Raw genomic sequence first — 274,294 nt, 5'->3', positions numbered from 1 at the left:
CACCAGGAGATGCCCACCCTCCCAGGGAGGGAGGTTCCAGCAGGCTCCATTGCCCAGCTGCAGTCAGACATGTGCCCTCCTCCTCATCCTCCTCCTCCCCTCTCCTGCAGCAGAGCCAGGCCTGGCTGTAGCGACCACTTCCCACACGTCCACAGCCCCTCTACCACTGCCCCTCCCTGTGCGGGGCTGGGATCCATCCTCGGGTCTCAGCCAGCCCGGGGTTCACTTCCCACTTGGCTGGGGTTTGTGGTTTGATGGCATCCAGCTCACACCCCTGCTCCACACAGCCTGCCCTCCTGCCACTGCAGGGCTACGTGGCTGTGCTCAGGGCTCTGAGGGGAGCTGCCAGGTTTGGGGGCTTCCCTGAGCCGTGTTTTCCTCTGTGGCTATTCTTCACCTATCTGTGGTTTGTTTTTGCAGAGCTGGTCGAGGGGAATGTCTTACTGTCTCCACTCAGAAAGCCATTTGGATACTGGGCCAATATACGTGCGTGAAAATGGGAAGCTGCACATGGTAAATCAGGGTGCAGGAGGCATACAGGATGTCACTCCCAAAACAAGACCTTTTAGGCTGTTTTCCAGAAGTTTTTCAGTGGAGCTTTGCATGAACAGGGAGGACGATAGGGCAAGGAGGCAGAGGACTGATCATTTCATCTTCACGTACACGAAGGAGGGGAACCTCCGCTACTCGGCCAAGTCTCTCTTCAGCCTAGTGCTGGGTTACATTTCTGACAATGTTGATCACATTGACTCGTTGATTGGTTTCCCAGAGCAGATTGCTGAAAAGCTCTTTTCAGCAGCAGAGGCAAGACAAAAGTTCACAGAGCCGGTGACGGGACTGAGAGCTCTACAGAAGTTTACTGAAGCCTATGGCAGTTTGGTGCTATGTTCCTTGTGCTTGCGGAATAGGTAAGTCTGTTCGCTGACAAATACTGTCATCTGCCAGGGCTTTTTGCTACCACACTTCAAGTTTCCCCTAATTTAAATTAAAAATATCTCTTGGGCTTGTGACACCACCTAATTTTAATGAAATGCGCTGAGCCTTATCTGATTTTTCTGCTTGCTTATTTTGTGCCATCCCTCTCCTACAAGTGCAGCTGCTGGTTTCATTCTAAGGTACAAATCTTAGAATGTACGGAGAATTACAAAGGTTAACAGGCTACATCTGTGTTAATCAGGAGGGGATCTTAGTGGAGGATTAAACCTGCAACCGTTTTTTATCAATAATAATCAGCAATTCCATAGCAATCCATGTGTTTAATGCCTTCTCAGGCATTTCATGGGATGCTTTTTTAATTGCTGTTTAAAAGCATTTCAACATCCTTAGCTGACTGTACAGATAAAATACACCCTTGCAAACTGTCTGGGTTTATTCACTATAGTAAATAAAGCTTTCGTCCCCTCTCATTCTGGGGGCTCAGAAAAAGATAATCTGTAGGTAGATTACAGGCTTTGAAGTCAGGCAGGTTTTACCTTTGTTGTGGTTCCCATCCCCATATTGAATGTGCTTTAACAAGGTCCTGTTTAGAGTCCAGCAGCAGCTTTTCTGTCTTCTCAGTGTCCACGTCTTTCACTGAATGTCTTGCCAAGCTTTAAACTGGATTATGTTTTAAAAGCCTTGCTTTTACTGAAGTCTTTCCCAGTAATATAACCAGTCTCTTCCATCTCTACACTTGAAAAAGGGATGGTTTATCCAGTTGAAAATCAAAGTACAGGCATATTCATCTGAAGTGCCAAGGGTGTTCTGAGCACAGTAGGAATGTTTGAGTAGAAGTCAATTATCCTTTGTTTCATCCTTTAAACCTACTTCCTTTTTATCTCTAGCACAGATAATTTTATGGGCTTAATTCAGAATTTAAGCTACTTCTGGCATCTTTTGCCATTACAGAAAGCTGAGTTAAGTATCGAGTCTTTGAAATCCAGGGAGGCATTAAGGCATTTTCTGATGAATTTTATTTCTAAAAGAGGCCACTCTTCTCTCTCAAGAACTAGCTTGTTCTCTGACTGCATGTACTGCTTTCTGCATAGCCGAATTGCGCAGCAGAGGGATTTAGGGGGTATTTTGGTAGGTAAACTTACACTGGGAGGATGTTAAGCTCCCCTTATTTGCATGGACAGAGAGGTGTTCTTTGAGGGATCAAATTAGTCAGCACCCCTCGGTTAAGCAGGGAAGATGCTGACCTCAGGGTCTGTCTTTCCATGGGGAATATAAGGTAAATTCAGGAGAGATTAGTGAATTTGGAGCTTGTCTTGCCACAGGGGCAGTGAGAGGTAACTGCAGGGGAGGTGTTGCCAGCTACGTGCTTATTACTGCATACTCATGCCTGCCATTCTTTAGTGGTTTGTTCCCATCTCTAAACCTCCTACTGAATAGCTCCAGCACAGATGTTTGCGTGGCTGCAGAGTGAATCAGATCAGGGAACCAGCACAGCTAAACAAATAGCCCGCTGAGTAACTGCTGCCTGGACTGTAGGCACAGCTCTGGGTAGTCCTGGACTTTATCTAGTCAAGTATTTTATTGACACGTATAAAAAGTACAATTTTGCCATGTGCCAAGCTATCCTAAGACATTTGCAGTGGATTTTAAAGCTGGGTGAATGTGGGTTTGTCTATACCCCTCCAAGATACAGAGGAACAGCAGTTTGTGAAGTTATTTATGATAAACTGGGATATCATTTTGCATTATTCTGAAATAATACAACAATAAGCTGTAGAGAAGTTCCTAACTGCAATGTTTGCAAGTTGAAGTCTTGTTAGTCCAATATTTTGGATCAAAGCAAAACCATGACACTGATTTAAGGAGAAGACTGGGAATTCAGACATGTTGTGTACCAGTTGCACATAGAAAAGTACTTAATGCAGCTGGCTGATTTCTGTCAATTCTCACATAGATACTTACCAGAAACAACTGCATTATGCTTGTGACATATGAGGACATGCCTGACATGCCTGAGCACTGACAGCTATTTTTTCCCTCTTTGCAGATACCTGGTTATCTCTGAAAAGCTAGAAGAAATTAAATCTTTCCGGGAGCTGACATGTTTGGATCTCTCCTGCTGTAAACTGGGAGATGAACATGAGCTGCTGGAGCACCTCACCAAAGAGGCCCTGTCCAGGTACCAATTTCTTGACATAGAACTAAAAATGACGCATTCTTTCCTGTCACTAAGCACTTTCATTTCCTTTTTTAAGGGGGAACTTTATCAGCCAAATTTTTAACAAAAATAGCATTCCAGAGAAAAGATTTCTGCAAGTCGGAGGTTGAATATTTGTTAATTAATGTCTAAATACAATAACAAAATTTTAAGTTTTGTTTGATACTGAAGATTGGAGAGCAGGAAAATTTGGAAATCAATAGGTAGGATGACTGCTAATTAGGGAGTATTATTCTAAGGTTGTCGTGTCTTTTCTATCAAGATTTTGTCCTGAAATGCTCTGGAGAATGTTTTTAGTGTGATGACTTTCCCTGGGTTTTGTTAATCCGTGTTATAATACCTCATTATTCTCTTTAAATCGTTGCTGTATCTCTTATCAAATCTGCCCTCTCTCATTTTGCCAAGCATTTTTCTTAGTTTTGAGTGCATCTGAGTTTGGCAGCCTTGGTTTAAAGAACTTCAGGGTATAAAGAACCTTATTGTCTCTGTTAGCAAATGTTTGGCTCCAGGATCAGTTTGTCACTGGAGCTCTGGGAATAGCTGCTCCTGTTGAGCTAACAGGGGCAATACAGGGATATTTGTTAGTCCCACTAACCCAGGCTCCTTTCTTACTGCTCTTTACTAATGTTAACAAAGCAGACCAAGGGGTTGGCACAGGATGAGACAGTTTTAAGACATTTTGCCAATTTATCTAAAATATTGACCATAAACTACATGTTTGTGTCTCCCCTGCCAGTGTAAAACAGCTTCTGCTGAAAGACAACTCCCTGTCAGACGCCGGCCTTCGCAGGATGACATCGCCCGTCCGCGTGCTGAAAAAGGGGCTGGAGAATCTGCTGGTGTTAGACTTGTCTTGTAAGTGCCTCGTGGTTCCACATTAGAATCAACCTGTATCCTTTCTGATACAGAATTTACCTTGCTTAGTATTGAAGGAACACAATTAATCTGTTGGCTCCCACAAGCCAAGTACTCAACCCCAGATTCCACTAACAACTTTCCCGAAGGCACGGGCCATACCTGGAGTCTCAGCCACTTGCTACTTCCATAAATATTTTTGATAGGTTGAGACTTGGTATTGTAAGTATTTGTATTGTGATCATTAGAGGGGAAAAGTCAGTCTTTGACTTGAAACATACTGAAAAAAAACCCAAAAAAACCACAAAAACGCCAACCCCCTTTGTTTCAGTATTAGCTTTTGGAACAAATACTTTCTTGGTATCCTGATCATCTTTTTCCACGTCAGGTAACCTAGTTAAACTTTACTTGACCTTACAGGTAACCCTAAAATCACAGATGTGGGAATTGGATACCTTCTTTCTTTCAAGAAATTGAATTGTCTGGACATTTCTGGCACAGGTCTCAAGGTAAAAAAGCATCTACCTGAGTTTACTGGACAAGTGTAATAAATGTTCTTGCCCCCTGACTGCTTTATTTCCCTTTTCCCCAGGATGTTGATGCTGTTATTAAGCGGATCCAAATGCAGATAGGCCTGGTCCACTCAAAAGTGCCTCTGAAAGAATTTGATCATAGTAACTGCAAAACAGAGGGATGGGCAGAACAGGTAAGGGGGAGGGGGTGTCTAAGTCTGTTTTACTCTCTAGAAATTGGCCTTATAGAGTATGAAATTGCTGAATAGGAAAGAATAAAGAATACAGCTTTTTCTAAAGGTATTTCTGTAAAATTTAAAAGAATCACTTTAACTCCTTCCCATGTTATTTCAGACAGTTCTGCAATGGGAGCAGGCAGTTATGGAAGCCATCAAGCCCCAGGACAACTTGAGATCCAGAACAGCAGCTCTGCGCTTCTGTAAGTCACTGCATGGGAATCATAGAATCATAGAATTTCAGCAGTCAGGATTCCAGGCTGGCTTGGCCAAAACTATTTGCATCAAAATGTGCATTTTACAGCATAATTCTGTTTTTCCCCAAAATCTAAACTTGTTTTTTTTTTCCTTGTAGATGGCAAGACACACAGAATAGAGGAAGTAGTCAAATGCACAGCAGTGGAGGCAGAAACAAAAGCATCAGGAAACTTGCAGTTTTACAAGGAAAAAGTTCCAAATTGCCATTTACCTCTGAAAAAGGAGATTGCGGGAAGCCAGGAATTAAAGAACAATAGAAAAAGAGCTTTGGCTGAACAAGAGAGAGAAAGGACTTCCAAACAGAAGCATCTGTGCCTCACTGTGGAGGACTGGGATTTGTTAAATACCTACTGAGTCAGAGAGAAGGGGGTCTTTTGTTTGTTGTTTTCTTGCTGATGACAGGATTTAGACATATTGAGAGGGAGTAACAAAGAAGACCAGTACTGTTAGATCTGGTTGCTGTGCCATGCTTGTGGGTTAACCTGTGCTTGGGGAGGGGTAGAGACAAGGTGGTTGGTGATACTACTGTATATTTTCAATACATAATTTTTTCAAATAAAAGTTTTGTTGTCATCTTTAACCAATTCTTCTGGCATAGGTATTATTCCCAGAAACAGCTGGTCCTATCCCTGCTCGTCTCCTGCCTCCCAGGGGACAGGAGACAGATCACTGCAGCTCATCTATGCTTGTCAAGAGCCCTGGGGAATTAATACTGCTTCTAGAACAGAAACCTCAGCCTGAAAGCACCAGGCTGTGCTGGTGGGGCTGTGACAGAGGGAGGGAGCAGAGAGGGTAAGCACAGGCCTCTGCAGGGGGGTCAGAGGCAGTAACCCCTTGGTAACAGTTACTGCAGAAGCCCAGAGCAGAACAGAAGTCCTCTTTCTTTCTCATTTTAGCCCAGGAAGTAAAAGCTGGAACTGTAGAGATTAGGCCTTGAAGTTGTAATATATTCTCTCTTACAACCAAATTCACTACATTTGAGAGCATTCTGTGGTTTAAAACACATGCAGTGTGCCTGCAATACACTAACCATACTTCTCCATCTGAACACATTGAGGACATCTATAATTCCAGTATGAATTATACATCGTAGCTGTAAAACCCCTAACTACTTAGATCCATTCTGTGTTGGTCTGTACAGCTGTAATGCCACAGGTAACTGTTTATCATTAAATTCTTGCGCTGTTTCTGTCAGAACTGGATGAGGTGCACAGTGCCTGTGAGTTGGGCACTGCAACCATCCTTGTGCTCTTAGGTCTTACAAGGCCAAGTATTTACTCCAGCTAGTGACTAGAGGATATCTTACTTTTACACTGTTGTTTATCGTGATTCAACAACAAAAAAGCACATCCTTGGAAATCATGAAGAGGCCAAGAAAAGGAACTTTGCCTCAAAAATACATAAAGATCAAACCCCCTTTCTCTCTTTGTTCTTATTGCTGCATTTTCCTCAAAAAGTGATTATATACGAAAAAAAGGACTAAACACAAAAACAAAACAGGCATACTTGCATTCAAACCCTACTTTTTTCTTCCCAGAAACTCAAGGCTATTTATAGCTCCCACTGACAGCTACATCAGCGCTCTGCCGAGGCAAGTAATGGCACAGATTGTGACTCAAAGCAGGAGGGAGGAAGATGGCTGTGATGCTCAAGTGCAATTCTCCTCCTGAAGCTGCCTCTGGTGCAATGGCCACCATGGAATTTTTGGCCAGCCCTCTCACCGCTGGAGATCTGCTAATCTGACCACGGAGAGAGGCACAATTTTTTTTACCAGCTGAGCATAAGGGTTCCTGTATTTTTTTAACAGCTGGTTAGTTCAGTCCTTAATAACCACAGTTGTTCTGTTATCCACATACAGCTCCCATCATGAGGGATGAGATTTTTCTCTTCCTCCTGGGAAAGAAGCTTCTCTTCCCTGGGAAAAAGAGGCTGTCCCTGTAGTGCTGCCTCTGAATCACCCCTCCTTGAGCTCTCCTTAAGAGATGCTGCAAGGCTTCCCCAGTGGTTGCTTCAGAACATACTTTGGGGTAACAAAAGGAACAACAGCAACTACAATAAGTCCAACTTTGTTTATCAATCCCAACCCAGCCTTCCTGAGGCATTAGGTGTTTGTGACTCTCCAGTAAACATGGGCACCTCCATTGCAGGCTCTGATTGAGGCTGGAAGCTCCAAACCTCTCTTTGGAGCCACAGTAACATTTTACAGGCCCAGAGAAAACAAGCCATCCACCCTGGCCAGGCCCGGAGAGGGACAGGTTAGTAAATGCAGCTTTAAAATCTCCCCATGCAGAGTTTTGCCATCTTATTCCAGGTTAAGTATGAGTCACAATACTGTAAAGCTATTTATAAAAGATCTCTCAGATCTCCGGCTGTATCCCAGCGACAAACGAGAAGCAACTTTCCCCATTGATCCCAGTTATGGTGACATGCAGAGTTGCAGATCACAGGACAGAGAGGAAATGAGTGAACAGGGTTTTATTTTTAAATATCTGTGACCTGGGGTGGTGATGGGAAAAAGATCGCCTGATGTTTATTTTGGGCCTAGGAAAGTAAGTGCACTCACTGTAAATGCGGGTTTTTCTCAGAGACTATATTTTAGACACAGATGAGATTTTCAAAGGAGCAGAGAAGACCACATCTTTCTTAAATTTCAGTGTCATGCCCATACCTATATCCTGAGGACTGCTTGAAGGCTTGGCTGCCTGATCCTGCTGTGCTGGCAGAGGAACAAAACAAGCAGCAGTCAGATCCCGTGTCGTCCCACACCGCCCTGGGAGCAGCACTTGGTTTTCTGCCACTCTCTGCTCTGAGGCTGTGACTTCTTTTTCCTCCTTTTTTTGTCAGTTTTGGTGAAACATATCCCAGCTCCATGGCTGTTCTCACAGTCCAAGGCTGCTGCTCCAAAACTGCACAGCCTTGAGAGAAGTAAAGTTTATCTACATGCTGGTTCCCTGCCCTGGCTTGCAAGGACAGCTACATGGTCACAGGGACAGTGACCCCACAAACCCTGAAACCCCTTCACCTCAATTTTCCCTGCCATTATGCTCTCCACATTGGCTTTCATAGTTTGAGAACAGAGCAGGAGATGGCCTGAGCAGCAGCTCCCCAGGGTGTCATCCTCAGCACAGCATTCCCAAGGAAGTGTCCCAGGAGCATCAACACATGGACCTCAAAGCCACTGCTGAAACCATCTGCCGACATGTTTTGAATGCAAATAGAAGCTTCTCCTCCTGCCTGTGCCTGTAGAGGCACCAGCATGTCCATACAGGAGGAACCCCTGGCCCAGGGCTGCCCAGACACTGTGTCTGTGCCGGCAGCAGCTGATGAAGAGTACCAACAGCTGCACAGCATCGAGTCAGAGCTGCAAGGCCATAGAAGCCCATGTAGGAAGTGCTCACCTTCACACGACAGGAGAATCCTTGGAGGTGTCCCACAGTCAGTACCCAGCCTGCAGCATGGGCTGCCACGTGCCCCTGGTCCCTGTTCACTGCGCTGCTCCTGAGGATTTGCTTGGATTGGAGCTTCCCAAGTGGGTGGCAGAGCAGGAAGACAGCAAGGCTCAGAGGTGACAGTGCAGGAAGCACCCTGCTGTCTCCAGCACTGAGGGGTGCCAGGACTTCACGGTCTGCACACGTACTCGTCCGACCAGCCAAGGCAGTGCTGGATGCCATCCCGGCACAGCCTCCTGGGGATGCAGGAGCAGTACTCGTAGTGCACAGGGATGCAGCTCCACCACTCCCACCCACATGGAGGACAGGAGGCCACTGGGAAGGATGGAAAACAGGGAACTGAAATGCTTCTGCTGCACCGACCCCTTCCCTCCTTTCTTACACAGGTAAAACCCTTTCACTCCCCAGCAGAAAAGCCACTGGCAATGACCCTGTGACTGTGAACCCACCAAAGAAGACACTACCTTTGTGCTACCTGTGGGAGACAACCATGGAGTGTGACATTGTGGTGACCTTCACGGCAGACAGGCCATCCTGGGAAAACAATGAGCTGCAATTCTTTTTTGTTGTTGTTCGAAACTAAGGAGGTGACTTAGGAACAAACCTGCTGCTCATTCCAGCAAGAGGGGGATCTAATTGGCTTTGAAGTTGCTGAGGCTCAAGCCCTTCCCAGCTCAGAGACGTGCCCATCTCCTGACCAACTACCAAAAGCCAGCTTGAATGGTCACTGCCTATGCATCACAGTGAAACTCCTCCACATCAGCAAGCCATGGAGGAGGAGCAACTTTTGAGTCTGGGGGCAAATCATGGAGCCTTTCCCATCTCAGCTGCCACCAGGCTTTGACACAGAACTCCTGGCAGCTGGTAGGATGCAGCCTGCCTGGTTCAACACTCACATCTTATCCCAGCTATTTTGTGTTTTAGTGGAGGATGCCAGCCTTCAGGCATTTCCAGCAGCATCCATGAGCACCACGCCTATACAACCTACTGCAATCCATCAGCAGAACAGACCTGTTGCCCAAGAAGAGAGACTTACAGCTCCCCAGCTCGTCAGAGCAGTCTCCGCAGTCGTTCATCCCGTTACACCTCTGATCTGCATAGATCCAGGATCTGGGGTTACTGCAGAGGAAAACCAGGTATCCTGGGAGGCTGTGGGGCAAGTCACCTGCAGGGTTGGACACACAGGACATGCATAACTCCACTGGGCACAGACACTGGCTAATAGGGAGATGGCAGCCACCAAAGGCTGCTGTCATGGGGGGTCAGTCAGTCCTTCCCTGTGCAGTGTCAGCGCATGAACAATGCCAGAGATAGGGAAGCTGTGGTTGGAGAGGGGAAGGGATGCTTGTGGCTGAGCCAGAAGCAGAGTCTGAGTGCCCCAGGCTTCTGCTTTAATCAATTTTTTCCCAGGGTGACGGGACAATAAATTACCCATGTAGGTATAAAGCTTTACCAGTGGAAGAAAACTGCATCATGGCTTAAAAAAAAAATCCTAGGAAGATCAGAGGAGCTTGGAGTCTTTGATTCCTGGCACGCCCACTGGGTTTTGGGCAGTGCCATCTCTCAGCATCTGCCCTACAAAGGATCTACCAGGCTTATCTGCTCAGAAGCACAGAACAGGATTAGAGGAACACCGGCTGCTCTGTCTCACAACAGGAAGACTAGTGCAGGGGGGATGGTCACAACAAAACCACTCACCACAGAGCTTCTCCTGCTCATCCTCTCCATTCCTGCAGTTGCTGACTCTGTCACAGACCCAGCTGGCCGGGATGCAGGTCACTCTGTCATCACACAAGAAGCCCGTCCGGTTACTCGGGACTGTGCAGGAGCGGTTCACTGAGGGGAAAGCAAGAAATCCTTTACTTTACTGCATTTTAAAGATATGAGGAACAGATCAAGAGGAATAAAGGGGGGATTTCTGAAACTCATTTGTTGTTCTGGAAATAGCCAGGGGCCAGGATTAATCTCTGGTAGGTTCATGGAAGAGTGTGAAAACCATACCCAGTAATAGTCTGAAGGATGATGGTGCCACCCAGTTATCCCAGCCCTATGGAGCGGGACAGTGGAGCTGAGGAACGGCTGTGCAAGGTTGACACAGCCCCGAACTACCCTGCTCATCCCTCTCCTTCCTCCTGGTCTGTGCTGGGAATCAACACTTCCACACATGCTGATGGACATGAGGGCTGTTCTCATGCAGCATCATTTCTGCCTCCCTTACCAAGAAAATAACAACTCTTGGGATACAACCTGGTGTCCGTGGCAGGAGTCCCAGTGCCACCCCCAAACCCACAGCAGCCACGACGACGAGCAGTGCCATGACAGAGATGCAGACACGTCTCTGTGTGCAGCCAGTGCAGGCACCACATGGGTGGCAGGGGTCTGTTGGGAGGCAAGAGCAAGAGGTGAGGGGCTGGGAAAGGATCCAGCAGGGCTGAGAGTGGGTTTGGGAGGGGAACAGCACAGAGACACGAGGCTGATGTTTAGGGGGCTCTGCATGTGGGATTAGTGGGGGCTGCTGGGGTTTAGAGGTTGATAGTTGAGTTTAAGTAGCCAAACACTAAACACCTCCTCACAGGGAATTTTGCTGCTTGCAGTGGGGAAGAACCCATGCTGCTGTTACAGAGCACTGAGATCAAATGGTGCAAACACCACATCTCTACTGGAGCTCATCCAGGGGATTTGGATGCACAAGGGTGGAGAAAGACAAGCCCCTGCCCAACCCTGTGGGACAGCAGTGCCCCTGAAACACAGGGCAGGTCACTGTAAGGCTGGGGAAGGTGACATCCCAGAGCTTGCTCAGGAGGTAAAATTTGATTTTACAGCACTTTGGGCTTTCTGCCCCAACAAGTGCCCTGGGCTTTCTCCCACAGAATGAGGCTGGATTAACAGCTCAAAATGGTGGGAAGGGGCCAAAGATCTGCCCTTTCCCCCCCCAAAGACATCCCCAGGGCACAGCAACCTTCGGAGGACTCCAGCTTTCAGAAAGTCACATACATAAATCAAACCAAATGCAGAAGCTGAAGGCCAAACCCACAGGTGTTGCAACACAAGAGCAGTGCAAGTAAGAGCGACGTGAGTCACTCACCCTCACCTCAGCAACCTGCTCTGCCTCCAAACCAACCTGGTATTTTCCTGCATTCCTTTGTATTTCCAGACCAACAGCAAAGAATATTACTGTGGTCATCTCAGAAACATAAAACCAGTCACTGAAGACAATCCCACCTGTATAATTGATTTGGGTATAATGGAACTTAAAGAGCTTTAACTAGAATTTAAAAAAACCCCCCAACTTTTAAAAACTTAAAGAACTTTTAAGTTAGAATTTGTCTTGGCTGTGCTTTGTATTTACTTGGTTGTTTGTGTCATTCAAACTCAAGTGAAGGCACAGCCTTTCCTAGTACAGCACAGGACAGCTAAAGTTTATTAATTTTATAGTACGGAAGTTTTACTACACAGAAAGGGTGGAAAATCAGTCCCAAGAAACCATAAATACTGGTTGTATTTTACATTTCAGTTGGTTTATACTTTAATAATAAAGTTAAGCTCTGCATTTTATTAATTACCTCTTTTTCCAGAGAAGGATTTTGTTGAACCACGAGTAGTTACATCACCATTTTTCTAGAAGGAAGGGGATAAAAGACTGTTTACACAAGCAGCACACAGCAGCCACACAAGCTTTGCCTTTCTAATTCTCACACCATCTTATCCAGGAACACGTAATGCACTCCTTTATTGTCACGTACAAGCAAAAATTGCCTTGGTGGAAACACAGCCCAGATTTAATTCCCAAAGCAATCAATCAGATCACCTTTTAAACCTTAATTACCCATTTGTAAAACAAACACTAACTAGGTCCAGCGTTTTATATCTGCACTTTTGTATCAAATTAAGTAGAAACTACTTGAAACTTCACAAAAGCAGCGATAAAGAGGTCAAGGCAAACAACACTATCAAGAACACAGGTACTCTAGGGAACAGCTGCATATAAGGTTTTTCTGAAGGAGGACTGTACCTGGGGGTGAGTTTTGTTCATAATTTCCAGAGCTACAGCCCTCCAAGGACTGCAGGGAGTTCTCTGCACCTCGCCACGAGCGATGTTACCAGGATACAATCCCAACAGAGGCAGGAGAGCAAGGAGCACACTGCTGCCCGGGCACACAAACAGGAGGGGATGGGAAGGGCAGTGCTGAACCTGTGCTCCAGCTCCAGTTGAAAGGACAGATTGTGGTTGGCTTCTCGTTCCTCCTGGCTCCACCTTGGTTTCACAACAGGGCATTAGACAATTCACAAAGGGACATTTGAGATGCCAAGAACCCCACTGCCACTCCTGACGCCAGCTTGGAAGGTGAACACTCACCTCTAGCTGATGCCAACTGCATTTACGCTGGTGACAGTCAGGGAGAACCCCCTTCATGATGAATGCTTGAGGCAGGAGAGTCTGATCATCTTCATGCAAGTCTCCTTGCCCCTCACCTCCTTCCCAAGACAGAGCTGACACAATGACCTCATGGCAGCATCAGCCACATGATCAGATCTCAGGAGAGCTGTGCAAGATACAACCATCTGGAACAGCTTCCCTGCTTGGGCAACAAGCACAGGCATAGAAAATCCTCCAGGGTACTCTTTTACTTGTGTACTTGAACTTCCAGGTCTGCAGTAAGTCTTAGCAGCTCAACCTGCAGCAAACATAAACTTACAAAAAGGTGGCAGCCTTCTAAACTGGCTGCAGGTTTTGGCCCAGCACACGCAGAGGGGAATTTTGCAGGATAAAACGGCACCAGCAGGCAGCTTTGCCATGGGCACAGTGGGGAGAAAAAGCACCAGCATGAAGTGTTTAAGGAGCCCACGTTCCTCTTGCTTGCAGGAGGGTCTATAGGGCTCAAGTGCTTCCAAACTGTGCCATCCCACAGACCGCAATTCCTCCCCAAGCACTAGCAGAACCAGCTCACCAGACCTTCAGAGGAAGGCTGGCAGGTAGATTGTCTATAAGGTGGTCCCAGGACAGTTGCTTTGAATTGATTCAAAGCACCAAACAGTGCCAAACAGAGGAACAACTACAGCTATCTGTAGTATCTCCATGCCCACACATTCAACCCATCCTCAACTACACTGAGTTAATATGGGGCACCATGATCAGCCCTGCACTCACAGAACAGCCAGAATTAAATACAGCCTTTCAGGAGCTCCTCCTTCAACACAGCACCACCAATTTGTCCGAAGCAGCTTCTCACAGGAAAGCTGGTGCTACAAAGTTCTCCTTTTCCACAGGGAATTTGGGGTGAAAACGCCAAACGCCACGTAGCAAACACCCTGCGAGTCTGGGCATCTGCTACAAGGTGGAAGAGTGCCAGACTAAGGGTTAAAACCCCCACATCTTATATTCTTGGATCTGTTTCTCTTTAAAGGTTTAGTTTTCGAGCCTTTATTAGGTGACTGTGAGTTTGCTAAAACTCCTGTGTAAGACAATATACACTGGATATGTTTAAAATGCAAGAGGCATTTGCAAGAGGCAAATGTACATAAGACATGTCCAAAAGGGCATGGTTTAGTGGTGGATTTGGCAGTGATGGGAGAACAGTGGAACTCAGTCTTGGAGATCTTTTCCAACCTAAACAGTTCTATGATTCTACAGCCTGACACCCACCCTCACCTATTTCCTACACCAAGATCATCAAGCTCAGCTGTAGCCAACCAGACAGTTGGATTTTAGATTAATTACCCCACATCAAACACTACTTATAGTTTAGAAAAATGAGCTCATGACAGTAAGAAACACAAGCAAGCCCTTCTGAAGTTAAAAAAAAAAATTAAAAAATTTTTCAAATATCAGAGCAGCTAAAGAGGCAACACAGATCAAGATATCCAGTATGACAGAAGATTATTAATTCTAGCACCTAAAAAAAAAAACAATTCCCCCCAAATGTGCCATGGCTATTTCTGCCAGCAGGGAAATACACACTTGAAAGGATCGCCTCATTTGTGTCAAGATGATTCCATTTTAAATCTGATACAGGTTCAGTTGAACACATGCCTAGAGAGAATATAAAATGCTTCTCCTCTCACAATTTCAATAATTTAAGGCCCTTGATTTAAACAGTGGTTTTGAGCAGAGATCAAACCCAAATTGCAGCTTCTGAAAATGGAGATTTCAGGAAGTCAAACAAAAAATGAGTAGGACATGACATTCTGCAAAGTCAAATGCCAAGACAGCTTAAAGAGTCTATTTAGATTAGAAATCTTGAGAAACAGTTCAATTACTTGCTAGTATCTGATTTTACTGAGGGAAGATCCTTTGACAGGAGCTTACAAGTACAACTCTTAAATTCCTCAGGCTCTGGCTGGTTCTGGGTACAGCAGTGCCAAGTGCCAGAGTGCCACAGGCACAGAGCTCTCTGTGACCCAACAGCACATTGCTGAATCGCTGGCTGCACTGCACAGATCCCCCGGCTGAAATGTCATTAAACAGCAAACAAAAGACAAAACACCCAATGAAAGCACAAGTTGTTTGCTTAACTCGAGCCCAGGGCTGTAAGCAATAAAGTTTTGAAGAGAAAGTTTTGTGAAATCATCGGCATAACAGAGGTTGCACTGTCCACGTTGGAACAGGCAAACAGCCACGTCTGCTTGGAGCTGTAACACTCCCTCTGCAACTACGTGTAATAATAAAGGAAACATTTTAACAGACCTTACAAACATTTCCGCCAGCTATTCAGTTAGAAAAACCTTCGAGGGAGTTCCGTAGAATCACCAGAAAAAGACAGTGAATCGGGGACCATGCATTCTATCCAGCATTCAAACACTCAGAGACCCTAAAATAAATCCAACCCCCCCAACTTGCCAACGCTGGGAACCAGCATTCAACAATCTCCTCAAAGAAAAGAACTGCAAAAAAACAGATTAGAACCACGAGGGACATTGTTAGTTGTTGTTGCTGTGCTAGTGAATCACACAGCAAAATCAGGTCACGTTGCCCATGAGAGGAAGGCTACGGACAGGCTTTTCATACCGAGCCTGTTGTGGTCAATAATTAACCATAGCAAAAAGCTATATAGTCAACATTTTCTATACAGTCAATTTTATTTGTCTGCTCTAATTTCTCAGGAATCAACTTGTTTCTGTAAATGAAGTTACAAGACCAGAATAGTTAATCAAGAACAGAAAGCAGAATTTTTCAGAAAACACAGGCGCTAACTTTACAAGCAATTTAAGACTTAAAGGCTAAAGTTTGACAAAATAATTGACCATGTTATGCTCTGCATGTGAAGGGATATGTCCATAAATTTTAATGAAGTTTCCATCTTTCACAAGCTGAATTCTAGCCTACAGTACCTCACAAATGCTTTCCACCTCAAATATTGCCACACTGTAGAAAAAATATATTCTATTTTTGGAGACAGGGTTGTTTGTGCATGGACATTAACAAGTACAAAAAATTCAGCAGATAATTTTATAATATTTTCTCTTAACTACAACAGAAAGTGCAACACTAAAAAGGCATCTCCTGCCTACTTAAAATTTCTTATACCTTTACAAAGCTAACTCTGAATGTACACATTACATCCTAGAACACACAAAAACGTTTGAAAGTGTCCTGGCAGAAGTATGGAAAGCATGCTTACAGCTTTTGTAAGCAAAAAGACACATAGCAAACACCAGTGAAAAGTGATTATGCCTGGAAACAAACATGAATTCATGTCTGAATCTTCACTACTAGTTGAAAACAAAATCCCGTGACATTTGTTGATTCTGCAACTTTATTTGCATTTAAAGACTGGCTTCTAAGTTTCTCATCTGAAGAACCACCACAATCAATCAGGAGTTGCTATCTCTGTTAAAATTAGTCTATTGGATCCAATGGAGACATTTAAATTGCAGATTGATCCAGATTGACTTTTGTAGGAAGAGGTCCTGCTTCTTCATGTTCCTCAGTCTTGCATCTAACCACAACAAGTGCAGAGGGTGGGTATCTGCTCAGTTTTTGCTCATTCATGTATTCCAAATCTCCATAGATGCTCAGCTTCTGAAATATTTAAACAAGGAACTTTAGGACAAAGACTCTCCATACTGAGAATAAAAGGAATTTCATTATGCAACTGCATTCCAGGTTCTGATGGCTGCAGCCCTGCCACACAAGCTAACCCAGGCTTCTGTCACATCTGAAATTCATGGCTAGAACTAGACTTGCATCCAAAAGTATATTAAATCTGCCAGAAAAATAGCAGATACAGTGCTCATGTAACAGTTCCTTTGATTTGCAAATACTGTGAGCCAGGACTCTCTGGGCACTAGGAAAGTGCCCCCCCGATCAGACTCTGCACTCACCAACACCACTCTGTCATGTTCTCACTGTTGATCCTCCTGGATTCAACCCACACTGGGTTCAACATATACCACCCAACCCTCGGAATAGCTTTACTCCCAGAGAAATCAGAATCAGCCTCCACTGGTGTCACTAGGACAACTGGTTAAGAGTAATCCGAAAGTTGTCAAGAGGAAAGTGCTACAAACCAGAAGACATTCTGTCTGGGTTGCCTGAGCAAGGCTCAGAGCTCCTCCGGGCCTCAGGAATGAGCAAGAACTGCTCAGCTATAAAATCATACTTTACATAAACAAAATTGTTTTGCTAACCACATCCTCAAAAATAAACCCTCCTCTTTCCAGATGAACTTCCCACAAATGTTTCTTAGTCTCTAGACAGCTGTAGCATAAAAGCAATATGAAGAATTAATGCAGAATATTGTAAGTTATAAAATGCAGTACCTCAGATGGAACATACTGCTCCACAGCTGTAGCTACAGTTGCACAACAAATCCAGAGCAGCACCAACACTGACAGGACAAGTGTAGTGGTTAAAATCCAACTGGAATTTCTGAAATGAGAAGGATGTTGCTACATTTCATATACTGAATACAAGACAATGGACATCCAAAAAGCTTGGCTCAATTCTGACTGCCTTTCCTGCCCATTCATTAGTCTCTTGCTCTTCCAGCTACACAGCCCACTGCAGACTCCTGAGTACTCTAATGTCTGTTTAGGATCACAAAAGAGTTGCTGGATTCTGTTATTTGGCCCTAAACATCCTCTGTTTACAGAATTAAAACCATTCTTTTGTGCTGCATTTGGGGTGCAACTCACTGATCCTTCACGTGTAAACTTCTAAAGTAACCAGAATAAAGGAAAGAAGGATCAGCATGCTGACCTTCAGCAAAGCTCTAATAAGTACATACTGTGTACTTTTAGCCCGGAAATGAGACATATCAGTGGGCTTTGTATCAAAAATCCCAAAACAAAATACAAAAGAAGTGCTTTGCCCTGAAACACATCCAGAGCTAATGAGCAGGCAAAACATAGTATTGATTAAACAGTTCACAGAACATACTCAAAAAACAGTGCAGGAAATTATCAATATGTTGTTCACTTGAAATGGAAAGGAAAAATCAAAGTTGGCAGAACACTGTGCAAAAAACAGGGGGCTAACACAGCAAAGTAACACTAACAGCGAGAGACAGAATTGTAACTGCTGTGCATCCTGAACCTACAGACTTGTAGCACCTTGCGACCTTGCAACAGTGCTCCACACACACAGGGCAAAGGCCATTATCCTCCTAGGGGGTACAGACACCCAGAACATACGTACATGGAAAGACACTTGAAAAAGCTGTCATTTGCTCGCTCTTCAAAGAGCCCTCGGAATGCCTGTGAGCCCCCTGGACGTCCGTCTGCTGAGGGACAACAGCACAAACACTGGTCAGGAGAGCAAGGAAAGGGAAGACCCAAAGCCCACACAATTTGTCTATACAATGCCTAAAAAGAAGCTTTTAAAACAGCCCCAGCCTGCAGGTTTCCATTTCCAGCAGAGCTTGGTTTCTAGCACAGACTACGCCAAGTGTACATAGTGCACTCTACACAGTAAATAATTACATTGCAGCTTTCTAAAAATTTGCTTTCATATGCCACCTGTAATTTTATTTTTTTCTTTGCATAACAGGGATCATTTGCATTTACTCTTGCAAAGCACAAAGAACAACTTACAGGCTGTTTTACTCAGTGACAAGGATCCTCTTGTATCTCCAGTTTCCTGATCAAGCTGTGGAACATACTGTACTTCTGGCTTTGACTAAAACAAAATAAGGAGTTAGGAGAGAATGCTAGAAAACTTCCACTGATCTTGATAATTTATATTTTCAGAACTAATACAGAAATTAACCCAAAGACACGCTCTATTCTCCTAACTTTGAATTTTTTCCCCATTACACTGGCCCTAAAGGCAGTGAAATACCAGCAAAAACTGAGCACTTCTGATAGTTCTCTACAGCCTTTGCAGACCTAAAGTTAGCAGCCATGACACCTTAATCTCAGTGAAAAAGGCAAGCACCTGGAATATGACAATTTTGCCATCATCTGCTTGAAGGTAGAAAGTCCATGAGGATGTTATGAAGCTCTGAGCTGAATCCATCATGTCACTCCAGAATGATCTCACCAGTGTCAGAGGAAAGAGGAGATGAATTCTTGGCATCAGGGACATTAACTGCAAGCACAACATTAACATGTTTTCCATTTGTTTTTTTTTGTAAAAAGGACAGAAGTCATATTCTTGCTCACCCCTCACCCCAAGTGTACATTTCACTCCTTAGGTTTGTTTTCCATTTGAAGAAATTTTTAAAAAGAGAAGACACATACTGAACAGAAACAAGTAGGTGGTATTTGAAAAACATGTCACCTACTTACTTGCTCTTGCCTTAACTCAGCAAATGGCAACTGGTTCTGGCATCCAAGATGGCAAGCATATTGTTCATCAGATTGGGAGTATGCTTCAGTACAGGCTGCAAGGGAGAAGTTCCCCAAATTAGATGATAAATTCTGCATTTTAGTTAAGAAAACATTCTCAGTATAAGTTGGATCAGAAACAAAGCAGCAGTTAAAAGACTGACAATCCCATTTGCAGGGAAAGATATGGCAATCACTCCCAGGGTAGCATTTGCTCTGAGGTCTAATGACAGAATCAGAGCTTCGACAGATAAGGGAGTTGAAATCTGACTGTAATCAGAGCAACTGATCAGCAACATTACCCTGGCCGAGCTCAGGGATGGAAGTTTTCATTGATCCTCCCACTACCCCTACAGCTTTTCCTCTACATATCACATAAACCATCAAATTTTACCTCAGAGAACAGAGATGGAATCCTAATAAACCCAGAGGGACCATTAGTCCATTAAACTCCTTTGAGGTAACAGCAGAAGTCATGGTATCACAGGAAAATCAAAGGAGCATCCCCTATTAGCACAAAAACTGCACTGAAAGTACTACAGAATAATTTCTTGTGAAAAATGAAGCCAACTCTTTGTTATACAGATAGCTTCTATTCATTGTTGACTAGAGATCATAAATACCAATAAATCTAATTTGGAGAGAATAATTTAGATTGCTCTGCCCATGGAGAAATCAGGGCGAGCTCTCTCACAAAACTCTAAAGCTTAGGTGGACAATGTTGCAGTAGTACCTGAACTAAAGAATCAAACCCAGTAGCAACAGAGAGGACAGTAGCTCTCCCAATCTTCCAGAGGAACAAATGGACCATCAGCAAGACTAAGAAGCTGGCAGGAAGAATAGCATCAGCAGTTAAACGCTTGCGAGTTCAGCTCATGGCACCTGAGCAGCAATTCCATGCTGCAACTGCCACCAAGGCAGCGTTTGTAGGAGGCATCAGGAGACAGAACTGAGCAGATCAGCCAAGATGTATCTGCCAAGCACAGCATACTCAGTCAGGGCACCCACCAGCAGGTTACAGAACATAAGCCAGAAAAACAACAGCCCCATTAAGGAGAGTTAAACCAGAAATAAGCAACTGTTCCATTACTCTGCATGTGCTCTATTGGTACACTACCCTGTTTCATGGCACTCTTTCGTGTGTGGTTTGACAACTAGACTGACATGCTGGATCACAGCTACACACAGTGTGTGACAGACTAGAGCATTAGCCCATTTCTGGAGTAGTTAATGATGTTTTGTGGCACATCAGCATCTTTGCAAGTCAGGCTTTCTGCTTCCCTACCTGCCATCAGCTCCCCGAGCTGGCCATGAGCTCTCTTGTTTCTATGAGCTACTGAGAGGATAAAAGCCTCCCCTGAGTGCTGGCCTGGTGCTTAATTGTATTGGCAGTAAAGATGGAGAGCTCCACCTTTCCTGCTCTGAAAAAACTGTGACTCAGCTGCCTCAATGTTATTGGAAGAAAGTTCTACACAATTCCAAACCCACTATTAATTGACCCATAATACACACCATACCCACAGGTGTTTAAAGTACATGCTTTAGTGGGTGCCTTGGCAGTCCTGGGAGAACAGCTGGACTCAATCTTAAAGGTATTTTCCAACTTAAATGATTCAACATTTCACTGTGAAACATTTGCTCTAAAACAGATAACCCTGAGAGAATTAGTTCACCAGTATTTAAAGGCCTATTCCAAACAAAACATGTACCTCATCCCCAAAGGTTTACCCGTAAGGAAAGCTCAGGATGTAAGCCTAAACCATGATTTACAAGGCACAAGATCTGTGTTCTTACTCCATCTGAACAATTCCCTTCTATACACAAGTTTGTCAGGAATGGTAAATGGGACCGATTGTCACATTAAAGGAAAACGATTTGACTGGATGTTTTTCCCCTCTCATTTTGTGTCTTGTGTGCCAAACTGCTTATAGTAAAACGAAGTATTTCTAATTTATTTACACAGACTGATGACACTTAAGAAATTCAACAACACTAAGGATCAGTCAAGGAGAAATGAACGGAGAACAGAGATTCCTGCTCACCCCTCCTTTATTGGATGTCGAAGGAGTTCTAAGGCCTTACCAGAGTCACATTCCTGTTTGGTCCGATTCAAATCAGCGCCATCGTCCACAAACTGGCAAATGGAGAACAGTCTGCAGCCCCTCTGGCAGGCGTACAGCTCCTCTTCCTGGGGAGGCACAACACAAGGCTTGCATCCCTCCAGTCCAGAACAAATCGTCAGAAATCAAACATTTTTGTTGTTGGTTGGTTGGTTTTTTTTTTTTTTTCCTCCTCCCCTCCACCAGGCCTACGACCCAGCTAAGCATGACCTGAAGTAAACCCAAGCCACAGCTCTGTAACGTTAACATCCCTATGGATTTATTCCAAACAGAGCTCTCCTTTCTGTGGTGGGCAAACCTGGAACAGCGAACTGTGTTTTGTAACTCCAAACCTACAACTCACAAAGCGAACTTTTTACAAAATGCTGTTTTTAAATCTAAGAGAAAGGAAAGTGCTCTTAGAAAGGAAAAGATTTACTCATGTTTAACCCCACACAGAGCAGAAAATCTCTGGTATCACTTAAATAGTAGAACCCAGAAAGGAAGGACAAAAAAATCCCTGATTTTAACAGTGAATACAATGTATCTACCAGACTCTAATCAGAATCACCACAGAACTGTCAAAATAAGAGATTATCTTCTGATGTACTACACCAGTACCCTGGTTAACTTTTTGCTGACAAACCAGCTCCAGAAACATACCTTTTTTTATAATGAACTGAAGGGAAAAAGTGCTTTCTCACTGCAACTATTAAAATTAAGCAAATATAGAAACCCTACACCTGGTATTTCTTCTGTCCACAATGCCAAGGGCATGGATGTGCATAGACAGGGTTCTCTCTCCACGTTGCAGAACTAAAGGCTCTGTCACTGTCCTACCTCTGACCACACCCTGTCAGTGACCCGTGAATCAGATCAACAAAACCATCACCCACTCAAATGACTGCACAGGTGCCAAGCAAGGCTCTAAATTAATTTAACAACCACCAAACACACCACACCTCATGTACAACCTGCTGTAAATGACCTGGCCACTGCTGAGAGCACAAGTTCACACACTTCAAAAGGCACAAGAGCAGAAGACTGTGAATATAAATTAAAACTCAACTTTAACACGGACAAGGGGGGTGATGGTGTTGCAAAAAGCGTGTTTTGTAATTTAATATCCAGAGAAATCAGCTTTACCAGACAGGTTTCCATGGCAGTCTTGAAGTTTTTCTTACTTTCCAACGACAACTAAAACAATTTCCTTCAATTCCACCAATTAGTTTTGTGACAAACAGAACAAACACTAAATGTAAAGGAGGAGGTGAATGTATTAGTCAACACCTCCAACAACACACAACAAAATTCAAATTCAAAAAGTAACAAAATTCAGAAGTATAACAAAAACCAAAGAAAAATCAGCCTTCCTTGAACTTGAAAGAGTCCTGTAAGGGAAGTAAAGCAATGCACCAAAACAATGGAAATATATAGGGTAATATTTAGCCCTAATTTCTCAGGTTTAGTTCTTTCTCCTCAAGTAGCAAACCAAAACATGCCATAAGTACACATGTAAATTTACTCATACTCCAAACAATTCCCTGTCAACTCTTTCCGTGGGGATACCAATATCAGCTGCAAAATCCAACTGAATTCCACAGGAAAGCACGCAAAGCCCTATTACTGGCACTGCTCTACTTCCCTGCTGCCCTTCGGTGAAATCCCAAACACAGGGTAAGAGTTCCATCTGCTACACAGCCACAGCTGATAATGAAGTTTATTGCCAACAGAGAACCAGGAAGGATGAGATTTTCGGTTCTGGATTTTCCAAATTCCAGCCCGCAGTTCAAAGCTGTGCAAAGCCTGAACCAATCGCAAACCCTGCAGTATGAAATTGAATTCCCATCGGACACTACTCCAGTATTTTCTCATGAGATGAAAAAAATTCCATGAAGGCTCTGATGAGCCACTTTTCTGTGTCACCATTTATGCTTCCTCCTTCACCACCCACTGCCCCACTGGCATCCTGACTCAGGATCTCAGCCCTGCCACCAACACAGTTCTGGTTTAGTGCCCAAAATATGCAGCAGCCCAAGCCAAATTACAGCTGCCTATTTAGGAACAAGAGGGAAAAAAAGCAGCAACCACTCCCCCTCCCTAAACCCACAAAAGCACCCGGGACTGACAAAACCGTGCTTTGAACACAGCGTTTCACTGGCAAGATGCAGCCTAACCATCTATAGGGAGGGATCTGTTTTTAGGGAAGAGACGGAGCTGCAGGAGGAGAGGGAAAAGGAAGGGTCGGGGGGAGGCGGCGGGGCCGGGAAGGGCCCGCCCGTACCTTGGGGTAGGTGTGCAGCGGGTAGGTCAGCTGGCAGGCACGGTGACACGACGCCGTGTTGCCCAGCACAGAGTCGAAGGCCTCGGAGGAGGAGGCAGCGGGGAGCGGCCCCGCGTCGGTGGCTCCCGCCGGGAGCGCCAGGAACAGCGGCAGGAACATCGGGAGCAGGACGGGGAGGCCGCCCCGCCGCGCCGCCATCTTCGCCCCTCCGCTCCAGAACCAGCCGCCCACCGCCCCTCGCGAGATATGACCCTCCTCTCGCGCGGGGCGTTCTGGGAGATGTAGTCCGCGCCCCGGGGCACCCCCAGCCATCCCATAAGGCGTCACCGCAGGAGAGAACTACTGGATGAAAATGGCGGGGGAGCCGTAAGAGACCCCGCGCGGGGCTTGCTGGGAGGTGTAGTCCACGTTGAGGGGCACCCCCGGCCATCCCATACGGCCTCGCACCCGGCGGGAACTACCGTGCGGAAATGGCGGGGCGGAGGCGGGTCCCGCGGGGAGGGGGGGCGGTCAGGGCAGCATGGAGAGGTTCCTGGTGCGCAGCGCCCGCGGCCCGCGCAGCCCCCGCCCGGCCGCGGCCGCGCCCCGCAGCTGCCGACAGGTCACCCTCGAGTCCCTCAAGGCAGGTCACGGCGGGGGGAGCCGGGGGGGCGGTGGGAGGGGCAGTGTGTGGGCGCCGGCGGTGCCAGCTCTGCCCCGAAGTCTTGGCAGCGGTGAGGTGGGATCCTCATAGGGAACAGGGAAATGGAGCTGTGCAGGTGCAGAGGGCTCTGCTGCTGCCTAAGATCCCCAACATCCAAAATATGAGACTCGCGCTGTTCGCAGTCCGTTCTGTCAAGGTCTGTGGTAAAAGCAGTGAAAACCACTGTGGATGTCCAGCGTCCTTGGGTCTGCACTCGTGTTCCCTAACGCTTTGTTTCTCGCCTTGCTCTCTTTGTTTTAAATTTAAAGCAAATCTGAGCAGGATTCAGATTCTGCTAGCCCACTAAAGATAATTACCTGCCTCCCTCTTAATCCATTTTTCCTATTTAGAGACATTGACACAATGGATTCCTTAAATTCAAAACATTTCTTTTCTAGCAGACGTTTTCGTTACACAGCCAAAGTTTGGCAGATCAAGGTGAAGGCTCTCACTTCACTTTCTGGTTACTTCAGTCTTGATTTGCAGAAGGTTTCTAATACCAATCACGTACCCATGCTCCCAGGCCATCATGTATTCTGTGCTCTGGTCCATGCCACAATCAATAATTCGTGTGTTGATAACAGCCCCATTAGCTGAGATCACTGTCCTTATTTATCATAAGAATATTTTGCTTTCCTAATGGCTGTTCTCTTTCCCAGAGAGTTGTGGTTGTGGAAGACATAAAACGATGGAAGTCTATACTTGAGCTTCCTGGGCAACCAAAAGAGAACCTGATGGAGGCTTTGGAGGAGCTGAAGAAGAAAATACCTTCCAAGGAAGTGTTACTTTCCACTAAAATAGGTATATCTTGTCTATCTAGACTGTGAATATTAGGTTGTCTTGTGTCTGCTTGGCTTGTCAGTACAAAAGAGCCTAGTTTGGAGGCTTTTTAAGAAATTAGCATCACTGCCAGTGAAATATTGATATCTAGCTTGCAGTTTTCAGAGCTGGTACTGAAAAAGTCAGCCGTCCTCTGATTCCTCCCAGGCAATACTTCATCACCCCTTTTTGTGGTCAGATTTTTGAGGAGCTCTTCTTGGTCCCTGTGTGGTTTATTCCTTCTCCTGCTGTCTGTCAGAGTGCTCTCTTGTCATCCAAGACGAGGTTCATTTGTTTAATTTGGCTGAATCTGCTGGACGTGTGAAAAATTATCCTCAGATCACCCGGAACTGCTTCCTGCATCCTCGCCCTGAGGAATCCCGAGCAGATGGGCAGCTCCCGTTAGAGCCATTAGGGCAGCCGGATCTCTAATCACAGAGCCCTACAAAAGGAGTAGCGATTTGCCCCTTTCCCCGTCTTCTGAACTGTGGTTTAATTTGCCATGTTCGGCTTATTCAGGCTTTTCCCGACGTTTTTGCCAGTGCCTGCCTGCAGTCGGCTGGGCTGGAAGAGCCATCGAAGCCTAACAGTGACATCTCCTGGCCAAGAGCGCTTCTGGTCAGGGAAAAACACCCCTCGGAAAGCAGGAAGCTCCCTTTTGTCTCCTCGCAGAGAAAAGCCTCTTCTGCACTGGCCTAGGCGATGGGAAAGATTCTGCTTGGAGACTCCGTGGTGTTAAAATGCTCCAGCCATATCAGCAACATCAGCTTCCTTAAGGGGGTGTCCAGGAGAAAACCAGAATTTTTTGTAGGCCAAGCTTACAAGCTTTCACCAGATCCAGGATCTGTGTTAAAAAAATCAGCATAGCCTTGTGTTACATAAGTGTCGCTCCACACCTTGGTGACTTGGGAAGGGAATTTTCACAATTCCTTGCTAATTGCTCAGGCAAAAATGACAGCAGAAGCCAAAGAGCAAGAACTCCATGCTTAATGCCTAATAAATTTATATCTGTGTTTGTGTTGTTTTGCTGGTTGTTTTGCTGACACTGCCTGGGTTAAAAAGGTGTGGCTGCTTTAGCACTGGTACGACTTGGCCAGCGTCCATTGTATTTTGCCCACCTGCCAATCCCAAGGGAGCTGTTCCTGTTTTCCAGGTCACACAGTGAACAAGATGCGCAAACACTCCGATCCCAACGTGTCCAGCCTTGCCAAGGATATTTACACAGAGTGGAGAACCTTCATCAGGGACCACTCCAACAGACCCTCAATCGAGGTCAGGAGCGATCCCAAATCCGAGGCTTTCAGGAAGAACGCGCGGAAGCTGCTCTGTGAAGCCCTGGATTTGGAGGTAACATCCAGAGCCATTTGCCTTCAGCTCAAGGAACTACTTCTTGTAGGAACAAGTTAAACCTTTCCCAGCCACAGCTACTGCCAAGCTGGTCCTGCCTGCAGAGTGGGGACAAGACCAGGTGACCTGTTCCTATTTTCAGTGATTCATAGCACATCCCTATTTATGAGCAGCTTTGTTTTCAAGGCAGGTAATTTTATTTTGGTTGTTAACCAAGTCAACACGCCAATTGTAGGCAAGGTGTATTTGCTCTCATTTACATAACCAGTCAACAGATCAGTTGTGCATCTACTGCAGTTGAGCGGTACGAGAGAAGGAAGTTAATAGAACATGAAGTTTTTCCTACTACTCAACAGCTGTGAAAGCAACAGTGGGCCCTTTTGGGTGTTTCCTAATTAAACATTTGTAAATTTAAATCTACTGCAAAAACAGAGAGACAAGGTTGACAGTATATAAAGTGGTGATAAATACCAGATCCCTCAGGTATCTTTAAGTAAATGAACAGAGCTTTGCTGTAAGGCTTAATGACTAGTTTGCTTGGTCTATGAAATGCCATAATAATTATCCTTTTTAACTTATTCATTAGTTATCCTTTAAATGGCAAGTCAAGTGATAAGCACTCAAGAGTTTCAAAGCCATGTGTTTTCTAGCTGCGAGAACAACCTCTCCAACTTCCAGTCTGTCTGGATTGGGGCAGCACAGAAGGATGGTTTGCTGTAGGAATGCCTCAGAAAGGTGGGAGCTCCCTTTTGCTGGATCAAACCTAGTACTTAAAAATCACGCCTATGCGTGGTGATAAGACTGGAAGTAAAGTCTAAATCTGTGGAACATAAAGACTATGGTACCAGTCTAAAATGAGTAGAAAGCAGAGCTGCCTCTGGATAGGACTCACCTGAAAGCACAGCAAGGAAGAATAACCTGCAGCTACCACCTCATGTGCAAGCAGAGCTCACAGCAGGAGCTGAACAGCTGATAAAGGCAGAGGAGCCACAGAGGTCCAGCAAATGGGGAGCAGGGATACCTGAGAGGCTGACAAAAAGGTGGGGGCTGAGTGAATCCAAGGGACTTCTTAGTGATGGGTAGCAAAACCAGCATGGGCAAAAGGACTGGGAGGAATACCACCTGGCTCTCTGGAATCTCCTACATGCAAAGCATGGGAGATTCCCCCTCACAAAAGGGAAGTGAAATTAAAACCATTTCTTTATGGGTGGGGGATTTTTTTTCCTAAACTGTGCTAAATTACAGGTTTTGGCACATGTTGAAGCAATAACTACATAATTAACATTTAGCAAATCCCTTTCTATGTTCTTAATTACACCTCCTTCTACACACAGAGAGCCCACATTTCCCTTTATAGCACAAGGCAGAGCTGCCAAGCGTTTGGCATGTCTTAGAGTTGCTGTTGGAATTAAGTTTAAAATAGTATCCAAGGTGCTTTCTATCAGCAAGACCAAAAGAGAGCTTCATGGAGACACTACAGCATAGCCTATAATTGCAGTTGAGCTTGATACCCAAAGCTTGTCTCAGATTAGTTTCCTGTTGTGATGGCAAAGTACTGTCACCCAGCTGGAGATGGGGACATGTTCCTTGCTACTGACCACGTTACCTCGTTCCTTAATTGCTGGGGTGGAATTAAATTGCTCTTCCTGTTACACTTGTGATGGGAAGTAGATTTCCTTGAATCTAAGCTGATTAATGAAGAAACACCGAAAAGCACCAAAGTCCAATTTCAATCAGTTGGTCTCCTTATTAAATGTAAAGATCTAATTTTATACTTTGCTGTTTTCAGATTGATCACCCACTGGCTGAAAATATCGAGCGAGAAGCTTTTCATCTCTCTTCCCGCCTCATTAACGCGCCGTATCGCAGGACAGTGCGAGCTCTTGTCTTCTCATTAAAGCACAAACCTGAGATCCGAGCTGAAGTCAAGGCTGGCACACTCACTGTCCCTGCCTTTGTACAGAACCATAAAAAGTGATCCCGAGTCAGAACCTCCTGTGCCTACATCTCCATGGAACGGGGAGCCCTTGCTGTGGTGGGGGGAGCAGAGGAGTGCTGACAGTGGGACTGGACTCTCCAGCACCACTCCATGAACAGGGCTGCTGGAGGGAAAAACTAATGACAGAAGTGGTGCTGTAAATCTGACTTGGTAGAAATCCATGTGGGCTTGTTGCAGGAAAAGTTTCTTCTGTTCTGCTGTGTATTTTCCATCCTTGCTGATTCACCTGTTTCTCCTTTCTGCCTGTTTGTCACAGCTCAGTTTAGCTACATCCCTGATGTGGATCTTCAGGTGGAATCAGCTGAATAACATAAAGGAGCAGCTCTGTGCTGTGCTAGTAGGAAATACTGGGAATTCAGGGTAATTGGGCCACGGGAGGAGATTCCTAGTGGATAACTGCAAGTTCTAGTTAGTCCTAAATCATCCACGTCCTTCCACAGCTGGGCCCTGCCTGTGGCAAGAGCTGTTTTGCCAAGCCAGGTGATTTCCCTTTGCAACATTCCAGAGTTGGATGCAAAATGGGTTTCAGTAACTTGCTCTCTTATTCCATCAGCTCAGTCATCCTGCAATTTGGGGCATTTTCTAAAGCCCTGGAATGAAAATCAAAATACCCCAGAGTATAGGTGCTATCTAATGCCTCTGCTGTTCAGTGAGCAGCTCACTCAGCCTTCCATACCTCACTCATGGTTTAAATGTGGTGCTTCTTCTTACTGTAACATGAAAAAACTTGTAATGAATTTTCTAAATAAAACTGGGATATAAGAAAATTATTCCTTTTAAAGGCTTTTTTTTTTTCCCTCCAAAAGGAACATGGTTCAGAAGGATAACGTGAACAGATCTAAGCAACTAACTATTGTTTAAATTCCTTCTAGTTATTAAAAACTTGCCTCATACTCTGTCTGATAACTTTAGTGCCACAAGTCATCTGGTTTTTCAAAATCTATTACTAAGGCTGTGACAGGCATCGTGCTTGTATCTTCACCCTAAAACGTGACTCATTACCTGGATCTGCTAATTACTTTTTTCCTCTGCAGACACTGGAAGAAACACCCAAAACTTACCTGAGGTGTTGAACTCCATACATTTAATTAGGTAATTGCAGGTTCTCTTAAAAATATCTAAACCCTGTTTTGTTTGCCTGGGCCAGTTCAAGACCATTTTTTCCTGTACACATTGCAAAGGTATCCTCAAATAGCTGGCTTTTCTGAAAACTAGCATTTCATTTATAGAAAACTGATGTTAGGTGTGTTGGACACAGAAGCTGGCAGATGCAGTGTGGATAATATGTCAGCGAAGACCTAACAACTTGTTGATCAGGCTGTAGCAAGAGATGTGAAACCCCTCAATTTACTTCTTACAAATAATCAGCTCCATTTCCCACCTAAATAGCTTCAAACTGCACAGCTGTAATTGAATTCATGTATCCTGGACTGTCACGGAAGAGGTTCAGGATCAATGAAGGACCTGGCTTTTGCATCAGACCTGCAACTCCAAGGCCTGCAGTATTTATTTATGTTCAGCTTTCTGTTCCTGATGCTGCGCTGTGTTTTCTCTAGTTAGGTAACATGCGAGAAGCAAAAGCCCTGAAAATTAGGAACTTCTGGTCTAATGAAAGTCAGCCCAGAGAATCTTCCCACACAGGTCAGATACGGTCTGACCGTGCCAAGTATTTTTCATTTAGGAATTAACTTCAGGGATGCAGAGTTACTGTACACGAGTAGGAAACTCTCCTATAAATTTCCTCTATTTAATGGCTAATGTTTTTGCCTAACTTGTTTTCAAAGGGACCCAGTTGTGTATGGCTCTGGATCCAGCTCTTCTATCTTGATGCAAAAGCTGGCAGTAGCATTAGGGCTGAGGATTCGTGGACTCAGCTTTGCATAAAACTGACTGTCTGGAAGAACTGGAAAAGGGTCCAGAGGGTTGGACTCAAGACTCACAGGACAGGAGGAATGCAGAGAACTAGGGACCACTTTATGGACAAAACCAAAGGAAGGTGGAGAAAGAAGACAAAAACAGAGATGGAAAAGTAATAGGCCAAAACAGGCTTCATTTTCCCAAAGGGTGATGCTGAACGTGACAACAGGATACTTGATACCTGGCAGTAATTAAGTTTTTAATTAGGCTATAAAAAACAGATCCCCCCCTTGGAGCAACCTCACCTGCAGAACTGCGTTTATTTATGCCTTGGGTTACCTGCTAAATAGGTTTGCTGGGGAAACCCTTCTAGATTAAAAGGGAGGATGAAAGGGCTGAGTGGGGGCTCCCTTGTGCTTAGTTTCTTTGGCACAGCCAGTTCCCTTTTTACAGGGAAAACATTAAATGAGGGAGACACTCAATCTCGAGAAAAGTTGTACTTTTTCTCTTTTTTTCCCCCTGATTAAGCCTAGCCTAAGATTTCTTTCAGCAAAAGGGTACTTAAAGCTCTAGACCTCTAGAGACCTGCTGTACCTGGCAAAGAGAGGGAGGAAGCACTTTCAGTAGGTATCTTGTCCTTATCCCCCTCCCCATGCTGCTGGTGCTTGGGGAATACAGAGTGGGCTCAGGGCAGCACCAGGAGGGATGGAGGAGGGAATTCATCCCTGGCAGAGCTGACTTCTGACCCTGGCTTCTGAAGAGCAAATTTGGGATGCAAAAGGCATCAGGTGACAGCTTGCTCCATTTCCCACCAGCAGGCACAGCTCAGGAGAGCTTTGTCCTGCTGCAAATTGCTTGGGCGAAACAGTATGGGAGTAGACAAGACCCTCCCTGTCCTTTGGAAAGAGAGTGCGCAGCAGCTCACCTTTTTTCATCTTTCAAGAGGCTCTTCAAAGGTTTCTGCACAAAGAACCCAAACTTTTAGATCTCGTTTGCTTCCCTGGCAGCCCTGCGATATGAAGGGTTGGCAAGGCAGGAACTTTCCTCCCAAGGAAGTTAGCACACCAGGAGAGCAGGATCATAGGATGGAGCAGAAATTAGAAACTGGAGCAGAGGAGGGATGGAGGGAAGCAGAGAAGAAGAGGTAGAGGGAGGGAAACACATCAAGGAATTCCCCAGCCCAGCTGGCCACAGCTAGCAAAGCCTTGTTCCTCCATGCAGGGCCCAGCACCATTCAGGTGGATGAACTGGTTTCTCACAGGACAAGACACTGAGGCACGAAGGTCTGTGATATGCCATAGGATCCAAAAAAAGGGAAGCCTGTGCCAGGGTTACACTGCAATTAATGATGCCCTAATTGTGCTGGCAGCCCCTGAACCACATCCACGGTCTCTGTCAATTAAACTAGATTATGGAATGATCCTTGCTAATTATATATTATTATCTAGCAAGCAGTTATCTCCCTATAAAGGGTGCTCCTATAATGGACAAACACTGTTCCTCTAGCACAGCCAGCCCCAATGGCAAATAAAAAAAGAAAAAGCCAAAACCATTTCTGCTGTGGCCAATATTTTGCCTAAGCTGAAATTTTCCCATTGCAAACACACATGGCACTCCTGTCCCAGATGGAGGGAGGAAGAGGAGGGCTGCAACATGCAGAACCAGCTGGAGACAGGAGGCAGGGTCAAATCTGCAGCCCCACCCCCACCCCCAAACCTGCTGCAGAGGCATGACTGTAAGCTCAAAATCCAGCTGTGAACTCTCCCATCCATCATGGAACAAATCCCCCACTCAACCTCCACACACCAAAATCCCCATGAGCAGGGGAGGAGGACCTTGCTGTCCTCGGGGCTGTGATGACCGGGAAACAGAGTTTAAAATAAGCTGGGAAAACAGCTCCCGGTAAATGCCGTCATTGCATTTTTAATTGTCCATATGCTTGATCCATTATGTTTTCCCAGATGGCTGGGCTGCTTGACTAGTGCCTCTTCAACTGTGCCACCACGGCCAGGGTCTCCAGTGACTACCTCAGTCCCCAAGGTAGAGACACCCCCATGGTAGGATCTGTGTCACTATGACCAGGGTCTCCAGTGGTTACCTGGATCCCCAAGGGAGACACACCCCTGGAGCAGGCTGGCATTGCCCACCTGAGCAGGCAGGATTAGCTGCAGCTTCCCCCAAGCTGTGATGGACTGAGGACTGTTGTGTTGGGACATTGGTAAGTCCATCACTGTGCTGGGAGGGAAGAGGGGGAGCTGGTGGTACCTAATGGTGGGCATTGGGGGCTCCTCCCCAACACCAACCTGTCCTCAGTCCATCACCAGCGGCTCAGGGGAAGCTGCCAAGCAGCCTCTTGCTGCCCCTGTGGTTTTATTCTCCCAAACAGAGCCAGTGGCCAGGGCACTTACCTGTTGATGGGCTGGCAGTGCCCACCAGCCATCACCCCCTCCAACTTCCCACTGCTGTTCCAGCTGCAGTATCGGGCGCACAGGCAGTGAGTGCTGTCCTTCCCAGCACAGACCCCCTCTCACCCACCAAACCACCCATGCCAGGTCCTGGGGAGCCATGACTGGCTTGATGGAAAAGTGGCTGGTAGCCTCCTGACCTTAAACACCAGTCCTCAAGAAAACCACCCCAAGGAGCAGCAAACCTGCTCATGCTCCAGCCAACCAACTGCCCTTGTGCTCGCCCCAGGGCCAGTCCCCGCTAGAATTAATCATAAAGGTTTGAGGAGAGGATGCAAGATTAGGGAAGCCTGGCCAGCTTCATTCCTGACATTCTTGGGGAAAGGGAAAAATCTCCAGAGTAACCCCTTCTGTGGTGCTGCTCAGCCTCACACCAGGTGACTCCAGGGGGACATCAGAGCAGTGATACCAGCTCAGAAAAGGTTGGCACCTATCCTGCACCTCACTCCTTCCAAGCCCCACAGCTCTGGGGCCATCAGGGACACTGATCCGGGCTGGTTTCAGCTGCAGGGTTAGATTTAGCTGTGCTGAGTTTGCAGCCTCAGCAAAGCCCTCCCCCTCTCCCACCAGCTCCTCTGGGCTGCTCACAACCACAACAGTTACACCTGAATGGAGTTGCTCCAGGTGCAGTGGGATTTTCCAAGGCTGCCAGATCCTCCTTTTGTGGATCATGACACCATGTGCTTGTCCACCCCCCCCCCCCCGCCCGCCCTCAGTGGGATGGCCAGTCCTGCCCAGTGCCCCAGGGCCGGGGGAGCAGCGTCTTGTGCCAGCAGCAGTGCCCATTTTAGGGCACTTCCACCCTTGTGGCATTTGTCCAACTCAGCAGCACAAAAGCACAGCCCCCTTCAGCACACCCCACCAGGGTGACACATCAGGAAAACCTTCTGGTAAACAGAGAAAACATGGAAAGCATGGCGGGGATTTTTCAGATATTTTAGCTCAGCTTCTCTCCGGTAGGAGCAATTCCCCCAGGGAAGGAGAGGAATAAACGAACTGATCTCCTGGGGGCTCTTCCAGTCCTGTTTTCTATGATCTACAATTTTCCAGCAGTTCTGCACTGGATTTGCACTCAGACGTTCGCGGGGGGATAACAGAGGCTCTCCCTCCCGCACAACAGCAAAGCCTTTGTCTGCTCCGGAGAGACGCGACTCTGTGTCCATAAGCAAAGCCAGGAAATGGGGCGGCTGCATCCAGCCCGGCACAATCGAGTCATCGTGCTCTAAATAAATAATCAGATGAGTAACAGGAGCACTGCCTGTGTCCGCTGCTCTCCCGCTTGCTCGGGAAGCACCAGGCAAACGCTAAGGAGGGAAACTGAGGCCTGCTGTGTGAGGACCACAGTCACAGTGGAGGGAAGGACTGCTGGTGATGGATTCCTGACGTCTCTGCCCCTCATCTGAGAGGCTCTTACATGAGAAGAAGGGTTTGTTTCACAAAGTGATCTGGGCAGTCCCTCTCTCCTGGCTGTGTGCTTGTGTTGTCCCCCTCCCCAGCCAGGGCACTATGTCAGGGAAGAGGTGGTTTAACAGGGAATGTCAGTGAGCAAATTCCTGCAGAGCAGGGAGAGACTGGATGCCTAAACCTAATGGAAAAAATCAGAGCCTGAATCACAGCAGAGGATGACTGGAGGCTGAGAAGGGCTGGTGTTCAGCAAGCATCAGAGGCTTTTCTTGCTCAGAGTGGGATGACTGGCTTGAGTGGTTTGCTGCTGGTGGCAGCTGCAACTGCAGCTGCAAATGCTGTCAGAAACAAGCTGGGAAAAGTCTCTTGTAAACATTCAAGTTGCACTAATAACCCCATCCATGAGCCCCTGGATAACGCCCTGCAGGGCCGGGGGTGCTGAGGATCCCCTTGGCTCAGGGAGCAGAGCTGCTCCCACAGCACCAGTCCTGCATCCACGGGGGTGTGTGCAGGTGAGTGCTGTGCCCAGGGGTACTCAGGCAGCTTCGAACTGGAACCAGAGCTCACCCTGGGGTGAGCGCAGCCATGGTCCCTTCTGCTGTTGGACCCTGGGACCTGGTCCAACTGCTTATTTGAGTGCAATACCAACAGCTACCCCAAACAGCCTTTTTTCCTGCAAATTGCAGGGTACTGAAGGCTCCAGATGGACAAGGAGGTGCCTGTCCTGTGGGCAAGGGCTGGGTGCTGCTGGGTGCTGAGGGCTCCCCTCTAGGCACAAGCGGCTGCAACATTTACCTGTTTCAGCAAAATCTGGGCCACGAAGAAGGTTAATTATATCTTTAAGTTTTCTTCAGTTGTCAAATCTTGTAACTGTGGTCTCAAGCTGACAGTTCTATACCAAGCAATTAACCAGCAGCGAACCTCTGCAGGCAGCAGGGGGGGAGGCAGATCTGGCCTTGTTTTCCATCTACATACACAACAGGCTCTCAAAACATTGTCTTATGGAGCTTAATGGGGCTGGCAAATATTTCCTTCGGAAATCTTGCATTTGGTTACATGTTGCACCAACAAACACCAAATCAATTCTAAGGAAGGCTCCTTCTTAGGAGGCATGCACAGGTTTGTGCCTTCTTCCCTCCTCAGACACTCTCTAAGGCATCCGCGGGCTTCTGCAATCCAGGAGGAGAAGCTGCTCAAGCCTCTTCCTTTTCCTTTGCTGCTGCTTCCCCTGATGCCCTGATGTATAGAACTGTCCCAGAGGGAAGCAGGACATTGGTCAGGGTAGCCTTTCACTGATGGGAGTATCCTATCAGTCCCTGCTAAGTGCTGGATTCAGCAGCAAGAGGGGTTTGCTGTGCTGTGCAATGTTTTTCAGGGATACCCAGTCCCCTCCTTAGGATGCATTCACGTTTAGAGACAGCAACAAAAAAGTGGCTCCTGGATTACCCATTGCCCTCAAGCTCCGTTTTTTGTCCCTAATTAACCATGCTGGGACATTTTAAGATCTCTCCCTGCACTGCAGTGTGTTTTACACAGGCTGGAGTGGGGGTGGCCCCTACACAGGCTCCCAGGGCTGTGTGCACCCTGCTTCCACAGCAAGATTTTATATGGCTCTGCCATATGCTGGCTCTGACCCACACCAGGATGAACACAGGCTGTTCTGTGACAGCCACTCCTCTGTGATGCTGAAGGGGAATGCCCTTTGTGTTGGGATGGCACAAGAGGCAGGCAGGGGCTATTCAGCCATCCATCAGGGCTCATGGCAAGGATCCCCAGTTTTCTGGAGGGACAGGTGACCACAGGACTCTTCTTGCTCTTGGGTTGCTGAGCTCACCGTCTGCAGGGACTAAGAGTGTCACTGAGGTCCCAGGGCAGCTAGCCCCTCCTACCAAGGCCGTCTTTAGAGGATTACAAAAGCCTCCACACTCCAGCATCTCAGGCTCCATGGCACCACAGCCTGCCAAACCACAGCAGGATTCGCTCATGTTTTCAGACCTCAGGAGCGAGGCTGGTACAGAGTTCACAGCAGTGGGCACCTCAATATGCTGGAAAGGAGGAAAACACAGAGGAGAGGAGAGGAAGATTGTTCTCTTCCCCTCCAGCTGTTGGCAGCTGAGGTGCTCATAGTGAGTCCTGAGAGAAGATGAGACAGCATGCGAAGATCAAATGAGCTCCAGGGCATGGCAAATTCATCTCATCACATCACCCACAGACGTCCAGAAACACCACCTGGGAGCATCTACACGAGCTGCATCTGTATGTGCCAGGTGGAGATACCTACAACACAGCTCCATGGTCCCCCCCCAAGCATGGGTGGGAGCGTGGAGAACATTTGTTCGGAACACAGCTATATTTGGGGATGGTTTGTACCTTCAAGAATTCAGCAAGAAATAATTGACAGGATGATTTGCAGCCATCGGCAAACAATGCTACTTTCCTGAAAGCAGCAGCACTAGAGGGAAAACAAATTGAAGCAGGTGCGGGAAGAGTTAGGGAGCGCAAGAATTGCATTCCCGAGCCAAATGGACAGATTGAGACAGAGGAAAACAAATTGGGAAGGGAAACGGCTGCCTATTGCCCGGATTTTTCAGGCACTAGAAGGAGGTGGAGGTTGGGTTCAGGCTCAGTTTCAGGGCCTGTGCCACTGTTCAGGCAGCTGTGTTAGTTCTCAGCCTGGGCTGAGGGCTAATTTTGGGGTGTGTTTTTGCCCTGGGCAGGACTGGGAATGCAAGCCCTGCAAATCTGGAAAGCAGCATCCTACAGAAGTACCAGCCCCACCACTGCGATGACCATGAGGAGCCCGGCCAGGATGCAGATGCTGATGAAGACGATGTCACTGGTGTCCTGGCTCTTGATTTCGTGGGCATCCACTGCTTCCCCCTCCCACTGCTGGGCATCCACCAGGTTTTCTGCCTGGCTGAGCCTGGATGGGCCAGGGCCAGCAATGAGGGTCACCGAGGCTTCCTTCCTCTTTGGCTCACACTGCACCTCGTACTGGTGGATGTCCTCCTGGTCACCCACCGAAAAATCGATGTAGAGGGTGCTGACAATGACGGACGTGTTGTTGCGTCTCTGCAAGACAAGGGTCACAGCTCATCAGGGCTTTGTGCAGTTCCTCTTCATGGGGGTTTGGAGGGGTTGGCCATTAATCAGACGGGTATCTACTGGGAAGATGTGAGAGGGACTGGGAATGCCTCTCTGCAACCAGTACAGCAGCACAGGGTTAAACCATCTACCCAGCTTGCTTTAAAGAAGGGTTTGCTGACTGCTTACCTGGGATTCGGTGCCACAGGTGTCAAACCTGGTGTGAATTTTAAAGTTCCTGCCAACCACCCGGGCTGCACAGGAGGGGGTCCCCAAATAAATCCTATTCCTCTCCAGCTGGGCCAGAGACTGCACGGGGATCTGGATGTGGAAGTCTGTCCTGGTGCAGCTGACGTTCATGGGCACAACTATTGGAACAGAAAACACATGTGGAACTCATGATAAGTTTTCAGGAAAAAAGGAGCTACATCAGAAATTCAGAAAGCAATATCAGTGTTTTAGTCCTGTCCCATGCCAAAGGGGATGGCTCCCAGGCACTGCCCTGCTTTCTGCCCCAGGGAGAGACCTCACCACCAACCCTCTTGAACCTCACCCTCCTTCCCCGGTTTCCAAGTGACACACAAGTGCCACTACAGGCTACATCATCATGCTGTCACTGCCACTCTCCACCACTGCAAATCCAGTGAGACGTTTGAGTTGGTGCCCAGGACCAGACCACGGGAGCTTTGCGGATGGCTTGCTGTGGGCACAGGGTTCCCCTGCATCCTACAACACCCCTGCAAGAGATGCTCTACAGGAACGAAATGGAGGGGATGTCTCTCAGAGGGACCCAAGCCCGCCCTGGAGCAATGCAGCTGCTTGGCTGCCCCTGGGAAAGAGTGAGCTGGGTCCATGGCCCCAGTGGATGGCCCAGCCCAGATCCTCGTGTCACAAGCATCACCAGCCCTCCACTGCCCTCAGAATGCTGTTTTTGACGGGGAGCTGGTGAAGAGAGTGCACAGAAGGAGCTGCTCTTGAGCTGTCCAGGATGCTGAGACAGAGCAAGGCAATGGTGATCCCAGCCTCTCTCCATTACTCTGGCACCGTATTTGGCCCCTCTGGATGCAGAAAGCATCCACATAGGGAAAGAAGTAGGGAGGAAGAATGCCCCCCTCTTTAAAGTGAATCCATGCTCAGCTTGAACCAACCACTTGGGCACTATGAATTATTGAATTATTCCAGCTCCTTCTGAATCTGGGAAGATGCAATAAAATCAATACGAAAAAATAGTGTGACTTTGCTTCACTGAGTGCATTATAAAACCATTAGAATATTTACCAAATAACTAAAGTGCATTAGATCAAGAAGAGGAGAAAGTGGATCCTCTATCCTGCCGTGAAGGCTTTCATTCAAATGGCCATAAATCACACATGCCCAGCCCAAGCCATGCCCTTTTGTGGGCCGAAAGGAAAATATCTGCATGGTTGAAGGGTGTGGATGTGGAGGCTGAGGTGCCTCTGGGGGCTCCCGAGGAAGCCAGTGGTGGGGAGAGGCCAGTGTGTCTGGTGGGAGCAGCCACTATCCTGGCAGTGCTGGCAGCTGGATGTGCCACACAGGAACCTAATCACAAGCAGATGCTGGAATCCCCAGGCAAACACAGCCAGCACCCTCAGCTTTATGAAGAGAGGCTCAGTTTCACGTCCAAGCTTTTGTCCTCCCCTAACACACATCTGAACGATGTGTGTACCAGTGGATGCAGAAACCTTGGGCAACTGGAAGAAGTCACATCCCTCTTTGTGATGGGACACACCCCACTCTTCACTAGCACCCCATCTATGTGTCTGCAGCCTCCTCCATTGGGAGCAGGGTTTCTCCATGACCAGATACAGTAAGGCCAAGATTCTCTCCCTGCACACTGCTGTAAAACAGTGAGAAATAGGGACAAGGATGACCTGCTGTGCACACTACTGCCCTACTCCATGTTCAGCATGTCTCTCTCTCCAGACGCTGCAGAGGCTCAGGACAAAACTCCACCCCATTTCTTACTCCTACAGCCACACACCCCAAAATCCTTTCTGTTGCACTGGAAATGAAGAATGATTTTGCAGCTGAGGGATAAAAGCTAATAAACCCAGGGCCAGCCCCCACAGCCCCCGTGCTGCCAGTCCAGAAGTGCTGCTCTGGCTCCAGCCCTCCGGCGAGGCTGCCCCTGGCTGAATCATCCCTGACCTGCAGGTCAGCTCCGATGTAATTATCTTGAAATACAACAAACGCCATAAATTTGCTGGTGTTTGAGGTGCAAAGGTTGGCAGATGGAGGAGGAAGGTTACACACTGCTCCACCCACCAGCTGTGGATGTGCGGCTGGGACACGGGGCATGTGGGCAGCAGGGACATGCCAGGCAGGGCTGGCTGGGTGGATTTGGGAATGATGTGCCCCGGGGGTCCTGTCCTTCTTTGCTGCTGCCAGTGGAGGAGGGAGCATGGTCTATGTCTGCCTGCTCAGCCGGATGCTGATGGGGCTGGAGCATCCTGAGGAGCAGGAACAAGGTTGTGATACTTGAGCTGGTCACCTGCCCTGGGGCTTTGGTTCCCTAAAAAAACAGTGTTTTTTTTCCCCTGAGGGAAGACCAGGAACATGGTGGTGGCAGAGACACAGGAATCTGAAGCTGCAAAGCATCTCCTGAATACCAAACACAACGTGGAGCATGTGCATCTTGCACTCTGCGGGAGCTGGAGCTCACTCATCATGTCTTCCTCCACCCCAACCCTAAGGAGCCATGGTCCCTGCTCCTGCAGACAGGAACCTTTGCTGGAAATTGCATGATCTGGGGCATGTTCTGATGTAACTAAAGCACTGAGGAGCACCTGAGCGAGGCCTTACCTCCCACGTAGGCAATGGAGAAGCCCCTCTTGGCTGTGTTGCGGTCGGTGTGGAGGACCAGGAGCAGCTGGTTGCTGTGGGAGGTGACGGGTGCCAGGCTCTCCCGCCCGCACCACCGGCCCAGCAGGGATCCATTCTCCGTGCCACCGTCGAAGGCAGACAGGTGATCATAGTCACAGCCACCCGTCAGGCTGCTCCGGCCCTCCAGCTCCATGTCCAGGAAGAACACCTTGACCCGGTAGCCTGTGGGCAGATGGATGCTCCACTGGCACTTGAGGTTGTTGGGGTAGAAGCTGGGGTACCGTGGGCTAGAGAAATTCCCTTTGATAGCAGTGAACACCTCCTGGCACTCTCCTGCTCAAGGAAAAAGAGGAAGGGAAAATCAAAAGCGGACCCAAAACCCCCTGTGTGTTGATAAGCTGATGGAGGAACAATCACTCAGTTCACTGCCCTTCACCTCACTGCTCCCCAGCCTTGTGTTTGGCCAATGGACAGCCAGCAGTTTTGGGATACGGAAACTCCCAAAGTGGCCAAAGTCCTGCAGGAGCACGTGGGAAAACCCATATTCCCGGGGAATGGCATGAGCAAGGGAGAAAGGACTCTTGCTTAAGAGAAGGACAGCCCAGGGCCCCGGAAAACTGCAGTGATGCCATTTGCACTGCATGGTGGTTTGCACTTCACACCATCATCTTACAGGTTCTCACCATAGTGATCCCCTCCACTATCCTCTCCCTGGTGCAGGAGGGAGAGAATCACCATCCCTAAGTCCTTCTCACTGCCCCACCACCCAGACACCCTCGTACCTACCTGAGTAGAAATGGGCCTTGAAGCCTCTGCCACCGATGTTGAAGTCAGACTTGAAGACGATGAGGAGGTGTGGGGTGGAGGAGACAGTGCGGGGTGGGCGGGTGCTGCCGCAGTAGCGTCCCAGGCGGGGGGCAGTGACAGTGGGGCCATCGAAAAGGGCCACGTAGTCAAAGCTGCAGCCCTGGCCCCCCTCCATCTGGAAGTCGGCAAACACCAGCGTGAGGGGGCCACTGCCACTGGTCCCCCCGATGCTCCAGCGGCACTCGGCATCATTGGGGTAGCTCTCGGGGTAGCGGGGGCTGGTGATCTCCCCAGACAGCCCCGTCAGCTGCCCACCACAGGCATCTGCAAGGAGGCACATGCGATGAAGACAGTGGGAGAGCATGGATGGACAGATGCTCTGCCAGCACCATCCCTCCCTGATACCTTTCCGGTAGGCAGCGGCGAAGCCGTGCTTGGCCACGTGTCGGTCGGAGCGGAAGACGACAGCCATGACGTGCCAGGCAGAGGAGAAGGGCGGCGGGGGGCTGTGGCCACAGAAGGTGCCCAGGAGGTTACCTCGGTCACGGGCAGCCCCGTTGTAGACCTGGAGGTAGTCGTAGGCACAGGCATCGTGGTACTCCAGCTCAAAGTGGCTGAAGGAAAGCAGGACGGAGGAGCCCTCGGCCACCACGATGAGCCACGTGCACTCCATCTCATAGGGATATAGCCCCGGGAAGTTGGGACTGGAGAAATTGCCAGAGGGTGCTGAAAGCACTCCCCCACATTTGATGCCTGTGGGACACAGAGCTGGATGTGATGTTCCCTTTCCAGGGGAAGACGAAAAGAATGGAGATGGGACGCACAACACTGGCTCCGCCCTACCATCAGCACTACCAAAACACCAGCACCCTTTCGACCTTTACTGGGCTTAGCCACCCCCTCTCCTTGGAGGACACATGCCCTCCATCACTTTTCATCCCTCCATGTGATCCCTTTTCCCCACACTGCCCCATTGTGTGGCTGCAGCAGGGCTGCCCTTGAGCTTATCCTGCCAGTGACAGCATGGTGTCCCCATCTATTTATGGCTGAGAAAAAGGAAGTAGAGAGTGAGTTTTAAAGGCTCAGAGGTTCCAGGTTCTCTGGTGCCCTAGCTGCCCAGCCCTGCAGCTTTGTGCTTCCCACTGACCATCCTCCCTCCACATAATGGTGGTATCAGTGAATTTGAGCTGGGAGAAACAGGGGTGAAGGGCTCGATGCACTGAACAATGAGTTACGCATGTAGGGATCGATTTCCTAATGAAATCTTTATACTGAGACATGGTTATTATAAAATAAGGCTGGGAAGGGGGCGACTGTCACCTGCCCCCAGGTCTGATTAGGGCTGGGGTGAAGAGGCTGATATAGCGGGCACATACATCATGTCTGGGAGGGATGCAGACCCTGTGTAGCCCTCGGGAGACATGTGTGGGTTCCCAAACAAGGCTGGGCACTCACTGCCATCAATCTGGGCCAAGTGTATTGCAAATCAATAGTCAGCCAGTGCACATTGCTTTTCATCATGCTCGCTGGCACGGTGACCTCCCAGCGAGGGGGGGTCCTGCAGATGTGTGGGATGCAGCACCACGTGTGTGTGTGTGTGTGTGTGTGTGTGTGTGTGTGTCTGCCCAGATCTAAAATCAACTTGCTAATTGCTGGGGATAGGCAATGAAGTAATACAGGGGTGGTACTAAAGAAATAATGTTGTTGAAATAAATACCCAAGAGGGGAGCCTGTGGGAGAGGCAGCTAGCCATGATGCAGACAGATGGATGGATTAAGGGTTGGAAGCCTTTGAGGTGCTCTGGGAAGCCCAGGTGGGAGGTGAGGTGGCCACTCAGGAGCACGTGCACCAGAGTCAGGGATGGGGTTTGGTTTCTGATGCAGTCCTTCTATGAGAAAGGCCCTGCTGTTTTTGGGGAGAGGGATTGCTCTGCCCACCCCACCCCCCAAATTACTGTGTCAACTGCTAACCCTGTCCTGCAATCTGAGGGGCATTTTATACAGGTCAAGTGAGAGGTTTATTACATGCCTGTCACATACACACACATATATACATTTAAATGTAAATGTATACGTGTGTGTATATAAACATATATATTTATATAGGCAAGTGAACTCCAGAAGTTAACAAACCCTTCACCAAAACACCTGCACATCACAACAGGACAATTCCTACCTGCAATCCTCAGTAAGATAAGAGTGACGCAGAACACCAGGCATAGAGCAGTGTCCCGCACTTGCTGCTGCACACAGTGACTCCAGATCCCAGCTCCCGGCCCTGGCCAAGGAGCTGAGCCAGCACTCTCCCTGAGAGAGAGTTGGAACCCGCTCGCACCCCAGAGCTGCTGTGGCACCCACAAACAGCCCTCTCCTCCTCAGGGACCATGGATGCCCGTCTGGCCCCGAGGTTCCCACTGAGAGCTGGGACCAGGTTCTTACCTCTGCTGGGAGCATCCCCGAGAGCCCCGCAAAGCACAGCCAGTGCTGCCAGGTATCCCACCCCCGTGCTCCCCATCCTCCAGCAGGAAAATCTCCCCTCACCGGCACCCGAGCATCCTTTTGGAGCTGTCTATTTGGAAGGAAAAAAATAAATAAAGAGAGAAATAAATAAAAAGCAGGAGGCCTGTAGAATTAATAGCAGAATGAATAATTCATAGCTTGTTTGAATTAAGAGCAGCAAGGTAACTTGATCTATTCCTCCCTTCCTTCACTCAGTTTTAATGATCTGGATCAAATGTCCCAAGGATTTACACTATACCAGATACCTTGTCAATACACTATATTTAGAAGAGATATTAATGTTTCAGATATGGTGTATAACGGCAATAAGTCTGGGCTGACAATACGCCCTTAAGGGGCCATGAAAATAATTTAGTTCGCCAGGCAAGCCAGTGAACCAAAATGGGAATTTCAGACTTACCGCGGAAAAGCACCTCAGGAATTAACATGATTTATACTGCGGCACCCACTGCACAAAGCCAGCTGGTGGTAAAGGCTAGAGAAACAGGGAATGGGATTTAAACGCGGCCGCGTCTCTGTGCCGGCTGCCAGGTCAGCATCCCTGCAGCAGGAGTCCAGGCTCAGCGGGATGCTCAGCCCAGGAAAGCGGCAGTCATGAGCACTAAAGATAGCAAATCCCACCTCCCCCGAGGAAGATTAGAGATGAATTGTGACTCATGGGCAAAAAAACATCGATTATTATAGAACCTGCTAAGGCCTTGGAGAATTGCCACGTTCTTCCATGCCGGCTCACACTCCTTCTCACCCAGGGTTTTGGGTGCACTTGGCTGAAGGTAATCAGGGCTTTGGGTTTGGTGGGAAAGATGTGCTCCTTGTGCTGCATCACATTAGCTGGAGAACCCCAAACCCAGCAGCGGCTCAGTTACTTCCCTCACGCCCCAGAGAGAAAAGACTTTCCTGCTGCCACAGCCCACACCCAGATGAATGCCAGGAAACAAAATCCCACAAGGACCTCCCAGCATGAGGGACCTGTGCTAAAAAAGTCACCTTCAAAGGAGCAGGCAAAGAAGCAGCGAGTATCTCTAAATCTCGGGCGGGAGACAAGTTGCATTTATTAATTAAGCAACGAGGATCGATGCCTGAGACATTTCCTGTGGATTAATGATGGGCTGGGAGGAGCTGATGGCCTGAGGTGCAGCTAAGGACCATTAACACCAACTGGTCATGAATCCCCAGGAAATGCTCCATGCCAAGGTCATTAAGTGCCTGCATATATTTATGGGGAATAATAACAACAGTAATATTTGTACAGGCTCTCTCTACACTGCCCGGTCTCACTGGAGCCATGCCAAGGGCCGCTGCGAGCATTGGGGCATCCCAGCCAGGAGCCCTCTGTCCTAAGCCCAGCTGAGGTGGAGAACTCTGGGTTCTGTCCTGGGGTGTCTGGGCACTACTTCACCCTACCAGGACTAAGGGCACATTGGAACAAGGAGGTGCAGGGCAGCCCTCGCTGTTCCCAGGTACTGTGTGAAGCTTCTGCTCCAGTGCAGGCTCTGGGAGATGCTGCGATGCTGTCGTGTATCCTGCTGACCTCCCACGGACACTGCAGAGCTTAATTAGCTGCTTTCCTAATGGCTTGGAGAAGAGGTCTGTCCCTGTGCCTTGTGAAACACGTGTGGAGCCATGCAGCAAAGAGGCAGGAGAGATCTGGCACCACGGCCCCTCCTGGATGTTTCCATTGCCACAACCCTGGCTCAGTCAGGAGGAGTGCTCAGCCCTCCCAGACATGATCGTCTGGGCTCGGGGACGATGTGCTCCCTGTCTTCTCCATCGCTGCACTACAGAGCAACATGTTCATCCTGACTGCATCCATCTCCAGCAACAGCCACTGCCCTCCAGCCTTTCCACCACTAGCCTGAGCACTGAGGCACATCCCAAGACAGAGCCAGCATCCAGGGAACCGGTACCTACAGAGCTACTCCTCTCCATCCCTCCAGCTGGCCATAACCCCAGGAGATGGTGTCACTGAAAATCGGTGACAATGAGGGGGTCAGGGCTGTGCAGCACAGCAGCTGTGCCCCCCTCCCAGGAGACGGCATCCATCAACCATAGGCACATTCACCCTTCTCCTGACCTGGAGATGGCCATTCCCAGGCTGGGCCTCAGCCCAGGCAACCTGCTTGTCAGCTGCAGAGCCAGGCAGGAGCAGGAGGCAGGGGGAGAGTGAGAGGCAGCAGGGAAGCAGACAGAGGAGCCAGGCATGGAGGTCTGGCTGGAGGTGCTCTGGATCAGACCAGGGTATTTTGCTCCAACCAGGCACGGTGGGTGATTTCAAGGTGTGCCATATTGGGGCTGCCTTTGTTCCTCTGTGGGCAAATTTATAAATCATGAGTCAAAAAGGCATTTGATTCATTTAAGCAGAAAGGACGTGATCAGGACTGTAAGACTTCAGAGAAGATCAAAGGTTTAAAAACAGTCCCCAGGAGAAACGGGAATTATTTAGGCAGGAAATAATGAGATGAAATTAAGAGGGTATTTAGGCTGCACATGAGGAAGAAGAAAGGAAGCAAAGTGAAGCCCCTCTTCCCAGCACAGCACTGCATGGGCAGCAGGGGCTTCCCGGAGGGCAGTCAGAGACCAGGGGTATCCCACCGGCATCCCCCTGCCTGGCAGGAGAGGCAGGATGTGAGCCCCTGCCCTGTCCAGGCACTGGCCACCCACCACTGCAGGGAGCTCTCGCACCTCATGCTCCACAGATCCCCCAGCCACAGATCAGCGCTTTCCCTATCAAACTGCCATCACGGGGTGGTTCCAGGCCTCCAGAAGAAAGGAAACCTGTCAGCTTCCCTTGGCAGGGAAAATCCTGCCCGAGAGCCTTTCTACTCTGTGTCTCTGCCTTTGCAGGGTTCCACACCAAGGTCTGAAAACGGCTTTCCCCATGGGGGATGGCTGGAACGGAGGGACTCCCGTGAGGGCCAGCCTGAGAAACAACAAAAGGCAAGAGGGGGAAGGGAGAGAAGGGCAGAGAATAGAGAACAAAGTGCCTAGGGGCAGTTTAAAGGCTCCTTCAAGTCCCTACTTCCAAGGACATCATGTCCCCCATGGAGAATGTCTCGCAAAGACCCCTGTCCCCTCCGGCACAGGCAGCACCTCCTCCCGCTCGGCCGCAGCCGCCGTTGCAGGATCGCATCCCGCAGCACTCACAGCTTGCTCCGTCTCTCACCACCCTCCCTTGGAGCCACGAACAAAGACGGGAGCGGCGCGGCAGAACGGCCGGACCAGCTGGGGAGGGTTTAACCATCGTGGCCCATATGTGCTGAAATACCCAGACATATTGGGGTTGTGTTTAAAGGAACACTCCCAGCTTTCTCGCAGAAAGCCGCCGCTTTTCCAAAGCGAGCGTCAAGTTTTACCTCGGGCCTTTGCAAAAAGGCTGGGGTGGGTTGTTAGCAAAACCTAAAAAAGATAAAACATTTTAAGCAAGAGGTATATAAGCAAGGTTTTTGAGTGCTTAATATCCGACAAAAATATTTTTTCCATTTTCCTAGCCAAGCCCAAAGTAGGGAAATCGACTGGAGAAAGCATCTCCTTATTTTATCAGCCCCATGCTGTGCAGAAGCATCTCCGCTATGCAGTAACTTGCAGTGGCTGAAGCACAGCTTGGAGCTTAGAGCTTGTCTTGGACTGACCATGGACAACTTCCCCGTCTCAGCCCTTCCTCCAAGGAAGGGCTGCAGCTACACTCCATTAATTCCAGGCATTTTGTAACTGGAGACAAATCTCAGCAATGCAAGAGGAACTTATATTCCCTCCCAGTGTGTGAATCAGAGCCACCACTTCAGTGCACACTGCTTATTTTGTGTAACAAACTACAGCTCCTTTGTGTAAGGTGTAGTATTAGACACAGGTACAAAATGAGGCATGAATGATAATGCAACATCACCTGGCACAACCACAATACAGGATGGACTGGGAATGAACAGAAAAACACAAAGGTGTGCAGAAAGGTTGTATTTCCAGGTGTTGAGAGTAAACACAGTGATCTAAGAAGGTAAAAGAGTGGAGAGCACATACCTTGGAGGAAAAGCAGAAGCATTTTGGACTAAAAGAGGAGGATGGGGACCAGGTGCCCAGGCTGGGGGCCGTGCCAGGCTGCCTTCCTTTAGACAGGTCCTTGGCTCTGCTCTCTAACCCCAGAGGAGCACCCCAGCAGAACCCCTGTAGCCTTCACTCCTCAAGTGGTGCTCCTGTGTGCTTAGGGAACCCCCTTGGGCACCTGTGAGAGTCCTGTGACAAAAACAAACAGCTGTTTATTTGAAGAGAGGTTCAATTTAATGAGCCAGGGCTATGGCACAACACTTAGGGGACACGGAAAGCAAACAACCATCCTCCCTGACAGATAGCAGCCACAACCTAGCTGTGTTCTCAGTTTTAGGACACTCTTTGTCTTCCCAGTCAGCATTTCAAGGGTTAAGGACAGGGCAGGTAATGCAGGCTATGCCAGAGCAGGAGCTTAGCCTGCTAAGTCCTCACTGGGCATCACTATCCATCCCTGTGGACAGTTTTCCCATATATGGTTGGAAAGGCTTTTGAGAGAAAAGCAGTGCCACCTTCTCTGTATTGGTGTATAATGGGGCAACTGAGGCACAGAGAGGTTGGAGTGACTTGCCTGACATCACCCAGCACATGACAGAACCAAAATGAAGCCCACAGACTCCACACTGCCAGGCTAGTACTCTGCCCTTGGCCAGGCAGTCTTCTCCCTGAGGATGACATCTCTCCTCTGGACACCTAAGAGGGGACAATACCACTGCAGAGTAACATGGACTGCAATGCAAGTCACTGGTCCTCATTTTAGAGCAGAGCTGTACATAGGTGATTTTTAGTACCCCCTCCCTTAGGAGATCTCTCTCTTAAAATTGCACTTGAAGACTTCCATTAAAATTACCACACTGTACCCTGAGGTGTGGGTGGCACACCTTGTAGCAGCCACTCTGGAATGGCACCCATTCCTTAAAACACTCAATAATGAGACTCATACTGGAGACAAATAGTCAATCCAAAGGCCTATGAAGGTGGATGTCCAAGGAAGTCAGTCTACAGAGCTGACCCATTTTGTGCAATGTCTGCAGAGAAACAACGACATCCAACATTCGGCCCAAGGTTCCTGAGGTCAGGAATATCCAGCTAAAAGATAAAACAGGAATTTTCTTCAATTCCTGCAGCTTTCAAGTATCTAGTCATATCTTCATTGAATGCAGAAGATCCACAGATTAATACAAATGGCCTTCTTCGACAGGAATTTATTATTGTCTTCATCAAGTCTTCATTGAGACGACCAGTATAAGTGTTTTCTTGATAGCTCCAAGGAAGTTTTTCCAATGAAGTTTCCTGAAAAGGCAAAAGGTTTGCAGTGCGTCATGTTAAAAAGGACAACTGATTGCTTACAGCCAAATCTCCCTCCTCTCCTCAGAATACTGCATAGGATGTTTTCACCCTTGTGACACCATCTGGGTAGCACTGACCCTTCCTGAGAGCTGCACGCATTTTCCACAGCCCAGATGAAACCTCTCCCTGTCATGGGACCTGGCCACTTTCTCAGGGGACACTAAACAAAACCAGAGTATAACTATCAATAATAAATGCTGCAGAACCCTCTTCCTCGAGAACCACCTCCCAGTGCACTTTCCTTATTCCCAAATCCTAGATCCCAAGTCTATTCCTCTCTGTTGCCTCTCCCATTCCCAAGTCTCTTTGAGTCCCATCTCCCTTGACCAAAACTGAAAGAATCTAGCTCTGCTCCAAACACAGCTCTGATCCCATGAGAAGTGTTTAGATCCTGTGGCATTAGAGCCAGTGGGGACTCCCCCATTGCTATTAATCAGGAGGTGATCAGATGTGGTGGTGACAGGCAGCAGAGTGAAATACAGACACAGTTATATAATCCCAGGAGGGAGGATGCACGAGCCAGCCCTGGACTACCATAAGACTGCTAAGAGAGGAGGAGAAAGGGAGAGATGCACACACAGGGCAGACAGTGTTGACAGGGGTCAGGTGGGTTTCTTGCCCTTTGCTGATTGAATTTCAAGACCTCCTCATGCTCTTGAGACAGCACTCAAGAGTTTAAATACCCTGAAAAGGGTATTAAGCCATGTCACCAGAGACAATTATGGTTATGCTCCTCCAGAGGAACTGAGGGGGTGCCCAAGTCACCAGTACTTTTCCCTCTACCACATCTCAACTTGCCGAGGCCACATGTGGAACAGAATGTAAGAGCCAGTGAGAGAAACAAAAAATGATTCATCCGAGAAACTAAAAATGCACTGGGATTCATTCCCTCAGCATAAATAATTCTTTCTGTATCCTCCCTGCAATGAATCCTCATTTCTGACGGAAATAATTTTTAACCACCAAATCCATGCAGAACAGAGGCAACTTTGGGACCAAATGGAAATGAAAACACTGCTCAAAATGTAAGACCACTGAGAGGTATGCCCTCATCCCATGAATGTGGCAGAAAAGTAATTTTACAGAGAGGTAAACAACTTTTAGAAGTTTAAAAATGGGTCAGTGAGGAAAAATAATTGCTGGGAAGTTGGTGGTAGCATACCAGAAAAAGAGAGCTCTAGCCATAAGCAACGATGGAGGATAAGGACAGATGAAGGCACTGGTATTAGGAAAGAAAAAAATAGTTTATTTGCTGTTTAGGTGCAGCAACAACTGTTTGAAGTGGGGGGAATAATGAACAGTGGCTGTAAAAAAGCAAAACAACCGAATAGCTCCCAAGGAGGCAAAGAGGGACAAGCAGTGATGGCCACCTTCCTGAAATTCTCCAGACTAGTAGTACTGTAAATACACATAGCAGGTTTAACCACAGCAGCCACTGGATCACAAAATAGCCTGGATGACTTAGAAGGAATTAAGGTCACGCTAAGGGAACAGTGGAGGAGGCAGAGGCTCACCCAGCACACAGAACCCTCACATGAACCTCACGTGCCCATTTATTTACCTGGCTTAGGACATAAAATATTCTGATGTTCCAGTATCGAGCCAGATCCTGCAGAAGAGGTTTCAGATAAATTTTGTCAAAGGTAGGGAAGCAGCCAACAAGAGTTACAAAGGTTTCATCCTCTTCATCATCTGTTATGGACTGGAGGATGGGAAGCATTGGTGCAAGGCCGGTGCCAGAAGCCAGCATGAGGAGTTCTCCATGCTAACAACAGAACAGAGAATTTGGAATGAGCTGTGGTGGCTGGAAATCGATGTGCTTATGGTCAGTTCCTCCTAGCTGCCACACTGGTAAAGGGTCCCTTGAGAGACAACATATCAGAAGGTCATGCACTGGTAAATTCAAATCTCAGAACGTATTTTTCTGCAAAGGATTACAAACAGCACTTCCAGAGTTTATATTTCAAATTTAGTGAAGCTGGATTTTACCCAAATATAATAATTTATCCTAACTCTAGCCTTGATTTCAAATAATTTATGTTTCAGTTTCAATTCTGCAGTACACTATGCTGACCCGCTGTGTGTTTTCTCCTGCTGGAAATGCTCCCTTGTTTGTCTTGGATGCTGCAAAGTACAATCCTGAAGGACCCCTGGAGGAAATGGGTTCTTCTCCATCCTGATCTATGTGTCCTCCTGGTGCATTATCTCAATTATTTTTTTCAGAGTAGCACACAGAGCTTCCCACCTTCAAGGGAGGACATTCACTCTACTTGGAATAGATGGGATGTTCAGGCAGTAAGGTGTTGTGTATAAGAGAACAGAAGGTTCCCAGCACTTTTCTGAGCTGCCAGCCACTGTGCACCACTGCTAGAACTAGGACTTAAGCCCCTCAGAGGCTGCTTGTGTTCTGTTTTGTCTTGGCATTTTATTGTGAATGGACCTGATCTGCCTGGATCAGAGTCCTGTTCTACTGGTAGCAAGTAGAGATAAACAAAAATTTTACTATAAAACTAATATTCAACCTATGTTATAATTCCTAAATAATAAACAGTTTTTCACAGCAAGTTGTTTTAAAGATTGCTCAGGTGCTTTGCAAACTGCATGTACACAGATCACACACCACAGCATCACAGAATATTCTGAGTTGGAAAAGACCCACAAGGATCCTCAAAGTCCGACTCCTGGTCCTGCACAGAAGACCACTCCTAGGCAAGACTGCTATGTTCTGTTCCAAATGATTATCTGGAAGCTTTTAAAAAGAGAAGGAAACAGTAACCGAAACTAGCAAGGAGAGTTTTTCAGGAAGCAGGACACAATTGATATGCATAGAGCTCAGCTACTCAGATTTTACAGACTTACTTTTGGGGGGGAGGGGGGAAGGAAGCCAAAAAACCCACAAGGCTTGGGGATCTTAATGACCAGTGTTTCAGTTTTGCTCCTCATTTGAAAGGTCAGAATTAAGTAATCACATTAGTATGTGTGAGAAGCCTCCCCCTGAAACTGGATCTGCCTTTCTTTGCAGCCAGCCTGGTATCGGCAGGTGGGATCAGCGTTTGTGGAATGGCTGAGTGACCTGACACCTCACTGGAGCTGCTGCAGTTCAGGGAACACCCGAGAGAGAAGAAGATTAACACCTCCCCTTTGCTCACCCAAGAGAGAAGAAGATTAACACCCTCCCTTCGCTCCTGCTCAGTGACAAAAGAGCGATGTGGGTCAAACCAGGCAAAAACAGATCCATGTTCATTGCTGGTGGAACGTAAGTTCCCTTTGTAAAGCACATCAGGAACTTCTGATGCAAACGATGAACACAGAGCCTTGCTATTATTTTCCAGTCTCCCATCTACCTCCCTCTCCTCTTCCTCCTTAAATATTCTGCAGTTCAATAAGGTGCACATGCTCCAGCTGACTGCTAACGCCGTAGCACTGTACAGTAACCCAGGAAGTCCCTAAAATAATAATGAAAACAGCAATCAAATTGATGTCTTCCCTTTAGAGTATTGAACAAAGCTGGCTGCCACAAGGTGAAGCATCCTATGTCTCTTAAGGAACTAACCTTATTAGGTCGGTATGGGAACCCTCCGAATGGCCCACGCCAAAAGACCACGTCTCCTTTTTTCCATGTTTTTATGTATTGTGACATCAGCCCAGCTTCATAGCACTAATAAAAAACATTGCACAAAAGAAAAGAATAATTATACTCAGTTGGAAAGTTTCCCAGCTTAAAGTCAATTATAAAGTTATCTACATTTAAACAAAAAGGGGACAAAAAAACATTTCGTGTGTTTAAAAAGAAAGATTTTTCTGTTTAAAAAATAACTCAGAGTTATACCCAAAACAAAGACATTTAAATTAAATCATATTGGATCCACTCCAGCTTGACTATAATGTAAACACAAGACCCTCTCATGCAGTCTGAATTTCCAAAACTGGAAAAAGCTTATCAGAGTTCTTGCTTACAAAGCACACAGAGAAGAGTGTCTTGAATGCAAAGCACAGTCCAGGCCTTCAAGCATTCTCCAAATCTCAGGGTTTGGGGTCTGGAAATGCCCTCTGGGCACCGTTAGTTATATAAACACTGCATAGCTCTTGCTTTATTTCAGTCTCTCAGATGCTGTGCTGATACAATTAGTGACCCAAAGCCAGGTTTCTCATTTGTAAAACTCTCGTTTTCAGAACAGATCATCTGGATGCTAAGGGATGCCTCCACGTTTTCAAAAGAATATGTTAATGTTGGCCTCATGGAAGAAAAACATTAGCAAAAAAACCTGCCTTACTTTCTACCAGGCACAAACAATATTATCCAGGCTGTTGCCTGCAGGAATGCTGATCTCATTCCCGACTGATGAGAAAGGGTCGGTGCTTGCTAGAAACAGAGAAGGGAGGAGAGGCTGCAAAATGAAGGGCTCATCCAAGGATTCTTATTGCTATCTGCCATATGTACATCCATGCCCCATATGTATGACCACTTTATGATTAAACAGAACAAATGTGAGCCAAAGAGCAGCCACGGATCGGGATGTGGCTGGAAAACAAGGACTGGTCCAAACAGCAAGAGCAGGAAAGCCCAACGGCTGCGGCTCACAAGTGGTCTGGTGCAGAGGTGATGCCCCAGATAAGCCTGGGGAAGAGCAACACAACCAGAGGTCAGAGGATGGGATGTGATATAAGCCTCTGACAACTCCAGCCCACACAAAAACAGAGTATTTTGGGGTATTTTCTGCACACAAACTGGAGGGAAGCCCAGCTCCACACCCCAGTGCCTTGGCTGGCCACCAAGCTGCACTGCAGGCAAACGAAACTGGTGAACCACAAAGCAGCTCAGACAGAGTGAGCATGTGCTTGTGCTTGCAAGCAGTGTTAGCTAATAAAGAACACAGACGCTCCTCCCCTCCTAACACCTCACTTAAACCTGAAGAACTATTAGCAGCAGTTGCTACAGTCAAAAGGTAAATTAAACACACATCCAGGCTCCGAGTTACTGTCAGAAACTTTTTATGTTCAGAGGGCTCGAGCGGGTGCTAAGTCTCACACAAGGAGTGTGCAATTGCATCAAAGGACTATGTTTTATACCTCCCTTCTCCATATACATATGGAAACTCAAGGCAAGGGCAGAAAAGTCAGCCCCACTTACTGCCTATTCCCAAAGGACCATAGTAATGGAAACTAAAACAATCCTCCTTTCACCAAAATTATTTCCAAAAAAATTGAAGTGAGAAGTGATTGAGTGGGTTTAAAACCCAATTTTTCTAAATAAAAAGAAAAAAAAAAAGTATCTCCTGGGGGAAAACTTCTACACCCAGTTTTACATGAAGAGAAACCCTAACATTATAAAATCACTCAAAAAGAGGGTTATGCTCTGTAAATGGCAACTCCCTCACTCTTAACTGTAGTATCACAAATGCAATGCTATAATAACAGGAGAGAGAAGTGTTTGAACAGTGCTTGGATTGCTTAGTAATAATAATAATAATATAGTACTTTCCAAAATTGCCTGAATAGTGTGAAATATACCACAACCTACAGAGTGAGTTATAAAAATGGCTGCTTTACACTGGGTGTTACCAACCTCTTTTGTCACTGCCAGAGAATAACTATAGCTCCTTTTGGGATGAAAGGTTCTATATAAAGGAAAGGTACCATTACAATCATTACTATTATTATTGAAATGCAAAACCTGTGAGTAATGAGCCGCTATACATGAAATTTCAGTCATCCTGTGAATGTATCCTATTAATGCAACTCAAATGTAACACTTCTCTCCCCTACCACTCACCAATTGCCACAAGAATGAGGAAATGACCCTCCCACAGGTGTCCTACAGCAGCTGTTCACTTCTCTAAAGAACAGGGTTTGTATTTGAACGTACAGTGCATAATAAACCCCAAAAACGTGAAATCCTGGAAGACAGGCAGAGGACAAGTGGTCATCCTCTGCAAGCCACCTGGGAGGGATACCCAGCCCTCTGAATTTCACATCTGTACTGAAGTCTCTGTCTGCCCTGAGGAATCACTAGTGACACACAAATGCAGTATTGGAAAAATGTTCTTCCAATCGATATTTGCCACACAAAGTAATAATTTATGAGGGCCCTTCAGGCTTTATTCAAACCTCCTGTAAAATAATTTTGAACTCAAGTAACATTTTGTGGTAACCTCCAGAAGGGCCGGAACACTTGCCCCAGTCAGGGCTTTGCCATCCCATCCACCCTGACGGATGCAGGCTGTGTCCATGGGACACCTTTCTTCCCATGGAGACCCTCTCACACACCAGGAACAGCTCTCCAGAGCCCTGCCCACACACCAGGAACAGCTGCTCCCTGTTCCACTGTCTGTCTACATTTTTAAACAAACTGACTTTTTTTTCTGTGAGGTGTTCTTGGAGTCAGATACAGTGGGAAGGATAAGGGCCGGGCAAACACTTCCCAAAATCACTGGTTCAACTGGGCTGACAACTGGGTATGATTTCAAAGACAGACTGAAAAGGCAAAATGAAATGAAGGAAGAGGAATTGGTACCTCTTTTCCACCTTGTTGACTTCAGGGCACCCAGGAGGTTCTCCCAGGTGCTTAACAGGGTTTCTGCTGCAAAGCCCTTGGCTTGTGTGTCACCTTTCTCTGCTTTCAGTTTTGTGGGAAAAACTGCAATTTTTATCAGCAAAGCACAACCGCTTCAAAACAACACAGAAACAGTCCATGAGGGATTTGAGAAAGTCTCACTCCAAGTGCTGCCAGCATGCTTGGTTCCTAGAGAAAAAACAGTCCCCAGCAGCTTAAACTCTACTCCATATTGTCCAGGTTTACTTACTTTAATTAGAACTTCAAAGTAACCTTCTGCATTCCCAGGGCTGATCGGAGTATAGGCTCGCTGGACCTCCAAACCATTCACTATTCCCCTGAGAAGAGAAAGAGGAACCCACTGTGACTTGGGCCACTGGGGATTAGCAAACTCCTGCAGCTCTCTGGGGAGACAGGGCAGGCAGCAGGTCCTCTTCCCAGTGGCCCAGCCTGTGCACAGGTGCAAAACACTTCTGTTCCACAGGTAAAAATCCAAGGGGAACAAAATGGCTTAAAGGCACCTTTTGTTTTCCCAGGGGTGACCCCAACTGTACCACATACAGCTCTGGGACATATCCCTGGAAGGGTGTTTGAGCCACGTTGTGAGAAATGGCTGAATGTCCAAGAGTAACAAAGGGGAGAGAAAACACTTCTGTGGTTAAGTCTGCTGTTCCTTTTGAGCTGGGGTCGCTTTCTGTGTCCAGTCAGCATCTGATAATTAAATAACAAAAACCAGGGCACAGCCTTGACCTGAGGTCTTGCCAATATAGACCGTATTTTCCTGTAAATCCTATATAATATATCCACCCTGCTCTTTACTACTGACCATGAGAATTGATTGAAGTGACCGAACCTTTTTCTCTGCTGCCTGATGAGACAGGGCTGGAAGGAGGAGCACATGCTGGCAGCAGAAACCAGCTGCACACATCAGCTCTTAACCTACTAGTAACGTCAACAGAGGCAGATCAATGGCATCATAACAGGACTTTTCCTATCTGGCAATGATCACCACAGATGGCTGAGAAACAGAAACTTTCCCCAAGTGGCCCCTTTCCGGCAAGCAAAAAACTACACAGGAGGGTTGTTTTGCTAGAAGTCAGTCAGGCAATGCCTGGGCAATGGGGTTACACCCTGGGTGCTGAGTTATCCCAAGGTACAGAGCTCTTGGGAAAGTGCAGCTCATTGTCTTCATTCCAACACGCTGGAGTAAATCATCTGTTGTAACATCTATTCTCTGAGTCTTTTTTTTCTGCAAATGGATTTTCTTAATCACACCTAGTTCTTTCTGACCCACCGATGCAAGCATAATGCTGAAGAAAACTACAGCTTTGGAATGGCTTTTACCATGGAATTAGTGGAGCCAGCAAGCTCACGAGCTCTTTTCATCTGTGTCGTTGTGGAGGTACAGAAATCATGATTTGCCTGCTATGAAGCCTTTGTCTATTGACAAACCCCTACATATTAGGTTACATAATGCAGGCTGTTTAACTAGCACACAGAACAATACCTTAACACGATATGTTGTCCTAAACTCAATTGCAAGCTGCTGTTTCCCGGTAATTCAAATTTGTACTGGTAGGTGTCCTCTGTCAGCTGCTCCACCGAGCTCACGCTGAATGCAGTGAATGTATCTGGATTCAGCACTGAATTACTGCTCTGCAAGAACAACAATAAATAATTACTTGGTTAGATGGTGTCTTTTATGATTTCATTCTTCTCTGGAAGCAAACGTGCGTGCTAATTTAGCGCCCAAGATACTCAGGACGTGTATTAAACGCTGAGGCCCAGCGCAAATTCCAGCTCTCCGCTGATTCATTATCGTGTTCTGCAGTGTGCACTTCGGGATCTTGCATTTCCCCACCACCACCACCACCTTCTTTTTAAATTACATTTTTTTTACACCTTACCAGCAAGGTCATCCTATTATGACTCACTGCAATCATTTTCCCATGTCTAAAAACAAACAGAAATAATTCTGCTAAAAGCGCCAAGCACTGCTTTGGGGGCAACTTTGCAACCTACTGATGGCCACAGCAAACAGGAAATATTGTCAGTTGTTTCAGCTGATCTTTTTTGCTTGACCCAGCATAGTTAATCTTATGTAAAAGGGCACTGACAAGCTTCAAATTACACTCTGAAGACAACTGCTCCACCACACACAACACAGTTTTTTTCAGCCTCAAAATATGAGCCAAAAAAATCAGGAAACGATGAAAAAGGTGAGGAAAACAGAGCTTCTCCGAGGAAACTCTGAGCGGAGAAGCTGCAGATTCAGGGCTGTAATGCGACACCAGGGAGAACTCGACACTTGGAAAATCACATTACAGCAGGGAGAGAGCAGCCAAGAGGGAGGGTGAAGCTGAGTTTGGGGAATTGCATTTACAGCCATCTCTTAAGGCACCACTTGAACCTATTGCTGCATCCCTCGCCCATCACCACAAGCCCAGACCCTAACAAGCATGATCAAAGCACAGGCTCCAGGATGCGATGGAGGTAAATCGACCTGCTCCCTCTTTTCTGTGAGAAGGCTTCTGTCTTGCTTTGCTTTGGCCCTCTCCCATTGTGCAAGCTCCTTCTCGTACAGGTCGTAGATGCAGGGTTTGCAGCCGCCGCCGCAGCACTGGGATGGAGAAGGTTCCTGGGGTCTGAGAGCCAGCCAGTCCTCCTCATTGCCACTCATTGCCTGCAAAACACAAGCCCTGCACCAAAACCAGCACAATGAAGGGCGGCAAGTGTTGATCAGCCAGCCAGAAGGACCGACAAAATCCCTCGAGTATTGTCCACGTGTATTTCAGGGAAAACTGAAAACCTGGAGCTGATCTGTGCTTGAAACACCCCACTTTTGTTTGAGTGCTCATTGCCTCGGCACTGTCCAGTGCAGGAATGCCAGACACCACAGCCAGCAACCCAGAGCTGCACAGACCCTTAGTCCAGGCTCAGGCCCTCCTCCCCAGCCTGGCTGCTCAGCCAAAGCCACACTCTTTAATCCTGCTTGCTCTGCCGTGGTGATTTCCTACAAAAGAGCAGCTTGGTCACCCGGAGCAGAAACATCTTAAAAATCTGCAGCTCAGTCCATGAGAACGGGTGACAAACCCAACCACCAAGACAATGGGTAACGAACCCAACCACTAGATGCAGCCTGAGTTGTGCAGCTTTGGAAGAGGGGGAAGGGCAATGAGCTGAGAGTCGAGTTTACAGCCAAGAGACTTGAGGCAGTCGGGGCAAAGTCTCAGGCAAACAAACTCTTTGGTTATGGGCGTTTAGTCCGCCTTTAAATGTAGACACGTAGGGAAGGGCAGGAAGCACAGCAGGGGAGATTTTATCCCTTGCTCCCGGTCCTTCCGAGCGAGCTGTACCCATCAAACACTCCAGCCAAAATCGCACTGCAGACCTCGCAAGGACCCTGCTATTTTTACACACTGGTTGGTTAACGCTGCTCCCAATGCGTTTGTGTCCGTATTCCTTGAACGCAATGGGGTACACAGGAAATTATGAAGCCACGGGTGACCAAGCCGAGGCAAGAGAACATTTAGCGCTTCGAGCAGCGTCACCGTCAAGGTCAATTAATTAACTAACCTTCATCGCCGCAACACAAATACACTTATTTTAAGGATATGGAGGAGGAAGAGAGAACCAAAGGCGACTGGTCCGGCTGCCCACAGGGCCCGCTGGGGACCCCGAGCACACATGGACTATGAACGAGGGGTAACCCCGATCCGGCTGTGGGCGAACCCGGAACCCGCAGGGCTCCGGGCTAGGCAGATTTACAGAGTTTCGAGCACTTTCCGAGCGCACCCAGGGGCTCGGACACACCGCCCCGGGGGCACAGCGGCCCCGGCACTCCTGTGCGCGTCCCAACGCCGGCCGCCTAGGGCTGGTTTCTCAAACGCCCCCCCGCCCTGCAGGCGAGGAGCCGCCTCTCCCCGCCCGCCTCCCCACTTACCCCCACGGCACCGCCCTCCCCCCGCCAGGCACTTTATTTGCCGACTTTCCCTCACGGTGGGGCGCGCCCGCCCGCCATTGGCCGCCGCCGCCGTCAGTCACCGGGGGGGGCCATGAGGGACGGGCCCTCCCCAAGATGGCGGCGGGCGGGCTCTGAGGCGGCCGAGGGAGGAGGAGGAGGAGGAGGATGGCAGCGGCGATGGCGGCGGGACCGGTGGCGCTGAGGCGGGCGGGGGCGGCTGCGCGGGGCCTCACCCGCGGCATCGTCACCCGCGCGAGGCGGCCCCGCCACCGCGGGCCGCTGCCGCGCACGCCCTGGACCACGCGCGGGCCGCCGCCGGAGGTGCTGGCGCGGGTGGTGGAGCGGCGGCCGGTTCGGGAGCAGGTGGAGCTGGACACCATCACATGCGCGGGACGGCAGCACTACTTGCCTGGCCTGGCCTGGCCGCGCTTCCCGCCCTGGGACCGCGGCTGGCACGACCCCTGGCACTCGCCGGGGCCGCGCTACGAGGAGATGCCGCTGTACAAGGAGCGCGGGTGCTTCATCTGCCACCAGCGTACCCGAATGCTGGAAGGTACCACACACCCAGCACTGCCCCCTCCACAGACACTCACCCTGCTCTGCCTGCGAAGGCTTCTCCTTACACAGAGTGTAAACAGAACATGGGCTGTGAAGAGCCTGCCCAGCCTCATGAGCTGCCTGGCAGCCTCGGTGACATAGTGCAGAATTCACAGAATGGTTTGGGTTGGAAGGGGACCTTGAGGGTCGTCTCTGTCACCTGTGACATACCGTGCTGGGTTGTGTTTGCAGGGGTGCGGCAGGCGCAGTGGCTCACCAAGACGAAGCTGGTGGAAGGTTTACCTCCGTCCGTGCAGAGCATCCTGGACAACCCGGCCCATGGGCTGGAGGAGCATGAGGAGCGGGTGAAGGACGCCATCTCGCACGCACGGTTTTGGGACACCACAGAGGTTGCTCCCAAGAGGGAACATTTCTGGTGAGTCTGCAGCTGTAGGGAAAGTTTTTAACACTACAAGGAAAATTTGAACGCAGACGTACTGTTGAGAGACTCACTTGCTGTGTGAAGTTGTCATCTTGTAAAACAAAGGAACAACCAAAACAACCAATGAAGTGCAATTTTGAATATTGATAGTAGCACTGACATAAACACTATACTACATTAAAGCTTCTTTCAAGCCAAGGTGTCTATTTCAACTTGAGATCTACTTCTAGCTGGTGCAGAATATCAATTTTTAAAATAATAATTGTAAGCATTACCCCTGCCAACTTGGAACAGGATTGGTGTGTGTGATATTAATCTGCAGTCTCTGTTAACTGTTTGGAAACGTTATGCTGTGATACGTTATACATACAGTAATTTTACATCATTTGTGCCCCAGAAACACTTGCCTGCCCTTATGATCCCATTTTTATATAACATTTTTTTTTCTCCTTTTAAAGCCCAGTGCTGTTTGAAGACTTGATGCATTTATGCCGGTTAATGTCTAGGAAGTATCCTGCTCTGAGTAAAAGAATGTTGGCTAGAAACTACAGGATAGCAGCAACATGGGAAAGAGGTTAGTTGCTGCCACGGTGGAAGCATTTAGCTCTTTAGGATAAGAGGGATAACAATGCTGCTGGCTTTAGGAATGAGGACTTGGAGAAAGTTAAACAATTTCTGGAACCCTGCAGGTAATTATTGCTGTTTTGAAAAGTGCTGTCAGCATGGGCATCCTTGGATGATGGCAGGATATTCTCCCTGAGAACATTATTATGTGTTAGTCAATATTGACAATATGGTGGGAGAAGAGAACCAGCATCTTGGACCTGATTGTTTATATTTTTGTGTCTCAAAACAGTACTGTTGTTTTTCTAAGTATGTTTAGTTAAGAACACCAGCAATTAACATTGGTATATTAGAAGAACAACCTGCGGCTGGGCTACTATTTAAGATGGATTTGTAGGTGAGGGGGAGAGAGTGAGCCTTGCAGAACAGACTTAGAAAGGGAAATGTATGTCTTTCCCTAACCTGATTTCACCAGTGTTTGAATGTAGTCTAATTTCCCTCCCCAGAATCCGTTCTTCTTCAGGTCCGTGGCCTTAATGGAATACTCTTGAACTCTATGGCCCCAATACCACCAGTAGCCTCCAAGGAGGAGATACTGGCCACCAAAGAACATGTTCTGGAGACCTTCCATCCCATCTTGCCTACAATTGATCTTCAGGAGGTGAATGTGTACAAAGAGCTCAATGACACAGGTAAATCCTGCTGTTGATAATAATATTTTCAGTGTTTGGGTTAACCTGGAGCCCTTGTCTGTCTGTGAGGCAACTGAGAGGGGGAATGTGTGGGAATGAGGGGACAGAGGAGCTGGGTACAGGAGTGCAATGCAAGCGCTCCAGATCTGTGGCCTAAGCAGGACAGTGGGGAAGAACTTAAACCCCAGCAAATTGCTTTAACACTTCCTGAAGATAAAGGGAGAGAACATTGGCTGTGTAGTGTCTTACTGAGCGATTTCTGACATGACTATCTGCTGTTCAGGTTTCAGAGATGGTTATCCCTACTCTCATCCTCACACTCTGTTCTTCCTGGAGTCAGCCAACATTTGCCCTGACAGGTTCAGACCAGAACAGCTCCGTGCTAAAATGCTGATGTTTGCTTTTGGCAACGCGCTGGCCAAGGCCAAGGTGCTGTATGGGGTACGTATGGCAGGCTGCTGCTGGGCCTTTGTTCTCCCTCTTGTGCTGCAGCAAGTGGAGAGAGTCCTGAAGTTCCCTTGCCGTGGCATGTTACAGTACTTTTCACATCCAGACTTCCCCATCCAAAGGTCTAACCCCAGCCTTCAGGTTACTGATGTCTCCTGATCCAGAAATCCAGCGCTCAGCAACAAGTGTGTTCGTGATGTAACATGCACTGGTGTGGTAATGGGCAGGAACCAGGGAGTAAGTTCAGCTCTGACCCATCCCACAGCTCAGTATTTAAATTGACACTTCATTGCTGGCTGAAGGAGGAATTTTAATTAAAATACAAAATCTACATTCAAAACTTGTTTGACTAGAGTAATTTTCTGGGCAAGGTAACAATACATTTATTAAAATCTTGGCTTTAAACCAACTCTAAGATGCAGAATCAGCAAGTACTCATACAATTTCTGTGGTAACCAGCTTTTAAAACGTTCTCCCCCACCCCCTCTTCTTTTCCTAGAATGATCCCAAGGTTTTGGAGCAGCCAATAGTGGTGCAAAGCATCGGCACAGATGGCCAGCTCTTCCAGTTCATGGTGTTCCAGTTAAATACAACAGACCTTGTCTCTGGCGATGGCATAAAAAATCTAGTGTGGATTGACTCTGATCAGAAACTGTATGAGACAGCCCAGTGTGTTCCAAAAATCAAGAAGAAAGTTGTAGTGGTAAGCAAACCTTGGGAAGGGGTCCTGGAAATCCTGCTCTTTCACCTCGGGGGGGGGGGGGTTTGAGAGCTGGTGCAGAGCTGCAGCAGGTTTTAAACCAGCTGAAGGGACATGACACGGACACTGGCCTAGTTATTCCCTAAGCGGGTGTTCCTGAGGGGAACAGTTCCCGAGTGTTTGTAGTGCTGGTGTGCCACATGCCAAGCTTAATATACAAACTCCTATGTACAGATATCCCTTTCTGTAATCCACCATCTCATAATATGCTCGTTTAAAACCAGCCCTGATGAAGGAAGTGCTTACATGCAACTGTCAGCCTTGCTGGGGAGCAAACAGAACATGGGGCTGTCAGCGCTGGTTATACTGGGAGGGCATCTCACTGATGGGCAAGGGGATTCGGCTCTCTGAGACTGACACCAGTGGAAGTACCCCCACACAAACCCCTCTGGGGAAGAGAGCACAATTTGGAAGCTACCACGCCTGAAAGTCTTATTCAAGCATGTTTAAAGCCGTTGTTTGTCTACATTAATCACTTCACTGCAAACTGAGCATCCGTGTCTTTTTCTCTGCAGAAGCCCGTTGGAATTCATGGCTTTCAGCCAGACACATTCAAGAAGTTTCTGGCACTGTATCTGCATGGAACTGTGTGAAATTCAGCTCAAATGAAAATACTTCACCAACTGTACCTGCTGCTTCTTTTTGCCAGAACCATCACATAATTAAAGAAAGGTGGATTAATTTACTTTTAAAAATAAATTATATTGTTACTGAAAGTGAAGTATTTTTTTTTTAACTAAATAGTGCATGAAGAAACTCTTTCATTTTAGGGGCTCACCTCTGAATTTGGGTTAGAGAAGCCATCAAATGCATCTTCCTGCACTCTTCCTCCATTGCCTGGAAAGAACATAAGCCAGTCATTATTCCTCTGCGCAGGCTCTGCTCTCAGTGAGCTTCTGCACAGAGCCAGACTCAAACCTATTCCTGAGGTTGCTTTGAGTCCCTCTGAATGCAGAAGAGACTTACAAAGCTTCAAGGGGGGAGCCTGAGACATGAGCCTTTTTCATTCTGCCTGGCTTTGACTTTGTTTTACTCCTGGCTGCTGCGGGATGCGTCGTGCTGCCCTGTGCTTAGTTCCCAAAGCACTTAATCGGAGAGATTGCTTTGTTGGATCTGTAGAACTGCAGTTCTTTTATCCCCCAATCCTGGATGAAGAGACCTCTGCATTTGGGGAAAGTGGTGTAGAATGTAGCATGAAACTTTTGGTGCCTGTAGCTGGTATTTGCTGCTAAAAATACAAAGGAAGAATTTCTTCCTGCCACACAGAGTTAACTGAGCAGGAAGCGTATTCTTTTTAACATGGGGGGATTAGTGTGGGTTTTGTAAAATGAAAGCTAAATTAGCTGCAGCCAAATGTAGAATGTTTTGCAGTTCTGATACCCTCCAGCACATGGGAAAGAAGAGGACAGCCTGTGCTATTTTAAGGTGTGGAAGAGCCTATTTCCAAGAAATTCATCTTTCTTCAGTGTCTTGTGTCAGAGGCTGGTCTGTGCTTCGTGATCTCTGACCACCTGGATGAGCACCCCAGTTGTGTGTTCCAATCCATCAGGCAGCTCCGCTCTGCAGGTTTCAGCAGTCACATTTGAGAACAACAGTTGCACCCCGTAAATTGGGATGCAGGAGCTGTACATTAAATTAGCAAATCCCTCAATAGTTAGGAGAAATGCTTGAAAGAGAAATAATCTAGTAAGAGTTGCGCTGATCTGAATCGTGTTAATCCTGCCTGCTCAAGGGATGCCTAATTCAGCTTGTCAGTGTAAATCTGCTCAGGTCTGTGGTTTGCATCCTGGTACTTGGGAATATATTTTAGTACACCCGTGCTCTGTGGAGCCTGTAGGTGTTTGTTTCTCGGGCTGTTGGTTCCCTGCTGTGTCACATGGACCCTGCTTGACATCCCTTCGCTCTTCCGGCTTCGGATCATTACTCGTCCTAGGGAGGAAACCCTGTAGGGCAGCCAGCTGCCTGCTCGCATTCCTGAGCAGAGAGGTTCCCTGAGGAAGCCTGCTGGAAAAACAGCTGGGGTGGGGAGGGGGCTTGGAGAGGTGAAACACCTCCCTTGCTCTGAGTAGATATGGTAATCTGTGGAGATAGTCTGTGTGGGAAAGAGACAAAGTCCCTACAGATGCTTTTACCTCTCAACAAAGACATCTCCATCAGGGCAAGCAATAGAAGAGGAGGGAGCAAGGGAAGCTGGAATCCTGTCTCCGAACTGAGCAGAGACAAAGCACGAGCACAGGGAACGATGCTTAAAGGCAGAGCAAAGGAAGTTTTAAAAAATGGTGGAAGCAGTGAGACAGGGGAAGATCAGTGGGAAAACAAGGCTTCAGAGGTTTCATGAGGCATCAGAAAGCCGCTGGAGCTGAGGGGATCACGCGCAAGCGTGCGAGACCATGTCCCTGCTTTGCTCAGGGCAGAGCTGGTCTCACCTGGGGCCAGGGCGAAGCAGCACTCACGTTGCTGGAAGGAGCAGCTGATCCTTGTGCAGTTTGCTCCTCTGAGGTTCTGCAGGGGAGCTCAAGAGGGGCTGGGTGAGGCTTCCAGCTTGGCACCTGGCACAGATGCTCAGGTTGGTCAGTCGTGGTCCATGGACCAGGCATGTCCGTGGTATCCCACTGCTCTTCTTGAGCACGCTGTGCATGGTGTGGCTCTCCCAGTTCCTCCAGTGTGACCTGCTGGACTCGGCCCAGCTGAGGGAGGTGGGACTGGGAGCCCGACAATGGGTCACAGAGCCTCATCTGGGTTGGCATCAATAAGTTATAAAGGCTGGTCAGCAGGCAAATGGCGCTACCTCAGCACGGACCACGGGCCAGGCATTAACTTTTAATGAACGGCAGCCAGGGGAGAAGAACACGCAAGAACTGGGTGGCAGGAGCCTGAGATGAGGACCTGGCAGAGCCTGGCTGCCCAGAGCAGAGTTCTGCAGCCACCACCCCCAGCTGCCTGGGGATGATGCACACAGTGCCATCCCGGCTCCACCACTCCACACTCCCTTCCACTGAACCACTCCCAGTGCAAAATCCAGCTCCATGGGCTGCACTCATCATGCCGGCAAGTACACCCCGTGCTCAGCCTGGAGGCCCTGGTTGTTCAGATCTTCCTCCTGCATTTAATTTAATGAAAACTAATGGGGAGGACAATTATCCCTGAGGTTGGGCCCAGGAGATGTTTAGAGGAGGGAACTTGGCAGTTTCATGGTGATATATAATAAAATTAGCCTGTAACCCTTAAGAACCAGCGGGAAGGACTTCTCTGTGCCATGCAATAAAAACAGGCAGCAGTGCAGGAGCCTGGAGCTCAGGGCAGCTGAGCAGGGCCTGGATGGTCAGTGCAGGCAGGGATGGCCCCAGGGAGCTGAGAGGGCAGGATTTCCTCATCAGCATCAGCTATTAACCCTTGGGGGTTGCTCGACTCCAAGTGATGGACAATGCTCACACTCTGCTTTCTGCAAAGCACAGGGGACGCAATTGCCTGGACCAAAATCCATGCTGGGACATGGCTGCGGACCCCATACATGGAGATTTGTGGCATTAATCTGGAAGCAAACATTCACAGGTAGCAAAGGGTGCAAACACACCCCTCTCCTCAGCCCCACCGTTAATGACATGCTGATGGGCTCTGCAGGCTGTCATTTCTCTGGCTGGTTCCCAAACCCAGCAGCCATCCAAAGCATTGTCCCCTCAGCCTTCTGCCACACAAGCATCCATGACAGCATGTGACTGCACAGTGCTGCTGCTGGAATTGCAGCAGTGATGTGACTGTGGGTGCTGGTGCCAGGTGGGAGCATTCCCCAGGACAGGCAGAGCTCCAGGATAGCTCACAGCCCCGAGTCCACAGTCCCCCAAGCCCACAGCATCTTGAGTCTACAGCCCACACTTGAACATTCCCTCAAGGAGCAAGAGCTGCACACTCACAGCCAACCATGTCCTGCCTGAACTAGTCAAAGGCAGAGAACAAGTCTCAGACAGCAGCTCCTGGGAGCATTTCAGGCACCCAGCACTTGCAACCACCCCTGTAAAGGCCTAAAAATTCTCAATCTCTCCCCAAATGCTACAGCAGTCTTTGATGCTGCTCATTAGGGAACCAGGTCAGCCTCGCCTGGACTTCTCCATTCTCAGCAGCTCCTTCAGAGCCCGGATCTGAGTTTTATCCTGCAATGGTGCAAACCCCCACCCACCACTGCAGCCAGCCCTTGCCAGCAGACCCCACTGCAAGCCCAATATGTATGTATGTATACACATATGTATTTGAAGGTTAACACTCCAGTCTTCCTATCCCTTGCTTACCTCCCAGCAGTGCAGGACTCCAGCAACGGGAGGTGGCCGGACCCAGCTCCTCTCCCAGGGAGCTGCTGCATAGGATTGCCTCCATTGCCACACTGGCACTTTGTCTCCTCCAGCCTCTAATGAGGTAAGCCCGGGGGTCAGTATACAAAAAAAAAATACCCTTTTTAGCTCCTGAAAGTTCCCCTCTGCCTGCAGCATGGTGGTCTGGGTGCAGGGAGACCAAGAGTCCAGTGAGCAAATCCTCAGCCCAGTACAGACAACACCGACCATTTTTCTAGGCTAAAAGCTACATTTTCAAAACGCTTTAAAAAAAAAAAAAAAAAAAGGAAACAAGCAGGCATTGTTAAATCAAACCTCTCCCAGCCCCTCAGGTCCTGCACCGCAGCCAAATCCCTTTGGGATCCCTTTTGGGGCCAACTTCCAGCCCCCTTCCCCCCAGCTCTGCATCACTTCTGCTCCTGCATCCCAAACCTGGGGTTTGGTCCTTGATAGAGGTTGGAAAAAAATACCCAACTCCCGCCCTGGGTCTGGCAGCAAACACCAGGAACAAACAGCAGAGCACCAAAATCAAATGTTTATGTTGATATTTATTACAGCATGGGGAGGGGGGAGAAGGGGGGAGAACCGTTTCATTCAAAAAACCATCCGATACCAATGAAGACAATAATTTAGCTATTCATTTTAAAATACATTAAAACCGGTCCTTTAATTTCCTCACGTCAGAAGAAAAAGAAAAAAAGAAAAAGAAAAAAAAAGAAAAAAACCCCAAAACCGAAACAAGATGTGAAGTGGAAAAGGAAAAAACTTGACCCCTTGGGGAGCCCCTGGGTTTTGCTGATGTGAGAAATCCATGTTCAGTTATTACCTGGAAAATATTAACCTGACTGTAACTATGAGACCGACTCCCTCAGAAACCCCATCCCAACCGCCCCTCCCTCCCCAGCAACTTTCTACAGGTAAAGCACAATGAAAATGCCTAGGAAAACGAAGGCAAACATTAAAAAAAGAAACTCATTACATACTAAAAAAAAAGTTTTGTCATCTCATGTCTTGCAGTCAGAATAATAAAAACAAGCCAAATGTCCCCCAAAAACATTTCAATGAAGGGGTGCGGAAAAAAGACATCCCTTTAATAAAACATTATCAACAAATATCGTACACAAACTACAATGTATAATTATTTTTTTTTTCCCCTCTTGGTAATTTTCGAACCAGACTACAAGGTAAGAAAAAAACACTGAAACAAGATACAATGCTTTCAATAATCCGCACAAAGGTCAAATCCAAGGGAGAGAATATTTTACAGAATATGATATACATGGAGCAGAAATGGGAGCTGCAGAAAAACAAAGACCAAACTACAGGGTAGTGTCATGTACAGAGATCCCAACCCGCCGCCTTGGCTCGTCCCTTCCTCTCCCACCAGAAGGAAGGGCCTTCGATGCTTGCCATTAATTTTTATTTTCTTATTACAGAGCGAGCCTACAGAATAGCAAGGTTACATTTTAACAACAAGAATTCCTTAAAAAATATCTCCATCCAGTTCCAAATCATAGATAAGTGAAATCCTGACAAGAGCACATCTCTAAAGAAAAGAACCACCCCCCCCCCCAAATACCCCTAAAACAAATAAAACCCCCAGAAAATCCCAAAGTTAGCTGGAGATCACAGTTTCAAAGTCCCAGGTCAGATTAACTCTCTCTTTCGGTGGATTAAAAAAAAAATTATTTAAAAAATCAATTTTTGCAGTGAACCAGCCTGAAGGATTCTGGGGAAGGGAGGGACAAGAGATTTCTTCTTGTACTCAGAGAGGGGGGGAAAGACTAACACAGTGCATGCCACAGTCACAGAGAGCAAGATCACGATTCATTCGAGGATGTGATCCTAGAAGGGGTCACCTGCGTTAACAAGTTTATAACGAGGTGGTGGAGTCTCTTCCCCAAAGCAGATCTTGTTAACTGGAGGAGGAAGCGTTGTGCTGCAAACAAACAAAAAAACCCCCAAAAATAGAAGGGAAAAAAAACCCCGAAACCAAAAAAAAAAAGAAAAAAAAAAAAGAAAAACAGGCCTTCTGAACGAAAACCACCATTGTAAACTGTCCAGTTTATTTAAAAAAATGACTACAACAGAGACAACATGATTTCATATCTAGACTAGCTTCCTGGTGTCGCACGGCACAAACATACAACAGGTTCGGTTTCTGTCTTTATTTAAAAGAACAAAGCAAAGAGATCGGAGTTGGGTGCTAGAGGCTTCCGTTTGTTTCCAAAAAGAAGTGTCATGTACATATATAAACCCTTCTGCACAAAGAAGGGTCTTGTCATGTCTTGAAATATTTTAAGTTTTGTCCTTCATGTTTTATGGAATAAAAAGTTCAGCCTTTTTATTGCATGAAACTAAACCTGGGGTTTTGGCCCCCGCCACGCGTGTCCCTGCCCATACACCTAGATTCTTCTTCTTCTTCTTGCATAATTCGTTGAGATCCTCCGAACGGCAGCTGACTCTCTTGATCCTGGAGAGGAGGAGGGGGAGGGAAATCACACACTCATCGTCATGCTGGGGGAATACTGGAAGAGAGACAGAGACAGGGTGAGAAACCAGGCAGGTCAGATCCCCCGGCCATCGGAGGGGGATGCAAAAGGAGGCTGATGACAACTACACAGCAACCTAATTGGACCTAATAAACTAGGAGGAGAGGATATGCTGGAGACTCAAGTTTATCAGGGCATAATGTGAGCTGTAACTTGCTTTTCCGGGAAGAAAATCAGCAGAACAGTATGGGGTGAGATGCAATTTAAAACAAATAATTAACATGCACACGTGTATATGCTGCTAATAGAGGAAGAAGAGGAGGGATGTCTGTAGCCACCCATGGAGCCTCAACTCGGCCAGGTCGGCACAGCCTGGCTGCATCTGCACCAGCTCCTCTCCATCCTGCAGATCCTCTCCTCTCCACCAGTACACACTCATCCCACCAAGGACCCCAAGCTTCCACCCACCAGCATATTTCTTCCTGCCCAATTTTCTGTCCCAGAGCAGCTCACATACAGAACAATGATCACTCTCCCCAGGAACTGTCCCCCCATCCCCAGGCAGGCACTCACTCACATTGTCATTTTGGAAGGAATGGAGAAAGTTGCCTCCCAGCTCCCCGTCGTCTCTTGGAGTGCCCGGGGGATTGCTAATGCCACTTATATTGTTTGGAGAATTCTGTGAGAGATGGGAGGGGAGGTGGTGAGCAGGTCCCCATGCCCCCCGAAACACCATGGGGGCAGGACATAGCCCTGCCCGCCCCAGTCACGTTTCCCAACATGTCACCATCCATCAGGGTCACACTGGTACTCCAGTGCCAGGAAAAGGGGAGCCCACACACCCACCCTGCAAGCCACTTACTTTTGGAAGTCCATCTATGTCTCCTGACCCTGCACAGAGGGGAGAGAAAGGAGAAGAGCCTTACTGAGCATGCAGCCATGGCCCAGAACCCCCCGCTCAGCTGCCCCCACACCCCATTCTGATTTCCAGCTCTGCTTTGAGCCACTGGTGTGAACTGGGCGTCGACCCTGGGATGGGAGCAGGCACTGGGATGCTCTGCCAGTGTCCCCAGGGAGCGAAAGCCCATTGTGGCAGTCCCCTGTCCGTCACTCACCTAACGATCCGTTCATGTGATGGGGCTCCATGCCGCCCATGCCGCCCATGGGGCCGTCAGAGCCGGGGCCCATCGGGAACTGAGGAACAGAAAGGTGACAAAACCAAAATCAGTCACAAGACCACTCCAAATATCTGCCTCGGTGGCTCCTTGGTGAACATCTCCCCCACCCAAGACATCCCTCATCGAATGGGACACATCATGGAATCCTAGAATTGTTAAGGTTGGAAAAGACTTTTGAGATCACAAAGTCCCAGCTGTCAACCCAGCACCACCACTAAACCATGTCCTCAATGCCATATCCACAGGTTTCATGAACACTTCCAGGGATGGTGACTTCACCACTGTCCTGGGCAGCACGTTCCAGTGCTTGAAACCTCCTTCCACGAAAAAATTTTCCTAATATCCAACCTAGACCTCCTCTGCGCAACTTGGGACCATATCATCCCCTGAGGCTGTGAGGCCTCAGGGGTCCTGCGGATTGTCCTATAAAATTTGGCTGAGTGGCAGACCCAGAGCCATGGCAACACAGAGGGCTCCATCCAACCAGCATCTAATGAGATTTAAGGCTGCCTGTATCCCACAAAACCCAGCACCTCTCCGGGCACGCAGCTGCCACTACCTCGGCCGGAGCAGCAGGACCGCTGCTCTCTTAATAAGCATAAAAAATTAACAAAGTTGCCCAAGAGTTAATCGCTTTTTGATGGTTTGTTTTATTTCTGTTTTGTAACAAATGGCTGAAATCAATTAAACTGCTTTACTCTCAACTGATGAAGTTAATTATGATTTGTTATGGTATCTGATATGTAAATTATTAGAAAGCAGACTTACATTCGATCGACTGCCTGCGGGCGGTACTGGATTAATCATTGTGTAGATGTTGTCACTTGAATTTGTTGAATCTGTGGAACAGTGAAGCCCAGTAAGTCGGGTGATTAATTCATTTCTTAATTAAAACAAACTCATGCCACTTGAACTCATTCTTTTGTATTTTATCACCTAAAATTCCCTCTAACTACCACCATTTTCTGGCTAATTTGTATTTAATGAAGATCCACAAAGTTTTTAATCACAGAAATTCAACTGTGAAAAATAATTCAACTCCTGGTTGTGAAGTGTGGGGAAGTAATTCCTCACCTCCCTGAGCCCCCCAGCTACCAGATCCATAGGGGGATGTAGGAACACCCTCAAATGCCATCCCAAAGCCAAGCAGCCCATGCCACTCACTCCCCAGAAAGTTGAAATCTGTTGTTTGCCTGTGGGCACAGCCCAAGGGCTGGGGGTCTCCTGGAAGGGGAAGGGGTAGGAGCCTGAAGGGCTGGTCTGGGAGAAGGGGGGTCTTCCTTGGAGGGCTCATACCTGCAGGACTGGGCATGATGGGTGTCCCTGGAGGACCACCGCCGCCGGGGGGACCCTGCAGAGAGACAAAGATGCATCAGATGTGCAGATATGAGCATTGCCCACTGTTCCACGTTTGCAAACACCAGCTGGACCTCACACCCCCAAAACCAGCCTGGTCACTCCCCATGGCACCAACTGCATCCCAAACCATATGAACTCCTGTAACATCTCAGCACCCCAATGACAGGATGGACAGATGGAGCAGAAGGACTCACCACGTATGTACCAGGCGATGAAGAAGAGTATGGAATCTGTAGGGAGAAGAGAGCCAAGTTCAGCTTCGGGGTGCATGGGGGCTCCACAGGCTCCCAGCAGGACACAGCTGAGAGCCCCCACTGCCACCTCAGCCCGGCCAGGATGAGAAACTCAGGGGCCCAGCAGTCTAAGCAAGAGGCTGGGAATCTCCTCTCATTAGCAGGATTCAGCTAACAGGGAATGGCTCCATTTGCAGGATACTTCCCAACCAACCCTGCTCTTGCTCCAAGGACCATGGGATACTCACTGAGTTAGCACTGCTGGGATTCGGCCACGGTCTACCAGCACCCGGCCCCCTGGGGTCAAAATTAAACAGGAAAAAAAAGAATGTTGTGTTTTAATCCGTACAGTCCCGCAGTCCTGAGTCAGCAGTCAAACATCCCAGTGCGGGGGTTTGCCTTACATGTTAATTCCAGGCATGCCAGGGCCTAGGGAGTTGGGTGGAGGTCTCATGCCGCTGCCGTAGTTCTGCAACAATAACCAAGAGTCAGTCTACTGTAACAGGAAAGGACACTAGACAAGAGAAGGGGAAAAATCCCCAATAAACAATCAAAAAAACAAGCAGATCTGTTTGTAAAAATGAGATTAATAAAAAAGTTAATGATGATGAATGTAGAGGCAATTGGTAAATATATCTATATATTGCTACATATTTATAAAAAAACAGGCAGCTCAATATGGATGGGAGCCAGGCTGAGCCCTGAAGTTCCCCCTCCCTGCTCTCTGAGGCCACATGGTTGAAGGAAAAACAACCCCCTCCCAAGTCTGGGAGACAAATCCACTCCCAGCCTCTGGTGCCAACAACAGCCTTTTAGATTTGTCCTTTTGTGCAGGAGAAAACAGGGGCAGGAAGAGAAAAGGCACCACTGGAAGGTTCCTGCTGCAGTTTAAGGATGGGGAAAGGCTGCATGAGCTCCATGTGAAATGGAGCATCCCCTGCTCTCAGGATGACAACTGGAGTAGGGAAAACCAAGCCAAGCTTGTTTTCCTGGTGCTCTCCAGCTCTCTGCTCCAGGTCTGCAGCCGTGGGGAACAGGCAAGGGCAGGCAGCCCCTTGAGGCTCCTCTCCTGGCTTATTCCACCCTGGCTTAGCCTCCAGCTGGGACCGGGAGCCTCAGATCTGCATCCCCCATCTCCTAAAACCAGCTCTAGTACAAAGCCAAGCCCCAGGCGGCGAAGGAAGAGGAATCCCCCGAATGCCGCGCTCCATTTGGTCTGAGCTTTGCTCCCTGTGCCCTCCAGGCGACGTGCAGCCGGATTTAGGTCGCGCTGGCGCTCTTCCCCTCCCACCTCCCTCCCTGTTCTGAATCTTTTTGGGCTGTATTTCTGCCATTTAAAGAAAAAACTGCTACTGCAGAAGGAGTGATGGCTGGCCACTTCCCATTCCACAGCCCCTCAGAGTGCTCCAAGCTGGATTTTAAGTACAATACTTCAGTGTTGTCAATTTTTCACTGGATTTATGGATATACCAGAACATGGCACTCTGCTGAGGGCATCACTAAAGTTTGTTTTGAAGAGGAAGAAAAGGGTTTTCCCCAAACAAATTACCGGCAAGTCCTTAATTGATTGAAATTTCAGCCATTTACACTGAATAGCAGCATCAAACCCCTTGTTTAAAAAAAAGAAAAAGGGCTCAGCGTTTTTAATTGGAGCTGAAAGGCTGGAAAACGAAGCCAGCTGAAAGATGCTCAGGGAGGGTGGGGAGGGAACGCAGCTGTGCTGAGCGACCTGGATGTTGGGCTCTGGCAAGACACCGCCAAAACCCAGGGAGCTACAAATCCTCTTCATAGAGGCGCTGGCAAACCCCGTCCTGGCTTCTGCAGCGATACAACTGGGACTATTAAAGGGAAAAAGGCAGCAGCAACCAGCTGAAAGGGATGATTCATCACTGGTGTGTAATAAGGAGCTGCTGTCAGGACGCCGGGATGTCCTGGCTGGATGCTCTGCAGCTCTCTGGAATGATTTGGGGAGTATTTAGGAATGTCCTGATGCAAAGCTTGAAGAAAAACAAGCCTTGAGCATGCAAGGTGCGAGGGGCTGCTGGGCTAGGGCTGGTATTTTTGGTGGCTGCCTGTGCAGGCATCGATTCCTGGATGTCTGGGGGGAAGGCAGCGCCCGCGGGTGCCAGATTGGGAAGCCCAGCGCCTCTCCAGGGAAAGGCTGCCTCTTAAAAAACCTCTCCCTAATGTACGTACACAGGGAATGGTGGAGTCAAAAATAAAGCTCTGAACATTTCACAACTCCTGCCGGCTCCCGGAGCTGCTGCCATCCCACGCGGCGCTCAGCGCGCGCTCGCCGCTTCCAAGTTTCTCGGCGAGCTTTGGAAGTGGGAAGCGAGCAGCCTCCCCCGGGCAAGCCGCCGCCGCTCGCCTTGGCGCAGGCCACGCTGGCAAATGCCGGGTTTTTTTTGGGTGCAATCCTTCAGGAAAGGAGGATTTTAAGCACAGCAGCAGTGCTATTGGAGGACTTCTGCAAAGGATGCTCATGCAGGTTTTTTATTCCCTGCCCTAGGATGGATCCAGGCGTCCGTGGACATGGCTGAGCATCCCTGAGCAGCATCATCAGGTTGGTGTTAAAGAGATGACACAACTCTCTCTTTACACAACATTCACTTATCTCAACAGTCTCTGGGGAAAAAACAAAACAAAACTCCAGCGCACCCGCCCGTCTCTTGACAGACTCTGATCCTCGCGCTACAAACTCCACGTAGGCGACGATGCAGAGAGGATAAACCTCCAACCAAAATATGGTAATCTGGTTTTGAAGTCTTGTAGAAGGAACAAACAGGAGTGAGTCAACAATAAGCCACTCCGGAAAGCGAATCAACAGAACGACAGCATATATTAACCCAGATCTGCTTAATTTCAAGAGTTTACTCCCCTTTCCCGAAATAGAGAGCTCAAGCAGGCAGCAGGAGGGGCAGGTGGAGGGGAACCTCACAGGGGAAAGCCTTATTCCCTTGCTAAAGGGATCTTTGCCATTTCTTTTTATTTATTTATTTTAAATGCAAGCCTCCTTTCCCTTTCCTGCTGTTAGGGTCGTAACTATTTCCCAGGCAGGCAGTGTAATGCACTCAAAGGCTGCTCCAGCACAGAGCTAAGTGCCATCCCCTCTGACAGAAGGGCAGGAGGGAGGCTGCAATACCCTTAATGAGCTCTGAAGACCTCACTCATGTTAAAAGGACGGATTTCCAGATGCAAGACTAATGTAAAATGCATTAACACTAATGTGGGGACAGGGCGGGTGTGGGGGGGGAACTCCCAGCCCTCCAAGCCCCAGGAGGTTGTTCCAATGGTGTGCAGTGTTTTTGCATGATGCTCTTTGGAGCTGGGCTTACCTGTGGACCGGGACCCATGGGGCCCATCCCTCGCGGAGGATTCATCCTTTGCATGGGGCCGCCCATGTTGGGGTGCCCTGTTGGGAGCAAAAGTAGGGGATGTTACATGGTACCGCAGCCCGTTTAGGTCCCAAACTGACAGCTGAGGAGAAACGTTAATGTTCACCCCTCCTCTGCTGGGCTTACCTTGCTGTCGCGTGGGATCCATTGAATTGGGCAGCAATGGCTGTGTACCGGGAACGGCACCCGGGGGCTGTGAAAACAAGGCAAGAAGATTAAAAAAAATTAAATCCTGCGTCCCGCTGCATCCTACACCCCACTTCTACAGCCTCCAGATGTTTGCCTCCCTCATCTTTTTGTAAACACCCTCTAAAACCCAAACAAGGCGCCAGAGTTTTCTCCTACCCGCAGGCCACGCAATTTCAGTCTGTCATATTTTAGGGCAGTGGGGGAAGCCTGAGGCTGAGAAGGGCAGAGGTGTGAAATCCAGCAGGGAAAGGTGACCCACAGGATGGCAACCCAGTACTACACAGCAGCAGGGCCAAAGAGGTCACAGTGATTCCATGGGCTGTGGAGAAGAGATGCTCCACGTGCAGCAGAGCAGCAGTGGGACCCCTCCCCACGCAGGCAGAGGGGAAGGCAGATGCTCCCCGTCCCCAAACCCACGCTCTGCTTGGGCAACACTGCTATTTAAAGTTCAAAGGCTGCTCTGAACAGATAAAGGGGAAGCAAAACGCAGATATCATCTGCCTAGGGGAAGCAAACTGTAAACAGTTTTGCTACAGTGCTGCCTTTTATTTGGATGCCGACACTGAGGATCCCACTGCTGGAGCACAGCGCAGGCACTGGGTGCACTTGGTTGCACCGAGGCAGAATCTGCCCAATCTCAAGTGTTTTTGCAGCCTGGAAGCTGGCAGCAGGAGGAAGATAAACTAGAGAGGTTGTAGAGGTGGATATTTACACTTCTGCTGCCTGACCTTCCTGCCTGCCTATTTATTCCTCTTGTCCCTCAGGATGTGACCGCAACCTCGCCGAGCTCTGCGTAGGTGCAAACATGTGTTTTATATGTGGTGTTTGGGGGTAAAAAAAATGAAATCCTTCTAATTAACCTCACCCACTCCCGGATGCTTGATCCTTCTGTGGGAGCATCCTCCCCAAACTAGTCTCCTGCCTCTCCTGCCTGCCCAGCTCACTGTGCTCACCTCCAGCAGAGTTTGGGATGAGCTCTAGACCACAGCAGGATGAGGTCCTGTTAAAACTGACCCATGACGAGGTGCAGTCAATTAATACCTCACTAGAACGGCCACCAGTGCCCTGAGAGGGAGGCTCAGCCCCCACTGCGTTTTTCTCAGCCACATCTCAAGCTGTCTTACCATCATTTAGCAAGTTCCAGCTATTCAAGTCTCAAATCCAGCAAGCACAATAACAGAGCAAGCTGCTACATCCTATTTCCTGACTATACTGCTCTTTCTGCTAATTAGACCAATACAAAAATAGCACTGATAGCCAAAAAATAAGCTCCCAATTTTTGCACAGTCACCTTTGCTGCTCAAGGGAATTGCAGGTTTCTTTGAATTTCCCTTTAGTGACAGATAACCTCTGGCTTGGTCATTACCCTATGGATCTGCACGGCATCACTGGGAAGGACATGAATTCCTCAACGAAAGCCATGAACACACCCAGGCAGGGCGTGGGGTGGAAGCCTTCATCCGTAAGGCCAGAAACAAACTGCCCTTGTTTAAGCTGGGATAAGAGGATAAACCCAGCCCAAAAAATTCAGCATTGACCTGCCCCGCTTGACCCCGCCGCTGATCTAAGCGCTCGGTCAGCCCAGCAGCAGGATTATCTCCATCACTTTAATTTTCTGCGATTGCAGGGAAAATCCAGCCGGGCAGCGAGCACATGGCATGGCACAACCCTGCTGGAAACATCACAGATAGAAAGCAGCACATTCCCCACCGTTGTTTCCACCCTGGATATGCCTGAACCTCAAAACAGAATTAAAATATAGTAGTTAAGTGACACTAGATGGTGCAGCACCGAGGAAACAGAGAATGCCCGAGGGAGGCGATGCTTGCCACCCGAAGCCAAGGAGCATCTCCAGAACACCTGGCTGCTGTCTCCCTCCCCACACAACAGCAATCCCTAGGAGATGCGGAATCCCGGGAGCGCAGTACCTGGTTGCCCATCCTGATGGGGGGCCGGGGACCTCCGGCGTAGCGCGGTGACATGAACGGCTGCGGGGACACAAAAGGGGGTCAGGGCTGAGCTGTGGGGAGGCAGCACGCTCCCCACGCACGCTGGTTAGCCTGCACACACTGTTTTTGGTATTTTTGATTTTTTTTTTTTTTTCTGGAGACATCCTTTTTAAAAAAGTTACGTTTCAAAAGGGAAAAAAAAAAAAAGAAAGGTGTCTGGAGTCCGTTTTCTTAAACGTTTTCTCTGTAGATTTATTGTTCGAGAGCGTTTGACATCGGCAATACTAGGTGAGGCTGTTAAAATTAGTGCATGGGAAACCTTGAGTGTTAGACACTGTTCAAGTTTAAATATATAGAGATATATTAAAAAAAGTGGCAAATAAGCACATACAGACACGCACACACAAAAAACCCCGGTGCTAAGTACTGGGAAAAAAAAAAAAGAAGAAAGGCTTAACGTTACTTTTTGTACAACTGCTGCTACTAACAGAAGATTAAAAACCCACATCAAGTTAAATTTCTCAGGCTACCTTGGGAAGGTAAAAGAGTCTCATACCCACGATTGTCCATTGACAACAGCATATCAAAAAAAAAAAAAAAAAAAAAAAAAAAAAAAAAAAAAAAAAAAAAAAAAAAAAAAAAAAAAAAAAAAAAAAAAAAAAAAAAAAAAAAAAAAAAGGGAAAAAAACCAACATTTTGCTTCAGAGCTGGGGTGCCCGGGGGAATGCTCCCTGGGGAGCGGGTACCGCTGCCCAGCATGCTTAGAGAGGGGAAAAAAAGAAGTAAATCGAGCGCACGTCCCGGTTCACAGCCCTACCCATCACTAGTGTCTTTACCTGACTGTGGGGTCCCATCATGCTGTTAGGATTGTGGGGTGGAGGCTGTGCGTGTGGCGAGGGCTGTGACCCAGGCGGTCCCTGTGAGGTCAGACAGTAGAAGGAGGTTATAGATTAGCACATGAAAGCGCAGAAAGAGCTAAAAAAAGGATTCACAGGTGGACCTGTTTAGTTGGGGAGTCAGTTCTCCCGGTTTTAAATGATTTTTTTTTCCTTTTTTTTCCCTCTTTTTAATTGAGTTTCTATTCATTTGCAGCTGAACAATGAATAATGAGATATGCAAAAAAATATATATATATATATTCAAAATCAGAACATCTGTCAAAATACAGCAGCCACATTGAGGGTAAATGGTCCAGTGGTTCAACCAAGTCTGCAATGACAAACACACAGGGAAACACTTTGCAGGGGCGTGCAACGAGTTAAAAAAAATACGCAGGAGGGGACCAGAGAGGTTGGGGGAAATACAAAAAACACCCCCAAACAAAAAAAAAAAAAAAATTTTTTTCCTCTCTCATCCCAAAGGTTGGAAACGCCTCTGGGTTTATGTTTTGACCGTGGTTCACTGGAGGTGCTGGAGCGAGCGCAGAGGACAAGGAGCACGTCCCAGCTCACGCTTTGGGCAGCGTTTGGCCGGCACAACCGGGGCTGCACTGCCACACTGAAGGGATGCAACATCCTTCCTCGAGGTGGATTCCCTAAGGATGCGAGTAAAATGGCTTGCGAGCAAAGAAAGGATGTCTAGGGGAAAAAAGGAGAGATTAGTTGGTGCAGGTTTAAGGCTGCAGTGCAGCAGCCGCTGACATTTTGGGCTTGAACACCCACTTTAATGTTTTTTTAAATTTCCCTTAAAAGCACAAAATGAAAATTTGCTTGGAAAAACCGTGAGCTCAGTGCAAGAATATATCGGTGCGTGTTAATGTAAGGAGAGAAAAAAAAATAGTATTTTTTTTGAGTCAAAGGAGGTGTAATTGGTAGAGAAAGCAAAGGAGCTCTGTCAGTAGGTGATGGGAAGCGACGGCAGGCTCCAGGACTGGCGCCGGAGCAGATGTTCTCTACCTGCCTCGTTACTAATTTCAACAAGTGTTCGCCTTCTAGCTGCTGCCAGCAATGGCATGGTTTGTTACCATGAGCAATTTTCTTAATTAACAGACATTAATTAGCCATTTAGCAATTTTGCAAGCATTTGTTTAGCAGCTTTCCTAAACATGAATACCACTGTGATAATGGTACTGATTAGAGGGTCCCCTAATTAACAGTACAGGGAAGGAAAATTGAAATCACATAAATTAAAAAGGGAGGGGAAGTTAATGAAGGCAGGACATATTTGCACCTGCAAATCTTTTGTACAGCGGAAACTTGAGTGCAATGTAAATAAAGTAAGAGGGTGGGTTTTTTCTTCTTTTTTTTTTTTTTTTTTTCTCATTAATTTTTTATTTGAACGGTTCGGCAGCGAGATGGAGCCAAGCGGATTTAAACCAACAGCCTCCTGCCAACCTCTCTGCTCCAGAGTCTGAAATCCCACCACTTACACCACCATTTATTCTCCAGGAGCCAAACAGAACCAGCCCCTGCCCTTGGTGTCTGGCCAACCTCATCTGGATGAGGCCACAGCACCTCAGGACAACCCTCTTGCTGCCTTCTCCATCCTCATCCCGTAGAGAGAAGACAAACCTCTGTGGTCTAACTGTAGCATCAACCTCCTTTAGCAGAATTCCTCTCCAGGCATGAAAAGTTGACTTATTTTTGCTTCTGAAGCTTCTAAATGCAAAGTGCAGCAGGGGCAGCAGCCACCTCCCACCACCTGTAGGTGGAGGACAACATCCCCCAGTGAGCTCTGGCCACCCCCAAAGCCCTTCCTACACGCCTCAGTTGCAGGATTTGGGGTAGGAAGATCAGAAGGTGAATGAGCGATGAAAACACATAGAAGTTAAAAACCCAGGTTGGCAGAGACCAGTCAATCCTTGAGCCACATCAGTGCAAGAGTCAACGCCACAATGCCTGCCTTTGCAGCAAGGAGGGGGTTGTTGCTGTCCAGGTACTGACTGCACAGGCACCCACACCCCATCCTCAAGTTATTAAACCCTTGATGTGCTCCCTCTCGTATCTCCCAGCGTGTGAGGGTATGGGGTGAACAGGTATCACATGTGTGGGACACAGGGCCACCAATGCACACCCTGACCGGGCCCAGAGGTGGTGCTTTGGGTCAGCATTTTGAGCTTCAGCACAAACAGTATCTGGTTATTGGAGAAAAAGCATCTATGAGACATGGCAGCATTTCCACCAGAGAAAAATTCCCCCGTGGCAATTGGATCCGGAAAGAATCAGTTGTTTGTGCTGTTGAATGCATCCTCTGGAGCGTGGTCCTGCCCCAATGCCAAAGCTGCTCCCTGGGATGCTCCAGGCTCAGTGCCGCAGCATCCTCACCCTTGCATTATCCCATGGGGTACCATTCCCAGTGGAGACTTCCGGATAAGGTGGCTGCAGAAACTCAGATTGTGCAAACATTTTGGCATGCAGGGAGGAGCTGAAAGCAGCTTTTTTCCTTTTTCCTTCTTTTCTCACTTTTTCCAAACAGCAACAAGCAGCAGCATCCCAAGTGCTCGTTCTGGGCTGCAACTGCCGCGGCCCCCTCGGCATGGTTGCTCTCCTCTGTCAGAAATGCAGACCCTCTGGATGGTGTTATCTCCATAAACACTTGCAGACAGTTTCAGGGCTGGGACCCGTGCTTGGCCGGGAATGCCTGCTGGATTGGTTACTCTTTCGCACGGGATTGCCTCGCTGCAGAGGAAGCAGCAGATGATCCCGATGGATCATGGCAGTTGAGACAAGTGTTTTGCAGAGACGACATGTGGGCTCCGACCAACAGAACAACCCCTTTTTCTTAAAAAATATGTATTTAGCAGTTATTAACTACTGCTGCTAAAAGAGGAGGCTGAACTCACGCTGTCCTGCTTCCTCCACATCCCAGATGCCCCTGAGTTGCATCCCTACAGCATAGCTCCATCTGACATGTCATGCTGGATGAGCAGGACCTGCTCTGCATTTACCTCACTCTCATCTCTAGACCAGCACTCTTCCCAACCAGAGAAATCCCATCATCTCTCAAGTTTTCCCTTTTTTTAATCTCCGAACTGGACAACTTGCACTAGGGGCTATTCTTCACCTTCCTGTAGCTGCTTCACAAAAACCCCAACAATCAACCCAAAACAGCTAAAATGGCATTAGAGGAAACTGTTTCCAACAGCTGTTGGTGCCTCAACCTCCCCTTCGCTTCAATTTTTTCTCCCCTCTATACTCTAGGGACTTCAGAATCCCAACCTGGCCCTTTAGACGGCTGAAGTTCACTGCTGCAGCTGCTTCCTACAGGGAGTTTCCAGGCGATCAGATTATTTCCACTCTGTCTTTCATGAGCTCAACTCCTCAAACTTCTTGTAAAATATTAAAGATGGAAAATGGCACGAGCGATCATAGCTCTGCGTGTGTCAATTTATGTTTCCAGCGTAATTCACCACAAATGGATCATGTTTTATGGGCTACATACTTTCAGCTAATGGGGGAGTTTTGCTATTTAAAAACATTTTCAAGCACCTCTGGGGGTGGCAGAACAAGGCAGGATGGTACGAGAAGGCACAGCATCACTGCCATGAGACACTGATGGTTTCGAGTTAGCAATAGGGAGGCAACTTATGTTTAAAATACCTGCCCCTGCCTGCTGGTTTTGACGTTAGAAAATACTAAAATAAATTAGATGGATATTAATTAAAGCCATGCCTGGGTTTATTGGAGAGGAGTTTTATTTCTACTGAAGGAGAGAGATGTTTTGCAAGTTGTCAAGAAAAAAATAAGATATCTCTGAAGGAGCCTTTAGGAGAGATGCTCCAGGTGCCTCCAAAGAGGAAGACCATAGTCACCTTCCAGCACGTGGTGCTGGGTGAGGACCTTCCTGAGAGAGGGTAAGGCAAGGCAAGCCAAGGCGAGGCAAAGCAAGGCAAGGTAAGGCAAGGCAAATCAAGGCAAGGCAAGGCAAGGCAAGGCAAGGCAAGACGAGGCAAAGCAAGGCAAGGCAAGGCAAAGCAAGGCAAGGCGGGCCAAGTTCCCCCGCAGACAGCGAAAGGCAGCCGTGGGCAGGAGCTCTGCCTCGCCTGCAGCTGGGGCTCCCAACTGCAGAAGCCTGGTTTTAAGGAATATGTTTAACACAAGCTCTTCAGGAAACAAACCCGTGTCAGCCGGAGCCAAGAACAGTCACCTCCATCTGGCTGGAGCACCCGAGAGAAAGTTGACTGCAAATCCCACCATATGCTCCAGACGTTCGGTACAAAAGCCTCGGGCATCCTACTAAACTTCCAGAAAAAAAACTTTCTCTGATGCTTGCTTTTCCTTTCCTTCAGCTTGTAAGCCACCTTCCTTCAAACCCTGCCTGGTGTAGGCTGATACCGAGTTCTGCCCCAGGATTTTGGGATGGGCAGCCTGGTTTTGTGGCTCTCATGCTGTCTTGCTGGAGCTGGCTGACCATCACCAGCAGCATCCATGGAGGAGTGGCAAATCCCACTGAGGGTGGGACAGGACGGCTGGGCAGGGAGAAAATGGTGGCACATCCAAGGAGGGAGCAGGGCAACACGGACCTCTTCCTATTGTCCCTGGCTTCACCATCCTCACCTCCATGGGCAACCTCACCCGGAGAGACATGCTCCAGGACGCAGGGAGGAGAGGCAGGGAGCGGATGTGGGGGGGAACCCCCTCGGGCTCTCGAGCCCCCCGTCCTCCCCAGCTCCCGATGTCTGTCTGCATTAGGGGGCAGTGTGGGAACACGGAGCAGCCGGTGCTTTGTTTTGGTGCATCTCGGCGCCGAGCCGCTGATGCATAGCTAACGCAGCCACCGACATTGATTTATGGTCAACTTTCCATTTCATCAGCGCGCGGGGTACGGGGCGGCGCGGGGACTGCGCTGGGGAGAGCAGCCATGGCTGGGGGGGGGGTGGGGGGTGCGGCTGACTGGGCCCCCTCCATTTATTCAGTGTTATAAAGGTGTGGCATTAACAGATTTCAATTTTTAATTTTTCTTCCTACATTTCCCTGGCACCCCCCTGCCCCTCCTTCAAGGGATCTGCACCCCGGCATCAATCCAGCTCTCAAAACAAAAGCAGGAACACCTCTGATGACCTTTAGGAGGATGAGCAGAGGGTTTGTTTGCTCATCTCAACGGGACAAAGAGAGAGACTGAAATAAAAGCATCTACCCACGCTGGCCATCAACCCAGCCACCTTTTGTCCTGAGTGCAGCCTGATGCCATGCTGCTGGCTGGCACTACAAAATGCCCCAGCAACCCAAGAGTGCCATGGGCCTCTCCTCTCCATTGTTTTAGGAAGGTTTTGGGAGACTCTGGAGGCTGCACTTCTCTTGGTCCCTGGCCTGAAGGTCACTGCTGAGCCCCAGCATGGAGAAGGGACTCTCACTGCAAGACAGTGGCTGTGGATGGGCACTGCAGCCTGGAGTTCTCCTTCCTTCTCCCCTTCCTTGCTTCTCCTCCAAGCTCACTCCCATGGGTTTTTGGGTTGTTAGGTCCCAGGGACAGTACATATAATTTTTTGTCTTTGCCAAAGACCTCCAAATGTGCAGGGCTGGGGGGTTCATGCATTCCCAGGGTGGTTAGTGCAGGATTTCTGCAACCTGAGCTTTGATGGTGATTCCCTCCTCAGCTCCCCATGTCACATTCCACCATGCCAGGACAGGGTCAGGCCATCCAAACCCCCTCAAAAACTATCTGCCCATGCCTGCTACTCTCAGGGATATCCCTTGCAGGTCCCTGGTGCAGAAGATCCTAAAAGCCCCTGAGCGCACTCCAGCAGTCTCCTGGCAGGAGGACAGCACTGGCCCAGGTGGTACCACCAGGAACCTCGCTCACTCCCAGAGTTGGCACACCAATGGCTGGGGAGAAGTCCTTTGCATCTTCTTTGACCTTTTTGTTTTTGCCCTCTGAATTTCAGCACTTAAATCTCCAGATAGGAAACTACCCCTGAGTTGCAACCTGCTTGCCATGGAGCCTCCAGCCCATGTCTGCAAGCGCTGCTCTCCAGCATCTCCTGAAGCTGCAATGAGCTCCAGCACCCGCAATAAATCAGACTTTCATGGAGGCGATGTTCAGACTGTGTTAAAAGGTGGGATTTTTCTTTTCCCTTCCATCCCCAGGGCTGGGAGGAGAAACCAGATGTTGGAGGGCTTTCAGAAAAGGCAGGCTCTTGAGATATCACATGTGAGCCATATGCACTAGCACCCGTCCTCTCTTCCCTCCGGCAGTGCTGGGGATGGGCAGCATCCCCCACACGACACCTGTACCCGTGTTATTACATTTCCTGGGTTTTCAGGATCCACCCCTGCTTTTGAGTCTCACTTCCCAGTGGCTCCTGGGCCAGCTGCATGGGAGGCAGGGAGCTAGGACAGGTTGTTTGCTTCTGAATCAGACCCTCAGTACAAAAGTGCTACGGGAGGGCAGAAAGAAAAGTGGGGGGACAGCTTGGAGGCTGTCAACGGGAAGAGTCAAGACGGGAGCATGAGCAGCAAGTCTGGAGAGATGTGACTCCTCTTCCTCACCTTTCCCTCTCCGGGAAAGCCAACCGGTACTGCTGATGCCTTGCCCTAACTTCATGCCAGTTTTGCAGCCCTCGCATCTCAGTGTGAAGCATAAGCCCCAAAGGACAGTCAGCTTCACTGCGGGGCGAGATCAGGACGTTTGGAGACACATTTGTTGGAAGCAGCAGCTTGGCACTCGGATTGCTGGCAGCAGCTATGACCTGCGAGATACCATCTCCGCTGTTGGCTTCACCCCGCGCCGCCGAGCGCTGCTACAAGATTCGCCTGTTTTAGGGTTCCCGATCAATATCGGATATTCTTACTTTGTCAGAAGCATGTTCAGGAAATAGGATCTCTCTCTCTCTCTCTCTCTCTCAGACAAAAAAAAAAAAAGACAGGGCCCTCCTTCCCCCTTCCCACACGAGTGCAATTGCCGATATTGGGCTCAGATATCACCACAATAAATCACAAGCCCCTTATCAAGCCTGCCTGTCTACTGCCTGAGAAGTTCTCCCATATACAAATCACAAGTCCACATTATAAAAACCCCAGCTTGCCAAAACAAATATTCCTTTCAACTGTTATCCCATTTTTTACACAACAAGTGTTTCATCCTTAAGAAGGAAGATTTTAAAGCACCATAAGCTTGTGTCGCTGCAAACCAGTGCAGCTCACACAGTGCAAAGAGACCCCAGAGAAAACCTCCAAGGTTCAAGTTTTGAAAACTCCTTTTCTGTGTGTTTGTTGATATCCTTTCAGTCAGCGTCACTCCAAACATATGTTACCCCCTCCTCCGTCAGAGCTCGGCATGGGATAAGGAGGGATCGAGGGGACTTTGGGGACTTTGCTGGGTATTTGCTTACAAGGTGACTCCACGGCATTCGGGGATTTGGCTGGAGCCTGCTCCCGCTTGCAGCCGCAGCCAGGGTTTGTTAATGCTTTCAGTGATTGCATTTGGAAAAAATCAAGTGGTTAACCAGAGGAGGGGGAAAAAGCTTCAGGAATCAAAATCCAGAATGTTTTCAATTACGCACGTCTGTTAGGACTGAAGAACAAATACAATCCCAACCCAAACACAAACCAAGCAGCTTTGGAAAAAAAGCTCTGAAGTATTTACTGGTTGTAAATACACAGTAACCTCTTCAAGCAGAAAGAAATTTGCATTAAGGCCACAAAAGATAGAAAGCAAACTGGAAGGACAGCAGGAACACAAGTTATTCCTAGACAGGTCAGCTATGCAGGCATGCTGCTTCCCCAGCATCCCCTTGGAAAAAAAACACAGGCATGACAGCGCTGACACCCAGAGCGTAAGCAAACACGTGCGCAGTGTGGAGCCGAGCACCGGGAGAAGCGGCAGCCTACCTGGAAGAAACCGGGCGGGATGGGGCCCCCGGGCATCCCATCGTTCGGGGGAATGTTTCCAAGCACAGGACTTGGGGCGGCAGCTGCGCTCTGTGGGGAACAAAACCAGGACAAACATGGTCAGAGTTGTGGCAAAAACACTTTTAAAAAAAAACCCTCTCCTGCCACATCGTGGGTCAATCCGTCTGGTCCCTCTGGAGCCCTGAGCATCGCTCCACGCTCCCTGAGCATCCTTCCCCTGTGGAGGAACCAGCTGAGGATGCTCACAGCTGGAGGGGCACCGGTTTTTGAGATTCACCCATGGAGGAGACGGCCACACAAAACCTGGGGACAATTCTGGGGTTTGTTTATTCATTTACCCAAGCACTGAATCTTGTTAATTCACCAAGAAACCTCATCCAACATGTCACTTTGGCCAGAAGCTATTCTAAGGCTTTTTAAATGTTTCTTTTACACCACACCACCCCTCCCCCGCTTGCTGATTCAGTCCTGTCCTCCAAAAATGATGTTTCCCTGACCTCACCAACATGCCAAGGTTTTATTATGCATTTCCGAATTCATCACACTCAACCTGTGAGGTCACATTCCCCCTCGTGCCTCCCCAGGATGAGCCACCAGAGTGGCTCCAGCCCCAAAAAGGAGGGACAAGGGCAGACATGGGTTACCCAGACACCCTGTTTGCTCCTACTCAGCATCCCTCTTTATATTTATCTCCCTGTGGCTCTGGGAAAGCACCAACGTGATGGGAGGCTCCTACCCAGAAGGAAAATATAAGAAAAAAGATCCTTCCCTAAAAGCCACTGCTGGTGACACATCCCTGCAGGGTTAGGAGCAGTGCCTGCGCACTCCAGTCTGCCCATCACCAAGTGACTCCCCTGTTCCCAGGTCAGCTACAAAGGTGCCTCAGTGACATTAACTGGGTTTGCATCACTGAACTCCTCCCTCCATGAATTTTTACGATGGACGTACCCACCTAAAACCATGGTGGAAAAATTTTCCACTGAGGAAATCCCATGAACAGCTGGGGCACAGCCTGCTCAGGTTTGGCTTTACCCAACAAACCCTGGGTCCTGACAGCAGCTGAGCCAGTCCCAGCTTCTGACCACATCCGATGCAGTGACAACCACAAGATGAGAGCAGAGGGGAGAAGCCAGGCTGTCAGGACTTGGGCAGCCCAGAAAATAAAGGATTATTACTAAGTACTAAGGATTGCCAAGGCAGGTTGGTTGGGAATCTCAGCATTCCAGACCAGAAAGCCTTGCAGAGGCAGGAGAGCATCAGACTAACCACTGCCTTGAGCCTTCCTGGGGCATCCCTTGTGCCCCCTCCATCACGCTCTCCAGTAGGATGAGGGATGAAGGCCAGGACCACACTGGATAAGCTGTTGCTTTTCCCACCCCAGCATCTGAGAGCTGTAAGTGGAAGGTGATTCCCCAATAAGAGCTCCCCTTCGTGAAATAACCGAGTCCCCCTGTGGCTACGGGGCCCTGCACCCCAAGGAACAGCCCACACCACACTCTCGCCGTGCCCCTGAACAAGGCATCTCGAGCAGCCTTCCTCCCATCAGCAGCAAAGGCCAGATCTGAGTGTTTTTACAGTTAATAAAAAAAAGTCCTGGCAGGAAAAATAAGCCTGCCCGTTCCAGGCTCTTTTTATACATCAGACGGCAGCAAAAATAGATGGGAGAGGGAGTGAACCCACTTCTCCCCCTCCCTCCATCCCCCCAAGTGGGTCAGCTATAAAAGTAAAACCAAATCTTAATCCAAGGCCATGAACATATTGCAGTTTCTCTGCAAAGCAGATGACGGTTCTTAATGCAAAAATATATAAGACCGAGCCCCAAACTGCAGCGAGCCCATTTGGAATTTCCTTTATTAAACCCTCTATCACGCAAAACACTTCTCTCCCAAGGCGGCGAGCGCTGCAATAAAGCTGCCAAGGTGATATTTTATGGTTTCAAGAGATTTCCAGCACACCATAATCCTTTGCTGGGGGAATCTCCCAAAGCAAAATGGATCCCAAAGTGGTGGGGAGCGAGGAGGGACATGGATTTGGGGATCCAGGGGGAAAGGACGCTGCCCTCCTCCTCCCCTCTGCAACAGGGAGCAGAGGGAGGAGGGCAGAGCAGCCAAAGAAAATCTTGAAGCAAATGCCCATTTTTCCACAAAACCGCAGAGTATTTTTCCGCGTTAAACACCCTGAAACCTCACCTATGCCTTTGCAGCGTAAACGGGGATTTAAAGTTCCTCGCACATGTGGCGCTTGGCAGAACTCGGTAATTAAAAACCCGCAAGTGCCCTGAGCATATTGTAGGATGGGAGCCAAATTGGTCAGCCCTTGATGAATGATTTACAAGGCTGCGAAGTGACATTTTATTTCTTTTTTTTTTATTCCCCTCCCCATCACCGCTGCTAAGGTAAACACGGAGGCACCTTTAGCCCTGTGAAGCGATGGGAGCAGAGCCGTGGCTGGAGCAGTGCTATAAAACCTTTGGGGTGTGCCAGAAAGAAAAAAGGGAAAAAAGACAGTAGGAACAAACTTCCCAAACCCTAAGGGTAAGCACCGGAACCCCAGGGCTTTCCAGCACCCATTTCCAGGACTTTTTTAGCCACACAACTCCTTCTGCATGGTTTATTTTCACCATTTTGGCTCAGAACCTCTTACTAGGGACTCTTGGTTGCAGTTTGCCTTCCAAGCCTGTTTCCTCAGGTGAATATCTAAAACCCACTAGATCCCTGTAGAGCAGGTACAGACAAGGTGGAAATGCCATGAAAGCCAGCAGAAGACAGGCATGGAACTGCTGTGCCACAGCATCCAAGCTGGTGCTGAACCTAAAGCACATCCAGTCACATGTCCCCATTTGCATGAGATGCCCCAAATTTCCTTCTACCAAAATACATGAAAACCACAGCCAGAAATGAGCCAGGACAGCTCTGGCACTGTTGGCATGCCAGTTCGTTTGCCTTTTATTAGATGGGAAATCTTTTCCATGTTAGACATAAATATATATGCATTCCCAGGGCATGCATGTATAGCTATATACACAAACATACATATGGGGTTTTCTTTTCTTCTGCCACATACGTTGGTATTTTTCCTCGTTTTTTGGTGGAAGCCAGCGGAACGATGACAATCTGTATCACCGCGTTTCGCTTCCAAACCAAAGCTCTCAGTTAACACACCGGCTCGGTACGCCAGCAGATGCCGTGTAAGCCTTTAAATCGCACACTAATTGCACTAATTGAGCTAACAGTCTCTGTTTCGTCTCCCTACCCTGAGTCAACCAGCGTCTTCTGGTACTGCTGTAGAGATCCAAGCTGTTGACTGTAGTGTTATTTTGTCAGCCATTAAACGATTCATCAGAGTCATTAATTGATTTATTACTGCTGCCTGCGAGTATAGCTTTGCAAATAAAGAAGGATGGAGGTCAGGAGGCAATGGAAATCGGACAAAACAGCACAGCCAGGAGCTGGGCACTTGAATTATCGATAGGAGCCTGCTCACGCAAGACCGCTGGCATCAGGTTATGGGGGAAAAAAAAGGGGAAAAAAGGAGATGTGCTGTTTGGCTGTGCTGCAAAGCTGGGCAGGTTCTTCAGCTACAATATATGCAGGATGCCAAAGGGCTATTAAAACCATCTTGTTTTCTTAACCTAATCCTAAAGGAGAAACCAGGTTATCCTGCTGTATTAACTGTGTTGAAGAGCAGCAGGGAAGAGGCACCAGCTACACAGAGCAGCTCCCTGGCCCTTGGTGCATCCCTGCCAGCATTTTGGTGTCACCCAAATTTGTTTTCCCAGGCCGGCTGAGCTGGGAACATAACTCACCTCCGCTGTCCCACAGCCCTGGGAGGAGCTGTGGGCTGGTGCTTTTATTTATTTACTTTCTTTAATGCAGGGTTTAGGTCTTTGCTAGGCGTGAGGGTTTGCTGCGAGCAGGGTGCGGCGAGCCGTTTCCTGCCCCCCGCCCTGCAGCACGCTCGGCCCAAGAGGAGCTGGGAGGCACTGCCGAGGCCCCGAGAGGGTTGTGGGGGCTGAATTTAGAAACCAGAGCAGGTGGGTTGAAATCGCTGTCAGTGCCAGAACGTTGCTGCTCCCAGCCCCAGGGTACCCACGTAATAAAAGGCAGCATTCAACAAGAGAGGGCTTGGGAAGCTGAGGACCTTTCCAGATATGCTGTCCACACAGCAGCTGCCCTTGGGATGCTGCAAGGGATTCTTCCTCATCATCCCCATTGCTGGACCTTGAAGAGCACTGTGAAGGTGGGCTCAAGCACTGCACCCCTCCTGGAAGGCTCCCAGTGTCACAGTGAGACAATGACCTGTGAGGTGGAAGGGCACCAGCTGAGCCTCAGCTCGCCACCCACCCAAACCTGCCACGCTTCACCAGCACAAGCAATAGTTTCTATTAACCATCTGTAAAAACCAGTTTATCGCTGGCAGTAGTTCCTCTGCCATTAAACACAAGTCGGTGTCCCCACACACACTCCAGGCGAGCAACTCCAGTTCACATGAGCAGCTGTGCAGCTCAACCCAGCATCCCAAGGTTGGCTTTCACCAAACATTTATTTTTAATAAAAATAACCTCCCAACAGCGGTACAAAGAGCTGGCAGGCAGTGGCGTGGATCCTCCTTTTGTGAGAAGCACCACCAGCACTGGCTACTCAGCCAGCCCCAGTCTCCATTATCCCGGCAGCAAGATGGGGAAAGCAAAAATATCTTCATGGTATAAACCTAAAAACGAGCTAAGGATGGCTGGAGTTTTTTGGCCTCCAGCTGTTTTCCCTAGCTCTCCTCTCCAAAAGAGTGGACTGGAGGATTTTGGCTGCATCTCACACCACGCAGCCACTGCGGGAGCTGCACAAGACTTGAGGGCAGCTGCCTCTGGTAGGAGCACACGGGGATGCTCAGCACATGCCGGTGATCTGGTATCTATCTGTCTCCTTTGATTTTATTTTTTTGCCTAGAGCACAGGCTTTGGAGCCTAGAGAAGAAATCAGCGTGTGGGTCAGGACTTAAACAGGCTGCGTAAACAGGTAATACGGAATTTAATTGGACTCCAGTTAAGCCTTTTCATCTCGTTAAAGCTGCCTTCATCTTATATAGCCAGGTTTTAAATTTAATAATAGAACCCTCCCACACCTCACAGTAACCCGATTAACGCCAGGGAGGACGACACGCCGACCGCTTCCTCGGGACCGAGCCCTCAGATCCTCTCCCACATCAGTCCCCTCTGCAGGTCGGTGCCAGCATCTGTGTTGCATCAACATGCATCAGATAAATATAACAGCAGCCCACTGCAGATTCTGTGAGTGTGATCACCAGCCCACGTGCCAGCAGCGGGCACCTACTGGGCACCCACTTCAAAACCACAGTGCCTGCAGAGCCTCTTGGGTAGGCTCAGGGTGTTTTTGGGGCATGCTGTGCTCCCCACATGGGGTACATCAGAGTCCGTCCTGCTTCTTCCAGTGGAAGCCACTTGGCTGGATGCTCCAGGAGACAAAACAAAACAGTTTTGGTTTATTTTAGGGTAAGAGAAGGTAAAAGGAGACTGGGATGAAGCTCTGTGTATTGGCAAGATATATTAAAAAAAAAAAAGATTAAATGGGCTCGTAGCAGTATCACCACACCACTCAAACGCCATCTCTGCGCTCCTGTGGGACAACATGCTGTGCATACAAGTTCAGCTTAATTATACTTCTACGACAGCACAAGCTTTTTGTGCTTATTTTAAATACATCACCTGCGAGCTGACCGGCACACAAAGCTCCAGCGTACACCCTGGCCAGGAACAGCCACGCTCGGCCACTTTTCCCCCTTTTTTATGCAGAAAGAAACAACCCCCAGCCCCACATTCTCCTTGAGCTTTAAAAAAAAAACAAAAACAAAAACAAATCACATTAAAAAAAGGCACAACAGTTGAATAGTGTTTCAAGCTAATACGGGGTTTTTTGCTGGATTTTTTTTTTTCTCCCCCTCCTTGTAAAGGATAATCTGAGACAGCAGCTCCGGCCACGAAACAATAGGATTTTAATCTTTTAAGTCGGCGTCCCCCTTATCCCCGGGAAGGAAACCCCTTCAGTCATTTACAAGTTTGTAAATAAGGCTCTTGGTAGCATCTCGCGGACATCTGCTCCGCCAGCCCGCCAGCGTTCCTGCTAACATTTACAAACATCCTTCCACAAACACCCAGCGCGCTCTGCTGAGCTGGCTTTCTCTAAATATATCCCAAGGAAATAACTTGGCAGGGCTGCAAAAATTTCACAGCGACCGAATTAAAGGGGGGGCGGAGAGCGGGGGGATAAGGACGGGAGGTGTAAAACAGACTAAATGCAATTAGGCTCCGTTTTGCACGCACGTGTGTACTGAAAGGTTTACAAAGGGAGACTTGTGGGAAGTTAAGCTGGGTTTGCTGGAAGTGCTTCCCCCGACTTAGGAAGGGCTTTGCAGAGGAGAGCACTCCAGCACTTCCCGCAGCGTAGCTGGGTGTATGGATGCACCCATCCCTGGTATTTAGAGATGTTTTGCCACGGGCAGCCTGGAGTCCTCCCTGTCCCCAGCATGGCGCAAAGGTGAAACTGAGGGTCCTGGCTTTCCCACTGTCAGCAACTTCCCCAGCACAAGACCCATGTCCAGCCTACACCTTAAAACCCTCCCCACTGCCAAACAGCTTAAATGGGTCCTGTACAATTAGCAGCCTGGAAAATGCTGTAAATACACAGGTATTAATTACTATCAATTCCCCTCTAATAATTCCAGCAACAGACAGGCCAGGCTCTTTTCCAGCAATCAATACCATCCATTTCAGGGTCTACATGCCAAAAAAGTTATATAAAATAATTATATAAAATTTTCATTAGATAATGCAATTGCTTAGGACTATTAATCTACTGCTCATCTATCAGTGCAGGATGCTCGGCTCTGCTGAGGGCCACCCAGCCACCGCTGCAGTGCATCTCCTCGCACTGACAACCTGGATTTCCTCCTGCACTGGACACTTGGTTGGTTCCACCTGCTCCTGATGTACCTACACAAACTTTATACAAAGCTTACAGATTAACTGCAGATTTTTAAAAAGTATTACTGTTTTTAAAACCCATATGAAAATGGCCCCAGTACACAAAGGTGCCAGGAGAAGTTCGTTGGAGTTTTCTGCAAAGTTGTGATGGTTAAATTACGCGGGACTTTACTCCCGGTGATTTCCCTTGCTCCACGCTGCTGCCGTTGAGGTGCAACTATGTGGGGTTGTATGACTCTGTCACCAGCCTTTGAAAAGATCAGATTAAGAAAAAATACTGCCTCCTTCTCAAAGAAGCAGTAATAATTTGGTGATGAGGTGCAAAGGGAGGTTGCTGGCATTGGCAGCCGGACTTCTGCTTCCCAGCACCTGCACAAATCACCACTACTCTGCCTTCTGCCTTCTTCCAGATTGAAACTGCCAAGCGAATTTTGGAAGGGGTTGTAAGAAAAGCTAGATATAAATTGGCAATCTAATTTTAAAAGGAAAAAAAATAAGAATAACAAGCCGTGACTTTAGAAAAGCACCACATCATGTGCATTTGAAGAAAACTAGTTCTAACTTGTCCAAAGGATTTACTGACAACTAACGAGGATATTGCCAATCCCATTGGCTAAACACCCCAAAGGCATACAGTGTCCAGCAGAGATTTCCCCATTAAAGATGGGCACAGGGTTACAAATATATTTTTAAATTTTTGCCACCTCGTGTTTCAGCCTGTTGATCTCATTGGTTGCTCTTTGCAATCAAAAGTAACACAAAATAAGCTGCGAGTCTGCATGGGGAGTCAGTGATGCCTGATACCTAACCCTCATCTGGATCCAGGGAATGAGATGAGATCCCGTTTCCCAGCACCTGCCTTTGCAGTGCAGCAGGAAAAACTGTGACAACCCTGGAAAAACATCCATTTCCATTGTTTGGGCAGTGGGATGTTGTGGGATGAAGCACTGACACTCTAGCACAGCATCCAGAACTTCCCACCCCCAACCCAGGCAGAGAAGACCAGGCCCCAGATTTACGCCACGGGAAAACATCACGGTTTTCTCCGTCCTCTCCCGCCGCGGGGAAAGAGAGAATTAATGCAAATACTCCCATTCTTGTCATGCACTTGAATGCCAAAATATCCCATTTGCTTAAGCCTATTTTACTGCGAGCAGCTGCCCTGGTATTATTCCCCGACACCAAAGGCAAAGGGCAAAAGAAGTTGGTCTGGAGCAGGTGAACACCATCTGCCCGTCCCTGACAAGATGCTGATGGCCACCATCTTCATGTAATAATACAAAGCCCGTCTGAACGCCTGCGAAAGGTTACGGTGGTGCTTTTTAAGCGCTTTTTAAGCACCGCCGTAACCTTTCGCAGGCGTTCAAACGGGTTTTGTGTACCTACGGAGGCGGCCAAGCATCCAGCCCCGCTCGCAGCAGCCCCTGATGGATTTGCCTGCTGATCTGTGAAGAGTGAAGTTTTTTCCACAACAAGCCTTTAAAAAACAAAATTAAAAAAAAAAGATAATAAAAAAATCCCCTTCTCTTACAAAGCAGTAGGTTAATAAAAAAGAGATCTTCATTTCTAACAGAAGTGGTTCTGTTGATATTTGATGACGCTTTGTAGCACCTTCTCTGCACATCACCTTCCATGAAAATATGCTGTTGGAGGGTTGGAAAAGTCTTAAATCAAGGAGGAGGTGGCAGGTGATTTAACTAAGGGCTGTGAGTTGCTGTGCAGGTACAAAGTCCAGCACACCCTATAAACCCTGGAGAGGTGGATGGGTAGGAAGGTGGTGGACTTTGCACAGGAGCAGCCAGCACTGCTGTGGCCAGATCCAGGGCAGCCTGTCAGACCCCTAAATTAACTGGGATGGATGGACTTACTGCAAATTTTGTGGGCCGTTGTATTTGGCAGCAATGACAGTGATGGGCTTTTGTCCTCCCCATCACCCCAACAGTACCCTTCCTACAGGACTCATCCTAAAGGACCCATCCTCCTGGGAACATTGCCCCGACTAACCCACCATGTTTCTGCATCCTTGACTCATCCCAAGAAGCCAGCATGGACGTAGAAGTCCTCCATGAAACTACAGCTGTGCTCCAAGAGCCAACCCAGTCCTCAATAAGCCATTACTGGGACAGCAACACCATGGCACCACGACTAAAGCTGCTGGCAAACCCCAGTACCAAGAAGATTGGGTTTTGTGACTGAGTGATGATGTAGAAAAGCCATCATGCCTCAGCATGACTCCTATGATTTCCAGGGCAATGCTTCAAAAATGGTGAAAATATTCTGCCCTCCATGCAGCCCTTTCCATTGACATCCCGCCCAGGAAAGGAGCCACAAAGCGTCCTGCATCCTGGCATCCGTGCAGCGTTCTGCTGTGGAGCTGTGGAGCATCCTGCACTGCTGCATCAGTAGTGCTAACCCTCCCTAAGCACTGGATGACCACCAATGAGGTCACAACACATGTGACCTTTCGAGTGCCATATTTCAAGTTCACCCGTGGGGAGCGGGACTGTCCAAGCAGCGTGGACTGAGCACCACTGATACTCTTTCCAGGCAAACAGAAAGCTTGAGCAAACAGCTTTTGTTTGAAATGCATCAAGCTCAAGGGAAGGTGCAACATGTGGGTGTGAGGTGGTGGCAGGAGGAAAATCCCAGCTTTCCTCATCACCTGCCAGCACAGGATCCCAGCCCAGGCTGCGGCCATCGCTTTACCCTGGCAGCACAAGAGCGAGATGTGACTCCAGGGGCACAGACAAAACCAAAGCAGCGCTAATCATCCCCAGAAATCATCCATGTGCATCTGCCAAGGGTCAGAGATGAGGATTTTTGGGGAGGGGGGATTGCAGCAACTTTCCCCTCCTCTCCACTCATCTAATCCTCCAGGCTAATCCCTTCCAGCCATATGGAGCCCTCACATCCCAAATCTGCTCCCAGGCTGCCCCCTCCCACCCTATATGCCCCTGGGAGCAATGCTCTGGACCTTAAAAGTGGTGTATGGGTGGGGAAAGGGTGAAATCCCCCTGCTCCAGACTCCAGAGAGATCCTCTGACCACTGCATATGCACAGTTTCTAATGAAAATTCACATTAAAATACCCTAAACCTATGCAAGCACAGCCCCATGTTTGTTGTTCCCCTCCTCTTTTTAACAGTACAGTTTATTGCAGTTATTTGTGGGTGCTGACCCCCAAAAATACTGTTTTCCAGGTCTGATAATTTCTTGAGGCATTTGAGAATTAATAGAGCAGCTAGAGCAAAGAACAGGAGGAGTAAATCTGACGTAAGCCAGCGTGTAATTCAGCGCTGTTCCCAAGAACTAGTGGTTTTCTCCACAGTCAAAAAAAGCCAAGGGCTAAGCTAGCTTGGAGGGGGCGCAGATCTTCCCTGGTAGGCTGGGATTTCTTGGGAGGGGGAGGGTGAATGGGAAGAGTTTAATTTCCAGTGCATTTTAACCATTTCAGCGTATCCTAGAGGAGAAGAGGCGCACATCCGTGGGATGAGAGGGAATTCACCACACCACCTTGTCTCATGTCCTGCTTTCTCTTGTCTGCCCTTACCCAGGGCTTGGAAACACCACTCCAAAGTGGCCCCTTATTTTATTTACCTAATGTCAGTTCTCTGCATTGCTTTGGCATTGCTGGCAGCAGCAGTGCAGGCACAGCTGAGCTGCAGGACTTCCCTGTGGAAAAGTCCCTCTGGGGTTGCACAACTGACAAGCTGCACAATGGGCTAAGGGAGGACTTGTGGTAAAAATATGGGTTTTAAAATAGTCACTGTTTTTTGCACAGAGCAGTTTGGGGATGCAACTCCAAGCCTTGTTACCCTTAAAGCTTACAAAACATTAATTATTTCTCTTCTAAGAGCACCTCTCCCTGTCAAAACACGGTGGTTAATACAAACCCCCCATTTATGAACTGGATGCTTTCTGAAGCTGGCTCTGGAAAAACCCTATAAAACCAGCATGCAAACCCCCTACCCCCTGACCCAGCAATAAACTGGTACATGAGGCAGGAAAACTTAAAAGTCTGGAGAGCAAGGAAAAAAAAAATAAAAAGAGTCCCAGGCTTTCAGACAGTAGAGAGGGGGAGGGAGTGCAGTGAGAGCGCTGAGCATCACTGCAAGGTCTTGTTTAGACTGGCAGCGCTGGGAAAAACCTGGTTACAGAGCCAGTAAGTGGAGTTCAAGGGATGGACCAGGACAATGAGCGGAGGGAACATGGGCATGGTGGTCCTGGCCATGGATTGGTGATGGAAACTTCCTGATGGGCTTTTTCTTTTTGTGTTTTCACACTCACCACTGAACAGTTCCTTCACTCCCCAAGTCAGAACTGCTCTTGCAGCACCTGGATGCAAAGCCCAGGCACATGCCAGCAGGTCAACACCGGTGGCACGGCCCCCACAGCACCCTCCTCTCCATGAGCACCAGGTTGTGGTCACATCCCTGATGTGGACCATCCCTGGTCCCCAAAGCTGAGCATCTCACCCCACAACCTCCTGGCTCTGAAGGCCCTGGGAGCACAACACCCCCAAACCTCACAGGGAGCGGCAGGCAGATCCTGAGCTCCCCAAAAGGCAGAGGATGGCCCATGGCACTCCAGTTAGTTTTTCTGTGTCTTGGTACAGGTTGGAGAAAAGACCCTCCCACTGCTCACCCATCCTCAAGCACCCTGCAGATTCCTGAGTACCGGTGAAGCTCTGGAGGTCTTTTAGCATTTCCCCCTCCCCTTGTCCTGGTGGGACAGAGAACCAATTGCAGTAGCGCCCAGCACCCATCAGAATTTTGGTGGGGAATGGCCTCTCCTGGGAAAACTCTTTCCAGCTGCAGCATGGAAATGACATGAGGGACGAGGGGCCTTTGTGCAGGCAGCACCCTGCTAAGCCGCACAAAGCTGGGAGCAGGGGGGTTCAAAGGCTCCTGGTGCAGGGAAGGGGCCCCTCCATCTTCCCCCCTCCACGGGCACCGGCTTTTGTATCGCCTTGGCCGGATTCGTTAACTCCCCTCTCGGAGCTGGCTGGGGCCTCCTCTGCCTGCAATCCCTGCGGATTTTACCTCCGGGCAAGAGCAAGGGGGGGAGGAAAGGGGGGGCAGCCCAGTGCCTTAAAAGAGCCTGGTAAAAACAACAGACTGCAGTTGGGGGATAGAGACACGATGGCTTTAAAAAAGCACACTGCCGAGGAGAGTTTGATAGCTCTGCCAAAAGGAAAGAAGTGTCTTCCCACTTGCAAACAAGAGTTAATTATAGAAAAAAAGGCCCAGGAAAGTGTTAAAACCATCTGTGCCACGAGGAAGAGGCTGGGGCTGGGCGGGCGAAGGCAGCAGTGCTGACAGCTGCTGTGTACAGGCAGCCTGGACCGCTCCCCCTGCACTCCCCCAGCACCGCACCGTGCCCTGCTATCCTCCTGCCCTGCCATCCTTGCTGTGACATCCTCCCACCCTGCCATCCTTGTCATGCCATCCTCCTGCCCTGCTGTTCTTGCCTGTGCCATCCTTGCCGTACCATCCTCCCACTCTGCCATCCTTGATGTGCCACCCTTGCCCTGCCACCCTTGTCATGCCAACCCTGCCGCACCAGCCTTGCTGTGCCATCCTCCTGAGCCAGCGGTGTTAGCAAGCCACAGGTCCTACCTGCCCTAGCATGTACTGTAGGTCCCCAGCGGGATCTCCCCAGCAGCCTCCCTCCTGTATGAATGCACAGGGGAGGAACTCCAGGTTCATCAGAGAAAGCCACCACCAAAACCCCCAGGCTCTTTTAAGCCCCAAAAGTGGCCTGGGTGGCACAGAAGGGACATCCCCAGGATTCACAATTGCAAGTTTGCCAGGAGACCCATCCCAGGTATGTCCCACTGAAGTATCACACCAGTATATCCCAAGAGAAATCTCTAAGCACCCGTTTTTACCCCAAACCCTAGTAGCGAAACAAGGCCCAAGCAATGATGCCAAGTGCCCTGCGTTGCCTCCACCATCTCATCAGGGCTGAGGATGGACGTGCCTCCTGCCGTGGGAAGGACAGGATCCACAGGAGGCCAGAGACCCGCCCGCAGGGCTGCACACACCGCCTGACCCCGCAGCCGGATCCCAACCGCTTCACAAATATTTACCTAGCTGGTTTTTAAACAAACCCCAAATGCCAGAGAGTTTAAAGTCCATGTCCTAAACAGCTCCTGTCTTGCTCTTGCCTGCCCTCAGGTCTCCAGTCGCCTGCCCAGGGAGCCTCCAGGCTCCTACATCCTGCCCTCAGGTTTAAGGAAACTGCAGGCAGCAGTAGACAGGCTCCTGCCTGGTCAGGCAGTCAGGCCAGAGGCAACACTTCTGCCTCTGATTTTATTAGGGACATTCAGGCTGGATGATGCCTGAACACGCAACCAGTGCACTGCAAAGAAGCCCTCATGCTGATGAGCTTGCATATAGATTCATCGCAGAAAATAATTAGCCATAATTAAGGGCTTCTGGTTTATGGCTCCAACAATTGTTTAAACAGCAGAGCCCTGTTCAAATTAAGTTCAGGACTCACCAATAAATATTTCTTTACCGTGCTATGGTTTAGTTTCAAACTCCTGCTTGGAACAGCCAGCCTGGGCTACTTAGATTGGGGCCAGAGCCACTTCTCCTGCGAGAAGGCAGAGCAGCTGCGGAGTTGGACCTGGCACCAATATCGCTCTATTTTGAAGCAAAAACCTATTGTGGGTAAGAGAAGAAAACAAGGAATGATAGGATAAAAACTGATGGGAGCTGGAGAATATGAGAGTGGATAAAGAGCAAGAAGGTGCCACCAATGGGCAGATGGCTCTGAGACATGACATGGCACCAATGCTCATGGCATGGTTGGATCAGCTGGCATTTCATCTCACCAAGTCTGAGTTTGAGGCAGTCTGAGGTTCTTCCATGCAGCATCTACCCACCGGGCCAGCCCCCGCCCCACCTGCGGCGCTCCCTCCCTATGGACAACATATGGCACGTCTCACCTCATTAGAGACATAACTAGCAGAAATAATAAGCAAGTCTTAACACAAAATATAAACTAATGCGCTAGAACAAGCTCTTCGGCACCGAGGCTTTCTGGTGTCTCACACCAAACCCTGTTCCAACATCCAGCTGTGGTCCTGCAGGCTGCCTGTCCTCCACAAAACCAGCCTGGGGATTTATCAGCTGGGCAAAGCAGAGTTAAATGTGGAGATCAATATTCATATCAAGGCAGCTTCTGAGAGGTTTCAGTTGGTTAAGTAGCCTTGAGATTTTGGCTGGGGAAGGCAGTGCTGCTGACGTGGCCACAGGTGACTCGGGGGTCATCTATACAATTGTGATCTCCGGAGGAAGTTGCTGACGAGAGGGAATTATAGAATCATTTATGTTGGAAGAGACCTTTAAGAACATCGAGTCCAACCGCCCCCCCAGCACCATCAAGCCTACCACTAAACCACGTTTTTAAGGGCCACATCTACATGACTTTTAAATCCTTCCAGGGATGGTGACTTCATCACTGCCCTGGGAAGCCTGTTCCAATGCTTGACAATCCTTTACGAGAAATTTTTCCTAATATCCAAGCTAAAACTTCCCTGATGCAACTTGAGGCCATTTCCTCTCATCCTGCTTGTTGTTCCAGCAGCCCCAGGCTGCAGGAGTCACTCATGGGTGGAAACCTGCAAGCAGCTCCACAATACGTACACTGAAAGTTTACTTTTTTTCCACTTTTTAGTGAATACCAGCCCTCTGTTAGCACTGACAAAGAGGTGTGCCACTGTCTACCACAAGGCACCATGCTGTGATGCAGTCCCATCATGCTGGGATGCAGTCCCAGCACCCTGGGATTCAGTCCCACCACACCGGACAAGGTAAAGGACAAGAAAAGAGGATTCCACACAATGGCTTGTGTAGGAGTTCTGTCCCCAGCATGGTTGGGACATCATGTGAGGATACTGGCCCTCAGCCCGGATAGCTTCTCCTCTCCAAGGCAGGTCCCAAAGCCACCCCAGGGCCACTGAGGAAAGGCCAGATGTCGCTGCAAATCAGTAAAAGTCTTTCCACTGTTTTCTTTGAGGAAAATGGATGATTTCCCTTGTGTCTGCTTCCTCTAGCAGAAAAAAACTCAGAAGTCGAGGTAGCAAAACCCCAATGCTGCTCTGTCACCCAAAAGGGCATCTTCACACACATTTGGTGCCTCCCTAGAGGAACAAGCTGGGAGCACACCACTGGCTCCTGCCAACTGCAGGGTTTTTCCAAGAATGATCTAGGAGCACCGTGGGAAGCACGCAGGGAAAACAGCCATATCATAAACCAACTCGACTTCATGACCTGAACGTTTTAAGACGTAGCAGGAGTCTTTGTACTGTGGCCGTAACTGCAATATATCAGTTAGCCATCGCTTCCACCAAGATCTAGCGCTCTATATCTCGCAGCAAACGCTGACTTAAAGACCCATATCAAATACATTATGATACCACTGTTTCCCGTTACCCATGCTGATGATTCAATTAATTTAAAAACAGCAGTGAAATTTCATTTCACCATTAACCCCGCAATCCCCGGCAAATGTCAGCTGGGAAGGCAGCAGCCACCTGCCCAAGTTTGGATGGACCAGAGGGGTGGAAGAGTGCAAAGGGGTCAAAGATGAGGAAATACAGATGTGAGAGGAGAAATGGGGCAAGCCTTTTGAAAGGGTAGAAAGTGTAGGAAAGTTTGCAGGAGAGAAGGGACAGGGAGTGGATAAGGGGTTGCAGAGCAGTGCCTGCAAAGGGTTTTAATTGAAACAGCCTCTTGCAGAAAAGGTTCACTCTCCTCCTTCCATCAGACACTGCTTGAATTCACAGGGTCCTGCACAACTCCAAAGGCAAACATGATGCAGAGCACAAAACACATTGGCAGACACCCTCCAAAAGGGTAACTGCTGGAGCCTGCCCAGGTCTTGCCTCGGATCCATCAGTAGGGCCAAGGGTTAACAAGAACCATCAAATGGAGCGCAAGCTGTTCTTTCACAGGGGTAAAAGGTTGCACTTTTAGAGATCTGCAGTGATGGTTTGCACGTAGGCTGAGGCCTCAGGTCAAGTGGGGTTCACCCATGGCTCCATCAGGCAGCCCAGTTCACCATGGAGGAACAGCACAGAAGGGACACAGCCACCCGACGAGCTTTCTTCCCCGACACGTGGCCGGAGAAGAATAGTTAGCCCAAGCAGAGCTCTCCCATCTGTTTCTGTTTTCCACTCTTCAGTCCCGGGCTCCGCTAAAGCCCCTGAAGTCACCGGGCATCTGTTCTCCTCCACCCATCGCAATCTGCCAGGCACCGCCGCTCTGACAGCCATCCATCACGCCGTAATACGCTGACCACGAGACCCAGTGGGACATCATTTTCAAGTCAAATGCAGCAGTTAGCATAAAATAAAGCATTGCCCTGGTTTGTTGTTTCTTTTTCTTTCCTGACGATCCCACAGCTGCAGCTAGGGACTCGGTATGCAACAAAAGTGAGGGGGGAAAAAAGGCACAGGAAAATGGCAATTCTACTCTTCTGAGTCATAACAATTATGACGTTGTGATAAGAAACGTTTTCTATGAATTTTTAAGTACCAGTAATCCTGTTTTGCAATTGTCCCCTGGGAACAAGGCGACAGATTGAAAGGGGCTGACAGTTATTTCCATCCTGACAAACGCGGCTCCGACGCGCCGTCTCCTCCCTCCAAACTTCCCGGCCCGGCATTCAGCCCACCACTCCAGCTTGCTTGGTGGAAGCAAAGCGAAGCTGACTTGGCCATTGGTGTGACTGAGGACATCCCCAATAACCCTGTGAAACCACCCCACTGGCTCCAAACCCCAAGCATATACTTATTTGTGCACCCATGAAGTATAGCTGCCCTCGAACAGCACATGAGGAAGAAACACATCCCATGAAGTCCCTTTTCCTTGCAGACACAGCCATGCCCTCGAGAAACCTTCATCAGCTGTGAGCTATGAGGTGAGTCAAGCATCTTGGTCCCCCTCTGGTCCTGCCATAGCAAATGCCCTTGCAGAGGGTCCAGGGAAGATGGGGATCAACAGGGAAAAGCATTACTTGACGGTTCACTATTTGAGATTTCAAAGTTTCCAGCACCACTCTAAAATCCTGCAGATTTATCTCACTGATACAGAAGAGAAGGAGGCAGGCAAACACACCTTTTTGTTCAAGTCTTTCAGACTGGGAACAAAACCAGTTCCTTTTACCTCTTTTGTAAAATGAGCACCGTCATCAGAATCAGTGCCGAGGAGCGAATTTGTTTTGCAGAGGATCAAATAAATAATGGATGACGAAGGAAAGCTGCCACGGTGTGACTGTTCGGGAGATGCTCTGCTCTAGGCAGCCTTTCCCGATAGGCTCCTTCTTACAGCTCCTCATGCTGTCTCCAGCTCCAGTCCTAGCGATGCTCCACAAACCTGGGTACCAAGGGGTGCACTGGCCAAAGCAACCACCTCCAGGACGTCAGTGCCTTAGGGATGTTGACTTTGGCAGCCCATACATATGATGGGGATGTGTTTTAATTCCTGGCAGGCAAGGAGAGAGATGTAGGATGCGCTCCTGCAAACACAGGGTCCTGGAGCTCTAACAGCCCGGCACAGAGCAGCATCCCCAGAGGGAAGGCCTGCTTGTTGCCTTCTAGCACTGGACACTCTCAGCCACTAGCCTTTCAATAATCTATCCCAAACATTTCAATAATCTGTTCTTTTAAAAAAGGAAGTACTACCTTTCTGCTTCCCTGCAAGCAGTCACCTATGCCTCTGCCACCTCTGCCCTGGGATGGCTCTGTGCCACCAAGCCAGCGCCCAGCAAGAGCAGAGATGATGCCCCACGCCCACCTAAGAGGGAAGCCCAGGCTTTCAGTGCTCTATAGCCAGAAGACATTAAAATCAGCCTGTCAATTTAGATGCAAATTTATTTTAGATGCGACAGAGGGCTTACAGTAGAAGGTGAACAAGATGCTGTTTGCTTCTGCTGAGGCTGTTGTGATTTGTCTTCTAAGGGGATTGGAAGAGTGTTGGGATGAGTGAGCTCGAGAGATGGGTGAGCTTGATAGATGGGTGCTGTGAAACAGAGGCCTGCACCTCTGGAGCAGTCCCTGGCTGAAACCTGGCTCCATAATGACCAAAATTCCCTAGTTTGAAGGCTGTGCAAGCTGCTGCTGCTGAAGAGGTGCAAGCACAGAAGCATGCCTATCATCACAGCCTCTTTGCACCTCTTCCCAGCAAGTCCTCCTTGGTAAGATGCCTTCAAGACTGGTATTCTTTGTTTTCTGTTTTGTTTTCCTTCTCTGAGCCCAGGCAGCCTTCCTCCTGTCCTCCTCCCTGTCCCCACCACCACTGCCCCAGGGCCAGGTTGCAGCCCAGCAGGTCCCTGGGGCAGTTTCTCAGAAAGCTTAACCATTTCTGCAAAAACTTTGGGAGTTTGGACCAATGACAGGAGTTTCTTTAACCAACTCAAATGGCGTTTTCTGCAGATAAGTCTCCCACTATCGGCCGCCAAGAAAAAGCCACTCGGCTGGCAGCAAAAAAAAAACCACACAAAAACAAAACCAAAAAAAACCAACACAAAAACCCCAACACAAGCCCCCCCACGGAGTCTGCAAAGTCACCGCACAAGCTCGCAGGGTGATTATTTATAGCCTTTCCCTCTGCAAAAGCCAAAAATAATTGTTCCAGCCCAATTAATGAATTTCTGAACACTGGGCTCAGGGGTAGCCACCAAAGTGCTGCACTCCAAGCTACTTGCAATGTACTGGGCTCTGGGATGATGTATTTAAGTAGGGGGAAAACTTACTGTGCAGGAACAACTGCAGCCAGAGAAGAGAGGAGTGACAATATGAAAGCAACAGCCCTGCAGACCCCAAGGTCAGAGCAGAAGGAAAGGGAGGACGTGCTCCAGGCACTGGAGCAGAGATTCCCCTGATGCCTGTGGGGAAGACTATGGTTAGGCAGCTGTCCCCTGCAGCCCATGGAGGTCCATGCTGGACCCCACACTGGAGCAGGGGGATGCCTGAAAGAGCCTGTGGCCTGCAGGGGACCCAAACTGGAACAGTTCCTGAAGGACTGCAGCCCGTGGCAAGAACCCACACTGAAGTTTGTGGAGGACTGCCTCCCATGGCAGGGACACCACACTAGAGCAGGGGAATGGTGTGAGGAATCCTCTCCCTGATGAGGAAGGAGCAGCAGAGAAAACTGTGATGAATTGACTGCAGCCTCCATTTCCTGCCCCCCCTGCGCTGCTGGTGGGAAGGAGGAAGAGAAAATCGGGAGTGAAGCTGGGCCCGGGAAGAAGGGAGGGGTGAGGGGAAGGCGCTTTAAGATTTAGTTTACATTTCTCATTACCCAACTCTGATGTGACTAGCAAAACATTCAGTTAAATTTTCCTCAAGCCAAGTCTGTTTTGCCCATGACGGCAACTGGTACATGATCTTTCCCTGTCCTTACCCTGCCCCCTGAGCCTTTTGTTGTATTTTCTCTCCCCTGTCCAGCTGAGAAGTGACAGAGAAGCTTTGGGGGAGCACTGGCATCCAGCCATGGTCAACTCATCATCTGCAAGCAGCACCTGGTTAGGTGGGATGGCTAAAGGCAGTGGGCATCTCTGGAAAGCCAAAATGCTGCTGGCACAGTGGTGCTTCCTGGATGCCAGGTTTAGAAGAGGAGGACATGTCTGGCAAACTATTCTCCCCTATGGGGTTGAGCTGGGGCTCCTTAGTGGCTCCCCAATAAAAGGTTTGGTTCTAACAAGGTTTCACTGCCACCAGTGTTGAACCTCAGAAACCCCTCTGAAGGTCTGACTGTGGTCACTGACTGGGAACAAGTGTGGGAAACACTGAATTGGGTTCCTCCTACCCTGTCCCAAAGCCCAGCATGATCAGAAGCCTTCTGCAACCCCCTCCTCAGACACCTTCCCCAGCCACTTCTGTGCTCCCTCAGCTTCCTGTTTCTCCTTACAAGCCCTTTGGTTTTGTTTGCAGAGCATTTTTCCTTCTCCACTGGCTCAACCCACTCACAACACTGCTACTCCTTCTATCAGCAAGTGAAGAGGAGTGACTGCATTTGCATGGGAAGAGGCAGGGGGAAGCATGAGGCTTCCTCTCCAAGTTCCCAACCTCTGCAGATCTTCTCTAATTTAAAAAAAAAAAATACCACATTGTCCTGGTTTTGGCTGGGATAGAGTTAATTTTCTTCCTAGTAGCTGGTACAGCACTGTGTTATGGATTCAGTATGAGAACAACGTTGATAACACAGTGGTGTTTTGGCTGTTGCTAAGTAGTGCTTACTCTCAGTCAAGGACTTTTCAGCTTCCTATGTTCTGCCAGCAAGGAGCTGCACAAGAAATCAAGAGGCGGTATGGTTTGCACAGCTGACCCAAACTAGCCAAAGGGATATTCCACACCATGGACTGTCATGTCCAGTATATAAACTGGAGGGGGGAATTGGCCAGAAAGCAAAATCACTGCTCAGGGACAGGCTGGGCATCAGTGGGTGGTGAGGGACTATGTAGTGTAGACCAGTTATCTTTCCTGGCTTTTATTTCTCTCCTTTTCTCATCTCCCTTTTCATTCATATTATCATATTGTATTTCAATTATTAAGTTGTTCTTATCTCAACCCATGGGTTTCACTTTTTTCCCCATTCTCCTACCCATTCCACTGGGGCACAGGTGTGAGCAAGCAGGTGTGTGATACTTAGTTGCTGGTTGGGATTAAACCATATACATACATAAATATCCCATACATAGGACACATGTGGCATACATCCACACACTAAAACCGCTGGCAGTGGAACTAAAACAAAGGGTAGTTCAGGGCTCTACAGTTGCTGTCCTTGCAGTCAAAACTGATGTCCGAGGTTGGGTATCACACATTCTGGGGACTGTCATCTCTTGACAACCCCTAAACAACAAGCCAACCACCTACAACGCAGCACAAGCTCCTGGCACAGTTGCCAAGGACATGCAGCACACAGATGCCTTCAGAGGGAGAATGCCCAGGTTCCCTCTGCACCCCACCTGTGTGTCTGCTGGTTTGACCCACTGGGAATCTCAAAAAAATACCAGTTTTGTAAAAACAAGTAAAGCAGAGGGAAACTCAGCTGCTCCGGTGGCCCCAGCTGAAGAGCCAGCAGGAGCCTGGCTGCAGAGGAAGTCGTGTGGGAACCCAGAGATGCTCCCACAGCAAACCCAGAAATAAACACGTTTCTTTTTAAAGACAACATATAATTTTGCCTTATTGGGGAAGGACTTTGCCTTTGGTATCCCCTTTGGGAGGACCAGATGTGTCATGCTGAGTTGCTCTTGGGACAGTGAACACCTGAGGTCCCCACGAGACGCACCCTACATTACAGAGCAACCTCCTGCCAGCACGTGCTTCCAACTTAGGCAACCAGTGAAGCCACAGATGCCTAAAACACTCCAAAAACTGCCCATTCTCTTCCACATGATTCATCCTACCCCACAACCATCTTCATCCTGGGGATGACCTGCAGGGGAAGGGGCTGAATACCGTCCTGAGGATCCACCTGCATGGGACACCTCCATGTATGACACCCCAGTATCACCAGCTGGGACTCAAGTACCCCAGCCTGGACTTCAAATCAACCTAGAGGACCCCAAGCCCCCAGGTGGGAGAGATATGGGGTGGCAGGGACCCTATCTTTACCCCAGCAAGCAGTGCCCCCCCGTTCCCACGAGGCTGCGCCGGCTCCAGTCGCTCCCGCGATCCAAGCAGAGCAGATGGTACGCGCAACACTTACGGCTTCGCTTTCCAGCCGCCATCGCAGAGCTGCTTCTCAGCAGGGCGGAGGCGGGGGGGGGAGACTTTTTTTTAAAATATATTTTCCCTGGGAATTTTGATTTTCTTAAAAAAACAAAAAAACAAAAAAACACCCCAAAACCCCAAAAAAACCACACAAACAATTAAAAAGCCCACAACAACAAAACCACAAACATATAATCCTGTACTCAAGACTCAGGAGCCTCTGGGTCTCTGCAGAAGGACGGTGCGTGCCGGCTGATTGGCAGCCTGTCCGTCTGTCCATGCCTGGGGAACCAGCTGACCGCCCGAAATCCCTGCCGAGAGGGACAAATCCTGGAAAGCCTCACAAAGCAGAGATTGGGGGGGAATAAAAAAAAAAAAAAAAGGGGGGGATGAAGTGATCAAAAAAAGGCTTTCTAGGGATTCTGCTAGCTTGCCTGGATTTCTTCTACCTATTTGTGGCTCACCGAGGGGCAACTTTTGCCTCTGCCACCCTGGCAGGGCGGGCAGGAAATTCAGAGAAGCATGACCTGAATGGAGGAGATCCAGAGAGGAAGCTGAGCCATTCCAGCTGCCTGGGACTTTGGTCTTCCTCTCTCCACCAGATAAGATGGAGTAAGGGAGATGCTGTCCAATCCAGGGTGATGACAGGCTCAAGGGGCATTCACTAGATTGGGATGATGGTCCGATGCGACTACAAGGCAGGGTCTTCTCATCCGACTCTGATGGCTCAAACCGAGTTTTCTGCTTCCCAGTGGAAGCCAACACCTTGAATGAGGCTGGGAAGCCATAAATCTGGGCATCGCAGACACCAGATTGCTTTCAGCAGCCGCACTCTGCACAGAGCTCGGTGATAAGTAACAAAAAAGTCTGAGCTTTGCACTGCTGATTTCTTGTCTGGGGATGCATAAAACCTGGAGATGACAGATCAGCACCTCGATCCAAGAGCATCCCTGTGCTCACTCTGCCGGAGAGGTGGATAAACAAAGGCAGCTCTCCCCGTCGTCCGCAGGCAGCTGCCACCACCGCCGTGTAATAGTGGGAGGGGGGAAAAACAAAAGAGGTCTGCACACTGGGATCTGCGGGAACGGGATGCCTCTGGCGCTATCCGGGCCCTTTTATTCCGCTGGTACTCGGAGGAGCTTGGCCTCAGCCCCTTGGACACCTCCCTTCCCCTGGAGTCTCCTTGCCCAGCCACCCTGGCTGGATGCCAAGGGCAAGCACCATACCACGTAACCATTCAGCATCCAGCAAGGAGGTTTTGGGCACAGAGAGTGGTTTGACCATCGTGGCAAAGAGCAAAACGTGATCTGGACTAGCAAGCAACAGTTCTGTTCTGATGGGCATTGTTGGGTGTGACCAACATCCATGCAAATCCCACATGGGACTGTGCAGGCAGAAAGAGTTTAAGCGCCCATCCTACAGTGCACAGAGATTTAGGGAAGTCAAATATTTGGCAAGGAAGTTTTCTGATGCAGTTTCTTAATTTAGCCCCACCACTGGTAAGGACTAGCGGGTGGTCACTACAGCGAGGGAAAAAGGAGAGAGCTGGAAAATACCAACTTGAGGATGTTTCCAAGAAAAAAAAAAAAAAAAAAGGAGAAGGTGGCCATGGCTACAGCACCAAAAAGCCCAGATCTTGGTCCATCCATCCATGGGCATGTGCTGCTTGTTCTCAACTGGCCCGTGAACTCAGAGCAGCCTAAACCAGTTGGGATAACACTTCCACGCTCCTCCCAAACCTACCAATCTTCCCCAAAATGCTGACTGGACACTGCATCTCAACTCCATCACCTTTTCCAACCACTGTGAACCCATGCTACCCTGTTCGTGCCCCATTAGTTTGTTTGAACCCCATTGATGGGCTTCACCCCAACAGTGCCCCACAGACCCCAAAATCTAGGTTTTCAAAGTGCCAACAAGTGCAACTCTAGCTCTTGGGGCCACACGGATCATTTTACCAGGCCACCACGGCAAATCCTTTGCAAGGAGGGAAGGTAAGGCAGGAAACCATCGTGACAACCCCGAAGTTGAATAATTATCACCTGGGCTGCGGGAAGCCCTCTCCCACTCCGCAGGCAAGAGCTCCCAGGACCCACCAGTGCCCGGGGAGGGGACCAGGGTGCCAGCCCCCACCCCCTCAGGCTTTGCCAAGGAATGCCGGGGGCTGCAGTGGGGGGAGCAGCAGCGGTGGCGGCGCTGGGAAGGGAACCAGCTGGAGAGCCGCAGCCTCATGAAATAATGAAATGCCAAACCAACCCCTGCATCTTCCACAGTCTCTCAGGTCACCTACCAGATTAGGAGGCCTGTTGCTAAGGCAACCATATCTTGCAAGTGCTAGCTGAACTTCCCCATCGGTTTTAACCCTTTAAGGAGCAAAAAAAAACCCCTAAGAAATATATATAAAAATAAAATAAAAGGGTAATGCTGATGATGCAACCAGCAGGAGACCAGCAGAGGCAAAGGGGGGGCAGCTGGGAAAGGGAAAGCAAAGGGAAGGCGCCCCAGCAGCCACCTCCTGTGCGATGCACGCCGTGCTGGCTCCCTTCCAGGTGGGTAATAAAATTATTCGGCATCCGCACACGCACGCAAGACCCAGCAAACTTTCGATGTGCCTGGCACAGCAGCAGGGGGATGGACAAAAAAAAAAAATTAAAAAAAAGAAAAGAAAAAAAACCAGCAACAAAAAGTCAGGTTATGCATATGAAATGAGGGCAAACAAAGCAAAAATGGAACTTTTTTTTTTCCCCTTTCCTTTTTTTCTCGTGGCCTCGCAGACGCCGGGCAAGCCCTGATGCCTCGGCAAGCAGCCGGCAGCCCGGCGCCGCACGGGAGGGGACAGATGGCCGGCGCTGCGCCCGGCAGCGACGCTGGGATGGAGGCGATGGGCACCCGTGGCCACCCCGCCAGTTTTGCTGCAATCCATGGCCAGGAGCATCCAAAACGGGGATACGTGGCTTGTGCTCTGCGACCGTAAAATAAAATAATAAAAACAGCCCTTTCGCCGCCCAGGGATCACGTCCCAGCGGGGTGATGGAGACCACGGTCCCCTCCTCTGGGAGGATAAAACCCCATTCTGAATGCACACAAGCAGGGAGCCCTAAATCTTGCAGCTTGCTGGGATAATGGGGAAGCCTGTGAGCAATAAGGGAATAAAAAAAAAAAAAAAAAAAGGGAGGGAAAAAAAAAAAAGGCAAGGCAATGCACAGGCAGCACAAGGAAAAAAAAAAAAAGGAGGGAGAGGAGAAAGAGGCATGGAAAGGAGGAGAAAATGTGGAGCGGCATAAATCAGGCGCACGGGGGGAGCTGGGGAGCACGTGCTGCGTTCCAAGCGCACAGGCAGTGCACGCGGACGGTTCCTGCCTGGCAGGGTGAGCACTGGGAAGCAACTGGCCTTGTGCCCCAGGGAAAGGGGCTCCCAACCCCTCCTCGTGCTAATTTGGTGTGAGGTATTGGCTCTGCTACCCAGCACACCGCCGTTCCCATGTTAAAATCTCTTTGAGAAAGAAAAAGCCTCTGCTGGCACTGGTGCAAAAGATACTCAATGGCAAAAATTATGGGGATCCCTCTTTTTGCACCCTTCTTCCCACCCTCAGGTCAGGGTGGGGACAGCAGGTATGGCAATTTCTGCTAAATTCCCCTCAAAGGAGGACAGCAAAATGGAAACTCCCAAAGCTGCCTTCTTCCCACCAGCCTGCGCCAAATGCATAATAAAGAGAGGGGCAAGGGTCTCAATGGTCTGTGCAAATGCAGCCCCGCTTTGCTGGGCTGTGGGGCTGAGGACACCATGCTGAGGGGCTGTTGGCATTGCTGCCCAGCTCCGGTCCTGCCCTCTGACCTCACCCCCATGCCGGCACCCCTACACCTTGCCAACTGGCTGGCAGGAGAAACTTAATTAGCCATGTCCGTCAACCCCAAACATCTGTAACCAGCAATATTTACAACCAGAAATAAAGAGGAGTGACCTTCGCGGTGTTGAAAGACAGTTGGGTTCTTGTATTACAACGGCGGGGACAGGCAAAATTCATTATCTCTAATAGCCGTCCTTATAACCAGATTAAACACAAAGGCAGCAATTCCATATTCCCTGACCTGCCACCATCCCCATCCCGAGCAGAGGGGAACTTCCCTCTGCCACAGCACTGCACATTCAGCTGATGTTTATGCATATCTCCATCCCTCCTGCCTGGGAAGGTCAATACGCTGGCTCGTCCCACCCCAAGGGCTGAGACACCCAGCTAGAGTCATATTCCTCCTGGTCCTCTGGGTAGCTCAGGGAGATGCTCAGCTCCCCTCTGAACATCCTGGGGGTAGCAGGGTTAAGCTCCCTCCTACATCAAGGATGCTGTGGTGGTACTCAGAGCCAGTGCTGGAGATGTTTGCTCACAGGATGCAAAGGAACGGCACCCAGTTTCCAGCACACAACCAAACAAAGCCCAATGCTCCAGAAATAACCATCATCACATCCCCATGCACAGACATCCCTGAGTATGAGGGTTTTTGTCCTGAAGACACAGCCAAGGCTTTCCCCTCTGGCTGTGAGATACTCCCGGTGCCAATCACCAGCTGGGGAGCGAGAGCCTGTTATTTTCATCAGAGGATGTTCTCTGTGGGGACCTTCAGCTTCCAGCCAAGAGAAACAAGCCACTGGAGAGAACCTGAGCCTCCTAATGGCTTTTCCTTCACCAGCCCTGGCTCCAGCAGTAGTGTGAGGGCAGCTCCTTCTCCAGAAGATGAGCACCAGTGGGGCCAGCTGATTTCTCCAGTGTTCAGCACCAACAAGTCAAACTGCTTGGAAAACACTTAAGGTGGGGGGGAAGCTTCAAATGGACCACGCGGACGATGCACCGCGCTGGAGCAACGGTAAAAGTTAAAATTAATTAGCTGGCAGAATGACAAAGAAGCCATTGTGCAGCACGGTGGAGCAATCCAAGTACAAAGGCTTTATATAAGTCATGTTGAAAACTCCTTGATGACTGCAGGTAAGGACAGACAAGCTGTCAGGACGTGCCATGACACCCTGAAGGGCTCTGGGACAAGTAAGTAAATCTGCTTTTAACGATGAAACGAGACCTGGGAGCCTCAGCCTGGAGTTTCTCTCCAGTGGAGACTGGCAAAGGTGTGAAGCACTTGGGTGTTATCGTTGCTGCGAAGCCCAGGATAAAACAAAACCATCTGTTTTGGGGTTTCCGTGTGCTTGAGCTGGGCTGAGGTGCCCATGTGCAATACAGAACAGTTGCTTGCTTGTAAGTGCCCACTTTCATCCCCAGCCATATCCCGTGGAGCACACCCCCACCATAAACCTCCTGATGAGACCAAGCATTTCAAAGTGTGGCTCTCCCTGCTCCAAACCAACATCAGCAGGGTCTCACAAAACCAGACCCACCTCCTGGTTCACACCTTGCAGAGAAAGATCCCAACAACCAAAGGATTTCCAGCACCAACAGACACAGGTCCTGCTCCCCAGGGATGAGCGGGCCACTCTCCCAGAGCCACGGGAACACAGGAGCACAGCTGAAGTTGCAATGGAGAGTCACCCCAAGCTGCTACCAGCCATGACTCCCCCACCATTCCACAGGCAGATGGGCAGGGGCAGGCTGGGTGTGATTTACACCCCACCAGCTGCACAGCTCTCCAGCAGAAAGGAGCTAAGGGGGAGAGAAGCACTTCTCCCTCCTCCTCCTTGCTGCACACATCGCTCCCAGGCAGGGGGACGTGGAGGCTCAAGCAACTCCTGCACCACAGGCTACCCTTAATCCAATGGGACTCCCTCCAAATACAGGAATGAGCACCCAGTGAGTGCCAGGAAGAGCAGGAGGGCAAGGAGGATGCTCTGCTGGGCTTTGGCAGGGAGGGGAGCCCAGCGTGACACAGCACCCTTATCTGCCCACCCCAAACCAGGGCGCTTCAAGGAAGCTTCAAGGAAGCGCCCTGCCCCCTTCCTCGGCCTGCCCTGCCTTTCACTTTTAAAAAAAGGCAAGAACACAACCCAAAACAACCAGGCTCCCAACTGCTCCCCAGCCCAGAGGCTGAGCTGCAAAGCACTGCTTAAGGCAGGAAGCAGCTCCCCACCTGCCTGGGGACAAAGCTGAGCACTGCCAGCTGCCCACAGGCTGACACAGGGCCATTTCCCATCTCACATTTGCCAGAAATAAAAAAGCCAAGTCAAGGCTTGGGACACCCTCACAGCAAGGCTGTTCTGGAAGAAAGGGGATGCCAGCTTGCCACTTGCCTTGGTGGGCATCAGTTGGTGCTGGACCAGATGCCCTGGGTGTGATGGGAGCTGCACAGGTGGGAGCTGGGGCAGGAGGCAGGCTCAGAAGAAAATCCAGGTAGGAGAGACTGCCTGTGGACTGTTGTGCCTACTGGGAATACCATGGGATGCCAGCATGTCAGCTGTGTCGGGCAGGTCACGCTCACCAGCGAGTCACTGCAGTGCATCCCCTGCTTTGGTTTGTAGCCAAAAAATTCCAATTATAGGTGCTAGCTCAGCCCTGTGAGATTGTAAAAAAACAGCCCAAATCCAGGGAAAATGGAAAGGAAACTCCCCCACCCCAGACCCTGTTTGAGGCAGGCAGGAGGGGAGGCGGGAGCTCATTTTCACTACAGAAAGCCGCCGCACCCCAGGAGGAGAGGCACCAGATCAAATGTTCAAGGGTTGATGCAGAAACATTAAGAAAAAAAAATTAAAAAGAAAATGTTAGCTTAAGACACAGCCAGAGGTCTTCCTTTGGACTTTATCTTAAGGCAGCAGGCTGCAGCCTCGCACACGGACAGACAGATGGACCCCACGGCCTCCTACCCAACCCGGGGAACACAGAGGTGGAAACCACCTAGTTAAAAAACACTGTTTGTGGTGGCACTGTCCATGAAGGGGGAAGAATAAGGCTGGATGGCTGGGCACGAAGCACTGTTCTGTCCCACCACCCCAAATATAGTCACATGCACCTCTATACACATACATACATTTTAATTCTGCATATAGCATAGATATAATTGTGTATATATATACATACACAAACACTTTTTTCCCATTAATTCTGATATTAACAGCCACCATGCATGCAGCCTTACACTCATGCAGGAGAGTATTTCTCCTATTAAATAAATTAAATGCACAAACCTAAGACAAAAGAAAAGCTGGCTTTACTACACAGAGCTGTGCCCTATCCATTTCCAAACCTTACCCAAGCCCCCCAGGTGCCCCTCTCACCCTGACCAACACAGCAGAGTGGTGTCACTGCTATGGGGATGGGAGAAGGGATGTGGCAGTGGGAAAGTGGGCAGCTGGGTGGTCCCACGACCCATGGGAAGTGGCACCCACAAGCAGCCACCCCATATTTTGGAAATCCCCCCCTTGACTGCACAGCTGTAGCTTTGAACTCGGCTCCTGGCACCTGTGTGGTCATGAGCAGGAGTTCTGAGAACAGAAAAAACCCTAAACCCCAAACCAAGGCAGAGCTGAGGTATTTGTTTACTTGAAAAGAGACATTTTTGCTCCCTGCCAGCCTGGAGGAAAGCACTGCTTCTGCCTCGATGAGACCCCAGCCCTGGGGTGACCCCCCCAGGGAATTGCAGGGTGGGGACCCAGAGGGAAAAGATGATGGGAAAGCGCTCAGGGTGAGCAGAAGCTTCAGTGGGAGTCCGCAAGCCTCCCTGACCCATGAGGGGGATGCTGGCAAGGTGGGCATGTGATGCTCATGGGGATACAGCCCACTCCACGGTACCCGTGCACAGAGCAGATCAGATCCCCAGCATGAGCCAGGCTGGACATGAGCTGCTCCGGGTGCTGCACTGCTCTTCCTCTGTTCATAAGGGAAACCAGGAGAAAACGTGGCTGCAGCAGCTCCCCCCTGGAACACCCCCCCACCAGCAAAAGCTTCATGCAGCTGGGTGCCATTTCGGTGGTGCCAGCTCTGCCGCGGGGGCATGAGCGGTGAGAGAGGAGGAACAGCCAGAGCCCCCGCCTGCTCCCCGGGACCAGCTCTGGCAGCTGTTTCCAATAGAACCAGGGACAGCTTTACAAGAGAAAAATAGGGAACAAAAGGTAGGAGAAAATCCAAGTTTCCAAGGTAAGGAAGGAAATGATCAGGAGAACAGGAAAGTCTCACTCGTACCCAACACACGGCGTCCTGACCTAACACCTCCCCACTGCCCGCTGCTCCCCCCACTCCGTGCCCGAGGCACAGCACAGCTTGGCACGGCGGACCCTCGCCCTCTTTGTTCCTCTGAAGGGACCCCAGAACACCGGGGAGGGCAGGGCTGTGAGCTTTGTGCTCTCCTGGAGCTCAGCAGCTGCCGGAGGCGGCCACCCCCCCCCCCGCAGCCCCCCGCGCCGACAGCGGGTCCCCTCGCCGGCCTCACCGCGCTCGCCCACGTGGCCGCCGGGGCAAACAATGGGATGGCGCGGGCTGCTGTGCTCGCCAGCAAGGCCTTCCTCCTCCTCCTCCTCCTCCCTGCTGTGGGCTTTGCCTGCCACTGGAAGCTGGCCCCTCTAAAGCACCAGGCAGAGGGGGTGGGGGGTGGGACGGAATTAAAAATATAATACAAAAAATGCACAGAAAATAAAAAATACTCAAATCCGCCTCAGTGCTGCAAATGGGCTCCTGCAAGGCGAGGACACAGTCACACACACACAGAGATGGGCACTGGGGCGGCAGAGAACCTCCATGGGCAGCACCCAGACACCCACACGAGCACCCATCTGTACCGGGAGTTCCCACCCGTGACACTAACCCCCACCTGTCCTCCTATCCACAGACAGGACTGAAGAAATCCTTCCTCTCCTCTTGTTCCACTCCCAGCTTTTTTGGAGAAGCCCCTCCCGGACTGGAGCCAGAGAAACTTTGCATCTTTGCACCATTTGTTGATATAAAATCCATCCCCTGCCTTACTTTTGCAGAGGCACTCGGGGTGGGGTGGAGGGGGGGAACGTCTGTTTCCATTTGAAACCGTCAAAATTAGCATTCAGTAATTAAAAATCACACCCTTTCTCTTAATAACCTAACCAGCATGATACAATCAGGTTGTGCCAACTCTTTAATCTAATTGACTAATTACAGATTTTAATTTAGTCAGTTACTGAACAACTGTTGACAATTTGTTTTCATTAGGGACAGAACAGGATAAATATTTAGGCTCCCCAGTCAAAGACTAAGACATAAGCTCTGGGCTCTGACCTCCGCTTTCACAACAGCAGCTTCTACATCGGCATTACCCATGGAAAGGTGCTGCTCTGAAATGCCCTGGTCCTGCCAGTGGGCAGCAGGAAGCGGCAGAGGAGGCTGGTCTGTTGCGACAGCCAAAATTGTTTAAAATATAAAATTAAACTAATCCAGCTTCACATGGCACTCCAGCAAGAGCAGGGTTCAAGGGACACCCAGGCTCACTGGTACCCTAAGCTGGGAGGGAAGCCTGAGCCCAGCCATGCCGGGAGAGGGAATATCTGGATTTATTTATTTTTGTTGTAATTTTTTTTTTTAAGCGATGTGGAGTTTTGCAGCTGCTCCTGGCAGCTTGCCACTCCTGAAGGAAACTCCTCTCCTCTGGTTACCTACCAGGGAGCCTTGTCCCTGCAGAGTGGAGCTGGATGGAGCCCAGACAGAGCACAGTTCTGCGTGGAAACAGGACAGACCTGTGTGTGCTGCTGGCTGAGCCACATGCCCAAGGCTCAGGCAACACGCGTGGGGGCTCATGGGGACCACACAAAGCTGTTCCCAACCCCTGCCCCTGCGTTGTGCCAAACCTGCCCCCAAAACACCTGCACTCCTAGGCAACATGTTTTCAACACTATGGCTGCACACCACAGAAGGAGATCTCATGGACCACCACTACAGATCTACTCCTGGACCCCAACACTATCACACTTGCTGGTCCCACCTCACACAGCTGTGGATGCCGTGAGCAAGGGTCTCACAGCCTTCACTGCTCCTGGAGCAAGAAGAGAGCCTCGCATGGGAGAGGAGAAATTAACGCCAAACCCAATCATCCATGAAGAGCATCTCCTCCCACACAGCCATCTCACCTGCCAAGGTGCCACGCCATGAGATGGCCACACAGACCCTGGAGAGCAGAAGTTGCTGTGACAATAAAGTGCTGTCACATAAACACCATATTTTGGGCAAACACCAAGCTGGGCACACGGAGTTTGCCCACTGTCGGCCAAGTGTAAATATAATGCTCTACCAATCTGAGGCAAGACTTACACTGAGATATTTTTAACCACAACTACCACATGAAAGCTCCCTTGCAGCCCAGGAACACCCAGGCAGTGATGCTGGGACACGGTGCCTATCCTACAGCCAGCTGGGGTGTGATGGGCAGATCCAGCAGAAAAGGACTACTTCCCATGCTCCTGAAGTGTGGCTGGAAGGGCACTTACATCAGGGGAAACAACTGGGTTTGAGGTTCAAACTCTAGTGCCTGGGGGACACTCACCAGTCTGTACTGCCTGCAGGCCAAACCCCTTCCAAATCCCTTGGGTTTTATCTCATTCCCCACTGAGCAGTTTTGCACACCAACACCAGCAAGCCTGGATGCTCCATCCATCTCCACAGGCTTCAGAAATCTCAATCCAAGGGGAACTATTTCAGATGGGGGAAAAAGGGAGGAGCCCTGGTTGCACCCAAGCAAGATGGGAGGACATGACCCCCAAACACATCTTCTCCCATATCAACCACCACCTTTCCAGCAGCTTCTGCCCCCACTGCCGCAGAGCATCCTTCCAGACCTGAGTTAGAAAGAACTGCAGCAGCTTTCCAAAGTTAAAAACAAAAATAAATAAATCAATGCTTTGCATTAATGGCAAGTTGAAGCCACAGCTCCGCAGATCTTGCGCTGCAAAGTAAACAGCATTTCAAATGCTCCCAAGTGCAGGTCCTTCTCAGGAGGGAACTGGAGGGAACAGAAGAAGGGAAAGATGAAGTCAAAGTCTTCGTCAGCCAAAGCGTACCCTGATTTTTCTCTCCTGCGTGTTGACGCTCTGAACTGGCCATGCAGGCAGAGCAATACCACAAAAAGTATGTAGCAACAGTCAACTAGATTTAAGTTCATTTTCTGTAGCTCGAGGCCAAAATCGACTGAAGTGGTTCTGGTGATCAAGTTTTCTGCAATTCCCCTTTCTATGTATTAGCTCTTTGACAGAAATTCACTGCGGTATTTAAACTGGCAGTCATCACCGCTAACTCAAATTGTATTGGCTTTCACGGCGTTGAAATGCTCAACTGCGACCAGCCATCGGCCAATTCCCAGATAACGCGGCGGCTGAAATCCCCTGTCATGCCGAGCGATCCCGTTGCAAGCTTGCCGGCTCCGGGAGCGTGCCGTAATGCTGGTGTGCTCTCCACGGGGCTTTGCCCAGTGGAGGAGCCTAAATGAATGGCTACAGGTTGAGGTTTAGCAGTTGATGGGGTGCTTGTGGTGCTGTTAACTTGGATCTACTCTTTTGATACAGGTGGGACAGGCTGCCTAACAACCCTCCAATCAACACAACTCGATAGTTGTGTTAACAGACACACAGTCCTGCCAGAGATGGAAGGATAGAGAATCACGGCATTCCTCCTGCCAGTGCCAGGTGAATCCCCGCTCCCATCACTCTTCTCCCAACAAGCATCCTTCTACCAACTTCCAGCAGGCTTTTGTCCCAGCTTGGGAGAAAAACCTCAGGGGAAACGTAAAAAGCAATATTCCTAAGCGGTCACAAGAGCCCATGGCTTTCAACTGTCCTCTCAAAAAAAGAGTGGTAGGATTTCTCCCTACTTTATTTTCTTGCTAAAGATTTAAATATTCAAAACTGAAGGGGGAAATTAGCAATTTCTCCTACTGCTCCTAATAGTTTTCATACGGTTATGCTGGAATATGAAGTGGAAATGATGCAAATCCCACCATTAGCTAACAAGGCCTGCTGATGTATCTCCCAGGCAAGTACCCCTAACAGTGCTGGGTCTGGGAGGGTGACATACCAGACCGGCTCCCAGAGCATACCCTCCTTCTGTACTTAAGAGCACCATGGTAAATACATCATCTTGGGGTACATAAACACTGTATTTTGTGCAAACACCAAGCTGGGCACATGGAGTTTCCCCATCCTTGGCCAAGTGTAGATACAACACTCTACCAATCTGTGGCAAGACTTATACTAGGATATTTTTAAACACAACCACCACATGAAGTGATTCACGACTTGCTGATCCAACCCCATTTGGGACTCATATCCCATTTCAGCTGTCATGCACCACTGATGAGTTGCTGGGTTTGGAGCTTGATAAAGATCAGCATTCCAGCCCCAGCAACCATCGGCAAGGCCAGCCACCATGCTCACCAGGAAAAGCAGCCTGCCCTGGAAGCTGAAGGGAAACAAGGCGCTATTCACACTCCCACGGTTATCGTTTGGTTCTTTGGTCAATATTTAAGTTTTGGACAGGTATGTCCCTCGCCCTCTAAAGTACACGCTGTGCCGGGAAAACACCGCTCCTCAGAGAGGGACTGTGCCATGAGCATCCACCACCGGCCACGCCAGGGAAGAGAAGCACAACCCTTGTCTTGTGGTCAAAACATGCCTGGGAAACCAACCTAGTGCCACCAAGCCAAGGAACAGGGGAGTGAAAATCTTCTTAGAATTCTTTGTGGTAAAGCCCAAAAGGTAAAGCACTTGAGGCTGTTACAAAACTGCATTACATCGAGAATTAAAAACAATCAGGATTGTGTCTATTTACCGTGAGCTTAAAGCAACGTGTATTAAAGAAGTTTATGCGAATCATCTAATGCACTCAGGCCTATTGTTAGAATTATTACCAAGCTAAAAAAAGATTAATTTCTCTAAATACACTAAATCCTCAGACATGATGAGGAGGCTGCTGTGAATGGAGCATTACCATGACTTGCTTGCTAATGTCATCTTCACCTGTGGCTTTGCTGCTCAAAGATCTACCTTTGCTTTGCTCCTGATGAGCCCGCTGTCCCATCCAGGCTTCCCAAAACCCCAGAATTTGGCCCAAAACACCTAGAAGGAGAGCAGCTACTCACACAGAGCAAAGCACTGCTGGATGTGCTGCTGGTGGTCAGCTCTGACCCTCAGTTCAGAAGTTCACCATCTTAATCCGACTCAGTAAAAACAAGCAGTGCAGAGAACGGCCACGGGGAGGGACAGAGGGACAAACCCCACTTAGCAAATATCCAGATCCATGTCCCCCATGACCCAGCAGGATGAGTAGAGAGGAAAGGCGCCTCAGCAGCCAGCCAAGGCTCTCCAGCAGCCTGGCACTGCCCGCGCCACAGGGGAACCAGGGCACCAGCCTCAGGAATGCCGTGGAGGTCCCCGAGACACTCGCCCAGAGCTGCTCGCCAGCAAACCCGCACACCCCAACCCAGGCATGTTGAGGCAACGAGAAACTTGGGAAGGGAGGAAAAATGGTTTCCATACCATAGTCTCCCCGGAGCAGACAAAACCAGCTCCTGGTACAAGGTTTAAACTCATTTGACTGGGGTCCAAGCCCACAGCCAAGTGACTAATCCTTTGATGCAAATTCTTCCTGACGCTGTGGATGCGGGCAACGTGTGCAGGACGGGAGTGGGCAGCCCACCCAGCGCCCACTGGAGCAGACATGCCATGCACCCTTGCCAAGGGGTGTCTTTCTGGGAGACACCTCAGTTCCACCATCCCACCCCAGAAGCATCATCCCTCCCTGGCTCATGCTCCACCTCTGCAGAGAACAACCCAAAAGAGAGAGCCAACACGCACAACAATCAACCAAGGGGGTCTGCAACCCCACCTACATCCAAGCCAACACCTCTACCCTGCTGGGATTAAAGGAGGACTCAGACAACCAAGGAAGCCCCTAGCCTTGCCAGAGGCAGGGAGATATTAACTGGGGCATTCAACAGCAGTTTGGGGAATCCCCCTGCTCCTCCCCACCAAAATCCAACCCCCACCCAGCCTGTGAGGTGACCTCAGCATGAAACATCTCACCACTGAGGTGTCCTCAGCATGAATCCCACCACTGACCCCCTATAAACGCTTTGTTGTCCAATGCTAGGCAAAACTTCTTAATTCTACCACTACCCGAATGCCTTTAAGTGCTTAAGATAAGTATCTGAGCTCATTTACATAATTGCAACGTTATGAAATACTGTTCAGTCAAATCAGAGCACTGCTGGTTAAAAAAAACCCATACTTTTTGCCAGTCAGTTACATTAGGTTGGCGCTCAGTGCGCTGGAGCTCCCCAACGCCATAATTACCGCGAGGATTAGAAACTTGTTACTCACGTAGTCATGAAAGGCTTTGGCTTCACTCGAATGTTCACAAGTGTCTCGCCTTTCGGGAGCTGCGCAGTACAGGTCCCAAAACACGCTGCGTGGCGGAGAGAGCCAGGATAGGAGCAGTTACTCATCAGGGATCAGGCACACGGGTAGGGGGTCAGCGGGGGTGAGTGGCTTCCCACCCCACGGGGCCCGCAGTTGGGATGGGACCTCAGCCGGACCCAGCTGTACATCTCAACTCCACACTGCTCAGACCCGACCGTCAGCATGGGGGATGCTGGGCGTTTTAAGAAGCAAAAGTAGCCTCTAAGAGATAACACCTTGAAGGAGCAACTCCTCGAAGGGCTAACCCCCGTGAGACTTCAGGGACTTCTCCCACGCTCTCAGCAGCGCTGCTGCCCAGCCCTGCTCCCCCAGGCGTCCCAGTGGCACCGGCACAGCGCGGTCCCTGCGGCTGGCCCGGCAGCTCTCCAGCGGGAGCCCTGCCCGCCGCTCCCGCGGGGCCGGGGGTGGCTCCGCCGCGCCTCGACGCCCCGCGGGGAGCGGGAGCCGGGGCGGTTCGGGGCTCGCCGAGCCACCGCTGTGCTGCTGACTCACGCCATCGCCGGGGCTTCACCCCGCGGGGCCCCGCGCCCCCAGCGGGCAGCCCCCGACCCCCGCGGGCCGCTCCCACCCGCGACGGGGCACCCGCACCGGCCCCCCCGCACTTACCACCACCAGGAGTGCAGGAAGCCGGGGGGCTCGCCCAGCGTGATGTTCTTCTCCCACCGGATCTGCGGGAGAGAGGAAGGCGCGGGGGGGAAAGGTGGGTGGGTGGGTTGAGTGGGGGGGCGGTGTAGGTAGGGGGTGGTCGCGGGTGGGCGTGGGCCCCCCACGCGCGGCGACCCCCCGGCGCCGCCGCCGCCCCGCGCAAGATGGAGGGCGGGCGTGCGGCGGCGCACAAAGGGCGCGGGGGGCGGCGGGGCTCACCTCGGACAGGAAGGTCTGCGCAGACTTCTGGGCGCCGACGTGCAGCAGGTACTCGTAGACGTACAGCGCCAGCCTGCAACAGCCGAGCGGCGGGTCAGGGGAGGAGGAGGAGGCGCCCCGCTCCCGCCCCGCACAAAGCCACCCCGCCGCCGCCGCCGCCCCGCTCCCCCCGCCGCCCCCGCCGCCGCGCTTACTTCTCCCGCGCCTGCCCGTCCGAGGGCACCGCCGAGCCCTTCCCTTTGGCGAACATGGTCCGCGCCGAGCAGGATAGGGGCGGCCGCCGCGAGCCGCCGCCGCTGCTGCTGCCGCCGCCGAAGCCGCTGCGCCCGCCGCCGAGGGAGCGCCGGGGGCTGTCAGAGCGCCGGCCGCCGCCGCGCCCCCATCGCCCCGCGCCCGCCGCCGCTCGCTGCGCCCAACGCGCCGCTGGCCGCGCACCCGAACGTGGCCGCGCCGGGCGCCGCCCCCGCCGCCGACGGGCGCTCCCGCCCGCCAATCGCCGCCCGGCCGGGGCGGGGCCGCCCCGCGACACGCCCCGCTCCGGAGGCGGCGGGAGGCCTCCCGCGGCGGGGAGGGCGGGCGGCGCCGCGGTCCTAAAGCCCGCCTGGCTTGGCCCGCCGGTGACGCCACTGCCCCAGCGCGGAGCGGCGCCGGGGCGCTTTAAGGCGGCGGGACGCGGCGCGCAGCGCGCGCTGATTGGCTGGGCGCCGCGGAGACCTCGGAAGGGGGGACTTGAAACCGCCCGTGGGGGGGTGGTGGGGGGGACGCGCCGGTGCGGCCGGGCGGGCGCTGCCGCTCCGCGGCGCCGGGCGGGACCCGACCCGTCGGGAGGGGGCCGGGGGCTGGGCAGGTCGCCTCCTCCCCCTCCGGCCCGGCCCCGGCGGGTCCCGCCCGGCGCCGCGCACCCCCAGCCCCGCGCTGCGGGCGGTCACCTCGGGGCTAGGCGCGCCCGGAGCCCTGAGCGGAGCCCCGGGCCGGCCTGTCCTGGCTGCCAGCTCCGGTCACGGGTCCTCTCTGCTTCGCCGCCCTTAAAAGCCATTCCCTTGGGGCTGGGTGGCGCCCTGATTTGGGCCGGGGTCCCGCAGGGTGGGCTGTGGGGAGCCCTTCTGCCTCTGGCCGGGGGCTTGGCAAAGCCACGCTGTGTCCTAAGGTACCCCCAAGTTAGGAGTCAGAGCTTGGTGCCCTTCGCCCTACCGTGTTTCTCCAGGAGCCCACCGAACCAACCAGGCTTGGGTGGCAGTGCCCACGGGAACAGATATTGGAGCAGCACAAAAATAAATGCTCCAAACATCTCTTTTCCCCCTGCCCCAGCCTCACCTTCGCCTCCAAAACGGCTGTGCTGAACAAAATCCAGCCGGGATGGCGGCTGTGGGCTGGGTAGGGGTTGTGTGATGAGTTACCCGCTGCTAAAATCATGAGTTTACACTCAAAACATCGGAGATCTTGAGTTTGAGCAGGTCCCTGCGAGGCTTGGGGCGGCGGCGTGGGGAGCCGCGGGGCGTGGGAGTGACTCCTGCGGCGGCGGCAGCACTGCGGCGCCCGTGGGAATGTTCACGGCCACTGGGACCTGCCCGAGCAGGGCCAAACTCGCTCCACAGCCAGGTTTGAATTGAACGGGGTATAAAAAAAAAAAAAAAAAAGCCTTGCAATGCGGTAGGTCGAAAGGGATCAGAACTTCCAGGCGTCCAAGATCCTCTCAGTGGAAGGGGAGAACCTGGGACTTCATATGAGTTTTGGTTTGCAGGGTGGGGGATGATGACAAAGCAGGAGTGTTCTGTTCCATGCATGGACCAGAGGGTCAGGCCCAACAAACCCCAGACTTTGTGTCTCTCAAGCCTTCACATCCCTCTGCTCCTCTGCTGCTCTGATGGGTTCAAAAATAACCAGGAGCGTCCCATGGGACTGAGGCTATGGGATAAATCTGACCCTCCAGCAGCGCATGAGAGGTCCACTAAATATCCCTGGTTAAAAATAATACCCTGATATCCTGTACCTCTTGCGTGGAGGTGGAAAGCACTAATGCCACTGGAATGATGGGCGCCGTGCCCTCGGCAGCAAAAGGGCCTCTCTGTGCCCAGAATATTGCCCTGCCCTGCTCCTGTTCATCGGGAGCTTGTTTTCTTCTAACTCATTGATGTCCTGGGATAGGTGAGTAGACAAAACTCAGCCACTACCCTGAGATAGTTTGGGACATGAAGCAACGGGAGATGGGATCCCTGCCTTCAACCATCTGATAGCAAGTCTCCAGCCAGAAGGGGAGGATGTTTCCAAGACATTCAGAGGGAGCAGCCTAGGGTATGGGAAGCCACCTCAGCTCTCCCTCCTTTCCCCTGATCCAGCAATAGTTCTTGGCTGCTGCTAAACGAAATGGCCAAGAGCAGTTGATGAAAAACTTCCCTTAGTGGCACAAAAAGAAAGTATCAATATTGCCATCCCAGGGCGGCAGAGCCTGACCTGCCAGCTGCCAAATGCCAGCACGGCAAGGGCGGAAACTCCTGGCCCGTGTGAATTCACCGGGTACCAGCCCTGCCTTCGCATCTTCTGCGACCTGATGATTAGAGCAAATTATGAGCCAGTGCTTTGGACCAACTTAGCTAAAGATCAGAAGGGAGACTAATTTCATATCATCACCACCACAGAACGCAATTAAATGGCTCTGCAAAGTTTTAATGCAAGTTATGACAGGAAATTTAGGAAAAAAATAAATCCTCACACCCAAAGCTAGCAGCTCTGTCTAGCCAAGTCGCAGCAGGATGTACCAAGGCTACCGAGCACTCCCAAGGCTTGGAGGGCAACTTGTGAGCTACCTTACTTGGCCAGACTTTCTCTTCATCAGGAGTTTTTCCTGGGTTGCCCTAATTAAGGCACCAGAAGTCATTAAAAACCCCAAACCAAGTGCCCAGCTGGTTGTTTTAACCACTTGCCTGTGGATTTCTCCCAGCTGCCAGGGCGTCTCCCATGCCAGGGCCGCATTGCAAAGCACCCACCCACAGCCAGGTACCCAACAGACCCTGCTCTGCTGATCCTGAAGGCAGAAGGTGCCGGGTGCCAGGGGAAAAAGGCAGCATCCCCTGGGCATAGCGAGGGGAAGGCTCAAATTCACTGTGTGCTGCCAGCAGCTCTGCTGGGACTGCTGTGGGATCCCCGTGGGCAGGCTCCCACTGGGCAGGGATGTGCAGCAGGAAGGACAGGTTTGGGAGGGAGTAGCTGTGGGAAGAGTGGCCTCTCCATGTTGCATATTAATGCTCTGTGTGCTTTAATTGCGGTGGGACCTATCGTGCAGAGCCATTAGCATGCAATGCAGAGGAACACGTATTTTTGGGATGCCTGCCTGGCTCACAGACTCTCAGCCATGGGGAGGGGGTGGGCTGTGGGATGCAGCGAGAGGTGTCTTGTCCCCCCCCCAGGGATGCCACTGGAGTCACAGCTCCTTCCTCAAGCCCCTGAATCATCCCCGTTGCCATCTGCTGCACCCTCGCTCTTCCCCGCAGATGTCCTTCTTCCTTCCCCAGAAGGAGATGAGAACCGAGGATGAGGTGCCAAACGCGACTTCAAACAGCATCTAATAAAACATGGGATTAATTTCTTCTGACTGGTGCTCAATGGCTCTGATTAAGCAGAGCAGGATTTAATTAGCTTGTTTGGACTGCCTCGATACCCGTGCCAAAGTCTTGGCGGCTGGGTCCCCCAGGCCCTGACCATGAGCTGATGGGGACTTGCAAGACCTTTCCCCTGTGGAGCAGAGCCCACTGCCTGCCCTGCCAGGCTGGCAGCTCCTTCAGGATTCTCTGATTACTCTTTACCACCCAGAATGGGTGCTCTTGGCTATGCTTAATCCCAGTGATTTAATCCCACACCCATGGAGCAGGCACAGGGGGACGAGGAGGAGCAACATAGGGGGTGATGGGGGACACAGGTTGGTGGCCCCTCCAAGGAGACACTTCTGTCTTCCCCAACTGCATCTCATCCTTTAAACTCTGTGCCTCTCGGCATAAACCAAACTCACCCTGCCACCAAGACCTTGAATTTAAAGTAACCCTGTTCTCTCCCTGATTTACTACCAGTTGCTGGCTCCTCTCCTCTCCCTCCGCCTGTCTCCTTTAACCCATTTCATTATCTATGCTAGCTTAGGCTTGTCTACGTGGGAACATCATGGTGAAGTTATTGCAAAATAGATGGGCTGTGAATGTAAAGCATGGCAGCTATTCCACAGCAGCTCCCTGCATGGCGGCTCCAATTCCTCACTCGCAATTCCTGCACCAACCTCAGCTAGGGGCAGGCACTGCAAAGCGCAGAGCAGGAGCACCCACGTGGGACACAGCTAGGGAAGGCTAGGACACCATGCTGCATTCCCAAATCTGGTAGTCCTGAGACTTTAACTCTGTGGGTTCCTGTCGTTGCAGAAGAGACAAATAGAGGTCAAAAGCTCAAAAGGAGAAAGCACCAGAGGTAAAATCCAAGGAGCAGGACTTCCCTGTCTGAGGAGCACAGACAACTTGCAAGCCCCAAACCTGCGCTCCAAGGTGTGATTGGACTCCTGAGGAATGGGGCAAAGCCACAACCCAGAATGTCAGACCCTGGTCACCCCGTTGCCCTGGAAAAGTGTCACCTCTGCCCACCTCCTGCCAGTGCCAGCTGCTTTGAGTGAGTCTGGCCCTCCTGGTTCTCACCTCCCTTGCAGCTAGTCCACATCTCCCTGCAAGGGACATTTTGCAGTGAAATATCCCCTCCCCATGCAAAGCAGCACATAGGAGCTGTGGTCCCGCAGAGTGGTAACATCCAGCCTGACTCCTAGCAGTGCTGCTGACATTGCCATGTGGTGTTGTCCATGTCTGACCCTGCTCCTCCCCTGTGGCTGAACTCTGTCTGCTGCTACGTGGGGCCAAGCAGGGCACTGGCATGAGGTGAGAGTGCTTCAGGGGGTTACATAAAAGTGCTGCCTGTAGGTCTTCTATGGCAGTGGCATAGCAGGGACTCTCCTGGGGATCCCAGCAGAGCTGTTTGTGCTGCAGGTCTTACAGGCAATAGGATGGTGCCTATCTTGGGGTTTTCTCATCATCCCACAGGGGTGACTCTTCCCCATGTCAGCCATTCTCAAGTGAAGGGTTGCAGCCTCTCCAGGATGGCAGCAGTTGTCAGCTGTTTCTAGAGCCAGACAGAAACCCCACCACACCACCTAAGTATCTGCAGTTCAACATCAGAGGTTTCCTTACCCTCTGCCCTCGGCAAGGAGAGGTTTAGGTAGGCAGCAGGCACCCAGCTGGCATTACGGGATCTAAATCCAGCTCTGCTGGGTCTGGTTTTGAGCCTCCTTGCTCTGCGGGGCAGTGCCTTTGGGTCTTATCTCTCCTGTTTCTTCTCTGGGCTGAGTCCCTTATCTGTCACCTCTTCCATCTGTCTCCGCCTGATACGTGCCTCCGGCAATGCCCCGGGCCAGCCACCCCCTCCAGCACCCTGCAACGACAGGCCAGAGCACCTCTGAAGAGAGTGACCTTGGGTTTTGGAGCAGACCCTCCTTCCTTGCTGCCACTGGCCCCACGGGTGCTCCCACACTGGGGTGGATGGGTGCCAGGTGCGCGTGGACTGCAAATCTGCTGCAAGCATGGGTGGCAGTTCAGGTACTTATTTTAGCAGCGTTATTTTAGGCAAAAAGCTGCTGCAGGGTGAGCTGTGGTCCAACTGGCTCTGCTGCCCATGAGGGTTTCCTTTGTTGCTCCCAGGAGCTTTGTGGGAGGAAGAGGGACCTCAGGGCTGGAGGAGACGCTTCCCAGGGAGCAGCCTGCCATTGGAGCCAGCCTCCTCTGGAACATTCTCCTCTGCAACATCCTCTGAGGTTTCAAACCCAGCTCTTGCTGCTTGGAGGCCTTGCCCTGGCTCTACTCACACACCCAGCCATGAGTGTCCACTTCACTTCCTAGCAGGCAGCCAGGGGACCAAGCTGGTGCTTATCCATGCCGTTGGCTGCAGGATGCTGCACTAAATGGACTCACCCCCAGGCCATGGAACGCACACCCTTCCCTGCTCCCCACACTGCACTGAGCACCCCTTCTCCTAACTCAGTGTCTCCCCCCAACCCACTTTATCCAGCCCATGTTTTCCTGGCTTGCACCTTCACTTTGTGGTATGGAAATGCTATGACCAGCTCCTGACACCGACCTTCAGACAGGGAGCCACTTCCCCCTCCACCCCCCTCCAGCTTCTACCTTTACTGTTTTAAGCGCGGTCTCTTCCTTCTCCCTCTGAGCACTCACTGCTCGCGTTTAGCCTGCACGACTTGCTGACCCAGCACTCCTGCCCACTGCTCCATCCGTTTTGCCTCCACACGTAATGCACTTCCATAATCTTCCCTAGGAAGGTCATGCAGAGCAGGTCACGGTGCTGCATCGGGGGCTGTGACTGTGCAGGGATCTCCACACCTGGGTTTCCTTTGCCATCCACTCCAGTACTTGGCCCAGACTTCTCCAGGGATGTGGAAAACCCCAAAATACCTAATTAGTGGCCTGCCTGTAGGACAGTGATGCCCCTCTGCGATGCCCTGCTGTGTGGGCCGGCTCGCTGGTCCCAGGGAGTTTTGCACTAAGCCAGGCTCAGTGCTCAGTCTCCTGACAGCCTCCCCACATCCTGGCTCTGGCTGCTGCCAGATGAGTGATTAGGGGGCAGGAGCTGGTGACTGCCTGTAACAACAACCTGGGGGGAACAACAGCCCAGATGTGAACCACAGCCCAGATGTGTACAACAGCCCAGATGGGAACTGTAGCCCAGATGGGAACTGTAGCCCAGCTCTGCCCATGCCACAAACCAAGGAAGGCTTCGTGCCAAGGCTGCTGCCCCAGTGCCTCCCTCTGCTCCAGGTCTCTTCTGGGGCCTTTGCTGTGCCCACAGTGTACCCATGGCCACTGCCATCACTGTGCCCAGAGAGAAACACAAGAGCCATCACACAAGACCCATCTGGAGCCTCTCTTGTTCCGATCAGCGGAGTCGTGGGCTGCTCACCACAGGACCTTGTTAGCTTAATGAATGAATTTCAAAGCTGGGCTTTCAAATGACATTTGGACATACAGCAGTCTTTTGGAGTGCCAGGCTAGTCCACAGTCTCCATGTCTCTGAAAATTCTCATTTTCTGGCTTCTGAGCGAAATAATAACCAAACCAGGAGACTCTCATAAAGGAAATCAGCAAAGACAACTACTTTTATATGTGCGCTTAAGTATTTAGGTCAGTATTTTTAGAATAAATAGCCGTGGGTTGGATCCTATCTTTTCACTTTCATTTTTCACACTTCAGCTTCATTTTCCTGAATCTGGTTATACTGAAGCAGCAATTGGGTTTTTCAAAGCACTCACACCTACAGCACACTGACCTCGCTGCCTCCCACTTCTCCTTCTTCTGGCCTTTCCTTCTCCCCTGAGCTATTACCACAATTAGGGGCTGAACTCGGCCCCTCTGCCATAAAGATTTCCCCAAGAGCTGGCGAGGGAAAGGAGGAATGGGCTGCAGTGGGATTAGCTCTGCAAGGGGGTGAGGATCTTTGCTGGTCTGAATTGGGAAGGCGATGCCTGTGTGCATGGCCGTGGCCCAAGAAGGATGTGTTTGGCTCCCTGCATGCCTCCAATCCTGCTTCCAATGCCACCCAGTCCCTTCTTGCTCCAAGGAGAGCCCTGGCCACGAGCTGGGCGTTGCACCCTGCAGCCTGCTATTAAAAGCAAACCATCTAGAAGAGTCCTTAGGAGTGAAAGCAGCTTTTAAAGGAAACATTGGCAGCCTCGTTTGGCTGCAACAGTGCCTGCTTTGCTAACGGCCTCCAAAATTAGAAGAGGCTCAGAAACTTAGGATGGATGTTACTGCAGCAGAGTGGGGAGGGGATATGAGGGGGAGTCTCCAACCTGCTCAGCCTCAGCTGTGTTTCCTCAGGAATCAGGGTGCTGCTCCACAGCCTATTGATACAACCCATTTTTGGAGAAGGAATAAAGATTGGCAAGGGAATAGAGCACGGGGTGCAATGCCTGGCCAGCATGGAAATCCCAGGCATGCACGTGCTGTTGGAAGGAGCGGCGATCTCTGCTGTGCTAAACATGCTCCATGGGAGCAACTGAAATGTGCCAAAGCCTCTTCATGACTTAGCTCCTAATAAACACGCTGCGGATGGGAAACAAGCCTTTGGCTTCCCCTGGTGCGAGCAAGCAGGGAGCTCACCCTGGCAATGATCCATCCCTGTGAGCTGTTGGGGCTGGGGGGCACAGGGCACAACCGTGCTGGTCCCTGGGACTGCATCTGGGCTCCTGCCTGCCCTGCATTGCTCCTGGGAGAGTTTATCCAGAAGCAAAGCCTTCCTCCTCCCTGGCTCAACGGCCGCTTCACCTCCAAGAGTTATTCACAGATAAACTCCATAAATTTGGGGGACAGCCATTTTATCACTCCTGGCAGCTCTGCGCACTGCCTGCCACAAGGTGAAGCCACGGGAGCTGGGAAGGGATGGAAGAACCAGCTCCCGGGAGAGCTGGAGCTCTGGGGCGCCTAGCCAGGACTGGCTCCACTCTGGGACAGCTGGAGCCATGGCCGGCCAGATCCTGCCCTAGCTCCCACTGCCTGCCTGGGGTTACTGAGGCTTTGTTAGATACAAGGAGGCACAAGAGCAGAAAACCTCCTCCTCCTCCCTGCCTTGCTTCCATGGATGATTTATTTCGACACGCGGCTCCATCCTGTTTTGCTGCATCACTCCAGGCACTTTATTGCCTCTGGCCTGGGCTAGCGACATCCCTGCACTGAGCCCTGGCTTCCTGGGAGCGGAAAGGAGCCCTCAAGCCCCTGTCGACAGGGCTTGGCACGATACTAAAATGTTCCCAAGCTTGTGTGGTTAGTTGGCCTTTCCTGACCTCCTAGAGCAGCTCCCCTTCTCCTGGCCCCTTCCCTGAACTGTTGGTCCATCACTGCCTGGCAGCTCCCACTGAGGGCCATTTAGGGTGCCCATCGCCAGGAAGGATGCCTAGGCTTGTCAATGCACTGGGAACATTCTGCTGGAACAACACCTGTAAAACTAAATTTTAAAAATTCCATCCTTATTTTTGCCCTGGACTCACAAAGGCGTGTGGGTCTATTCAATGGCTGATTTTAAGCTCTAACAGCCACACGAGCTCCAGAAGGGATGTGCCCCTTATCCACAGTGAGCGTGTGGGCAGCATGCTGCTATGGACAGGCACTGCTACCATCCCGGCTGTGCAGGTTGCATTCCTGCCTGGTACACTGTGCCCCAGCCTGCGGCAGGACTGTCCTCCCACCAGGCACCACGGCTGGCAGTTTGGATTCTGAATTTTAATTTTGACCAAAGCATAGATTTTTTTTTTTTTTTATTTCTAGGTTGCTGCCAGCTCCACTGTTCCTTTTACCCATGAGAAAGCCAAACCCCAGAGCATGATGATTGCTGGAGATACTGATGGAGAGGACGAGAGGCGAGTTTCCAGCCAAATGGGTCACCAGAAACTCCCTGTTACCCCCACCAAAATGAACTCCTCCATTTCACAGCCTTCCAGGAGTGCAGAGCAGCCATTGACAGGGGCTGGATTTGGTGTCCAAAATTTCCTTATCTTCTAAAAACGCTTCCCTCCCCTCCCCCCAAAACCTTTGAGCAGGAAGAACCCCTTTCTTGTCTGGGCGAGATTTCCACACCTCAGTGGCGGCGGTGAGCGCTCTGCATGGCTCGCATTCAAATGAACCACCGCAGGCGGGTGGGCAGTGGTGGTGGGTGCTGCCACCCACCTCCTCTCCCACCCCGGCCCCACGCCCGCGGAGCCGCTGACGTTTTTGGGAAGGAGTCATTTGCCTGCCTTGGGGTTGGGGTTTCTGGGTCTGGAAGGAGCTGCGGTATTCGGGTTTCCTGTTTACCCGCGCAGCTGTGCCGGCGGTTGGAGGAAGGTCGGCGTTGGAGGGAGGTCGGCGTTGGCTGCGATGCCAAAACATCAGCGGTGCCGAAACATCACCAGTGCCATAACTAGCTCTGGAACCCAAGGCCTTTCCCAGTAACAGCTCCTGGGCGGCGGGCATGCAGAATCCCAACCTGCAACATGCATTTTAGGAAGGCATGCAGGCAGCAACAGCAGCGATCTGCTAGTAAACGCTACATGCGCATAATGAATTAAATTGCATAATTAATAACATTGCATTATTGATAAGGGGCTGGGTGTGTGTGTCCCCACCATAATCAGGGGGCGAGTGCCACCCTCGCCAGGCAGCTCAGCCCGTTGTGTCCGGTAGGTCGCAGAAGCGAAGCACCCGCACCCCGCTGGCACGGCCACGCGTGGGAGCGATGCATCCCCGTCCTTCCCCTCCCCCGCGCGCGGGACTGGCGCCGGGGCCTGCCGGCGCGGGCAGGAGGGAGGGTGGACGGACGGGCGGGTGGCGGGGCTGTATCCCGGTCCCACATCCCGGCCCGTGTCCCCCCCGGCTCCGTGTCCCCCCCGGGGCCGCGGGCGCCGCGCGGGCGGGGCGGGGCGCGGAAGGGGCTTCTTGAAACCGCCGCGCGCCCATTGGCGGAGCCTCGCCCCGCCCCGTCCTCCTCTCACCCCCCCCTTCCCTCCGCACCGGCCCTCCCCGCTCCGCGGGGGCCCGGCGGGGCCGGAGGGCGCCGTCCCTTCGCGCCCGCCCCCGGCCCCGGCCGCGGGGACAGGCGGGGACAGGCAGGGACAGGCGGGGCGGGACGCGGGGCTGGGCCGGGGCGGCCGCGGGCACTGCGGGAGGGGGGTGAGGGGGAGGGGGCAGCGCGGCCGCTCGGAGCAACGGCGCCCCCTGGCGGCGCGATGGCGCCGGTACCGCGCGGACCCACCGGGGTCTTGTGTCCGTGTGTCCCCCGTGTAACCGCTGTGTCCGTGTGTCCCCCAGGGCATCCCCGTGTAACCGCTGTGTCCTGTGTCCGTGTGTCCCCCGGAGGGTCTCTGTCCCTGTGTACCCCCGGGGTGCTGCGTCCGTGTGTCCATGCGTGTCTTGTGCCCCCCCCGTGGTTGTCCCTGTTCTCATGTACCCCCGGTGTCCTGTGCCCATGTGCCAACGCGTGTCCTGTGCCTGTATAACCACTCAGGATGTCCCAGTGTTCATGGAGCCCTCCGGGATATCCCTGTTTTCATGTACCCCCTGTGTGCTCCTGTCCTCACAGACCCCGTGGGACTCTCCCTGCTCTTGTGGACCCCCAGAGCTCTCCTTGTCCCCATGGAGCACCCCCTCCTTGGCAGTCCCTGCCCATATGGGCCACCAGCATCTCCCAAACCTTCTCCAGAAGGTCCTGCTTCCCGCTGGCCTTTCCCTGCGGCCCTGCAAGCACCGAGGAGCCCTGATGAGCTCCTCAACCCATCACAGCCAGACACCACATAGGTACCCCATGTCACGTGCTGTCCCATTCAAACAAACTCCTTTGCCCTGGGCTTTGGTGTTTGAATTAAACCCAAAGTAAACCCCAGAGCAAGCCAGAGCCTGGCTCAGCCCAGCAGCACACAACTCCTTCCTCTTCTCCGTTGCAGGGCAAGCAAGCTGGCCTTAGGAAAATTAAGTAAATACCACTGAAGGAGTTGAAAAATAGGTTACCTTGTAAATGATTTTTTTTATTTCTGCCTACAGCTAAAGAAAAATTAGCCTCCCTGCTATCTTGTGCAGCCCAAGAATGTACTGGGGTGTGTAGTAGCTGAAGGGGTGGTGTGACAGCTCCTTTCCCAAAGCCTTGCTTCTGAGATTGGCTTTTTTTTTTTGTGCCTTTCCCCAGCCTTTAAACTCTGGGAGCTGCCAGGGAAATCTAAAGCTCTGATAGCTTGGAGGAGCCAAGAACAGGACTCCTGGCAGAGTGATGCAGCCCTGATCCTGTGCCAGGAATCTGGGGAGAGCCCCTCTCTGAGGGAGACCCTGGCTCGTGGGGTGTCAGTTCATCACTGTGTGTAATCACCCCATCACAACATTTCATCGTGCCAGTTCAAGCTGCTGCTGCTGCCATGGGATAGCAGAGCCAGTCAGGATGGGAGGGTGGCTCAGGGCAGAGTACCCCAATGCTGGTGTCTGAGCTGGTTGGAGGGTTCATCCTCCCCTGCTCGGAGGTATGCAGGACCCCCAGCCCAGTCTCTCCTCCCCGGTGATGCAGAGAGGCAACATGAGGGCTTGATTTATGAAGTGCATTAGCATCACTCTTTTCCTGTTTTCCATAACAAGCTGTTTTCACAGTGATGCCTGTGTGCTGCCCTCACTTCTTCCCCTCAGCACCAAGGTTTTAGGGGGCATTTTCCAGGGGGAAGAGACCTTCAGCTCAGCCTTGGGTACCTCACTGTCATCAGACACAGGGAGATGTGCTTGGTCCCTCCCAGAGACCAGCCTTCCACCCCTGCTTCATGCTGAGGGTGTGGGGTCCTGCACAGAGCCTCCCAGGGGCTGTGCCTCCAGATGCTGTGGGTGCTGAGTGTGGCTGGCTGTGTGGCTGGGGCTCGTGGATGATTAATGAATCCCATAGTTGGGAGTGAGGTCCCTGCTAAGGGCAGTTTGGGGCACACTGAAAGGCTGTCCAAGCCCCCAGCATCGTGGTCCCTGTGGCAGCAAGTGGAGGGCTGGGGTCTCAGTCTCCAGTAGCTCCATCCCTGGTGTGGGTCCCACTCCTGACCTCTTGCAGTGCTGGGATTAGCTGTGGCTGCACCAGTGCCATGCTGGTGCTTGCCAGCATCCCCTTAAAATCTGAGAAAACCTACATTTCAGCAAAGATCTGCCTCGTGCTGCAGCCTCTTTTGCCTGCTGCCGAGCCCCTGAGCAATTCATTCTCCCAACTACTCCAGAAGTGATAAAACCAATAGGTCACTTTTTTTTTTATTTCTCTCAGCAGTAATTAATGGTTTAATTAACACTCACGACATCCAATTCCCACTGCTTTGCATGAGCAGCCTCCGCTGCCGGGGCCTCGCTGTGAACTCTCCGATAACTGGGGGTGGAAAGGGTTAGCCGGGAGCTGGTGGGAGCTGCCGGCTGGAGGCCGCCCATCTGGCCCGGATTTCTTCCGAAGCTGGAAAGTTCTCCTCCTCCTGAGCAGCAGCGGCATATCCAACACGTTCCACAGCCTGCTCTGCTTTTGCACGGGCTTGTTTACTGTGTGGCGGCTTTTACAGCCGAGGAAGAACACGGGCGCCATGAGCACAGCCCTCCTTATTTACCCTGAACGATTTTCCAGTATTTTAACACCAATCCCCGAGAAATTTTAGTTGTCCCAAGGAGAATAGCTGCTTGTAACCGGTTCTAATTACAAGTATGAATGTCAATTAATTCATTTAGCTAATTATCCACTCTCTGAGCATCACGCACCAAAGAACTGTAAAAGATGGGCATATGGTGATGGATCAGAAGGAAGGAGCTGGTGCTGGTGTGTGCTCGCTGGGCGGCCAGGGCTGGGTGTGCCAGGGTGAAGGGATGCAGGCAGTGTGAGGGCTGGGGGAATTACAACATTATGCTAATTGGGCCTGGAAAACATCAACCCTCTCCCTGCAACTTTTGTTTGGAGGCTCAAGCGCGGGTCGAGCATCTGAAGTGTTTCTGATTGTGCTGTTCCCTCTGACTTGGAGGAGTGGGAATAATCATTTTCCCTTCCTGGAGCAAACCTTTTGATCCTAATCTGTGTCTGCAGAAACAAACAGTCCTAAGGAGGGAGGGAGAGATCCCTGAAGAGCTTCCTGGCCAGGAGCCTCTGTGCTAAAGGTGGGGAGATCTAGAGGATGCTCGCTGCAATCTGGTTTGCAGGGCACCTGGGCTGCTGCAAGCAGGTAGAAAACCATCTTGGTGAGAAATATCTTATTTGCTGTCCCAAAAGAGGATGCTTTAAAGGAAATATTATTTTCTGAAATGATGAGAGTTAATTACATCTGGGTTTGCAGAGTTACCTGCAATATATGAAAGGGGTTGTGCTGTCCTGTCCCTACTCTGAGAATGAAGAATTACAGATTTTATACAAGCAGTTGAGCAGGAAATTCTCAGTGGGGTTAAAGTTCCAAGGCAACAATCTTCTTCCAGAGGGAATCTCTATCACCATAATTGGATCAGTCATCTGGTGCAGTGTGGTGCTGCTTCTTCCATCCCCCAAAGGCTCCAAACACCAGTGGGCAAGGACTGCCTTAAGCTGGGCCACCAGTTCCATCCCAGCCTGGCCCAGCCTTCACAGAGGTATCCAGGTGTCCCACCTCCACCTGCACCTGGGGCTAGGGTTCTGATGAACCCCTATCCAGCCTAAAATTGAGGTTGCTGAGGCAGGAGCTTTTGCTCTGTTTCAGTGCTTAGTTGTTCTCATTTACCAAAAAAAGTGAGGCCTTATTTCCTATTGAATTTGCCTAATTATTTCTTTTCTGGCTTTCCAGTGGCAACACTTGTGCTGCCAGTGCCTGGCAGGAGCTTTGATCAAACTCTTGTAGGTTGATTACCAAGATTCACTTATAAAAGTTGTACATCAAATGCAAATAAAACAACATCTCCCCCAAACCCAGTAGTCATTATTGTGGTGACATGGTAATTTGCATTTTATTTCCTCTTTTAAAAAAAAAAAAAGTTTTTGTGATAAGCCCTGTTAAAGGTACTTCACAGGCAGAAGAGCCAGGGAGCAGCTGTGTGGATTGGAGTGGCTCTGGAGAAGTTTGCTGAGGCTTTCCCAGCATGGTGTCCGTGCCCACGGCTCTTGGGAAAACACAGATATTTTCAGGCAAGTTTAACTGAGTGCCTCTCACTGGGGTGGTGGGGGGAGAAGAGGGGTTTATGAGTGGGCTGGGGAGGGGACCCAGGACCTCATTCCAGGGTCTGCTCCCTGGGGAGAGATGAAGGAAGCCGGCAGCACCCTGCTCCGCAGAGCTGTTGGCAGCGTTGCGCTGCCTCCCGCCGCGCTCCCTGGCTCTGCAGCCAGCCCGACACATTCCCTCCTGTACCCAGAGCCAGCCTTCCGAGCGCCGGCCATTTTCCAGGCTAGAGCAGATCTGCCAAGCGCTACCTTAAGAAAAGTTATGCATGACCATATTTAAGGAAGCGGGAGGGGGTGTGCGCTGGCCCCGTCCCAGGGCTCCGCGCCAGCCTGGCCTCGACGCCCGCGCCCGGTGCCGGCCGAGCGCGCAGGTGTCCGGACGCTTCTCCTCCGAGCCAGCCATCGCCTCGACACCTCCCGCAAATGCTCAGCTTCTTCTGGCTGAGGTGAGGGCTGAGGGGAGCCGGGGACGGTGGGGACAAGGAGGGGAAACCCCACTGCTGAGTGAGCGTGAGCCAGAGTCTGGCGCTGCTGCAGAGAGTTCCACTCCGGGCAGTGGAGCGGTGGCTTGTCCTGGCTTGCGTCGGCGCTGGGCAGCTGTGCCAGGGGAAAGGTGTGGGGTGAAAGCCCTTTGTGCTCATCTGCTCACCCAGGTGATGCTTTCTTGCCTGTGGGGTTTGTAGTGAGCTGTGCTAATGCTCCATCGCAGTTGGTGCTGGCGACTTGTCAGTGGGGACGTGGCACCCTCCGGCTGCAAAAGGGACAGCGGGGGGAGGGTTGTCTTGGATCAGCTTTTTTTGTTTTTTTCCGCTTAAAAGCAGGGGCAGATATTTGGGAAGCACAGGGCTGTGGGGAATGGTGGCGGTGCAGGGGTGGCAGAGGGGTGTGCTGGGGCTGGTTGGGGCAGTGTGGGTGTCTGGGTGGCACAATGTTGCAGTGGTCTTCACGCCGTTGGTCTCAACTGAGGTGGTCTTGGCCATGGTAACTACCATGATAGAGACCACCACGGCAGAGACTACTGCATCACTGGGTGTCTACCTGGGTAGTTTTCACCCCAGGGGTTTCAGCCACGGTGACCCCCACAGTGGAGACCACCACAGTGGAGACCCACCAGGGTGTAAACCATTGCACCATCTAGGTCTCCACTGTGGTGGTCTCCAGTTGGTGAGCTTGACTGTGGTGGTCTTAACTACGGCTGTATTGATGTTATGGCAGTCTCTTCCCTGGGAACACCGTGGGTGGCAGGGCAAAGGTGCCTAGGCTGGGCGATGCTATTGGGTGTCCCCATGTGTGTGAATTCTGGCCCTGGCAGTGTTTGCAGTTGTACCAGAGTGACATGTGGCTCTGCTCTCCCCCTGGGTCAGAGCCAGACCTTTGTCCCCTGCGACACTCCCTGAAGGACTTCACCCCTGTGCTGCCAAACTGGCACCAGCCTTCCTGAGAGCCTCACGGGAGCTGCAGGGAGCATCTGGGCAGGAGTATGGATGGGGCTGTGGGCATGGCCAGGGCTGGGGATGCTTCACCCGGTGATGGAGAGGGATGTGAGGGCTGCTGCACTCACCCTGAGTTAAGCTTTCCCATGGGTGATGGTTGTAAAGCCCCCAGCCCTTGTAAGAGGAGTCATTCCGTGTCTCCACATTGCCTTTCACCCTCGGTTTGTGCTTTCCTGGCCTCATGCCTGGCTTTGCTCCATGAAATCTAGGGAAACATGACATACGGTGCCAAAAAGCCACTTGCAGGGTGTCCTGGCCTTTCTTCTGGGCTGGCTGCCCTCCTGGGGTCCCACTGAGACCCACTGCAGGGAACCCCCGTGTTTCCTCACCTGTGTTTCCTCAGCTGTGCTGTGACCCAGCAATTCAGTCCCTCTTGTCCCACTGGTTCTCATCCTGGGGAGCCTACACCATCCTGATGGGCATGGGGTGATGGAGTTGAGCTGTACTGGGTGTCTCCATTGCCACTTACCAGTGGGGGTCCTGCTGGAAGGGACATCGCCCTTTGCACAAAACCTGCCTGTGTCATTCCTGGGAACACCAGGGCTTTGGCTGGCACTGGGACCATCAAGCTTTGTCTCAGGGGATGGAGAGCCCTCACTGCCCTGTGGAGATGGCAGAATTTCCCAAAGTAGGTCAGGTTAATTTTTTAACGCGTGCAGATTTGCTTGTTACCATGGATATTGCTCAATTATACACCGATAATCCCCCATGAGAACTTCATTGTCACTGCTTTCCTCCCCCCCATCTCCCCCCTTTTTTTTTCTTCAAATATTTCCAGGGAGGGGTAAAGTTCAGGGGCTGGGGTGGGAGTAGGAGACAGAGCCAGGCTAGGAAAAAGGGGGATTAGGTATTTGGGAGGCAGCAGTAGGCTGGTGGGAGAGCTCTGAGGACAAGCAGGGGTGGCTTAAGGTGTGAGGCTGCCCCACTCTGCCCAAAGCCCCCCACAGCCCAACACAGGGGACCCCAGTATCCCTTGTCCCTTCCTCTCATCCACTGCTTGGGAGTGGCTAAAGCAAACCCCTTGCTTCCAGTGGCCTTAAGGATTTGAGGTACAATTGCTCTTCTGCATCCCTGCCTGGCATCACCCCAGGGGCTGTGGAACCCAACAGAGTTTCAAGCTTGTGGTCCCTGCACGATTTCCCAAGAGGCTGGCACCCAGTTTGGCAGCAGAGACCTTCCCTAAAGCTTATGGGTGTTTTGGTACTGTGGGACATAGGGAATAGGAGAGCTCTGGGATCCCTCTCCCCTGGTATTTGCAGATCCCTTGGAATGTCTCCCCCACCGTGCCCTTCCTGGTTTGCTCTGTGGGCTCCTTATGCCTTCAGCAGCACAGGACCTGAGCGTGGCAGGAGGCAAGAAAAATATTATACTAGAAGAGGTTTTTTCCTAATGCAAACTTTTTTTTTTTTTTTTCTTTTTGATAGAAGTGGGTCACTCGAGGGGTGACAGAGTAAGAGCATCATCGCCTGGGTACTGCATCCCGTTGCCATGGTGACCCAAGGGCTGCATCAGTCAACAGCTTTAAAAATGTGACAGTTGAGTGAGGCTGAAGATTTTAATGAGGACAGACACTTGCTCGCTTAGTTTCGATAACAAATACTCCATAAATACCCACTGGCTGGATGGTTCCGGGTCTCTGGAGCGTGGCTGGGGTGCTCCCCTTCCCCAGGGTGGGAGCGTGGGCTGGGGCTGCCTGGGAAATAACAGGGGGATGATGCAAGGCAGACAGCTCTGTTTTTTTCCCCCTCCTGCTAACGCAACCCAGGGGACAAGCTGACACGATTGCCAAGCCAGGACCAGGTTTGGGTTTCCAAGGAATGTCCCTCTGGCGCTGTCTGCTGTGGCTATGGGGTGTAACAGGACCGCCCTAGCCACCGCTTGTCCCTGCAATTAGGGAGCAAACCCATTTTGCTAAACAGAAGAGTAACCTTTACACTAGGCTCTTGCAAGGGTAGGTGAGCAATAAGGAAGCTCCCAGGCCTCCATAACAAAGCTGGAGAGGTCTTGAGGCTGGGAAAACAGAACACGGTGCCACTGGGGCAAGGGTGGGAGGCTATGAGAGGCTCAGTGCTGCCCTTTGCACCTGTAGGTGACCTGAGAACCCTCATTTTGTACCAACACTGTGTGATGCCCAAACCTCAGCTCCTGCAAAGGGCTGAGGGCACAGGAGGCAAACCTGCAGCTTCCACTTTTTTAACCCCATGCCAAAATCAGTCAATCCCACGCCTTGCGAAAGGAGCTACTGCCTCCAGCAACCTGGTTGTACCTGCGTGGGAGAGGGAGGTGTGCTGGGAAGCTGAAGGCACGCCAAGGGCCTGGAGGTGTTGTGTTTGAAAGCAAACTGTAAATATAAAGCCTCTTACACTTGTTTTTGCTGCAGCTCCCACTCTGCCTTTCCTTGCAATGTCACTAAGATGTCCAGCTGGGACCCAGTCACCGTGCATGTGGCCTGGGAGCCTGAGGGCGCCCAAGGACACACAGTGCCCTTGGGGAGTGCCAGGGCTTCAGAGGCAGAGGGGCTGGAGCAGAGCACAGCAGCATTGCTGGCATCGGGCGCTTCCCATTTGCTGCCCCTGGTACCACCCGTGAGCAGCCTGAGCCCTGCCCACCGCCAAAAATATGCTCCTGGCTGTCTTGTGACTGCGGCGGTGTCACCACTCTGGCCAGGGGAGCTTCAAGTCCTCTCTCACGTGTAGCAACACGAGGAAGCACTGACACAGCATCGCTGACCGAGGGATGGGCCATGACCCTGCGTCCTGGGCTAAGTCCAGCACCCCAAAATAGTTGGACTCTTTCATTGCAGCCAGTGACCATGGGTCCTGACCCCCAAGGAATGGCAGGCATTAGCCCAGGTTCTGCCCTTCTCTGTTTCGGCTCTGGCAGCCCCCTAATAAGTTCTGGTGAGGGGTAAGAGGTGTGGGGAGGGACATCAGCATGGGATGTGGGGACAGGGTGTGACAATCCGACACACACACTGTCTTGTCCCTGCTGGTAAACGGCCACTCCCAATCTGCCAATCCTGCTGTAACCAGAGCCACTCTTCTGCTTTCCAGGTGTCTCTTAAAAATGGTCAAGGGGAATATTATAGTCCCTGAAGAGATCTTGAACTTCTGTTGCAATGGCCTCCAGGTACCCCTCATGCCGTGCAACTAACCCCAGGGCTCCCCACTGTGCCAGTGGCTACTAACCAAGGCAAATGCCATCCTGTGCCAGGAGCTGCTCTCAGACCTGCACTGGCCCCAGTTGCATCTGCTCCCCATCAGCATCACTGCTCATGTGCTGGCTACCTCAGAGTCAGAGCTTTTCCTATGGGTAGCAGCTTTTCCCCTAAAATTCAGGAATGTAAAACACCAGGAAAATGACCATTGGGATCTCTGGCCAGGCTGTCTGCTCGCTCTGCAGCAGGCGGCTTTGGAGCTCTTTGCATTGCTGGCTTGAGCCCCAGAGCCTGCTGGCTTCCTGAAATAGCTCTGTGGTACTCATGTAGGCGCCTCTGCACACTGGGAAGCAGCCTGGGAGGTTCACAGAGGGGTTTGGAGCCTGCTGGAGGGGCTCTGGTGGCTGAGGGTCCATCTCACTGCGGGATGGGGGGCCCTTTACCATAGGCTTGGCTTGGTGCGCTTGCCTCCGTCTCTGCTGAGGCAAGGTTTGTGCTGTTCCTGGAATGTCGTGTACCAGTAGCTATGGAAACAGAGGTTTGACCCGCTGGAGAAAATGCTATTCTGAGAGGCAATGAGCTCAGGGTAGTCAGGAAAGCTTCATTTTCAGCATGAACTGGTCTTTGAAAGAATCCAGGCAAAGCAAAGGGCAGAGAGGCTGCTGCAGTGGGACTCTCGCAACAAGTGCTGTGAGCAGGAGCCGCAGAGGGAGCAGAAAGCGGAAGGAAGGGCTGTGACGAAGCCCAGACAACTCCTCAAGTCTCCTTAATTACTCACTGGGCTAACTGAGTTCACCCCTTGTGTAACACGACTCACTTGACATCTCATCAGCTATTTTCCTTGCCAGCACCGCCACAGTAGCAGCTTCTGTCTCCCATCCTGCCTCGCACCAGGGTGCCAGGGGAGCTGCTCTGTGCCCAGCAAATGGCCAAGCCAACAGGGAACGTATTTTACTGCCCAGGGTGCTTCTCCTCTGCTGCTTGTACCACATAGCTTTCAGTGTTTCCTTTGGCAAAGGGGGGTGTTGGTGGAAAGTGTGGAGCACCACTACGTACGCAAACGCAGGAGAGTGAACCCACCCTGTGCTGCAACACCCTAAAAATTAAGCTGTTAGGGAAGAAAAATTTCTTCACGGAGAGCTGATTGACTTTGGGAGGGGTTCTGCACAGGTTTTGGGAGGAAGCAGTGGGGTTGTGTGATAAATGGTCTGGAAACTGTGGACCTTATTTTAGGGGGATTTTTTTCCTTTTGGCTGTGGGAACTATGTATTTGGCAAGGACTGGGTGGGTTTTGGTGGTGTCCGGGGATATGCAGGGCTGGAGTTCTTCTGGCTCAGTGAGCGGAGTGGGCTGCGTGGTCACTGCTGTCTTGGGGGTTTGGTTAAAACAGAGCTCTCGTCCCACCAGGGCTCAACCTCTCCACCACGTGCCCAGGAACCAGGGGAGCGGGAGGAGGCACCGGGGACCATGGCGAGCCCCTTGCCTGCCCGCAACCCCACCGAGGTGCAGATGAGCCAGCTGGTGCTGCCCTGCCACACCAACCACCGTAACGAGCTCAGCACTGGCCAGCTGCTCAAGTGGATCGACACGGCTGCCTGCCTCTCTGGTAAGCCATCCTCTCCCTCTGGAGCCATTGTCCTGCTGGGCTGGGAGGGAATGACCAGGCAGCGTCCCCAGGAGCCAGCTCATCAGCAGCATGCCTGGCAGTCCAGCACTGTCCCTCAGAGTGATGCCAGTTGGGGACCCCACATCATGCCATTTGCTGAGTAATTAGAGAGCAAACAAGAAGGGGAGGAGACGTGCACTGCAGCATGCATGCTGGCTTAGGGACAGATCAAAATCCACGCCAGCTTCTTTCAAAATGCTGCCCTTTTCCTTGGCTGGTGTGCAGGGCATGGTGAGACCAGGATGGTGACATCCCCAGCATCCCAGCAGCAGCCAGAAGGGAATGAGCTCCTCCACTCAGTGGGAAGTGATGGAGCTCACCAGCTTGGCTGCCCCGCCAAGCACGGGGAAGTTATGACAGGAAACAGGTTCAATTCTGCAGTTTGATGAGGTTCCCAGAGCAGATTTACAGTGTGAGGTTCCTGGAGTCCCAAGGGAAAGCCAGACGGGTAGAGCGGCTTCAGAATATTTGCTGTGCATGGGGAGATGGTATCAGCTGCTGTGCATCCCCACAGCTGCAAACATATGGAGGGAAGGCAAACATCAGGACAACGTGCCTCCCAGTTATACTCACAGCACACCCTCAAAACCTTTGAACATCTGCAAATCCATGCTGCTGTGGGAGGAGAAACGCCAAATCCCACTCCTGTCCCCTGCAAACGCACCAGCGGACATGAGCAGGGAAGGGATGCTGGTTGGAGTATCATCGGTGTCACCAGCCATGGGGCAGTGGAGCGCACGTGCCCCTCGCACCCTTGGCGTGTTGCTGCAGGTTGCTGATGCAGTTTGTTTTTCCTTTCCAGCTGAGAGACACGCTGGCTGCCCGTGCGTCACGGCTTCCATGGATGATATCTATTTTGAGCATACCATTAGGTAAATACTCTGCACTCCAACAGGGCACACACAAGGAAACGGAGGGGATTTTCCCGTCTGCTGGGTGCAACATGGACAGTGGGGCTGGATCTGGGAGCAGCGTGCCTGGGAGAGGAGGAGATGCAGTGGCAGTGCCAGGCTCACAAGGCAGCCAGGGACTGAGGCTCTGTCTCTGCCGCAGGGCTGAGGAACGACTGTCTGCTCTGATTTATCCTCTGTCTGGGCCCTGGGGAGCTCCTGCTGGGTTGGCTTCCCGGTATTTCCCCCAACGCCAGCTCCTCCCTGGCTTTGTCTAAGAAGCAACTCTGATTTAGTGCTCTGGAAAACTCAAATCTTGCAAATCGTGCCTCTCTAGTGGCCATGTGGGTGGCTGGGGCGTGGTGGTCCTCCCCCACCCACTGGCTGCTGGGGGAGGTGGGACCTCCCTGCACATCACTTTGTGAGATGCATCAGGCTGAGCTTTGCTTGGCCAAACTCCCCTCCCAGGCTTGTTCTGGCAGCCCCTGGGTGCTGTTCCTGCACCCAGGGCTGCCATGTGTCAGGGGACAACATTTCTCTGCGCATCCCTGCAGGTAGTATGGGATCTGCGCAGTATAGAATCCATGCAGTATAGGATCCCTTGCAGTACAGGATCCATACTGTCCAGCCACTCCCTGCTGTGCAGGTCTGCCTACTGGGGCAGGGACCAGTTTGGGTACCCAGGAGTGGCACTGGGGTCCCCAGCTGTCAGATGATTTATTTGACCCCGGGAAGTCTGACTCACTCTTGGGTTTCACCGTCATTCCCAGGAAATGCTGAACTCCTACTTTTGCCCTCTCATATCGAGTTCTGACAGGTTGGTGGAGATGAGCTGCCCATTGCCCTGGGCTCAGCTCCATGACAAATCCACAGTGTGGGGATGTGGTGCAGCCCTGGTGCCACCTTTCACTGGCAGAGGTGGCACCACTGGGGTTGATATGTGCCGCGTGGCTCCAGCTCCCATAGCAGCTTTCCCTGGAAAGCTTTTCCCCATGGGTTTTGGGAGCAGGATGACAGATGCAAGCCCTGCTCCACAGCATTATATCAAGCCCTGAAAAGCATTTGTCCCTCCTCAGGGGCGAGTCAGGCACCACTCCAAGGGGTCAGGGAATTTGCGCTGCTCCTGGCTCAGATCCCATTTGCTGTGGTCCAGCTTAAGGCTCCAAGCAAGGGGCCTGGCAGGGATTTCCCGCAGAGATGTTGGAAGGCGGAGGAGCTTTGTGGTGTTTGTTGTTGGCTCTGCTCCTCTCCCAGCTGTTTGTGCTTTCTGCTGCCCTCCCACTGTGGGGGAGAGGCAGGGAGGAGCTGTAGGTGCTTGGGGGCACGGAGGAGACCCCAAAACATCACTAACTTAAAACTCATCAGCTGTGCAGCAGATCCTCCCTATCCTTCCGCCCTGCCTGGGGAAGTGCAGCCTCCCGGGAGGATTGCATATACCTTTGAGCCAGGCTTTTTGTGGCTTTTATGGCACTGGCTTGTACTGTTTGATAAGGAGAGAGAAGATAAAGTATTTTTGGGGCTGTGTATCTACATCTGGGGCTGCCAACGTGCCAGCCCAGCCCCCTGCCCTCGCATGCCCTTCACCTCAAACACATCCGGAGCATCCGTGTGGCCGCTTCCATTGCCTCTAACCCTCTCCCCCCATCTTGCTTTCTCTTTTTGCACCAGCCAGCCGTATCTAAGCCCTGCGGGGCAGCGGGACGGGAGGAGCGGTGTCTGGTACGGATGTTTGCAGCCCTAGAGCAGCCAGCCTAACGCAGCTCTGCCGTGAGTTGGGAGCATTAACCCCACTGACGTGGCATGGCATGGTGAATGGAGGCTGCTCACGTAACCCTGCTAATGTTTTGGCATGTCACTGGGCCCGGGGTCTGTGCTGGGCGATGGCTGGAGGCACCATCCCAGCCTCAGGCCGCCCCTGCTCCAGCCAGAGCACACGTGCACAGTGTGTTTGAGTAGCAGAGATCCTTTTAAGCCAGAAGTCATGCAGGGGGCAAGGGGAAAGTTACAGTGCTGAAGCACTTGCTGACTCTTCCTTGCTTCTGGTTTTGAGCCCTCTGTGGAGCAAACCTGCAGTGATGGTGACAGCATTTATTTTTCCAGGGTTTTTCTAGCATTGGCCTCTTTTAGGGAATGAGGCATATTCCTGATTTAATATGGCATTTGTTAAAGACTGTTTGCTGTGGGTCTCAGTAATAAGCTTCATTTGCTTATTTTGTGGGTACCAGTTTGCAGTGGGTTAGGCTGCAGAGCTGAAGTAGACAGAGGAGAGCTCCTGGACTCTGAAAGCTGCAGTTTGCTGCTAGCTACAGTTTGCTGCCAGCAGATGTTCAATTTAGGAGATGGTGCAAAATGCCCCTGGCTGGATCCTGCCTCCTGCCATCTCTGAGTATCCTGAGGTGTCCATTGCTCTAGGGGAGGCCCTGGAGAGGAGGAGGAACAGGAGCAGTCAAGGTACCTGCAGCTTTGGGTCAGTGGCTGAGGGCCCACGGGAGGCCCCACAGCTGTTCCCGTTGTGCAGGACAGTGGATGCAAGGCTGGAGGAGCCGTTTGCTCTGGCAGGAGTGTGCATGCCTACATGGGCAGCGGGTGCCAAACAAGCCTTGGGAACCTCCTCTGCTCCGGAGTGACATCTTATCCAGCTGGGCTGGACAGCTGTGGGATCTCATGTCATAAAGGTGGCTGTCCCTATGTCCTGCTGGCCATCCAGCATGTCCCAGAGTCCCAGGAAGCCTTACCACAGTGGATAGTGAACTGTAATGCTGTGGCACCTCAGTGGGAGCTGCTCGGTGTCCGTTTTCCCTCAGTAACCCCACACACTTTCTCCTGTTCCTGTTTTTCAGTGTCGGGCAAGTTGTCAACATCAAAGCCAAAGTGAACCGAGCCTTTAACTCCAGCATGGAGGTTGGTGTGTACCCCCCACCTTCACCCCCTGCCCCTGTCCCTCCACACAACGAAGTGCCAAATCCCCAAATCCTCCTGCCGTTCCCAGCTTTGATCCCATGTGTATATCCTCTCTGGCTGGCTCTGTCCAGGGGTGCTGGGTGGGATGTTGTTCCCTGGGGAGCAGAGCCAGCTCTCAGGGATGCTGTGCCCTCTCCCAGGTGGGCATCCAGGTGAGCTATGAAGATCTGTGCAGCGGGAAGCACTGCAGTATCTGCAAGGCGTACGCCACCTTTGTGGCACAGAGTCCCTCTGGCAGCAAGGTGAGCATGGTGTCTCGGAGGGCTCAGTTGTCCTCTGCACAGAGGCAGTCAGGAAATGGCCTCTCTGGGGCTGATCTGGGCCCAGCTTTCCATCAGGACACTTCCTGCACACTGCAGGGTTGATGATCCCTTGTCCCATGCTTGTGGGATGCAGCGTGGGGGCTCTGCCCATGTACAGTGGGACACACGGTGTTGCAGGAGCATGGTGCCCGAAGGAGCCCTGCCTCCTCTGGCAGTGGGACTGCACTGCCCCATCCCCTTTGCAGGTGAGGCTGAAGCCGCTGACCCCACAGACAGAGGAGGAGAAGATTGAGTACAGCATTGCCGCTGAGCGCCGCCGCATGCGGCTGGTGCACAAGGACACCCTCAAGGACCTCCTCACCCGCAGCCCCCCTGACACCGGTACCGTGTCCCACAGCCTGGGTTTCCATCCCCAAAATAGCCCCGATGCCCACTGGTGACAATCCCCTTCCTCAGCAGGATGCTGGTGGGGAACAGTGATGATCACCATGTGGAGGGTTGGGCAGGCCCTGGTCATGGCAGGGTAGGGATCAGCCCCACTATCCCAGACAATGTGTGTGAGGTTGATGCAGTGGGAGGGCAGCTGTGAGGAGAGGGGGAAGGGCTGGTGGGATGCTGGGAGCAGGGGTCCCAGTGGTCATCCAACACGCTGAACTTTGTTCTCCCAATGTGGCAGAGCTGGAGACACGGGACGGCAGTGGGGCAGTGCCGGCGGAGAAGACGCGTGTGGAGAGCGTGGAGCTGGTGCTGCCTCCACACGCCAACCATCAGGGCAACACCTTCGGTGGGCAGATCATGGCCTGGATGGAGAATGTGGCCACCATTGCAGCCAGGTGACCCAAGAGGCATTCAGTGTAGGGGATGGTGTGCCTGGAGGGAACACGCGAGCAGGGCAGAATCTGGCTGTGACCACAGCTGGGTTGTAGGGACCTTCCAAAGGGATGGTCCCCAGCATGTCACCCTTGAGCGATGCCATACAGGGAGTCCCATGGATGTGTAGAGTTGAGGGACCCCAGGGAAGGGTTGGCTTATTGTCCCTTCTCATGGCTGGCTTTGATAGTTGAAATCCAGGAGTGACATTTTTTGGGGTCCTCTTGGTTCTGACTGGGTCGGGGAGGGTGTGCCATGGGACTATGGCTGGGGAGTAACTCCTGCCCCTGTAGCCGGCTGTGCCATGCCCACCCCACACTGAGGGCCATCGAGATGTTCCACTTTCGGGGACCTTCGCAAGTTGGGGACCGCCTGGTGCTCAAAGCCATCGTCAACAATTCCTTCAAAAACAGGTGGGTGCTGGCAGGTGGAGGTCCCCATCCCACCTGGGTAGGGGCCCCATCCCACCCTCCTGACGGCTTTACACGCTCTCACCCCTTTCTCTCCGGCAGCATGGAGGTGGGGGTCAGCGCCGAGGCGTACGGCCAGGAGATGTCTGTCAGCCCACGGCACATCAACAGCGCCTTCATGACCTTCGAGGTGCTGGACCAGGAGGGCCGGCCCCGCACGCTGCCCATGGTGGCACCCGAGCCAGGGGTAAGGATGGGCAGGGATGGCTTCTCTGGAGTTCTGTGGGACCCCTGGGAGTCCCGCTCAGCCCTGAGGGGCTCTCAGATTCACAGCAAAACAAATGCAGTTTTATGATGATGGAAATGAAATTGCTCAATAGCAAGTGAATTAAATGGATTGTTCGGTATAACTAATAAAATAAACCACTTGCCTGTGCAGGGATGGAGATGTATTAGCCATGCAAGGCTTAACAGGGAATTGCCTGCAAATTCCAGTTCATTTTTTCTATAATTTAGGGGAAAGAATGCAAACCTCTGAGGTTGTTTTTACTTTTCAAAGCGTCCTAATCCATAATTTGCTCAGATCCAAATATTTAAGGAAATCTGTCACATGAGCACAGCAACAAAGCAAACTCAATCTCAACTTCCCCTGAGCTGATCCTTGCCCATCTGCCTGATTTTTTGGATACCTTAAAACTAGGGTCTCCTACCCCGATGAAGATCATCTCATGGCCAGAGTCAGGCTCCCTGAAACCTCGTAGCCAAGCCTGCTTTAAAACACTGCGCTAGCACTTTCTTCAAAATAGGCTGGTTTCTTTGGGGTTTTATTCCCCCAAGAGAGGACATTGGCAGGTGTAAGGGGACATGATTTGTGTTTCAGGGGCTATTTGCAGCTTTGCAGCCACAATAAGGGTTTTCCCTAATGTGCCAGTGCCCATCATTGATCACGCCGTGGTGGCAGTGCCCAAATAGCTCACAATTAATCACTAACCACCACTGCAGTATAGCTGGGGTGGCAGCCAGCGAGTGCAGGGGTTTTACATGTTTCCTGTATCCTTTAGAGCCCTTTGGAGGGTGGAAAAGACAAATGACTGGGTTTTTTTCCTCCTTTTCCTATTAACCTAATTGGCTTTTCCCATTTATCAGGATGGAGAAAGGAGGTACAGAGAAGCCAGTGCTAGGAAAAAAATTCGGCTGGACCGGTGAGCAGAAAAGCAAGTGGGATGTGGGCATGGAGGAGGGAGGAGAGAGGGACCCTGCGCTTGGGTGCAGGGACAGTCTGTGGGTGGTTTGTGTCCCCTCATAAGGGAAACTCTTCCTTTCCTGCAGAAAATACGTTGTCTCCTGCAAACAGACTGAGGTGCCACTCTCTGTGCCCTGGGACCAAAGCAACAAGGTAGGAAGGATGCTTCCCTGAAGGAGCCTCTGCCTCCTCCCCAGCGTCCTGCCCCTGCTCTAGCCCCTGACATGCTGCCCCTGCCCCAGGTTTATCTGAGCTACAACAACGTCTCTGCGCTGAAGACACTTGTAGCCAAAGCGAACTGGGCACTCGCCAGGGAAAAGGAAAAGGTACCAAACCCTGCCCCTTCCCCGCAAGATGCCCCTCACCCCCAAATCACGGGCAACCTGGGGGCTTGATGTTGGGGAACACATCCCAACCGTGCCCTGTGCTCCCGAAGGTGAGGATGTACACGCTGGAGGAGGATAAATTCCTGTCCTTCCGCATTGAGATGTCCGTCTGCATCCCAGCCAGCCAAGCCTTCTCCCTGCTCTCCGACCTGTGGCGCCGGCACGAGTGGGACAGTCACTATGTGTGAGTGCTGTAGGGCTGGGCACCCAGCCCTGCCCAAAAATCACACCCCTAAATTTAAGGCTTGTGGTTGAGCGTCCCTTTGGGCTTTCTTGGGAGCAAGTGTGTTGCCCTGGAGCCACGATTGCTCCTAGAAACTCTCCACTGTATGTCTCCATCCTGACTCCACCTGGGCTGATGGCTGCAGAAAACATCTATTTTGGGTCCCCCAAAATATTTTGGGTCCGGTGGTGGGCTGTAAATGTGTAAGCCCCCAGATCTGGGAGGGCACAGTGGGGTTTCTGTGACCAGTTGCCTCCTCTTGCAGGAGTGCTGAGCTCGTCCAGAAGGTAGATGATGATGACATGATCTACCACGTGGTGAGCCGGATGCACAGACAGGAGAGCAAGCTGCAGGACTTTGTCATCCTGGCATCCCGGCGGAAACCCTGCAGCAAGGGGTAACTGTCCCTAACCCCACCCCTGCTCCCTGCCAGCTGGGCTGTGCTGGCTCACCTGGCCTCTCTCCTTCCCAGGGACCCCTATGTGGTGGCCTTTCGGTCGGTGACGCTGCCCACACACCCCCCCAGAGCTGAATATACACGTGGGGAGACACTCTGCTCTGGTTTCTGCATTTGGCCGGAGTCAGAGGAGATGAGCAAGGTGGGATGCTGTGACCATGCTGCGGGGCCATGCTGCCCACACTCCACGGGGGAGGCTCCTTCTTCCCCACGTGCCCCAAATGACCATCTCCTGTGCCTTGCAGGTGGCTTACTACAACCAGGCTATGCCGGGGTACCTCAACTACGTCACCACCAATGTGGCAGGGCTGTCCTCTGACATCTGTGCCACCTTTGAAGCCTGCGAGAAATTCCTGCTGAAGAACAAAGAGGACCTGATCTCACAGCTGCAGGACTTCTAGAGCCACAGCACCCTGCTGACAGACGGACACAGACAAAGGGACACCTCCATGTTGGAAGGGGATGTGGATTGTGGCACCCAGACCCTGCCTCCCTGGGGCTTGGGGTGGAGGGGCATTACTGCACCACCTCATCCCTTGCACTGACATCTTTTCTTCTTTCTTTTTTTTTTTTTTTTTTTTTTTTTTTTTTTTTTTTTTTTTTTTTTTTTTTTTTAGAAATTTTATAAGCTGATGTACAGGACTTGGATTTCTTGTTTTCTTAACGCTACTTGAATCTTTATATGATCCAAAATCTTACTAAACCAGTTTGGTTTTTTTTACTGGTTCTTTGTGGGAGATTACTGGTTCCCTTTAAGGTAGTAAAGGAAGAGAGAAGGCAGTGATATGGAGAGGGTGCTCTACCCCTCCCCAGTGCAGGGGTGGCTGGCAGTGCATCCCACTCTCCCAGGTGCTGTTTCTCTTCCCAGGCAAGGCTGACAAACAGCCCATGCTCCTGCTAGGCTGAAATCCTACCCCATGGGGCTGTGAAAGGAGTAGCAATAAAAGTGCATTGAAAGGAAAAATATCTGTATGTGCTCTGGGTGAATGTCTGCTGTGGGGATTTGCTGTGTTGCTGCCTGGGTGGCAAACATGGAACAGGAATCCTGCCCCCACAGCACACCCCAGGCAGGTGCCATTTCCCTTACTGAGGAGAGGGACGGTGCCCCAACAGCTGCTGCCTGGGGCTTAGGTGGATGAGGGGGATCATTTGAGGCAGGACTTCGTGCTGTAGGAATGGGGTGTCAGCTGGTGCTCCATGAGAGTGGCCTTTGGGGACTGCCCGGAGGCATTGCCACCATGCCTGGGGCAGACCTGTGGAGCTGCCCCTCATCTCTGTCTGCTGGGTGCACCAACACCTGAGATGTAACCCCCAGACTGCCTCAGGGGTGTTGAAAAAGTGAAAACCAGACAAAGCTCAACCTTATTTCCTGAAGTCTGAGATGCTCTCAGAAAGCCACTGGAATGCAGCAGGGGTGATGTGGAAGTGCTACTCATCAGTCACAGCCCAGGGGACATCTGCCCTCAGCCCTAGCCCTGAGGGGAACCCCCTCCCAGGCCTTCCTGGGTCACACAGTCAGAGGTTTTCTGATGAAACTGATGTTCTGAAGGGCTTGCTGCCTGATGGGATAGGGACAGGCCCCAGGAGCCCTTGGGCATGCAGAACTTTGCTTCCAGAGCCCCATGAACTTAAACCCAAGGAAAGGTTTTGCAGAGCTTAACCGTGAGCAAGTGATGATGATGCTGTGCTCAGGGTACGATGGGGTACCAAAAATATGCACAGGGTCTTTTCCAGGCATCCCAGGGTGTCTTTTTCCTTTCTGCAACATCCAGTCCTTAAAAAGGATATTTGCCACCCAAATTCCCCACCTGGTTTATAAGCAGGTGCTCCTGCCCCTCTCTTGTGGCCACAGGCCAGTGGCTCCTAACCCTGGGCTGGCTGTGGCCATAAACCCCTTAACTTTGTTGTATCTTTATTGTATCTTCCATCATAAATATCTCAAGGCTGGCACAGCTCTGCCCCGACCTCCACAAGATAAAGCCATCTCAGGCTGACCATAGTACAAAACATTCAATTTTTATAGAGCCCTCTTATCTCCCAAAACTCAGAGCAATCCTGCCTTTTTATCATCAGGACCTGAGACATCCTTTCTACTTATCCTTAGGAATTGCTGCTGCTTGATTAGGTGGAGGGGATGATGTATTTGCCTGAACATTAAACTTTAGCTGACCTCTCCTTCTCCTTAAGTATTGTGCTTTTTACCTCTACCAGGCCGCGGTCAGCCCTGGCTCTGGCCTGGCTGGGTCCCTGGGGATGCAGAGGGATGGAGCAGGAGTAACCTGGGGGTGTGACAGAGCACTGCAATGTTGTGAAATGTCTCATGGTTATCTACATTTGGAAGAAAATTGCAGTCCTGCAGCACCTGCTGGCCCTCAGGCATAGGGGAGCATGGACAGCAGGACTGCGTGGCTTGGAGCATCCCTGGAGCACCCAGCTCCACTGCCTAATCCCACAGCCAGCTCCCAAGGGAGGAGAGACCTGCTGGTGGGTGCATTCAGACCAACCTGCCCTTACCAGCTTTTCCCAGAGCCCTCCCAACCAAATGCACCACACCAGGACCAAATCAGCAATCAATCACCACTTTTTTTTTCTTTGATTAAAAGGGGAGTTACTCCCCTGCTCTGAACAACCTTTCCAGCTGTGGCTTCTTTGCATGAAAACACCCAGCTGCCTTGGTGCCCTCAGCTGCTAATTCCTGCAGGGAGACAGACGATTTAGAGAGGTAGATCTGGGACCTCCGGATCAGGAGGGCTGCAGGGCAGCTGCCCATCACTGCATTTCTGCCCAGGATGATGCAGTGAACAAAGCCCAGGCTGCCTTCCCTGGGCCTCTGCCATCCTGCAGTGGACAGGGCTGCTGGAGGATGGAGCAGGGAAGCATACCAAAAATTCCAAGAATCTTTTGGAAAAGAAAAGACCATGAAGATGGATGGGAATTTACAGGCCAGCACTCCAGGTGGGATCTGAGTGCCTTCTCCAGTATGCTGCCATCAGGAGAAGGTTTAAGGACCTGATTTATAGATGCCTAAATAAAAACATGGAACTAATACATCACAATACACTGAGTATTTATCCATTTTGCAGGAGGAGTGGGATGGAATTAGAAGGCAGCATCTCTTTTAAGGCCATCCCTGCTGTAATTCATGCCCCGAGGCAACCTACCAAGGGGAGGAGAAAGAATTCTGCAGGCAGCAGTATTGATGGGCTACTCCTAGCAGCTTTGTTTTAATTAATTTCCAAAGTGCTCCTTGTAGTGGATCAGGCAGCTCCTTCAAAGCCTCCTTCCACCCGCTGCTGCCTGTGCTCTTGTGCTGTGCCAGCGTGGGGTCTGGGGTAGTGGGGTGTGCCTGGGAGTGTCTCTGCTCCTTCAAGCCCCCAGGCTTTTTTGGTTAAAAAGTGCAGAAGCTGTTGCTGCTTTTAAGCAGGGGGGGATTCCCCCTGGCCAAGGGGCCTCTTTGATGCTCACAGCATGGGCAGGCATATTTGTCAGGGCTTTTCTCTTCCCCTTTTTATTGACTTTCTGCTTGTTCCTGCTGCCAGGGGTCAGCTGGGGCGTTGGCTGGACTTTGCCAAAAGTCCACCCAAACCAGCCGGTTCCCAGGTGCTGACGCAGGGCCCTGCCCCTAAGATACAAGGGATTTGAGCTCTGGGTTTGCAGCCTGGTTGGGTGTGTGGTGGTGGGGCTGGGAAGGGCTAGGAAGGCTAAGTAAGCGGGTTTGTGAACCTGAACTGCATTTGCCCTACATCCAGTAAGGTGAGAGCAGTAACTGCAGCTCAGCACCGAATTTGGAGGTGTCTTGGCTGACATGGAGGGACCTGTCCCCATCCAGGACGCCATGCTGACCGACACGGAGCCCTCCAACACCATCAAACTGCTGCACCTGCTTTTCCTCTCCACGTCCTGGGGAATGCAGATCTGGGTGACTTTCGTAGCCGGTAGGTTGGGGTCTGTGTGCACTGCTGTGGCTCTCTGCCCAGGCGGGAGGCCCAGGGGAGGGGGCTTTGCCCCAGGACCTACCTGCTCTCCCCCCTTGCAGGGTTTGTGATGAGCAGACACCTCCCTCGCCACACCTTCGGCTCCATCCAGCGCGAGCTCTTCCCCTACTACTTCCACATCAGCTCCACTTGCGCCTTCCTCAACTTGACTCTGTTTGCCATGTGCCACCCCAGCGAGCACCTCAGCGAGGAACATACGACCCAGGTAGCTGCCTTCCCCTCTCAAACATGAGCTGGCTGTAGCCTGAACCCCTTCCTCTGCAGGGTCCCACCCTGCTCTGCTCCGCTGAGGCTGGTTTGCACACGATGTGAGTTCCACACGTGGCTCCAGTTAAAGAAAGCAGTTAGCACCCAGATTGCAGCGAGCCTTGTGTGCAAGAGGGGCTGGGGGAGAAATTTAACCTACAACACGTGCGGGATATTCACAGTGGACTTTGCTCCCCCACAGATCATCCTCTTCTTTGTTTGCATCGCTGCTTCTGTGCTGAACACACAGTGGTTCGGGCAGGTCACCTCCGACATCGTGGCAGACCTGCACGCTGTGGAGCGCAGCCACGGCCTCGGCCAGGAGGTCGGGCTGGTGGCCAGCGAGTCCCGCAGGAACCTGCGAGCCTCCAACCCCAGCTACAGGCAGCTGTGCCGGCAGTTCGCCCTCTACCACGCTCTGTCCTCCCTCTGCAACCTCTGCTGCGTTGTGTGCAATGGCCTGAGCCTGTACCACCTGGCTGCCAAACTCTCTGCCCTGTGAGGGCAGGGCACTGCAAGGCGATCGATGGCCGCCTGGCCAGAGCCAACATACCGTGAAAAGCGAGCCATCCTGCTGCCTTGCTGTGAAGTAACTCTGAGGTTTGGAGATTAAATTGCAACATCCTCAGGTGGAGATACTCTTACTGTATTTGGGCATGGTGCAGAAATTCAGGAATAGCAAAATGGAAATGCTTTCTCTGCAGCTGTCTGAAAGCAGCCTCCGTGATCTATGTGTGTTTATGGCTCAACAGCTTTCTTAATGCCCTCTGCATTAGCTGTGTTTAAGACTGCAGTGTATTTCTGCAGTCAGAGAGACTGCAGAAGAGAAAGAAATGAGATTTAGAATTACTTTTAATTAAAAGCTGAAAGCTTATAGAGAAGCACAGAAGACCCTGTATGTTTGCTGTATCAGTTAGTGTAAAGGATAAGGTTGTTATGTTGGTGTTTACAATTACTGTTTGCCATTCTCTTCCAGTATTTCATGAGGTGAGAAAAAATATTGTCTCATTCATTAGGCAGAAGTCAGTCTAGTTAAAATAGCCATGTTTATTCCAGGTTCTGTAGGACAATCAGTACAGTAGCAAAAGGCTCAATAAAACACTGCTCCAAACCAGGAGCTCTGCTGTACCTTGGCCAGCAGCAGAGCCAAGCAGTGACAAAACAGCAGCTGCTGGATCCCAGGCAGGGACTTGATTGCATCTGCCCTGCTGTAACAGGCAGGTACTGCCCCAGCCCACTTGCTGTTAAACCCCAGCAACTACAGCCCACCTCTGAGGAAATCTGTGATTCTTCTCAGGTAAGGAACTGCATTTCCAGCTGCTGCTGCTGAAACCACAGCCAGTGTTTGGCACTGCATCAGGTTTATTTCAAAACCACATGCAGCCTATCACAGAGGAGACCTTCTGCAAGCCAGCTGGGTTTCTTTTTAAACAAATAATCCCCTCATGTAATCCCTTCATTCTCCTTTGCTGCTTTCCTGGAAGTTTCCCCATGTGCCAAGATTATTTCTCTTCCCTGAAGTGTGCAAGGTATTTTTGTTCAAGCAGAAGTTTGCAGCCTGTAGCTGGGCTAATGAACAGCAGCCTCTGGCGCAGGAGTCCTCGTTTCACTCTTGCTCATTACAGTCGATGCACCTTCTTCCCAGAGAAGTATTTCTTAGAGAAAGGAGAACGCTTCACAAATACCAAAACTGTTGGAGTCCCAGCCTTTACGAAATACCTGCAAAGATTAAAAGGACTTCTTTGCTTCCTTGTAGCTGGGCAAGTGTCCTGCACAGCAAGTGACTTTCACCCTGCTCCATAAAGACTGACCCTCCCAAAGGCCAGTGACGAGCTTTTGTGCCGATTAGCAGAGCCTCTTGGAGTAGGGGCTAAGCACATCTGAGGAGGAGCGTTTTATGAGTCAACTCCTCTCCCAACAGCTACTTTTAATTAAAGCAGCTGTTATTCTCCCTCTGGAAGGAGGTGTCTCTTGCAACTGCCCTTACAGCCTGAAATCTGAGGGCTTGTGCACGCTGCTGAGTTTTATGGAGTGACAGCTTGGCCAGAGCCTGCAGCAGTGACCGAGATCCCACTGTGACAGCCCGTGCTGTGCAGCAGCTTCCTCCAGCTATGAGATGGTGCAACCTAACAGCACAGGCTTCACAATAACTTTTTGGCTTTACAAACAGCAAATTCTTCTCTCTCAATAACTGCACAACGCTTTAAAGCCAGTTTCAGAGGGGAACAGTGCTGCATGCTGTGTCGGGGGCTGCTCACACAGCATTATGAACAGTGAGAGCATTGTTAACCTTCAACATGCTCTTTATAGGCTGCTGCTTTTTTTTTTTTTTTTTTAAAGTAGTACTGTGTAGATGGGATCTGGAACAGCCTTTTTGTGCTGCTCAGCTGTTCCCAGTTCCCCTTCCCATCTCCATCCAGACCTGGAAAGAGTTGTTCATTTTTTTGTGGGGGAAAACATATGTAAGTCACTAAAGCCAGGCACAAAATCCATGCAGCCTTACTGCTTTATACCTTTAAGATGAAGGACTATTAAATCAGAGAAGAGTTAGAACTAATAAAGAACAAACTGGACTTAAAACCCCAAGCTCATACTTTTTGCCTTCTTTTCTTTGGACGTGGACTTGTACAGCCTCACCTTTCGTGCTGCAGCACTTGTAGCAATGTGTGTTCTGGGTTCACCTCGTACATTTCTTCTCTTTCTTCATCTTCAAAATAGAGCTGAAAAAGGTTTTGGAGGGTTATTAAATGCCTAAGGTACATGAGGGAAGGTACTGGGCTTTCAACAGTTTAGTATCAGCACACCATTATCAACTGGAGGTTTATCAAACCGCTGTAGCTTGAGCCCACCGTGTCAGGTGCTAAATTCAGTGATGAAGAAACTGATTTGTGCAAATTCCAAGTCTTTCCTGTATAAACCAGCTTAGCTTCTGGCAGTAGCAGCAAGAAGGTAAAATACACTGGCTGTTCCTGTGCTTCACAGAGAATCAATCCAAACCTAAGGGCTGCTTTTCAACAGGTGAAACGCAGCAATGTTATGAAATAAATTGAGTCATTTTAAAGGTATTTGAAGAAAATAAGAGTTGATTTAAGAGATTCAAATCCAGCAACAGTGTCTTAGACTGTAAAAACACAAGGAAAAGTACACAGCCATTGTCCTTTTGGGCCTGTCTGCTCACTGTACAAAGGACTGTGCTACTGCCTGGCACAGATGACAGTGAAGTGAAAATGAAAAATAAACATCTCTATCCTTCTATGAACCATTTCAGAAAAACTTTTAAAACTGACTGCAGCCACAACCAACTCACAACCCACCTTTGCTAAACTGTTAATAGAGATATATTGTCGTGATGCGATTATGTGCTTATGTACACCTCAAGTCAGTTCTGAAAATAAACTATTTTTTAAATAGTATTTTCTTATTTGTATTCATCAACTCCACAATGCAGTCAAAAAACCAGGCAGCCTATCAGGTTGATGGTCTAAATCTTAATCATTGTTACAAAGATGCAATCTAGCAATATCTCTAAATACCTTCTATCGAATACAATGTAAGTGGAAAACAGATGAACTTTAATTTGTATTAGTGAATTCTGTTAGCACATCTGGTAAATATTTGTGTTTATAAGTGAATGTAGCTCTCCAGATCCTTGTTTCACATCTGTGAAAGGTAAACAGGTAAACAAATCATACCCTCAAAGCTGTGTATTTTCCCACTCCAGAAAAAAACCCCAAACAAACAAACTTACAACACAACAACCCTGAAATTGAAGGAAAGTCAAACTTTTCACCTCAAGATTGCTGGGAAGGTATTTTCTTTCTAAATCCCAAGGAGGTAACTCAGCAAACATCACCATTAAATGATCAATAAACCTAAAAGCCAAAATACACTTGGTGAGCTCAGACAGACTGTTCAGCTTCAATCATTTTTACACTTGCATTGAATGATGGTAAAAATACATTAGCAAATTAGACAACAGACTTGAAAGTAACTTTAGATCACTAACAGTTTCTTCCCTTTAAACTCATCACTTTCCCGGTGAATCCAAGGCCATATTGTGACTCAGGCTATCAGTTTCAAATTTGAGCAGTGCAACAACAAATTATTTTTAACTTTACATTTTCACACTGAAAAAGATGTCAAAATAAACACCCTGCATTTTATCTAAAATGGATTTTCCTTCTTCCATTAGAGTGACGAGAATATGTTTGTGTGTCAGAGACATGTTTATTTTGGTACTTGAGGAGTGTTGGAGGCCAATTTGTTCTAAAAATCCATTTCCACTTCCTTTGGTCATGAAAAAGTGTAGTGAACATTATCATGTATGTACTACAACTTCAGTAACCTGCTTGCACTGTAATTTTTTAGTTCCAAACTTAATGAGAGATCTGAGGAATACGTATTCCAGAAAAAAAAAAAAAGTTACAAATACCAAGTTTGTAAGATCATTGTATCACTACATCTTCCATTTTAAGATCAGAAATGGAAATTAATATCAAGAAAAGTGGAATTCCCACCTTGCCAGTCACTTGCTTATAGTCTGAAAGGTCTGCAGCAGTTCAGTCAGGTCTGCTGAAAGCCCTCAGAACTGTGAGGTCACTCATAACTGGTGGTTATGAGAGGTCCCTTTTGGAAGCTTTTAATAATTTTTAAGTTTAATCTGTTGATCTGAGACTCCACATTTGGTGGGCTTTGAAACAGCCCCTTAATAAATCTCTAGAATCCACACATGTGGATGGGTCACAGATATTACTGGTCACTAATTAATTACAGGTCTAAGCTTGCACTGCAAGCCCCTTAATGACCCTGGCAAAATGTGTTTGTCTGGGCTATGGATTTATATAAATCATAGAATAGTTCAGGTTATAGAGGACCTCAGAAGGTCATCTAATGCAACCTCCTGCTGAAAAGAAGGGTCAGCTCTGCAATCAGAAATCCAGAACAACTTCATCAGCATGGCAGTGTTTCACTTGCTGTCTGTTCTCATCTGCTCAAACACCTCCCTTATGCAGGAATTCTGCTGACAGTGCATTTACCTGGAGTTCTCATGAAAAGCCACAGTGAAATCTGTCTGCTCGTGCTCAGGGTACAGAAAGAGGACAGGCCAGTTCAGGTTGCCATCAGCATCTAAATGCACCTTTGCTCCTGTGGCGTTGTCAGAGTGGAACCCATCTAAGGATATCTCAGCCAGGCCATCCAATATTTCCTCTTCTTCATTTGAAGGCTCAAGAACCAGCTTGATATTTCTTTCCTGGAGGGAAGGGATGGGAAAAAAACTAAAAAATCAACCAAAAGCCAAACATATATGGCAGAGAGAATAAGAGCAAAAAACTACCAGTCAGTAAAAGGTCAAATTGTGTTGTTCTTAATGAGTCAGCTCTTAAACATGCCATCAAAAGCTTTCCCATAGTATCAGACTCAGGGGACTGGTCTTCCCAGGAGAATCCAGAACCTCAGCCAGGTATCCAGATACCTCATGGAATGGATGAGGAGAGCTGGCAATCCAAAGGAGCCCACACGCTGAGAGAAGAGCCTGAGAAAATGTGTGAAAAGCGATGGATCTAAAATCCTTTTCTTTGGAACCTTGCAGGCATCACTTCAGGGTTCAACTACACACACCAGCTCCCGAGAGCATCCTCTGTTTCAGAAAACTGAAAAAAGCTCAGTCTTTTCCTTGGAAGTCTGACTTTATGTAATAGCCCAAAATATTTTAATGTAGGAGAGGATCTGGGATTGATTCCCTCCTCCACCCTATTGAATGGTTATCTTCTATCCTTCCACTGAAGAAATGCCAATGGGCAGCAAAGAAAGCAAGGTTCCTTGGCTAGTGTTGTTACAGCCCAGCAGCCAGACCATTCACAAAGCTCAGTCCATCTCCTAACACTGGGTTTGTATTTTGCATTAGTTGTTACCTGAATTATGGAAACCTGGAAGCTGCAGTCAGAGATAAGGAGAATTATGGTTTTAGCTCCTTTTTTTGGGCTCTAGCTCTCGAAAGCCCCTCAAAAGAACAAACTTTTAGAGGCAAACAAGAGAGCTCTTAAAAAAAAATCCCAAGCCACACAAAGCCAGCCCCTCTCAGTGACCCACCTTTATTGCTGCAAGCAAGATATCCCTTTGACATTTCTCCTTCTTCTCCATCACCTTTGCTTTCCTTGCATCCCGCTCCTCAGCTCGCTACATGTAAGAAAAGGTTGCACCATGGTCACACACAGCAAGTCAGTGCTCATCACTGCTCTACCCTGTCAAGGGGTGGAGAAATCAGTTTGGGTCTCCAGAAGGGTCCTCTCCAGCTCCTTCTCCTACACAGCTCAACACACACCACGTAGAGCCACCACTCAGTTCTCTGTGGGGATATCACACTACACAGAAACCTGTGTGGAGCACTCTTCAACCAAGGACCCCAAACTGATTCTTGACACAAAGCAGAAGACAAGCACTGCAGATGCCAGACTGCCTTAATATTTACCTTTAATTTGTCAGCTTTAACTCTTGTTTCCAGAAGCTTTTTCTCTGTTGGATCTATTCGCAAGCCCTCCTCACACCACGCTATTGCTTCAGAGAAATTCTTCAGCTCCATGTGACAGAGTGCTCCTGGAAGGATTAAAATTTTAAGTCTGGAGTCAGTGTAAAACTACTACACAAAGTGATGGTTATAAAGACGGCGTTAGGTCTAGGGCTTTTGCACTACAGTTTTTTGTCTTGCATGGTCACGTTCAATCACAGACTTCCAGCAGGTCAGTTGAGAAGAAAAATCTAAAATATTTCATCAGTTCTTGTATTGTTTGCTCATGTGGTCACAGAAATTATAAGAATTATTCTAGAAGTGTCTGTTACAAGCAAAATGTTATCATAATTAACATTTCAGTATTTGTCTGGTAAAGAAAAATAAAAGGGGAATTTCCATAGAGTGAGAAATGCTGGGGAGAAAAACACAAACACACCCCAAAAACTAGTATTATGGAAAACAGGAAAAGTTAGGCTGTGCTCTACAGAAACAAGTTCAGTGCCTCTTTGACAGAGAGAGAAATTGAAGAGCAAAGGATACTATTTTGACTGAAAATCTGAAGAAAAACCCTGAGCTCTGTTTTATGGAGAAACACCAATAACAAAATAAGCGAAGAGAGCTCTTACAGTAACTGCTTTACCTTTCTGAAATTAATTCTGTCCAGAAACAAAGTACGATCCCCACTCACGGTAATTTAATGTTTGTAAACACAATTATTAAACACACAGTAACATGCAAGGAAACAAAGCAACATCTAACAGCAGCCTGTTTCAGGGCTTGTAAAAATAACAGCACAATAAGTAAAGCTAACATGTGCCAAGTGTTTTGGAACCACGTTTCTTACACTCCGTGAAGCAACATGACCTTTAACTCTTACCTCTTATGATTGCTTTGAGATGGGTGGGCTTTAGCTTTTTGGCTTGGATGGCGTCATTGAGAGCAGAACGGTAGTTACCTACAAATCAAGTAAAACTGCTCAGAACCTTGCATTTATATTTGAAATTCAACCAGACACCAAGGTGACAAAACAATTTATGCAGAGACCCTCTATGTCACTGTTTCTACAATCACTGTGAGGTGAGAAGAGGATAAAAAGGAGTAACTTGGGGGTAAAAAGTGAAAGGACAGGAATCAAACACACCAGGTGAGGGATAAGTAACATTTCCCTACTGCAACACACAACAGCATTAAAAAGCCAAGAACACCTTCCTTGCTGTGCAGATGCTGTTGGTAGGATGGGTGGTAGCTGTAAGAGATCAGCTTTGTGACCACCTGAGGAACCTGGACAATATGTAAGTCCATGGGACCTGACAAGATGCATCTCAGGGTCCTGAGGGAATTGCCTGATGTAGTTGCCAAGTCACTCTCCATGATATTTGAAAAGTCATGGCAGTCAAGTAAAGTTCCAGGTGACCGGAAAAAGGGAAACTTTGCACCAATTTTTAAAAGGGGTAGAAAGGAGGACCCTGGGAACTACCAACCTGTCAGCCTCACCTCTCTGCCTGGGGAGATCATGGAACACCTACTCCTAGAAGTCGTGCCAAGGCACATGGAGCCCAGAAAGCCAACCGTGTCCTGGGCTGCATCAAAAGCAGCATTGGCAGCAGGTGGAGGGAGGAGATTCTGCCCCTCTACTCTGCTCTCATGAGATTCCACCTGGAGTACTGCATCCAGCTCTGGGGTTCTCAGCACAGGAAAGACATGAACATATTGGGAGTGGGTCCAGAGTAGGCCACAAAAATGATCAGAGGGCTGGAACACCTCTCCTATAAAACCAGGCTGAGAGAGTTGGGGTTGTTCAGCTTGGAGAAGAGAAGGCTCTGAGGAGACCTTAAGTGCACCCTTTCAGTACTTAAAGGGGGCCTACAAGAAAGATGAGGACAAACTTTTTAGCATAGCCTGTAGTGTAGGAAAAAGAGTAATGGTTTTAAACTAAATGAGGGTAGACTGACATTAGATATGATGAAGACATTTCTTACAATGAGGGTGGTCAGGCACTGGTATATGTTGCCCAGAGATATGTTAGAAGCCACATCCCTGGATCCCTGGAAACATTCAAGGCCAGGTTAGATGGGGCTCTGAGCAAACTGATGTAGTTGAAGATGTTGATGCTCATTGCAGAGGGATTGGACTAGATGTCCTTAAAAGGTCCCTTCCAACTCAAACCATTCTATGATTCTAAAAACCACTGGCTTTGCCCTCTCCTGGAGCCAAGGCTCAAGCAGCAGGTTATAGTTGCACTGAACAGAACACAAACGGTACACGCAGCCATGCTCTGAAGTGAGCCAGGTCTTCAGGAGAGTGGAATGAAAATGGAGACGAAAAGCAGCGCAGAGCCCCATTCCCATCCCAGCTGGAGCTGGCACAGGTCCCTCACCCTGGTGGAAGTGTGCGGCCCCCCGGTTCGTGAGCAGCACCGCGTTCAGCTCGGGGTCCTCGCACTTCTTCCGCAGCCCCTCAGAATAGGCGGCGACCGCTCTCCCGTAGTCCTTCTCCTTGAAGTACTCGTTCCCTTCGTTCTTGTACATCCTGGCCAGTTCTGCGGGGGCGGAGGAGGGTGAGGGTCTGAGTGGGGGCGCCTCCAGAACACGCCCAGCACCCCCGCGCGGTGCCCACCTGCGGGGCTCTGCTCCTCGTCGAAGAGCAGCGACTGCAGGCAGGCGAGCTCGGGCTGCCGCGCCGCGTCGATGTCGGCCGGGCAGCGCTTCATGAACATGGGGATGGCCTCCAGCTCCTGCGGACGGATGGGCACGGACACACACACATACATACATGGCGCCCTCAGCTCGGCTGGGCTAGGCACGGCTTAGCTTAGCTCGGCCCCCCCGGCCCCGCCGCCTCACCTGCTCCCACGTGTCGGGGTGCAGCGCGCCCCGGTACCGCGGCGGTCCTGGTACCCCAGACCCGTCATCCTGCCCGTCCTCCGCCATCGTGCTGCCACCTGGCCCCGCCTGCGACCGCCCCCAGCCCGGCCCCGCCGCTTCCGACCGCCCCGGCATCCGACAGCCTCCTGCTCCTTCCGACCGCCCCCTGCTCCATCCGACAGCCTCCTACTCCTTCCGACCGCCCCCTGCTCCATCCGACCGCCCCCCACTTCAGCCCCGCTCTCCACTGTACCTTTAAGTGTCACCTCCCGTGGGGATGGATGACAGAAGCTGATCCCGCCTGGAACAACCGGGAGGAGGCCGAGGTGATCGCCCCGGCCGGCAGCACGTGGGGAGCTCGAGAAGGGTCTGGAGCACCAGGAGTGGCTGAAGGCTCAGGGGGGATTTTCTTGCTCTCTACAACTGCCTGAAAGGAGGTTGTAGCCAGGTGGGAATCAGTCTCTTCTCCCTTGTAACAAGTGACAGGACAAGAGGAAACAACCTGAAGCTGCACCAGAGGAGGTTTAGATTGGATATTAGGGAAAATTTCTTCACTGAAAGCGTTGTCAGGCTTTGGAACAGGCTGCTCAGGGCAGTGGTGGAATCACCATCCCTGAAGGGATTTAATGGACATGTGGATGTGGCACCTGGGGACACGGGGTAGTGGTGGGCTTGGCAGTGCTGGGTTAATGGGTGAGCTCAATAATCTTAAAGGTCTTTTCCCACCTAACCAATTCCACGATTCTATGACAGAGGCATCGCTGTTGCTCATGATCTCTCATGACCCTGGAGCTGCATCACAGGCAAAGTGACTCCCTTCAATGAACTCTCTGTGCAGAAGAGGCTCATGGGGTGATGGCACCAGTCACGACTGCTGGGATGGTAGCAAGCTGTTCCTTATGGGAGCCCCCAGGCCTGGCACAAGCAACCCCCACCCTCATGGATCCTATGTATCTCCAAAGAGAAGATGCAGAGGAAAGGGTTTCCTTTCTCTCCCTCTTAAAATCCCTTGGCACATAGAAAAGAGGCCATGGCCAGCCTGTCAGCCCCAGCTGGGCAGCGAGGGGATGACCCTGCCAGTGCTTCCTCAGCCACACAAGGTTATGTGTACTGGTAAAAGCAGCTCGCAGGGACCTGTACCCAGAGGGGGTAACATCCCCAGCCCTGTGGGAGGAATGTGGGCTGAGCTGCTCAGTCTCAGCACCCAGCACACTTGTAAGACACCATGGCTGGCTCTAACGTGAGCTGGATTTGTCTCTGCTCACCCAGAGCCGTCGCCAACATCCTGCATGTCCTTGAAAAGGAACCAGGGCTGTTTGAATAAACCTAGTGCAGCAAAGATGAGAGATTCAGAGACAAGTAATTTAAGGGACTTGCACTTTACTCAGCAACTCAGTGACACCCTCCTTGGTGAGGAACAAAACCTCGCCAGCATTCTGATTCCAAACCTCAAAGACTGGGGGGTCCTCGCAAGCCCTCTTTCCGGCTATGACCACGTAGGGATAGCCCAGCTTGTTGGCATCCTTCAGTCTTTTGCCAATGGTCAGGTGAGTCCTGTCATCCAGCACTGAGTCACTGGCGAGGTGGGGCAGTGCTTTGGCCAGGTGGTCGTACACTTGCTCCAGCTGTGCCACTCCCTCCTCCTCCTCCTTGCTGCCCCTCTTGGGGGGGATGAAGCAGAGCTGGTAGGGCGCAATGAGGCTCGGCCAGCGGATGCTGTCCTCCGTGGAGAGCACCTCGATGGAGGCCGCCAGGATCCGTGTGACACCCAGGCCATAGCACCCCATCTGTGCCAGCTGGGGTTTGTTCTCGTGTGAGGAGAAGACAGCGTTGGAGACTGAGGAGTACTTGGTGCCCAGGAAAAACGTGTGCCCCACTTCAATCCCTTTGGTCTTGGTGAGCCTCTCCCCACACGTGGGGCAGGAGGTTTGCTCCCCGTTTAACGTCTCCACGTTGGCTGCAAAATGTCCGTCAGGGCACAGCACAAGCCTATCCTCGCCGATGTCTGCCGGGAGCTGGAACTCGTGGGACGTGGTGCCGCCGATGCTGCCCGTGGCTGCCTGCACCTTGACGAATGGCAGCCCCAGGCGGCTCAAGAGGCGGCAGTAGGCGTCACACACCTGGCCGTAGGTGTGCCGAGCTGCCTCCTCAGAGGTGTCGAAGGTGTACATGTCCTTCATGTAGAACTCCCGGCTGCGCAACAACCCAAAGCGGGGCTTGGGCTCGTCCCGGAACTTCCTGGTGACCTGGTAGAGGCGCAGCGGGAGCTGCTTGTAGGACAGGTTGCTCTGAGAGGCCACCAGCTCCGTCACTGCCTCCTCGTGTGTAGGGCCAAGGCAGTAGCTGTGGTTGTGCCGGTCCACCAGCCGGAACAGTTCCGGCCCCATCTGGTCCCAGCGGCCGCTGGCGCGCCACGGCTCCGCCGAGCTCAGGCTAGGCAGGTTCAGCTTCTGCCCACCCAGGGCCTGCATTTCCTCGTCCATCACCCTGATGAGCTTCTCCATGGCGCGCACGGTGGGCGGCAGGTAGCAGTAGCAGCCGGGGCTGGCGGGGTGGATGAGCCCCCCTTGCAGCATCAGGCGCTGGCTGCGGCACGTGGGCTCCCCAGGCCTGCCCTCCCACTCCCCCTCGCCGCCCACCGGCAGCGACAGGGGCTGGAAGAGCTGCGAGAGCAGCAGCCACCTGGGCCTGCCTGGGGCACTGCTGTGCTGGGGCCTGATGGGCTGGTGGGTGCCCAGCACAGGGAGGCAGCATCTTCTGAGCAAGGCCTCCATGGTGCTGCTGGAGAGGGCCCGGAGCCTGCAGAGGGAGAGCGGGACAGAGCAGGGTCAGCACTGCTGGGACACACCACGGGATGTGCTGCTGTCTGCAGCCACCCTGACACCCATCCGCAATGCAGCACAGAGGTAACCACACACAGCTGCACACACATCTGGGTGCACACACCCACACACCTTCAGGGATACAGAGGTACTCTTACACGGGCTCGTGAATGCATCATGGGCACACCTACACACATGTGTACACATGTGCACGGCTTCCAGGCGTACAGGTACCCCCTTATCGACACACGAGTGCTGCACAGGCACACCTACGTGCATTCACACACACTCTGCACACCTTCTGGGATATGCACATACTCCTACATGAACACGTGGGAACGCTGCAAGGGCACAGCTGCACACGTGTGCACATGCATGCACACACACATCCCACCTTCTGGGGTGTACAGGCACCATTACACAGGCACGCGTGAGTGCTGCACGGGCACAACGACACGCGTTCTCACGCACACGTGTACACACACACACACTCACTCACACACACACACACACACTCACTCACACACACACACTCACACACTCACACGCGTGTACACACACACACTTACACCCGCCGGCGCAGCCAATGGGAGCCCCTCCCTCTCACGTGGGAGATCCTCACGCGCCGCCGGACGCGGGCGGGGCACCCCGCACTCTATGGTTCCGCCGGCGGGGCGCGGGCGTCCCCTGCCGGCCGGGAGGCGCGGCTGCAGCGACAGGCGGGGGGTGGGGATGCCTAATTAAACTCTACACCCTTAATTAACAAGGGGTTGGAAAACTGAGAATATCCTGACGGCTCATGGGAGAGACAGCCACTGCTGGCTGAGAGGGATAGGGGCCACTCATCCATCCAGCCCTCGACCTTCATCATCTCAAAGAGCACCTTCACCATCTCCATCCTCTCCGAGAGGTCACGGCTCTGGAGGGCTTGGTCACCTCCAGAGGGTGGTTGTGGCAGACCGCCCTCAGCTCCAGCTGCAGGTGCTGGCTGAGAATTTCTCATCTTTCCTAACTCATGGAGCCACTCTGCCCACTTGGATGGCCCGCCCGCAGCATTCAATGGCGAGTATTTTCTGGGTTGTGAGCCCTTTGTCCTTGAAGAGCTGCAGTTCGGGAATGGCATCACCCACGTCAAACTCCATGGCTTGGCCCAGGAGTTTCATCCACCAGGAACAGCTGTTACACAGCAACCATCCTCATGTAATAGTGAAAAGTAGTAAACAGAGGCGGGGCAGGACAAAATGGATCCTTGAAAGCAACAAGCCCATCTGCTCCCCCTTTCCAGGCTCAGTCTTCGGGGCAGCATGTCCCAATGTGTTCAGCGACAGAACCACTTGGAGTGTGCCTGAAGGAGGGCTGAGAATCAAAATCCTTTTTCTTATCTCTTCTCAGCTTTCTGCTGTCCAGTCTGGCAGACACACATTGCCTGGCACCCAGTGACCTCCACACTGCACTTTTCAGCCTCTTCCCTCACCTCTGAGAGCAGCTGTAAGCACATAGTAAAGCACTCCACTAGAGGAGGAGATTTCGCTTCACTGAGGAGTTAAATAATCCTGTTTAAGTATAGGGAAGTAAGAATGAATCCTTATTTTATTTAAAGATGTGATTTGAAGAAATCTTTACAATTCTTCTATGATGGGAAATCCTCATATGCATTCCTGTTTACAAGGGGCAAAATCAAGGGGTTAAAGAGCACATTTTTGATGCTCTTGCATGTTTTAGGAGCATTAAAGTCATTAAAGAGTTGAGCCAGCATCCTGTGTGCCTGGCGGGACCTGTGGAAGTCCTTCAGCAGCTCAGTGCCAGAGCTGGGATCTGGCCCAGATTTCCTGGCTGCCAGGTAGCAACTTCCCTCCCAGAACAGCCTTCACTGGTTTTGTCAGGCAATTACTTCTCCCTACGTGTTTCCCACCACAATTAGAGAGGCAATGCAAACACTGTCTGGGAGAAGCGCTGTGGCTGCCTGGGAGGCTGGAGGAGCAGGATGGATCCCTGCAGTATCTGCTCACACCTCTGGACACCCAGCACACTGTGCTGGCCCCAAGCAGGACTTACCTGCACCTGCCAGTTGAGCTGTGTGTCCCACAGGACTTCCAGTGCCACATTGCATATCCCTTTGGCCATCTCCCGCTTGCCCAGGAAGTGGAAGATTTTCACCAGGCGGTTTGGGATGGGAGGGTTGTCTCCATTTCTATTGCCTGTTGGAGCCAGAGAGGTGAAACACATTTCCATCAGTGACTTATTGCCTGCTGTGCTGATCAAAGGGACAAAACCATCTTGGATTGATTCGCTGGGGCAGCATTTTAACCAGGAAGGTTTAAGGCTATTCAGGAGACGTGGTCTGTGGGGAAAGCTGATCTCTTATTAAATCAGCAGACAGGACTGAATGCGGGGCTCAGCTTGGGGGTTATGTGCCTGAAAGCCTCTCTGTGATCCTTATTTTTTCCAGCTGTGCTGGGGGAACCTAATAAAGGTACTGCTGCCCCTGCAGCCTTTCACCGAACTGCTCACCCGCTGCTCTGGCAGGGCTGATTTATGCCATTGGGGCCAAACAAGAGTGGCCTGAGAGGGGTGTGCTGTGCACATGTCTGTCTGGGGCCTCCCCTCTTTGCCCTGGGGGATTTCCGAGAGGAAAATTGCTGAGGATCGGGGGAAGATGAAGGAAAGACAGAGCAGGCAGTGGCAGCTGCCTGGAATCAGTCCCTGGCACAGTTCCTCACCAAAGCGATCGGGGGGTCTGTGTGAGAGAAGCCACAATCCTGGAACCCCCCTGGGTGGTGGAAAAGTCCCTTCCCTTTCCAGTAGCATCCCCAGGGAGCACCAGGCAAGGTCTAGGGAGGAGAAGTAAGGGAAGGCAAAAGGCCAAGTCATTCAATGGCTGAACCTGCAGTTTGGTCTTGGGGTTGGCACAGAGAGGTCGCACATCCCATCCAGCCTTGGATGTGCTCTTACACAACCTGAAGGGTCCATGAGCCCTGCGCTGTCTCACACACCTGGTTCACTAATGTAATTCCTTCCAGTGGTGTTACTGTAACTGCACAAATGCAGGACAATGTTTTTATGCCCACTGGAGTGGTGGTTACAGGTCCTGTCCTTTATTTGCCTCTTGTGAAGTTACTGGGGGATACAAAATTACTGCACAGCCCCTGCACCCTGGCAGCTACCCAAGATAACTTTTGGGTGCTTTCAGACAGCTCCCCCTGAGCAAACATCAGTTTCCATTACGAGGACGCCTGCCTTGACTCTGTTTTTTTCCAGCCCTGTCTGTACGCGGGAAGGGACATTCCCTAGGGAACCGTTGTGCTGGGTGCCACAGTGATGGTTGCCATGGCAAGGGCTTCCACCATTCCTGCAGTCCTTGGGGACTAGAGCTGCCGGGATGTGGCTGCAGGCATGTCCAGGGGGTGAGGGCTGCATGTGTGGGGAGAGCTGGACTTAGTGATGTAGCTCCCTTCGCCTCCCAGACTGACTGTGCCTGCTGGGAAGCAGCTTCTTGCACAGGGACCTTTTGCACAGGATAGTCTGGGACACCCAGCTCAAGCTGGGAGCACCTTGGGGTGGAAACCTGGGAGGTGCTGAGCACCCATGGCAGAGCACCCGCTGCCCTTAGGCAGGGAAGCTTGGCAGGAGCTCAGCAATGACCACATTACTTCTGCCTGCATCCTCAGGCCTTTGCCCTTTTCAAGGGGTGCTTGGACAGCCCTTCCCATTAGTTTTGCTCTGCTTCAGCTGCAAGCAAGCAGATGCACTTCATGGATGAGAGCAGCTGAGTTTGAGTCTTTTTAGGTGCCAAGACCTCCTTGTATCCTCAAAAAAGTCACATTCTGCTGCTTGAAAGCCAGTTTTTCCTCTAGTAGCATCAGCAGCACATTGCAGAGCCTGTTCAGGTAGGAGCTCTTGCCATAGTACCCATTCCTGGAGCTGTATTCATCTTGGCAGCTTCCCCATGGAGAACCAGAACAAAGCCTAAAGGGCTCAAAGCAGACAGGGAAAGCTTTAGTCTGAAATAGTCCACCTTGGCTAGGGAGGAGCAGCAGAAAGCCACGTGGATTCTCTCCTTTATCCAGCAGAGTGAGGAACAGGCAACTTGAAAGAGGTCAAGGATGAAAACACCTTCGTAATTGGTGGGGAACTTTCAGATCACATTTGAGTGGGGAGGTTGTGACACGGCCGCCCTTCACTGCAGCTGGCAGTAGATGACTGGTGAGTGTGCTTGAGCCCACAGAGATAATCGACTCTTTATGGCCCGCTGTGGCCAGAACTGCTGGTGGAGGTCACTGGCTGGGCTATGACTGGTTACTGTGTCCTCTCCTCCCTCCCCTACAGTACGGGCTTGGTTTGGACAGGATGCACCACACATTGTTGTATCAGTTGCCAAGGTGAGCGGCTCTGGTGCTGGCACAGTTGGCAGGAGAACACTTTGGGGTGGTACATGGGAGATTTCCCAACCTGGGGGAACCTCAGTGGGAACTGAGAGTTGCCAGAAGCCCCCAGCTCACAAGACAGTGGCTAAGAAGACCTGGGCAGGGCTAGGAGCAAGGGCAAGAGAGAAAGACTGCTGGAATTGCACCACATCTTCCCTGGGGTAGGGCTGACAGACAGACAGGATGCACAACACAGAGGATTCCCTCTCCTTTGAACACAGTGACTTAAAGGACAGGGGGCAATGACACTGCAACTGGTGTCAGATGGGACAACTGTGTAATTGAAGAACTGGATTAGGACTGAGAAACACTTGGCACCCCCACTGCAGGTTCCCTCTGTGGACAGGGAGGTTGGCATTGCCACATCTCTCCCTCTCAGGAAAGTGAGGAGACCTTGGTGCTTCCCCACCCCGCAGGGGTAGTGGGAGGTTGAAGAACTGGCTCTCAAGGCACTTCACAGATGCCGAGGTGGTGGCTGTACCTTGTGAAATGCAATTTTCCTGCAGTGGAGCTGTAGGCAGGTAGTTTCCACTGAGTTAGAGGTAGCTTGGGAAGGAACTGGAATGTGGATGGATAATCAGGCTGTCTGGACTCATTCCCAGTGCCAGTACTGGACTGCTCAATGGCCCTGAACAAAAATCACCTTCAAGGCTGTGCCTTGGTTTCCCTGCCTGAGAAAGGAAGATAACAAAGCTCTCTGACAGCAGAGGGTTTGAAACCTCCAGCATGAAAACCCTGTGCAGCAGCTGGGAATTAGGCTAATGAGAGACCTCGGGACAGCTCCACGCCCTTACCTTCACTTGCGGGCAGGATTAGTGAACTGCTGTGGTGGCAGGACGGGCTGACAGCTCTGCAAGGGCTGTCTGCATCTCCAGCAGGTAGGTAGAAATCTGTCTTGACAAAATATACCTTGGGAGCTTTGAGTGGGGCAGCCAGAAGCTGTCCCATGATGGAGAGGGCACGATGAAATCAGCTTTTAGTACTGCCAACTTTGTTAATCCGCAAATTCCCACAGGAATAAAAACCCAATCTGAACAGTATGTGGCATCTGCAATTCAAACACATCTCCCTGATGAGCACCAGCTCCCAAATCACTTTTCACATTACAGCTGTGCTTTGGAAAATCCCAATCAGTGAATAAATGGCAGAGATGCCAGCAGATGAGATGGGGTAGATGAAAATACTTACAACATGCTGGCATCCAAGTTGAGAGATGGGAAACAACTCATGTCTTGTTCTGTGCTAATAAAACTTTTCTTTAGGAAATCAGCAGTCTAACTTTTCTGATGTAGTTATTTACACCTTGGACTTTATCGTTGTGACATACTTGAGAAGATGATGCCAGATCCTACATGTCCTCCCACGGAAGGTCTGCTGGCACACAGCAGCTCACGCAGGGTTAAACATGTCCTCTCAAACACTACTATTACTTACAGGAGTTGCACATACCTGCTGTGGGTGGTGTTACCTGAGTAGCTCCAGGTCCATCAATGCAACTCCATGGAGAACTGGATCTGAAAAAGTGCAACTGCAGCAAAGCAGAGCAGGGAATTAAAACCTGGAGGCAATGGAGAAAGTGAGATGAGCAGAGCTGTCAGTAGTAACAAAGGCTGGCCACTCGGAACACACTGGTTCTCTCAGAGTTAAGTTTTATCAAGTCTTGTACAAGTGTTTAGACCAGACTGGAATAATTAAATTTAGGTGTAATTACATGTTAGTTGTGGCTGATTAAGTATGCTAATTAATCTACAATTATCATTTGGTGGGGGGAGATAATGGAACACAGGTAAAACTGCAATGATTTAAGGAAATCCTGACTATTGTTCCAGAGGCAAGCAAAGGAGGAAGGAGAACTGAAGGGAAATGCCTGAGCAGTGATGTGGGTGAGGGAGGGTACAGAAATACTGCTGGGGCAATAAAAGAGGGTTGTGAAATCAGCTGTAAGCCAGGGCCAACACAGAATGTGATTAAAGAAGGGCTTTGGCACGTGATCTGCGGTTTCAGCAGGGCTGAGGCACTTGGCAGCCTGGATTTCAGGAGACAGACTGGAAGCTTCTCTCTGGGAAAAGAACACTGGGAGAAGGTGTACCAGCTATGACCAGGGGTGGGGCAGGAACACCTCCCACTGAGCCTACAGAGCTGCCACAAAGGCATTTTTCAGGGAAACAGTAGAGGTGGGTGTGAAATTCCTCAGGCTGAAGAGCACACTGAATCTTCATTCTCCCTTCTGTGGCTGCTCTTTCAAAACAGGGATTAGATTTATTAGAGTGAAGTGAGAAGAATGAAGGCACTATCCATGTCATTAGGTAGCACCTAAATCCAAAATTGGGGCTTGTACTCCTTGGACAAAACATCACAGGGATAGAATGAGGCGAGGGTAGGGGGAAGGTCAGGATAATTGGCACCATGAGGCTGTGGAGTTAGGTGGGTGTAACTGAAGGGTTAAGCCTCAGCTATGGGGTGTTTGTTTGGTGCAGGTGTGTCTTTGGGCAGAGATAAGTGAAGGCTCACAGACTTCAGACATTCCTTCAGAGCAGTTTGCAGCGCCAGGGTCCTCATCTCCCACCCATCTCCCAGTGCCTCCAGTCTCTCACCCAGAGAGCAGCTTTTCTCAGTAATTGCTGACCATGTGTAACGACACAATAAGCATGAGAGAAATGATAAACAGCTGCTGAAAAGCAAGTAATCACTCATTAAAAGACACCACTTTGAACAGTATGCTGGCCAGAGCTTTATTTTCAACAGCCAGTACAACCAAAAATCAAGAGCAACAGCAATTATGTGTGTGCATGTGTGTGACTGATACAGTTGCAGTACTCAATCACGGCATACAAAGTTTGCCAATAAATTAAGGAGTGAAAAAACAAACACAGTGCATACCTAAAGATCATCAGTACATAAGTGAAACACAGCCTAAGTAGAAGTATTTGCATATTCTCTAGCTGTTTTAACATTGCCCTTTCAAAGCTAACCAAACCACTCTTGCTCTGTGCAGACTATCATACAAGCACTGGGCTAAGTCATAGCTTTGCCCCAGGGGCAGGAAGGCAGGTCACACCCTGAGAATCAACACTTGCCTTCCAGTGTACCCCTGGTGCAGCCTGGAACGGCATGGCAGACACTCCTGGATCACTGACACAGCTCCATGGCTCGGGCAGCACTGCAGACACTCTGCACTGGCTGTGTCTCCCCATGGAACGCTGTCCCTGCCACCAGTCCCCTGCACAAGATTTTGAGGGGTACCTTACTTGCACATGATGTGCATCACTGAGTTACAGCCCAAACTTATTCCTGCTACTGCTTTATCATTGGTTTCATCTGGACCATAAACATCCATCTATCAATAAATAAAATCATTGGTTTAGCACGCATAATAAAATTACACCTCCCACTGGTAACTGTTCAAGAAGTTCTCCATGTTACCCCTACACAAGCCTCAAGAAAAGGCCTTTCTTTTCCCTCAAGCTCAGTAAGGTTTCAAGTAACAATTTTCAGTACTGCTTGGACAAGACACGGGCTTGGTTTGGAACCCTGTTTCTGGCTACAGGGTCAAAATATTTCCACACTTCTACACTCAACTGTATCAAGTCCATGACTGTGCCATTTTCACCTGCGAGCAGCAGAAGAGGGAACTAACAGTACTTGCTGTTGATTTCCTCTCCAGGTGACTGAAACAGTCCTTTTACAAAGCCTATCAACCTAACCCAACTAAAATGAAAAGCAAAACTGTCACTCGAGTCAGAACCAAAGCCTGTGTGTATCAAGATTCACATCAAGAGTTCTTATCCACAGCCACTTGCTTTAATAAACCTCGTATAAATGCAGCCTTGACTTCCTTTTCCTACTGGGCCAGGACAGAACCATCTGAAATAACGCACATCTTCCTCCAACTGAGTACTTTTAAGGCACTAAAATTAAGCCACAACCAAAAAACCCCCAAAAAACCAAACCAACCAAGCAAAAAAATCCAAATACACCAACCCACAAGAAAATTAAAATTTGGCTATATGAAATAGCAGCAATTCTTTTCAGTGGTCTACAAAGCCAGAACATTGATACTTTGGGGCAAAAAAACAATGCACTGTTGGCCAACTACAAAATACCTAAAACCTACACATCCATTCGCACTTCATAATCAAAAACAGTACAAATCTGATAGGCACAAGTAAAAAGCATCTTCTTCACACCTCAGTGCTCAGTTTTGAAACAGAAGCCACTGTCAGGGAGGCTCAGCTGCCGTGCAGGACACCCCAGGCAGTGCAGCAGCACCACCACCAGCAGCACTGGACAGCCAGCTGGAGGATGATGGAGCCACTGCGGAGCTGCTCTGCATGATACTGACTAAAGGCAAATGTTTTTAACAACAACATTAATTAGACAATGCTTTGGCACCTATTTCTGAGCCCTCCCCTCCCATTTTCAAAAGTAATGTTAAATAGAGCTATGGTACACAGCTGGTGTAACTCCAGTATCTTCATTCATTCCCGATACTTTTCTTCTGCTTGGAAATAGGTGAATTCACCTATGTGACTACATTAGATACAAAGGCTAGCACTTCAGATTTCTTAAAAACAATCACTCTGAGTTTGGAAAACTGATTTTAAAACATCCAAAGAAATACTAAACATAAATGTATAAAGCAGGAATTCATACCTTTAAACATCAACAAGAATGAGCTTATTTGGAGAGCAATAAAGCTTTTTTTTTTAAAAGGATATACTGACTAGCTATAGGTAAATTCCTCTTTCCCTGATTGCTTGTTTAGCTCAGCCAGGCTCAGTGCCTTGCAGCTTTGCAGATTTTGTCATACACTTCTGGAAAGGCATCCTTGCAATTCATCTGCTCCCTCAGCTTGTGGTACAACGAACCATCAAACATATCCCAGAACTCCTCACGGGTCATGTAGCAATCTGCATACAGCATCTGGAAACTGGAGAGCAGGGGAAAAAAGGGACAGAGATTCAACATTAATTACGCCATAAGATTTGATACAGAATATTAAATAAAAAATTCAGGGCAAGCTATGAACAGCAAATATTCAATAGCAAACCCCATCAAAAATGCTTTTTAAAAATAAGCAAGCACAACTGCTCACATGGATTATGCTGGGACACTCAGCCAACTATATGTTGTGGATTTAACATTAAGATGATCTCTTTTCCAAGAGGAAATAACATGTAAGGGTAAAAACAGCAGGATACTGCTACAGTTACTTTGGTGAAGGGCAAGATGGGAAAAGAAAGTAATTAAAGTAATTACTGCTTTTAAAATACGGTTCTTTAGTCATTACTGTATTGATACTTTCATAAGTTTTGCTACTACAAGGATTAAAAAGATGTGTATAAAAGGTGAGTCACGTTTAGCCATGCTAACCATGGGCAGCCAAATCCTCTGACAACTTGTATTCTATCAACTTGTATTCACAGAAACACAAGTCTAGAGAGAACTTCAGAAGTTCCCCCAAACCCAGAGTCTGGCTCCTTGCACCAAAAACCATACATAACCTAAATTCTCCCTAATAAATACTTTTTAACTGTTCTTGAAAGCCTGATTCTCTTCTATTTCCATTTTAATTTCAGCTTAAAAAAAGAGGTGTATTTTTTCTGCACATCTTCTTATGATCCATGGAGATGCAGTCATGGTGTGTGGTATTAGCTGTCTTATGAAATCCATTCAAGGCAGATGTAGCAATGCATCCTTTTACTTCTTAGTTTCTTAGGATTGGGTACTGAGAATAGAACGTGGAAGGCAAAACACAACCAAATCAGAGAAGATGAATTCATAGCGTAAACGAAGCATGGTGTAACAAAGGTCCATTTACAAATTAAATCCTTATTTAGTTGTGGACTCTTCTTCATGTTCATCTTGTGCTTTCTAAACTGCAGCTAGCATCAGAGTACAGCAGCAAAACACAAACTTACACAAAAGCTCTACTGTTGTGTGCAACTACGCAACTGTAAGATTAAGCATTTATGCACTGTTCATTTTTCAGCGGCAGGTAGAAAACAGACAAAACTTTGTTACTAAAGATCTTTAAATTAAAAGCTCAATTTCAATTAAATAAAAATAAAAAGCTTAAAATTAACTTTCGGTTTCTTTGTTCTCTGTCACATCCCTTATTGCAGCTTAAAGTCATTTACAGTCCACAAATCATCTTAAAGCAGCCTCGCCACTGTTGCTCAGCCACATGGGACATGATCACTGTTAGACTGAGAAGTAGGTCAAAATAGAAATGTGGATAAATTATACTGATGGTGTAAAAATACCGTGTAGTTGCTTTTTGTTCCTGAGAAACCAGCCTGTGGCTGCTTCTCCACTGACACCACTACAGCAAATTAGGCTGGCATGAGTCCGTGACAGATGGTGGGCACATGCCTCACGCCTACTGTGGTCCTGTGTAATAAGAACTGAGGCAGGGAAAAGGAAGCTCCGGAGCACAAGTTTTGTGGGAGGAGAGACTCCCACTACCACACAGGGACTGCAGGGAGAGCCAAGGCTGAGCTCCCTGGGCAAGGACACCCTGGCACAAGGACAGGGCAGAGCCGCAGCAAGGACTGCAGGGAGAACAGTCCCAAGGGCAGGCAGGAAAGCTGTCCAAACTTTTAACAGCCTGCAGGATTCCTGAGGGATGCATTCCAAGGTTGTGTTGTTTTGTTACAGCAGACTGCACTCCCAGAGCAGCCTGGAGCTGAAAGGTGACCCAAAGCCACCCACCTCACAGATACACTGCAAGAACTTCAGCCAGAGTGTCCATTTGGTTGGTTGGATTTGCAATCAAATCATAAAGTGAAACCATATTCAAAAATCATAACATCAAAATTAGAAATTTAAGCTAGTTTTCAATTATTGTAGTTAAATTATTGTGATATTTAAGTTCTGTGGGATTAAATAACTGTGATTAAATCACATGGGTGTAAGTTATAGGCATTATTACTCCTCTGAGGAGTTGGATCCTTACCCATGCACACTTCTTACAAACTTTTCCATTTGCCTCGTTGAAGCCCTGGCTTCAAATTGTTTCCTTTTGGGCTCTCCATAAGCTCCTATATCCACATAGAGTTCAGCTTCATCTCCTTTGGGGTGGACCATACCAGGATTATTGGGCAATATGAAAGGACATAACCAAAGAGGGTACACCTGTGGGGGTAGGAAACCACTGTATCACTTATTTTGTAACAAAACAATCCTTTAAGCTTGTTAATAAACGTAACAAAGTTAAGAGTTAAGAAGACTTCTTCCCAATCTAGGATTGAAACTCTTCCTTTCAGCTCTTCCTTTCCAGTTGTCCTGGTGTTGTTCTTAGTTGCATTTCTAATGACCGCGACACAAACAGACTGACTGTCCTAGAATTACATCTCCTCCCCCTTAAATATTTGAAATGAAAAGGAAAAAAACCCAAACAAATAAACATTCCCTGATCCCAAAGCAACACCTGAATAAACATTCTGAGTAAAAGAGAATGAAGAGATTCTTTTCCAGGTTAGTCTAAAATTGAAATTGCCAAGTTTGTACTTCCACACCAACTGAAATAAATTCAGAAATGAAAGCAAGAAAGGGAAATTAATCTCCACAGTTGGTGTTTAGTGAGACCACCAATCATTTCAGGTAAAAGAAAAATCATTTCAAGTTTTACTTAGTGATAAAATCTTTCAGAAGTGTTGGCTTCTACTAAAGTTTGAATCTGGTTTTTTAATTACTTTTTTTTTAAATTGTTTTGGAAAGCTGTGTGCATTTCTGCTGCAGCCTTGAATCATGGACTCACAAAGCAGAGTACTCCACAGGACACAATAATGACCTTTCACACAAGCAGGATATTATGTCTTAAGATCAACAGTCACAGTTCTTATCACAAACATTCCAGGATTCACTACATCCTAAAAACACGTGTTCTTACATTAAGGTCAATGTGGAAGGTCTGGATGGATTTTTCAAGGCTCTTCATTGGCACCAACATGTCCTGTACAACGTGGTGCTGCTCGTACAGCTTTCGAATGGCTTCTCCTTGGGTGAGTTTTAACAAGGAGATTTTTGGAGGAACCATCCAGCCAAACAGGTAACGGAAGATGGGGTTATTGCCAAATGGAATGATATCCTTTACAGAGGGAAAAAAAAAAGTAAGAGTTTGACAGAAGAATGCGTAAGTGAACTAAAAACACTTCAGAATCCTGAGAACAATACTAAGCCAGATTTTCAATAAATTTAACTGCTGATACTTTTGCTAAGCTGCTATAACACAAATATGAGGAAATAAGAGACTGAACTTGGCTACAGAGCCCTGCCCTAAAGCCTCCTCTATTTACCACTGATTTTCAGTGCTATGAATCACAACATACCCAGCCCCAAATACTTTCAGAGAATGCAATTCAGAGAACAACAGGCTATAATCTTACAACAGCCAAGAGAGGAGTGCACAAGAAACAAACCTTAGAGAACTCTTGCAAGAATAAACACATACAAAATCAGTTCTTAAAAGCATTTTAAAGCTCTAAAATTTTTATAACTTCCTGCAGAGCCAGCTCCTGTCTAACTTCTCCAGAGGCTGAAAGGATCTGGTATCTCACTCGAGAGATTCAAAATATAACAACAGGAATACTTCAGAATGTCAAATAAAGTTTTGCATAATTGCACATCACAACAAACACATTTACGAAATTCGAAGTAATGACATTACTGCATAATTACTGCTCTGAGCTTAGGCAGGGCAAGTTTTTAGCCACAATTTCACGTTTATATTTTTTCCATCATCTGAATTTGAAAATCACTGAGTAGGTATAAAAGCTTAATGCTGAAATATGTACTTAAGGTCTAAATTCAGAAAAGCACTAAATCAGAAATCAGGAGTTTATGGTACAATGTCTTGTATAAAAGAAGTACCCTTATGTTTGTTTTACCCAAATGCAAATTCGTAAATTTGTCATAAATTTCACTGGGGTTTTCTGCCATGAAAGACAGAAGTTGTTGCCAAGGGGAAAAAGGTACATTGTACCTACACTGGGAAAAGGCAGAGCACCGTCCTGCATATGTGTCTTAATTTTGGAACTGGTCTTACTTGGAGCTCCCAGAAGATACTGCGTGTATGTCTGTGGTAATAATGTCTGGAAGGAATGTATTCTATTCCAGTCCTGTCAGCTTTCAAATACTTCTCCACGTGCTTAAAGAACCATGGCTTGTAGTAGTTGCCAATTCTGTTTATCTGCAAGAAAACATTAATTCATTAGATAACAGTTACACCTTCCTAGCCAACATCGAGTATGTCCCCCAATTCCTTTACTGTAAGGAATCTATGTTATAACCTCTGTGACAGAGCCTTCATTTCTCCACCTGCATGGATCCTCCTTACCTTTCTTGCATTAAGGTTTAAGTAAGGCTTGCTAAGGCTTGCCACTTATAAGCTATTTAAGAGACCATGAATGTGACAGAACTGGATTCCTAAAATACCAGTCTCTAAAGCCACCATTAACCCAAAGTCTCACATGGCAAAGGAGAAACATACAGGCTGAGGGTTGCATGAACAGTTAGCATGTCCCTCCTGTACATATCCCTAATGTTTTACCAATATTAAGAGAATTAAAAGCTTGCTGAGAAGAGATTTACTCTGAATAACTGCAGTTCAAAGCAGCATTGTTCACTGTAGGAGAAAAGATCCTTCTCTTCCCCCTCAGGTACTGAAGAGTCTGTAGACTGAATTATTTGATAGAATAATGAAATCAGTGGGTCACTTCTCATCAATTGAAGAGATTTAGAGAACAGACTCGATCATAATAGCAAAGAACAGTAATTTAAAATATTCTGATGGACAGATCTAACTTTTAATCCCATGTTAGGAGATTATTCCAATTTTATAATAGTTTTATGCTGTCATCTTAGTATACCTTTATTAGACTTTGGGAGTATTTTTTTCTCTGTGCATAGCTTCCCTTTAGTTACCTTGCTTTGCTCAGCTTCATCAGTCAAGACTCCTGTCATGATAACTGCTTCATCCAAAGAATACAGAAGTCCTTCCACAAAACTATTCTCCTTTTTCTTAGACTCTTCAGTGAACTTCTCACAAATCTTCTGCAGTCCTCTCACGGGCTCATAATGTATTTTGACATATTTCTTGGCAGGAATCATTTTTATTTCTGCTGCAACCAGGAAACCCAGAGTACCACAAGACCAAGGCACTGCATAAAATAGGTCTGAGTTTTCAGTCTGCAAAAAGTATGTCATACTAAATCATATATCCACATTGATAACTGTCAACGACATTGTAAATGATAGCAAAGTAACATTTTGTCTTACTGGTGAACATCTCACAAGGCTTCCATCAGCAAGAACAAGTTCATAGGCCACACAGGTGTGCTGAAAAAGTCCATAGATATGGGATGATGACTCAATGCCAGTTCCCATGATGAGGCCACCTTATTAAGAGAGCACATAATAAATCAAATGAAACACACTCCTAAATGAAGGTGGTTTATGAAAGCAAAACCCCACTTCTAAGCTCTGGGCATGCCTTTTAAGACTATTTAAAAAAAAAAAAAAAAAGGAAGTGCTTATAGCATGTATACCACAAAGAACATAAGGTTCAACAGAGTATTTATAGAACCTTTAAAATAATGCAATGTTACTGCATAAAAAACTAATGAAAGTGCAGCAAAATCAGTGAGTCTCTTGTCATCACAATGACCCTTACCTACTGTGAGATCATCCAGTTCTGGTACCACGGGAATAGTCCAGCCCATGGGATTCAGGTGTGCAGTCAGCTGGCCCATGGACACCAAAGGTTCCACACGAACAACCTAAACAGCAACACAAAACCCGGTTCCCCCCAAACATAAATTAAGTGTTCAGCATTAACAGAGACAAAATATGGCTAACTGGATACACTTCCATCTGTTATCAGAACTCAGAGACTCACTTTCCTAAGAGCGCTACTAAAAATAGTTGAAACTGTTTAGTGATTCCTCCTCTGCCTCAATATCTTGTTGCTTGGTGCCCAAAACCATAAATCAATCTGGTCTTTTAGACTTCAGCACATAAAAGCCAAGCAATTCCATATGCTGGGGTTTTTTTGACAGAATGATCCAAGCACACACTGTAAAAACTAAAATCCTTTCTTCTATATGGAATCTAACCTTTTCAGCTACAGATATTGTAAAGAAAGCTGTAAACTTTACTGTTATAAAAGGTTTGTGATGGAATTTGTTACCTGTCTTTCACTGTCCACTTCCAGGACATCCATTAAGTTGATCATGATGTTCTTATGGGTCTTCTTATACTTCCCAACACGAAGTGACACAGTCAGCCAGCCCGGCCGGCCTGTGCACATGTATCTCTTGCTGCCTTCGTTTTTCCATTCTCGAACCTGCAAGAAGTAACAACTGAAACATTCTTCTCTCACTGTGAAAAGATGTTCATAAATACTGTTACTCCTCTACATCAAGTAACGAATCCTGGATATCTCTATGTTAGGTAGGGATGTTTTGGAACTCTCTTAGACCTCTGAACTTCTAAATAAAATACCACCAGAGTGGTCTAGCTATGTAGAGGGAGCCTTTGTAAAATCCTGTATCTTTGGGTTTTTTGGATATGGATTCAGAAAACTAGCAAGAAACTAACACAGTTCAAAAAACCCACAGGAAAACCTATACTCTAAGGGAGGTATTATCACTGTAATGGTCTTAGTTCTACTCTAAAACACACAAAAAGTAGTCTGAACCTGCAACTAAATGGGCAAAGAAAGAAAATTTGGTCTGAAGGAAGGAACCTTGGGCAACTTGGTCTAATGGAAGGTGTCCCTGCCCATGGCAGGGGGGTTGGAATAAGATGGTTTTTAAGGTCCCTTTCAATTCAAAACCTTCTGGAACTCTATGAAAAGTTGAGAAGGAAAATATGTACCCCATACATCTGATCAAGGAATTCTGCAAAGCCACAGTGGTTAACAAACATCAGTTGTAGTGTTTTCTTCAAAGCTCAACTGCTGCTACAGATGGTAAAAAAACACAAACAACCCCAAGGCCTCAGAGAATAACTCTGTGCACATTAATATCCATCTGTACCTGCGATGAACGTGAGAGGCAAGGCATAAAAGAGAAGACGTGACAGAATTACCATAAATACCAGAGAGCACAGAAACACTACAGACATCTGAATCTCTGGGTGGAGGAAAGTTTAATTTCCCCTTCAACCCCATCCTGGAACTGGCAGTGCCGAGAATCAGGATGCTAAGTAGCACTAAAACACAGCTTTGAGCCTGCCATTCCAAGGCTGCTGTTTCCACGCTCCATACACGTGTGTCCCTGAGCCAGGTGAGCGTCCAGCGCGGGTCACGGCACATCCCTGAGGATGTCGCAGCGCCCGCAGGGGGGAAGTTCCAGAAGAGTTTCAGAGAGGGACAAAAACACCCACAGAGGCTGAAATACCCGCTGGCGTTTAATCCTTCGTTTCTTCCCGCTCCGGCTGGACTTTGCCCCGGGTGCGGGATGGGGGGGGAAGGAGCAGCAGGGCGGGCACGGGCTGGCAGGGAGTGGGACATGGACGTTCTCCCCCTTCAGAGCCATCCCCCAGCCCGGGGCGGGGGTCCTGGGGTCCGAGCGAGCCTCACCTGCGCCTGGATGTGCCGGACGCGCTGGGCGTGCTGCCGCGGGGCGCTGTGGAGGCGCCAGACGGCCCATGCGCGCAGCTGGTAGTAGATGTCGAAGAGGATGGAGAGCGGCAGGAGGAAGAGGCAGACGAAGACCCAGCGGTGGTGCACCAGCACGGCCTCCAGCCCGCGGTGGCGCACCCAGAGCAGCAGCAGCAGCAGCCCCGCGCCCACCGACCACAGCGCCGACATGGCGCCCGCCGCCCGCCCGCGCTCCCTCACGGCCGCGGGGACCCCGCCATGCCGCGCCCGCCGCTCGCGCGCTCGCCGCCCGCGCCACGCCCCCCGCGCGCCATTGGCCCGCGAGTGAGGCGAGGGGAGGGCGGCGGCCAATCCGGGAGCTCCGCGGAGATCGGACCAGGCGCTGCGCGAGCCGATTGGCTGCGCGCGGCCGGCCCCGCGCTCCCCTCATCGCCCCGGCCGGCTGGGCCCCCCCGGGGCGGGGGAGTCACCGGCGGGGACGGAGCGGGGTAGCAGGGTCGGACCCCCGGGCAGGGCTGGGGAACGGGCCTGGGACACGGGGCAAGGGGGGAGCAGGGCGGGGGGACCCCCCCCAGTCAGGATTACGGAGCTGCGGACCGGCCGTTGGCAGCGCAGTGGTGGAGGTGCTGTGGTGGTCAGTGCCCCTCAGGCACGGGGCTCGTACTCGTGTCTTTTGATTGGGGGTCTGGAACAAAACACCTCCATCCTCCTTCACTTGTGGAATTCCTTCTGGCATTGTTTTATGTACCAGAGAACCCGCAGTGCAGGCGTCTCCCCCGAAGTCGGAAGTGCCATGGGTACGCTTCAGAGAAGGAAGAAGGAGGTACTAACCTCCAAAACACGGCTTTCTCTCTAAAATCCCAGCGGAAAACTCCTCTCCATGGTGGAACTGCGTGAAGGAAGATACATCAAGTTTATGAAATAAAGCTTTTGGTTTTAAGCTGAAATGCATTCTGTCCCTCAAGAGGTGCGCTGTTTGAGAGTGGCAGAGGTCCAGTGACTGCGCCCAGGGGGCACTGGCACAGCCAGTGTTGTCAGGAACTCAGGGAATGTCAGAGACCTCGCCATAGCACCACTGGGTTCAGAGGGGAACACGGAATCAAGGTGTTCAGTTATGTGTCAGGTGGTGCCTCTCCCTCTTAGTCAGCAGGAAGAATGCTCACCTTGGGCCTGTGGCTGCCACAGGAGATACCTGGGAGCTCCAGGCTGGGAGGGATCGGTGCATCGAGGTTCAGAGCTCAGCTGTGGCTGTGGCAGGCAGCCACACTTTATAGCCTCCTTCAGACAACTCAGAGGCTTTGTTTTGAACCCTATTCATATTTTCATAGAATTACATTATGGTTTGGGTTAGAAGGGCCTTAAAGGTCATGTAGTTCCAACCCTTTGCTGTAGACAGGGACACCTTCCACTAGACCACGTTGCTCAGGGTCCCATCCAACCTGGCTTCCTTCCATCACTTCCAGGGATGGAAGTTTTGGCACACTGCTTTTATTGGTTTTCTCCCACTGCTTTTATTGAAAGACTGATCTGAAACTTCACAGCTCTCATATTTGGAAATGGTCTCCTGATTTCCAGCTTGAATTTATTTACAGCCAAATTATATTTGTTGCACTTGATCCTAGTCTGCCCACTAGCTTTTCTCACATCCGAGATAATATCTGCTTTTATTTACCAATTCGTCTGCTGACTGAAATTATTCAGGGAAATGAAGGTTCCTATGCCCTAAGAGAGGTTATTTTAACCTCTCTGAATGAGCTAAAGAATTATTCCTGATCTGAGTGTGATCAAGTGCTGGGCTTATTGAATAACAGCATCATTTATTCATAAGGGAATATTTATGCCTTTGGTGTAAATACTGTTTTGAAATTGTTTTTGTGAAGAACCATTAGAAGTGTTTATAATGTTTGTCATGTTTTGCTCTTGTTTTTGTAAGGCCCTAGGCAGCAAGAAGGGAGTAGCTGAGCTCAAAGATTAAGATGTGAAACTGCTTTCAAGCAGAGGAGTGAATCACCATTCAGATTATGGTCAAATTGCTTGGGTACTTAGCAGTGCCATGCATAGAAAGCACAGGACTGAGAAGGGGATGAAGGAAGGAGAGGCAGATGTTATAAATGCTGCTGTTCATCAATTTTAGTTATTTTAGGTGTGAATAAAACATCATCCAGCAATCTATGTAGGCTTAGGAAAACAACAACTGCAAACCTGGTTTGCTAAGATTCCCTTGGTATCTTGGTGATACTAAAATCCCTGGTCTCTTCAACTGAATTGTCATTTTAAGTGTGTTTAAGCTGTTAGTGCATCTTAAAAAAGCAGTCCTTTTCCCTTCCTCTCCTCCCTGCCTCCCTTTCCTGCCATCCCATCCACCCACTCGTGCTGTTCTGGGCACGCTGTGCAGTACAAGTGCTTCTGCCGTCACTCAGTAAAACAGGTTGGGGAACGGATATGAGTGAAGAATTAAATGTTTTTTCTAAATCATTTTTTTTTCTGCCTGGACCAGCTCTTTGGTAGAGTTCACCCCACACACTCTTGTGCTGGGAGCAGAGCAGAGGCCTCTCACTGATCATGCTGGAGCTCCCCATCCATCTGGGGAGAGCTCCTCCCAGACAGCCCTGCCAGCCCTGCTCAGGGCTCTGTTTCTTACCCACCAGGGTTTGGTGGTAACCTCACAAAGGCTTTTGGACAAAAGAGGCAGCTGTTTGTCTAAGGACACAGACAAAAGGGACATAGAATCATAGAATTCTTTAGGTTGGAAAAGCCCTTTAAGATCATCAACTCCAACTGTTCCCCCAGCACTGCCAAGGCCACCACTGAACCATGTCTCCAAGTGCCACACCTACATGGCTTTTAAATTCCACCAGGGATGGTGGTTCCACCACTGCCTTGAGCAACCTGTTCCAATGTTTGATAACTATTTCCATGAATAATTTTTTCCTAATATCCAATCCAAACCTCCCCTGGCACAACTTGAGGCTGTTTTCTCTCCTCCTGTCACTATTTACCTGAGAGAAGAGACTGACCCCCACCTGGCTACAACCTCTTTTCAGGGAGTTGTAGAGAGTGATGAGGTCCCCCCTTGCCTCCTTTTCTCCAGACTGAGCTCCCCGCCCCCGCTCTCTCAGCTGTTCCTCATCTGACTCCAACCCCTTCCCTAGCTCTGTTGCCCTTCCCTGGACATTGTCCAGCCCCTCAGTGTCTGTCTTGTTGTGAAGGGCCCAGAACTGAACACAGGACTTGAGGTGCGGTTTCATCAGCACCAAGCATGGGGGTCTGATCCTGCTGGCCTAACTACATGATAATAACATACAGAGCATTTGAGCTGCAGACAGACAAAAGTGGACTGAAGACTTCTGTCTCCATTAGAAAAATATCAAGAGGCATACAGGGGTACCAAAGGAAGGCATTGAAAAGCACTAAAAAGCCCTTTCTTCATGCAGGCTCTCATAGCCCTGGTACTGACTGCCACGGAGCTGCAGAGTGGTGTCAGGGCACCAGAAGGACGGGTGTTTAATAGGAATAGTCATGAAAACTAGTAAAGAATTTTGCTTAATTCAATAAACAAACCAGCCGATGGTTTGCCAGGGGTGAGGAGTCACCTGCCTTCAGTTTTCCTGCACGTGTGTTTGGCGCAGAGATGGTGCTGTCACAAACGGGAGCGTTTCTGAGGGCTGGAGAGAGGTGGTGCTCAAACTGCTTGTGAGAAGCTCCCTCTACTGAGAAAGCCTAAGTATATTCGGTCGCCTTGAAAGAAAAGCCTGCTGGGGGATGTAGGCTGGAGCGAGGCTTTCTGTGTTTATCTGATATTGCTTAATTGCCCTGCTTCTGGATGGTGGTTTTTGAAAGGTATTTATCAATGGGATACTCACTGTCCAGGACCTGCTTCTCAAGTTTCACAAATATTTCTTGTGAGGGAGTAGATACATGTGGTGGCTGGAGGAGGAAGAGGGCAGAGGATTTGGTACAGCAGCTGTAAGGTCCTTGGAAAATTGATCAAAGAGGGAAAATAGGATTTTAGTTACTTTAGAAACTTCCAGATGGCTCTCAGGGAAAGTGAAACATCACCTGAAGGCTTAGACAAGGATCTTTAGGATGATTAGTCTGTTTTAGGTGTAGGTAGACCCAATGTGGACTTGTTTAATATCTGTGATGGGGAAGGCTCTCCAGGTGGATTAGCCCACCCTGCCCAGCACACAGAGTCCTCAGGGTGACTTTGCTCTTTCCTTGCCTTTGCCTTGTCCTCTCAAGGCTTCAGTCAATCTGTTTGCACTGGGAATGGCTTCACCAAGGAAAGGAATAACTGGTGCTGCAGGAACCAAGGATGCCTGGGCTGTTCCCCATATGCTCTCATACTGGCCATGTCGTGTGGCCTCTCTCTGTCAATGAGCTATTGTAGATGGCTGGTGGGACCCATTGTCATCTTGGCAGGAAGCAGATGTAGGGTGTGAAGTGAAATCTGGAATACTAACGATGGCAGAGCGTGGCCCATCCTTTGGTGGCCGTGCTCTGCATCAGGAGGCAGGGTCAGCTGCTGGTCAGCACGTTTGCAGAGCCACTGAAAAAAACCAGTGCGGCACGAGAGCTTTCGTGTATTCTCTGTGACATGTATTAAATCCAGCTTTACAACTGCCTGTGAAAAGACACCCTGTCTGGGGTTTATAAAAAGAATCACTTGTCAAAACAGAGAGCCAGACTAGGAAAGGAATTCAGCTCTCCCTTCATTGTCACCAGGGCCAGTGTCCTCTGTTGCAGAAATGAAATGGCTGTGGTGTGGTGGCAGGCATGGAGAGCTGGTTCCTGAAGAATTTGGAGTTCCAGCACTCAAACTGTACACTCCTCTGGATGAGCACTGGGGGACAGCGAGCTCATGAGCCACCATCAGTTGCTTTTATAGCCCTGCTGGGCATGAGGCTGGCTGAGAGTGAGGAGGGGCAGTGGGTGGAGAAGCATTGGTGCTCCCTATCTCTTTCCATTGGTGAGATCCCAGGGATGCTGGCAGTGCTGGGCATTGCAAAGGAGATACAGTCAGTGGAAGGCAAAAAGTAGATTATTTCATACTCATGATATAGTGGACACGTGTACTAGTGGCCTCCAAGATGCTCAGGGTGAATTTTGATGTGAAGGCAGCTGTGAACCACAGCTGGTGGGGAGCAACTGCAGGGTACCCTCTCCCATCACTGGTCTCCAGCCTCCTCTTGCCTGGAGTGGCAAATGTTGTGGGAACATGCAGGAAGCATTTGGGGCTAATGTGACGGAGAAGGCTTGCCAATGTCACTGGAGGAAAACACTACAAGTTATTTTTCTGTACAGGCCAAATTTTTGTCCCATTTTCAGCTCCCAGCAAATCTGCCAGTGTGTTTAGCCTCCTGGTACCAGATGCACTTATGGGCCCTTTTCCTCCAAATAAAGCTAAGACTTTCTCTCCCTTGGCTGTGACCATTCTCTCCGTCTGGTGCTGTCACTCCATCACCTGTCCACTTTGATTTATTTCAACATTTTAAAAATTTCATAGGCCCACTCCCAGATGGCGTAAACGGATAAAACTCCAGGCCATGCTCCAAAAACATCAGTGTAACTGTAGGATCTGCCTCTTTGGGTTTACTTACCTATGCCAAAGAAAAATAGGAAAGCTGTAAGCAAAGCAATAAAAGGAAAAGAATGTCTGGGAAAAACAAAAGTTCTAGATGTTGATTATATAAGAATTGAATAGCTGTTAAAGTCACCTAGAATATCCTTTTAATAAGCGAAGAAATTGCAGCCAGATAAGTTAATAATTAAGGATGACAAAAATATACCATTGTTCCAATAATAAGGAACTGTATTGGTCTTATTGAAGATAAATGGAGGCGTATTTAACATGATTCAGTGCTATGCTGATAGACTACAAATGTCCTTTTTTCGCTAGAAAACTCAGTATAAAATCAGGTCAAAAGCTGATTGCCAGTACTTGTTCCCTCCAAGTTGCTCGGCTCCTTTTGACAGCAGATGTGCCTTGGAAGCAACTCCCACGTGTATGGAGCTGAGCAGAAGGGAGCTGGAGGCTTTGAGAAAAGGCTCCTGCCCCTTTCTATGGAGAGCAACAAGATGTGCTCCTGTGTGTGGATCATCCCATGGAGATACAGCATGATTTCAGACCGAGGACTGGATAAATCAACTGCTTATCAGCTCTGCAAATCAGTGACTGGCAAAGGCATCTGCAAGGAAGGTGATGAAGGTGTGATTGCTCTGTTTCCTTTAATACAAGAGATTCCTGTAAAATCCAGTTGGACAGAATTGGTTATAGCCATACCTAGTAGGACAGCAATTTCAGTGCCTCCTGACACAATCAAAGCCCAAATTTCTTGTACCTCTAGCAAGCACCAAAATATGATGGCTCAGCCCCATGCCAATGGGGAGCAGTGGACTTTTGACACCCAGACACAGAAACCCTATGACTCTGAAATCTTGAGAATGGGTAAATGCACAGATCCTGTCTTCAGCTCACCTTAAACTCTAGGTGTACTTCTCAAGCCTTGCACTCGAGCTGGAGACTCACACAACTGCTTTCTGTCTCCTCCTGCCCTCTCCATCCTTGGTGAGGCCCATTTTTTTACAGAATGCTTAAGGAAAGCATTGGGAGATCAGCCAGCAATAAACCATTGTCATCCCAGAGCTATTAATTACCATTATCTCTGGTATCAGACAAGAGCCTGTAATAAGCTCTGAACTTTTATTGCATTGAGGTGTCTGCTGACATCCAGACTAATGCAGATTATAGGGCTGGGATAAGCTCTCCCTCATGCTGGAATTGGCACAGTGAATCATGGGGGAGGAGAGTTTTATCCCTCTGTGAGGCAAGGAGTCGCCTGCCAACAAGAGTTGACACTTCTCTGGCACAGGAAAAGTGTCAGGAAAGTGAAACCACACCTTTTCAAATAAGATGAATAGCCAAAGGAAAGGAGAGGATACATTTTGTGGAGAAAGATTAGCTCTCTGGATCCTGAGTGACTTCACAGGGAGGTCAAGTAAGGAAGCCTATGTTCTCCATGAGGCATGGCAGGTCTTTATCTGAGGGATGCTACTTATGGGTACATACTGTGTGGTCCTGTCTCAGTCTGAAGTGCTGATCGTAAGGCATCTGCATATGGGAAATGGAGACCTTTCTTTTCAGTCTGAAGGTAACTAATTTAGGTAATGTCTTCCAGCTGTTTCTCTCTTTCTTCACATACGTCTTTGTATATGCCTGTTACTCACATTCACGTCCTCTTCATTCTCCCAAGTCATTATAGGGTTTGTTTTTCTGTGACAAATCAAGGGAAGAGATAGGAGGTCCTACAACTCCACAGGAGAAATCTGCTGCTGCTGCTGTTTCTTTCAGGCATAAATCAGGAGAACATCAGGAGTAGGATCTCCTCAAAGCCTCAGACTACAGAGCTAACCAGAGTGCAAGGCACTGAGGTTGCTGCAGCACTGGACATGAGTGTTGATATCGTCCAACAGCCTGACTCTGACACTGTTAATGCCATTACAGATAAGTTGCAGCCCATTATTTCCCAAACTCACCTCCTGTCATTTCTTGCAGAATTTCAAAGTCGTTTCCAATTACTTAGAAACTCAGGGAAGAAGATGTAAATGTTCCAGGTTAAAGAGGGGCAAGATGTGCAGGCAGAAGTAACAGCTCCTACTGGGTCAGTAGACGAGCTTTGAAGAAAGTAGACGAGCTTTTGGGCACAGCAGTACACCCAGAGCAACATCACTGCTGCTGGAAGAGAGTGACATTTGGTGTTTGAAACAGAGACCACACAGCGAGAAGAAAAGAGAAGCAAGCTAAACATCACCCATGTCCTAAACTGGGGCAATTACACAGCACCTTTCCCACCACCTATAACCTGCAGACAGCAGATTCTGCCCCAAACACCCTGACCTGCAGACGGACTTCTGTGCCTAAAAGTGTGGTTTTGGGTTTTTTTCCAACTATATATCTCTCAGACTAGTAAAAGGTTCTCTCCCTTGTGGTGGTGCATTTCCCCTACCACCAAGGCTGCACTATGACCTGAGAAATACTCGATAGGCCTTGGCCTTGAAAACTGTACCTGGGCTGAGCTCCTCTTGAGCTTCTCATAAACACTATCTGCTCCCAGGTTGTCTAAGGAACTCCTGTTTTTTAATGAACAGCCTTGGAAACTTACTTTTCCTGCCTAAATAACAACCCAAGTGGAATAATATTTTTGTTATCAAACTTTCAAAGAAATTTACCAACCTGAAGTGTGGCCAGGATGGAAAATTACTATGACTAAAACAACTGTCTTGTGACCCTGTAAACAGCAGTCCAAAATGAGACCCTCTGAGCTCTCCTGGACCAGCATCTCCTGGACCAGCATCTCATCTGAGTGGGGCCTCTCAGAGCCAGCACATTCCCAACTTTGCTATACATGGATCACCAAATGACAATGACAGATCCTGAACTGTTACTGTCCACTCCTTGAGGCTCAACCCTTTGCCCATTGAGAAGATGCAATGGCATCCAAAGTGAGTATTTCACTGAATTTGAGGGGGATTTTTCGCAGGTACCTTGTACAGACTCTTCATGTCTGTATGCAAGCAAATGTGCATATGGTATATCAAATGTACTAGGAATGTTGCTCCCTTAGATTCTTAAGTACTTTAGATTTGTAAATAAGTTACTGTTGTGGTACAATAAATTCTATATGAATTCTTTGCTGAATTGTTAAACTTCAGTTATCGGTTAAGTTAAATGCTGTTAAGTTTAAATGCTGTTAAGTTTAAATGCTGTTAAGTTTAAATGCTGTTAAGGTAAATGCTATTAAGTTAAATGCTATTAAGTGTTATTAACTTTAAATTAAGTGTTGTTGGGCCTTTAGGCGGTATTCCTTTCCTGTCCTTTTATCTCTCCCTTGCCCTCCAGCCCAGCTTCCACATAGATAATTTTGAGTTTATTTTGGTTTGGATTGACTGACTCTGGATTATTTGTTTGCTTTTTCTAGATGCGCTTTAACCGTCTAGTAAGTAGTAGAGTGAACCTTGCCAACAAACTTTGTTGTGCTTTCTTTTTTTCGTATTAAATCTGCTTTTGCTGATACCTGTGCAGTTGATTCTTTAAGCGACCTTAAAATGCTCATTCACGACACTCCTTCCTCTCAGCCATACCTTGTATGTCTCCCCAGACTGTCATTCTTCCAACAAAAGGTTTGCAGGTCTTCCATAGCTCCCTCTGGTCAGATGTGATAGATGCATCAAGCTTGACTGAGAAGCTTACAGGGCTGGAAATCGATGTTTCTTCACCAAGAGCCAAGTGGCAGCTCACTCTAGCAGAGCTGCAGCAGCTGCAGCATGTAAAACAGGCTGGGAGATGGGTTATCCACATTAGCACAACTGTGGTGCCTCTTCCCTAGCTTCCCTAGCTTCCCTAGCTTCCCTAGCTCAGGCATGGGGCTTCCCTTAGGCAAAAATCTCCAGGAGTTCAGGAGAAGTTTTGTCTGACTAAAGACTGATCTGGGGCATCAGGATTTAACTCTTTCCTTCCCTAACCCCTTGTTAGGCAAATTTCAAATCCTTTTCAGGTTTTGTTGGAAAGCTCCTAGGAGGCTCTTTCTGTCCCCATTTGAAACACAGAAATTCCCTTTACAGGAAACCCAAAGCTTTATCATACCTATTTATCTACACAACAGCCTCAAGAGGAGGTGGCGCCTCAGCCTCGTGCTCCTGTACTAACACAAGTCCTGCATGAAGAATAGAAGGAATTGGAGGACATTGCTTGCCCATAAAGCCCTCTGTGGATGATGCTGCTGGTACTTTCCAAGTCCCTTTCTGAGGCTTTCCATCACAGTTCTGTTCCTCAGCACGGTGCAGCTTTACAGACTGCTGGCTGGGATATTGTTACAGTCAGGTTAGCAAACATTTAAGCTTTAAAACACCCAGACGTTTTGGGTCCAGAGGTTTGCTAGATAATGGACAAAGCTAGTGCAAAAAACACTTCAGAGACTAATATTAAGCCACTTTATACATCTCTTGTTCTTCTGTTATAATTCAAACCCAGCAAAAGCATTGGAACTAAATAATAAGATATATTATACACAAAAAGGGCTTCTGAACTCAATAAAGTCTCAGGGCAAAAGCATAGCTATATGGAGAAGGAATAATTCTATGTGAACCAACCAAAAATCACTTTGTGGTCAGAGGCATGATCCCCTTTCACATCCAAATGCTCAGCTTTTCCTGCTGGAGAGCACAAAGCAGTAGTCTCAAATCCTCCTTCTGTCCATGTACCAGAACTACCAAAAAGACATCTATATTTAGTTGCAGGTTCAACCCCAAACAAGCCAAAGGACATCGGTGAACATTGCATCATGCGAAGATGTAGGACAAATATTTTCAAAGCCCAGATTTGCTGACTGGATTAGGAAGGAGTGCCTGAGCCAGTATATCAAATAGCACAACTAATTAGGCATTTTAAGAAGATGCAAATTAAGGCAAAGATAAACAGCAGGAGGTTTCTCCCTTGCTTTATGTGTGTTGGGTACAGGAACTCCTTCCCATCTGCCCATCCTCGTGGCTATATATGCCACAGCCCCTTCTCACCGTGATGGCTGCTCCCACCTGTGCTGTGCCCTATGGCCTGTGCTAAGAGAAACACAAGATGTGCCAGCCCCTGGGAGTGGCTTCTCTCTGGATCTGGACAACATGGGCACCTTATGCCTGCAGAGACATGCCCCATAAAGCCTCATCAGTGACTCTTTAATGACCCTGTCACAGGGGGCATGACGAGAGGTGCTTGCTGAAGGCAGCTGGGTACAGAGAAAGTGGCCCATGTACCAGATCACTGATGGAGACCTTCAACCTGGCCCAAGTATAAGGGCTCTGGCAGGGACCCTGGGCTCATCTTCTTGGGACTTGTTGCATCCAGATTCACTCTTGACTCGGTGCTCTTGGTATCAACCAGCTTGTAGTGACAGGTCAGATAGTGCATGCCTGTGTATGCACACACACACACATACACACAGAAGTACTGAAAAATCTGACTTATTTATCCTGATTACATATTGGAATACACTATTTTACATGTGATTTGCTGCAGCAGCAAAAGTAGGTGAACAGTGAATCAAAAAGCAGCACTTTTTTTTGTGCAAGCAGCATTGCTCAGGCTTAGCATCCTTACCTGGGGGAGGCAATTACTGGAACAATCTCTCTCCCTGTTCCTCCTTTGTTCCTGTTCTTGCAGAGGCTGTAACTGTCTTTTATATCTCCTTGTTTTCCCCACTGCGGTTTCACTGTGCATGGGATGTTTTACATATTTTGCACTTAGATATTCTGCCTTTATTCTGGAAAAGCCCTTTGACCATGCCCTGTGAGGTATTGCAGCACCTTGTCCACCAGCAGGAACGTTCTCTGAGAGGGAAAATGTAGTTTGGCCAAGGTGCTGCTAAGCAGACAGACATGCTGGCACCACTCAGCATTTCCAACCTCTACGTTGTGGTGAAATACTTGTCATGGGTTTGTGGTTGCTTGTAGGCCAGATCTCTGGGGAAGGCAAAAGGTTGCAGATGGTTATGGGGCTCTAGGACCAATATGCTTGCAAAGAGTCACCTCCTTCTCTGCAGCCCTGTGCTGGGAATAGCACAATCATGCACAAACACCACCTTGAAGTGCTTCAGAAGCTTTTTGACAATCAAATTTCAGTTAAATATAATATCTGAACAGGTAATGAGCAGGAGAAGGTGTCTCATTTTCCTTCAGCAGGGGAACTGGTGATTCACAGTGCCCACATCATTCATGGGTAGTGATGTGAGCTCTCAGCAATGACGTGTCTGCAACAGAAAAACCCAGATATTCATTTTTGGGATCCTGGGGACAAACTCCATCCCGCCGAGGAGTGACAAACATGGTATTTGGAGGATATCTCAGATTTATTGTCAGGGATTGCACTGTGAGGTTTGAGAACCTTGCTGCATCCAGCCTGGGGGCTGAGGCCACACTGGGGTGCTGGCCTTGGGGATCCCTGTCCCATGTACCTCTCTGATGGAGACCCAACCTGTTGCAGGGCCAACCCTGTGTGAACCAGCCACCCTCGTGCCTCAGTTTACCATTTGTAAAACTCCACAATGTCTGCAGGTAAATGGGGCTGTACAGCCACATTTTCTCAGCTGGGCTGAGTGGCTTCTAAGTATGTACGAAGCTGATATGAATTCCACAACAGGGCTTTGCATCAGTCCCTGTAGCCTGTGTGGGTAAACCCTGCGCTGGTTTTGAGTGAGGTGAGGAGCTGCAAGCAGTCAAGGGTATTCATAGAAATGGCTTTGGCTGTCAGCAGTGCTCAGCTGCAGCCCAAGAGCAGCGTGATGGATCTGTGAGATACACATTCATAGCACAGCATGGCATGGCAGGTCTTGATCAAATCTCCCTCCAGCTCTGTGATGGGGAATTGTCTGTGAATCCAGATGCCATCATACCAACCATCCTGAAATTCAGATCAGAGCACCTTCAGCTTGTTTAATATTCAGGTATCCTCATCAGTGATGCAGGGTAACGGTTTTAAACTAAAGAGAGTTTATGTAGATTAGATATAAGGATGCAATTTTTTTACAGTGAAGTTGGTTAAACACTGGCACAGGTTGCCCAGAGAGGTAATGGATGCCCCGTCCCTTAAAAATTCAAGGCCGGGGGGACAGGGCTCTGAGCAGCCTGATTTAGTTGAAAGAACCCCTGGTCATTGCGGGGACGTTGAACTAGATCTTCTTTAAAGGTCTCGCCCAACCCAACCCATTCCGTGAACGGGGTAAAGGGGCAATACTGGTATTTGACAGAGAGGTGAGGAGACCAAAGTGGTCACAAAGCACGCTTGTGGCAAAGATCCTCCTGTGCTGCAGCGTGGGTCCCCCACCCATAGAACAGTGATGTCCTGCCCGTGGGGCAGTGTCTTCCACAGGGCAGGAGGGTGTCCCAGCCACAGGGGAAATCGGAAGCTCTGGGGAGCGCCGCGCACTGACGGGACGGGACGGGATGGGACGGGATAGGAAGGGACAGGACAGGATAGGACGGGAAGGGAGCGGGACGGCGCTGAGGGGAGCCGGGACTGCCCGCCCCTCCGGGCTGTGCCGTGCCGGGAGGGAGCGCCGGTCCCTGCCCGCCCCGAGCCGCCACCGCCCCCCGCCCGCCCCCGGCCCCGCCCGCCCCGCGGGCCGCGCTCGGCGGAGCCGCCGCTCAGCCGGAGCGGGGCTGGTGCGGCGGTGAGTACGGCACGGGGCGGGGGACTGGGGGGACTTGGCACTCCCGGCTGGGCGCTGTGCCGCCGGCGAGAGGAGGTGCGGGCACCGGCCGCGGAGGGAAGAGACCCCTGCGGGTGCCTCCGGGATCGGCCACTTTAGAGGGAACGATGCTCAGGCTTCGCCCCAAAGCCTGGCAGGGGACACAGGGCGGGGGGGAGGCAAGTGCTTCCCTCTGTCTGAACCTGCCTCGGGAGGCTGAGCACACCAGATTTCTTGGATGGTCTTCCAAAGCATCAGTGTTACTTTGCTTTGGATGGAGACCAAACCCCCACTAATAGCAATAACGAAAAAAAAAAAAAAAATTTGGATAGAGGCAGGAAGGGATCTCCCTAATGACATGCTCACTCTTTGGCACATCTCTTCCCGGCGCTCCTCGTCCGTGACTAAAGGTCTCCAGCCCCACGTGGAAGGACAGTCCGTAAGTGCCATGGAGGGATGGGTTTGGAGGTGGATTTCTACTTGATAGCGGTGGGAGAGGTTCAAAACTCTTTTCTTTTCTCATGTTGTTAGAAAAGAGCGTTTTTCTGAGTAATGCTTAGTAGACCCTATGAATCACCATCTGCATAACTTTATATGGGGGCTGCTATTCTCAGCATCTCAGTGGAACTATGTAAACTATCAACATTCATAACTGTTTGTACATGCAACGTGCAAATCTATTCCCTGGAAAACTATTTCAGAGCAGGTCAAAGGAGGAGACAGTGCAGAACAAAATGTCAGGGTGGCTCGGTGGGTGGAGACCGGTGTTGGGGAGCTGACAGTTGCCTCCTTGGAGGGGCAGCCCCTCTGTGGAAATGTGCTGGGAATGCTCACCAGGAGATGTGCTGTGCAGGATGCTGAGTGCTCAGGGAGTGGAACCAGAAGAGGCTCAGGGGTCAGGGACTCAGGTCCTGCCCAGGCCTTGCTCCTTCAGATTCTTCTTCCAGAGGTTGGTGTGCTAAGAAAACATCATGGGTCTTTTAGAGAGGCTTAGGAGAGCTGTGGAAACCCAAGAGGGGGTTTGGCAAGGGGATGGCACGATGGCAATGTCACCCAGTGATGGCAGTGCCGTCCAGCTCCAAAGGAGCTGCCCCCGCACATGCGTTGCGGGAGCACGTGCGGGTAGGCTGGAGGAGCTTTCAGCGCTGCTCCCCGAGCTGTGCTGGTTTTGTCAAGGGAGAAGAGTTTATTCTCTTGAGCTGTCAATCCATCACCTCCCAGAGGCTCTGCGCCTTCCCTCCGCCTCCCCCTCGCTGCCAGCATTCCCAGATGTGCACAGTGCCGCAGGCTGCAAAATTCCCCATGCCCAGGCGGGGGAATCACAGCATCTCCCAAACCTCTCCAGGGAACTCACAGCATCTCCCAGACCTCACCAGTCTGACCCCAAAATGAGAGGAGATGCAGAAGTTGAACATTTCAACTCTTGGTGCTGGTTCAGTCCAGGCTTTCAGTTTGGAGTGACCTGACATTTCCAAGCAATTGAGTTGAGAGCTTTGCTGTAGGGTTTTTTGGGTTATATTTTTTTTCCTTAAATAATATTGGCTGAAATTTTTCCATGAAAATGCATTACTCTCCAAAGGAGCTGCATTCACGGGTCAGTAGTGTCCTTGCGCTCCCCTGAGCACCTCCTGCTGCAAGGCACTGTGAGTCCAGTTGTTCTGTTGTGTCCTGCTTGTGTTCAGTCATGGGGTGGGGATGCTGACCCCTAATAGCATCTAATACCATCTTCAACAGTCCCTGCTCTGTCTCAGCTCAGCCAAGCCCCTGCCACTCAGGAGGGAGCATCCCAACATATGCCCCTGTCATGGATGGAAGCTCTGCCTTCTCCCACCTCAGGAACATGACCTCATTCCTAGTAGGTGACCGCAGCTGCCTGGATGGCAATTTGGGCTCGTGACCCTGGGACAAGAGCTGGAGTGTGCTGCTTTCCTGCAGGCTTCCCAAATCCCATTTCTCATCCAGTTCTTTCATTAAACATAGATTAGATCAGATAGTGTTTCTTTCACTACAAAGTAATTTGACTTTCCACTTAGTGGGCCCATCTGATAAATAATGGCTTGAAATAACACAATTCCACCTGACCTTGATCACTCCAAGTCCACGCTGGACTTCTGCTCCCTGTCTAGCTCTGGCTCAGCACCTCCAGATCTCAGAGTACAGTTTAAGTTCCCACTCTTGGAGGCGAGCCCTGTCTGGAGTAATGGAGACCGAAGCCACCATATTATCTTTATGTTACTGACACACAGGCAAAGTGATGAGTGCAGAGGTGACAGCTGAGTGTGGATCATCCATCTGCCCATCCACCTCTGTGCTTGAGCCCCAGTTCCATCCTGACTGTGCAGGCTCTTCACTGGCACTGCCACCATGAGAAGCCCTCACAGTAGAGTTACTCAGGGCTGAATCTGTCTGGGGGTGTTGGTGCTTAATTCCTACATGGTCCAAAGCTTTTTATCCTTCAAGAAAATGGAGCTGAACCTGAATCTTCTTGCTGGGCACTGAGCAGGGCCAGAGGGGATGTGGTGGGACCTCTCTGCCTCCCTGGTTCGTTGGTTGGTGGGGAGCAGGGGATTCCCAAGCCCAAGGAGCAAATGCTCTCTGTTGCTGGAAAAAGCAATGGGGAATGAGAGCCCCACAGAGATCAGAAATCAGGTCTCCCTCCCCAAATTTTCCAGCACCAGGGAAGCATGGTTGCTCTCTGTGTATGACATTTAGCTGAGAAGGGCCACCCAGCTGGAAGAAACCACCGTGATAGGGAGGGTGAAGGTATTGATAACACCTGTGGGATTGATCTTGACGGGGACCTGAGAAGGTGTGCACTAGAGCTCACTGTAACCTCTTCCATAAGCTATGCTTTGATCAGAAACCTGGCTGGCATTCTACCAAGCTGGGGAGTAAATCTGGAATAAAACACAAAGACAAGAGCTATGAAAGCCCCTGGAGCTGCCCTGGCTGGGGTTCGCATCCTGCCTCCATGGGGAATGCTGTGTTGTTTCTTGAAATTGAGGATGTTTTTATGGGGCTGTTGGAAAGTTTATTTGTTCAAACTGCACTGGCTTTGCTCTGCCCAAGGGCATCTCATCTGAGGTGGTGGAAATGCCCTTTCTGATGGTCAGTAGTAAGTGGCTAAAGAGGCTACACCCCCTGGAGAGGTCCTAGTTCAGTCATTTTCTCCCCTGGCAGGTCTTCCACGACCTTGTCCTGCTCAAACCTGGCCCCCTTTTTGTCTTGCAGGACGTGGGCTCTCTCATGCCTTGTCTCACTCTTCTTCCCTCCTAAAACCTCATTCTGAAGGATGGCAGCTGCCTCATTCCGCTATGGCCTGACCATCACCGGGGCTGTGCTGCTGGTGACGGGGACGCTGTGCTTTGCCTGGTGGAGTGACGGTGAGGTCGGCTCATCGGCCGGCGGCAGCGGGACTCGCCTCCTGCCTCCCCGGGAAGCCGAGGCAGTTCCCAGCTCCTCCTCCTCCAGCGCCCTGCTCCGCTCCGTCAGCTTCTTCTGCTGCGGTATCGGTGGCATCCTCCTCCTCTTCGGCCTCCTCTGGTCCGTGAAAGCCAACACCAGGGTGGTCTCCCGTCGCTACCAGTACCATTTCCCCAGGGACCTTCAGTACTTCACAGCGGAGCCTCTGGAGAAGTGGAACTGCAGGTGGGTGCCACGTCCCTGTGCAGTGCTTGAGTGGGCAGAAGTGGAGGGTGGATTTGGCTGTCCCATGTGTCTGAGCCTGCTCCCAGACTGGCTTGCTGGTGAGCTTACAGGAGCAACAATGCATCCACACCGCCAGCCACTGCTCAGACCCCGCTCTGTGCTCTCCTCCTGCTCCTGAGCAGATGTTCTTGCTCATTAGTGTCAACCTGAGCCCCCACACTCCCCTTTCTGCCAGCTCCTGTCTGCCCACGCTGGCTGCACCTGTGGCCAGCTTGGCTGCATCCAGCTCTCCTTGCCCTGCAGGGCCATCACAGAGGGAGGCAACATCTCCTTAGCAGAGCCACTGGGCAGAAGACTCCATTGGTTTTCTGGCAGAAGGTTTGAATTTGGGGGTGGGGAGGTCACCCAGACCTCCAGCTGTTGAATTGTGCCCTAGTCTCTCAGATCTGCAGTGCTCTATAAAGATGAGGGTGTTTATGCCATCTTTAATGGAAGCCAAATCTATGTTAAAAGGGACTTAAAAGAAAAAAAATAAGGAAAATAATCCTTGGAATGTCATCAAGGGTGTTGTTAGAGGGTCCTTCTACAAAGCCTGTTTTGGGGTTTAGAAAGGCCCCTCACCCTGAACACCACTGCTGCTTTTTGGGACCAGACTCTTCCAGTGTGAAGAGTCTTGATTTAAAAGTTTTTTGCTCAAAAGGTTTTTTTTCTCCAGAGACTGCAGTAGAAACGGAGCCAGACGGCCCTTCCCAGTGCTGTTTTATGGGGGTCACAGCAAAGATCTTGGCTCCAGCATAAATCGGGCTCTGGGGAAAAGCAGCACTAAAAGAAACTCTTAAGAACATTAAACCATAAAATTTCACTTGGAGTGGGAAGCACGTTCCTGGTTCTCCTGGGGTTTCAGTGCCCCTCTGAGTATCTGTGAGATCGTGATCCAGTCTGGGTACTCTGGGGAGAGGTTCCACCTCCTGTGGAGAGCTTTGCTGTGCCCCTATAGGGAATGTCCCTTTCCCTGAGCTCCCAGCTCGCCTGCTGGATGGGAGACAGTGCCCTGGCACTGTTGGTGCTGTGACAGCTCTCCAGCCCCAGCAAAGCATGCTGTGCTGGGATAAATCCCCCTCTCTGCATTTCCAAGGCAACATCCCCATGCAAACTGAGGCTGTTTGGCAAGACTGCCAGCTCAGAAGCCCAGGGTGGTCTGCCTGGGACAGGGAGCCATGAAGAGTTCAGGATGGAGGGATCCCTGTGGAACACTGCAGCTTTTCCTTTGGACCAGCTGTGCTCTGTGATTCCCACCACCTCCCCAGCGCACTGTGCTGGGTTTCATCTGCAATGATGAGTTGCTTTCACAGCCTCCCTGACTTTGGGCTGCACAGTTCCATAGGGTGCCAAGCAGGACCATGCACAGGGCGAGGGTTGTCCAAAGGTTTTCCCTGTACACAAACTGTGTTTGCTCATCAAAGGACTGCTGGAAGTGACACCAGGCTTGGATGGTGCATGGCAGAGTGTGGTGTGACTGTATTGAACTGGAATGGCTGCCCCTTGCCCAGATGCTTGTACCAAACTGCTCCCTTAGCTGCTGGCAGCCTCTGTGACTCAGGGGTGAATTTGGGATTGGGCAGGTGATGAGGATGCTCCTCTGCCTGTGGGATTTTGTCGCAAGATCTGATGGATGGTGCCCTTCCTCCTGCATGGCTCCCCATTTTGGAGCCCTTGATCCTGGGCATGCAAAACCTGCCAATGTGCATATATGTTCATCACGCTTAGAAGGGGTTGAAGGGGTGTTTGGATGCTGCAACTGCTGGGCACTAGGATGCTCTGGTTGATGGGCACTGGAATGTTCTGGTTGGCGGGTGCTGGGATGGTCCAGTTGATGGGACACTGGGATGGCTCTGGTTGACAGGAGACAGGGATACTCCAATTGACAAAGTGCTAGGGTGGTCCAGTTATTGGGTGCTGGGATGCTCTGGATGATGGCTGCTGGGATGCTCAGGTTGAGTGCTGGGATGCTCCTGTTGGATGCTGGGATGCTCTGGATGATGTGTGTGTGCTGCTGGGTTTCTTCTTTCCATGCAGCAACTGGGATGCCAGTGCCATCCCCACCTACGAAGAAGCCCTGACCTGCAGACCCGCCCACGGTGCCCTGGCCTATGTCCAGCCCCCGGGGAGGAAGGAGGAGCTCACGCCGCCCCTGTACCGCTACCTGGAGGAGGATGAGAGCTGGCAGGGCGGCCGCCGGCGCAGCTCCTCTGACAGCGCCTTGTTCCGCCCCAGCCCATCCTGGCTGGAGACCCTTCACCCCGAGGAGCCGCAGGCAACACCTCCCCCCAGCTATGAAAACATCAGTGTCCGAGGGGTCTGAGCTGGGGTCAGCACGGGCCATGAATCTGTGGGTGGCTACCCAGTCCCTCAGTTTTAAACTGAGCCCCTTCCTTTGTGGGGAGGAGAGGAGGGTGGGAGAGGAGGGGAAAGGGCCAGCTGGGCTTTCTGAGCTATCAGTCCAGGGCTATTGGGATTGTGAGTCCTGTGGGTGATGAGTTCGAAGCATTGGGAGTAACTGGCATGTTTGAAAGCCTTTGTATTTTTAATAAAACCACTGTTGGTTGCAGATGCTTTGTGTTCCCTGCTCTGACCCACCCTAGGGAGCTCCTGTCAGGCAGGGGGCTGCCCACTCAATAATAAAAACTGCAGCAGAGAACGAGGAGCCTGGCCAGAGAAAACCCAGCTCTGTGCCGCCCCATTCGCTCCTCTGCCTTTGCAGTGTCCCTTCCAGCCCTACCTCCATCCCTTCCACCTTGCTTCCCAATGTACTGACTTCCCACGCCTCACTTCATGTAGTGTAGAGATGCTCAGTGGCCGTGTGTGCGGTCAGTGCATCCAAGTGCACTTGGCATTTCAGGCAGCATCCTATAAGGAGCCATCCTGAGCACACAGCCCCCTCCCTGCACACCATGGCTGGGTTTGCAGCCTTGCCCAGAGGAAAGGCCAGCGGCTGTGGGGGCCGCTGCCGGTTCCTCCATCCCACCAAAACAACAGGCTGCCCTGGGCTCCCTGCGGACCTGCAGAGCTGCAGAGTGGCTTTGGAGCCATAGCCACAGATAACATATTGTTTATAGTATATTATTTGTATGTGCTCCCACATGTGCCGAAAAGTAAGGGAATAAAATGAAGGCTAATTAAAGCCACCAACACTGTCTGGCTGTTGGATATATTTTGGGAAAGGGACACCTTTTAACACGCCATCTCCAGCTTAAGCGAACACAGGGCACTGGGGTATTCTGTCCTCACTGCCCCTGGAGGGACCAACTCCACTCCATTATTCCCGGGCTTTAGCACCCCCTTTACAGCCCACCTGCTGCCCCATGAAGCAGCCTTAGCACTCACCTGGAGAAAGACAAGGGATGTTCCAAACCCATGGGCCTCCAGAAAGATCCTGGAGCACTCCCTACTTCCCTGTTGCAGCCCCGCAGCCCTTGAGAACGTGCTGCATCCTGATATGTCCCTTATTTGGGGCTCTGCCAGCTCCAGTTTATGGCCAAGTCCAGCTTCAGTGCCCAGGGCTGGGAAAATCCCAACAGGATCAGCCACTCTCCAGGTTCCTGTGTCTGCTGCCATTGGCCCCCTCACGCTCCCTGTCCCTTCCCCAGGCATGGAGTGCCCTCAGGGAAGGTTACGCAGACACGTGCTGGGGCGGCTTCACTGGAGTGTGAACTGCGGGTCAGTGTTTGCATTCATTACAAACCCATTAAAAACTGGCTGGCTCAGCCCTGGGCAGGACCAAGCTCAGCATGCAGCTGATCCTCAGCTCCTGGCAGCCTCTGGAAAGAGAAACCACTCCTTGCCGCAGGTGTGCTCAGCGGGCAGCAGTGGCAGGTAAACGGGCTCCCTGGCATCTCTCCTTCCTGCCTCTCCCACCCAGAGCCCATGGCAGAGGAGAAGACCTTCCGTTACGGGTTCATCATCTTGGGTTTCTTCCTGGTGATGACGGGAATTTTCATCATGAGTGTGGAAAAGCCCCACATCTACATCACCTTCTGCGTCCTGGGTGTGCTGCTCATAGCCGTGGGCATCACCTGGAGCATGTGCCAGTGCTACCCAAAGGTAGGATCCATCCTACTGCTGAGTGCTTTGTGGGGCTTGGGGGCTCAGCTGGGTTTGGGGGGATTCAGCTGCTGTGGATGTGTAGCCTTGGGCTGCATCTCAACTTCCTCATCTATGGGGTGAGGTAACAGCAGATACCAGGGAAAGCCAGCTGGAATAATCTGGAAAAGGAATTGTTGGTTTGGGGTGCTCATGGGCTGCTGATGACTGCAGGATGTAGCCCCTTGTTTCTTTCCCCCCTGTACTCCTTCACCCTTCCAACCCTGCAGCCTGGTGCTTTGCTTCCAAGCAGGCAGCAGGGAATAATCCCAAGGAAATAAACTTGTGTTCATCTCTCCCATGCAAACCCTCCCCAAACTAGACCCTTCATTGGGGTCTGGGGCTTGGCAGGCTCCCAGGACTTCCAAGAAAGGACTGTCAAGGCCATGGATGTCAGAGGGTCTCAGCCTCCCAGAACTCAGCCCTCCCCTGCCAGTCTCCTTGGCAGAGGGCACTGCCAGCTTGGAGGGCAGCCATGCGTCCCTGCCCTGGCAAACGGGTCTGGCAGAAAAGGGTTTTTTCAAAGGAGAGGGCAACTGTGGCACTGATCTGGGCAGTGCTGGATGGCCTGTCAACAACTTGGCTGCCCTCCAAAATGTGGCATGGTGACCTCAGGACCTGGGACCAGCTGGGACCTCTGAAACAGGCTGTTTCCTTGGACTGGGGTGAAGCTGACCCCAGTTTCCCCCAAAGCCGAGCTCAGTCCCAGCAAGGAGGGTGGCTTTGCTACTGTGCTTGGGGCTCAAGAATAGGGCACCCTCAGTGTTGTCCCTGACCATTGACCCCCCCTGTGGGCCCTGGGACCTGCTCTGGGCTTGGGGGCATGTGTGACTCCATGGGGGAAAAGGGTTGTGCTGGATTCATTTATCCATTATTGATTTCGCCAAAAAAACCCCCATTTCCAATCAAGACATCCAAATGTGGTGGGAAAAGACCCTAAACCCAGCTGAAGGGACACTCTGGACCTTTTACCACTAAGGAGGGTCGAGTGTGCCCAGCACAGTCCCTGGGCTCTTTCTTCCTTTTCCCCCCAGATAACATTCATTCCTGTGGACCCTGAGGCTGAGCGGTTCCTGGACTACAAACCCACAGTGCTGCCACAGAAGGACATCTGGTGGGTCCCAAAATCTGTACACAGAATTGTGTGTGTGCCCTGGGGACAAGGGCACTTTTTGAGACTTGGGACAACTGCACCGACTGCAGCACAAAATGCCAAGTGGGAGCCAGGGAGGGGAAAGCAAGGGATGTCTGAGCCACCCCAGGGCTGGAGCCTGAGTGATGCTGGGGGATGCAAAGCATCCAGCTGTGTTCCTGAGGGTATCATCTTCAAGGACCCATTGGCTCTGCTGCTGGTGTGGGCAGTAATGTGGCCTTGATAGCCTCTAAAGCCACTCCCTCAACTGATGGAGCCCTGCATGCAAATGCCCGAGGATCTTCCAGCTCCATGGGGTCCTGGTTCTGCTCAGCATCCTGTCATTCCTTTGCCCACAGCTTGATTGCTCCCTGCCCCAACCAAGAAGCCACCAGCACCTATGAGAAGAGCCTGCCATCCTATGAGCAGATCCAGAAGCAGGCAGTGGGCTCAACCCCGCTGCCACCTGCGGCACAGCCCAGATCCCGTAGTTGCTCCCAGTCAGCTGTGCAGGCCAAAGCAGAGGTCCACCGGGAGCTGGGGGGTGCTGGAGACCCCCCACAAGACCTGGCACCTCACCTGGAAACAGCAGCAGGCAGCTGGTATGTGATGCTTTTGGGGTCAGGGTGGCACTGGTGGGATGCAGGGCGAAAATGGGAGGGAATCAGACCAGGTCCTTCAAGGGGAAGGAGAAAAGGGTCTTTGCTGCTTACACAGCACTGAACACCCAGCCCCTGTGGAGCCTGGGCGGTGTCTCAACCCACAGGGAGTTTCTATACCAAACTATTTCCCAGGTGTCCCTATAAAGGCAGGCATGAAGAGGCTGGGATAGGGCCCTCCCAGGGTGCTCCAGTCACCCAGCAAAAGGGAACAGGTGATGCTGGGATGCCGGCTGAGCAATGCTCCAGCAGCCACCAGCTCCAAGGGAAACCCCAGCTATGTTTGGTGTAACTTCCACACCGTCCATCAGCCCTCCCTGTCCCCACAGCCCTCCTCGTTCAGCCCCGGGGGATGCGCCGCTGGCATCCCTCCTAGAGGAGATGGACACGCCATCGCTGGAGGGCTCAGTGCCAGGCACCCCCACACCACAGAGCCGGACCCTGCCACCCTCTGGTCACTCTGGCTGCACCCTGACCAGCTCCCCGGTGAGGGGACAGCGCTCCAGATCCCCCCGCAAAGGCGCTGGGGAGCAGGATGACCTTTATTATGGGCTCCAAGAGGAGCCGGATGCTCTGCTCAAGGACAGCGACTGCCTTTTTGAGCCTGAAAACTGATTTCACAGAGAAAATGACCACTTGGCACAGACTTCGCATGGAGTGGATGCAAACGTCACAGCCTGGAGGGAAGGGGATGCCCCTGAAAGTGCAGTGCCTGCAGCACAGAAGGACCTCCAGGCTTCTGCACCCCTTGGACATACCCAGGCTTTCTGGAAGCTTTCATTCCCCCAAAACTCAAATGGGGGACTGTTGCCTCCTGAATTCCAGAGCATATGGGACAAGGCCCCCCTCTCTGGAGCCCTTTGGATGGGCACAGAGAAGCTGGGCTGGGCAGGATCTGGGAAAAATACTGTGCTTGGGAAGGTAAAGGATTAGTTCTGCTGCTTGGAACAGGATCACATTTAGGTAGGTAAAGATGGGCTCATCCCATGCGGGCTTTACAAGACAGAGATGTTCTCAAAGTCATTTTCCCACTTATCCAAGCTCCCCTGAAACTAAAATTAGATCCTGAGACTCCTGCAGCAGTTGGGAAAGGGGTGATGGAGGTGACAGACTGTGCTGTCCTTCATCTTTGGCACAAGGACCAGCTTCCAGTGCCGTGGAGAGCAGAGGGAGGAGGACTCAGCTGAGCCAAAACTCTGGTGATGGCACTTGAGATGGTGACTTTGGGCATCTCCACTGAGTCAGTGTCAGTGGGTGGGTTTGCACACTGGCACCCACTGTCCCCAAACTCTCTCTTAATAATAAGTATTTGTTTCCAACTATGTTGATGGATCTAAGCCTGGTTTATCACTATGACAGAGGTGACACAGCAGCTCCCCACAGACTGCTTGTACCATGAAGAGATGGCAGCGCTGATGGGAGCCGTGACCTCCTCCTGTCCTTTGTCTGCTTGGGACCGTGGGGATCTGTGTGGCTGAGCCTCCACAGGGCAGCTGGGTTTGGGTCAAACCACCAGCAGATCCAACAGTGTGGGGATTCTGAGGGTCCCTTGCCCTGTTTTGGGAAAGTTGGGCTGGATGCTGCCTGTGCGTGGCACGGCCCGAGGAGGTTTGGGAGCACATGTCTGCAAATTTTGTAGTATCACAGAACGGTTTGGGTTGGAAGCTCAAAAAGCTAGTTCCAATCACCCAAGCCCAAAAATGTGGGGAAAGCTGTCCTCCATCACCCAAGGAGCATGAAGCATGAGAGCCCTGGAAGGATGCTCCCTGTGCTACCCTGCTGATCAGGGAGTTCTTTGCTGGTACAGTCCAGGGTGTTTAGGAAGCGGCTCTACCTGGGGCTTCAGGCCCCTGTGACACCCCTCCTGGTGTTGCTGCACCCCTCACTCACCTTGGCATCACCAAAGCAGCAAGGGAGAAGGGCACAGAGCACCTACGCACTCAGGGTATTTACAGGCAACAGGAGGGTGGGGAACGAGGCTCCAGTGTTGGCTAAACATTGCCACAGGAGTGAGAGCAGCTGTCTGGGAGGAAGCAATAACAAATTGGTTACACATACTCCCGCCTGTTCTTCCTGGTGGAGGGGGTGTGTGTCAGCTGCAGGGCTGCTGTTTGAATGAGGCCATGTCTCACCGAGTTTCAGAGGGTGTCTGGGGCAGGATGTCACTCTGTCACTGGTTCCTGTGGAGCATGGGAGCCTGGTAGAGACCTGAAAGCTTTTGCCTCTAAAAGCATAGAATAGTTTGGGTTGGGAGGAACCTTTAAAGACCATCTAGTCCAGCGGGGCAGGGACACCTTCCACTAGACCAGTTAGTCCAAGCCCCACCCAACCTGGCCTTGAATGTTTCCAGGGATGAGGCAGCCACAGCTTCTCTGGGAAACCTGTGTCAGTGCCTCACCACCTTCACAGTAAAGAATTTCTCCCTAATATCAAATCTAAACCTGCCCTCTTTCAGCTTGAAGCCATTCCCCCTTGTCCTATCACTACACACCCTTGTCAGAAACGTCTCTCTGGCTCTCCTGTACCCCCTCTGCTGGAAAGGGCTCTAAGGTCTTCCTGGAGCCTTCTCCAGGCTGAAGATTCCCAGCCCTCTCAGCTTTTCCTCACAGGAAAGGTGTTCTATCTCTTGTCCTGGCACTCACTACAGCTTTTGGCAAAAGAAAGTTACTTTCCCAAAGCCTTTCTTCCGGTAGGGGAAGGGGAGGGGGCTGACACGGGGCTTGGACCCTCCCTCCCACGGGACCCTTTGGGCAGCTAAATGAGTTCCCCCATCCCTGGCGCAGCATCCTTGAGCCGAAGGACTCGGCTCCTGCTACGGCCGAGGTTAAACATTGTGGGAATCGGGACATTCCTGCATGGCATTAAGCGAGCGGCCCGGCTGCTGGAGGTTGGGGGTGGGTGGAATCACCATCCGCTAGCCGCTCACGCGTGTCACCCACCAGCAGGGACCCCGCGGCGGGGAGTCGATGGAGGAGAGGAAGGTGCTGGCGCTGCTGCCCACGCAGCCACGTGGGGCGGGGTGGTGCCCGTGTGCTTCAGGGCCCGCGGGGGGCGGTGACATCAGCGCACCAGTGGTGTAGTGGTATCATGCAAGATTCCCATTCTTGCGACCCGGGTTCGATTCCCGGCTGGTGCAAATCACGGTTTGGGCATGCCGAAGTGATGGCACCTCCACAGAATAATTGCAGGTCTCTCTGACTTGCGTTCAAAAACGTGGGGACAGTGCAGTGTCTTTTTTCTGCCAACGGGGTGCGAGGGAGCCCGGCCCAGCATCACTCAGCCTCTACCTGCACCACCTCAAGCCAACGGCTCCCCAGCAATGGAGTGCAACAAGGATTTACAGGTCCTTCCCCCTTGCTGGAGTCCTCTCTGATGCCTCCTCTGCTCTCTCTCCCCCTCCCCCCGAATAGGAGCCTCCCCTCTTTACATGGACACAGCCGGTGGCCCTGCTGCTCTCAGTAGCAGGAGGAATTGCTGCTGGATGCACCCCAGGGTGCCAGGACTGAATCAGATCTCTTCTCTACAAGGTGCAAGTTTTGGGCTATTTCTGAATATTTTTTTCAATTAAATAAATAATCTTTCTACAGATATCTACTCCTGGAGCGAGCTCCAGAGCTAGGTACCTCTCACACTCCCAGTCCAGTTCTGGGGTTGGATGTTCATGCTGAGCTCTCCCTGGGTTTCTCAGCACATTGGGGTGTGCATGGGGCAGGGAGGGCCTTTGCCACCTCCTACTGTTTGGGCTCCTTCCATCCTTCCCTGGGACACAGCTTGTCCCCTGTGCAAAAAGGAAGGGAGCGACTGCAGTGAGAAGGAGACTGTCCCCCTTGAGATGGAGTGCCCCGGTTCTCAGTTGCCCTGAAAGTGTCCTGAGGCACCAGTGGTGTATTGTGGGACTTAGCGACACTGATGAAGCAGAGCCAAAAACTAGGAGTGAGACTTCTCCCCACAATCAGTGTCCTGGACACAGATTCTTCCAGTGTAATCTTGCTGTGGGAGAAAGTGGGTGACAAGTGGGGTTTAGTCTCCCCCCCAGTTACCCAAACCATGGTGAAGGTACCCACCTGAGGTCTCGGTAAGAAATCATATAAACTGTACACATCCATATGAAACATTACATCCATATAAAACATGTACATTCATATAAACATGCAAGTCTGAGAAGCTTATAAATAACCAATCAAAAATAAATATATCCCTATTTTCCGGTCACGGGGGATGTGGGGCAGTGTGGGAGCCTGGCGCTGTGGAAGGGCAGAGGTGGGAAGCAGCCAGGGGAGCCACGGCAAAGCACCGACCGCATCCCGCAAAAAGGATATTTGCGATGTGTGACGACTCTGTAAAAAATGCCCAAACAGGATTAGAGGCTTTCATGGGAATTTATCCCTGGAGTGAAGCAGTAGGAGGCACATTAAAGCGTTCAGCCCTTTCTGAAATCAGGACTTGAGTGGCTGCGCTTTGCTCACCAGAGCCCCCAGCGATGTGCCGGTACTCGGGGTGAGCAGCGTCCCCCCCCGCCCCTTTCCCCGCGCCCCTGCGCAGTGACCCGCGCCCCGCACCCCCTCCCGCGGCCCCTTTAATGGTTAACGAGCTCGGGTGGGCAGCTAGGATCGGCGGCCGTGGCGTGATCGCCGCCCCGCAGAACTGAGCCCCCGCCGCGACGGGCAGAGCCGCGGCCGCCGCTGCGCTCCGGGACCTGCGGGTGCGCTGCGGGACATCGGCTCTGGGTCTCGGCTCCGCGGTGCGCTCCGACCCCACGGCCCCGCTCCGGCCCCTCGGCTCCGCGGGTTCGTTCCGGCCCCTCGGCGGTCGCGCAGCATCTCCCCGCCGACGCCGTCCCCCCGGCGCTGAGGGTCGCCGCGGCCCCCGGCTTTGCCCGTCAGGGCGCGGGATGTCCCCACGGGGACTGGTGCTGGCGCTGGCGCTGGCGCTGGCGGAGGAGCTGGGGCTGGCGCTGGGGGCGGCAGAGGAGGGGGCAGCCGCCCTCGAGGGCGCCCCGCCGGGACCCGCCGCTTTCCATCGCGCCGCCAAGGTGAGGAGGGTGGGGTGCGGGGACAGCCACGCGTGTATCTGTGTGTGTGTCCCAAGCCCCAGCCCGGTGCTCGTGTCCCCGCAGGAGTCGTGGCGGCTGCCCGGGCGCTACGTGGTGGTGTTGCGGGCGGGCAGCAGCGGGGCCGAGGTGCGGGGCACGGCGCGACGTCTGCGGGCCCGGGCGGCTCGGCGGGGACACCTGACCGAGCTGCTGCACGTCTTCCACCTCCTGCCCGCCTTCCTGGTGAGGATGAGCAACGACGTCCTGGACATGGTATGTGGGACAGAGGACAAGGTCGTGGTGCGTGGCAGCAGCAGGGTGGGCACTGGTAGGGGGACGCAGTTCCCACCTCAGGGTGAATAGGAGCTTTGCCGCCACGCTGGGCAATGTGTTTCCTCCCCGCAGGCACTGAAGCTGCCACACGTGAAGTACATCGAGGAGGATGCCTATGTCTTTGCCCAGAGCATTCCCTGGAACCTGGGAAGAATAATGCCTCTACAGCTCACCTCAGGCTCCTACAGCCCTCCCAGTAAGCACTGGGGTGTGAGGGGGTGACCACAGGGGTTTGGGGAAGAGTCACTGGCCCCATTCCCTCTCCTGATCTTGAGGGATGGGGATATCCCTCTGCCCCATGGTGCTGTTGGTCTGGAGCTGCATTTTGAGAGCATCCCAGATGGCCTGGGCTGATTGCAGTGGTGGTTGCCTTTCCCCCTGGCTACACCCCTGGCAGATAAAGGTGAGCTCGTGGAGATTTATCTGCTGGACACCAGTGTGCAGAGCACCCACCGGGAGATCGAGGGCAGGGTGTTTGTGACTGGCTTTGAGAGTGTCCCTGAGGAGGACAGCACCCACCTCCATAGGCAGGTAAGCCCAGAGATGCCACATGCTGCATTCTGGCAAGAGCATCCCCCTCCATCCACCAAACCCTGGCTGGGCTTGTGGGACTTCCCAGGACAAGGGAGAGACTTGGCCTGGGGCAAAATGCTGGGCAGCACATGCAACAGCAGGAGTTGTGGTCCTGGGGATGTCGGGGCCCTCCATGTGGTCTATTTGGATCTGTGGCTGAGGAGGGCAGAGTTCCTTTCTGGGGAAAGCGGTCTGGAGGGGCACAGGTGCGTGTCAGGTGTTGTTGCATGAGATAATTGAGGCGGGATGGAATGGGGAGGACACTGTGGGGTTTGCAAACCTGCTTAGGTGCAATGGGCTGGGGCATGAAACTGGGATGCCCGCTCCAGGCCAGCAAGTGCGACAGCCATGGGACCCACGTGGCCGGGGTGCTGAGTGGGCGTGACGCCGGTGTGGCCAGGGGCGCCAGTGTCCGCAGCTTCCGAGTGCTGAACTGCCAGGGCAAGGGCACCATCAGTGGGACCCTCATGGGTGAGTGATCCCACGCCTTGGAGAGAGCACTCTCCCTTCCGGAGCCCCCTGGCTTGTCCCCCTCCTGTGACAGTGCCTTGTCCCTCCCAGCACTGGAGTTCATCAGGATGACGCTGGAGGCTCAGCCCTACAGGTCGTTGGTGGTGCTGCTGCCCTTGGCTGGTGCCCACAGCCGTGTGCTGAACACTGGCTGTCGGCGCATGGCTCAGGACGGGGTGGTGATTGTTGCGGCTGCTGGCAACTACAAGGACGATGCCTGCCTGTACTCACCTGCGTCTGAGCCAGAGGTACGGGCTGTGGGTGTCCCCCGAGGCTTGGGCACACGCAGGGACATGGTGCCACCTCATTCCCTCCTGTGCCAAGTCTGAGTGGGCTGGGGCTGTGCGTCCTGTCCCGCCTGTGCTCCCCTCTGTCACTGCCCTGGCAGATCATCACCGTCGGTGCCACCAACAGTGAGGACCAACCCGCCTCCATCGGCAACCTGGGCACCAACTTTGGCCGCTGTGTGGACCTGTTTGCCCCAGGGGATGACATCATTGGTGCCTCCAGTGACTGCAGCACGTGCTTCATGGCGCAGAGTGGGACCTCACAGGCTGCTGCGCATGTGGCAGGCGAGCTGGGCTCCGGGCGGGGCAGAAAGGGCTGGCCCTCCACCTGCTGCTGCTAGACATATGTCCCCTGTAGGCGCAGGGATGCCTAAGCTGGGGACATTTTTGTGTCCTATGATGCCATTATTTTGGCACTTTTGCCTCATTTGGGTGCTGCAGCCTGCACAGAACTCCCGCATCCCATGCATGTGGGCAATGGGCTGCAGGGATGCCTTCTCCCATCTCTCTGGAGTTGTGTTGCCCAGGGTAATGTTGTGTAGATATCTGCACGTCCCCTGGTTCTCACTGCAGCCCCCTGGGCTCTTGCAGGCCTCGCTGCCATGCTGCTCAGCGCCGAGCCCTGGCTGAGCCTTGCCGAGCTCCGGCAGCGCCTCTTGCACTTCTCCACCAAGAATGTCATGGAAATGATGTGGTTCCCAGAGGAACAGCGGCTCCAGACACCCAACAGCGTGGTTGGGCTGCCCACACAGCTGGGTCCAGGTAAAGACCTTGCTGCCTGCTGCATGCCTGGCAGGGCTCTGTCCTTATCCAGAAAGAAATGCTGGGATGAAAGCAATGGTGTGTTGACAGGGCATGTCCCTCCCTGAGCTGTGCTGGGGATGGCTGAGCCTGGGTTTGCATGCAGAGGGTGGGGAAGATGGAGCCTGGTTTGTGCCACGGGCACTGGCTGACACTGTGGGTGTCACTGTGGGTGTCCATCCCACTGCTGACACCATGGGCCCTGTTGCAGAGGAGCAGCAGCTGTACTGCCGCTCGGTGTGGTCGGGGCTCACCCGACACGCCCCGGCTGTGGCTCGTTGTGCCAGCACTGAGGAGATGCTCAGCTGCTCCAGCTTCTCCCGCAGCAGCAGGCAGCTGGGGGAGCACATGGAGGTGAGCAGAGTGTGTGGGGGCAGAATTACTGCCCCCAGGGTGCCCCACAGCCTCAAAGGGGTGTCCCCAGGGTGCCCCCAAGCACCCCAGTGACACCCTGTGCTGCCCTGGCTGCAGGACAAGGATGGGCAGAAGCTGTGCGTGGCCCACAACACTTTCCGGGGCCAGGGGGTCTACGCCATCGCCAGGTGCTGCACGTGGCCCAGAGCCAAGTGCTGGATCCACACCAGCTCCTCAGAGGCTGAGGGGGCCAACTGCTCCCCGCAGGACCACGTGCTGACCGGTAAGGCCTGACATGATAAGTTACAGACCCTTGAGACTGATGGCCAAGGGTGTTTCTTCCAGAAAAACTCTGGGACCTGGGTTAAAAGAGTGGGTGTGAGTGCTGGGGTGGAGGGAAGGAGCACGTATGTTGTGTGCATGGAGGCAGGGAGGCTCGAGGCTCATTCAGGACATCCTCTGGTACCTGTGTGTGCACTGGGATGCTGCCATGGCTGCTCCATGCTGACAACTCCTCTCCCCCTGGCAGGATGCAGTTTCCACTCCCCCTCCATGTCACTGGGTGATGGTGGCAGACCTGACACAGGGCTGGGGAGGGGGCCCAGCCGCTGTGCAGGCAGGACAGAGGAAGTGGCACACGCCTTATGCTGCCCCGCTGCCAGTCTTGAATGCCAGGTGAAGGAACACAAGTCCCTGGGCTCTGAGAAGGTAGGGATGGGGAACACCCCTCCACTGTGGTGTTGTCCTTGTCTCTGCTTATCCCTCTGTGACCCTGATGGCTGTCCCATCCCCATCCTTCACTGGTGTCCCTGCTTGCTCACCTGTAATGGGACGGCCTACCCAGCTGGGTGACACGAGTCACATTACCCTGAGTCCTGGGGACCACCAGGAACGGGTGGGTCCCTGCCCCTTTGGTGGCCTGTGGAGGATGACCTTTTCTGCCCCTTAGGTGATGGTGTCCTGTGACGATGGCTGGACACTGACGGGCTGTACAGCCCATTCCCAGAGCCCTGGCACCACGGGAGCCTATGCCATGGACAACACCTGCGTGGCTGTTGGTGTTCCTGGCAGCAGCACGGCTGTGACCATTGCCACTTGCTGCCGGAGCCGGCAGTAGGGACGGGCTGGTGGCTCTTCCGGCCTGGTGATCCCAGTACACCTGGGACAAGTGCTGTGCTGGACCACCCTATCCCCTGCTCAGGACCTTCCCATGGCTGAGCTGCTGTTCCCAGCACAGTCCAGGCTCCAATGTATGGCTGCTGATAAGCTCTGTGTTTGGGATGCTGTGATGGTGGGGTACAAGCTCGTCACGCTCTCACACACAGCAGGGCTGGGATCCAGGGCAGGAGTTGTCGAAGCAGGCCCTGTGTATCTGGAGCCCTGTCCCATCACTGGAGTCATCCCAGAATCCTTTCCCTGCCACACGCCAGGTTCTTCTATAAATACCCTGACTGTACAAGCCTTGTGTTGTCACCCAACATGACAAAACTGGTACCTTTTTACAGAAAAAAATACTTTGTTGAGGATTTCTCCTTTCCTGCTTAGTTGCTCATTAGTTGTCAGCTAATGCTGCTTAGCACCTGGAAAATCCTAGTTTAGCCATTTTAGGGCAGTTTTATAATTGCCTACTTGTGTTCCTAGGAGACTTCTTTACTTTTGAGTCAAGTGTAAGGGCTGTAGTTTAAACAGTCTGCTTGTTTAATTAGATTTTAATCTGCATTGCTACTTTCAGCTACTGCTTCGTTAGTGCTTTTTTTTGTTGTTAAGTAAAAGTTAATGATCTGCTGGTGTTATGTGTTAACAGTTTCCCTTTCAGGTCTTCCCAAGACACATAGAACTGGCTGTAATTCCTTTCTTAAAAAAAAAAAAAAAAAAAGAGAGAAGAAAAAGCTTTCATAGCATCTTGGTTTTTACATTTGTACCTTAAATATTTATTTGGAATTTTATAAATTAACATTTTATAAAGGTCTTTTTAAAATAAAACTCATAGACCAGTGCTCATATGATCCATTGTCTAACTTCATGTACATCCCCATGGGGAGCTGGTCTGGAAGGGGAAGCTGGTACCCATCAGGCAGGGATGCTGCTCCCCCAAAAGAGCTCTGCTTTGTTAGTGAGCCAGCCACAGGCCTCCAGCTTGGATTTGATCCCTGTCTGGGGTCTGAGGCATCCTTGGATAAATGCTGGCACGCTCAGAGGTCAGTGCAGACAGAGGATGTCCCCTCCCTTTGCCACAGCTGGGTGGAGCACTGGGACTGGCACCAGGACCAGGGACTGAGTTCTGTTGTCCCACACACATGCAAGAACAGAAGTTTGTTTTAACAACAGGAACTAGGGCAAGAACTTCCAGTTATGGAAACAAACATCACCCAGCTTTGAGGAATGTGCCCTTGTGCTTGTGTTGCTGTTGTTACTAACACTGGGCTTCACTTACTGCTCCACCACTGGGCAAGTGGTGTAGCCCCACAATAAAGACAAAGCTTGGCTCAGATTGATGCACACAGCAGGGAAAGGCTGAGAAGCACCAGAAGCCACCAGAGCTGGGTCTCACTTTTCTTTCAGTGTTCAACAGCCTCCTGGTACTACAAGGTATAATTTGTATGGTGTTACCTGAGGACAGATGAAAAAAATAAAGCTTGATACAACAGGCACGAGGTTAACCTGTCAAACTTCAGGTGGTTTGGCTGTTTTCCCCATCCAAAAGCACCTTGCAGATCTGTTGCTCCAGCTTTAACTGGCAAGAGAAGACAGACTCAGCACAAAGCACCACTTTGAAAGGTTGAAACTAATTCTAACTTGTTAACTAAAGCTGACAAAAGCCCAACCCTAATCTAAACATATAATTACATAACACGAACAGAATTACAACCCGTAATTTCATCAGCTACAACCTGAATTTTGCACAAAGAGGCAGAAAAGAGAAAGAGATGTCAGCATGAAAGCTCCTGGACAGTTTTGACACAGCAGGTGATTTTTCAGCAGACTCCTTAGGCTGTAACCTCTCAAAACATGCACCAGATATTTCAGCCCTGCCGGCTTCCCTGTGAGAGGGGAGGATCCAGCAGAAGGTGTGAGCTTGTTCCATGTATGATAAGCCAGATAGAGCTTTCCCAGCTTAGTTTAAGCATGCATAAGCCTGGTGGAGGGAAACAATATTAAAAGATTAGCCCTTGCTTAGCATCTTGTACGTGGGTAGGCGGAAAAGCCTCTCACATTCAGGGGAGCAGCGCTGATCCAAGGGATGCTGAGGGCAGTCCTGGCAGCAGTTTACAACGCCCATCCCATACTTCCAGGACTGCCAATGCAGAGCACTAGCTGGGTCATGGTGGAAAGGTGAAAGTCCTTGTCCTTAGAGCAGAGGACGAAGGCAGCTGTCAGAAGGCAGCGAGGATGGCAGCCTGAGCTGTAGCTCCTGGTTTCCCAGGCATGGGAGTAGGGGAATACCGGCTCCGTGGTACTGCTGCATGTCCAGCTCTGCCCCTCACCCCCACAGAAGATGCAGGATGAGTGCACACCCAGATCAACCACAAATCTGGGATCTGACACACAAAAGCCACTCTAATCCGCGCCTGTGAGCGGGGCCAGGGTAAATCATTCTGCTAAGAAGGTCAGGAGGAGCTGCTCAGAGATACAAATCTGACAGTGCACCAGCACAAGGATACACAGCAGCGCAGCTCTGGGGGCCGCTCAGCTGCTTCCATTTACTCTGGACAGGGGCCAAAATGGCAATCAGGGCACCCTCTCAGGGCTTATCATCTGCAGGGCTGACCTAAGGAGCTTCAAGATAAGAGGATCAACAAGAAAAGAGCGCAGCAGTGTGTGTACAGTCTAAAGATTACACTAGTTTTCTGTGAAAGGAATAACTTTATTCCATTGACCAGGAATCCCAAGACTGTTCATCAAGACTGCCTATTTTTCCAGTGCCAAATGTCTATGCATTAATCGGACAATATCTCCCCCAGTGCTCAGAGCCAGGACGTGGCTGCTCCTCACCGAACATTTTGTAAGCTGTATAAAAACATTTTCATCCAAAAAGATTGGCAGTAAAAATTACAACATAGAAATGCATCACAATTTACACAAAAACTAGTTTTTGTTGAACTCTATTTTCCAAAAAATAATCTTCAGCAGGTTCAAATGACAGCAGCTGGAAACAAAAATAATTGACCAAGTATCATCTTATTGCAAATGATAACCATTGACTTTGTACAAGCGTGAGCAGAACCGTGAAAAAGTTTGTATTGGTTTCAAGTATACAGTGGTGATGAGCCATCCTGATGCAATTCCCATCAATGCTTCCCTGGGCCTGCGGGTATCGAGGATGTTGTTTCCATAGGAAATAACAGGAACCTGAAGTGACAAGTGATGCCAACCCATAGGAACATTATTAGCTTCTTCCATCACCATCACCGCTGTGTACTGACTTCTTGGGGAGATTTATGAGCCATTAACAATGCATTAGGGACGGGGGGAAGGAAGAAGGGGTATCCGTAAGAAACAATTTATTCAAAATTAATTTAAAACATCACATTTAAAATGTCCCAGCACATTATCAGAAACATTTATAAAATGCTAACTCTGCCATGTGTCTATGAAGACATTGTTTGGAAAAGAAAGTGAGAGATTCACTACAATGCCACCCTTACTTTGCGTGTGCAATTCGTGACGACGGCTCTCTTACCCCACAATAAGTTAGAAGGCTGTACAGCTGACATCAGATCTGATGGTTACTTCCAACAGTGAAATGACTGGTTACTTTCAATATTAGTGCACAACAGTGAAAAGCTGTCTGCTGCTTTGTGTTTCGGCAACAGCACGTGAAAAAGAAACAAAAAAGGCACTTTTTGGCTGGTTGTGCCTTTAACTTGGCAAATTTATCTATTCTGGAGGTACCCAGGCACTCCTTAAGATGTCCCCCATTTCTGTGCATGTTTGTTTATATAATTTCTTTAAAGTAAGGCAGAATCCATAAATAAAGGCAAAAAGCAGTGCAGGAAATGTGACAAACGCAAAATGTACAAAAGATGAAGTTAGTTGGCACAAAAGAAGCTTGCATCCAGAGCCAGAAATCACTGAACTGCACTTAACATGGAAAACAAAACTGTGCTCACATCACCCCAACTGGTTTCCAGTTGTTTATGAGCAAATTAAAAGAGCTGTGATATTTTAAATGTTGCCTGGTCAAGTGAAAATATAAAGCCAATTCATTCTTTCCCCGTGTTAAAACTGCTATAAAATCTGCACAACAGTGTTCCCAGCTCACTCAATGAATTATTCATCATATACAACCAATACCAACTTTCTCAGTAATTTCAAAGCATAAGCAAGTGATTGCAGATCCATGACTGAGACTACATTTTATTCAATATGTCTCCAACAGTTAAAAAAATTTAATGAGTAAAACTGCAACAGAATTCCTTCTTAAAGTGCTTTTTTCTTTTAAACTACTCATTAACTTTTTTTTTGTTTTTAATTCACCAACATCCTTGAATATTAAATGCTTGCATACCTAGAGAACAAAGCTTTTTTTACTGCCCTTCCCAGTTTTCTGAAGGATTTTCAGAAGGGTATCAGCAAAGATTACTCATTCTAGAGCTCCTCAACTGAACCATTCCATAAGGAATCACTCTCCTCATAGAGCAATCTTGCTGATCTTTCTCATTAAGAGCTTTACAAATTAGGAGGGAGACATATTAAATACAGAAGTCCTTATGTAAACCCATTCTTTAACTAATATTTTACAATGAAATGTAAGTCATCACACATCTTTACAGAAATTTGAATATTCCTATTCAATATTATCAGAAAGATTAAAAATTTGCCCTCCATACATAAGGACAGTCTGTTTTTTCTTTTTTCCTGTATAAAAACCAACAGAATTTTTTTTTTGCAGCATCACAGAAAAGCAACAGTTTTACATTCACTCATTTAATGTTCACATAAAAATTCAACCACTAGCGTTTGTGTATTTGATAAAATCTTCTTGACACACTGTTTTCGGTGTTTGGACTGTCAGAAGCTACTGCAGGTGAAGATGCAGTTTTCTAGAGCATTTATTGATCTGAAGCCTTCATGGCTAAAAAATGCTTTTGGCTTTCAGGGAAACAACCTCCTCCAGCATTGCCTCTGGTCCTGTAAAGCCACTGCTCTCCCAGGCATAAGCAACACGACTCCAGTTCCAGTAGGTACCAGGCATTAAATGTTTGAGTTGATCTGTTCTTGTGTTCATAGGCATCTCCTCTATGGGTCAACATCATCAAGGTCACTTTTGGGCTCACCAATCATCATGGGAGACTCGGAGCCCTTTTGACACACACAAGGGACGGGGAGAGAAAGACACAGCACGTTACTTCTGTTGTATGGTCAGCGATGGTTCTGAGCCGAGACCCAGGAACCAGCTGTCACAGAGCAACACAACAGAAAGTAAACTTGCCCTCATTTTACCTGCTGCAGGTGCCTCTCCCCGTTCTCGTTGGCTGGACTGCTTTCTGACCCGTTACTGCTTCCAGACTGATCCTTCTCGTTCAGCAAGGCTGTGGCATAGGCCAGCGTGTCCTGAGTAGAAAACAGCCCCAGAGTGTCAGCGGCCATGGTAATCCCTTCATTTCATAAGCATATTCTCTTAAAATTAGTTCTAAAACAATATAGCCGCTGTAGTGTGACAGCTGAGTCACCACAGGTAATTGTGAGTATCCACTAATATCATTCAAGGGTTATTTTTTTCAGTAACAACCACAGGGTCTGGGCTTCTAAAGGAAGAATAGTCTTAAGTGCACTGGAATATCATATAAACACAGAATTGTTAAGGTTGGAAAAGATCTTTAAGATCATCAAGTCCAATCCAGCACCACCACCATGTTTACCACTGAACCATGTCCTTAAGTGCCTTATCCATATGTTTTTTGAACACTTCCAGGGATGGTGACTAAAGCTGCCAAACCCAAAGATGCTAACTGGAAAGCAAGAAAGGAAATCAGCAGGTTTAACACAGTCACCCCAGACTGACACATACCTGTGCTGAAATAGTGCGCTGGAAGGTTTTGGCAGTGGATGTTTCATTGGACACGTTACTCTGCGGAGCCCAGTAATGTTCAGACATCTGCATAAAAAGCCAAGAGAGCCATAAAATCGTCATATGAGTTTTACATGTATAAAGCCTCAGCCACTTGTGATGATAGCTGAACTATAAAGTCTGGAACAAGCTTCCTGAATCCTCTGGCAATGAGCTGGTGATCTGGGGCACAGACAAGCACACACTTGATATGCAGCCAGAGAGGTTATTGCCCCTCATCTGAAAACTAGGAAACAACTCCCTTTATTTGCATGTGTGTGCAAGTTACGGGATTCCAGCTGAAGAATGATGGATTCAGGGTTTCCAGGAGCCAGTACAAAGTAAAAATGAGTACAGCAGGACTATCCAGACCTGTCAGCAGCAGCTGTCAGGACAGAAAGGCAGCCTGGAGCTGGGATACTATGGAGTTGTACATGCAGTGCTGTGAGACCCAGCATGGCCCTGCTTGGGCCAATTCTGCCAAGCTTCAAGTTTCCAAAGTGTCCTTGGATATTTACTAATGTTGGCCAACCAGCTTTAAGTTTAGAGAGAAAAACGAAAGCTACATATGTGGGAAGAAGAGTTATACCTGTCAACAGCTGTGCTTTGTGCAAAGCTGTGATGATCTGAAAGGAATCCACTCATTCTCTTGCATCAACACACAGGTAAAGGAAAACTGATTTTTAAAAACAGTGAAGCCTTGTAACGCAAATACAGTGGCACTGAAACTTCCCACATGGCAAGGAATAATCATTATAACCATTTCACACTTGGTTTTACACACTGTAAATGTATCTATGCCTGAAACACAAGGGACTACTGAACTCTCTGCATTGCATCAGATCTAGCTGCCTCCAAATTGTCCTTGTAAAAAATTAAGTAGCTTGTATTTTGTCTTTAGAGTCATCTCAGAGTCATCTAGAAGATGGTGATTTCATAATTCTCACTGTAAACAACTGACAGTTTCTCTGTTACAGCCAAATTACCTTTTTCTGTAGCCACTGCACAGCCCAACTCCAGTGGTGGGAATTCTCCTTGAAATAATCCTTTGCAGTAGGGCACCTGGGAAATTGAAATTACATTCTTTAGTCAGGAACAAGGCCTTCTGGTTAACATAAAAAAATACAAAAGACCTCTCCGTTTTTGCACTTCTGCCCTCTATGTGCACTGTTATCACTGCAAACTCGGACTGAAACTGTACAGCCCTGTTATTAATTGAATTAGCAAGAGCAAAAATACCTAGCAAAAATTACACAAGGCAGTTTACTACACAGCTTCACATATTTCAGAACTATGTTTAATTGGGACATATGCCAAGATCTAAACAAAGAGAATTTAGGAATCATAATATTTCAAAAATCTGTTACGGTTTCCTTATGTTTATCTGGTGTTAACGCCAAGCTCCTGCTCTACAGAATGACCTTTGCCTTTACAAACAGGAATTACTGTTTGTTATCAAAGAAATCCATTCAGGTACTAACCAGTGAAGACTTCACTTGACATGTACTATCAAGACCTTTGAGCACCAGTAACAAAGGATAAAGCTGACCAAAAATAGAGTAGTAGGCTAATTAGTCACAGGGGGGCCTAAGACAGGGGTGAGGATAAACTCTCAAACTCTTACTCACTTCTGAGCCAAAGTAACAAGGAACTTGACACACTGGTAGCAACGACTGCTGTCCACATGGTTGCTGTGGTGCATCAAGGCTGGGGGGAAGAAAAGCATGGATTAAAAACCACAGTTCAGCTTTCTGTGTACCAGCCAGTCTGAAAACATAACAAAGATGGAGTTAAAATTTTAAGTTGGGTAGTCCAAGTTGTTTCTACAGATGTTGGCATGACTATTTGTGTTAAATGCACTGCACTGCTATACTGCTGGCAGTTTTCAGTACTTCCACAACTCTACTGGATTAAAAATAGAATTACTGCATTTTCACTTTGATCTTTCAAATGCGGTACCTGAATTTTAAACAGTCCTAACGCAGTTATTCTTCCCTATAATCCATTTTATGTTAGATAATCACTATGGTTACATTTGTCTGAAGGAAAAAAAAAATTCTTTAAAACCCCTATAAATGAACCACATCATGAGCTTCCACCTGGATCAAAATTTGCAAAGCTGGAGGAATGTTTAAAGCTTCTTCACACAAACAAGCATAGCAGAACTCAGCAGCCATGAAACTATTCTATGGGAGACTCAGGCAAACCCCCAGGCCATTCCTAGCAGGAAGTTTTCTATACTATTAATTCCCACATTTTTTAACAAAATTCTTTGACTGAGAAGCACAAAGATTTCCACAGAGCTGCCCCAATCAGATTTGCTCCTCAAAAGTTGCTCTGTCCATAGCAGTCAGCAAAGAACACTGTAGTGAAACCTCCAAAGCTGGCAAAAGTTGCTAAGGAACTGCAAATTGCCAGTTTTAATACTGTTGAAGCAGAGCAGATGATTAAAATTACAGAACGGCTGTACTGCAAATTAGGTACAAATATCCTATTAAGGACCACCAAAACCTTTTATTTGCTAATTTCCTCTCCTAGACTAAAAGTAGTCAATGTGAAGGATGGTATTTACTGTTGTGAGGAAACTTTGAGGTAAAACTACAACTTTCCCTCCCAAAACTCAGAGCAGTTCCTCAAACATAAAAGTCCAACTGAATATTTGCACCTCACCTCTGCGGAGGAAAAAAGGTCATATATTACCCAAGTTACAGGATAGAATTGATCCAACTGGGACTAATTTATGCAGAAATTAAAATAAACACTTTACTATTCTCTTAACTGCTGTCATACGTGGAAACTACTAAACAGAAGAGCACTGAAGAGAGAAATAAAGAACAAAGCTAAATATTCCTTCTCACTGAAACAGAATCTGAATAACTGAAGGTGAAAGCCACAATCTGAAGCAGCTCCTCAATTAAACAGCTATGAAAGAGCTGCTCAGGTTGCACTAACCTGTCAGAGGTGCTCTCTAATTACTGTGTGGTTAGCCCACGTTTCCCTTGCACACAAAGCTTGTTCTCCTGATGCACGTGAAATAAGTTCCCACCACTTCTGGGACTTTTTGTGTTGCTTTTGAATGCTTTAGTAACTTCAGTAAAATTTCTGTATCAAATGGAGAGATAACACTTTGTATGAGCAACAACAAATGGGAGCCACCTGTCACACCGTGAGGATATGCTGCAGTTATTAGCACAAGCATCCTTCTGTGCTGAACCAGTTTCTTTTTATGGTAATTAGGATGCTGACAAAACAAAAAGATTGGCAATTTGAGATATGAAGGAAATAAAAACTAATTTTTAAGGTTACAGGATTCATACAGCTCCTCTGTTATGGCAATCAAAGGTACTTCCCCCTCCCCCATTATGCATACACCCTGATCTGTTTCTTATATAAATAAGTTAGCTCTTTTTCCCAGTTCAATTCCTTTCTAGTTTGCTGTAACTATAATATTCTAATGCCTGTTTTAGGTTTTCTTGGAGAATTTTTTGTGGTGGTGGCTAAATCAAATGTGTCAAGTTGCTTCCCCTGAGAAGTAAAAGTTCTGGAGAATTAGAAACCAGGAGATGGTATGAGTCATCACAAACATCAGGGTCAGCAGGAAACAGAGTGTGCACCCACTGGCTTACTTGCCTATTAATCCATTTTCAGTTTCAAAGGCAAATTTGATGCGCTCTACTTGTAATGGGTCTTCAGTAACCTGTTAGGAAAGAAAAATTATCAATTTAGATAAGGTGTGTTTGATACCTGTATCTATTCTATGGAACGGTTTTAACCACTTCAACATGAAAACCAAGTAAGACTTGTTTCATGTATCACTGGATTACTAAGAAAGCAATTTAAAAAACAATAAAAACTCTAATTTGAGGGATTAAAAGACATGTGGATGTGGAAATTACCAATGCGGTCCTGAGTTTTTTTATCACGCATCAACACAAAATCTACCCTGTACAGGTCTTCACCCTTCACCTACCAGTATCTCATGGAGTAACTGGAATATGTTTTTCAGTTCATGAGGTGGAGCAGTTTCCAGTTGAGTCTGCATGTAAGAAAAAAAGTTAGTAAAATATGTTGATGATGCAAAGAATTACAAGACATCTTTACAGATTCTTGACAATTTGTTGATTCAAACACTAAAAGCCTAAAAATAACCCCAAAGCCACCAACACCCCTCAAAACCCAACAAACTACACTGATTGTTCTGCAGAGCCCAGTGCCATTATAACCCAGAACACACAGGATGACTAAAGCCTAGAAGAAACACTTATGCAGAAGGCTTATCCTGGTTATCTCCCTACCTTGATGAAGTGTAGCACAGTAAAGGAAAAGTGCTCGTTGCAAAAGCAGCAGTACACCACCATCTCGATGAGAACTGACAATGATCCTGTCAGCTCTCGCAGCGCGTACATCACCTAAGGGACATGAAAACCATTTCAGACACAGACATACAATTGTTTTTAGGAAAATCAGTTTGTAAGAGAATGTTAGTCTTTTCCAGGAGGGATGCAGCTTTTTCTCCCAGCACCTGCATGGCCCAGCAGGCGGAACCCCTGCCCTCATAGCACTCCTTCAGCTTCTGCGGCCCAACTCCAAGGGGCTGGTCAAGCGTGATCCATTAAGTCAGAGCAGCTCAAGTCATCACCTCCATTTGACATGATAATGGGCTGCACAGGCACTTGTAAACAGTGCATAAACTCTCAATACAGACCCATAAATTTAAGGATATGCTAGAATAAGAAGAGGTCAAGAAACCAAAGGTGCTTTCTCTTTCAGGTTCAAAATAATAACCACATACACCCCAGTTGGCTGTTTTTTAGTATTCAGTTTTTTTAATGCAAAGATGCATCAAAAAAATCACATCAGACCAGCTTCTAGGTTCAAGCAGGGTAGAATTTAGAACAGATACCTCCATTAAGTAGGGTTTTCCCTCAGACAGGAATAACAAGGCTTCCACTTCTTCATGGAGCGTTAAAAGCGGCCCCGAAGCGGTGATGCTTAGAGGTGGACGCTGCTTAAAGAGACCAGGAGCTATAATAGCAAATACAAAAACAATCCACTAATAGATTAGTTTGTTCTAACACACCTTGAAGACACTGCTGGCACCATGTAATCCCTAATCTCAGCACTCATCTCAACTAGTTTACAGCCCATATGTTACCATTCAAAGTAACAATCTCTTGCACGCTGAAGTGTCATTTACTTTAGTGACAACAGGCAAAAGAACTGCAGGAAGGTCAAAGCAAAATGTTCATAGGACTATCAGTACTTTGAGCTTTACTTTTACTCCCAAATCACTGTTGCACATTCAAGATATTCAGTGTTTATAAGTCTCCCCTTACTTTCTGATTTTTGACTGCTTTCAACCCTAGATAACTTTCAATTCCTCCTTCAGGAAACTAAAGATTTTCACTTATTATCTTTGTTTGGATATTTCTGCCTCTTGAATAAGAAATAACTAGGATAGATTTAATTGTGTGTTATTCAGTAACTCAGTTTAAATACTCCCCTTCAGATTAGCAAAAGGCATCACAAATTTAAGCAAAATACAGGGTGTGAGTCTGTTCAGCCAATGACACAGCTTGATTCACTCACACAAGGAAAGACTTTTTAGGCATATGGGGGAGGGAAGAAGACACAATAGATATCAAGATTTCCACACCCCACATATTCCCTGAGTGCCTGCAATACTATCTGTTTGCCAGCAGCCTCTCAATACATTTACAGCAAAATAAAAAATAACCAAACGTATGCTGTTACTGCCTAAAATTAAAAGTTTTTGTATTTTTCTAACTGATATTAAGTTTACGCCCAGTCAAAATAACTGAAATGCAAAGTCACAAAGACAAAAACATAATTCTCACCAACATTTCTTTGTGAGGAGACGTCAGAGTGCAAAACAAGTAGTGCTACAGTGTTGTGAAGATATCCAAACTCACGTGCCTGTGCTGAACTCCACCTGCGATTCTGCTTGAGCCAAAGAGAGATTCAATTAGCTCTGGCTGATTTAGTCAACTTTGTTAAGCCAAAACAGTGTCCTTACAGTGCCCCACAGTCTAATACCCAGGAGCAGGTAAAAATCTCGTTATTATCAAAAATATGATGCTCACTTCTTTCAGAAGAGTTATTTCCATGCTGACTATACATAGGTAGACTAAGACTTGCATGACGTTCATAGAATAATCCAAGGATTAGTCTCTCTGACCACGTGAAAAGTATTTATTAATAATTTGAGCATCATAAACATGGGGGTGGACAAAAAAGAGCACAAGGCAACTTTACCTGATTACTCTGCCGATTGGGGCCAAGGAGGAAGTTGATCATGTGCCTCAGAGCAGAGTGTCTGAGAAGAAGACTGCTAGCCCTTATTCCCTGCTGTTAAGACAACAAAAACAAGTTACTTTCCTCTGCAGGTAAAGGATTAGTGCTCAAAGGAACAAAAGTAAAATGCACCAGGCTAAAACCTGCATTTTCCACTCTAAAAACCCCATAATATCTCACTAAGGTAAACCACTAAAGAGCTGTCTCATTATACAGAGAACATATACACACCAGACTAGAATCAGCAAATGCAAAATACATGTTATATCAGAAAAATAAAATAATGGGGGAACAGAGAAAAACCATACTGTGGTGAGCAGTACATTCCAGTCAGTTATTCTGCTTCCTATGGAACAAAAATCGTGGATGCTGGAGATTTTTTTGTATATATATACATACATACATATATATATATATATATATATATATATATATATATGTGTGTGTGTGTGTGTGTGTATACACACATGTACACTTAAGAACAGCCCAAAACAATCCTTCAAAACAGAAGCCCAAAATTCAGACTCCGGAAATTACATCTTCCATTGGTATACTTTGCTGGCATATTTTTGTGTGATTTTATCCTAATCCAGTACTCAAAGCCATTTACTTAAAAAGAATAATAAAAGTTCTGAAAGAGTTTCACTGTGCTGCTAAACCTTCTATGAATAAAGATCACTAGCTGTTTTACTATTGTACTTTAAAATTTAAATAAGCATAAAACCCCCAATAGTTTCTTACCTTCTGAACAAAGTTATTGAATAGCAAAAAGTACTGAGCACAGTTTTTACAGTTTTCAGGTACATCTTTATCCAGTAGAGCAAGTAGCACCTCCAATAATTGATGTAGAGTTTTTAACTGTGAAGGAAAAAATTATTAATTTGAATGTAAAGAGCTGTCTACTGCTTAAAAATAAAGTGTTTTACAGATCAGACTTTCTAATAGAAAATTAAACCTCTAGAAATAACCATACTTATATCTCTGGAACAAGATAATTCAGTTACCACTGCTATAGCTTCTGACTGAGGAAGGAGAATCACTTAAAAGTTAAGCTGAGATCAGAATCAGAGAAAGAAAATAAATGTTAAGACTAATATTATACTATTAAAAGAATACGTGACAGCTGAAATCAGACAAGCTGAAATCAGACAGAATTGTTTATAAATAATACTTTGAACTTAAAACTTTGAGTTACAGAACCATGTTACCTCCTTGGGTAGGAACAGATGAGCATAAACCTACTCCAGAAAATAAAGAGCAACAAGCATGACCAAGACAAAAAGGCTTTCACCTTGTCATTCACAACATAAACAGCTCTGTCTGCAAACACAGCAAGAGCCACCAGGCAGAGACAACCAAAAGGATTGTTGGGGATGAGGTGATGCTCACTAACCTTCTCCTGATAAAGCAAGGCACTGTCGAGGGTTTTTTCTAGGATAGTGGCTACAGCAACTCGCACCTCTCTGACGCTGCATTCCAGGAGGAAAGTCCTGGAAGATAAAAGGTGAAGCTGCAAAGAGAACTGGAATAAACATGTAAACGTGGCTGATATGATTAAGTGTGGTATTTATTATTTTAACAGTCCAGATACCCCTGTGGATAACCTTTAACTTATTTTCCTGCACATCACTAGTAAGGCCTATAGTATCACTTGATATTTATTCATTTGAGTAACAAAAACATCTCCAAAAGCTCTCATAGAATCCTTTTTCAATGCAACTTCAAAGATAGTATTTTCTTTACAGTGATTCATCTCTCTAAGTGTGTCGTCTCCAAAAATTTGTTGTAGGTGTTTTCAAAACATCTAATAGCTCATCATTAGTTTAGCAAGAAAAATTCTTTTCAATTCATCTGTGATCCTTGTTAGGTAAGTATTTAACTTACCTTACCCCAAACACTTCCACCATATTCTCCTTTCCCACCACTTGCAGGACTGACTAGGCAAACTTAAACACACATTCCAAGGCATTCCTTGAAGAATTAAACACCTGCATCCTCCATCACATACACCACATTATTTTATTAGATTTTTAGAATTACTCAGAAAGCCTCACAATCAGAGAAAATACTAGAAATACCCCCCTAGAGTGTCTATTTAAAGAAAGTGTCTGTTTAAAGAAAGTGCACAGTCAACTCTTTGGGAATACATCAGTATAGGCCAGATTAGGAAGCTTTTTCCATACATGAGACACAAACCACCCAAGATAGAATTACCGGTACTTACTTTACAAGCTCCCGGCCCTCTGGCCCGACGAAATATTCAACTAACCACTGACAAGCATCAATGCTTTTGGAGAGCAGTGCATCTATGGTGGCAATCCATTCTTCTGTATCAGCCCTTTAACAAAACAGGGACAACTGTTGGTAACCAAAGAGAAAAAAAACACCTCAAAGGACAATAAACACCCTGAAAGACCAAAAAAGACCTCGAAAGACAAAAAACACCTCCAAAACCTAAATCATGTTTCCTGTTTGCCAAATAAAAAGAATTTTTACTTGAACACATATTATATGGTTTAAGACAAAACCACTTGGAGAAGTATTTTAGAACAAACTTGCTGGTTTTAAATCCATGAAAGCCTTTCTATGACCAGTACACTACCACTGAAATAACGGGTAGCAAACTGTTAAAAACCATGACCTTCTCCCAGATTTCTTTAGATGGAATTCCAGTCCAAAGCAGCAATGTACTGCTGCTCCTGTGAAGCTGCAGTATATAGAGGTGCTGTAGATATGACAGGCATGAAAGCCTCGGAATATGTTATTACGGGACCCAGAACAAGGCCTTACCTGAGTTTCTTCTTGGTTCGGAGATAGGTTTGGAAGAGGAATTGGACTGCCAGCTGTAAGCTCACCTTTGCCATGCATGGATAATAAGGGTGCTTTACCTTAGTCTGAAAGAAACATCAGATTTACTACAGAGCAGAAGTATGCCTGCAGCACATATGCTGTCTCTAAACACATCAACATGTTCCATTCAAGTTATTTACTTCATTTGGAAAAAATAAACCAAAGTATTTTTCTGTGCTAAATCAGTTTTCAGTGCTGACTATTTTAGTTAACAAATATGTTAAAACAGGAACAAATTTGCTGTAAGGCCCAATAGATCTGTGGATTTTATACATTTAATAAATACTGTTTGCTTATTACTCAATTTAGAATAATTCAATTAAGAAATTGTATTTCCAATTAAAGTCTATCAACTATGAGGTGATTAACACCAACTTTTGGATCTTTCATATGGAGAGGAATTTGTGTCCCTCTAGAACACAGTTTGCATCATTATAAAAGGTATGTTTTATTAAATCAATTTTACTACGGCAAAATGATGTTTCTCTAACTACTAAAACAGGAGACAGGAGTTGTTTTGAGATGTTATTATCATAAGTGTTAAAAATTATTGGAGACAAGGAATTGCTCCAATGGAAATGCCAAATCATGACAGTCCTTCTCTTCTAGTTTTCTTGGTTGCGACCCAAATATCTTTGGTGGCCCTTTTAACCACCATACTGCAAATACTCTAAGATTAAAAGGTAAGTACTTACGGCATTCAGGGAAGCTAATGACAGAACAAAACTGAAGTAGTCACTACTGTATACATCTCTGTTCTTCATAAATTTCAAGTTTTCATCTCTCACCATCTATATAAGTAAAAAAAGGCAAAGAGAATTTAAAATGCTGTCAAACTACACTTCTCTAAGTGCAATTGTATCTTTTATGTAAATGTGTGGTGTTTAAAAAACAGTGTCAAACATAATTCTGTTTCCTTCCCACTACCTTCAGCAGAGGGAAAAATACACACAGGAGAGTTTGAAGATTTGTATAAAGCCAGTGATTGTCTTTCAAGGATATTACAAAACAACATATGAGTGACTTAATTATTTGGCCATTAAGGGAAGAGAAAAAAGGAACAAGTTGCAGATAAGTTCTTATTTTTTGCTTGTTTTGATAAAAAACCCAAGAGAACATTCTCTCGAACCTGAAAGGCTTGCTTAGCAAATTGAGATGCACAGAGCAAGGAGGCCTGGTGTAATTACAAGCTGCAGCCACAATGGGGTATTTAAATGCCAAGACCTTTTTTCAAATAAGATTCTGCTGAAAGACTCTCAATACATTTGAGCCAAGTTCTGTTCATTGTAACAGTACAACGCCGGATACAAGAATGCCAAAAGTGGCTATTAATGCCCTGACACAGCCCATGTGAAGGTCAGACAGAGCTTGCAGTTTATTCTCCCTATGTGTGATGTAGGCTCTCTTGCACATGGGCAGATCAGCAAGATGGTGTGTTTAGAGGCTGGGCCAGAGCTGCAGGTTTGCAGACTAAGACCATCCCCAGGTTCCACCACCCTCTCACTGCTCTACCAAAACCATTGCACCTCCATTTTCAGTCCTGACTTGCAAGGTTGCCTTCCACATGTGTGTTTTCCCTTTTGAGAACATATTCAGTATTACATAAGCTAACAGACAAGAACAGCATTGAAGTTGGTTTTGGTTTCTTTCACTTCTACGTTCTTGTGAACTCAAGAACTTCAGGATGACTGTAATTTGCCATCATCTCCATTACTCCTCAAGTGTACTTCAAATGAAGCATCTTCTCTGTTCTTGTCTTTCCCCGCTTGCATCCTGACTGCTGCTGTATCTCACGTTTGATTAAATTTGCCTGCAGCTTTTTTAAAGCAATGAATGATGGGTCAATTTTGTGAGAAGGGATAGCAAAACTTACAATAATGTACCACTTAACAGCTTGTTGTTAGTAACTTTATTTCAGAATCCAGAACTATTTTCTATCTTTCAAAAATTATTTTCTTTGTTTTCAAGAAGGGAATTATTTCAAGGTGACCTTCAAAGTTACTGTGTTCCTTTGACTATGTGCTAAAATTTCACATGAGTAGGATTTTGTAGCCACTTTCAGGGTGCTCTACCTGATATATCCGCACAGGCATTTTCTCTACAAAAAGTCCCTTTTTTTCTCCTTTTCGAACCAGCTTAGTCAAGATGGAGAGACGGTCACTGTTGGGCCTGTGGGGTCGAGGTGATGACTGGGGTGAAATTTCTGGTGACGATGGAGCTGATCTGAAATACATACAGGCTCAAGATGAATAATGAGATCCTATGACAAATCTACAGCTTAGGTTTAAAATACCAGTGCAGCCAGAATGAGCTTTAAGCAAATCTGATGACAGTCTAAATATTTTTTGAGGCTGTCAGTCGGCTTGAACTACTTACTGCAATAGTGACAGCAGCATGGAAATCATAAATGTAATAAACAACTGTTCATTAAGCAGCTTAAAAAACAAACTCAAACAGAAGGGTCAGTATGCTCCTTTCTCAAACAGGAACTACTGATTTCTTAGTTATGGAGAGAGGTCTAGGTATCAGCACAAGAGAAACCTTTATGGATACCGGAGGAACTTACAGGGAGAGGTCCTCGGCTTCCTGACGCACGACACTCACTCGACTTTTCTTTGGTAGGACAGGAGAGTTCTGATCAGACACTCTCTGGTAAAACAACATGTAGGCATTCCAGTAGCGCCTGCGCACGTCAGGGTAGGGGTTGGCTGGGGAGAGAAAAGGCATCTGATGAAGGCCCTTGAAGGTTTAGTACCTTTTCCATTCCTACATGTAAGTAAAGCTGCGTGTGCAAGTAATATACACTGAGGCAGTATAAAGTAATTTGTCAGATCCAAACATCAGTCTATGTTAGTGAATCACAAAAACCTGAATTCTAAAATATTTCCAGGGAAGGCATATATATTTTAAAGGTATAACTATCTGAATTAAGAAACAAGTGGATATCAGAAATGTACTTGGAATAAATTCCTTAAGGTATCGAGAAGTTTAACAATATGATGCTACACCAGTTCTATGCATTTTCACCAGCTTCAAATAAGGGCTGTTTAATAGCTGGGTTTTTTTTAAGAACTATTTTAATAAGATGTCATTTTGCTTTTGAATCTCTGTTATTGAGTCTACAAGATGATGAACAACACTGAATATGGTTCAATTCATATCAGGTCATATACAGATTTATGTCCTTCAGTAAAGGGAAGACTTGAAGGAAAAACTGTTTCAGAAGGATTATTAGACAAAGTAACTCAAAGTAAATATAATGGACTGAGTTTTACTGAGAATCAGTATGAAATATGATTTTCTGAGCTATACTGCTACTGTAAATCAATAGTACTTCTGCTTACATTGATCATAGACTTTAGGTCTATACTCTCCACCAAAACATTCATATTCCAAGGTTTCATCAGTCAAATCAAATTCTTCGACAACGGTGTCATTAAATTTGTACCACTTTCCTTTTCCACATCCTCTGTGATCAAAACAGAACAGAAACACAACAGAAATAAAGTTACTTCTTATTAAAAAAAAAAAAAAAAAAAAAAGAACCACCCAGAGTACCCTAGAAATGACAAATCTGAACTCATATTTGTTTTGACAGGAAGTCAAGAGCTTAACGCAATCTCTGTCAAAGTTTCATTCAAAAAAAAAAAAATCAAGCTTGATTAAAACTATGAGAAGCACATCACCTGCAACTATGTCACAGGAAGCCCTCAAACTGCAAACAAGGTACCTAAGAATTGCTGAGAATTTTGTATTACAATGTCCCATATTGTTGTGTTATTTTCTCAACACTCACAATGCTGAGTGTTAAGAAAGAGAAGAGGGCTTCCAACACAGCTCCAAATGGTTCACTACACCTTCCCAAAATAAGTAGTCTTCAAACAGCTCTCAAACCTCCCACATAAATCTTCCTGCCCATTACCTCCTGTCCTTTATGAAGGAGTAGTAGTGCCCTGCGTGTGCCTGGCCACTGTGAACAATCACACCAACGAGCTCATAGTTTTCTGTTGGGGCAACTTTCTTCCTTGGGGAGCCTCCACCTCCTTGGTCTGTGTTTCTACCATTGTCCCCCACTTCTGAGGACGAGTCCTGGCGAGCCATCCCTGATACAGTGTATGGTTCCATGTTCAGCATCCAGGGAAACTGTTCAAAGAGATTTTTCAGATTAACCAAGATGTTATACTGTATACACACTTAGTGTAATTTTATGAGAATTGCATTAATACTTCCCACATTGGGAACACCAAAGGAAAATATGGAACTTCAACTCCTTATGCTTATGACACAGAAGTTAAATAATAAAAAGTCTTCAAGGAGGATTTTTTGGTCTTGCTTTCTGAAAGGAATTTTCCTGAGAATATAGCAGACAAGAAAAGCTCTAAGGAAAACCACTTGTTTTCTGTAGCATGATCATGTTGTAAGTGTACCACATACTCAAAATCCCTGTATCAAAATATGGGGAAAAGGAGGAAAAATGAATGGGAAATGTGAGAGTCCACTACACAAAGCAGTTGGTGAGGGCATCATACAGAAAAGTTTTCTTACCCTGATTTGTTCATCATATTTAATAGAACGACCACTCTCCCAATCAAAGCCAAATCTCATCAGGTGAATCACCAACAGGCTTGGTAAGACCTTAATGCAGGTGCGCTTCACTGTAGTTCTCTTGAAAAAGAAACAAGAATATCACTTCTATTTATACATCTTGGGTATTCTGGAGCATCCTTCTATAGATGCACAATGTACAATATAGCCACAGAGGCAGAATGTCCATAGAATGACTATACTGCATCTAAATACGTAATTTGTGGAATATTTATATAGATTAAACAGAATATTTAATATTTACAGAATATTTACATTTATAGAATATTTTACTATCCTGCCATCCCTCCAAATGTTCAGTCTACAACACCAGTTACCAGGAATGACTGCATTAATTCATGGAATTGAATCTTTTGATTATGTCTTCAATGCAGCAAGAGGAAGCAGTATCTAAGTGTGGCTTCCATGACCATGTAAAGCTTAAGAAAATACCAAACTACAGCTGAATCTTCTTTCACATATATTAAGAATCAATACCTTTTCTTTGCACTTTTCACAGTAGTAAGCATTGCTTCCTTCCAGAACTTCTCCTCTAACAAACTGATCCAGTGATATTTCCAGGCTTTGACATGAAGTCACACCAAGGTTGAGAGCCATGAAGGCTTCCTCACGCTCATACCTAAATTCAAGAAGAAAAAACAGTAAAGACAGAGTAAAACCTACCCAACCTGCAGTAACAAGACATATGCTTAGGAAAAAATATTGCATTTGTCCCACAGCTATCACAGCTGTGATGCTCACAAGGGCATACATCCAGTTTTTCTAGTGCTATTTTGACTTACGTATTTCAGTAGCTATAGGAGCACATAACTTGGTAACTAATGCACCAAATTTAACATTACCTGTGAGGACAGTCCTTGCAGATCTTCTGATCAGAGAAGATTCCTTGAAAAGTATTCTTAAATATTTGGTCTCTTCCTATTTTCTGTTGGAGATGTAAAGTTAGACATCAGTTGGATATATTGTAGGGTGGAAGACCAAGAAATCAATAGGAATTTTAAAATTCTGAATACTGTGCAGATTATAAGATAAGCCAAATGGCTCTCTGCCTTCTTTTCTAAAGATCAAAGGAGAAAGAGAAAAAAAGGTACCAAGGAGATGCATATAAACCAGGAGAGAAAGTGCTGAGGTTTTTACCTTGAGGTACTCATCCATTTGATCTATAAGACTGGTGAAGAACTCATAAGCATCCTGCTGCTCTCTAACATAAAGTTCCTTATTCCACATCTTGAAAATCTACCATGAAATATAAACACATAAAAAGGTGGTTGTTCCTTATACATATAATTTAAAAAGTGATTTTTAAAAAAGAAATCTTTTATTTTTACATGTTTTGACTTTTTGAAGTAGAACTTACTTTATCTCTAGAAAGTCTGCAATGAGGAATGCCTGAATAAATGTTTACTTTTTAAGATTAAACGCTATTTATTCTGAACAAAAAGATGTAATACCTTCCAAAAGTTCTCAGGTACATAATACTGTAGCTTGCTTTCCATCAAATGACCAAAAAGAGATTGAACTTGATAAAACACATTGTCATCGGGATTGTCTGTATCATCATCAATGGAAAGCAAGGCCTGGAAGGAAACAAATAACCTTATTAAACTATTTCTTGGTAAAATTATTACTGTAAGTTGACACAAAACACTACAATTTATAATTTATTGTATATATATATTTATATGTACACAGTTGATTTTTTTTTAAAAAACAATTAATTTATAAATGGTGCTAAGATGAACTTGCAGTTCAAGTGAAGAGTAATTCCAAAAAGAGGAGTTTACTGGATCTTGAACCAATTACCTCTGGAAGACCAGGCTGCATATACAGCTGCTGGAAGACAGCATTCATGTAACAAGTAGCACCACCATTCTTCAGTCCCACAAATCCTGAAATGGAGCGACTATCCACTGGTGGAAGATACTAGAATAACAAAGATATTTTTTCGTCCCAGTAAGTTATAAAAATCATGAAAGTCCAACAACATACAATAGCTTTTATAATCACTTTTATATCATAGAATCATAGAACAGTTTGAGTTGGAAGGGATCTTAAAGACCATCTAATTCTACCCCCCTGCCATGGGCAGGGACACCTTCCACTAGACCAGGTTGCTCCAAGCCCCAACCTGGCCTCGAACACTTCCAGGGACGCAGCATCCACAACTCCTCTGGACACCTTTTGCCAGTGCCTCACCACCCTCCCAGGGAAGAATTTCTTCCTAATATCTAACCTAAGCCTACTCTCTTTCAGCTTAAAACCCCTCCCTCTTGTATATGAGCTGTTAAGAACAATTTATTGGAAAACCCAGAATATAAATTCTGAAAGACTGCAAGAGTGCTATATATGGTCATTTAAATATTTAACACAATGCACATAACTATGGAAAACAGCTTAAAATGTAATAATGAATAAATAAAATTTGTGATATTTAGGAAATATTTCTTTCTTATTCAGATAATAATGTAAAAAGACACACTGAAGTATTTGCTTCTGAGGAAGATCAAATGGGTCTGCATTTATTCTTATCTGCTTACTGTCATTTAAAATTGAAGACCATGGAAATTGCATGAATGGAGCAGTAAAGTAAATCATGCACAGTACTCCAAACCATAGTAATACAAATAAAAAAAGGCTTCTTGCTTACATCAAACTCCTTGGTAAGTGCAGGGTCACACTGGTGGTGCATAGAAAGCAGCTCTTTCGTAATAAGCTGGAGGTTGGAGGGTGAGCTATCAGCCAGCATTACCAGCACCTCATAAGCAGCCAACCTGCTGTCTGCTGTACTGCACCTGGAAAAAAAACCACCTCTGAGATCTATTTGGTAGATGACTCAATTATTTCTAATTCCAGAAAACCACATTACTCAGAACAAGCGACAATTAATGTTCAAAAGAAACACTTGAAATAATAAAACACTCCTGAGGGACCACAGAGTCCAATTTTTTTCTTTCTTGGGGAAGCGGAATGGGGAAGAATCGAATCAGAAGAGTGGCAAGAGGAACCTTTACTGACAGGGATACATTTGATAACATTCACTAAGAAGGCAAAAAAGGCGCCCTAAGAAGAAGACACGGAATTGGTGGTATGTCTGAGGACAAATAGACAGATGCTCTCTATCATGTAACATTGATGGAGACATAATGACTTATTTGCAGGGAGAGTAGCTTTGAAAGAGATAAACCAGATAACTCCCTTGCTACAAGAGATGACCTTAAGACCCAAGCTGAGCTAGACCAGTACAAAACATTTCCATTGAGTTCTTTTCAGCGGATCACTGAACACACCAGTCCTTTCTTCTAAAGGCCAAAGAAAAGGCTTTATTTACTTTAAGCAAACAAAGGAGCATGCTTGAGATGAACTGAAACGGAGTAAAGCTGGAGCAAAACACTAAGGTGTATCAAGTTCCATTCAGTTCAGAAGTTGCTAAATGCTCCACTGGAACCTTCTTTAGCGTGAGGTAGTGAGGATATGCCTGATCCAACTCTAACACCAACTACTCAGTGTAACGTAAGCAAACCAGCTGCAGCAGCTCAAAACTCCACAGGAGCTGATTTACCCACCCCTTCAGATATTGTATGGCCATAAGAGAAGGAGGTGTGATAGGAAGGAGAAGTCCCACTCTTTTTTCCAGTTGATATATTCTGAGCTGTTATCAGCTATCTCCGGTGAAAGGAGACTTGCTTGGCATTAGTTTTTATACAAATTAGTAGACAGAAGGAAAAAAGAAAATAGTTGAACTTCTGAGATTCACATTTATAAGGGGCTTAGGAAGTTAATTTCCAATTTAGCCAACTTCCCAAGTGATGATGAGCTACAGGAATACTCTCTGGACTCATGAAACCAGCACTCAGATGTGCTTGCATCTAACAAAGCACAGACTGTGGAATTACAGAAAATTAAAGATTTTGGGTCACACAAAAACTTACAAAAGTGCTATTTGGACATTTATGTAGGAAATACGGATAATTACTCCAACTTTGGTATAGAATCCTACTATCCGTAGCCTCAGCCTGGCATTTGCATTCATGAGATCTAGGACAAAACCCAACATAAAAAAAATTAAATTTTTACTTTGGATGGAAGTCTTGCTGACTGATTGCAGCACTGCCTGCTGGGGAATGGCTATTCAGAATAATCCTGGATGCTCGGAAGAGAAAATCATCCAACAATGGCTTAATCAAAGATGAACCTGTAACACAGCAACCCACATCTACTGTTAAAACACTTACCAACAAAAACATAACTGAATATTTTATCAAATGTCAAAAGTACTACCAAAATTACTCCTTATAGCTCTGTATCACTTGTAGTGATGTACTATCATGTCTTCACATGTACTGACTGTCAACTGATCAAGTCATCTGTCAGTGCCATGCAGAATTCACATTAGTCTAGTCCATTTAGAGTAAACAGGAATACTTACCAACCATTTCCTTCTCTGCCCCACAAAGTGAAAGGAGAGTCTTGATGAGCCTCAGGTGTCCTGCTAAGAGGATGTTGTCAGCTTCACTGGTCTCACACTCGGCTGTGCGATTGGGCTCAAAATTGTCTAGCCAGGTGATCTCATCCTCTAACATGGCAGCTGGGCTTATCTTTAGCTGTTCCATTTCTGATGCTGCAAGACAAAAAGAAAACACAAAAACATTAGCAGCTCTGGAAACATAGAATATGAACACAAAGAATTGCAAACAGTTTGGTACTGGTCCAGTTTCACCTCCAGTGTGTACAAAGTAAACCTTCCACCAAGCAACTTGGTTCACTTTCCAAAAGGAGTGAACTACTGCTATAACCCCATGTCAAGAACAGAGACCATGCCAGGCATTAACACAGGACCACGACCACTGGCAGGTCACAACAACTCCATGGTGTAGTAACCCCCCTGTGAAGGCAATTCTACATCCTGTCTACAGAAGGAAGACATGCTTGGAAGTCGCAGTCAGAATGACAGATGTTTGCACATACTTACATGTCAGGTCATCCAGTAACTGACATCTCAGATCAAAATATTCTGTACACTGGGACAAAAGTCTGAAAAGAGTACAAATAGAAAAAAAGGTTTCATTTAAAATCATTAACTTTTCTCTAAGCAGTGGCCTTTAAGGCCTATATGCTCTGTCCATCTAACCCAAAATACCTGTGTTATGCTTCTGCATGCATATACTGCAACTTCAAAAAAATTCCTTCCCAACAGCTACTTATGAATATTACGAATAACATTTAATTCTGATTTCTTCCCTCACCTCATAACAATTTTAGTTAGTTATCAGACAACAATAAAACAACAACATGCTTTAACTTCTCAGTTACTCCTCTAGAAATTGCACGGATATCTACCTTCAACACTGGCAGAGTCCTAATCCCTTGTACCTCAAGAGTTTCCACAGAGCTACTCGTTTCAAAATGTGACAGTTTTGCTTCCTCAAAAAACACACATCTGAGTTACCTCTGGTTGATTCCTCTCATGATGCTGGTTGGTGACCAAAGAGGCAGCTGGGCCCCAAGAACAACACTCAAGAGAAACTGGTTTGGCTTTTGCACATCTGGGTGAGCTGATGTGTCTGTCTGACTAAGGGTGTACAACTGGTCACAGGCAACACGACGAATCTGAAACAGTATTGTTGTCAAAAAAAAAAAACCACTTGTGTTTTGTTAGAAATCTAACAGAAAAAACAGACACTGAAAAGCTTATGTAAACCACACTGTTGGCTCTGCACCCACTTGCTAGAGTTTCTCCATTTATAGGGATTTAGCAATCCATGTTCATCTCTGAGTAAAGAGCTCTGATGCTTTATTAAACACAAATTATATATTCAGATAAGGGGGAAAGATGCAACTACTTTATGCAAAATAGATGACATATAATGAAATGAAGTAAGCATGAAAATCTCTAGCTTTTAGAATACCCAGAATAATCTTAAATCAGAAAGAATGAATTTTAGCAGGGCTCTAACACTTGGAATAATTTTTCAAAAGCTCAGAAGAGTTCATTAAATGATACTCAAATCTTCTGAGATGAAAGTTACTTGAAACTTTCCCTAAGGTACTGGTTTTACAGAACTTGCCTAACCAAAAGGAGAGTATTTTCTTTAGACTATTCACACCATAGTTCTGTGCACCTCATGAATACAATGAGCTTAAAGAATGTAATACTTGGCCTTTTCTATCACATCAACAAGACTAAGGAATGTAATACTATGCATTTTCTATCAACACAGCACTAGATACTGCAATTACTAACAATTATACAAAGGTTATTCATTCAAACACGTAACTGTGGGACTGTTTGCAATGAACATTTTTATGTTCAGATCATATGAAATTATGAGCATACACATTTCAGAAGTAACATGTAAGAAGTTTTCAGAGAAAGACTCTCACCTCAGCACTTGGTGATCCAAGAAGTATATCAATGATGAAATCAGCAACACAAGGCAAGTTGTAAAAAGATCCTAGAAGAGAAAAGTACCAGGATGTCTTAATAAAAGTCATATATTAAAATAATCAGCTACAATCTTGCATTAAAATACCATTAGATCCAGAGGACATCTTCCCATCAACACTGAAAAGCAGTAATGGCTATTGCATATTTCCCCATCTCCTTCCCTCACCACAGACTGCCACTAAGATATAACAGCATTTTCCTCCACCACTGGTGTTTACACTTCCTGTACACAAAGACTCAAGTACTAGACACTAGCTATGCAAACAGCAGCACTTACAGAATGATATACTTCAAAGGCAGTGCAAATGTTTATATACTGGCAGTCAGTCAGCTGTCTTAAAGCATTTTGCGAGGGCACAGCACAACAAGCCTTGTTTCAAAAAATCCCTGTACTTTTTAATGCAATTTTGTGTTTTTAACTTAAGCTGTCTCAGCTAACAAAGCTACAGGTTTCTAACTAATTTTTTTGTACTTGATTTTCACTTGCCCAAAAGCCTTCCCCCACCTGACTTACATTCCAAAGAGCAAATAATCCAATTCTATTTCATACCTAGCTGCTGACTGCGTAGCTGAAGGCAGGTTACTAAGAGGGACAAGGCCTCTCCAGCAATCAGAGCATCTTTGGTGGACACAGACTGCTGCCTCACACAGATCCCAGCGTGCAGTGCAGTTGGCTCTCCTTCGCTTCCTGAACTGCAGTTACTTCCTGCATTAAGAAATGAACAAGTGCATTTTTTCAGATGTTTTCAGCTTTTGGTCAGTTCTCATTAATCTAAAAACCTTCTCCAAATGCAACATGAATATACAACATTTTGATCAGATTTGTATAATTCAGTGATACAATATCTTGAGTTGGAAGGGACACAAGAGAATCATCAAATGATCATCCATTGAATTAATTCAGTTTCAAGCTTCCAGAGTGTTCAATTAAGATTAAACCAAATGCTTTCTTTAGACTGGTTTAGAGACACAGTTAACCTACCTGAGCTGCTAAGTCTGTTTCGAATCCCAGCAGGAAACAGAGTGTTGCTCTCTTTTATTGGTTGACTACTTCCCACGAGGTCGAGGCGTCCTGCAGCAGCAGCCCAAGAGAGGCGCATGAAGCAAGCCACTGTGGAAGTGAAATCATTCACCTCCATAGTCTGCAGAAACAAGAAACAGAACTTACTTCTGTGATGTTCAACAGCCTTTGTTAACCACAGGGATAAGAGGAATGTATCGTGTGGATCATGTCAAACTGATGTTTGAATTTGTTTTCCTCTGTCTTCTCTAAGCAAGCTCAAGGATACTTTTTGTTCCCAAGGAGAGATGAGCATTGCTCCTTCCCACTTGGGAAGCACTGCCCAAGAACCTAACATAGCACACTTGTCATGTTAGCTGTGAAGTTTCTTTCAACTGGACTCAACTTTCTACTGGCTTTTCAAGTAACATTTTCTTAAGGTATTGAAAATAAAAATTTCCTTTTTCCCCAGGGTACCACCAAGCAAATTTAATTTTTAATGAGTTATCTAAAACAAAAGAACTTATCCAATTCTTTTTAATTGAAAGCATCGTGGACTATGAACCATAATTTCAATCAAGAACTTTGTCCTTTCTATTCATAGAAAATTACCAGGGTTAAGATCTTGGACTTCAGCGTTACTGAAAATAAACAACAAGAAAGATTTCCGTGTACCAGAGCTATTTCTGGCAAGCATTTTCAGGATACTGTTTCCCTTTTACTGACAAAATAATTTATGACAATATGTCAAAATTCAGATCAAGACCATAAGAGAAACTGATGGTCATGATTTTCAGAGGCTTTTAAAGGGAGCCTGGGCAAGAACCTGTAGAAAAGGCAGGAGTTACACAGCTGTCACTGGAGATGACACTGCTACGTCACCACAAACATCAAACACTTCCTTACTTGTATGGCAACTCTTGCTGCTGGTATGATTTCTTCTACCCTAATGGAGGATCTATCAGACACGGAGAGCTGCCGGTAGGATGACTTCTCAGGTGTTCCACAGATGGACATCTGCCTACTTGCTTGTCGGCTGACATTACGGAAGGGGCGTGAGGACAATGCTTCTACCCCATCCTTAATGAAATCCTCATCCAGTAAGGTAGGCATTGTCTGGCCAACAAGCAAGAACCTACATTCAAAGAGCAAAAACATCAGGCGTATTTTTGAATGTTCACAGCAAGTGAATGAAACAGAACTCAAAGTACCAATTAATCTTAAATATTACATGCTGCATGCTAAAAGCCAAGAGAGTAGCACTTTCTCTAATGAAAGGCAATTACGTACCTTGCAAGCTGCAGGCAGATGGAATAGACTCCTTGTCTTGTTTCATAGTCTACCTCTGATGGGATGGAATCTCTCTGCATTACATTCACCACCAAACTTAAAAACAAATCAATAAGACAGACTCCATTTGGAAATGTTTTACATTAGGAGAGAGCTGCAATTAATTTATCTCTATTCTTCCCTCCACCCATTCCCTCAGCTGCGTGCCAGTTCAAACTGACAAAATGGCATCTTTGGATGACCAACATCCTAATTTTCCCTGCTGGTAAATGCTTCAGGAAGTATGGGGCAGAGAAGAGTGGTGGGTAGAATTACTAAGAGCAACGTACACTTGACAACTCTCACACAATCAGTATTGTCAGGTCTTCCAAATCACTCACACTGTGCCTCATCTCTTCTCTGAAGAGTCTGAACTTTGTAGACTGTAATTACAAATTTAATTTGGTTCCCACTGCATGATCTCTGCTCTGACTGCTTAAAATGTCCATTGGTATCTACACAGGGCAGTGTAACCTACATGCCTGCAAATGTGAACTGAAACACTTAGATGTCACTAAACTATCCAAATATCAACAACTATTTGGAAGCTCCACTTCACAAGCTTATTTGTGCCTATCTCGATTTTGATGTTTAACAGGTATTCTGTGACATTACTACAATAGCTACAGTAGCTTTTCAGACATTGAATAATGAAAAAAACCAGCCTTGGGTGGATTTTTTTTCTCTGAAAAAGAAGTTGACAGGTGTATTGGTGTGCTAAAGCGTGGAAATCAGAAACCACACAATTGCTAACTTAAATAAAGCATTATAAATTGAGTCAAGGTTTTGAAATCTAACCTCAAACCTCCTGCTCTGAGGAAGTTTTCACAGAAAGACTTGGCACAATTTCTTGCCATTTCATCATCTGCAGTTGGCATCAGCTTGGAGCTCAGAACCTGCAATAAATGAATAAATAAGCATATGTACACCACCACCACTCCTAGTGTTCTCATGTTCTGAAGGTTAAAAGTATTACAGAAAAAAATCCAGCACAAATGAAGCAATAATATACTTAGATGAAGCTGCAGTCAGTAAAGAGAAATCATTAAAATATTCAGGATAAGTAGGGGCATTACAGATATTTATTCTGTATCAAAGACCATTTGGTTTTCATTACAGTTTATTGTTAGGGGAAAGGATGAATTACATACTCTAGCCCATGGAATATTCTTTTCTGGTTCACTTGGTGCTCCTTAAAAGCCCAAATTCTTCCTGTTTTTAGGTTTTCAGTTGACAGTATCCCATAAACACCCTACAGATGGCTTACTTCTTGATCCATGTCTTTTGAAACATAATTGTATTGCTATTATTCAGGTGGCTCTTTTGTAAAAGATGGCTCAGGTAATTCTAGAGGCCTTACGAACAACACCTCCCGTTTTAAATCATCAGTAAACTTCACAGAGTGCAATTATCTTCAGAAGCGTGGCCATAAAGGAAGTTTGTGGTCTCAGGAGGTTTATGGGTCAGATCTCACTTGCATTTATAATCAATTTCACTTCACTTTACATAAAGAAAAAAACAAACACCCAAAACCTCCAGCCCCTCCCCTCCCCAAAATCCCAGACACTCCTCAGAAGTTATTTACTTTCTTTAAAAGACTCTGACGTGTACAGTCAACAGAGCTGCACGTGGGCAAACAAAACACATCTTTTCCAGGTTCACAGGTCAGAAAAACAGTTTAAGAGTTCCAGGCATGAAATCTTATAAAACATTACATGATATGACCCTGAACATCTGCAATATTCAATTTTCATCTCTTTCATATGTTCTGCAAATTTCCTGTGCACATTTTTTCAGAAAGTAGTTCAGATTGGCTCCCATATTTTCAACAGAATCACCAGCTGAGAGGATAAAGAGGCATATCCTTTTTTTGACAGAAATCATCTTCCAATTGGTTTGACTGGACTTGAGGAACAAGTCTACTCATATAATCTACACATCCAAACCAATTTACTACTTCTCATCCCTTGCCAGAAAAGCAAGCAATTTATTACTTGCTTTTATTATTTTCTCTGGCACAGAAGCAGCAGATAACTGTCTTTATATAACCTGCCAGTTGAACAAGACACCCTTGCTGTGATATGTTAAACCACTTGCTTTGAGTTGTAGAACTTGTCAACATATTCCAAAGACATAATCAAATATTTCTCATTCCAGCTGTATAGAAAAGGGGGAATCCTAATGCAGGGGTGTGATAACAGTGTAGGAAGATGAAGAGCTAACATTAGACTGTGGAAACCTAAAGGAAAGCAACTACAAGGAAATTCCTACAGCAATCTTGGCACACCCTGGGAACAGAAGAGAATAATTTTGTCTACTGTTTTGGAAGCAGTTGGCAATTGATCCTCCAACCTCAATTTGCTCAAACCAGATTTGTAATGGGCCTTTATAAACTGTGAGACCTGTGAGAAGAACTAGAGACTCTCCAGCTTTTAGTATGCAGAATATGGTGTCTTAATAATGACAACAGCTTAACTCCTACCCCCTTTAAAATCCACGCACTGAACATTTGGATAGAGGTTTTTACTGGGTCTAATGCAGCTTTTTGGCTAAAGAATTTAGGAAAATGTTTAGGGGTAATAAAGTAATATGTATTCTACTCACTCTACCTAGCTAAAACAGGCCAGAGGCTTCTCAGTAAAAGCCCTGAACATTTGGATAGTGACATTTCTTTCCAGTAAAAATATTCCTCCTTAGCCTCTCCTTAGAATATGGCAGACTTATACAGCATCGAAGTTAGCATCATTTTTCTTATAAATTGAATCAAGCAAAACCAGCAAAACCAATCAAACTCAAAAATCAATGGGATTGGTTGTTTCAGGGACAACTTATATATATACATATATCTTCATACATATACATACACACTAAAAATCAGATATTCAGAGCTCTGGAGATTCAAGCAGGAATTTCTCAAAACCAGTAATGATTTTGTTATTTCTATGCTCCTCTCCACTTATTCCAGAACACTCCTTCCACCTTGCAAATCACAGAAAGAGGGAACTGGTTTCTCAGTAAAGTCTCTAAAGAGGAACTTTTTAGCTCTTTTGTTCAGTGGCATTTTGCATTTTATATAGTGACCCCATCCCAGTGGACTCCTGCCCAAGAAACTTAGAAATACTTAAATCTCAGTGCTCAGAATCACAAGAAGCAAATTTGTTTTCTTACCTCCAAATTGTAGAGCACTCTGAAGGTGGACATTCCTGGAGCAAAAGATCTGAAAAGACTTTCTAGTATTGAACTAGCACTGGGCTGATGTTGGTGTTTTGAAGACAAGGACGGTGATTTTGAGGACTGAGAACTGGATTCTGACAGCAGTGTTTTCTAGAGGGGAAAAAGTCACAGAAGAAGTATTTTGACACTCCTGTGTTTTGCTGTAATTGGCAGTAGATTTCCTATAATCCCTGTAATAACCTTCTCACCTCTGGCTGCTTGGAAATAAGTCAATAATCCTTAACGTGAGCATTATTTTGCAGTAGAGTTTCAAACCCTTTGTGCATTATAATCTGACAGGGAATTTAAGAAACCTGGTAGAAAAATCCTTTTTGTGAAGCTCACCAAGATTAGTTATTGTTTAATCCATACCTTCCTTCCCAGGGAATCAAGCTGATCAAGAGCCTCCTGAATAGCTGGGTCAGTGGGAATCAAGAGCAGAAGTTTCCTCACTCGCAGTGTTATCCTGAAAAGTTATCAGAAGTTACTGGCACAAAACAGGAGCTCAGCCACGCTGTGGCCTGGTGGATGCCTGCACACTGCAAAGTAAGGAGCTCTTCAAACTGTGCAGTGTGAGCAATTCTTCAATATTTAGTGACCATTTATTTTGCTTACCTTGGCTCCTCTAGATTGGCAAGCTGGTAAAGCATATCAAACACATTACACACGAGAGCCATGACTACTCCAGGGAGAGATTTCTCCTGAGAATTAAGCAGAAATACAAAGGTCTTTTTCTCATTTCTCAATTACAAGTAAATTTAAGAGACCTCTTCACTGAAGCAAATGACCCAGAGGCCAACCTGCCCCACAGAAATCCCAGCTACTTTCTAGGCTGAGAAAACATTTGAATTTTTACCACAGTTCTTTTACCAGTCAAGTTTTGGAATCAACTGTTAGGGTTGACAAACAAAATACAAAGCAGACCAGGAATGGTCTCAACATGCTAGTTGATGCTTCTTAGTTTATTTTCATACTGTGGCTTTATTAATACTGAAAATCTGGAAATCTCTACCCTTGACAAATACACAATCTCAAAATTAAATTGGACGGGTCTTGTTTATTTAGAAGACCCTGCAGAGATGAATAAACACCAAATAGGCTACAATAGGTGACAGAATACAGATTATAAAGGCTGCATGCATAAGGGCAATTGTGTATTTAGATGATTTGTTTCAATTGCAGTTCGAAAGCAAAACCAGATTATTTAAGACTGGATACTCAGTTTCTGTCTCATTTTACTGGAACTCCTACGGTCTCCCCCCAACTATTTCCCCTTCAGGCACAATCCGAGGGAAGGTTTCAGACTATTATGCTGTACCTGTTCCATTGCATATGATGAACTAAACACACTGCTGCTGTTGCTGGAACTGGTTGAGGAATCTGCAGAGCTCCCTGATGGAGTCCCACTTCCTGATGTTTTTACTGTAAGGATTTGTTCATCAGAGAAGCCCAGCTGGTGGAGTAGTTTCTGATCTTTGTTTACTGTTAACTGTAAGAAAATATTTACCATTTAGTTCTGGAAAAGACTCAATTTCATAAAGAATAGGAATTCTTTGCAGTTAACATACCAGGCTGTCATTGGCAAATATCTGTATATTATCCACAGGTGAATTCAGCAGCTTTGCTATCTTCCACCTGACGCTCCCTACAGTTTCATTGCTATGAGCCTGTAAAATTAAACACCACTGGATCAGTAAGTCTGTTCAGGCAGTAAATGCCAAGAGAATAGAACACAAATCTTCCATTAAAGTCTTCCTGGTCCTCTGCATAGGGTATTGTCTATAAAGGTATTGTCTATAAGAGAATGACAGGGTAGGACAGCAGAGAAATGCTCCAACATCCACACTAAGCCAACAACTTATTTTTCCCACCCCAGAATGATGATCAAAACACATTTAGTCTACAGAAACTTCCATATACAGACTTTTAACATTTTCAAGAAGAGTTTTCAAGTCTGGAGTCCTTGTAATCATCTTTCTCTGTTCAGTTGAGGCATAAAAACCCCCACGAGTAGCTATATGATCAAAAGCTTTCAAGAGCAGCTACATGATTAACAAACATCACCCTGTGCACACCCACCTCTATGGTGAAGGTATCTTTGGTAGACTCGTATGTAACGTTAAGTGTTAAAAGATGTCCATGGAAAGAGGCACCATGAGGTAGAATAGTTCGGGGAACCGAGTAAAGGTCCTACGGGAAGAAAAGGATCACAGTAAATGCCACCCTTGAAAACAAAGACATTTCTGTGATAGTAGGTACCTAGGGTTGAATATGTTTAAATAACTTTTATTGTTTTTAATAATACTGAAAGTTGTGTTCTTAGCCCTGCCTAGTAAGAAATTACACATCTTACCTCTATTGTTATCACGTAACGCTCTGCCAACAGCAGCAGTCTCTCAATTATTACAAGTTTAGTTGACCTAAAGATAAACATTAAAAACAAGAGTAACTTGTCTCAGAGATTAATTTTCAACACCCACGGGTAACTACCACGAATTGCCCGTTTTAAAACATAACTCCTTAAACTTGGAGTTAATTCAGTAGAAATTAACCAGGAAAACAGGCCAAGAAACTTGTATTATACTGCTTGAGATATTTCCAGCTTCGTAAGCAGCTTCATGTTTCTAAAGGACCCACCCTATGCTCATGCATTTAATTTACACACATATTTAGGTATGCCTAAGTTTAACTAGAGGTTGAAAAACCATCCTTTTTCTCTTCTCATTTAGAAAGAACCCAAACCAACTGCCCCAGAAATATTATGTGACTAATAGGTTGTTAATAGCCTGTGGGTTTTTGGGGGCTGGAGGCAGGGTATTTTTTTTTTTTTGGAGGGGTGTTTTTTTTTTTTTTTTTTTTTTTTTTTTTTTTTTTTTTTTTTTTTTTTTTTTTTTTTTTTGTTTTTTTTTTTTTTTTTTTTTTTTTTTTTTTTTTTTTTTTTTTTTTTTTTTTTTTTTTTTTTTTTTTTTTTTTTTTTTTTTTTTTTTTTTTTTTTTTTTTTTTTTTTTTTAACACAGGTTTTTCAACCTGTAATTGGAATATTGTAATTGGAATATTCAACTGAGAAACCACCAGAATATTAAACTACGAACTATTAAGAACTTTATTAGCACTCAAAAATCATTCTTGGAGATGCACGCCTACCTGTAAGGAGACTGAACTGAGGTTGCCACCGTAGGCATAGCAGTTGCTGTAAGCATTTTTGTAGCTCTTGTCACAGCATGTGTTAATGTTGGACCACCGAGTGCAGAGCTGGCTGCCTACAACACAAAGCACAAGTGCTGCTTAACATGGACAATCAGTATGTCCTGGAAAGTTAAGAGGACAAAAAAATATTTGTGGAAAGACATTTTTTCTTAAAATAGAATTATCACGGACAACTATTCTTATTCTAAGATACAAAACCAAAAAGATGTTGGCACAAGAACAATTAAAATTTGTCCTTTACCTCTAATCGTGTGTAGCAATCAGCAATGAATTTCTTGTGCAGTGATACAGAATCCTAAAGGTAAAATGTACAAATTAATTAGATCTTAAAGTAAAATCATGGGCATTACTCAAACTGACAGAACCCCAAAAATTACACATCTGAACATGCAGAATATCAAGGCTCTATGAATGTCAAACCACTTTCACGTACACATATATGCCTACCTTTTTCAGTCTAGGAGTTAGATTAATATAGCTGTAATTTATTATCAATTGAATAGCTTCATTGGCAATTTCTTCATCAGGTGACTCCATTGCAATCTTCCAAATGAAATCCATTCCTATTAATTCCAGTTTTTCTACACTCTACACAAAAAAGAACAACAGTAAAACATGACTCTATTTCTTAAACAATCATGAGTTGCATCATAGGGACAAAACAGTCTTCCATCTGCTGGAAAAGCATCTTTTGACTGAAACAATTTTCTTTTCCAACATGCTGCCAAATTTTGGCACAGTGCAAAAAGTGCAATCAACAGCTGCACATTTGTATACTTATATGAGAAAAAAATGGTTTACCAGTGGATAAATATGTTCCAAAGAACAATCTCAGTCAAACAATTGAAAAATCAAAAAGTTTAAAGACGTGGAGAAATTTAATCCAGAATGGAATTTGTTTCAAAAAAGTCAACACGGGAACTAACCACACAATAAATCATCACAAAATCTGCTATGATACTTGGCAAAAAATTCTGTATTTGAAGTAAGTTCTCTGTGATAAAAATCTAAAATGCCTATGAGAACTACTTAACGTATAACCATTAATTTAACAAAGACACTGAAGGATCAGAGTTAAAAGTTAGAGCAGGTTTGAATTTAAATGTGGTAAGCCTAACTCTTATGCAAAGAAGAAAAATAGAAAATAATTTAAAAAAAGAGTATTTCCATGCTAGGGAGAACCAAAAAACACACACTAGGATTCAGAATTATTAAAAAAAAGTAGTTAACTCTTCCCTCCCTATAAAGTTTTAAAAGCTACAAACCAGTTTCCAGGTACCAATTGCTGAATTTTAACTATTGAAATTAACTGTCAAGTTTCAGTTTCAGAATTTAATAACATTAATGCTAGGACAATCTACATATTAATACAAACAAGACCATGTCAAACAGCTGCTCAACAATCCTTGTCTCACCATCTCCCATCCCCAAGAGGCCACAGGTTGTACATAACAACGAACTTGCCAGAACACTCACCAGCTGAGTTCCTTGCCTCTTTAGTCGATGGTCACAAAGGTTCACATTTTCAAAGAAAGTCTTAAATAAACTAAAACCTGAAAGTGAAAAAAAGGTGCAGCTTTTTATTTGGGTCAGGCTTAGCTTCTATGCTTTTTAAAAAAAATTCAGATAAGTACAGGAGATGAACTTTTCCCTCTACAAGTACTAAACCTCTAAATTATAGAAAAAGACTCCTCTATTATACTGATTTACAGAACTAGTCAGGTGTTTAAATAGAAGGCAACGGAAGCAAATTTCTGGTATATATTTCAAAACCAATCTGTAGGTCCTTTCCAATTCAGAATATTCTGTGATTCTGTTGACCAAAGCCATTTTCTTACCATTCATAGTAATTTCATATGATTCCAGTTTAAGAATTTTCTCTTTGAAGAGCTGTTGCTGTACATCACTCTCCAGATCATGCTGTCCTTTCGTAAACCACTCAAAGCACATCTGTGAATGAAAGGAGATGTATTTTTACCCATCATGTCAAATATTTTAGTTTTATACAGCAAACTATGTCAGATATCACAGTAACTCATCATCTTACAGAAGTTTTATCTACAGCAAGAGGTTAAAAATCTCATCTCCTGGTAACTTCACATATTACACAAGTTGTCTTGCAGCATTAGGGAACTTCATAGTCATCTTTCATCCAAATAATGCTGAATGTCTCTTATGAGTGCACAAACCTGCACATAAGCCTTTTCAAACCAACATCTGTACACCTGCAACTAATCATCTCGCCAATGTCGCTAACGTCCCTCCTCCAGTCAAATTTAATGATAAAAGAGCATCCTAGTTGTAGGTGAACACCTAACAGTGGCTGCACTTGCCCACACAAAGCATAAAATCCACTGCTTGTTTGTGTTTGCCACTCATGTTTCACATGTCTCAACAAACATGTGTGCTATTTATGACTCATTAAGATTCCTCCTGCAACCACAGAAACCAACTTTTCAAGTTTTTCTTACCTCTCGATCCAACTCACAAACATCCTGGCCAGTTACGAGGCATTCCCAGATCTCCCTGGCACGATTCCAGCCCAAATAAAGGGTGGCTTCTTGCAGAAAAAATGCCAAAAATTTTAGATGTGCCTCCAAATACTGAGAAAGAGGAAACAAAAACTCAAGCTTAAGACTTTTCTTTCTGAAAAAGAACTTTGAACTTTTTTTTTTTTTTTTTTTAATGTAGTTGTCAAACAACAGTTTACTTTGCAAGGCTGGAAAACAGAAATTGTTTCTGCAGTGGTATTCCATATTACACAATATTCTATTTTATACTATTTTTAACATTAACTACCAGAGTAGTTGAAGTAAAGCTGATGGAGAAGCTGAAAGCTGCACAAGCTTGGAGAGAGACTGTCCTAGGTGAGGGGAGATCCAGGTCTCAACCAGTTAAAAGACTTTGGTAAGGAACTTTTAGACTGTGATGTTTGCACACCCTTACTCTGTAATATAATAACAAGCCTTAGCAGATGAGTATCAGAATTATAAATAAAAACTAGTGTATTCATTCATCAGCAAATTACAAAAATGAAACAACTCCCAATCTTATGCTACTTGGTCAATGATACACTACACCATGCTGCCAAAAACCTAAGACAGTAAGAAATTCAGGGTTCAGTACCTCCCGGTAGGTGTATCTGCCATCCACCAATGTTGCTCCAACAAGCCCTCCTGGACCTGCCACAGATGCAGCCAAACGGTGACATGATATTAAGCTTCCTGTCACCAACTTCACTATTTCAAAGTTTTTCTTTAAATCTTGAATAATGCTCTTGGCAATAAAAAAAATAAATAAAAAAAATGTTTTTAAAAACCCCACATAAACAAAACAGTACATGCACATAGCAATTTGCTCTTAAACAGACACACATCTCTTATCAAAAGGAGGAATGTTGCCCCATCAGAGTCAGTTGTATCCTTTCCAAGCACTTATGCTGAAAACACCAACACCAGTGGGTATGTGCTGAAATCCACGTGCTGCAGATTGCAGACAAAGTCCCAGGCCTCCCCTTAGCCACTCTGTAACACATGTGACTCAATGGTACTTTAGCGATTTCCAAGAGTCAATGTCAATTCAATTACAAAGCAGCTGGTCTAAACATTAGCCATTGTTCATTTCTTAACAGAAACATGCCCGTTAATTATTCTACAAAAAGCTGAGAATTAAATAAATTAGTCCTGCAGCAAACAGATTTATATACACATATCCACACACAAACGGACAGCACACAACACAGCATCTCTAACTGAACAGTTTGTTTATGCTACATCATTAAACTACTTGTCACAGTATTTATTAGCTATTTTTCAAATTCTAAATTCAAACTTCCATGTTCTACAGAAGCAGAGCCACAAAGACATAAACAGGGCTTTAAAAAACATCTCAGCTTATATCCTTACCTTGTCTTGTTTTTGGTACGTTTGCTTAATAAATGAACGTGTGATTTCATGGAGCTGACGTAACGCTGGCACCACCCACACAAACTGAGGATTATTGTGCTGGGATGACTAGCAGTAGGAAAGGTAAGAACAATTACACATGTGGTACATGCCCAACAACAGATCAACTTTCCTCTCAGACTCCTGGAAGACTAATGATGTCTATTAATGCCGCTGTTTCAAAACAACAGCTACGAGCTCTGCAGGCTCCAGTTACTTGTTCCTGGTCCCTTTCCAAACACACTCATGGTGCTCTTCTTCACTTTCTACAAGAAGTCCTTTGACACACATAAGCCATTTCGTTATCCCTATTATTCAGCCCAAATTACCAGCTTCTTGCTAGAGAACATGCAAATTAAGTAGCCAAAAAGAACTCAGTTGTACCAGGGAGAGATGATAAACCACCACCTTCCTTAATTACAGCAGATGAAGCAGGCCTAAAACAGCATAAAAGGGCAAATCCAGACAAATAATGTTACTTACTGCTAAAGCAAGAATAATTTAAAAAAGAATCTCAAATACTACTAAGAGTTAAGAAATTTCTGATTGGTGCTGCAAGGAGCCCTCTGATAGGAAGCAAAAGGTACTTAAGCTGCATTTTGAAAAAGATCCTACAAAGAATAACCCTCCTACCTCATTGTTAGACCTGCTCATCACTTTTCTGGAAGGCTTCATTTTCTGTAAAGTTTGACCACACAAACCAGTACTGAGGTTGCTTGTTCAGAGAAGTGATGTCTGGTTTAAATACTGACAACAACCAATACCACCTACACACTCAGAGAGGTTAGAGGAACCTGCCCATAACAGGGAGCTCTCTGCTGAAGAATCCCTCATGTATTTGAGAATGCTGCCTCAGTATTAATTCCCTCCCAGTTTATGTCTTTATGTCCCCTAATGAAGGGAAATAAGAACGCAATATATTTCAGAAGTCTGCTGTACGGTTACTCCAATCCCTTCTAGCTTACAATTACAGCTTTTGTTAGTGATTCCCACTGCAGCACCTCTGTAAAAACCTTGCCAGAATATAATTAAAAGGAATGAGATTAGGAAAGCATAAGAGAAGATCCAAAAGAAAAAAACTACAACTTTCAGACACTGAGAATCCAAGTTGCAATCCATATTCATGAACACACAGAAGTGTGATCAATATCAAGAAGCAACATTCTATGCCTTCTGAACAACTTACATCCTGTACAGATGCTGCAACACAGACAAAACCTAATTTATCATGAAAGAAATGAATGAAAAAAGTACAAGCCTTTTTCTTTATTTACACTATACTTCAGACTGAAAAAAAAAGGAGACAGGAGCATTCCTGCAGGCCTCAAGAAAAACTGCCTGCCACGTGAACAGTGCAGATAGAATATATGCAGTCTTTTAAGCCATGCACGTCTCTGCTGCTGCCAGAAAACAGCACAGGCAGCTGTGGGAATGGCTTCTTTATGTTATATGAGCAGAGTTCAAGTATTTTATTAAAATAAAAAACTACTACGATTTAAATATTGAGTTGCATTTTGAGACTTAATGGTCATGCCAGAACACATGCTTAACTCAAAGAAAACTAATCTAGGCTTTCACATGAAAGGGACAGTTAAAATACTGACATACCTTTATAGTGGTTCCATTTGCAAATTCTAACCTTGGGCCCATCCTGGTAGTTTCCCATAAACTGATCACTCCTTGTGCTGAAAATTTGCTTAAAACAAAGGCAAGAGACTTACTATGAGTCTCATGGTCAACAAAGTGGCTCACACAAAGCCTACCCCTCTCGTGGACTCCCCAAGGTAAGAACTTACAGATGGGACACACAGTTTGTGCATCTTGAAAGAAAGGGCAACATCAAGGCTAGATAAGATCTCATTTTGGAAAAGATAAAAAAATAATAAACCAACCCTCTTAATATCTTCTATGCATTTGATGATGTAGCTTCTTTTGATAGCCTCTTTCACTGCATAAGCATCACTGAGGATTGTCAGATGTTCCTCCAATGCCTGCTGAATAAGACTACATGGTAATGTTGGAAGATGAGCCAGCTCCCAAAGAACCTCCAGAACCTAGAGGAAGAAGTGCAAGAATTGTCAGGACCCAGAAAGTACAAAGACTAGCAACTCTACATTTAATAAACAAGAAATTCAAATTAAAACCATTCACATGCCTTTCCAGTGGTTGTTTCTACACGTGCTTCTCGACCAATACGCCCGATCAGGCTCAGCAGCTTCTGTCTCACCCTATCACTCTCTGTCTCCCAGCTCTGGAAAGTAAAGAAATCACTATTAAAGCACCAAGAACCATAAGTCTGTTAAGTCTCAAACGTACACAAAAATGTAATTCACAATTGTTTTACTGCAGGAAAATCAAAATATAAAATGTTTCTACCATATGTATTTCCTTATTTCTGTTACAGGGAGTTACAGGACTAATTTGCCCAACTCTTTTTTCAAACATAAACTATTAGAGAATAAATACTCACTCACTTTAGATACCTTAGGACTGGCTACACAATGTACTTAAAATCTAAGTCAATTAGCAATACAGTAACAGATTAGGTTTCTGGGATAACATAAACATCAGTAGGAAAAGTGTTTGTTTGGTTGTTTTTTTTTAATAGTCAATGTTACATTTATATAGAAAATACAAATGCATTCAAGGAATTTGGCTTTCAGTACACTGGGTGCACAAATACATCTCATCAGTTCTCTTCCTAGGGAATGTAAATTTGTAGGAAAACTTACCTTTTGTATTAAAACAAACAAATGGTTGAGCTGATCAGAACTAAACTTCACAGCAGCTGCAGCAATAATGGTATGTATGTTTTCAATCACAGTAGAGGATTGTCCTGACTGAAAAGAAGGAAAACACAAGAAGGTAGGTTTTTAACCAAAATGAGATGGAGAAAAATCTTAATGTAAGCATTATCCTACTGTTCATGCCAATAAGAAAGAATAGCAGCTTTTGACATGTTAGAAAAACAAGGTCAAAGTAACTGTCTGTGCTACTTATTTGTCTGGCAGAGAGGTCTGTTCAGAGAGAAGTAATTCTAAAGCAGGAAAGAAAAAGTCTGCCATTATTACAGCAGCTTCAAGCTGCTACAGTGGCAGGAACACAAACATGACCATTTTTATTGCTTGGTGAAGTTCACGTGTGGGGTGTTGCATCTCTGACACTCTACAAGGTTTTACTCAAAAGTGAGCAATACAAAAATCTCTTCCCACATAGATGGAAGCACCATGGTAACAACAGCCAGAGAGAGGGAGGAAGTTTTGTGTTTTATTAAAGAATAAAAGTGAGCGAACTAGAATCCTATTTCAGCTCTACTAAGCATTAAAGACTTGCTGCTATGCCCGCACATACTGCAGGGCTGACAGAGTTCAATGAGTTTAGTCTAAAACATCAACATTTGGACAGAGAAAAAAAAAAAACATTTCCTGCAGGGGAAGATTAGTTTTTGGTCAAAGTTTCCATATGTCATTTGCATTAAACCACCTTTCCCACACAGTGGTAAGTTGAACATACATAAAGTGAAAGCCAAATGATGAATTGTCATTATACGGTCAATTATACGTAGGTACAGGAAGGTAAATGGGAATTCATACAGTTTGATCCCACTCTCTTTGAAGTCACATTGTAAGCCACATTCAAATTCATACCTCCAGTTACTTAGGCATGGTCTTTGGGCTGGACAAATACTTTGTCACCTTTTTCAGGCTGCCAACCTCTTATTCCAATCAAATACTTTTGCAGCCCCTTAGCACATGCTGCAAAAAACTGAACTTCATCATAGGATTTACTGACTGTGTTATAAGAAATTGCCAGAACAGTTGATTTTAAATGATAAAGGAAAAAGTAAAAGAAAGTCTCTGCATTAATTATACTGTTAAAATCTCAACATCTCCACCTTGCAATAGAGATGCATAGACTATAAACAAAATAAATCCATCCCACCATTACAATGTTTGCTTCTGAAAGACAGTCTAAAAGCACCCACCTAGCCTTGGCTGCTTACCTGAATTCTCCAAATTTTAGTGAGCTCATCTAAAGATAATTTACTACCCAGTAGTTCAATAATTCCCTTTATACGATCACAGTATTGTGCTTGGTCTATATTACCTGTCAAACAAAGAAAGGCAACTAAATTAATATATTTAAAACAGTATTTGATACACTAAATAAATGAGAATAAACAAGTTCTTTTAAAAGGAAAAAGAACAAGGCTATCTTAATTTGAAAATTCTTTCTGTACTGTTACAGACAAGTTTATCAGTACAAAGAAAAAGAACAAGGCTCTTTCCACTTTTTTTTTTTTTACTTCATAGAAGTGATAGCAGTCCATACCTGTAGAACATTACTAATCGGGAAAGAAAACCCTCTTTTCTCTCTTTTCTAGAGGCTAACAACATATAAACTGAGAGTAAAAACCCAGGGGACAGCAGAAGACATCTGCACAGATGTCAAACAGAGGGTTAGATGATAGTAGCAGAATTTGCAGAGCTTTACTTTATTTTGAAGACAACAAACCTTGAACTCTCCTTTTAATAGTGTTCCACTAAAATATATTGAAAGGGACAGATGAAATTTTAAATTTAAGTCCTTCAAAGCACGTGATAAAAGTCTTTGTGAGAGTTCTTACCTTCTAGAGCAATTGACAGAACCGAATTCTCTACGAGCCAATTTAGCAGTCGGTCTGTATCTATTGCATTCTTCACTGACTTGGAGACAGTGCTGTCTTCTATTAATTTTGTTACCTAGAAATTGCAAACTGTGAGATTCTAACAGTGATTGCCACATGCATCATACATACACACAATGACACCTATGCAAAAAGGCTCTTTATGAAGCTTAAGGGGGAATCCTGAAATATTTTGAGTACAGGAAGTGTGTGGGATTTTTTTTGTTTGGTTGTTTTTGGGGGACTGTTGGATTTTTTTGTTAATTTACTTGTTTGGTTTTGTTTTTTAATAAGCCATTTAAAGGCAAATTCCTAACCAGAAACACCTTCTCATCAGTCTCTGATGCAGCAGAACCTTATTCTCAGTCTGACACAGAAAATTTGGCCTGTGCTGCCAGGTATCTCTCTACAGATACACCAGAATTAGGTTATCTCAGCCTTCTGCTTGTTACGCTCAAATCAGTGCCCTATTTTTTATCCAATACTGAACTGATACAGGCTCCTCACTCTAGGGAGAGCACATTTCTGCTACAGCCTTCAAAAGCTGCACTCTTATAACTACACACAGATACACAGCATTTATGATTAAGAACCAAACAGCAATGAGGTCCAACATCTCAATTTTCCTATAAATAAAGAAGGAAAAAGCACAAAAGATGGACTCTAAGACTACAGTCTCTCCATACAACCATAATAAAAAAATGCAATTACACAGTGCAATGACCTGATATGAGCGGAGGTTTAAGTCCCATTTGGTCTTTTTCTGTTTTCTTCCATTAAAAGGAAAAAAAAGGGATATGCCACAGGATACTCAGGATTACCTCAGAATGAATACTGAATGAATAGTATGGACCATTGCTTTTAAATCCATCTCAAACTGCACTTCTTAGAAGAGGTTCAAATTATGTCTAGTTCTTTCTAGTTGGGAGGCCACAGCCCTTGCAGTGGCTAACAAATATTAAAACAACTTCTGAACAAATACCACAACAACTCCTGTCATATTAACTTGTTTTGGTATTTACTGTGAACTGAGCTTTCACTAAGGCAACATAATTTGTAAGGAAATATTGTGCCACCTCTTTTTTTAAGGTTGTGGTTTTGGTGGCTTACTAACATCCTATCCCACCTACACACATGCACACGAGCACACACATGCACACACAAAGCAAACCTACTTCTTTGAGGGAATTCATCTTTGCACTGAAGTGAGGAGATTTCAACATGCGCAGCAGGATGTCCAGCCGTAAGTCATCGACCGCAGTGACCAGATCAGGTTGGAAGCGCATACACAGCAGTTTGATACCAGATAAGAGCTCGGGGATACTGACTAGTCTCTGTTTAAAACAAAACAAACAAAAAGGACAAATAGAGGCATTGCTATTTTTGCTATTCTGTTTGAAATGTCAGTGATCCACAAAGAGTAGGTTTAGTGACCCAACATAGACTCTTTAAACTATGAAATACAGTACCATGTACATCTTAAAGTATTACTTGTACTCCAGAAATTTTAGGATAACAAAACCATCGGTCAAAGCCACAGATTTGGTACACTTGATTGCTCCCCTGTAGCTCTGAAACTTATGAATACTTTCCAGTTTACAATTAACAATTTTAGTCTATCTAAAAAGTCAACACTCAAAAATTTAATAGAACTGAATGCCAAATTCAGGGTAATGTAGGAAGTAGCCACAAGTTATTTACATGGACACTTTACCAACAACTACTAAATTCTCAGAAGCAAACAGCTAATGCAACAGTCATATGCACACAAATTAGACGAATTTCATTGACTGCATGACAGGAAGCATGCTGCACGAGGGGACCAATAAAACCAAAAATTCAACAGCAATAATAGCAAAAAATTTTTAAAAGGGTCATAACATCAGATATCTACTGAAAAAGGTATTGAATGGAATTGAGTAAGAGCATTTTGATCTACGTATTCGGTCATAGATCAATGACAGAATTCAGAACAGGCTGTATTTTTGCCAGTGAAAATAAAGCTATTGTTCTAGTCTACATTGCAAGCATTTCCAAGACACACAGGAAGTTATTCCTAAATATTTAATATGTAAAACATTACCTTGTCTTTTAAGTCCTTCTCTTCTACGTTCTGCACATATTTAATCATTTTATGAATGACTGGATCCAGCATGGGCTAAAGAATGTGAGAAGAGGCATGACAATCATTTTAATGTTTCCTGAAATCAATTACACTGCTCGAAAGATATGGCTGCAGCAAAATGAAATACTTAGCTGAAAGCTCGCCATTAGCTTAGACATAAAGCAACACCTACAACATACATAAACCTATCCTGAGAGCTATGTCCAGAAAAACAAGCATTTAGAATAAGAACCCATTTCAGACCATTGTAATGCAGCTTTACAAAAAGAGACAGTGATGGACCTCTCAAAATGCATCAGTTATTAGGTGCATGTGCCTCTCTGACTCCCATGGGCTTCTAAACTATCTCCTCTTTAAATAAATACTTTTGGTCACGTACTAACTCAGTATTCTTTGTTGGTGAGTGGAGGTGTGAAGCCTGGAGTACATCTGCACGTACTAACATATCATAATGAAATTTTTTTTGCAGTACCACAATTTTTTGCAGTGTAAACTCTCATATTCATGTGTCTGATCTCAGGCAGCAGGTTAAACTAAATGCAAAATCCATCCATCAGGCTGGATTAATTTCCCACATGGTCTACACAGAGGAAGCTTACTAATGGCAGTGGTAAAGCTTCTCGCTGCTGCAGATGTGGATACCCGACTACAGATCACTCCTTAGAAAATGATCTAAACATTGTCTAAGCCCTTTATTCATCACCTTCAGGATGCTCGAAATGGTTCCTGTACTTTCTGCAATGTGAGTTTAAATTAGTCACCAGTTTCAACCAGCACAGTTGGAAGCCACTTTTCAGTCCTCTGATAACTCATAACAAAGACATTTTACCTGTACTACAGAAGAGTTAAGATATTCTGCACAAACTCCAAATGGCTGAACTAATGCGGAGATCGCCTGAAAGACAGACAGCAAGTATTTCAGTGCACATTTAAGAGATCTTTTCATAGTTAGCAATCTGTATCTTAAAAGGCAAACGAAGATGAACAAGTATTAGTTATCTTATACAATAATTTCCAGTCACTTGCTACGATTGTTTTTGCTGTGCAAGTCCTTTACAACAACACATGGTTCAGGAAAGATTTACTCTATGGCACACGCTGGAGTATGTGCTATATATGTTATACGTGGCACACAGTACGTGTTATACACTTTTTCCTGAAATAAAAAGTGCCTTCCCAGTTTTCACTAGTCTTGGTCCTCTCATCATTCTGTTCAGTCTTTTCTGACTGATCCTGTTTCAGTCACAGAAATAAACAGACGGAAAGGAACACATCACATTTTGCTTGCTCTCTACAGCAATGAGAACTGTGAATGCAAAATTTAAGGTTAAAGCCATATGGCAAATTTCTTTCCCCAAGCATTACGTGGGAGAAACCTCCTGTAAATGTGTCATATACATGTCAAGATCTCTTCAACACATGATTTTAAAGTGGTATCCATTATCAAAGAAATTAAATGTATAAAGGCATTATCAAAATCGGTTTCTTCTCACACTGGATCAAGAATTGTAAAATTGAGTGTGCACCAGTGCAATCAAAGGCCTAAATTAAGTGACGTTGACCCATATTTCCTTCCTAAGCAAGCAGTTATTAATCATTAAACAAAGTCAAGTCAAAGTTTGTACTGTAGGACTAGGATGTAAATTCTAGTCATGCATTATTCTTCTGTCATGCTCACATATCTCTATATAAAGCAACAAACATCAATATCCCAAGAAAAAAAGTTGAATTCTCTCAAATGGCATTTCACTGAGAGCAGACTGATTTTATACTTGGGGACAAGATTCCAAATTACATCATTTGCTTTTACTCTCCTCATTCTTCAAACCTTGAAAGATTCATAATTCTCCTGAATATAGGTTAGGAAGCTAACACTAGCCAAGTTAGGCTTTGACACCAAAAATAGTTTAGCACTGTTGAACCAGTCAGTTTTTAGACACAGTTCTTGATAAGTTGTTTAGGATTAGACACTGTCTTTCTAAGGATTTTTTTCCTTAAACTGTGATTTTTATAATAAATGATGGAAGTCAATATGCAGCTAAATGCAGCTATGGATGCAGTACACAGAAAATCAGGGACATACTGGTGAACATACAGTGAAACTACTTTGATTGACATCTAACCAGAAGGCTGAATGTTAGCAACAAGGTACACTAATTTTCCCTCTTTTCTGTGATGTCTCCAAAGCTCTTTAGTCAGAATTCTTCTGTACAACCTCATTTGACCTCCAGTCTGACAGCACTTCTCCAGGGCTCTGTGGGAGTGCTGCTCTGATACCAAAGCAAAGGTAAAAGCACTGCCAAAAGGGACACCGCTGGTTCTACATGAAGGGTGTAATGGAAAGGAAGAAGTCCCATGACAGATGATGAACTCACCCCAAGTTCAATATCTTCTGAATTGAGTTTGGACTGAATTGCTGAAAATCCACCCAACTCTGCAAACTGAAATAAAAGAATCACCATTATGTCGCGAACTACAGTATTTTACCTTTTAAATAAGAGATCACAGAAAATACTTCACTAACAGTTACCAAGATGCCTACAAGTATCCTCTACCACGGAATATTCCAATCAAAATAAGCTTTATGTTTTCCTGGGAATTCAGGGGCACATTGGAGAATTCAGTGCAATTATACCTGGTTCCAGAGTTTAAATATCAAGCTAGAAACTCTGTCTTCAGTAAAAAAGGACATAGGGAAGAAAGTTAAACCACATAGAGCAACAGCTGACTGGCCTGACACTTTTGATTGGGAGACTTTTGCTTGTAGCCTAAGCTGAGCTCTTGACTTCCTCTAGCAAGAGCTACCACGCTCGGGTAAGGGTGATCAAGGGAAAAGGCAGCAAATCAACAAGATGTAGTTTGCAAGGCACCTTCCCTATACATAGGCAGGATTAAGATCTCAAACTGTATTTTTGTGGTTGTCAGAAAAGTGAAGAGTGAAAAAAAGAGTCGGAGTGGGGGGGAATAGCAATTATCTCTGAAGACAACTAACTCAAGTGACAAATAACAATTCTGCTTGGTTTACATTTACATACCCTGTTTACCAGATCCACCAGCCACCCGTGAGGTTCCTTAAACAATAAAAACATTAACAAGTTAGTAGCTGCAAGATCAATGCTAAACATTTGTCTTCTAAAACAGGGATTTGGACAGACACATTCAGCCCATTAACTCACACCTCAAATGTTATGTTAACACACTGTTATTTCAAAGGAAACAGCAGGTGTTTGTAACAGCTCCATTACTAAGCACATAGCTGGAGCTCTGGTTGGTTCTCATGAGCATCATCCTTTTTTGGACTCTGCTTGACATCACTGCCCATGTGCTGTGGCAACAGTACACACTGTGGCTGCTGACTCACAAGCAACTGTATTTATAGCACATTAGCAGTGTGGAACAGTATAAAGAACCTTTCCCAAAGCAGCAGATGTAGAATTTTCTTTCTGTGGCCACAAACTCGTTTCCTGAAGGAGAGATCAACTCCACTGATTCTGTTTTAGACCCACCCATCTAGAACAACTGTGACAAGACAGTGCAAACCTCAAAAACGGCCTCCTTGCCAGTGTGTCTGACTTCAAGATATCATATCCCTTGCTGTCAGAAAAGTATGAATTCTCTGCTAGAACTGAACACTTGGAGTTATCCTGGTCATTTCACACTCAACAATCAAACAGATGTCAGTCCTTAGATACACAGATCTACCCCTTGCGTACTTCATGTCTAAAGCAGCACACAGATTTTTGTGCTACTTTAGACATGTAAGTACAGAAGTTTCTAAATCTAGCCTCTAACTGAGAACTGGGACAATTTGAGAGCACAAATTCATTTCTACAGACCAGCATATACTGAAGATGTATTTGCTACGATTCTTGGTGACACATTTAAGCTTTCTTGTGTTATAAATACCTACTAATCAAACAATCTTTTTTGAAACAAAGACATCTACACTAAAGCTAGTTTTTAGGGCATGGCCATGCTTACCTTCTGAAATGTGGATACGGGTGAGACAGCATGCATGTTCCCCTCCCCAAAAACTTCTGCCCAGTTTCTCTGGCACACCTTCATTCGATTCTTGAAATGATATTCATTGTCGGGATTAAATGCCTTGAAAGAACAATGAACACCATGGATTATGCCAGTCTCAAAACCTATCTTGATAATATTTGACTTTTTCAATTCAGCATTTTTGGGGTTGGCAGTTAAAAATCTAGAAAAAAATAAAGATGAACAGAAGCCCCCTGCTCCTGCCTCTCAGTTCTCATTGTATAAAGTATTCTGGAGTTTCCATTCTGTACAGACAATATCCAATAACCATATGAACCAGAGAGCTGTAAAAAGGGAAGATCAACTCAAAGTACCAGTTTTAAAAAAATAAATAGTGAAGTGATAGTGAATGTGACTTTTTTGTTTTCTGAGACTGCTAGTTTTCAGAAGTTTTGAACAGCACACACCCCTTTGAATTGTATGCTGGATGTAAAATATCTGCAAGCAATGGCTGCAAATTTTAAAACAATAAACTACAACTTACAGTTGTTAAAAGCATCAGGACCATAAATACAAAATGCCAAATAACCAAATATTACAAATTGTATCAGAGAGTCAAATACCATTGTAAGTACACCAAGCAGGCCCACGGGAATAGGGTCTTGTTTTACTCTCTCTGCAACCAGGTCCACTAGCAGCATAAGCATGTTGTATATTCCTTCATGGATTTCAGTTCCCCATTTGTGAACGGCACTGGATGTCAACAGCTTAAAAAGAAAAAAAGTGATTTTTTTCGAAGTTTGAGCACGATCACAAAACAGGAGAAAAATTTATCAACCCCTGTGACTGTTTTCAGAGCAAATGCTTCCTTGGAGTGCACTAATCACTGTCTGGTGTGTTTTTCTTCCTGCACTAATGCCTCAAGAGTTAATTCAATTTGTATTTTACTGAAGAACACCTTAAATCACACTTCATGACAGAAAATAAAATGTATCAAACTGTTTTCCATTTCCACGCACTAGTAAAGACTGTAACCTTTGCAAAGAACAACTAATACGAAACTAATTTGTTTGCAGATTGAACTCACAACTATTAAATCTTAAAGCAGGCAGCCACAAAGCTGAACTGATTCAGCTGTAATAGCCGTTTACCAATTCACACTTTCTGAGCAGCCTCTATTGGAAAACAAAGGCCGTGTACCATGAAGAGAGACGTATTTAATGCTGCTTCCCACCTACTGAAACATGTTCTTTGAATCTCCTCTCATGTGGTTGTTTATAAAGAACACTAGGCTGCCATCTGCAAACTTCATTTAATATCTGCTAGGTGGGTCTGAAAAGCAGCAGTTTAAAAACTTCATAGTTTAAATACAATTATTTTTTGTACCATTAATAGTTTCTTGCAAATATTTCAGCAATTTTTAATTCAGCATATCTTGAACTTAGATTTCTACAGATTATTCTTCTGGAGGAACAATTTATACCATTTATTTGATATGCAAAAAATACCAAGTGATATAAAACTATTGTATGTAAGATTATTACTTTGATAGCCAAATGGAAATAAATTTTTCCCTTAAATTTCTATCTTCCCTAACTATAATTACATTCTCAGTATTTAAGACTAGGACTGAACAACTTTTTAAAAGGTGTATATGTGTTTTTATGCATATAGTCTAAAAACTGGGCAAGAAATTTAGACAGTATCCAAAATGGATGGAGTAGTGGGAGGTAAATTGGTTTGGGGAGCTCTTAAGAGAAAATTCACCCAGACCCAGATAAACACAAGCATTAAACACTGAGGGGAAAGACAAATTCTAAATGGATTGTGAAAAGAATGTAGCAACTTTCTGAAGAAGGAGCAGAAAGAATAGTTAAGGAAATCAAACTGTGAACTTGCCACCAATGACCTTATCCAGGAGTCTTTACACCTGTCTTTAAACCTGTGCTAATTATTATAGAGCTCTTCATTTAAGGGAAAAAAAGTAAAGGAAAAAGCTGTGTGCTAAAGTCTCCCAGAGTTGCAGAACTGGGACTTGGTATGATTTTAATCAAAGTTTCTGTATGATTTTAGTCTAAAAAATAATTTAAGTGTGATTTTAATCTAAGAACACTCTCAGTAGTTGCCATAGTTTCTGAAGCCTGGATTACAAAACACTATTTCTGCCATGAACAATGCAAAAAACCATTGACTTGGTCTACTGTACCTACTTACCTTTTTAAATGCTTCAGGCATGCATCTGTCCATAAATCTCTTGCAATTCTCATCGGAATCAGAAAGACCTTTAAAGAAAGAAGAATGCTTTTTGAAAGCATTTTAAAAATATATTTTTTAAGATTACCTCAGGGACCTCGTTGCAAGTTTTTGGGAACACCAACCCAAACCAGCAGTAAAAAATGTGCTACTGTTCATTCATATGTAGCATGCTTTTTCAGCAACAAAATGCATGAGTCAAGAAAACTCGCCTTTCAGAACAAACGAGTTTCACAATGTTCCACCTTTTACAACCTCTTCAAGCATTATTCTCTCCATAAGTAATTTGTAAACTTCAAAGTTTACAATTTGTACATCATTACTGATGCTTCACAGCCTCCATCCAACCCCAAACCTAAGCACAGCCTTTTAACACAGATTAAAAACAAAGAAGCAAACCAGAACCACTTAACAATTTCTATTCTTCCAAGAGATTACAACATCCCTATAGTCTGCCATCAGGCATGACAGAAAAACCATCTTGTACTCTCATTACATACGAGTTGTTGGGCGTGATGCCTCCTTAACACTCTTAACCCCAGCCAAACTCCTGAATACAGAAAAGCCAAATTCGGGTCTAACACAATACAAGCATTTCACTAGGGAAAAACAACGAGTTATACAAGCGTGCTACAGCATGGATTTAGACGACAGCTTGTTTTTACGAATGGAAAAATAATCAGCACAATGACAAAAAGAGTCAGTAATTCAGCTCTGAAAAAGTCTAATTCCTACAATCATTAGAACATAAAGAAACATATGCTCCCGTTTTTAAAAAAGCTTAAGTAAACAAATTACTATAGAGAAAAAGAAAAGAGATCAACATTCTTTTTACAGCATTGGGTGGAAGACTTCACTGTCAACTCCCTTCCCAGAGATGTGATCATTCTGCAGGGTGCCAAGTAAACAACTGCGAGATTTAAAGCGAAAGACACAACTGCCCAGCATACTGTCTGTGACACACTTTGAACACATAATCGGTATATTTGCGGAAAGAGAACTTACCCAGTCTTGCTAGGTAGGTGGATGCAATTAGGCACTTGCCTAGAGACTCCTCTCGCTTGTAGGGTATGGACCAGTGATCTGTTAAAACTCTGCTCTCCAGTTCATACAAGTTAGTTGTTGGAAACTCAATCCCTTCACCAGAGCAATTCCCATTTTCATCATTTTTCTGTGCGGGGAAAAAAGACGTTCAGGTAAAGCAATTTCTCAGACACATTAAAGGGTTTAGTAGCTTCAGAAAAGGCAGCTGTGCTTGTAACAAGCATGTCAAACTCTCAACCCTGAGGCTGCTAGTGTTTTTCAAAGTAGAATTTAACATTTCAATTTGAAGGGATTACATACCTGTATGTATTTTGTGCTACTATGTTTACATAACTAGTTGTTAACTAATTGCCTCTTTAAGAGGCAAATCTTGTTCCTTAGCGTATCAGATCCTAGAGCCAAGTGATAAGTACTTCCAGTCCCTGTGAGACTGTAAAGTAAAAATCTTGATCTCCATAGATCTGCATATTAATCCTCTGTTCAACAACTGCTGTATGGGAACAGTTTATTCTAAGAGGGGTGCATTTCACCCCATCACATTAAGAAATACTGAACACTGTTCCAATACATTGGGTTTTTTTAGTAACTAATAAAGAAAAATGTGCATCTCAAATTTAGTTGTTCAACAAGGAAACTACAATTGCCCACCTCCTGAAGTCAAAACGAGTTACTGGCAAATATTACAGAAGGGAACAGGGAAAAGGCAAGCAGAGAACTCCAGCTAAGCTTTACAGGTGTCCTTGCTAATGCCACTAAACAGCAGCTACTTCTGTGTACAGGACACAGAATCACCCTCTGCTCTTTGCTAAGTACTGTGTTAGGTAACTGTCTCAGTAGTGCCAAATGAAGGGTAGACAAGTTATTCATTTATTTTCTTTTGTTTGTTTTTTAACCTTGCACAGACGCCAGCTACCCAATGTGTCAAAGAGTTCACATGGACTACCTTTCCCTGCCTCCACAACAGCAGGCAAGGCAAGCAGAAGAAAGGACAGAACGTCTGGATCAGGCCTGACAGCAAATGGAGAGACTGTCAGAGACAGCAGAAAACACAAGCACAGTGATGGTAACAAGATCCCACTGAGAGAGGAACCAGGGACAGAGGGAGGAAGGACAAGCAGGAAATAGAGTGAAAAACAGACAGTGTCAGGAAAGTGAACAGAACAGAAATAAACAAAAAGAAAGAACTGAACTCTGGAGGATGTGGTATACAAAGAATGAAGTCAACGTATGCATAGAAGTGTGCGTGTTCCCAGCTCTCTGACTGCATTTGCTATTTGTAGGATTAGACTTGTTTTTAAAAAAGTAAATGTGTCAGTCACATAATGGTTCAAAAATACTCAGCCAAGAGAACAGCATACAGCTTATATTTAAAGTTCACTGACTGCATACAGGGGCTGGACTTCCTAACAGTTTCTGGAGAGCAGCAGTAAAATTCACAGGAATGATACAGAGCGCTCAGAAAAACCACACATGTCAATGTTTGGGAAGGAAGGTGCCACCGTTTAGTCTCCAGTCACGATAGGAAGTTGTACTTCAATAGACCTGAATATCAGCTTCTGAAACTGTTCACCTGATCCAACACTGTGCATGGAAGCCTAATGTCATTCCCATCTAGTAAATCATGCCCTGTTTAAATATTTCAAGTTTTGGAGAAGAAATGTGTGAAGGTCTAAATGAAAAGACGCTGAAATTAATTAGAAGTATTTTTTTTTTAGTAATTATCCTGATATATTGACCAAACAGTTTGCAGCTTTTGTAAAGAAGAAGCCCAAACAGAACACAAATTCATTTCCTACAGAAAAAAAGTGTAAGGTTACAAAGAAAGCCCTCAAAGTGACAGGATGGGATACAGCTCTTAGTATAATAAAGGCAGACTAAGTATAACAAACACACAATTGCTGAGCACTCAACGACTGCAGTTCAGCCCAGACTTGTAGCCATGGAAAGCAACATTTCAACAAATGATTACAGAAACTGAGCTACAGTTGCTCCATTCCCTGGAGGAAAGTGTCCATGTTAAATAAAGCTAGTGTTTGTAAGGACAGTTCAAGAGCTGCAGAATAGCAGTGCAGACCTTCAGCTACTGCTGAAAAACTGTGTTCTCCCATCTGCATCCAAGCAATGCTGCTCTTTCTTTATCTGTTTCCACACAAATGATTGCCAGTGTCCATAATATAGAAATTCACATGGAATGAGTGAAATAACACATTCTTCACTGGAAGAATATGGAGCTTCATATTCAGCTCCCATATTATCATAAACTGCGCTTTGGACATGTCTGGATTGAGTTTACCAACAATGCAGTGAAAAGATTTTTTTGCACAAAAAAATGAGCGTGGTTCTGGGAATATTGTCCTAGTAACAGTGGTAACTTTGCATTTGAAGGAGCATGCTTTTGGCACGTTCCACTAATTAGGAGACAATGAGTCTTCTTGCTGGTTAGCCTTCTGCTACCAAAACCATGCCCAGAAAGTATCAAGTTTAATTATTTATTAATTTTAGAACACATAACACACACATGGCTTCACAGCAACCACAAAACCTGCAGGTCTCAAATAAATGCCCAGTTAGTTTAAAACTCAAATTCCCCTTCAAACCAGTAATATATTTCATAGTCTGCATTTCTGGGAGATTACAGCTATGTTCCCTTTATATTAACACAGACTGAGTCCTGTTTTTTACAACATACCTACTAAAAGTAACAGTCTCTTTTGAAGACTTCTTGCTGTTCTTTCCTAATTAGCGTCCTTCGGTACAAGAAAAGCCTCAAAGTGTTCACTATCCAACTTTTAAATCGATTTGCACTGCTCTTTAAAGCAAGGGATTTATTACCAGCAGCCAGCAGCTGGTGCAGCACGAGGGGAAACGTCAGCTCAGCTCAGCTCTTGTGTAATCTTGTGCTGGCTGGAGATCTTACACAGATCTTACACTCCAGCATAGGCTGGAGATCTCACTCGCCCTGTTAACACTCACAAATGCAAAACAGCTCTTAACAGGCCTTCACAATTAATGCCTTGTAAGTCAGCAGCTCAGAACTGTCATTACAGACTCTACTGACACAGGTCCACTGAGGAGAGCTTCTGAAGAAAGATTATGGTACATGTGAAAAAAAGTACAAAAGACCATGTCAGTCTCCTGAAAAGTGGTTTTCTGGATCTCTTCTTTTGGGGAATTACATGGGCTTTGTTTGCTTGTTTATTTTATATATATATATATAAACAAACTACCTCCCTCCCCTCAAAGAGGTGACTTAAGAATGGTGTTTGCCAGGTGATGATCCTGTATCAGGACTTTGCAATTCTGAACAGACTTAACACTGAACCGGCACTTGACATGTTAAGGATTTGTAGGGATGTTCTCCAACAGAACAGTAAAAAGCAAAAAAAAAAACAAACCAAAGCCTAAACTCCATTCCTGGTAATCAATGTAACCATCCAAAGATAAACTGTCTAAAAGTCTGTAAGGATCACTGTTTTCCACAATAGGAAACCATGGTGCATATCATACAATTGTGACTATTCTCCCTCCTTCAGCTGAAGTCTTGAGACCAAAAAACTTTTGCTAGCAATCCTTTAATATCATTTTCCATGCCTTCTGATACATCTCTTATTATAAAAAAGCCCTAAAAATCCCCTTACTCTAACAGTCTTGACTCTTCTGGCTTATTTTCAAGGTGTGAAAATACAGCAATGGCTAAACACACACACAG

At 47.9% G+C, this 274,294-nt stretch overlaps 17 protein-coding genes and 1 non-coding gene across 34 annotated transcripts in view; 9 read left to right on the top strand and 9 right to left on the bottom strand.

Moving 5' to 3' along the window:
• Nucleotides 1-356: 356 nt before the first annotated feature.
• Nucleotides 357-5,595, top strand: LRRC42 (leucine rich repeat containing 42). Its single transcript, XM_027879102.1, has 7 exons — nucleotides 357-908; nucleotides 2,984-3,115; nucleotides 3,891-4,009; nucleotides 4,430-4,518; nucleotides 4,602-4,715; nucleotides 4,876-4,960; nucleotides 5,113-5,595. Exons 1-7 carry the CDS (start codon nucleotides 436-438, stop codon nucleotides 5,367-5,369), a joined length of 1,269 nt encoding a protein of 422 aa, XP_027734903.1. The 5' UTR covers nucleotides 357-435; the 3' UTR covers nucleotides 5,370-5,595.
• LDLRAD1 (low density lipoprotein receptor class A domain containing 1) lies at nucleotides 1,656-12,165 on the bottom strand. Its single transcript, XM_027879113.1, has 5 exons — nucleotides 12,161-12,165; nucleotides 10,163-10,326; nucleotides 9,501-9,629; nucleotides 8,038-8,779; nucleotides 1,656-1,666 (listed from the first exon to the last, which is right to left on the bottom strand). Exons 1-4 carry the CDS (start codon nucleotides 12,163-12,165, stop codon nucleotides 8,634-8,636), a joined length of 444 nt encoding a protein of 147 aa, XP_027734914.1. The 3' UTR covers nucleotides 1,656-1,666; nucleotides 8,038-8,633.
• A 3,346-nt stretch (nucleotides 12,166-15,511) lies between these two features.
• TMEM59 (transmembrane protein 59) lies at nucleotides 15,512-23,834 on the bottom strand. 2 transcript variants are annotated; one of them, XM_027879103.1, is made up of 8 exons: nucleotides 23,615-23,834; nucleotides 21,314-21,419; nucleotides 19,193-19,287; nucleotides 18,840-18,992; nucleotides 18,497-18,581; nucleotides 18,102-18,186; nucleotides 17,225-17,333; nucleotides 15,512-16,484 (listed from the first exon to the last, which is right to left on the bottom strand). In XM_027879103.1, the coding sequence occupies exons 1-8, from the start codon at nucleotides 23,810-23,812 to the stop codon at nucleotides 16,329-16,331; spliced, it is 987 nt and encodes a 328-aa protein (XP_027734904.1). In that variant the 5' UTR covers nucleotides 23,813-23,834; the 3' UTR covers nucleotides 15,512-16,328. The 2 variants fall into 2 exon arrangements, with proteins under 2 accessions (XP_027734904.1, XP_027734905.1); XM_027879104.1 differs by having other exon boundaries at nucleotides 18,102-18,183.
• A 285-nt stretch (nucleotides 23,835-24,119) lies between these two features.
• TCEANC2 (transcription elongation factor A N-terminal and central domain containing 2) lies at nucleotides 24,120-29,218 on the top strand. The gene is made up of 4 exons (XM_027879105.1): nucleotides 24,120-24,236; nucleotides 24,956-25,097; nucleotides 26,269-26,462; nucleotides 28,252-29,218. The coding sequence occupies exons 1-4, from the start codon at nucleotides 24,135-24,137 to the stop codon at nucleotides 28,438-28,440; spliced, it is 627 nt and encodes a 208-aa protein (XP_027734906.1). The 5' UTR covers nucleotides 24,120-24,134; the 3' UTR covers nucleotides 28,441-29,218.
• Nucleotides 29,219-36,734: 7,516 nt separating this feature from the next.
• On the bottom strand, nucleotides 36,735-43,441 carry CDCP2 (CUB domain containing protein 2). The gene is made up of 6 exons (XM_027879117.1): nucleotides 43,361-43,441; nucleotides 41,328-41,675; nucleotides 40,902-41,246; nucleotides 40,095-40,448; nucleotides 37,461-37,639; nucleotides 36,735-37,259 (listed from the first exon to the last, which is right to left on the bottom strand). The coding sequence occupies exons 1-6, from the start codon at nucleotides 43,434-43,436 to the stop codon at nucleotides 36,945-36,947; spliced, it is 1,617 nt and encodes a 538-aa protein (XP_027734918.1). The 5' UTR covers nucleotides 43,437-43,441; the 3' UTR covers nucleotides 36,735-36,944.
• Nucleotides 43,442-47,690: 4,249 nt separating this feature from the next.
• LOC114055202 (NADH-cytochrome b5 reductase-like) lies at nucleotides 47,691-59,608 on the bottom strand. Of its 7 annotated transcripts, none has more exons than XM_027879094.1 (8): nucleotides 59,580-59,608; nucleotides 57,845-58,065; nucleotides 56,890-57,039; nucleotides 55,633-55,720; nucleotides 52,383-52,487; nucleotides 52,174-52,275; nucleotides 50,391-50,594; nucleotides 47,691-48,772 (listed from the first exon to the last, which is right to left on the bottom strand). In XM_027879094.1, exons 1-8 carry the CDS (start codon nucleotides 59,586-59,588, stop codon nucleotides 48,569-48,571), a joined length of 1,083 nt encoding a protein of 360 aa, XP_027734895.1. In that variant the 5' UTR covers nucleotides 59,589-59,608; the 3' UTR covers nucleotides 47,691-48,568. The 7 variants fall into 7 exon arrangements, with proteins under 7 accessions (XP_027734895.1, XP_027734896.1, XP_027734897.1 ...); XM_027879095.1 differs by having other exon boundaries at nucleotides 56,890-57,038; nucleotides 57,886-58,065; XM_027879096.1 differs by lacking the exon at nucleotides 52,174-52,275.
• MRPL37 (mitochondrial ribosomal protein L37) lies at nucleotides 59,512-63,529 on the top strand. The gene is made up of 7 exons (XM_027879093.1): nucleotides 59,512-59,899; nucleotides 60,136-60,319; nucleotides 60,784-60,899; nucleotides 61,396-61,581; nucleotides 61,865-62,022; nucleotides 62,528-62,731; nucleotides 63,304-63,529. The coding sequence occupies exons 1-7, from the start codon at nucleotides 59,512-59,514 to the stop codon at nucleotides 63,379-63,381; spliced, it is 1,314 nt and encodes a 437-aa protein (XP_027734894.1). The 3' UTR covers nucleotides 63,382-63,529.
• Nucleotides 63,530-68,513: 4,984 nt separating this feature from the next.
• Nucleotides 68,514-124,103, bottom strand: SSBP3 (single stranded DNA binding protein 3). Of its 3 annotated transcripts, XM_027879090.1 has the most exons (18): nucleotides 123,839-124,103; nucleotides 123,645-123,717; nucleotides 123,387-123,448; nucleotides 122,682-122,766; nucleotides 86,677-86,766; nucleotides 78,745-78,825; nucleotides 77,888-77,947; nucleotides 75,897-75,963; nucleotides 75,711-75,787; nucleotides 72,777-72,841; nucleotides 72,621-72,669; nucleotides 72,334-72,369; nucleotides 72,077-72,131; nucleotides 71,549-71,619; nucleotides 70,718-70,796; nucleotides 70,465-70,493; nucleotides 70,180-70,281; nucleotides 68,514-69,638 (listed from the first exon to the last, which is right to left on the bottom strand). In XM_027879090.1, exons 1-18 carry the CDS (start codon nucleotides 123,892-123,894, stop codon nucleotides 69,609-69,611), a joined length of 1,167 nt encoding a protein of 388 aa, XP_027734891.1. In that variant the 5' UTR covers nucleotides 123,895-124,103; the 3' UTR covers nucleotides 68,514-69,608. The 3 variants fall into 3 exon arrangements, with proteins under 3 accessions (XP_027734891.1, XP_027734892.1, XP_027734893.1); XM_027879091.1 differs by lacking the exon at nucleotides 78,745-78,825; XM_027879092.1 differs by lacking the exons at nucleotides 77,888-77,947; nucleotides 78,745-78,825.
• Nucleotides 124,104-138,616: 14,513 nt separating this feature from the next.
• Nucleotides 138,617-152,945, top strand: ACOT11 (acyl-CoA thioesterase 11). Of its 4 annotated transcripts, XM_027879087.1 has the most exons (18): nucleotides 138,684-138,811; nucleotides 142,912-142,987; nucleotides 144,423-144,621; nucleotides 145,484-145,553; nucleotides 147,240-147,290; nucleotides 148,412-148,472; nucleotides 148,673-148,774; nucleotides 149,041-149,176; nucleotides 149,472-149,628; nucleotides 149,959-150,078; nucleotides 150,178-150,322; nucleotides 151,222-151,277; nucleotides 151,405-151,471; nucleotides 151,561-151,644; nucleotides 151,755-151,888; nucleotides 152,193-152,324; nucleotides 152,400-152,526; nucleotides 152,630-152,945. In XM_027879087.1, the coding sequence occupies exons 1-18, from the start codon at nucleotides 138,789-138,791 to the stop codon at nucleotides 152,783-152,785; spliced, it is 1,896 nt and encodes a 631-aa protein (XP_027734888.1). In that variant the 5' UTR covers nucleotides 138,684-138,788; the 3' UTR covers nucleotides 152,786-152,945. The 4 variants fall into 4 exon arrangements, with proteins under 4 accessions (XP_027734886.1, XP_027734887.1, XP_027734888.1 ...); XM_027879085.1 differs by lacking the exon at nucleotides 142,912-142,987 and having other exon boundaries at nucleotides 138,617-138,811; XM_027879089.1 differs by lacking the exon at nucleotides 147,240-147,290.
• Nucleotides 152,946-155,994: 3,049 nt separating this feature from the next.
• Nucleotides 155,995-157,326, top strand: TMEM205 (transmembrane protein 205). The gene is made up of 3 exons (XM_027879084.1): nucleotides 155,995-156,319; nucleotides 156,421-156,584; nucleotides 156,828-157,326. The coding sequence occupies exons 1-3, from the start codon at nucleotides 156,190-156,192 to the stop codon at nucleotides 157,125-157,127; spliced, it is 594 nt and encodes a 197-aa protein (XP_027734885.1). The 5' UTR covers nucleotides 155,995-156,189; the 3' UTR covers nucleotides 157,128-157,326.
• A 326-nt stretch (nucleotides 157,327-157,652) lies between these two features.
• Nucleotides 157,653-166,071, bottom strand: TTC4 (tetratricopeptide repeat domain 4). Of its 2 annotated transcripts, XM_027879082.1 has the most exons (10): nucleotides 165,977-166,071; nucleotides 165,750-165,867; nucleotides 165,511-165,672; nucleotides 164,011-164,088; nucleotides 163,095-163,219; nucleotides 162,716-162,802; nucleotides 161,662-161,876; nucleotides 160,416-160,497; nucleotides 159,263-159,345; nucleotides 157,653-158,344 (listed from the first exon to the last, which is right to left on the bottom strand). In XM_027879082.1, the coding sequence occupies exons 1-10, from the start codon at nucleotides 166,061-166,063 to the stop codon at nucleotides 158,245-158,247; spliced, it is 1,137 nt and encodes a 378-aa protein (XP_027734883.1). In that variant the 5' UTR covers nucleotides 166,064-166,071; the 3' UTR covers nucleotides 157,653-158,244. The 2 variants fall into 2 exon arrangements, with proteins under 2 accessions (XP_027734883.1, XP_027734884.1); XM_027879083.1 differs by lacking the exon at nucleotides 160,416-160,497.
• A 1,289-nt stretch (nucleotides 166,072-167,360) lies between these two features.
• PARS2 (prolyl-tRNA synthetase 2, mitochondrial) lies at nucleotides 167,361-168,773 on the bottom strand. The gene has a single exon (XM_027879116.1). It carries the CDS (start codon nucleotides 168,769-168,771, stop codon nucleotides 167,362-167,364), a length of 1,410 nt encoding a protein of 469 aa, XP_027734917.1. The 5' UTR covers nucleotides 168,772-168,773; the 3' UTR covers nucleotide 167,361.
• Nucleotides 168,774-175,950: 7,177 nt separating this feature from the next.
• DHCR24 (24-dehydrocholesterol reductase) lies at nucleotides 175,951-186,149 on the bottom strand. 2 transcript variants are annotated; one of them, XM_027879080.1, is made up of 9 exons: nucleotides 185,830-186,149; nucleotides 184,435-184,590; nucleotides 183,919-184,024; nucleotides 183,525-183,643; nucleotides 183,171-183,434; nucleotides 182,293-182,436; nucleotides 181,138-181,335; nucleotides 180,202-180,380; nucleotides 175,951-178,173 (listed from the first exon to the last, which is right to left on the bottom strand). In XM_027879080.1, the coding sequence occupies exons 1-9, from the start codon at nucleotides 186,058-186,060 to the stop codon at nucleotides 178,020-178,022; spliced, it is 1,551 nt and encodes a 516-aa protein (XP_027734881.1). In that variant the 5' UTR covers nucleotides 186,061-186,149; the 3' UTR covers nucleotides 175,951-178,019. The 2 variants fall into 2 exon arrangements, with proteins under 2 accessions (XP_027734881.1, XP_027734882.1); XM_027879081.1 differs by lacking the exon at nucleotides 185,830-186,149 and adding an exon at nucleotides 185,337-185,387.
• Nucleotides 186,150-199,012: 12,863 nt separating this feature from the next.
• On the top strand, nucleotides 199,013-205,343 carry TMEM61 (transmembrane protein 61). 2 transcript variants are annotated; one of them, XM_027879077.1, is made up of 3 exons: nucleotides 199,013-199,067; nucleotides 202,317-202,733; nucleotides 204,810-205,343. In XM_027879077.1, exons 2-3 carry the CDS (start codon nucleotides 202,378-202,380, stop codon nucleotides 205,093-205,095), a joined length of 642 nt encoding a protein of 213 aa, XP_027734878.1. In that variant the 5' UTR covers nucleotides 199,013-199,067; nucleotides 202,317-202,377; the 3' UTR covers nucleotides 205,096-205,343. The 2 variants fall into 2 exon arrangements, with proteins under 2 accessions (XP_027734878.1, XP_027734879.1); XM_027879078.1 differs by lacking the exon at nucleotides 199,013-199,067 and adding an exon at nucleotides 199,165-199,524.
• Nucleotides 205,344-206,513: 1,170 nt separating this feature from the next.
• Nucleotides 206,514-209,958, top strand: BSND (barttin CLCNK type accessory beta subunit). The gene is made up of 4 exons (XM_027879076.1): nucleotides 206,514-206,834; nucleotides 207,908-207,987; nucleotides 208,365-208,607; nucleotides 208,994-209,958. The coding sequence occupies exons 1-4, from the start codon at nucleotides 206,658-206,660 to the stop codon at nucleotides 209,277-209,279; spliced, it is 786 nt and encodes a 261-aa protein (XP_027734877.1). The 5' UTR covers nucleotides 206,514-206,657; the 3' UTR covers nucleotides 209,280-209,958.
• A 1,771-nt stretch (nucleotides 209,959-211,729) lies between these two features.
• TRNAG-CCC lies at nucleotides 211,730-211,800 on the top strand. Its single transcript has one exon. It is a non-coding gene; the product is annotated as a tRNA-Gly (tRNA).
• Nucleotides 211,801-213,414: 1,614 nt separating this feature from the next.
• Nucleotides 213,415-218,553, top strand: PCSK9 (proprotein convertase subtilisin/kexin type 9). The gene is made up of 12 exons (XM_027879075.1): nucleotides 213,415-213,696; nucleotides 213,781-213,973; nucleotides 214,106-214,225; nucleotides 214,427-214,560; nucleotides 214,932-215,073; nucleotides 215,164-215,360; nucleotides 215,501-215,684; nucleotides 215,991-216,161; nucleotides 216,412-216,554; nucleotides 216,672-216,837; nucleotides 217,084-217,262; nucleotides 217,504-218,553. Exons 1-12 carry the CDS (start codon nucleotides 213,556-213,558, stop codon nucleotides 217,669-217,671), a joined length of 1,938 nt encoding a protein of 645 aa, XP_027734876.1. The 5' UTR covers nucleotides 213,415-213,555; the 3' UTR covers nucleotides 217,672-218,553.
• A 1,845-nt stretch (nucleotides 218,554-220,398) lies between these two features.
• The window catches only part of USP24 (ubiquitin specific peptidase 24), a 62,924-nt gene continuing 9,028 nt past the window's right edge, over nucleotides 220,399-274,294 (bottom strand). Inside the window, exons 3-69 of one of the 2 annotated variants that reach the window (XM_027879073.1) lie at nucleotides 270,547-270,712; nucleotides 269,503-269,570; nucleotides 267,912-268,055; nucleotides 267,286-267,408; nucleotides 266,340-266,375; nucleotides 265,680-265,745; nucleotides 264,134-264,199; nucleotides 263,263-263,337; nucleotides 262,355-262,513; nucleotides 261,141-261,255; nucleotides 260,517-260,620; nucleotides 259,246-259,353; nucleotides 258,669-258,764; nucleotides 258,406-258,567; nucleotides 257,147-257,191; nucleotides 256,475-256,582; nucleotides 255,696-255,845; nucleotides 255,041-255,172; nucleotides 254,408-254,519; nucleotides 254,046-254,122; nucleotides 253,017-253,157; nucleotides 252,811-252,864; nucleotides 252,507-252,622; nucleotides 251,716-251,782; nucleotides 251,442-251,552; nucleotides 250,931-251,029; nucleotides 250,681-250,851; nucleotides 249,978-250,063; nucleotides 249,735-249,828; nucleotides 249,318-249,473; nucleotides 246,948-247,045; nucleotides 246,111-246,206; nucleotides 245,727-245,955; nucleotides 244,803-244,962; nucleotides 244,371-244,526; nucleotides 243,757-243,827; nucleotides 242,822-242,982; nucleotides 242,345-242,406; nucleotides 241,802-241,993; nucleotides 241,450-241,567; nucleotides 240,023-240,167; nucleotides 239,179-239,298; nucleotides 238,827-238,952; nucleotides 238,513-238,611; nucleotides 238,218-238,300; nucleotides 237,853-237,994; nucleotides 237,316-237,435; nucleotides 236,693-236,913; nucleotides 236,115-236,239; nucleotides 235,337-235,478; nucleotides 234,843-234,993; nucleotides 233,466-233,561; nucleotides 232,711-232,814; nucleotides 232,145-232,258; nucleotides 231,314-231,410; nucleotides 230,662-230,778; nucleotides 229,882-229,974; nucleotides 229,464-229,566; nucleotides 228,509-228,630; nucleotides 227,901-228,014; nucleotides 227,576-227,641; nucleotides 227,236-227,302; nucleotides 225,234-225,312; nucleotides 224,592-224,667; nucleotides 223,567-223,653; nucleotides 222,999-223,109; nucleotides 220,399-222,857 (exon numbers count right to left, since the gene is read on the bottom strand). In XM_027879073.1, the coding sequence (XP_027734874.1) occupies nucleotides 222,795-222,857; nucleotides 222,999-223,109; nucleotides 223,567-223,653; nucleotides 224,592-224,667; nucleotides 225,234-225,312; nucleotides 227,236-227,302; nucleotides 227,576-227,641; nucleotides 227,901-228,014; nucleotides 228,509-228,630; nucleotides 229,464-229,566; nucleotides 229,882-229,974; nucleotides 230,662-230,778; nucleotides 231,314-231,410; nucleotides 232,145-232,258; nucleotides 232,711-232,814; nucleotides 233,466-233,561; nucleotides 234,843-234,993; nucleotides 235,337-235,478; nucleotides 236,115-236,239; nucleotides 236,693-236,913; nucleotides 237,316-237,435; nucleotides 237,853-237,994; nucleotides 238,218-238,300; nucleotides 238,513-238,611; nucleotides 238,827-238,952; nucleotides 239,179-239,298; nucleotides 240,023-240,167; nucleotides 241,450-241,567; nucleotides 241,802-241,993; nucleotides 242,345-242,406; nucleotides 242,822-242,982; nucleotides 243,757-243,827; nucleotides 244,371-244,526; nucleotides 244,803-244,962; nucleotides 245,727-245,955; nucleotides 246,111-246,206; nucleotides 246,948-247,045; nucleotides 249,318-249,473; nucleotides 249,735-249,828; nucleotides 249,978-250,063; nucleotides 250,681-250,851; nucleotides 250,931-251,029; nucleotides 251,442-251,552; nucleotides 251,716-251,782; nucleotides 252,507-252,622; nucleotides 252,811-252,864; nucleotides 253,017-253,157; nucleotides 254,046-254,122; nucleotides 254,408-254,519; nucleotides 255,041-255,172; nucleotides 255,696-255,845; nucleotides 256,475-256,582; nucleotides 257,147-257,191; nucleotides 258,406-258,567; nucleotides 258,669-258,764; nucleotides 259,246-259,353; nucleotides 260,517-260,620; nucleotides 261,141-261,255; nucleotides 262,355-262,513; nucleotides 263,263-263,337; nucleotides 264,134-264,199; nucleotides 265,680-265,745; nucleotides 266,340-266,375; nucleotides 267,286-267,408; nucleotides 267,912-268,055; nucleotides 269,503-269,570; nucleotides 270,547-270,712 (7,533 nt within the window). In that variant the 3' untranslated portion in view covers nucleotides 220,399-222,794. The remainder of the gene's footprint in view (nucleotides 222,858-222,998; nucleotides 223,110-223,566; nucleotides 223,654-224,591; nucleotides 224,668-225,233; nucleotides 225,313-227,235; nucleotides 227,303-227,575; nucleotides 227,642-227,900; nucleotides 228,015-228,508; nucleotides 228,631-229,463; nucleotides 229,567-229,881; nucleotides 229,975-230,661; nucleotides 230,779-231,313; nucleotides 231,411-232,144; nucleotides 232,259-232,710; nucleotides 232,815-233,465; nucleotides 233,562-234,842; nucleotides 234,994-235,336; nucleotides 235,479-236,114; nucleotides 236,240-236,692; nucleotides 236,914-237,315; nucleotides 237,436-237,852; nucleotides 237,995-238,217; nucleotides 238,301-238,512; nucleotides 238,612-238,826; nucleotides 238,953-239,178; nucleotides 239,299-240,022; nucleotides 240,168-241,449; nucleotides 241,568-241,801; nucleotides 241,994-242,344; nucleotides 242,407-242,821; nucleotides 242,983-243,756; nucleotides 243,828-244,370; nucleotides 244,527-244,802; nucleotides 244,963-245,726; nucleotides 245,956-246,110; nucleotides 246,207-246,947; nucleotides 247,046-249,317; nucleotides 249,474-249,734; nucleotides 249,829-249,977; nucleotides 250,064-250,680; nucleotides 250,852-250,930; nucleotides 251,030-251,441; nucleotides 251,553-251,715; nucleotides 251,783-252,506; nucleotides 252,623-252,810; nucleotides 252,865-253,016; nucleotides 253,158-254,045; nucleotides 254,123-254,407; nucleotides 254,520-255,040; nucleotides 255,173-255,695; nucleotides 255,846-256,474; nucleotides 256,583-257,146; nucleotides 257,192-258,405; nucleotides 258,568-258,668; nucleotides 258,765-259,245; nucleotides 259,354-260,516; nucleotides 260,621-261,140; nucleotides 261,256-262,354; nucleotides 262,514-263,262; nucleotides 263,338-264,133; nucleotides 264,200-265,679; nucleotides 265,746-266,339; nucleotides 266,376-267,285; nucleotides 267,409-267,911; nucleotides 268,056-269,502; nucleotides 269,571-270,546; nucleotides 270,713-274,294) is intronic. The other variant, XM_027879074.1, reaches the window with a different exon arrangement.

The sequence above is a fragment of the Empidonax traillii genome, unplaced genomic scaffold, assembly GCF_003031625.1.
Source record: "Empidonax traillii isolate 1590-97213 ecotype Southwest subspecies unplaced genomic scaffold, ASM303162v1 scaffold50:size1795014, whole genome shotgun sequence".
Classification (NCBI taxonomy): Eukaryota; Metazoa; Chordata; class Aves; order Passeriformes; family Tyrannidae; genus Empidonax; species Empidonax traillii.
This window is presented reverse-complemented; position numbering and strand designations above follow the sequence as displayed.

Excerpts from the sequence above, each read along its gene's own strand:
- TCEANC2 (XM_027879105.1), top strand. The coding sequence starts at position 24,135 with ATGGAGAGGTTCCTGGTGCGCAGCGCCCGCGGCCCGCGCAGCCCCCGC. Across the intron at positions 24,237-24,955 it reads TCACCCTCGAGTCCCTCAAG|AGAGTTGTGGTTGTGGAAGA; the intron begins GCAGGTCACGGC and ends TCTCTTTCCCAG. Across the intron at positions 25,098-26,268 it reads GTTACTTTCCACTAAAATAG|GTCACACAGTGAACAAGATG; the intron begins GTATATCTTGTC and ends CCTGTTTTCCAG.
- TTC4 (XM_027879082.1), bottom strand. The coding sequence starts at position 166,063 with ATGGCGGAGGACGGGCAGGATGACGGGTCTGGGGTACCAGGACCGCCG. Across the intron at positions 162,803-163,094 it reads TTAAAGCTGACAAATTAAAG|CGAGCTGAGGAGCGGGATGC; the intron begins GTAAATATTAAG and ends TCTTACATGTAG. Across the intron at positions 160,498-161,661 it reads GCTTTTCATGAGAACTCCAG|GTTTATTGATCATTTAATGG; the intron begins GTAAATGCACTG and ends TTTGGCTTTTAG.
- LOC114055202 (XM_027879094.1), bottom strand. Across the intron at positions 52,488-55,632 it reads ACTTTGAAGTTCTAATTAAA|TGCTATGAAGCTGGGCTGAT; the intron begins GTAAGTAAACCT and ends GTTTTTTATTAG. Across the intron at positions 50,595-52,173 it reads AGGAGGAAGAGGAGAGGGAG|CATGGAGAACTCCTCATGCT; the intron begins GTAGATGGGAGA and ends TTCTGTTGTTAG.
- TMEM61 (XM_027879077.1), top strand. The coding sequence starts at position 202,378 with ATGGCAGCTGCCTCATTCCGCTATGGCCTGACCATCACCGGGGCTGTG. Across the intron at positions 202,734-204,809 it reads CTGGAGAAGTGGAACTGCAG|CAACTGGGATGCCAGTGCCA; the intron begins GTGGGTGCCACG and ends CTTTCCATGCAG.
- BSND (XM_027879076.1), top strand. The coding sequence starts at position 206,658 with ATGGCAGAGGAGAAGACCTTCCGTTACGGGTTCATCATCTTGGGTTTC. Across the intron at positions 207,988-208,364 it reads CTGCCACAGAAGGACATCTG|CTTGATTGCTCCCTGCCCCA; the intron begins GTGGGTCCCAAA and ends CTTTGCCCACAG. Across the intron at positions 208,608-208,993 it reads GAAACAGCAGCAGGCAGCTG|CCCTCCTCGTTCAGCCCCGG; the intron begins GTATGTGATGCT and ends CTGTCCCCACAG.
- DHCR24 (XM_027879080.1), bottom strand. The coding sequence starts at position 186,060 with ATGTCGGCGCTGTGGTCGGTGGGCGCGGGGCTGCTGCTGCTGCTGCTC. Across the intron at positions 184,025-184,434 it reads AAGTGGACAGTGAAAGACAG|GTTGTTCGTGTGGAACCTTT; the intron begins GTAACAAATTCC and ends GTTGCTGTTTAG. Across the intron at positions 183,435-183,524 it reads GCCTTGTGAGATGTTCACCA|ACTGAAAACTCAGACCTATT; the intron begins GTAAGACAAAAT and ends TACTTTTTGCAG.
- PCSK9 (XM_027879075.1), top strand. The coding sequence starts at position 213,556 with ATGTCCCCACGGGGACTGGTGCTGGCGCTGGCGCTGGCGCTGGCGGAG. Across the intron at positions 214,561-214,931 it reads GCACCCACCTCCATAGGCAG|GCCAGCAAGTGCGACAGCCA; the intron begins GTAAGCCCAGAG and ends TGCCCGCTCCAG. Across the intron at positions 216,555-216,671 it reads AGCTGGGGGAGCACATGGAG|GACAAGGATGGGCAGAAGCT; the intron begins GTGAGCAGAGTG and ends CCCTGGCTGCAG.
- PARS2 (XM_027879116.1), bottom strand. The coding sequence starts at position 168,771 with ATGGAGGCCTTGCTCAGAAGATGCTGCCTCCCTGTGCTGGGCACCCAC.
- TMEM59 (XM_027879103.1), bottom strand. The coding sequence starts at position 23,812 with ATGGCGGCGCGGCGGGGCGGCCTCCCCGTCCTGCTCCCGATGTTCCTG. Across the intron at positions 21,420-23,614 it reads CGCTGCACACCTACCCCAAG|GAAGAGGAGCTGTACGCCTG; the intron begins GTACGGGCGGGC and ends GTGCCTCCCCAG. Across the intron at positions 18,187-18,496 it reads GTCACTGAGTAAAACAGCCT|CAGACGGACGTCCAGGGGGC; the intron begins GTAAGTTGTTCT and ends GTTGTCCCTCAG.
- LRRC42 (XM_027879102.1), top strand. The coding sequence starts at position 436 with ATGTCTTACTGTCTCCACTCAGAAAGCCATTTGGATACTGGGCCAATA. Across the intron at positions 4,716-4,875 it reads CAGAGGGATGGGCAGAACAG|ACAGTTCTGCAATGGGAGCA; the intron begins GTAAGGGGGAGG and ends ATGTTATTTCAG. Across the intron at positions 4,961-5,112 it reads AACAGCAGCTCTGCGCTTCT|ATGGCAAGACACACAGAATA; the intron begins GTAAGTCACTGC and ends TTTTCCTTGTAG.
- CDCP2 (XM_027879117.1), bottom strand. The coding sequence starts at position 43,436 with ATGGGGAGCACGGGGGTGGGATACCTGGCAGCACTGGCTGTGCTTTGC. Across the intron at positions 41,247-41,327 it reads CGCCGCTGCCTACCGGAAAG|ATGCCTGTGGTGGGCAGCTG; the intron begins GTATCAGGGAGG and ends GCCTCCTTGCAG. Across the intron at positions 37,260-37,460 it reads CCTGTGGCACCGAATCCCAG|AGACGCAACAACACGTCCGT; the intron begins GTAAGCAGTCAG and ends CTTGTCTTGCAG.
- LDLRAD1 (XM_027879113.1), bottom strand. Across the intron at positions 9,630-10,162 it reads TGAGCAGGAGAAGCTCTGTG|GTGACTTGCCCCACAGCCTC; the intron begins GTGAGTGGTTTT and ends CCAACCCTGCAG. Across the intron at positions 8,780-9,500 it reads CTCTGACGAGCTGGGGAGCT|TGGCCTCCTGTCCTCCATGT; the intron begins GTAAGTCTCTCT and ends CATCCTTCCCAG.
- MRPL37 (XM_027879093.1), top strand. The coding sequence starts at position 59,512 with ATGGCAGCGGCGATGGCGGCGGGACCGGTGGCGCTGAGGCGGGCGGGG. Across the intron at positions 59,900-60,135 it reads GCGTACCCGAATGCTGGAAG|GGGTGCGGCAGGCGCAGTGG; the intron begins GTACCACACACC and ends TTGTGTTTGCAG. Across the intron at positions 62,732-63,303 it reads TCAAGAAGAAAGTTGTAGTG|AAGCCCGTTGGAATTCATGG; the intron begins GTAAGCAAACCT and ends TTTTCTCTGCAG.
- ACOT11 (XM_027879085.1), top strand. The coding sequence starts at position 138,632 with ATGACCATATTTAAGGAAGCGGGAGGGGGTGTGCGCTGGCCCCGTCCC. Across the intron at positions 148,473-148,672 it reads CCTTTAACTCCAGCATGGAG|GTGGGCATCCAGGTGAGCTA; the intron begins GTTGGTGTGTAC and ends GCCCTCTCCCAG. Across the intron at positions 149,629-149,958 it reads GTGGCCACCATTGCAGCCAG|CCGGCTGTGCCATGCCCACC; the intron begins GTGACCCAAGAG and ends CTGCCCCTGTAG.
- TMEM205 (XM_027879084.1), top strand. The coding sequence starts at position 156,190 with ATGGAGGGACCTGTCCCCATCCAGGACGCCATGCTGACCGACACGGAG. Across the intron at positions 156,320-156,420 it reads CTGGGTGACTTTCGTAGCCG|GGTTTGTGATGAGCAGACAC; the intron begins GTAGGTTGGGGT and ends CCCCCCTTGCAG. Across the intron at positions 156,585-156,827 it reads GCGAGGAACATACGACCCAG|ATCATCCTCTTCTTTGTTTG; the intron begins GTAGCTGCCTTC and ends GCTCCCCCACAG.
- SSBP3 (XM_027879090.1), bottom strand. The coding sequence starts at position 123,894 with ATGTTCGCCAAAGGGAAGGGCTCGGCGGTGCCCTCGGACGGGCAGGCG. Across the intron at positions 86,767-122,681 it reads CCAAAGCCTTTCATGACTAC|AGCGCAGCTGCCGCCCCAAG; the intron begins GTGAGTAACAAG and ends TGTTCCCCACAG. Across the intron at positions 70,797-71,548 it reads CCGCAGGCAGTCGATCGAAT|TTCCCGATGGGCCCCGGCTC; the intron begins GTAAGTCTGCTT and ends TCTGTTCCTCAG.